General features: G+C 45.0%; 5 protein-coding genes across 33 annotated transcripts; 1 reads left to right on the forward strand and 4 right to left on the reverse strand.

Moving 5' to 3' along the window:
* The first annotated feature begins 20,201 nt into the window (after positions 1–20,201).
* Positions 20,202–46,197, forward strand: RFC2 (replication factor C subunit 2). Of its 3 annotated transcripts, none has more exons than XM_074189378.1 (12): positions 20,202–20,342; positions 21,326–21,395; positions 22,876–22,917; positions 23,376–23,482; positions 24,573–24,674; positions 25,169–25,269; positions 33,777–33,934; positions 34,057–34,122; positions 35,891–35,971; positions 36,222–36,335; positions 40,550–40,656; positions 42,262–43,768. In XM_074189378.1, the coding sequence occupies exons 1-12, from the start codon at positions 20,266–20,268 to the stop codon at positions 42,317–42,319; spliced, it is 1,083 nt and encodes a 360-aa protein (XP_074045479.1). In that variant the 5' UTR covers positions 20,202–20,265; the 3' UTR covers positions 42,320–43,768. The 3 variants fall into 3 exon arrangements, with proteins under 3 accessions (XP_074045479.1, XP_074045480.1, XP_074045481.1); XM_074189379.1 differs by lacking the exon at positions 42,262–43,768 and adding an exon at positions 45,939–46,197 and having other exon boundaries at positions 20,203–20,342; XM_074189380.1 differs by lacking the exons at positions 40,550–40,656; positions 42,262–43,768 and adding an exon at positions 36,924–37,269 and having other exon boundaries at positions 20,207–20,342.
* On the reverse strand, positions 30,485–88,870 carry LAT2 (linker for activation of T cells family member 2). 19 transcript variants are annotated; one of them, XR_012468850.1, is made up of 14 exons: positions 87,327–88,531; positions 67,188–67,294; positions 66,052–66,094; positions 58,863–58,906; positions 58,208–58,265; positions 56,693–56,730; positions 50,191–50,226; positions 47,806–47,836; positions 45,571–45,626; positions 43,445–43,504; positions 42,943–43,014; positions 41,562–41,629; positions 41,318–41,351; positions 35,252–40,761 (listed from the first exon to the last, which is right to left on the reverse strand). XR_012468850.1 is itself a non-coding variant. In XM_074189389.1 (14 exons), the coding sequence occupies exons 1-12, from the start codon at positions 87,341–87,343 to the stop codon at positions 41,566–41,568; spliced, it is 630 nt and encodes a 209-aa protein (XP_074045490.1). In that variant the 5' UTR covers positions 87,344–88,531; the 3' UTR covers positions 35,252–40,761; positions 41,318–41,351; positions 41,562–41,565. The 19 variants fall into 19 exon arrangements, 18 of the variants coding, with proteins under 18 accessions (XP_074045500.1, XP_074045492.1, XP_074045490.1 ...); XM_074189389.1 differs by having other exon boundaries at positions 41,562–41,633; XM_074189387.1 differs by having other exon boundaries at positions 35,252–40,906; positions 41,562–41,633.
* Positions 88,871–96,216: 7,346 nt separating this feature from the next.
* Positions 96,217–130,267, reverse strand: EIF4H (eukaryotic translation initiation factor 4H). 2 transcript variants are annotated; one of them, XM_074189403.1, is made up of 8 exons: positions 130,140–130,267; positions 127,423–127,542; positions 109,984–110,171; positions 105,899–105,963; positions 105,709–105,805; positions 104,496–104,555; positions 99,742–99,885; positions 96,217–99,477 (listed from the first exon to the last, which is right to left on the reverse strand). In XM_074189403.1, coding segments are annotated over exons 2-8 (696 nt in total). In that variant the 5' UTR covers positions 127,425–127,542; positions 130,140–130,267; the 3' UTR covers positions 96,217–99,337. The 2 variants fall into 2 exon arrangements, with proteins under 2 accessions (XP_074045504.1, XP_074045503.1); XM_074189402.1 differs by lacking the exons at positions 127,423–127,542; positions 130,140–130,267 and adding an exon at positions 126,154–126,318.
* A 17,970-nt stretch (positions 130,268–148,237) lies between these two features.
* On the reverse strand, positions 148,238–177,480 carry LIMK1 (LIM domain kinase 1). Of its 3 annotated transcripts, none has more exons than XM_074189404.1 (16): positions 177,402–177,480; positions 175,027–175,123; positions 166,839–166,977; positions 165,819–165,928; positions 164,963–165,169; positions 162,030–162,135; positions 161,708–161,895; positions 160,463–160,646; positions 159,888–159,974; positions 156,952–157,083; positions 155,900–155,959; positions 155,029–155,094; positions 153,685–153,844; positions 151,715–151,770; positions 150,975–151,132; positions 148,238–150,786 (listed from the first exon to the last, which is right to left on the reverse strand). In XM_074189404.1, exons 1-16 carry the CDS (start codon positions 177,457–177,459, stop codon positions 150,624–150,626), a joined length of 1,971 nt encoding a protein of 656 aa, XP_074045505.1. In that variant the 5' UTR covers positions 177,460–177,480; the 3' UTR covers positions 148,238–150,623. The 3 variants fall into 3 exon arrangements, with proteins under 3 accessions (XP_074045505.1, XP_074045506.1, XP_074045507.1); XM_074189405.1 differs by lacking the exon at positions 177,402–177,480 and adding an exon at positions 176,018–176,577; XM_074189406.1 differs by lacking the exons at positions 175,027–175,123; positions 177,402–177,480 and adding an exon at positions 172,163–174,947.
* A 9,166-nt stretch (positions 177,481–186,646) lies between these two features.
* ELN (elastin) lies at positions 186,647–258,800 on the reverse strand. Of its 6 annotated transcripts, XM_074189410.1 has the most exons (38): positions 258,631–258,800; positions 238,891–238,941; positions 235,137–235,229; positions 234,548–234,580; positions 231,185–231,214; positions 227,567–227,587; positions 225,137–225,226; positions 224,752–224,883; positions 224,578–224,640; positions 222,929–222,976; positions 221,504–221,575; positions 220,337–220,366; positions 219,542–219,613; positions 218,102–218,143; positions 217,206–217,268; positions 216,681–216,725; positions 214,404–214,484; positions 213,120–213,173; positions 212,206–212,271; positions 211,212–211,265; positions 210,986–211,090; positions 210,749–210,790; positions 208,152–208,232; positions 208,098–208,115; positions 204,048–204,095; positions 202,704–202,757; positions 202,526–202,582; positions 202,129–202,218; positions 201,370–201,408; positions 198,254–198,364; positions 197,623–197,682; positions 196,851–196,982; positions 196,105–196,158; positions 195,432–195,503; positions 193,344–193,385; positions 191,979–192,005; positions 190,206–190,256; positions 186,647–187,973 (listed from the first exon to the last, which is right to left on the reverse strand). In XM_074189410.1, the coding sequence occupies exons 1-38, from the start codon at positions 258,710–258,712 to the stop codon at positions 187,930–187,932; spliced, it is 2,349 nt and encodes a 782-aa protein (XP_074045511.1). In that variant the 5' UTR covers positions 258,713–258,800; the 3' UTR covers positions 186,647–187,929. The 6 variants fall into 6 exon arrangements, with proteins under 6 accessions (XP_074045511.1, XP_074045509.1, XP_074045508.1 ...); XM_074189408.1 differs by having other exon boundaries at positions 198,254–198,361; positions 208,098–208,232; XM_074189407.1 differs by having other exon boundaries at positions 208,098–208,232; positions 258,631–258,799.
* Positions 258,801–276,833: the final 18,033 nt, after the last annotated feature.

Below are 276,833 nucleotides of genomic sequence, written 5' to 3' on the forward strand. Positions count from 1 at the left end.
TATTTAAAGCAATGGGATTAAGTGACTTGCCCAAGGTCACACAGCTAGGCAATTATTGTCTAAGGCCAAATTTGAATTCAGATCATCCTGATTCCAGGGCCGATGCTCTATCCTACACCACCTAGCTGCCCCTGGGTCTGGCCCTTTGCGACCCCCTTTGAGATTTTCTTGGCAAAGGTGCTGGAGAAGTCTGCCATTTTCTTTTATTCCAACTCCCTCTTTTTACAGATGAGAAAACTGAGAGGAAATAAAAGCTCTTTTCCCAAGGTCACAGAGGAAATAAGGACCAGAGGAAAATTCAACCCCTACTTCCCTGACATGGAAAGTAGAGATCTTTCTACTGTGTCAAAAGAATGTGTGAGTATACCCACCTGGGGGAAGTTCTATGGAAGAGATGATGGAAGGAATCGTGAATGTCTCAGGTAACAGCTAGAACCGTCTGGTACTGTTCATAAGCTGTTACACATGTGATCAGCTCCCCTACTGGACCATAAGCTTCCCAGGACAAAATCTGGGAGCATCTTCTCCTGCAAAAGTCTGAATACATAAGAGATCCAAAGGAATCAATGGATAATGGCAGAGGTATACCTTGAATAAGGTAAATGGGGTTTTATCTTAGGATATCTACATCTTGGAGCAAGGATGAGAGACTCTTCCTTTCAGAACTGGAGGAGTAGTTCACTTCATCCTCTCAGTGTCCACTGTCTATGGGTTTTGCTTAGTGACTTTCTACTATCATTTCATTCAATCAAGACCAGACAACCCCCTTTATCATGAAACCCCTCTCTGGGGATCATTTTCTTCCCCTCTCCAAGGAAGTTAAGGATGAACTTTGAAGGGGATGGATCATCTCTTTTCTAGATTGTAAGATCATAAATGGAAAGACAGAAGGGCCCTTAAGTGATGAATCCATCCATGCTAGCACCTCTTTTCCCATTCCCCTATCCTCCAGGTAAAACAATTCATAGGTACCCTTCTCGATGATTCGTAATTCATTAGTTCTGAAATCAACGTTTTTGGATTCAAATGTCAACTCTGTCATTTATCTCTGCAGTGACTTTGAACCCTGCCAGGGGTCAAACACAATTATGACTTCTTGAATCAATGTCTTTCCCTGTGGGTCTCAGTTTCCCCATCTATAAGATGAAGGAATTGGACCCTTTAGAGTGCCTTTCTACTCTTAACTCCATGAGCCTAGTATAAATGAAATTCTTTCTGGGATAGGCATTCTTCATTGTGGGGAAGGGGGTAATTTCCTCTGTCTATAGCGGGAGGCAACCTACCTTATCCCATGTCCCCATGGTGGAGGTGAGAATAAAAATGTTCTAAGTCTTTCAGAAACACTGCCCCTGGTCTGAGCATCCCCAGGCCTTGCTCAGTTTGGTTGAAGGTTGACTGGCATGGAACCCTTTCCTTTCACAGGATTCCCCCACCCCAAGAATCCAAGGGGTTGCAAGCAGCCTCCCTTCTCCAGTCAGTGTTCCCAGTCCTTGGGGCTTGTTGAGCTGTCAGATTTTCAAAATGAGACTTGCCAGTTAGTGATCTAGCTATATGGGCATTCAACCAGCTAAGAAAAGTTTCCAATAGACAGCTGTTGAGATTCCAGTGTAGCAGCAGAAGCTAAGGTGGCTATCAGTGCTCTACCCAAGCACATCCCTGGGACTGGGGGGGGAAGCACCCATGGGCTCTTGTAAAAGATTTTCCCCAGAAAAGCTCCACATTCTGTTCCCTAATGACATTCCAGGACCAGCTTATTTTTTTTAACTCAATTTTCCAACTAGATTGACGACGTCATGGTGCCAAGTGCCTACACAAGGTCATAGCCTATGATGGCTCCTTATTATCATCCATTTTCTCTGAGCTCTATGAAAGCAACATGGATAAGAGGTGAGATTTTGCCAGAGAAACTGTCTGCTAAAAACCACCAGCCTGGAATCACCTTACTTAAAGAGACCCTGAGAGAGCATTTCTACTCTGTTTTACAGAAAGGAAATCAAGGCAAGAAAGGTCCCATATTGATAGAAAGGCACAAAGGGAATGACTGAATAAATAATGGTCTATGAATGTAAAGGAACATGACGGTAATGTCTGAAATGACAAACTGAGGATCCAGAGAAGCAAAAGAAAAAAAAGAGCAGGACTTGGCTTGGCCCTGTGAGAAAAGTTCAAGGTTTGGAGTAAAAAAAATCTGAATTCAGATCTCAGCTCTGTCACTTACTGACTGTGTGACTGTGGATGAGTCACTAAACCTCCTTGGACTTCACTTTCCTTATCTGTAAAGTGTGGGAGTTGAAATGGATGACCTATAAGGTCCCTTCTAGAGCTATCTGTGAGCTAAGATCAGAGATAAGACTTGTATGTGGAGAGAGTGTGGGAGCTGGAGTCCCGAAAAATGTGTCCAAATCTAGCCTCAGACTCTTCGGAGCTCTGTGAGCAAGCCACTTAACCTTAGTCAGTCTCAGTTTTCCCATCTGTAAAATTTCCCAGTGGAAATCAAATGAGATGATATATATAGGGAGGGAGGGAGGGAGGGAGAGAGAGAGAGAGAGAGAGAGAGAGAGAGAGAGAGAGAGAGATACATATATATATATATATATATATATATTATATATATATATATAGAGAGAGAGAGAAGAGAATAGAAAAGGGGAGAGAGAAAAGAGAAAAGAGAGGAGGATACACACTAACTAATAACATGAGGGTGATGATCAACTATGGTGACTTGCTCACTCCATCAATGCAATAATCAAGGACAATTTTTGGGATTTATGATGGAAAATACTATCGGTATCCAGAGAAGGAACTGTGGGATTTAAATGAAGACCAAAGTTCATTATCTTCAATTTTTAAAAATTGCCTTATATATTATGCCATTTTGCTATCTCTGGTGTTTTCTTCCTTTTGGATCTAAGTCTTCTCAAACAACAAGTTCAGTTTTGATCTACGCTTATCATAGATGCAAATGTAAAGACTGTATGAGATTGCCTTCTGGGGGGAGAGGGGAGGGAGGAGAAGGAGGGAGAAAAATCGGAAAACTCAAAATCAAAATCTCGTCAAAAAATGATCGGTAGAAACTACTATTGTAGTATAATTGGAAAACAAGTAAAATATTTATATAATAAAAAAGAGAGAGAAGCAGAGATTTTCAGACCTTAAAGTCTTATTATATGAAGTAATTTATCAATGCTAACCTGCATTATATGAACCAACAGAATAGACAGAAGAAGCCAAAGGAAGACAGTATCCATATGGACTACAATCAAACCAAGGAAGGCAAAGATAAAATGCAAAACAAAACTCAGGCCAGATGCAATGAATATACTTGGCTGCAGATAATTAATGTTAGCCCATTTCTTTTTTCTTGGGAGAGAGGTGGTGGGTCATGGGGACAGAAAAGTACATGCTCTTTTCAAGCAGTCATTATATCAGACATTTTTTGTTATCTTCATAAGGATTATGGCATTGAGAGGCGGCTAGGTGGCGCAGTGGATAGAGCACCAGCCCTGGAGTCAGGAGTACCTGGGTTCAAATCCGACCTTAGACACTTAATAATTACCTAGCTGTGTGGCCTTGGGCAAGCTACTTAACCCCTTTGCCTTGCAAAAAAACCTAAAAAAAAAAAGGATTATGGCATTGAGAAGGATTACTGGAAAGCAATTAAAGTATAAGAACCAAGGTGTATTTTTAAAAACAAGGCCCAAATTGTTATAATTAGGGAGATGCTAACATTGGTATACCATCCAGAACTGAAATTCCAGACCAATGCATATCACGGATTTAAGAAACATCAACAGCAGCAAGGTTTGCAAAAAAACAACAGAAGTAATCAGTCAGGCCTACTGCTCCAGCAAATGGAGGCCCTGTCCCGACAAGAGTTAATCCTTGGCCCTTGTGAAGACTCTCCAGCCCATTTCCTGTTTCCTCTTGCATTGCTTCTCTACCCCCACCACCACCCTGTCCCCCTCCATCTCCAAAGGGGCCAGGGCCCCCTCTCTGTATTTTGCAGCTGACTCCTCTGCCCTACCCAGTAATTCATCCCAGATGCTGCTCACCTCATCCTAACTGCCTCCTTCCTCACATCCCTCTGACATTGCCCCACTGAGGCATCTGATGTCCTCAAAATGCCTCCCCTCTCCAGATCCAGTGAGCCCACCCACACCACCCGGCTAGATCCATTCTCCTATAGGCCCAGATGGTCGGTAAAAAGAAGACACCCACTTGCTCTTTGTCTAACAGATCTCTGAGCAAGAACATTCTTTCCCAGGAAAGCATTTGCCTTTGCAGAGAGTGACCACACAATCTCATCTTGGAATGTCATCCCTGAGAAAAATGTATACATCTTTGCTTGAGTGGAATATAAATAGAGCTGGCGGAGAGGATGCTGACCCAGGACACCCAGTTTGGGAGCTTGGCCAAGCTCTGTTCTGAACGTGCTGGGGAAGGGAGCGGAAGTCTTAAGACCTCTTGGATCTTTGAACTCTTCAGGCCTTCCCCTAACATCCCAATGGGGGGGGGGGGACCAAGTTTCACCTATTCAGCTAGAATAGCAGGCACTTCAGAACAAGATAGAACCAAGGATTCATAAAGAGGATGACTATGACCATCAAGAACTTTTGGCATATGGGGTAGCTAGGAGGCCAGTAGAGCACTGGTCCTCAAGTCAGGAGGACCTGAGTTCAAATCTGATCTTAAACCCTTAATAATTATCTAACTGTGTGCTCTTGCGCAAGTCACTTAACCCTATTGCCTTGCAAAAAAAAAAGAAAGAATTTTTGGCATAGCAGAAAGAGCCCTGCATTTGGGGACAAAAGGCCAGGTTTGAAATTGCAGCATCTCTTGTCATCTCAGTTTCCTCATCTGTAAATACAGACAATGGTCCTTGTGAGGTCTCACCTCATAGAATTATCAGAAGAAAAGTGAGAGGTACAACTTCAACCAGATTCTGTCTCCTATCTCCTTGGCTACCTCAGGCCTAATTTCTTCCTCTTAGAAACCTTTCGCTTCTTCAAGATTCAGTTCAAAAGCTGGTCCCTCTGTCTGCCCATGTCTCCCCCGCTCCTTCCCAGGTTTATACTCTCCGTGATTGTTCAGTTGTTTTGCAGTCATGTCTGACTTATCATGTCCCCATTTGGTGTTTTCTTTGCAATGATACTGGAGGGCTTTGCCACTACCTTCTCTAGCTTATTTTACAAATAAAGAAACTGAGGGAAACAGGGTAAAATGATTTGCCCAGGGTCAATCAGCAAGTTAAGTGTCTATGACTGGTAGTCTAAAAGGCAGTTAGGTGGCACAGTGGATAGAGCACTGGCCTTGGAGTCAGGAGGATGGGAGTTTGAATCTAGTTTCAGATGCTAACTAGCTGCGTGACTCTGGGCAAGTCACTTAACCCTGATTCCCTCACATTCAGGGCCAGCTCCGGTCGTCCTGATGCATATCTCGTCACTGGATCCAGATGACCCTGGAGGAGAAAGTTGAGGCCGGTGACTTAGCCCAGCTCCCCGTCCCTCAGATCCAGTTTTTGTCCTCGTCATGGCATCACCTCTCTGACATCATGGTCTTCCTCAAGATCAAAGGACAAGCATCAGCTAAGGCAGGATTTGAACTCAGGAAGATGAGTCTTCCCGACTGCAGGTCCAGTCTCTGTGCCCTCTGGAGCCATCTAGTGGCCCCATGTATGGATCTGCTGTGCCAGTGTAGTTTATAGATGGATTAGTGCATTTAATTATTGAATGTATGTGTACACACACACACACACACACACACACACACACACAGAATTTTATTTTAATTTTTTCCCAAGTCTGTGACTTTGGCAGGGAAGGGAACTTCAGGTAAGGATCTCTCTCTCTGTTTCTGTCTTTCTGTGGGTCTCTCTCTCCCTCCATAGCTCCTAGTCTTCAAGAGTTTCTCTACCACTGAGACATGAGGTGAGTAAATGGGGGATGATGGGGCAGAATTTGACCCTAATGTGCTCTGACAGCAGTCCTCCTTCCCCAGCCCTGCATTGCTTTTGCCTCTATATAAAATATATCTATTTCTAGAACATATTTAATCACATAACAAACATTTGATGTGTATATGGAGGTAGGGGAGTGACCATAGTTCCAGGTTTATTACCCAGAAGCCCTTGGGCAATAGGGATATCCACAGAAGAAGGTCCAGGCTGCCCCTTCGCCCAAAGGCTCCCTCTACTAGCTCAATATTTAGCATGCTTAAATAGTTCACACACTACCAAAGTGAGTTAAATGCGTGGAAACAAACCAAAAGAGGGACCTTGATAACAAGCTTTCATTCTGTGTCATGCTAAGGCCAAATTTCCAAAATTTTCCCCTAAGAATCCCCTTCTTCTCCCACAGTGTAGTGGACAGAGGTTGGATCTGACTGGGTTTGATGGCTGGCTCTCTCCCCAACAGGACAAGTTGAGGAACCTCAGGTCACTTCTTCTGCCCTTCTGAACATTAAGTATTGAATAAGATGCCCTTTGACCTCAAGTCATCAGGCACCATAGATAGAACCTAGGCCTGGAGTCAGAAAGACCGGAGTTCAAATCTAACCTCAGACACGTACAAGTTGTGTGACCCTAGGTAAGTCACTTCACCCTGTTTGCCTCAGTTTCCTCAACTGTCCAATAAAAGAGCTGGAGAGAAAATGTCAAACTAGTCATGATTATGGGATTAAGAAGTTGAAAATGATTGAACACTAATTATATTACAAAAATATATATGTACACATACAGAGAGATGGAGAGAGAGAGAGAGAGAGAGAGAGAGAGAGAGAGAGAGAGAGAGAGAGAGAGAGAGGAGTGGTAGTATAGTGTTATGAGAAAGAACTGCCCTGGGAGTCAAAAAGATTTGTGTGTCACCTACTATGGTGTATTTTGGCTGTACGACTCCGACTCCGGGCAAGTCCCTCTAAATGAAGACTCTCTGAAACCTAGGAAGTCTCCTGAGACAATACATGGCAGAGGATCTGTACCAAGGAGGGAGTTTCCTCACTAGTAAAATCCCAAGTCTGACCCTTCAGGTTCACACCTTCCTGCTAGGACTGTTTTGAAGAACCATCGAGAAAACAAAGTTCAGAATGTTTTAGAGCCTTCTATAAACTAGACTGAAAGGTATCAGGGGCCCTCAGAAGTTATCCAGCTCTACTCCATCATTTTACCGATGGGAAACTGAGGCCAGAGAAGGTGATGTTTGAGACAACTAGGTGGCTCAGTGGATAGAGGACTGGCCTTGGAATCAGGAAGACCTAAGTATATTATACTTACTAATGGGTGATCCTGGGCAAATCATATAACCACTGTCTGTCTCAGTTTCCCCATCTGTAAAAAGAAGCTCAGAATAGCACCTACCTTACAAAGTTGATGTGAGGTTGAAGTGAGATGATATTTGTAAAGTGTTTTGTAAATGCTGGCAATTATTAATATTTGCTCAAGGTTGCATAGGTTGTGTTAGAGACAGGATTTGAAACCAGTGAGCCAGGGCTCTGTCTGCTACACCACCTTAACAAAGCATTATCTTCCTCATCCTCATCCTCACCATCTGGGATGTTTTCATGTGTTGACACCCACTGAAAATCTTTTCTCTAGGTGAGAGATGGTGTGAATGAGACAAACTTCTGTCATTAGATACTGACCCCAAGGCAGACATGGAAACCGATGCCTCAGTCTCCTATCTCCCATCCCTCAGACCTCTGGCTTAGAAAGACAAGAGAGCACACAGTCAGACCTCTCATTTGCTCAGTCTAGCCTTAGAGCCTTTGAAATATCATTCAGGAGGCAACAGCAACCAAAGCACTAAATTGTTCGTGGTCCCCAAAGACGGCCAAGGGTTTCCTCCCTTCCTGGCTCCAATCGAGAGAAGTTCATATTTAATTCATGAAAATTGAGGCCCTGGGAGGCCTCAGCACAAACTGAAAGTAAATATTTAGGGGGGGGGAGGAAGAGGAATGTTTGATGAGAAGTAGGTTATAAACTGATCTACAATGGGGAACTAAAGAAAAACCCCCACCCCCTCCTGCTCTTTTATTGAGGAGAGGATTATGGGATAGAGTCTGTGCCAGGGTTCCAGTGTGAATTTAATGAGGACACTTCACCTGTCTGAATATCCCTTAAATCCCATAGCAAAAAATACCTTCAGCCCCTCATTTTGTAAAACAAATGACTAATATTTACAGTATTGTATCCTCCTAGCTGTCCCTATCCTCCCTCTACCTGTTGCAGTGTCCTCTTCAGGTACCCCCCTTCTCCTGGACAGAAATGATTTCTCCCTCCTCGCCTCTCCCTGGGCATCTTGTCAGCTTTCTCTTAGGCAGCTCTTTATTTTGTTTTACCATAGAGAGATAACGAGACAGATGGATGGGGGGATAAAGGGCAGGTAAGCAGTTAGGTGATGGATAGAGAAAGGGAGAAATGAGAGTTTAGACAGAGAGAGAGAGAGAGAGAGAGCAGGTAAGAAGAAAGATAGGTGATAGATAGTCCAGAGAGGGAAGACAAGAAGAAAAAGAGAGAGAGAAAGAAAGAAACAAAATAGATAGTAAGAAAGAATGAAAGAAAGAAAGAGAAAGGAAGGAAAGAAGGAAGAAAGAAAAAAGAAAAAGAGAGAAAGAGAAAAAAGAAAAGAAAGAAGGAAGAAAGAGAAAATAAGGAAGAAAGAGAAAGAAGAAAGGAAATAAAAAGGAAGAAAAAGAAAGAGAGAAAGGAGGGAAGGAAGAAAGAAAAGAGAAAGAAAGAGAGAGAAAAGAAGAAAGGAAGAAAAAGAGAAAGGAAGGGAGAGAAAGAAGAGGAAAGAAAAAATAAAAAGAATGAAAGAAAAAAGGAAGGAAGAGAAAAAGAAAGAAAGGAAGGAAGGGAAGGAGAAAGAAAGAAAGAAAAAGAAAGAAAGAAAGAAAGAAAGAAAGAAAGAAAGAAAGAAAGAAAGAAAGAGAGAAAGAGAGAAAGGAAGGAAGGAAGGAAGGGAAGGAAGGGAAGAAGGAAGAGAGAGAGAGAGAGAGAGAGAGAGAGAGAGAGAAAGCATTTATTAAGTGTATTCTCTGTATCACATGCTGTACTAATTAAAAAGCCTTGGGGATTCAAAGTCAAGCAAATAGAGACAGTCTCTATTCTCAAAGAACTTCTTTTCTAATCTAGGAAAGCAATAGCTTTTAGATCTGCAAGTGCAGGCTCAGGCTGCTGGTGAGGAAGCGGACAAGTTCAGAGAGTGGAGTGTAGCAGGGAGTGATGGGAGCGTTGCCTGGGTGACTCATTTAATGGGGGTCTCCACCATCATCATCATTATTGATGGAGATTCACTAATGGGGGAAGGGCCTTTAGGATAGACGTATCTCCAGGGTGAGAAGGAAGCTGTAAGAAATCTGGAATGGGGACCAGAGCCAGGACATTTTGCCATGTGTTTTACAAATAGATCATGTCGATTAACTAGAATGGACACTACTCAGCTCAGCAGTTCAGTGATCAAGGACAATCTTGAAGGACCTGTTATGGACAATGCCATCCACATCCAGAGGAAAAAAATAATCTGAACTCTGAATGTAGAGCCAATCTCACTTTTTAAAACTTCTTTTCTGTTGTTTCTTTCTTTCTCATAGTTCCCTCCCCCGCTAGTTCTAATTCCTCTTTCACAACATGACTAATATGGAAATATGTTAAACACGATTTACATGTACAACCTATATCAGATTGTTTGATGCCATGGGGTGGGGGGAGAAAAGGATGAAGATAGAAAAATGTGGAACTCAAAATCTTGCAAAAGAATAAATGCTGAAAACTATCTTTGCATGTAATTGGAAAAAATTAAATTTAAAAAATAGTTCATGTCTCCCTTACTTGTCTGCTTGGTCCCCTTTGCCATCTGCCCTACTGCAGCTCTTTCTGAACTCCAGAACTGCCAAAGACCATGCCCTGAGGACATTATTCCACTTAAATTTGGAACTCACAGGAGCACAGATTTAAAGTTGCAGGGGATCTTACTTGAGTCTAAATCTTTCTTTTTAAAAAGAGAAACTGAGGCCCAGAGAGACACCCCAAGTCAAAAAGATAGAAAGTAGTAAAGACAGGATTTGAAACCAGAGTCTCTGATTACAAAGCTCCCATTCTTGATGTTGGACTGTCCTGATAGATTGAGTGATTAAGTCCAGTTTCAAAGAGTCCACAATCTCTTGCCAGTCTCCCTGTCCTTTCTAGCTGTCCATACCAAACGTTTTCTTACCATCTATCTTATTGGACACCTCCCCCTCCATCATTTTCCCACTTCATACTTTGTTATCAATCAGTCATTTTAGTCATGTCTTATTTTTTGTGACCCCATTTGGGGTTTACTTGGCATAGATAGTGGAATGGTTTGTCATTTCCTTTTCTAGCTTGTTTGACAGATGAGAAAACTGAGACAAACAGGGTGAAGTGACTTGCCCAGGGTCACGCAGCTAGTAAGTGTCAGCTTTGAACTCAGGAAGATGTGTCTTCCTGCCTTCAGATGCAGAGCTCTCTGTTCACTGTGTCATCTGCCATTAAGCACTAAATAAATGCTTTCCACTCTCTGTTAGCTAACATTTATATAACCCTTTGAGGTTTACAAGGTCACTTTACATGTTTGATCTTATTTGATCCTCATAACCTGTGAGATGGGCACTATTAGCTGGAAAGTGTCTGAGGTAAGATTTGAACTCTGCTCTTCCTCACTCCATCCTATTCTCTATCCACAGTACACCTAATTGTCCTGTTCTTTCATTCAGTCCTTGAATTCTCCAAAAGAGAAGTTAATTTTTTTCTGTTTAACTTTGTAAATAATCTCTTTCACTAACTTTTCTATTTTGAAAGTTATTCACTTGCCTATCAAAGAAAGTCTCAATTCCTGATCCATCCCATCAATCAAACTCCAGTCCTCCTTTCTAGCTGCATCTCTTACTGCTCTTTCCCTGTTCTGTTATCCAGTCAAATCACATTACTCTTTGTCCCCTCTTCTCATCTGATCATCCCCTGTAACAGGAATCTTTTTTTCCCAATATCCTCCATGTCTGGAAGGTCCTCTCTCCCATCCCTCTCTTCCTTTTGGTCCAACTCAGCAGATTCCTCCCCCATGAAACCTTCCTTCCCTTCCCCCATTTCCTCTCCCAGCTCCAGATCTGTGACCCTATGATATTGACTCTGTGACCCTAATTGAGCAAAAAACTCCCTGGTCTTTGTTTTCCTTGTCTGTGAAATAAGAATTGGACAGGACTGGCCTTTGAAGTCTCTTCCAGATCTGGACCTTTAGTTCTATGATCTATGATCCCCTGAAAGTTTTTGAGAAGGGGAATACCACATTCAGATCTTGATATTAGGAAAATTATTTTGGTAGCTATCAGTAAGGATGGAACCGGAAGGAGAAGATGGCAGAGAGGCCAGCTAAGGGCCTGAACAAGGATGATGACCATGCGAAAAGGACTGAGGGAGTGAAGCAAGAATGACTCAACTATAGATTGAATGTGGGAATGGGGGCAGGGGAAGATTTAGGGTTGACTTGCGGGGCCTAAAATGTAGAGTCGAAAGAGATTTTAGGTGCATCTCACCCATCTACTCCCATCATCGTCATTTTATAGATGAGAAAACTAAGGCTTAGAGAAGTGATTTGGCCAAGGTCATACAGTTAGGAAGAACCAGAAGCTTGATCTGAACCAAGGTCCACTGCCTCCATTCTTTCTACTCCTTTGTGATCTCTTGGGCCTGGCGTGCAAAAGTTATAAACCAGGATGAATGGAGGATGATGGAGCCACCAGTGGAAATAGGGACATTTACAGGAGAGTTGGGTTTAGGGAGAAGATAAGTTCAGTTTTAGACCTCCAGGAATGTCTAAAGGACCTTCAGAAGATAGTCAATAGGAAGTCAGGTGATTCAGGATCAGAACTCAGGAGAGAGGGGCAGCTAGGTGGTACAGTGGATAGAGCACTGGCCCTGGAGTCAGGAGGACCTGAGTTCAAATCTGAACTCAAACACTTAATAATTACCTAGCTGTGTGGCTTTGGGCAAGTCACTTAACCCCATTGCCTTGAAAAACCTAAAAAAAAAAACTCAGGAGAGAGATCAGGGGAATATGACATAAACCTGGGAGTCACCTACATAGTGATGATAATAGAATATACAGGATGAGTTGAAATGAGGAAGTGAGAATATAAAGAGAAAAGAGTTGAGGACCCCAGGCCAGAGCCTTGGGTGTAGACCAAGCTAGGGGAGGCAGTGTGGACCAATGGGTTCAAATTCCACATAATGATGTTTAAGCTGCCTGGATGACTTGGGCAAGTCACTTCCCTGACCTTGACCCTCATTTATAAAATGAAGGTAAACTAAAATGACCTCTGAGTTCCCTTTCCATTTTGAGTTTAGATCTTACCAATGGGTGGAAAGAGACAATAGAAAATCAAATGTCAGATAGGAAGAAATGGAATGAACAAAAACCAGTGCCTCTGAAGTCCAGGAAGGAGGAGGTATCCAGAGAGGGGAGGGAACAAATAATCAGTGAGCCAAAGGTCATCTGATTTAGTATTAGGACGTCAGTAGGAGCCTTTGAGAGGACAGTTTCCAGATGTGCCCCTTCCAGATCTCTGGGACTGAGAAATGAATAGGGGTGAGAAAATGGAGACAACCAATATAGAAAGCTCTTACCAACTTTTTGTCAATGCAGAGAGGAGCTAAGGGATGGCTTGCTAGAGGGGACAGCAGGGTCAAGGGAAAATAATTATAGATCTGATCAGAGCAGGGAATCTCTCTTATTACATAGAAGTTATATAATAAGAAGAGAAAACAGATTCTATACTATTCTGTTTCTGAAACAGGCATAGTATCAGAAAAGCATGAATAAAATTCATGTTTCAGGGTAGCTAGGTGGCAAAGTAGATAGAGTCAGGTGACCCTGAGTTCAAATCCAACCTCAGGCACTTAAAAATTACCTAGCTGTGTGACCTTGAGCAAGTCACTCAACCCCATAGCCTTGAAAAAACAAAATAAAATAAAATAAAATAAAATGCATGTTTCTAATCTACTGGAATTTGAAATGTACTATAATAAATGAATGAAACTTTATCACCTTTTAAAAAAAGCAACAAAACTAGAACTTTAATCTATATGGTAAAGATTCAAATCTTTTGTGAGGTGACACCTCAGTATTGTATCTGAAAGTGGATAGATCCCTTGACTGGGCGTCATAAACACTTGAATTTAAAATCCAGCCTTGGACTCTGTGAACCATGGAAAATCATGTAATTTCTGCCTGCTTCGGTTTACTCAACTATAAAATGAGGATTAATAATGATACTCCCCCCCCCCCCCCCCAGTATTGTGAGAAGCAAATGAGATAAGATTTGTAAAGTGCTTAGCACAGTGGCTGGCTCATAGCAGGTGCTTAATATCTACTTGTTCCCTTCCTCTTTCCCCTTTCAAACCAGAGTCTGGCACATACACTAAGCACTTCATAAATATTGATTGATTGATGGAGGCAGAAACTATTCTTATTTTTATATCACCAGCATAGTCACCAGCACACAGTAGGTGTATAATAATTGCTTGTTGCACTATCTGAGGAGGAAGAGAACACTAATAACCAGGAAGATTAGGAGAGACTTGCCTTTACTTATTTGATTCTCACAATAATCCTGGTAAATGATTAGAAATGTAAATTCAAAGAGGTTGTGAGGTCCTGTTAGATTAGCAATGACAAAAAGGGAAACAAAGTTGTTTGGGGGGGGGGGTGAGGAAAGCAAAGAAATTAATGTACTGTTAATGGAGTTGGGAGTTAATCCAACCATTCTGGAAAACAATTTGGAATTGTGCCAGACGAGGTTACCAAAGGCAATCAGTGATATTATTACTAGGCCAGTATCCCTAAAGAGATCAAAGAAAGGAGAAGAGGACTCATCTAGAGCCCTTTTTCGTTAGCAACAAAGAACCAGACAGTAGGTGCCCATCAATGAGGGAATGGCTGAACAAACTACATTGTATGACTTTGCTAGAGGACTGTGGTGCCAAAAGAAAGCATCTTTGAAAATTTAAGAACTCTGAGCAAAGCAATAACTAACCATTATTCAAGACAACCAATAACAATATATAATACTCAAGTCCTGTCAGAGGGATTTGAACCCAAATCCTTTTTCCAGAGCCAGAGTCAATGCTCTGACTATACTGCTTCCCTTTATCTTAAGGTACAGAAGGAGATATATGTTTTCAAGACATAGTCAGTGAAAAAATTTGTTTGACTTGACTATACATATTTGTTCCAAAGGTTTTGGTTTTTGTTTGTTTCTTTTCACTTTGGAGAGAAGGGAGGTAACAGTAGAGAGGAGTCAGAAATAAAAGTCACTGTCAAGACTCCCCCCCCCCCAAAAAAGGAAGAAAAGGAAAAGAATCTTTGAAGCATTAAAAAAAAAAAGAATGCACAGGAGAGAACAGAAAGCAGATGGGAACAGAGAAACGGTTGAGAAAAACTTTGAAAGGCAACATGCATTTATTTATTTTTTATTTTTATTTTTATTTTTTTTTAGGTTTTTGCAAGGCAAATGGGGTTAAGTGGCTTGCCCAAGGCCACACAGCTAGGTAATTATTAAGTGTCTGAGGCCGGATTTGGACTCAGGTACTCCTGACTCCAGGGCCAGTGCTCTATCCACTGTGCCACCTAGCCACCCCTAATTTATTATGTATTTAGAAGGAAAAGCAATATGTGTATAATAGAGATTTATCCTTTCACATACAATCCTCTTTTTCATTCTACTTTGTATGTGGAAATGTTCATTATATTTGGTGTTGGCTCAAGTCAGAATAAGTTCTTCAAAAATATCTAAAGGAACTGAGTCTTTTGGTTTTCTTAACTATTTTTTAATATTCTAAGAGAAAATTCCCTGGAGGAGTTGGGGGAAAGGGTACAGAATAGCTAGAAATGAATGTGATGTAAAAATAAAAGGCACTGATAAACATTTTGTGTGTATGTCTGTGTGTATTGTTTTTGTAGTCAATTATTTGTGTCTGACTTAGATACCCTTTGAGGTTTCCTTGGCAAAGTTACTGAAATGGTTTTCTATGTCTTTCTCCAGCTCATTTGACAGGTGAAGAAACTGAGGCAAATAAGGTTAAGTGACTTGGCCAGATCATACAGCTAGTAAGTATCTGAGATCAGATTTAGACTCAGAAAGATGAGTCTTCCTGAATCTAAAACCAGTGTTCTATTCACTGCACTCGAAAGCTACCATATTTACACACACACACACGCACACGCACACACATCCATATACCAAGAGGGGCAGCAAGGTGACACAGTGGATAGAGTACTGGGCATGGAATCAGAGAGACCTGAGTTCCAATCCAGCCTCAGACACTTACTAGTTGTCTAACCCTGGGCAAGTAAATCCTGTTGACCTCAGTTTGCTCATCTGTCAAATGAGCTGTAGAAGGAAATGGCACACCACTTCAATATTTTTGCCAAGGAAACCTCAATTGTGGTCAGATATGACTGATGATGACTAAACAACAACAGACACATATGAACATGAGTATGCATGTAGACCTATGATGTGAATATGTTTATATGAATGTGTGGAAGATCAGCAAATTTCGGCAGTTATAACCCAAGACAGGCAGGGGTCTCTATTAGGAGAACTCTCCAAAGAAAATGCCTTCTCTCCAGAGGGGCATCATGGAAAAAACAATGAGCCAAGGGGCAATGACTCAGAGATCTGAATTCAAATCCTGGCTTTGGTAAACTCAGAGATGAAGTGACTTGTCCAAGGTCCAACACCCAATCTGCTGATGCAGAGGCAAGATTTGAACCTGGGCTTTCTTTACTCTGAGGTCATTCCTTTCTCTCTACTATAGCAGATATGCAAAGTCAATACCAAGTAATGGATGGGGAGGAGGTACAGGGGGGTCACTGGCAGGAGAGGACCTGAGCTGGGACTTAAAAGTAGCTGAGGTGAGCTTAAGATGGAGGTGAGCAGGGAGACCCTTCTCAAGTGGGAGAATTAGAACATGGAATGAAACCTACTGGAAACAAGTCATCCAGTTTGTATGAATCTAAACTGTATGAGAGTGAGGAATAGAGGACCAACCTGGAAAGACTGGAGCCAGATTGTGTAGGGCATGAGATGGCAAGTAGAGGAATGTGTGTGTTCCCTGGGAGGCAGCAGAAAGGTGCAGGAGGAGCAGACAGGCCTAGTGATAAAGCAGGATCTGGAAAGAGGAGCTCCTCTGCAGCCTGGGCCAAGTTTCCTTAGTATGACATCTCTGCTGCCTTCCCAGCTTATTGTCCACTATCCCTTGCCCTTCCCTTCGCTGGCCTTCTGGGACAGATCCCTAGGAAGAGTCAGCTACTGCTCATTTCAATCCCATATACATACCCACCATTCAATTTCTTCCTTTCTGGCTTGTATCCAGTCCATTTTGCTTTATAGGAGAATACAGTTCAGACAGATCTTGTCTCCTCTAATGGATCCAATGGGGTGGTTATGCAGCTGATGACCTCACCTTCTGACCCTTCATCCTGAGGGACAGGACCTCCAGAGACCATGCTCTGGGTTAAACTAGTCAGATTTGGAACTCACAGCATCATAGACATAGACCTGGAAGGACATGAGGGACTATTGAGCTCAAGGAGCTACTGCTCCAAGTTTTGCAGACAAGGAAAGTGAGGCACAGGAGTTTTAGTGACTCACCTGAGTGTCTGAGGTAGGATTCCAGTGCTGGGAAACCAGGCTGCCTTCTCTTCCCCCATTCCTGACCTTCTTTAAACCCTTCAATTTATTGAAAGCATTATCTCTCAGATCTAATTTCAGAGGTATCCACCTCCTCCTTCTTCCTCATCCATTCTCATTCCATCTTCATCTTTATTCCATCATTTGTTAAGTCCACATGGTCCAGAGGAAGGGACACATGGGTTCTCAAAACAAAAGGCCCAGGTTAGAAGCCTGCCTCTGACACCTGCCCAGGAATCATTTGATCTCCTGGGGCCTTGGTTTCATCACTTGCAAAAATGACCTGGGAACCTATGATCCTGCAAAGGCTTTCACAAGCCTTTTATCTGGGGGTGGATTTTCAGTCTCTTGGCTTATTGCCCCCATTCTGTAAAGCTAACAAGCCCAGGATTCCTACCCAAAACTGTAAGAGAAAATAAGAAAGCACTAGACAACAGAAATCTTTTATCAGTCCCAAATATGAGGGCATGTCTTGACTCATGGGTGAATTGGGTATGAATAGTATGGCAATAAGAGGCTCTCTCTCTCTCTCTCTCTCTCTCTCTCTCTCTCTCTCTCTCTCTCTCTCTCTCTCTCTCTTTCTCTTTCATCTTCTATCCCTACCCTTTATTAGATCTTCAGATGGCTCTCTAACACTCTCACCCAGTGCCTCAATTTCTCATTGCAGGCTCAGGTTCAGGATGCTAAGCTTCTAGTTTTTTTATATCATTTTCCTACTGCAAGATGAGCTCCCACCGACACACACACACACACACACACACACACACACACACACAGAAACATGCCCTCTGGTGTCTTTGCCCTGTTGCCTCCCAACCCCCCACAGGTCTCTTTCTCTCTACCATCTTCAGTCTCTCCTAGGAAGCAGCTCAACCCATCATCAAGTATGTCCCTTGGGACAACACACATTATTTTCTCCAGTTAATCAGATGGGAAATATCTCAAGCCTAGCTGGGTTTGGCAATAAAATCTCCCACATATGAGCCTCCTTTCTCAATTCTTTGAAACTATCCTTGTGCAAGCCCTCAGTCCCTCTTACCTGGGCAATAGCCCTTCACTGGTCTTGCTGTCTCTAGGTCCCCTTTACCTGGGGTCTATTAGCAAGAGTTTTAGATAGAAAGAAAGATAGATAGATTAGATAGGGACAGAGAGAGAGAGAGAGATAACTATTTCAACAGCTTTAGTCAACCATTATTCATTATTTTATAGCCAAAGAAGTGAAAGTAGCCTTTGTACATTTTGAGACCTGAAAACCAAACATTGGTTTTAAATTTAAATTCCCCTTTTCATTTGTTGTTACTGCTTTTCAGTCATTTCAGTGGCTTTGACTCTTCATGATCCCATTTGGGTTTTCTTGACAAATATATTGAAGTGGTCTGCCATTTCCTTCTCCAGTTCATTTTATAGATGAGGAAACTGAGGCAAAGAGGACCACACCAGCTAGGCAATGTTTTGAGGCCAAATTTGAACTCAAGAAGATGAGTCTACCTGACTCCAGGTAGATAATCTATACATTTTGCCACCTACCTGCCCAGTGGAGGAAGATAATACACAGACAAATATATACCAAGCAAGCTATCTACAGGATGGACAGTGAACAATTAAGAGAAGAAACACAAGAATTAAGAATTGGAAAAGACTTCTATAAGAGATGGGTTTTAATTGGGATTTTGAGGAAGTGCTTTGTTCAATCAAGTTCAGTCAAAGGACTTGGGTCTCAATGTTGATTTTTGCTAGTTGTTACTGGTGTGACTTTAGGTAGTTCAATTCCTCTCCCCAGGTCTCAGTTTCCTCATCTGGAAAATGAGTGGGTTGGAGTAAATGATTTCTAAGTTTGGCTTTCAACTGATGATCTTTCATTCATTTGGGACATATCAGGTCCCTGTAAAGGAATGGCAGTGCTTGTGGTTCCTCCATGACTTCCAGAGGAGGATGCCCCTGGTCTGGCTTTCTTCCCGCAAAGCCAGTTGCAGTGATGCTGGCCTGCTCTAGGACTCTCTGTGTTGCCCAAGGCCAGAAGTGGACAGACTGGCAGAAGCAGCCAGACTGGTGAGCAGGCAGGCAGACAGGGCTTTGCTTCCCTCTGAGATCATGTCTCATTTACATCCCCTTTTTTTTTAAAGGTTTTTGCAAAGCAATGGGGTTGAGTGGCTTGCCCGAGGCCATACAGCTAGGTCATTGTTAAGTGTCTGAGGGTGGATTTGAACTCAGGTCCTCCTGACTCCAGGACCAGCGCGGTATCCACTGTGCCAACTACCCCTCATTTGCATCACTTCTTGTATGTACAGAGCTGTGTGGGGGCTGTCTTTTATTTGGTTTGTTTGGTTTTTACTTTCTTTGCACCTCCAGAATTTAGCACAGACTTAGCTTAGGAAAAAATATCCCCCCAAAATGTGTTAATTGACTGACAGAAAGGCAGCAGATGGACAGAAAAGAAGCTGATGGCCAGACAGGAAGGCAGATAGATAGACATACAGACAGGCTGCAGGGGAGCCGTGTGTGTGTGTGTGTGTGTGTGTGTGTGTGTGTGTGTGATCTAAAAATAAAAACAAGGGGATTTTTTTTTCCAAAATGATTTCATTTTGTTTTCATATCACTTGAAATTCTCTCTCTCGATATCTATCTCACTGCAGCCCAGAGAACTGTCCCTTCCAGCAAAGACATTTTAAAAACATTAAAAAGCAGTTTTGCAAAGGGAACCAGCAATGAAGTGAGCCGAACCCATAACCCTCCACCTCGCAAAGGACACGAGCATGGGTTTCTGCCTTGGGTGAGCTCATCTGCCTTTTACACACACACACACACACACACACACGCCCCCATCACACACATGCACACACCAAGCACACCCCACACATCACACACATACACATACTACATGTACTCAGACAGATGCACCTACACACACACACATAGGCACCACACAATACACACATCTCACACATCATACACATATCATACAAAGACACACAGACACGCCTCACAAATATACACATTATGCATATACGCCCATATGCATACCCATCCTAGACACAGTACACACATGAATGCACACACACAAATTCACACATCACACACACTCACACCGTAGCTATCACTCTTTGTCTATCTATACACACACACACAGGCACACCACACACAAGCATACAGGCACACACCACGCACACGCGCGCACACACGTGCACATGCACACACAAACACACCGCACACAGACACACTCACACACAAACACGCACCACACACTCATGCACGCGCACACACACACAGACACTCCCCCTCCCCCCCGCACGCGCACGCGCACAGGCCTCAGGGCTCCGTGTTTATTTCCCTCTTGCCCCTCCCCTCCCCTCCCCCCTTCCGGCTTCCTCCCTCGTCCCGCCCCTTTCCTTCCTCCCCTCTCCCTCCCTGCCTCCCTCCCCGCCTCCCTTCTCCAGTGCGCAGGCGCGCGGCGTGCGGAAGGGGACGGGGCTCGCGCCCGGGGCGCGCTCGCTGCGGCGTCCGGAGGGGGCGGGGCGCCGTCGGTGACGTCACGCGCCGGTGGCGGGAAGGGCCTGGCGGAGCATGGAGGCGGAGGAGCGGGGCTCGGCCCCGGGCCCGGCCCCCGCCAAGGCCCCCGCGCCCCACTACGAGCTGCCCTGGTGAGCGCGGGCCGGGGGGCGCCCCCGCCGGACACAAGCGGGCCTGGGGGCCCCGGGGTGCGGGTGCGGCCGGCATGCCCAGGACAGGCTGGGGGGGCGAGGCCGGGGAATGGGGGCCCCGGCGCCGGGGAGCGCTTCGGACAGGTGAGGACCCCGAGGCAGCGGCGGTGCCGCCCGGGGCCCGGCGCCGGTGCCAGGCGCGTCGGGGCCTTGTGCCCGGCCCGCACCCCGATGCGCGTTGTTGACTAAGCCGTCACCCCTCGGCCGCGGGGGCGCCGGCGCCTACACCCCGCCTGTGCCCGCCTGTGCCCGCCTTGCCCGCGTGCGAGGATGTGGGAATGAGGGAACAGGGAGAAACCGCGGGAAAGGAAGGAGGCGCCAAGAGGGGGCTGCGGAGGCCAGAGATGCCCCGCACGCCCCCCTGCCGACGCCTAGCTTTGTAAGGACACTGGCGCGCAGTCAGCAGACCCGAGTTCAAATTCACCGTGGGCTGGGGCGGCTAGGGGGATAGAGCCCTGGAGTCAGGAGGACCTGGGTTCAAATCCGGCCTCAGACACTTGGTAATGACCTAGCTGTGTGGCCTTGGGCAAGCCCCTTCACCCCATTGCCTTGCAAAGATCTTAAAAAAAACCCAACCAAATTCCCCCTGGACAAGGCATAGAGCCTCCCCGACCTCCGTTTCCTCATCTGTAAAGTGCATGAGTGGGACAGATGATCTCTTGAGGGGCCTTCTGACTGGGGGGGGGGGGGTCCTTTTTTCTGCCAAGAGCCATTTGGATATGTATGACATCATTTGCAGTCTCTATTTGGTCACACATTTAATCCACCCCTAAAAAGCTACGGGATTTATTGGACTTCGAGTGCCGCCTTTGGTTTGCCAGGTAGGCCAGAGGTTCCCTGCCCCAGCTCCAGACTCATGAACCTACCAATGGGAATGTGACAACATCAATCATTTAAATTTTTTTTTTTTAATTTTTGGACAGGGTTGAAAAATACAGGCCGCTGAAACTGAATGAAATTGTGGGGAATGAAGATACTGTAAGCCGCCTGGAGGTGAGGCACATGAAGGAGGGTCTCTACTGTTGGTCACTAGAGGCCCTTGCCCTGGAGTGGGCAGGGGCAGCTGGATGAAGGCGGCCTCAGGTGTTGGACACACTGTCCTCATCTTGCTATAAGAGGTCAGTCCTCCAAGAGAGTTCACTAGGAGCCTAGGTGGACATCACAAAGCCACAGTCTTGAGTTGGATGTCTAAGAAAGAACTCAACTCTCTGACCTCAGGATGCTGGGGGTCTGCCTCATGCGTGGGCATTCAAACCCACCTAGCTCCTTTGGGGGAGATTGCTGTTTGACAGATGGGACCAGAAAAGCTCTGTGGTCTCTTTGAACTCTTAAGATTCCCTTTAAAGGGGGTGGCTAGGTGGAGCAGTGGATAGAGCACCAGCCCTGGAGTCAGGAGTCCCTGGGTTCAAATCCAGTCTCAGATACTTAATAAGTATCTAGCTGTGTGGCCTTGGGCAAACCACTTAACCCCATTGCCTTGCAAAAAAAAAATAAAAGATTCTCTTTAAAGGCATCATTAAAATTGGGTAATCCAGGAATAGTTTTAAAAATTTAATACTTTATTTTTTCCTCAATGACATGTATAAACAATCTTTAACATTCATTTTTTTTTAAAATGTTGTCTTCCAAATTCTCTCCCTCCCTCCTTCCATCATAGGTCTAAAAATTATCTTTGGTTATTGTCCCGTTGAAATGAACAAGTCCATCATTGGTTGACCATCACCCTATCTTGTTGTTAGGATATAGATGGTCTGGTTCTGCTCATCTCATTCAGCATCAATTCAAGCAAGTCTTTCCAGGCTTTTCTGAAATCCTGTCCTTCATGATTTCTTATAGAATGATAGTGTTTGTTCCTTCACATACATATACCGCATTTTGTTCAAACATTCCCCAATTGATGGGCCTCCCCTCTATTTCCAATTCTTTGCCACTACTAATAGAGCTGCTATGAATATTTTTGTACATGTGAGATTTTTACCCTTTTTTCATGATCTCTTCAGGATACAGACCCAGTAGTGGTATTGCTGGATCAAAGGGGATGCAGTTTTATTGTCCTTTGGGCATAATTCCAACTTGCTCTCCAGAAAGGTTGGATCAGCTCACAACTTCCCCAACAATGCATTTTACTAATAGATTCTCAAGAATGATTTTAGTGGGGGGTTTTTTATACATATACAAGTATTGATTTATCTTATGTAGGATTTGTTTTCTCATTCCCCTGCTTCCCTTATCTTGGCTGCATTGATATTGGCTGGGCAGAAGCTTTTGAGTTTCCTATAATCAATGAGATCTCTTTTTTGACCCGTGACTGCCTCTACCCCTATTTGGTTAGGAATGCATCTCCCCTTCTCCTAAGCCTTCATTCACTCAGAAACACTGATGCATCTCTGGGGTAGATAGGTAGGCAGGATGGGCTCAGCCCCTGACTTGAGAGTCTGCACCCTAAATGGTTAATTCTGTTTTTTACCCACAGGTCTTTGCAAGAGAAGGGAATGTGCCCAATATTATCATTTCTGTAAGTACTTACTCTTGGACCTCTGAAGTTTCAGACCTGGGGGCCTGCCTTCAGGGGATATACATTCTGGTGGGAAAACATTGTGGAAGTAACTGCATGGAGCTCTGGCAACTGGGGGGAACCCAGACTCTGACAGAAAGTAGGATTGAAACAGCTTAGATGGAAGTCATAAGGGAGGGAGAGTTCTGAGAGGGTAGAAAGATCCACATGGGTTCTTCCTTAGGAAGAGTTGCAGGATGGGGTGAGGCAGGTCACTTCCCTAAACCTATTTCCTCTGGAAAGTGAGGGTAGGGATGCCCTGCAGGACCTTCTGCCCATATGATAGACTCTCACTTGGTGGTGACCTGGAAAGTCCAGTGGGCACCTAAACAATCTTTGGGATGACCATCAGGAGGATTGGAATTGGGGCTGAGTTCCTTCTGATGCCTTAAAGCACTCATGGGAGAATCTGTTTCTAGGGTCCCCCAGGAACTGGTAAAACAACCAGTATTCTGTGCTTGGCAAGGGCCCTGCTGGGCCCCTCCCTGAAGGATGCTGTTCTGGAACTGAATGCCTCTAATGACAGGTGAGCCCCAGCCCCTCAGCAGGGCTCTGGTGTGTTAAATTTGTTCTTTAGACTCAAAACACCACCTTTCTGTACTTCTTACTTCAAAGGAATTAATAAATGTAAATAGTTGTAAAATGGGAACCTATGGAACCTAGACTATCTTTTTTGTTTGTGTTACACATTTATTTTCAATTCACAGAACAAATCAAACATTTCTAATACAAGGTACAATGAAGATGATTCCAAATGAAACTGCAAACCTACCATGTACAACTTGCTATTCCCTCCAAATATATAACGAAGTTCTCATGTACATTTTATTTGTGTGTGTGTGTGTGTGTGTGTGTGTGTGTGTGTGTGTGTGTACAGATAAAAACACTATCTGTTTCCATTTATCAGTTCTTTCTCTGGATATAGATAGCATATTTGTGCAAAGTCATTCTTCAAACAATATTATTGATACTGTATTACAATGTTCTTTGAAGGACCCCAGAGGTCACTTGGGACAAGGGTCTTCCCCAACGTTGTGCCCTGGACACTTAGCAATGTCTGCAAAAGCCCATAGGTCCTTTCTAAATGCATTAAGCCCATAGGATTACAGAGGAAACCAACTATATATATATTAAAATTAATGGTGAGACTTTTTAAACCAAGTTCAAGTTAAGAACCACCAGTGTATCCATCCCCTTGGGCCACTAACTGAAAACAGCTTCTGCTTTTTCCCTCCAGATTTGAATTTGAGGTGGGCAAATCCTTGTTATTTTGCATCACAAATTAAAACAGTTCCTTTATAGAAAATGCCCATGCAAAATTCTTTCCTTGAACTCCTTTATTGGGTTTGGGCAGACCACCTCAGGAAACGGAGGGGGATTATTTTGATGAGGAAATGGGTTTCGGAGACCCTGGGTCACAAGCATCAGCCTGACTGCTGCCCAGCCTTAGTTTGCTCCTGAAAGTGGGAAACCAGCCCAATCTCATGAGATTCAGTGGAGGAAGCACTTTGTGAACTGTTCTCGAGGTCAGTCATGGCTGCTTCTGATGAGATTGGGGCTCACTATTGATCTGTTTGCCTTTGGGAAGGATGGGTGACTTGGCTTTGTCATTTCAGGGGCATTGATGTTGTGAGGAATAAGATCAAGATGTTTGCCCAACAGAAGGTTACTCTCCCCAAAGGCCGGCACAAGATCATCATCCTTGATGAAGCAGACAGGTAGGATTGGGGACAGGGAAAAGAGGTATCTTTATTTTCATTCCCCTCAAATGGAAATTGAGCATTTCTCTCAGTTACTCACAGTAGACAACAAACAGGGGACAGGGGCTTCACTGGTCTCTTGGCAGAGGGGTACCAAGACCCCTTTCTCTTCTCATGTAGCCTTGGTTCAGTGTGTAGAGAGGTGAATTCATTCCTCTCCCTCTCCAGGCCCCTAGACCACACAGAAATCCAGTGCTAGTGGGGAGACAGCTTAGCCAACCCCTGCAATTTACAGATGAGGAAACTGAGACCCAGGGGGCCTTGCTCAGGTTCCTCCAGCTGGATTCTGCCTTTGCTGAAGATCCCAGAGGAAGTTGATCTCAGGGGGTCTCAGACCTCAGGTTCTTCTTCTCCCAAGTCAGGGTCATGTGGCCTCTCAGCTTTGGGACAGCAGAGGCATTGCCCCTCTTATCTGGTGCTGAATGACCCACTCGAGCATTTTCTCCTCCTAGCATGACTGATGGAGCCCAGCAAGCCCTGAGGAGAACAATGGAAATCTATTCCAAAACCACTCGATTTGCCCTTGCATGTAACGCCTCAGATAAAATCATAGGTAAGGTTGGGTTCTGGATCTCCCTTGGGCTAAGAATAGAGAGCTTAGAAGGGGCTGATCGGTCCAGAGTTCCTCCACCCCCGCCATTGACAGTGGAGGAAACTGAGGCCCAGGAATGAAAGGACTTGCTTGTGGTCACATGACTAGGAAGTATCTGAGGCTGGATTTGAATCCAGGTCTTCTGATTCTAGGCCTGGCATTAACTGCTTACTATCTGGCTAACACTATGCTGGGCACTGGAACTACAAACACAAAATCAAAGCTACTCCCTGTTCTCAGGGAGCTTACATTTTTATTATTGTTATTGTTTTTGTGGCTTTCATTCTCATTTATTTTTTAAAAATGTGCCCCAATGACAATTTCTTTTAGCAAAGAAACCCATTTATCCACCTTGTTAGCCAAGCAGAAATCAGAGCAAGTCCCCCTAGGAGAATCTACACCAGGCAGCAGAGAATGAAAGCATCTGTCTGGTTCCTGCAGCTTTGGGGCCAGTGTTTGACCCCTCTGCTCCTGAACTGCCCAGAGAGGAAGGGCTTATCTCAGGGAACTGGAGCTTCTCCAGGAAACAAAAATCCATCTTCTTCATTCTCCAGTTGTTGCTGTGAGGGTCCTGTGTTGGAAATGGGTGTAAGCAGGACTGCTCTGCCCATCCAGGCTCCTAACAGAAGATTTAGGATGCCCCAACTATTCTTAGTTTCAGTGACCTGGGTCTTCTTGTTGTCCAGCAGACTGCCCCCTGGGCCTGGAATCCACCTTTCCTCTGCACTAACATCTGACCTCCCTGGCTTCCTTTAAATCCCAACTAAAATCTCCTTCAGGAACCTTCCCTCTGTTAATTATTTCTTCTTTATCCTATGGATGGTGTGTCTCGTACATACCCACACACATGCACACACATATCACTGTCTGCATGTGCACGGAGTCCACATTAAATTGTAAGCTCCCTGAAGGCAGGAACTATCTTTTGCCTCTGTTTATACCTCAGTGCTGAACATAGTCTTTGGGACTTAAGAAATGTTTATTAATGATTGAGTGACTAAGAAGGCCTGAAGTAAAGTGCTTTATCAAGGAAGAGTACACTCAAAACAGAAACTGGGTTGATCAAATAACTCTCATTTTAATAGGGAAGGACTTCCTGTTCCTCTCAACTTTCAAGAAACCTTCTCTTACCCCCATTTAATACAAAAAAGTACATTCTAGAATTTCTCAAGCATATAAAGAGGTGAATTTTTTCATAAAGAATGATTTGGTTGGAGCAGCTAGTTGGTACAGTGGATAGAGCACTGGCTCCAGAGTCAGGAGGACCTGAATTCAATTAAGATACTTAATAATTACCCTAACTGTGTGACCTTGGACACACTTAATCTCATTACCTTGCAAAAAAAACAAAAAAAGAAAACGATTTCATCTCCAACAGTTAAATATTTAGCCCAAAACTGTCAGATAAATTATTGACACTTGATGATGTCCCATGCCAGTCTTGGAATAATATTTTTAAAGAGATGCCCAGAAATTCTGTTTTAACTGGTTTCTGGCTTTGACTCTGTTTGAGAACAGGATGGAGAATCCTAATCCATGGAGTAAGATTGTCATGAAAGGAATGATCCTTTGAGAACCAGTTTAGGAAGATTGGGATGTGTTATAGGACCCACCATGTAACTCGATGGGTTGGAAATTAATGTGGAGAGCTCCTTTTCACTGGTTCACTGTTCCTGATTTTTTTTTTAACTCAAAATCAAAAGGATTTTATGTCCTCAATGATTTGGTTTTGATCAACAGAAATAATTTTTCAGTGTTCTCTTGAAAGCTTTTCAGATGAACTAGAATACCCCCCTTTTCCCACTTTGACCCTTCTCACAATTTTCTCTGCAAGCTACAATTTAAAAAAACTTAATATGACTACTTTCAGAATATTTCAATAGAAAATTAGAATTTTTAATCATACAGTTCTCATGTTCACTTGACAAGCTTCTCATAGCTCCAATTACACCAAGAGGGGCCCAATGGCCAGAGAATGATATTTTGGTTTGGAAAGTTGGAGTGACGGTGACAAGAGTCAAAGGGAAGTAGATTGATAAACTCACTCTAGTGGTTGTGACAACGTTTGATTGATTTGATTTATGGGCCCAGAATTGGGAGTTTGGGGAGGGAAAGATGATTGTAGTTGCATTTGTGCCACAGATTCAGCAGACAGAAAATCTGAATCTGGGTCAGTAGTTTAGACCATGGTTGTTCTGGGAGATAAGAGGAGCAACTGGGCTGGTGCGATGAGTGAAAATGTTGTTGAAGAAGTGGAGGTTCCAGAGGCCATCTATTCTGACCCATATGCTTGGAGATTTTAAGTGAAGGAGAATTCACCACTGTTCACTGGCACAGGGATCTGCTTGTTAAGTTTTCCTAAAATTCAGCTGAAATCTGCCTCTCTTGGTTTTGTGCTACCCCTTGGGCTGAGCAGAGCTAGTCCTATCCCCCTTCTTCATATCTGCCACTTGAAGCCAGCTTGCTCTTGTCCCCCACCAAGCCATTGTCATCGAACCATCCTGCCATCTAGCCTGTCTCTCTTCGTCCTGTACACAAGGATGGCATGAGAGACTCCATCTATGCCTAACATGGGGTCAGCTCTACAAGTCAAGGAACCTTGTTGGAAAGAGAATGAGGTGGCTCTGGCTTGGCTCCTCCTTAGTTCTCGGTGACAGCTCCAATCTTTTCTCATTTCTTACAAATCAGTCCTTGATTAATGCAGCCTAAAAGTTTTCAAGGAATCAAAACCAAACTCTGGTTTAGTGTTTGCAGATTCCATTCTTTTTTTATATATACCAGAATAACATCTGCCATACACCTGGAATTCTCTGTTTTCTTCCAAGAGCACCAACATTGGCTTGGTTATTATTCCCTCTTCTTTTTTCTTTTTTAAAAAAAATCCTTTTTAAAAATTATAATTTAATTTTAATTATAAACTTAATAAATATAAACTCTTACATAGGTGGTGATAGAGACTGAACCTGTGATTACATTAATATGGGGAACTTTTGGATGGGAAAATCTCTTCCCTCCATACAACTCAGTCCCCCTTCTAGTGGGTTTAGAGTAGCCTCAAAAACACACCTCTTGGGGCGGCTAGGTGGTGTAGTGGATAAAGCACTGGCCTTGGAGTCAGGAGTACTTGGGTTCAAATGCAATCTCAGATTACCTATCTGTGTGGCCTTGGGCAAGCCATTTAACCCCATTTGCCTTGCCAAAAAAAAAAAAGCCCACACCTCTTGGCTGTCTCCAAAAATGTGTGACTCATTTATTTCTTTTGATCATCACCCCCCTGTCGGGAAGTGGACAGCCTTCATTATCTGTCTATTGGAGTTGTGATGAGTTGCTACATTGATAAGTGTTTTTATTTCTTTGGACATGTTTTATTTCACATTATTTTATGTGTTCTGGTTCTATACCCTTCATTCTGCAACAGTTCATATAGGTTTTAGGTTTTTGCAAGGCAATGGGGTTAAGTGACTTGCCCAGGGCCCCACAGCTAGGTCATTATTAAGTATCTGAGGCTGGATTTGAACTCAGGTACTCCTGACTCCAGGGCTGGTGCTCTATCCGCTGCACCTCCTAGCCATTCCCCCCCCCCCCCCAGATTTCTTTTATCATTTCTTTAGGGCAATAGTATTTCAGCTCATTCAAATACTGCTCTCCCCCAGTTAATGGGCACCCTTCCCTTTCCCCAATTTTTAGCTGTAGCAAAAATTGCTGCTACAAATGTTTGGACAAACAGATCCTTCTCCATTCTTTAACCTCTTTTGAATATACCCACTACTTTTTCCATTCCTCTAGAATGTTGATTGTCTGGACCTGATCCCTTGGACTCATGAAGGGCAGGCAACTGGATGGTTGCTTACTTTTTCCTCAGACCAGCTCCCTATGAGCTGTTTTTGTTCTGTCCTTTCTTAGAGCTCATTTGTGACAAAGAAAACATACAAAATAAGAATCAAGTTGTCCTTTCTTCCTCTATTACCTTCATCCATTCTCCCTTTCTCCTGGCAGTCATCAAAAGCCCTTTTTGTTCTTCATAGCATTTTTCGCTCAGTCCAGATTATCCCAAGCTCGATACCTGTATAAATTTTTTGCAGTCTTTCTTATCTTGTGCTCTTCCATCAGCTTTCCGTGCTTCAGATTTCCATCCCTGACTTAAAAACACACGCCAGGTCAGTGTGAACAGTTGACATCTTCAGACGTCCCTTTTTTCTTCCTCATTGGAGTTTTTTGTTTTCAATTAATAATTTCATTCTTGAAAGTTTCCGGGGCGGCTAGGTGGCATAGTGGATAAAGCATTGGCCCTGGAGTCAGGAGTACCTGGGTTCAAATCCGGTCTCAGACACTTAATAATTACCTAGCTGTGTGGCCTTGGGCAAGCCACTTAATCCCGTTTGCCTTGCAAAAAAAACTAAAAAAAAAAAAAGAAAGTTTCCCATCCTTCTTGTGCTCCCTTCCCCTCTAGAATTTTCGTCCATGGGATATTTTCTGTCCTTTTTTGAAGTCTTTGGAAATTGATTTCCCAAATTTAGATTGCCTGTAATACTGCCTTACTTTCCTTTTCTATCACAGATTCTTCTGTAGTGCAAATGCAGTCTTAGTCCTAAACCAGGGAGAATCAAAGATCATTATAGACTACTTTACTTAATAAATATCAATGCAAATATTTTAAATAAAATATTAGCAAGAAAACTATAGCACTATGTCAAAGATTATATACTCTATGGCCAGGTTGGATTGATAGCTGAAAAGCCAGATTGATTCTTTATTGCTGTTGTTCAGTCCTTTTCATTTACGTCCAACTCTTTGTAACCCCATTTGGGGTTTTCTTGGTAGAGATACTGTAGTAGTTTGCCATTCCTTCAGCAGTTCATTTGACAGATGAGGAAAGTGAGGGAAACAATGTGACTTCCCCAGGTAACTCAGGAAAATTTATCTTCCTGACTCTATATAGTCTGACTTTCTATCCACTGTATCACCTAGCTGCAACAGTTCATTATTTCAGGAAAGCTATAAACATAACTGACCATTGATAGCAAGAATACAAAATTATATGATTATATCAAATAGATGGAGAAAAAAAATTTGATATGATTTAACACCTTGTTTTCTAGAAATTTAAAAGCACTAGAAAGCGTAAGAATAAATGAATCCTATTGTAAAATTCAAAACATCAAAAATGATAGGTAGAAACTATTGTGTTTAATTGGAAAACAAATAAAATATTTATATTTTTTAAAACTCAAAATAAATAAAATCCTTAATAAAAAAATAAATATTTTTTTTAAAAAAAGAAAAAAGAATAAATGGATCCTTCCCTAATATGACAGGTCATATCTATCTACAACCAAGAGCAATATTATCTGTAATGTGAGTAACTATAGACCTTTCCAGTAAGAGCAGGGATAAATCAAGGATGACTGTTATCACTCTGTTCCATTATTATTACTTTATTAGGACTTATATGTGAAAATATTAGTACTAGAAATTCTAGCTATAATTATAAAAAGAAATTGAGAGAATAAGCATAGAAAAGGAAAAATCAAAATGACCCCTTTCTGCAGATGGTGTGAGGATTTAGTTAAAGAGCTCTAGAAAAACATCTAAAAATATAATTGAAATAATAACCTCATCAGAGTTGCTGGATAAAAAATCAAATCACATAAATCATTAGCATCCAACAGGGAGAATTAGAGAAATTCTATTTAAAATAACTATAGAAAGCATAAAATACTTGGGAATCTATCTGCCAAACTACACACAGGAGCTATATGAATTCAGTGATAAAACTTCTTTTTCACAATATAGATAAATAATTAGATAAATAGTAATTGTTCATGCATAGGCCAAGCTGATGTATCAAAAAAATGACAAAATGCCCTAATTTATATATGCAATGTCCTAGTCATCAAACTACCAAAGAATTACTTTATGGAACTAGGAAAAAAATAAAATTTATATGAGGTAGAATCAAAGGAAATAATGAAAAAAAAGGAAGGGGATCTAGTTAAATGGTTCATAATTTAGACATTGAGGGTATGATCATAAACAGATTAGAAGATCATGAAAGAAGTTACCTGTCAGATCTAGGGATAGGGGAAGAGTTCGTAACCAAATAGGAGATAATAGAGATTCACAGGAGGCCAGGTAGATAATTTTCTATAGTAAAAATAAATACGTAAAATTAAAAAAAAAATTCTACAAACAAAATGAGTTTAGCTATAATGAGAAGAGATTCCGATGATTGAAAGAAAAAAGTCTTTGCAGTAAATTTCTCTGAGGTCTCATTTCTAAGATATATAAGGAATAGATTTAGATTTAGATAAAAGAAAAAAGTCAATCTCCAGTTGATAAAGGGTCAAAAAATAAAGAACATAGGAAAAAATGCTCTGAATCACTAATAAGAAAAATGTATGTTGAAACACAACTTCCAGGGGTGGCTAGGTGGCACAGTGGATAAAGCACTGGCCCTGGAGTCAGGAGTACCTGGGTTCAAATTCGGTCTCAGACACTTAATAATTACCTAGCAGTGTGGCCTTGGGCAAGCCACTTAACCCCGTTTGCCTTGCAAAAAACCTAAAAAAAAAAACCTTCCCTTAAAATTACCCATCAGATTGGTTGATATGACAGAAAGGGAATATGACAGTGGAGAGTGTTGGTAAAATTGTGAACCATTTGGAGAACAATTTAGAACAATGCCCAAAGGATTATAAGACTGGCCACACGTACCCTTTGACCCAGCAATACCACTACTAGGGCAGTGCCCCAGTGAGGGGGAAAGTACATACCTATAAAAACTATTCATAGCAGCTCTTTGTGGAGGCAAAGAAATGGAAATGGAAGGGATGCCCATCCATGGGTCAATGTGGTCAATTTGGGGTGAATGATTGCGATGGGATGCCATTGTGCTCTTAAGACACGATGAAGGGAATGGCTTTAGAAAAACCTGAGGGGGTGGCTAGTTGGCGCAGTGGATAAAGCACCGACCCTGGAGTCAGGAGTGCCTGATCCGGCCTCAGACACTTAATAATTACCTAGCTGTGTGGCCTTGGGAAAGCCACTTAACCCCATTTGCCTTACACAAAAAAAAAACCTAAGAAAAACCTGGGAAGACTTGAGTGAGCCAAAGTGAAAGGAGTAGAACTAGGCAGTAGCAACAGTGTCCAGGCAATGAGTGACTAGCTGTGCTGCCCACCTCCTGACAGAGCTGCTGGATTCCAAGAAGGCTGCCAGGGGATGCCACAGTGCACAGAGCCTGGGCCTGGAGGCAGGAGTGATAATTTAGCTCAGATAATCACTAAATTGTGACCCTGGGTGAGTCATTTCACCCTGTTCGCCTCAGTTTCCTCATTTGTAAAATAGGGGTGATAACAGCATCTTAACAGGGTGGTTGTGAGGATCAGATGAGCTAATTCTTATGAAGTACTTAGCACAGGGCCTGACCCTCCTAGGTGCTTCTTCTCTTTTCCCTTTCCTTCCCCTGCCCCCTCTTCCATTTTTGGACATGGACAAGGCAGGAATTCATTTTGTTTGACCAGAAGGCTGGTAGCTGGGGTTTTATTTTTCCTTCTTAATAGGTGACTGAAAACAATAAAATGTTCTATCACACACACACACACACACACACACACACGGAGATGGAAGGCTATCTTGGCGGTGAAGGCACTAGGAGCTAGAGCCCTGGGAAGGGTTTCCTGCAGTAGGTGCCTTTTGGATGGTACCTCAAAGGAACCTGCAGGGGGAGGGCGAAGGGGAGAGGGAGGATCCACAGGAGGGGGCTGGAAAGGGCTGGGGGCAGTGGTAACTACCCGCCATGACCAGAGACACTTAATCCTTCATCCTCCACATCAGGGAAGAAGGACATACACCAAGCCAGTGCCAGGAAAGCCTGGGTTCAAATCCCACCTCTAACACTCACTATGTGACCCTGGGCAAGTTGTCTGGGGACCTTTGGGAGGATCCTTCTTGCCTTCTTCCCCATGTGATTAGCGGAGCAGACAGAGTAGCGCAGGTAGAGGGAGACCCCCATGGTGGAGCTGGAGACGTCAGGACTCGGAACCCCGCAGGTCCTCCAACAGCAGTAACTGCTCTGCAAGGCAAGGTTTTAGGGAGGGACCCCTACTGGGGAGGGTGAGCCTGGAGTCATAAGAGAGAATTGCTGAGACCCTCATGGGGATCAAGAGCAAAATTACAAGCTGTGGCCTGCCTTGATTTTAACCCGAGTCAGCTAAGGGGTCATCATTTTTAGATGTTTGAGTTTGATTTCTTTCTCTTCTTTGGGAAGCCAGGCTTATCTTGGGGGGCAGGCCTTTCCTGCCATGTATTGGTCAGTGTTTGTGATGTGCCTTTGTTGGCCCATTCATTCATTTATTCATTCATTCATTCATTCCTTGGTCATTGGGGCTGCTGGACCTTGCAGGGGAAGGAAGGGGGCAGAGCCTCAGTCCCTCACTTACACCTCATCCCCCTCCTGTCCCTCTCAGAACCGATTCAGTCCCGCTGTGCTGTCCTTCGGTACACGAAGCTGACTGATGCCCAGGTGCTGGCCAGGTTGATGACGGTCATCGAGAAGGAGAAAGTGGAATACACGGATGACGGACTGGAAGCCATCATTTTCACTGCCCAGGGGGACATGCGGCAGGTACATGATGGCCTGACTGGGGGAGGGGGCCTGGAGAGAAGGCTGTATCAGCCCTGAATTTGAGAAGAGTCCTTGGAGATCTCAACTGACCTCTCATCAGGGTTTCCTTCCTTCCCTTTTAGGCACTGAACAACTTACAGTCCACCTATTCTGGATTTGGCTTCATCAACAGTGAAAATGTATTCAAGGTACGAAAGCCCAATCTAGTGGGAGGTATCACCTGCCAGCTCACGTCTCTCGGGGCCCTTCACAGAAGATGTCCTCTGGGAGCTTCCAGTGGCACAATGATGTTTCCCTTCTGGAATGATGAAAGTGCATTTACCCTATTTCTACCCATTCTCTTCTCCTTCCCACCTTGGACTTTCACATATATGGGAAGCTGAGAAAACTTTTGCCAAGCCCCCCCCCCCCCCCAGGTGCCTTCTCTCTAGTTTCCTCCGGACATGGCCCCAACTAAGAATATGTTTTACATTTTAAAGTTTTATTGTATTTCAAAATGTATTTTAAAAACACGTTTATAGTTTGTGGGCCAGATCTGAGTCCTGATCTGAATCCTGTCCATGGGGGCAGAAGGCCTGAGGCACTGGTGGCCACTCCTGGTCAGACTGAGGCGCAACCTCTGGGAAGTTGGGAGGGAGCAGAGGAGTTTGTTGGGCCTGGGGCTGCATCTGGGACACCTGTCTGTGACCTGTCCACAGGCCCCTCCCTGGTGTTTGCACCTGAGGTGGGTGGGAGCAAAGGAGGCGAGGTGAGAGCTGATTAGAGCCCGAGGGTCGGCTGTTCTTCCAGGGCCTAGGGGAAATGAAGTTGGGTTAGTCCTTGGCCTTAGGCTTTGAGAGCAGAGTTGGAAAGGACCTGAGGCTAGATTATGTCTGTCCCTGTCATATGACAGATGAGGAAACTGTAGCATAGGAAGGTGAAGCAATGGGGCAGGAACAATCAGGAGGGGGAGACAAGGCCTGGAGCTCTGTCCTCATTCTGCATGGAGAGGGTAGGGTGAGGAAGGTATGAGGAGGGTCCTGGCAGCATAGTGGCTCGGTTCTGCTGGACCTGGGTCTCCTTGGTTGGTGTCTGCTCATTCCATGGGCTTTCCTGGGCTCAGCTCTTCTCATTCCCATGATTCCCCAGGAGCCCTCCCTCTGGCTGGGTGCAACCACCTTTGAGTCCTCAATGTTTCTTGCCACCCTCTCTGACCTAGGTGCCAGTCTTATGAAGGTGGCAGGACCTGTGGTCTCCTTGGCATCTCTTGGTTTTCTTGTACTGAGGACTCAGCAGTGGGGTGGTCCAGTGTGAAGCCCAGCACTTTCTCTGTAGGCAGTGGCTCTGGGTCCAATTTTTTTTTTGAGAGCCATTGGGGTTAAGTGACTTGTCCAAAGCCATACAGCTCAGTGATTATTAAGTGTCTGAGGCTGGATTTGAACTCAGGTCCTCCTGACTATCCACTGCACCACCTAGCTGCCCCCCTGGGTTCAAATCTTGGCACAGATACTGCTGTTTGCCTCAGTTTCTTCACCTGTAAAGTAGGAATAGTAACACCCCCCTACATCCAGAGTGGTTGTGGGGACCAAGTGAGAAGACAGACATAAAACAGCGTACAAACTATCTGCACTGTGTCTGTATGAGCCGAGGTGATTCCTGTTCTTTCATTTTTTCTTGCACCACCTGGGCAGGTCAGGTAGAGCCTCAGTTTTCCAGTCTCCAAGATGGGGATGTTAATGACCCCTCCCCCACAAGGTCCCAAGGCTGGCCCCTTCCTGTTGGGCAAGGTAGTGAACCTCACTGAGCCTCAGTTTCTTCCTCTGTAAAATGGGGGGTAGCACTCGGTCTTTTCAGCTCTAGATCTGGGGTCAAGGGCCTGTGAGCTCCTCACAGTCAAGAAATGCCCAGGTATGTTTGATAAGCTCTTTCCCACTTGTGTCAGAAATCCTTGGCTGCATCTGATGCCCCCCTCTGCAGGTGTGTGACGAGCCCCACCCCCTCCTGGTAAAGGAGATGCTGCAGCACTGTGTGAGCGCCAACATCGATGAGGCCTACAAGGTTCGGCCCCTGCCCAGCTTCCCCTGGGCTCCCTCTTCCCGGAAACATTCGGGCTGGGGCTGGGGCTGGGGCTGGGGCTGAGGAGGGATTCAGGGGCTGATCAGAGCCCCTCTGGCCTTGGCTCCAGGGAGTTAGGGATGCATAGCCTTCCTTGTCTTGTTGGCTGACGTCCCCTGCCTGCTGCTGTGAGAGGCTCAGGCACTTCCTGGAGCTTTGGGAAGCCCCCAGTGGCCTGTGTCTCTTTGTCCAGATCCTTGCCCACCTTTGGCGACTTGGCTATTCTCCAGAAGACGTCATTGGCAACATTTTCCGTGTGTGTAAAACCTTCCAGATGCCCGAGTATCTGAAGCTAGAGTTTATCAAGGTCAGTGAGAATCTAGCCAAGCCCAGCAGAGAGATGCTAAAGGGGCCTGAGAATAGGAAGCCCTCACCTCCATCCCCCCCCCCCCCCATCTCAGGGGCATCATTCTGAAGTCGGGGGGGTTGTGAAACTTGGGCAACATCTTGGTTATTTTTGCTGAACTTTCCCACTTTTTCATTCTTTACTGGAAGGGGTGGTTCTTTGGGCAGAGCAGAGTTGAGGAGCACGGGGGGAATACATAAAACAGAGACAACCAGAATTATTCTGTGGTTTGACTTCCTTTTTAGGACCTTAGTTTTGCAACCCATTTGTGAGTTTGAGCTTGACCAAATTTTGTGTGACCCGGCCCAGACTGGAGCTCTGAGCTTGGGGATGGGGGGTGGGCTTCCCTCCTCTTCTGGTTGGGTCCCTCGCCACATTGGCCTGGGCTTCCATTGACCTGCCAGGATCAGTTTGGGGACTGGACTGAGCTTGGCCAGGCTAGGTCTCCATGCTCAAGAGGAGGTCTCAGCTCCCTAACCTCAGGGCTGCCTTGAGTTGCTTGTGTCCCCTCTGACTGCTGACCAGATGTGAATGGGCTTGATCTTTCAGGAGATTGGCTACACGCATATGAAGATCGCAGATGGGGTGAACTCCCTGCTGCAGATGGCGGGCCTCCTCGCCACACTCTGCCACAAGACAGTGGCGCCCACAGCCAGCTAGAGAGCAGAGCTGGGAATCCAGGCAGGGCTGTGTCCTCCCTGTCTTGGTTGGGATTTTACCCCCATGGCACTGAGGGATTCTTGTTACTGTTATAATTTTGGCCTCCTCCTGAAACAAATACACAGCGTTTGCCCCAAAGAGGCATTGACCTTGAACTCAACAGCCCTGAAGACCAGCAGCATGGCCTCCCCATGCTTGTGTTGGGATGTTGAATAAAATATCAGAATTGGGAGTATTTTGTCATTAGAATTTAATTTCCTTAAATAGAGACCTCCCTCCCTCGCACCCTGGTCCACAAGCTAGGCCCGTGACTGGTGGCCTTCCTCCTTCCCGCCGTCCTTAGAGGGGCTAGTGGTACCAAGCCAGTTGACAGACCCTGGCAAGACGGAAGCTTGAGGGGGCTCCAGAGAGGGCATCCAGATGGCTTCTCACCTGGCCAGGGCCACCCAGCACCTTAGGGATGGAGCATTGCCCCTGACCCGTCTTTTTTAAGGTTTTTTTTTTCTTTTTGCAAGGCAATGGGGTTAAGTGGCTTGCCCAAGGCCACACAGCTAGGTAATTAATAAGTGTCTGAGGCCGGATTTGAACCCAGGTACTCCTGACTCCAGGGCTGGTGCTCTATTCACTGTGCCACCTAGCTGCCCTGTGACCCAGGTCTTAATGCCAGTCCAGCTCCTTTTGGACCCTTCCTGGAGGGCACTGGCCTGAAATGGTTGTCCTCCCCAGTCAGATAGAGGTTCCCGCCTTCAGTGGAGTGCCTGCTGGCCCACTCCCCAACCCTGGGAAAGGCCAGAGCCCCCTGGGAATTAGGAGATTGAGCTCTGTTAGGGTAAAATCCGAAGCATTTGTGCCTCCTAAGGGCCTAAGAAATGTCTTGAATTGAGTTCAGAAGCAAGGACAGGATGGTGGAGTCCTCCCCACCCCTCTGGGAGACCCTGGATCAGTCCCTGCCCTTCTCTGTCAAAGGAAGGTTGGCCTGGTTCTCAGAGCTCCCCTTCGTCACTGATGTTTTCTGAGGTTTTGATAACCTAAGAGCAATTACATCACAGTGGAAAATCTTGGGCTTCAGTCTCATTGAGTGTGAAGAAAGGTCAGATTGCTCATCACTCTGCTCTTAGCGACTTGGGGCTGCTGAGTGACTGTGGAGGAAGGATGCTGGGGCACATTCACACCCAGGTCACAAGCATGGCCGAAAATTGCACAGGTGTGGGAGCATCTCCTCTTAACCTCTTAGCCTCTCTCGTGGCTCTCTCTTACTCCACATAGGTCCTCTGGGGCAGCCCTCCCCACCTGAGAAAGTTCAGGCCTAGCCTGGAAAGGGGGGCCGGAAGACCATTGGGCACCTCTACTTATGCATCTCGGAGGGGTAGGAGGTCAGAGCCTGAAGGAGCCCTGCACAAAAGGGGTCTCCCCATGACATCCATGACAAGTAGTCATCCAGTCTCTCCTTGAAGAGTTGGTCACCTGGCAAAGGATCCTAGAGTCCGGAAGTGTCTGAGGGGCAAATCCCCTCTGAGCATCTTGGAGGCAGCCCTGGGGTGAGGGAGCAGTTTCATCCACCTTTCCCACAAGACAGGAAGGTGGAGGCTGCAAAGTTGTGAGAAACAAGATTTGAACTAAAAAACATCAGGCCAGACAACAGTACCATGTTCTCAGGTTAGGAAGGGGAGTCCCGGACCTGGAGACCTGGCATTTCAGCCTAGGTATCATGTAGGGGATGGCAAAGGACATTGGATCACTTGTATTAGCTTTGTGACCCAAGGGGGAATCATTTAATCTTTTGAGTCTCAGTTTACTTATCTGTAAAATGGGAATATTTTTATCCACTGCCTATCATATATGGATGTGATTTTTTATGTATGTCTGTACATTTATAGACACACACGTGTGTGTGTGTGTGTGTGTGTGTATCCTTGTGTGTTCATCCTTTCCCTTTCCCTTAGAATGTGACTCCTGGGAGAGCAGGGGAGCTTTTGTTATCTGGGTAAGCCCTGATATGGCTCTGGTTTGTGAGTTGTTTGACACATGAACAAGTTTCTCCTCACAAGCCTGGCCCCTAAAGTCTCCCAAAGCTTCCCCGTTGGGGATGGAGGAAACCCCAGTTCCTGAGGGCTATAGGAGGGGAGCCTAATCTCTGGAAAAGCTTCGTGTAGGAGCAGGACCATGGACAGTGGGGTCCACAGTCTGAGGATCTGGCCGGCCATATTCAAGGAAGATCATCCCCAGAGGGTTGGCCACTGAGTCATGAGTTGTTTTAGTCGGACTGTAGGCTGGGGCTTGGAGGGGTGGTGATCTCTGTCAGAGGAGGGAAGGTTCCCACACCTCCAAAATCTGGTTGGATTAACAAGTCTATAAACAGGGTAGAGGCCCGACTGTACCCTGCAGGACAAAGGAAGTTATTGCTCAACACCCAACCATTTATTCTAAGAATTTAGGGAGCGGGTACGTAAAGGTGTAGCATCTTTTGTCCCTGGCTGCAGCTGTTCCCATTCAAACTCTTCGTTCCACTGGGTCTGTTTCCTTTGCTGTAGAAGGAGTGGATCAGACTGCTGACCTCCATTAAGAAGCCTCTGCCACTTTACACTCCTGAGGTTTGTCCAGTGGCCCACATCCTGTGCTGACCCTTTGACTCTTTCTGTCTGGCTAGCTTCACTGCAAGCCCAGCTTGAGAAGGGGCCTCCCCCACCACAGCATGCCCTCTCACTGCCCCCGACCCCCTTCTGCCAAACAAAGACAGTCAAAGGATGCCTTTTCTGGTTTCATTTCTCAGTCCCTCCAGAGTCTGGGGGACTCCTCACTTGTCATCATCAACCCAAGGGAGCATGGTATGTGCCATCCATTCCACACAAGAGCCATGGAGGGAATGGTGGAGAGTGCAGTGGGCCAGCAGTCAGAAGTCCTGGGCTCTGGCACCAGCCTTTTCCCTGGACCGCAGAGGTGAAGGGTCTTTGACATTTGTGACTGCCCGCCCTGCCAAAAGACCACAGTACCCCAGGACCTGCATGGTGCCTCACACTTAGGACTACCTCAATAAATGTTGCCCAAATGCCAAAAGTCCCCTGGGTAGATAGTGAGTTGCCAGGCCAGGATTTGGCTTCTAGTAAGTGGCAAGGCAGCTTGATGGAAGAGCCAGCCGACCAATGGGGGCAGAAAGAGAACCGATACTTCCATCATAATATATTAGCAATTATATAAACAATGCTTTAGAAGAGGGAAATCCTCTGTATCATTACAATTAAAATACAGTCCCACCTACATAAATATTATCAAGAAAAAGCTCCACCCTCTGGACCCAGACCCCAAGAGCCAAAGAAGGGTCTGCCTTCTGGTTCTCTTAGGGAGGGATTATCATCAAATAAATTCTGGGCTAGAAAGGATCTTGGAGGACTGAAAATCATCCATTTTACGGATGAGAAAACCGAGGCACACAGATAAGCAACAGGGGTGGAATTTGAACCCAGGCCCTTTGACTCCTTCCACCAGGCCACTCTATGAATACAGCTTCTTTCTAACAGGTAGCAAGCAGTCCTTTGACTCTAGATGGGAGACATCAAGGAGTTCATGGGCCTTCCTTCACCTGGAGGAGTCTCCCCAGTCAGTCAAGGTCAAGTTTCCTGGATAGGTGAGCTGTGAGTCCTATTCCACACCAGAAGCCAAGTCTCTTGGTGCTGCCATATAACCAATCTCAGGGGTCAAGGGTTGGGTTCACTTTGACCAACTGGAACCACTTCAGAAAAAGAGAAAGGAAGGGAAGGGTAGAGGCCTGAGGTCAAGTTTTTTAGGAAAAACCATCCTCTGAGAGGTGTCAGAATGTAGTGGGTTGATAGGGTCTTCCATGAGTGAGTTGAGCAAGTCATGGCTTATCCAGCTACCTTCAACCAAGAGGAAAAGACAAGTCCACTCATTGAAGAAACAAAAGCATTAACTGCCAGGAATTCTCAGAACAGTCTATGATGCACTAAGGAGATAAACAGATAAGAATGAAACCTAGGTAGGCAAGAACCATCCCAGCAGCATCATTTGCCATTAAAAAAAAAAAACAAAAACCCTAAGATGGTGGGAATTGGTCAAACAAATGATAGTATGAGGATTTTTCTGGTCCAAACCTCTGATATCATTGGAATAGAAAATGCCCACTGGGGAAACTCCCTCTGCCCTATTGGGAGGAAGTAAGTGACTAGTTCAAAATCATACAGCCAAGACATGACCAATGTGAAGAATACAAAGAAATATGGAAAGATATAGGAACAATATCTGGGCTATCTAGCCCTCAAGATACATACCGTTTCCACAACCCCTTTGCAGAACTATTTACACCTATGGAGTAAAGAAAGCAGGACCAGTAGAATGGAATGGCCTTGGATTACACTTGGGTAAACAGTATAACTGGGGCAGGCAGAGGGAGTCCCCATGTTGGGGGTCACACACCAAGACATCACAATTATCCCTTGCATCCCCCCAAAATCTGCCACACAAGAGGGATAGGAAATGTGAGCAATGATTGTTGCCTGTCAGTCCTCCCTTTACCTTTTCACTGCATGAGGCCCACTTCTCCATTCACATAGTCTGGTTCACTGGAAGTGTCGTCTTCTGGGCTTCCTGTAGGAGAGGGTGAGGTCCAGGTTGGAGATCTTGGGTTCCCTACTCTGGGTGATAATCCCATCTAGTCTTGAGATGGGGAGCAGTAGATAAGAGTATCAGGAACTCTTCCTGAGTTCGAATCTAACCTCAGACTCAAACTATATGATCCTGAGTCAGTCACTTTACCCTATGTGCCTCAGTTTCCTCATCTGTCAAATGAGCTGAAGAAGTCAATGGGAAACCACTCCAGTATCTTTGCTAAGAAAACCCCAAATGGGATCATGAAGAGTCAACCATGACTAAAACAACTGAACAATAATCATAGCCTTGGGATGAGATCAGCTGGGTCCTTTCAGGGATGTCACTGGAGAGTCTGGTTCCCAAGATGGGCAAAAAGCCAAAGAGGGTATCTCCTGGCCCTTTTTGTACTTGTAGGATAAAAATAATCTTCCACCCCACAAACTTTCTACATGGTAGAGAATGCTTTGACAACTTTTACATTAGTCTTGTAAAAATTCCATTTCATCCATCCCCCATAAGACCTGCTTTCCTGATCACCTCCATATATAGTCTATATTCCTCCTTATTAGACTGGATGATCCTTGAGGGCAGGTTTGACTTTGTCTTTGTCTGTGTGCCTCCTCAGAGCCTCGTACATAGTAGACATCTGGATCAAACTGAATTATATTGGTGGGAGACGGTAAAGAAGAGAGGAGGCAGCTGACGGCCAATGTCCTCTGCTACTTGGGTGCCACTTCCTAGAGGAGGTCTTTATCTCCTCTAGCCACTAGTTCCTTTCTCCCCCTCCAGAATTCTTTTGCATAAACTTCTGTATCTTGATTAGAAAGTAGGCAATTTTAGGGCTGGCAGAGTCCCTGGTGAACATTTAGGGGACTGCCCTTTCCCCCACAGATCACACCATCATCAGAAATTAACTCTTTGTTGCTGGTCTTCAACAACTCAATCAGTTGAAAGGATTTAGCTGAAAATGGGAACCAAGTGAAGATACAGACAGTTTGAAGTCCTGATTAACCATGTCTGACTCTTCCTGGCTCCAATGAGGGTTTTCTTGGCAAAGATACTGAAGTGGTTGGCCATTTCCTTCTCCAGCTCACTTGACAGATGAGAAAACGGAGACAAAGTTAAGTGACTTGTCATGGGTCACACAGCTAGTAAGTGTCTGAGGTCACATTTGAACTTGGATCCTCCTGACTTCAGAACTGGTACACTATCCACTGCACCACCAGAATAGGTCACACCCCGGGGTGGAAGAGTTCCCAGCACTAAGCACCCTTTGTTCCCCAAACACCTGGTCGAGGGCACATACTTTCCTCCTTTCGCGACTGTCTCCACTGCTCGATGGATGTCGAGTTCTGATATTCTGTAGATTCCTCCAGAACTGAAGAATAAAGAGGAGGTGGGTTACCATGGTGCACTCCTTCCCTGAGTTTTACTTCCCTGACTCCCAGGCTCCCTTTCTCAGAGGACCAGCTCAGGTAAATTTGCAGGGACTCATCCAATCGAGGGTGAATTTGAAGGACCTAATTCAAGCAGGGGGATGATTCTGTTGGAGGGCAGGGAGCAAAGGCTGCTCACGTTTCAATTTCCTGGCCCTACCTGCTCTAGACCCTTGAAAAAGCCTGAAGGACAATCCTTGTCCACCAACCTCACAAATAAAACTTTGGAGTCAACCTTAAAGATGGTTAGAAGAGGAAAATCGTTCTTACTGGCATTCCTACTCCAGAAACCAAAATAGCCAAGCTTTGCACCCAACTGGAAATCCAACTGGATTTCAAACTATCATCCTTGCCAATGGCTTCTGCCTTTACCTTCTTCCATGGGCTTGCAGATCAAGATATTTTCATAGGAAACCGTATCATCATCATCATCTACAAGAGAGGGCAGAGGAAAGACAGTGATAATTGGATGCTTTTGTGCATTGTTGCTGCCTTCTCTTTTTCTCTCAGGTTCCGTTTCCCTCCCTCAAAGCCCTCAGGTGCCTTTCCTGATTTCACAACCCATTGCTCTCTCTTTCTCTCTGTCCTCTATGTCCTCATTGGATTTTTCCAAATCAGTTGCTATATTAGGTCCTAGGGATACAAACATAGATATGAAATACCCCTGCCTTCAAAGATTTCCTCTTCTATCGTAAAATCGAAATATAAACAAAAAGAAAACAAGTAATTTTGGGAAGGCAAGATCAGGAGAGCTTCCTGCAGAAGAGCCTTCAAAGAAATCAGGGATTCTCAGAGGCAGGGGTGAGGAAAGTGCATTCCAGGACACAGCCATTGTAAAAGCCCAGAGGTGGGAGATGATGTCCTGGAGGCAGAACACTGCAAAGATAAATTCAAAAACTGGAGCATGCTCAGAAGGGAGTGACTAGTCCAAGGAAGTCTGGAAGCTGAGTCATATGGGACATAGGCTTAGACAAACTAGGTTTCAAAAGGATGAGTTGAAGAATCCAGGGGTGCTTAGCCTTGAGGAAAATGAGGGAGGACTTGGCAGTTGTGTGCAAGTATTGGAGAAGGCTGTTGCCTGGAAGACATCTTCACCTGGAAGGCCAATGGGCACATCCAAAATGAAATTCATTAGAATTTTTTTTAATTTGGAAGCAATGGGGTTAAATGACTTGTCCAGGATTACACAGCTAGTAAGGGTAAGAGGCAGGATTTGAACTCAGCTCTTATAGGATTGGTGTATTGTGCCCCCAGCTGCCCCAAATTCATTACATTTCCCTCTACCACCATAGAGCATCCCTCCTTCGAACTACCTATTTCAGCTGAGAGCATGACTTGAGTCCTTGACTCCTTCCTGTTCCTCACTCTTGTGCCACCATCTCCAAAGCTTCCACCCCACCCCCACCCTCGCCTTCCACAGCCATCACTCTTTTTTCAGACCCTCACCATCTTTCTCCTGACCTATTCTGTTAACCTCCTGTTTCCAGATTCCACATCTCCAATCCCTCCTCTTCACAGTCACCAAATCAATATTCTTTTTTTAAAAAAAAATAAACTTTGGGGCAGTTAGGTGGCACAGTGGATGGAGCACCAGCCCTGGAGTCAGGAGGACCTGAGTTCAAATCCAGCCTCAGACACTTAAAAATGACCTAGCTGTGTGGCCTTGGGCAAGCCACTTAATCCCATTGCCTTGGAAAAAACAAAACTAAAAAAAATAAGCAAAAAATAAACTTTTTACAACAGTGAATTTCTTTTAGAGATATCCCAAATATAGACATAGTGGTTAGAGCACCAGCCCTGGAGTCAGGAGGACCTGAGTTCAAGTCCAACCTCAGACACTTAATAAGTACCTAGCTGTGTGATCTTGGGCAACTCACTTAACCTATTGCCTTGAAAAAACCAGAGAGAGAGAGAGAGAGAGAGAGAGATTCCAAATATATCCATGCCTAGAGTGCAGTCTTTCTGCATTAGAGGGCAAATTTTTTGAAGGCAGGGATTTGTTTGCTTTTCTCTTTATGTCCCCAATTCTTAGTATGCAGTATAATAAATGCTGCTAGGTTGCACTATCTGCTAGATTGCACTATTCACAAGGTAGCCATGAGAAAATCACTTTGTAAACCTTAGGCACTACAGAAATAGAAATTGCTCTGTTTTGGAAATACTGGTCTCATTACCTTCATATTTATATCGTCTATATTTTCCCATGTGTCATCGTCTCCCTCATCTAAGAAGTTAGTCTGATGATTTGTACCCCCATCTCCAGAATAGCCATTTTGCGGTGGGTGCTTAAAAAGGGGTTTGTTGATTAATTCCTTGATTAATCCGGTTCTAGCAAGGCTGATCTCATCCACACCCACAGCTAGATGTCCCCACCTTCCTGCCTGGAATGTCTTTCCCTATTTCCTTTGCCTTTTGACATCTCAATATCTTTCAGGGTCTAACTTAAAGTCTCTAGGGCCATGATTCCCCTACCTGCCCGCTTCTGGAATTGTTCCTACCTTTGTTTTGCTTCTGGAACTGCCCAAAGTTGTAATAATCTGTCATAATGGGATCTCTGGAGAAGGAAAAAACCAAACAAAACATGAAACTCATGTAAAAGATGCTGCTCTCCATGAGTGATTCTCCTTGGAGTTGTCCATTCCTGTTAAGATGTGAGGCTGCCAGGAGATCAAGGTCAACCTTTCTGGACCTCCCTGCCCCCCTCACCCCAAAGAGCTGTTTTTGTTTTCCTGCCATTGCTGTTTGAGGTTGTTTATCTTGCCTCCCACCTCCTCCTCCCTCCCATAGCGTATATGATGTCAATAATTTCCATCAGCTCAAAGGACAACTTTTAATTTTATTTATTTTTTTCAATTTTGAACCACAGTTCATGAAAACAGGGCTACTCTCCCCTGGCTTACTACTAGGGGACATGGGCTCAGCAAGCTACCTTGGACAACAACCTCCTGCCCTCCCCAGCTTTCACCCCCAATTAAGTTTATAAAATCATCAGATGTCAGAGATGGAAGGAACCCAAGAAGGGAAGAAAGATGAAGATAGAGAAGAATGGAAAGATGGACAGATGTCCATGAAAGGAGGAGAGCCAGGGGAAACAGTATACACAATGACTATCACCATGTAAATGGAAAGGATAACCACATAATAATAATAATAAAAGAATATTGTGAAATTATGAAGAATAAGATTGACCCCAAGAAGAGAGACTGGGGGTGGGTGGAGTGAAGTCATGAGGAATTTGGGGGGGAGTAGGATGGGGGGCAGTGCACATGTATGGAACATTAGAGATAATGTCAAATGTTTCCATGCATCACTTGGTTTTGCTGAGTTTTTTTTCCTCTTCTTTTTTCTAAAAAGAAAAGAATAATAATAATCAGGCCGCCAGGTGGTGCTATAGGGCACAGAGCACTGACAATAGAGTCAGGAGGATTTGAGTTCAAATGCAGCCTGGGCAAGTACCACCAATTAACCTTAAACTTAACCTCAATTGCCTCACCAAAAAAAGAAAAGTCTTGTTCCAGTAGAAAAGGAAGGGAAAGGAGAAAGGGGCAACGATACAGGAATTACAGCTAAGTGTTATAAAAACCAAAGACAGCACGGCAAATCTATTTTACAATTAATAATGGAAGAGCGTGCCTTCTTAGGTTGTCAAGGGGTAAGGGGACCTTAGGGGTTAAATTTAGACCAATTTCCTCATTTGTATAAATAAAGAACAACCTAGGATGAAGGATGCTGAGTCAGAGGAACTGAGAGTGGGTTCCCATTTCTGGTGCTTGCTCTCTGTATGAGCTTGGGCAAGTCACTTGATTTCTTTGAACCTCAGTTTCCTCATATATGAAATGAGTGATTGGATTAGATGGCTTCTGAGGTCTCTTCAGCTCTAGATGTATGGGCTTATGGTCCCTGGGGGAAATGACATCTCCCCATCAGACTTGAGGTTCTCTGAGAGGAGGGGCTGCGTCTTTCCAATTGGACTAGGGCAGGGATTAACCTGAAATCAGAGAATTTAGGTGAAGATAGATAGATAGATAGATAGATAGATAGATAGATAGATGATGGATACATGGATGGATTTTGGATGGATGGGTGGATGATGAAGTGCTAGATAAACAGATGATAGATGGATAGACAGTTAAATAGATGAATAGATAGAACTGGATTATGGGTTTTGTAATGTTATGAATTTTATTGTATGCATTTGCAACTGGAATTCTAAGGAATCCATGGTTTTCACCCAACTTCCTAAAGGGTTAGCCACACCAAAATGGTGTTTAAAAAACACTTTGGACTGAGGTCAAGGACTGCTTCTTCCCCATTATAACTGGAATCTTCCCAAAGGCAGGGACTTCTGTTGCCGCCTTGCTCCCCAGTACCAGCCTGGGTTCTGTCCTCTGGAGTCCCCTGAGCAACCAGCCTGGAATTCTTTCCTCCCTTTGAATTCAATATCCTTTGCATTTGCTATTCTAACTATCTTACCCCCCCCCCCCCAACTTCAACCGCAATTAGATCAGAAGTTCCAAGAGGTGGAGGAGCCAGTTCAGTTCTATGACAGAAACACTCCCTAATTCAGAGAAGCTTCAGAGCTAGGTTCTGGTTTTTATCAGATTAACTTCCCCTCCTGTTTCTCTGAGAAGGGACCCCCTGTCCCCACATCCTCCCCGTTTTCCCACAACTCTATAGTATGAGAAAGAAAACCAATATAAAGAAGGTACCATGACAGGGAAAAGGCAACTTACATATAGGCTGGCTCTGGTTCTCTTCTACTTCCTGCAAGGACAAGGATTTGATTGGAAAATTAGGATTGATCTCCCCCAAACTCCCCTTCTCTCTTTATTGATTTCCTCTGTTTCTATAGTGGCTGGCGACTCAACCACAAGGCCAGGAAGAGCCTGGTCCAGTCCTGCTTCTGACATCTGCTGGCTGACTGTGGGAGCCTGGTCAAGTCTCATTCTCAGCAGTTCTCTTAGACAAGAAGTTTCAGAGTGGGGTGCTAACCTGCAAAGGTGGGACTTTCCTCATCTGGGGATTCCCAGCACCATCACAGGCACAGGTCTAGTCACTCTCCCTAACCCATGTTTTTCATTGCCTTTGTTTCTAATATATCCTTCCCTCTCCCTTGCCCCGTCAGTCATGCATTAATGATTTTAAAATAATATATGTCACTTGAAGACTTACAAAACCCTTTAAACTCATTTGAGCTTCACAATAACCCGGAGAGTAAGGTACAATTATATTTACAGATGAGGAAACTGAGGCAAACAGCCTTGTCCAGGGTCACCCAGCTAATAAGTGTCTGAGGTTGGATTTGAACTTAAGTCCAGGAACACTTTACTACCACCTAACTACAAGTCAGTAAAATAACACTAACATAATCAATAGTATATTTATACAGTATTACATACCCATAATCCCCCACCTCTGCAAAGAAGGGAGAGTGAATTTTCTTATTCTTTCACACACAATCTTAGACATTGTAATTACATGGCATTTAGCTGTTTTTTATTCATCCCATTTCCCTGCTCAAAAAACTCAGTGATTCTCTGTGATCTAGGGATCTAGCCAGCTCCTTCATTTTGTAGATGAAAAAACTGAGGTCCATACAAGTTAAGGATTTGCCCATGATCTCCTGCCAGTTAAGTGCCAAGGCCATTAGATTGTGAGCTCTTTGAAGGCTGGGACTATCTTTTGCCTCCTGCCATGTCCATGGTGCCAGATATATGGTAGGCACTTTATTCCTATTTCTTGGCTGATTTTATTGATTTTACTTTTTTGATTTATTGGGAGAGAATTTGAACTCAGGTCTTTTGGACTCCAAGTCCACACACACTCTCTTCCACCACCACCCCTACTTGGAATCAAGACCCTTTACAATTTAATCCCGACACAACTTTTCCAGCTCTTTAAAAACCCATCAGTGCTCCAGCCAGCCAGATCCCAGCATGTCACACTCATTGCTGATGCCAAACTAGGCTCCACTCCAAAATGCCAGCCCAAGCAGTCCCAATGTTCTATGAGCTTCCCTGTAATCCCCAAATGCTCCCAGGCTCAGGGAACAGTATTTCAAAAATGCACTGACTCTGAAGTCGAGAGGGGTCCCCTATGAGAGGTGAAAGGGCCAGAGGAATACTTTCCAGGTAACTCAAGACCCTAGATCTGATGCCAGGAATAACTCCGAGACCAGTGAATGGCATATTCCCAGGAAAACCCTCTCAGGATTTTTATTACACACCCCAGCCAGACCAATCAGCTCTGAGGGTGGCTGCTTCCCTTAGTTCCTAGGGCTGTCTACCCCTAAATCTAGGTCATGAACCCCCTTCAGTGTGGGACAAATAGTTATCAAACAGCTGTTATTATGAGTCAGGCACTTTGCTAAGTGCTGGAGCTACACAAAGGGGGCCAAAGACAAGTCCTTGTCCTCAAGAAGTTTACGGTCTAATAGAGCTAATCTGTTTGTTATGAGGGTTTTAGTTTTCTTTGTTGCTGTTCAGTGAAGGAGGACAAAAGAGAAAATAAATGCTTGCTCATTAGAAATATATGGATTCACGTTTTTAAAAAAGAAGGCCATATGTGATTGCTCATAGGCATCTCTGGGTCTCAGGTTCTTATCTGGAAAATGCCTCTTTAGATTTTGATCCAGCTCTCACTACTTGTTTGGCCTTGGGTAAGTCATTTCCTGTCCATGAGCCTCAGTTTCCTCATCTACAAAAAAAGGGGTTGGGACTGGATGGTTTCTGAGACCCCCTTCCAGCTCTATTGGCCATGAACAATCTTGTGCAGTAAATGGGTACAGGTATTGATTTTATAGATGAGGAAGTTGAGGTTCCAAGTAGGGAAGTAATGAGTCCACTGGGACATGGTTGCTTCATCTAGAAAGTTCTGATCAATAGTCTGGAATGGGAGGAGGTGAAGTATCATAGACTCAGGTATTTAGGGCTGGACCATCATTTGACCAACTCATTCATTTTACAGTTGAGGAAACTGAGGCTTGGCAGGGTGAAATGTGTAGTTGGCACTATCAGGATTTGAATCCGGGTCTTCTGCCTGAATCCAGTGCTGCTTGTATTGGATCACAAGGGAAGGTGCTTCCTTCCTAGAGTAGACTTTTTTTCGGGCTGACTTACCTTTCCTGAGGTTCTGATATCTGGAATTTTCAGGATCTGAAAGAAATCACAAATTATTGGCCTGGGTCTGATGCTGCCCATCCTAGGCTTGCGGGCCCTTCTCCTTGATGGACATTCCAGACTTCCATGACAGGCACCAGACCCTGGCCTCCTGAGGGGGATTACTTGGGGGACCTCAGCCAATTCATTGAGCCATCTTCAGGGGCTGAGCCAGACCCCCGCCCAGGCAGTGCCAACCTCAGCCATCTTTGGAGAGGGAAGCTGAGTTGGAACCCCCCCAATCCAAGAAGGGTCAAAGCCTCCTTCTTCTTCCCCTCACTGCCTGGTGTTCAGCTGCCCTGGCTTCCTTTCTGGGCCCCCTATGTTTTCAGGGACCTGCCTCCCCACTTGCTGACAGCCCCCTGATAAGAACGGGGGGCTTAGGCTTTGAATGCCAACTCTCCCGAGAGGGAGTCTCATTCACACTGAGGTCTACAGAAGGGAAGGTATCAGAGAATTTCTCCAGAGCATTGTTTGAGGTGGAGTTGGATGAAATGACATTGGGAGACTTTTTAGTAGAGTAAAAAGAACTCTAGCTTCAGTGTCAGAGGGCCTGAGTTCAAATCCTACTTCTGATGACACTGCCTTTGGACAAATCACCTAATCTCTCGGTGCCTCAGTTTCCTCATCTGTAAAATGAATGGGTTGAAATCCTTCCAGATATAAATCTATGATCCTGTATTCTCTAAGTTGTCTTCTAATTCTGAACTTACAGTTTTTAAAAATAGCCATTCTTAACCTAAGGGTCCATAAACTTTTTTAAAAAATTATATTTTTTAAAAACTGTATTTCACTATCATTAGCTTTCTATATTCCTATGTTTTCATTTTAGCAGCTGAAAAACATTTTGGGAAGGCATCAGCAGACTCAAGGTTTCCAAAAAGACTCAAGTGCCCTACTTTTAAAAGTCTGGGAGGGAGTAACATTGGGGGAAAGGGGCAATCAACCACCAGGGGAGGAAAAGGAGAGGGAAAAGAGAGCCGGTGGTCTTCAAGGCTTCACAGGTCTGCAAAAACCCGACAATGTCTGATGAGATGAGTGTGTGTGTGTGTGTGTGTGTGTGTGTGTGTGTGTGTGTGTGTATTGTGTGGTGGTAGTGTTGTTGTGTGTGGGGTGTGTATGTTGGTGGCATGTGTTTTTGTGTTGTGCATGTTATGTGTTGGTGATGTGTGTGCTGTGCATGTGAGGGTGTTGTGTGGTGTATGTTTGAGTGTTGTGTGATGGCAGTGTGTGTGTGTGTTGTTATGGTGGGGGTGGTATGTGGTGTATGTATGGTGTGTGGGTATGTGTTATGTGTTGGTGATGTATGCTGTTACTGTTGTGTGCAGTCTGTGTAGTATATGTTCATGTGTTCATGTGTGTGTGTGTGTGTGTGCAGTTTGAGGAGGCAACCCATGTCCGTATTCACAGTGGAACCAGTACGAATTCTCCACTAACTCGTGACTATATTTCCTCAAAGGACCCAGAAGACTTTGTCCTGCGGAGGGACTGGGGAGTAGCAATTGGCAGAGGGCCAGAGAGCTGGGAATACAAGCTGGAAAAAGAGGGGTCTTTGTCCCTAGGTGTCTCACAACAACCTGGGGCCTCTGAAGGGATCCTATTTTTGACTTCCTTTGGAGGTCCTCAGGGACCCTCAGTTCAATCTGAGGCAGCTAGGTGACCCAATGGATAGAGCTCAGGACTTGGAGACAGGAAGACCCAAATTCAAATTCCACCTCAGATTCTTCTACCTGTCTAACCCTGGGCAAGTCACATAACTTCTGTCTGCCTCAGTTTCCTCATCTGTAGAATAAGAACCCCAATAACAGTACTTACCTTCCAGGGTTATCATGAAGGTCAATTAAGATAATATTTGTTAGTATGCCATAGGCACTATATAAATGTTGACTATTATCATTATTATTTTGAGAGTGTGATTCTCTCTCCTCCTGTCTTCCACAATAGTCTCAGGATAGCAGCCAGGCTGGGGCTGAAGAGCAGGAGTTTTGGGGGGTGCCTATCTCATCTCAATCTGCTTTTCTCTAGTCCCCTCCCTTCACACCCTTATTTGTGGCAGAATAGACAACCTTCACTTTAGTTGTGAGCCCTGCAGGACCCCACTAAGGTTAGAGCAACAAGCCCAAAGTCTGGGAAGATATTAAGGTCACAGAAAGGAGATGATGAAGCCTTGTCTTTGGGACCTACCTGCCTTACTTACAATATGCCAGCTACACATATGATCTAATGCTTCCAGAAAGGTGTTGCCTCCCAACTCTCCCACCTCACTGAACCTGAAATTCCACCATTCATTCCAGTCATTCCCTCACCCCTGGAAGTCTGCATTGTAGGAGGGCAGGGCAAGGAATGTCAGCAAAGCATGAAGACACCTGATTTCTAATCTCTGATGTTTTTTGATTACCTAGCTGTGACCTTAGGCAAGTGACCCCTTCCCTGGCCCTCAGAGGTAGCAGGGATATGAACTCCAAGACCCTTTCTAAACCTCCAATTTTAGTCGTAGTAGGATGATTTTATGGGGGAGGGAGAACCTTTCAGGAGGTGCCCATCAACCATACATAGGTCTTTATCTATTATATCTATTATAATCTAGAGCTGGAAGGGACCTCAGAGGCCATCTAATCCAACTCCCTCATTTCTAAAGGGGTAAACTGAGGCCAGGGGAAGGGGGTGTGAAATGATTTGCCCTACGTCAGATAGGAAATAAAAAGCAGAGTCAGAATTTGAAGTCAGGCCCTCTAACTCTTGACCCAAAGTTCCATGATGTCTAGCTAGTAGAATGAATGAACTCTCCTAAGGAAAAACAAAATGACATCTAGGAACAAATAGATTTACAAGTGAATTATACTAACCATTTAAAGAACAATCCATTCCAATTCTGTATGAAAATGTAATTTGAAAAACTTAAGTAAAGAAGGCGTCCTACCTAATTATGACTTTGATCCCCAAACCAGGGAGAGTCAAAACAGAAAAAGAAAATGATAAATCCATTTCTCTAATGAATATTGATGCAAAATTTTTTAAACAAATACTAACAAGGAGATTACAGAAATATATCACCTTTAGCTGTATGACCCTGGACAAGTCATTTACCTCTGCCTGCCTTTGAAATGGGTATCCTAATACCAGCACCTATCTCCCCTGGTTGCTAAGCATATCAAATCAAATGAGACAATATCAAAAAAGCATCTTCAAAACCTTAAAGTGCAGTGTTATTATTAATTAATGAATGGAATTTAGGGATTTGAGTTGGTTCTATTTGAACTGAGCTGAAGGAACCAGTTGTTTAGACTAAAGTAGAGAGGACTTATTAAGGGGAATACAATGTCTGTGTTTAATTATTTGAAGAAGCCTTGAGAGTAGAGCAAATTAGACTTTTTCCACATGGCCTCAGGGGAAAGAATAAGGTCCATCCTTGTCAGGAGGGAGAGCAAGGAATGTCAAAGGAATGAAAGAGCATGAAGAGACCAGGCAGGAATTCAGGATTGGTCCAATATCAAGAAAACTATGAGCATAATTTGTCTTATTAATATTAAAACTAACAAAAAGCATATGATGATCTTAACAAGTACAGGAAAAGCTTTGGTTTTTTTGGCAAGGCAAATGGGGTTAAGTGACTTGCCCAAGGCCACACAGTTAGGTAATTATTAAGTGTCTGAGGTCAAATTTGAACTCAAGTCCTCCAGTGCTCTATCCACTACCCCACCTAGCCACCCTTCAGGAAAAGCTTTTGACAAAACATATAAGACCCCTAATCCAATTTAAATATATATGATATATCATATATATATATATATATATATATATGATATATCATATATATATATATATATATATATATCCTAGAAGAGACAGGAATAAATGGAGTTTCCTTAAAATGATAGGTTGTTTCTATTCTAAAATCAAGAGCAATAATTTTCTGTAATAGGGACAAACTGGAAACCTTTCCAATAAGTTCAGGGGTGAAGCAAGGAGGTACATAATCACCATTATTATTCAATATTGTACTAGAAATACTAGCTAGAGCAATAACACAAGAAAAAGAAATGGAAGGGAGGCAGTTAAGATAGCAGAGTAAAGGCAAGAAATGGAAGCAATAATCACAGTCAGCGAGGAAACAAAATTATCATCTTTTTGCAAACGATGTGTTGGTTTATTTAGAGCCCTGAGAGTCAATTAAAAAAGTAATTGAAATCATTAACTACCTTACCAAAATTGTAGGATATAAAACACATTCACATAAATCATTAGCATTTCTGTATACTGCCAATAATATCCAGTAGGAGGAGATGAAAGAGAAATTTCATTTAAAATAACTATATATGATAAATAAAATACCTGGGAGTCTACACTGATCCACACACACAGAGGAACTATGTGAACACAATTACAAACCACTTTTTGCATGAAGAATATCTAAATAATTGGAGAAATAAATATTGCTTTAAAGTAGACCAAGCCAATAGAATAAAAATGGCAACAGTCTCTATCTGGTAGATAAAGAAGAAGAATGATCTGGGCATAGCTGTCTCTTGGGTGGAGGCGACACCCTGATACCCCAAGTAGAAGGGCCCTGGACTGTGCTTGAGTCATTGAGGAAGAAGGCTACAATCTCTCTGGTAGGAACTAGACAAGATCTTAGGTTGCTATCGATGCAGTGTAGTTTAGGGTTTGGCCACTAAAGAATTCACAAGACAATTTTCAAGTTTGTTCTGCTTCTCCAAGCAGGCTGTTTCAAGAACCCAGCCATTGTTGAGAGGAGAGGGAAGATTTTGAAATAGAAAGGCAAGGAAGAGGGGTGGACTGGGAAGGTTTGGGAAGGACTCAGGAAAGGATGCCCTCTGAACAGGTGTGAGATAGTCAAGGATAGGGTAGTCAGTATTTGGAGAATATTCTGTTATCTCAACACTGTTCGCATACCTCAGTCTGCCACCCATGTCTGGGGCGTGATAGTTTTGGCATAATTTCCAGCAGGGACAGGGAATATCCCACCCTCTGGTCATTTTGGTCTGGCCTTGCCAAGGCAACTGAAGACAAGACTCAACATTGAATCAATCGAGGCACTTTTTAGGGGTGAATTAATGAAATGTTTGACCAAATATGGCCCTTGATTGATGTTTTAATTATTCTAATGGCCCTTGGCAGAAAAAAAGCCATATGAATAGTAAGATTTCTGTGACCAGAATAGAGTGGATCCGATAGTCATTATCAATTCAAGAAAAGCACAGAAAGGGACAAAAGAAATTTTCCCAGAGATGGTGCAAAAACACAACATTTCTTTAAATAATACAAGATGGACTTTTTTTTTGTAGGTAGGAAGTCAGCCTAGAGACAAGTTAAGTATTTGCTGGCATAATGTTTTTCACTGCTTAGCATTTCCTCTTTAGTACTATCAAATCTCAGACCACAGAATCTCAGAGACCAGCTGATCCAACCTGAACAAGAGACCCCTCTTCAATGTAGGGGATCATCCAGCTGTAGGTTTGATGCCCTCTAAAGAGGTGGATCCCACCTCTTCCAGAGGCAGCTCACCCCTTTTTTCACAGCTCTCATCCTCAGGAAGATTTTTCAAAACAACAAACCTCCTCCTTCCCCTTGAAGCCAAGTGGAAAAAGTCTAATTCGCTCTACTCCCAAGACTTCTTCAAATATTTAAGCACAGACATTGTGTTCCCCTTAATAAGTCCTCTCTACTTTAGTCTAAATTACTGGTTCCTTCAACTCAGTTCAAATAGAACCAACCCAGATCCCTAAATGCCATTCATCAGTTCCTACTGTGATGGGATAACACTAAGCTTTAAGGGTTAGAAGGTGCTTTTTTTTCCATATTATCTCATTTGATTTGATATGTTTAGCATTTAGGGGAGATAGAACTGGTATTAGGATACCTATTTCATAGGCATGCAGACATAAATGACTTGTCCAGGGTCATGCAGCTAGTGAGAGCCTAAAGGACTCCAGTGCAAGTCCCCTCTGTCAACCATTTTTTACATTTCCCAAACATCTCCAAACCAGGCCTGTCTGCTCTCAGGTCATGATCCCCATCTTCCCAGGAACCACCTTGGACTCTTCATAAATAAGCTTTCACTTTATATGGTGCAGATCCAGGTCTCCACCTCAGCCCCCACCCACATTCCAGCTTCCCTTTCTTCCTATGCTGAAAGATAAAAAGAAGAAATAAAATCAAGGCTGCCTAATCCTTAACAAATGAGGAAACTGAGGCCCAGGTTGCTTAAGTGATTTGCCCACAGTCTGGATCCCAGCTTTACTAAGAAGCACTTTTTGGTGGGATCCAGGCTGTGAACTCCCTACCCAGGCCCCTTCCTCCCCAAAGGTGGCTCGGGGCTCTCCATTCTCCCTTGGCCTCACCGGGTCTCCCACCCTTCAGGAATGATCCTGGACCGCTCATCCTTTGAAGATGACCTTAGATACTTTAGAGGTCTGGGGAAGGAAAGGGAGGTCATACTCACCTTCTGCACCTGCCAGGGAGTACAGCCATTTGTCCTTCCTGAAAACAAGGACATCCCAACTCATGTCTCTGCAGTATCAAGGTTTTTGAAAGAGGCAGCTTTGAGTGGCAGACAAAGAGGGAGCCCCACTGACGGGCTAGACCCTGGATAGACACCATGGGCAAGGACGAAAGGTCCAAAGAAGCATGAGATGGGTCATGGAGCCACAGCAGGTCTGGACACTGTGACTGAGGAGAAGGTTTTAAAAGGCAACTCCCCAGGGTGGTGAACAGGTTCACATCCCGCAGGGTGATGGAAAGAGGAGATGTGATCCTGGTCCTTGACTCCCTCATCTGCTTAGAGGAGCAAGAGCTACTTACAAAGTCAACTGCGTGACTTTGGGCAAGTCTGAGCCTCCCTGAGCCTCAGTTTCCTTCTCTGTAACGTGAAGGGGCTGGACTTGATGACCTCTGATGTCATTTCCAGCTCTATGATTTAGGGTCAAGGATTGGCTGAGAGGCACTGGCTTGATTCATTCATTCCTTTTTGGGGTTGTTTTTACAAGGCAATGGGTTTAAGTGACTTGCCCAAGGTCTCACAGTGTTTCATTCATTCATGACTTCATGCATTTATTCACAAACTCCATGAATAGAGTTAATAATCAATGGAGACAGTTAATTACTTATTCAATAAACATTGCGAATGTTCTTGCTAAATCCCAAGTATTGTGCTAGGGGCTAGTAGGGTGGGAGTGGGGAACATCCAGCCTAGTAGGGGAAATGCTAGCAAGAAATAATAATAATAATAATAATAACGACAACACCTGATGACATTTATAAAGCCCATTAAGGTAGACAACGTTCTGTTCATCCATGATCTAATTTGAGATTTGACCTGGGTTCAAATCCTGCTTCTTTCACTTGTTCCTATGAACTTTGGGCAAATCATTTAACCTTTATGGGCCTCAGTTACCCCTGCTGAATCATGAGAGGATTGAACTAGATGTCTTCTAACATCCATTCCATCTTTATGTCTATGATCATTTGATCTTAGTTTTTTTTTCAGAAAAATAATTATACCCTAGCCGTAATGAATATAAGTTCTCTGGGCAGTCTAGGAGGAAGAGACTCCTCCCAGCTGGGGGACCAATAATTGTCCTTTCTAGAAGAAGACCATGACATCACATGAATTGGATTTGAATGGGGTGGGGGAGGTTGTGTTAAGTCACCAGTCTCACTTTCTGCTCTAGAACTTTTTTGGGTCCAGTAGCCAGATATGAACCAGGATGACTAGAGATAGTTCTGGATGCGAGGCATCAAGGTCACACAACTAATAAGTGACAAGGGTCTGAGGCTGGATTTGAACTTGCATTCTCCTGACTCCAAGGCCAGTGTTCTATCCACTCTTCCCACCCCCACCTCCCACCCCTCTGGGGGACCAAGGAACCCTCCAAGGAGTGGACATCAAAGCCAGAATTATGGACTTGAAAAAAATTTTAAGAACAACATTAAAGGCACAGGATTACATTTTACCTACCTTGTCTCGGGGCATTGAACGATGGAATAATCAGCTGTCTCTGGAGCCATGCCTGCTACTGTTTTGAAGGACACAAGAAGAGAGGCTGAGGTTAGTTAGCAAGTCATGGGGCAGCCCCTCTTGACCTCTGCCCACGTCCTTCTCAGAAGATTGGATGGATGGCAGCCCTATCTATCAATCATGTTTCTGCTGAGTTTGCCATTCTCAGATCAACCCTCCCTGAGAACTACAAAGGTGGCCACCCAGAATAATAATTTGGGCACTGGGCTTTACAAACCAAATCTCTTACAATTACCCAATGAAGTCCTGTATATCATCATTTTATATGGGGGGGGGCAATTGACCCTCAGAATACCCATTCATCCAAGTGAAATGGAAATCCAGGGCTCTGTCTATGTTGCCTCTTAGGGTGGCTAAAGCCACACCAGAAAGATGGGGCCATGTCCAGCTTCTACCCCCTGTGGTGCTCCCAGTGGTTTCACCAAACAAGATGAGATGAGTCACAGCACCCAAGTTAAAGCTGGCTCTTCCCTTCCTTCACCTTCACCTTCTTCACCTTCACCTTCACCTTCACTGTCCCCTTCCCCCCCCACCCCAAGAAACCTTCCACCCCTCATTCCTGCAATCAGCCAGGATCCTTCCACTGTGCACTTACTAGAAAAGGCCCGGGCAACTGTAAAACTTTGTCGTCCTTCATCCCTGAAAAACATGTGGGAGAATTTGATGAACTGACATGAAGGGAAGGGCAGGAGAGAATGAGACCATGAGCAGGGGTGAAGGCAAGAGACAGAGGGAGGGGAACTTCTGAGAAAAGGGGACTGGCAGAAGAGAAGCTGTTGGAGAGAAAGGAAAGAAAAGAGAGAGAGAAAGAGAAGATGAAGGAAGAGGATGGGCAGAGTGAAGGATACAGAGCAGAGACAAAAATAGGAAATGAATGAAAAAGAGGTAAAGAGGGATGGTTGGAGAGGAAGGACAGGAAAGAGGGGTGGATGGATGGATGGATAGTTGAATGGATGGATAAATGGATGGGAAGATGGATAGATGAATGGATGGATGGATGATGGATGGATGGGTGGATGGATGGGTGGATGGATAGATGGATGGACAGGAGGGACAGACAACTGAGACAAAAAGGATGGATTGGGGGAAAAGAAATAGGGAGGAGAGATAAGTAGAGAACAAAAGGGAGGGATGAATAGAGGAAAAAATATGTGAGCTCCTTAGGAGCATTTCACTTCCATTTCGGTATCCCCAGCACTCAGCACACAGAAGGGCTTCAATAAATGCTTTGTGATTGCACCAAATATATACTTTTTCAGTACCTCCTTCCCTCCTCCCACCACGGTGCCTCTATCAAGATTCCTGATCCATTCACTTCCAAGCACTTTTCCTGTTGTATGGATGAATGTTTCTTATGATTCTGCTTTTCTCAATTTGAATTAATTAAAGGTAATTTATTAATAATTAGCAAAAGTCTTTCTAAATTTCCTCATCTTCCTTATACCTAACAGTCTTAATGGTATCAGAACACTCCATTACAGTCATGAATCTCCATTTATTTAATCATTCCTCTAGTGTTGAACACCTAGCTCACTTCCCAGTGCGCCCATGGGAGTCTTTGAGCCGCTAGCTGCCTCCTTTGCTCATTTGCTTTTTAACAACTTCAGTTACTATTTCTAATAATGGAACTAATGGTCAGAATGTTGGTGCTTGATCCTTTTCCTGTTTAACTCTAGAATGCTTTCTAAAAAGATTCTAGAAATTTGCCAGTTTACCAGTAAGGAAGGCTGCACACACCTGCTTCTCTAGAGCCTCCCCAGCATTCCTTAGAAATATCGTCTTATTTATAATTGTCATTGTATCTGACCTCATTAATTCCACCTAGTTATGACAAATTAGTGACATTTGTCTGGATCTTTTGGTGGCTAGGTGGACTGCCATTTCTTCACGTTCGGGGCAGCCCAGTGTTTCAAGGTTTCACATTCTATTTGTTCTATCCAAGGTCACACAGGATTGTGATGCAATGAAAGTACCAAAACTGAAGATCTAAACAAGTTGGCAAGGTCTAGAATGAGTCATTCCTTGGGTCCCAAACACCCACAAGACAGAATATGACTGTCTTGGCATTCCAAATTCCAAATATTCCTTTACCAGGAGGATCAGGACCATGAGCTACAAGATCTGACTCACATCTTCTGCTGACAGCAGTCATCTTAGGCATTAAGATTCTCCCTTTTTTCATGGTCCAGAATGTCAGTATTAGGGATCATCTTCTCCTCCCTTCCTCTTCCCTTCGGGTCCTCTCTCTTTCTCTTTCTTTCCCTCATCTCTCTTCTACTCTCTCCTCCCCTCCTCTTTTTCCTCTTCCCTCCCCCACCTCTCTTCTTCCCTCTCCTCCCTTTTCTTCCTTCCCTTCTCCTCCCCTCCACTCCTCTCATCTCTCCTCTCTTATCCTTTCTCCTCTCTCCCTTCCCCATCTCTTTTCTTCCCTTCCCTCCCTTGTCTCCTTTCCCTTCCTTCATCTCTCCTCTTTTCTCCGCTACTCTTGTCTCCTCCCTGTCCTCTCCACTCTCTTCTCTACCTCCTTTTCTCCCCTCTCACATTTTAAACATATCTCTATCTCCCATATCTATATCACATTTACCTATAACTATATAACTAGAGAGGCCATGTAAGTGGATGGAGAGACAGTCCTTTAACTGTAGGAAGAGTTCCTAGACACATACTGGCTAATTATTTAGCCTCTCAACACTCTAGACAGTTGACTACAAGTTACAGAGAAAGGGGCAACCTGCGTTGATAAAGGGATTTTCCTCCCCTGGGAGGTCTCTACACCAACTCCAGCTCTACTCCTATGCTCCATCCCATTTCTTCTTTTCTTCTCTCTCCTCCCCAGCTGTCTCATTCTTCTTCCTTCTGTCCTGGCCCTCTGCCCAGCTCCTAGCATGTTCTCCACCTCTTCCCTCCATGGTGGTTCTTAAGACCAGGCCAGTAAAGTATCTGAAAACCACAGTCGGGGTGGGTGTGGGGCTTCCTTTATCTCACCATCGAATTGTGGTTTTTCAGTTGCAGAAGGAAATGAGAGAGGGTGAGGGCGGATGTGCATGGACACTGGCACCCAATGTTGTTTCCTCGCACCCACACTCCCACACACACTTGTACACACGAGGATGGATGTTCACTAGATGGACACGTTTGATTGTTTCCCTTATTGCTGTGTCACAGAATCAGAGGATCATAGATCTAACACTGGAAAGGACTCTAGAGGCCACCACATACAAGAGCTCTTAATCTGGGCTCTGTGAACATTTTTTTTTTAATTGCCAATTGTGTTTCAGTCAAGTTTCTTTGCTGCCAAAGGGACTAAAAGCCCTTGATCCAGTCCAACCCTCCCATTTTTCAGAAGAGAAAAGGGAGACCCAGAGAGGTTTAATGACTGCTCAGGGTCACACAGATGGTAAGTGTTGGAAGTAGAATCCATCAGGTGCTCTGCTTCCAGTTCAGCATTCCAAACTTGATTTCTCTCTAGTCTCTTAGCCTGTATTAGAATTTCAGTTTAGAATGTGAAACTCAACTCTTACCAAAAAAAAAATTGTTGAAAACAATCTTTGCATTTAATTGGAAAAATAAATAAAATATTCAAGATTTTTTAAAAAAGAATCTCAATTTAGCCTTTTTACCATTAGGCAGCTGTTTACACACACAGTTAGGTTTTGTTTTTGGTTTGGTTCTTTTTTTGGGGGGGGAGGATGTAGATTTAGGTCATTAATAGTAGAGAGTCAATTGGCCAGAATCCAATTAGCCAGGAAACGTAATTATCAACACTTGCTTCTACACTGGCCAGAAGTAAAAGACAAGCAAAAGAAGCCCATCTTAGGGATTGAGATAAAAAGAAATGAGGGGAAAATGGGGGACAACTAGGTAGCATGGTGGTTAGAGTACCAGCCCTGAAGTCAGGAGGACTTGGGTTCAAATTTGTCCTCAGACACATACTTGCTGTGTGATATTAGGCAAGTCACTTCATCTCAATTGCCTCCCTCCCACCCATCCTTCCCCCACCCCAAAAAAAGAAAGAGGGGAGGGAATGAACTGGCTTTGAGTCAGCATCTAGCCAGTTCTTTCTGCCCCTAAAGCCCTAGCCACTGACCATAAAGGTTGACCCTGAATGTCAGTTCAGGGGATCTGGGCTGCTTGATGTGATGGAGAGCAGGACAAGGCAAAAAGGCAGGTTGGGGAACTGAGAGTTCACATCTGAACCTGACTTTACAAGATGGTGGGGACCCCAAGGAGAAGTACAAAGAACCCAGGAGAACAATATCAACATGAAGATGCCACCATGAAATTGGCTTGAATGGTGCTCGTTGAGGGGCTGGGAAAGAGATCAGGAAGACAAAGGAGGAAATCATAAACCCATGTGTAGTTCCAGAAACCCCTGAGGATGGCCTCAGTGACACTAGCCTTACGATCAATACAATGGAAAGAACATAGATGGGAGTTATGGGAGATGGGTTCAAACTGCAGCTCTGACACTTAACTTTGGGCAAGTCACCCCCAAGCCTCAGTTTTCCCATCCGTCTTTTCCATATTTAGACCTCTGATCTGTTGGCCTTTTTATCAATTCAGATCAATAACATTTATCGAGAATCTATAAGACCAATATCAGATATTTAACATCTATATGATCTTGGGAAAATCATAGACTTTAGCCTCAGCAAGACCTCAGCCTCAGTTTCTTCTTTTGGAAAATGCTTGGACAAGGAGAACTTTGAGGCTCCTTTCCTCTCCAGATCTATGATCCTAAAATGTGATCTGACCAGGGCAGAGTATGGCATTCTGTGGAGCATGCAAATATCAAAGAAGGATGCTTGGAATCTGCATTCCAAGCCCACCTCTCCCACACAGTGCTGGCAGTGGTAACAAGAGAGAATTCATGGCCAGGCATGAGGTGAATGTATGGTTCCTAAAATCTTTTCTAACTTTACGATTTTGTGATCCATCCTTGTTCTCAGGGAGCCACTCTGGTTTCTGGGGACAAAGCTTTTGTAGGCATATCGACAATGGGAGCAATGAACTAACTCTGGGATGTGGCATTTGGTCCAGCAGGCTCCTTGGATCCACTCATAGGCATTTGATTCTCATGGGCATTGAGGGGCCTGCAAAACCCCAGGGAGCCAAGTGCTTGCCACTGTGGACTTTGAGCTGAGACCAGTGGAACTAAGGAACAACTGGCATAGAGACTGAGATTCCTGGCTGGAAAGTTACTGGTCTGGCAATTGGCATGATCAGAAAGAGCCCTGAAACCCTCTTTGTTCTTTAATGGAGGCCAACGAAGTCAGAGGTTGCAATCTAAAGCTAGACTTGGACTTCTGATTTAAAGGGATTTTTTGGATCTCTAGGGATGTGGTCAGTTCATGGGCTGCCATTTTGGAACTGATGATGATGGCTAGAATTGATAGAAGTGCTCTAACTTTAGAAAAAATAGTATCTTATTTAAGAGGAGTCAGTATCTTCTCTGTCTTAATTTTTTTAAAAGGTTAATATACACACTCACTCATTTACCTTTCTTATTCTTCTCTTTTCTTCCCCTCCTTCCTTCTTTCTTTTTCTTTCATTCCCTTCCTTTCTCTTCTCTCTCCCTTGCTTCCTCCCTCCCTTGCTTCCTCCCTCCCCCTCTCTGTCTCTGTGTGTGTGTGTCTCTATCTCTGTCTCTGTCTCTGTCTCTGTCTCTGTCTCTCTCTCTCTCTCTCTCTCTCTCTCTCTCTCTCTCTCTCTCTCGCCCCTTTCCTTCCTTCCTTCCTTGTTTTTTTCTCAAGCATCAGATTTGACCATCACATTACTGGACAGTAGAAAGGTTCCCTTTGATGTTCAAGACAGTGAAGGAAAGTCTCTGACTTTCCCAAGATCATAGAGATGTTAAATATCTGATATTGGTCTTATAGATTCTCAATCAATGTTTATTGAATTGAATTGATAAGAAAGCCAACAGATCAGAGATCTAAATATGGAAAAGCCTGGTTGTGCAATCCAACCCTTCCATTTTACAGATGGGAAAACTGAGGCTTGGGGGTGACTTGCTCAAAGTCACACAGTTAACTGTCAGTATTTTGGAGTATTGGGGTATTTATTTCCTCCAAAATAGTAAACAAATAGTAAGCACAGTGGATAGAGTCTGGGAAAGTCTGAGTTCAAATCCAGTCACAGACACTTGCTACACTCTGCTACCCCTAGCTGAATCACTTAACCTCTCTTTGGCTCAGGTGCCTCATCTGTAAAACAGGGAACTAATAATTCCTCTTATCTTCCAAGGTTATTATGAGGATATTTATAAAGAGTTTTGTTCTATAAGTTAGAGCTATGGTGAATTTTAAGTTTATTTAGGTAGATTGGGAAGGGAAAAGATCTCCTGGATGGGCTGAGAGGGAAGCATGGATGGGGATGAGAGGATAGCTACCACCACCTCCACAGACCTCTCACATCCCTGCTTTAGGAGCAAATGGACAATCAAGTCTGAGAATTGGGACCTATCTGGGGTGGCTGCAGGAGCCCCTTGGGTTTTCAGGATAGGTGTGCTTGCCCAGACTCTGAGTTTTCATAGATCTGTACATTCTGGTTGCTGGTGATCTGTCTCTCATGAGACTGGCCATCCACACTTTCACTAGCCCCGATCCAGCCTGATATCATCATCATCATCATCATCATCATTACAATGGAAACTTTTTTGAGGGTGAGGACTCATTATCTTTGTAATTCAGCACCTAAAACAGTTCCTGGCCCATACAAAGTATTGAATGAAATGTCTCCTGATTGATCATCATAGAAACATGCATAGAAGCAGAAGCATCATAGCCCATCCTTAATGGATTCCCTTTCTGGGAAGGAAGTGGGCTGCTCATGGAGGAATGTTCACCCTAGTCTGGATCTTATATACTGCTTATTCCTTATGTGACTTTGAATAGTTCACTGAACTTTTGTAAAACAGGGAGGTTGGACCAGAGGGAGATCTCTTATAACTCTGGAATTCTGGACCTATGACCCTACAGCTTTTCAGCACCAAGATCCCAGCTGTGTGACCATAGGCCGGTCACTCAATCTCTGTGTTCCTCAGTTTCCCCATCTGTAAAATGTGACTGTTGGAATAGATAGCCTCTAAGTTCCCTTCTAGACCCCAGTGGGACCTCAGTTTCCCCATCTATAAGATGACAGGGTCAAAGTAGATGCTCTGTGAGGTCCCTCCCAGGGCCTGTGACCTATTGACTTGCTGCTTATCCAGGTTTGGGGTTCAGGGTGATGCAGGCAGAAGACTTTGGAACTTGGAACAGGCTAAAGATGGTGACACCAAAGACCCTGCAGAGTCAGTGAGACAGGAAGAACGATGGTTTGGGGGGTCAGTGGTCTAGGAAGCTCAAGAGTAAGCCTAGAAAAACGTACATATACAACCAGACGAAAGCAGCCACAAAGTCGAAATTAACTCTAACATAGTGATGTTGTTTTGGTCTTCTTGAGAACGAAGGACAACAGCCACCCAAACAAACAACCAATCACACCCAAACCCACACTCATGTAAACACATGCGCACACACACATGCTCACACACATACACACATGTAGCTATGTATTACTTATATAACAAATCATAAGATGCTATTGAAATGTTTGCTATTAAGTGACTCGTCTAGGGTCACCCATGCTATTGGTAACCGGACAGGGATCCAGGACACCCAAAATATGTGGTCTCCTATACATGCAGAAGCCCGCAGGGAAAGGATGCATCAGCTGAGGTTAATGCCAAGCCATGCCTGTGGCAGGAACTTAGAGGAGGGTTAGTGAGAGGGAAGCAAACTTACTGATACCTCTGTTCATAAAAGATCTGCTTGGACCTCCTCATGCCTGGAAGAAAAATCACACATTAGGAGATAAGAAGATGCCTGGAGGCTAAAGAGAGACCTGGTCCAGGGCAGCTACTTCCGAAGAGCAGGCTTGTTGAGAGAGGCCCTGGCCCAGAAATCCCTGGGTCAGGTGGGTACGACATTGGTCAAAGATGGATCCAGATAGGACATTGAGTTTGAAGGGTGATCCTTAACACAAAGACCCAGAGCACTTATCCTAAGGGCAATGACCAGAAAGAATTTAGAACCAAGAAGCATCTTGGGTTCAAAACCTGAGTTTGTTTCTTACTGAAAGGTCCTTTCCTTTCTCTAGGCCCGTGTCCTACATTGCTGAATGCAGAGGTCAGACTGGGCAGGCTCTACCGTCCCTTCCCACTTTCCATCCAGTGGGAAGATTGAGAATTTTAGACAAGGTTGCCCAATACACAGGAGTCGCGTCATAATTGTTGGATTTGCCCACTTACTGGCACTCCCATCATTTTATCGATGAGATAGTTGAGGCCCTGAGTAGACAGTGATGATTGCAAGATCTCAGAAATCGAGAGTTAGAAGGGATCTCAGTGGCCTTGAATTCATCCCCCACAAGAAATCCCCACCATAACCTATCATTCAGTCATTCTCAAGCTCTGCTTTAGTATGGCCTTCGAGCTGGAAGGTAATGGTGGCTGGGAGGCACAGTAGATAGAGCACGGGACCCAGTGTCAGGAAGACAGGTTCAAATCCAGCCCCAGGTATTTACTAGCCGTGTGACCCTGGAAAAGTCATTTTACCTGTTTGCTTCAGTTTTCTCCTCTGTAAAATGGGGAATAATGATAGCATCTACCTCTCATGGTTGTCATGAAGATAAAATGAGACAATATGTATATGATGACTCTAATAATTATTATTATTCCTGGGCAAAAGAACCTCCGACTGTTGTCCTCATCCTCCCTACAGAAGCCCATTGTTTCACTGGGTGGGACTAGCAAGGAGAGGAGAGGCTCATTCATTCATTTTGAGAACAGTCAGCAGAGCAGGCTTGTCCAGAGGCCAAAGGGAAGGGATGTAGAGTTAGGCCATGAGAAGTGGGGTCCTGGGGGACTTGGATGTCTTACCTAAGCGGGGGCACCATACGCACATGCCCGCCACAGCCCCAAGTAGCAGAAGGGAGGCTCCGGCCCCGAGCAGCTCGGCCTGGTCCATGTCTCTGGGAGTCTTCTGCCTGCAATATGAGCCCATAAGTGACTTGAGGAACAGAAGGAGCCCCACTGCTCCCTTCCTGGGGTCCCCACTTCCTCTAGGAAGTGTCTTCTAACAGGCTGTGGGTGATCCTCGGCGGCATTCCGGACTGCTCTCCCTGCTTCTGATGGCTTCCATCACCTTAAGGGACTCTCTACCCCATAGCCTGGCACAGATGAATCTTCTGTAAGGAAGACCCAAGGTCCTGGCTGGCTAATCCCAGGGAAATCATTGAATGTCATGCCAACCCCGGCAGCTCAGAAGTTCTAAGCTGGGGGGAGGGGGAGACAGGTGATGACTGAAAGGGCCAACTTCCTCATTTTATAACTGGGGAAAATGAGGCCTGGAAAGTGATGTCTTGGAATCATAGGCTCATGTATATGCTCTGAAGGAGGGCCTTCAGGGGCCTTCTACTCGACCCCTCTCATTCTACAGAGGAAGACACTGAGGTCCAGGTTAAGTAACCCTCCTACTTGAAACATCCATTCTAACTGTTCTGTTCTGTTTGTTTCTGTATAGAATACTGCATTTTCTACATCTGTGCCAGAGAGAGAGAGAGAGAAAGGTGGGGGGGGGGGACAGACACAGACAGAGACAGAGACATAGAGAGATACAGACAGACAGAAACATAAAGAGCCAGAGAGAGAGACAGAGAGACACAGACACAGAGAGACACAGAGAGACAGACAGAGACGGGGGAGGAGAGAGGGAGAGAAAGAGAGAGAGAGAGAGAGACAGAGAGAGAGAGACAGACAGACAGAGACAGAGTGAGAGAGACAGAGACAGAGAGACAGACAGAGAGGGGGGAGGAGAGAGGGAGAGAAAGAGAGAGAGAGAGAGAGAGAGACAGACAGAGACAGACAGAGACAGAGAGAGAGACAGAGACAGAGAGACAGACAGAGAGGGGGGAGGAGAGAGGGAGAGAGAGAGAGAGAGAGAGAGAGAGAGAGAGAGAGAGAGAGAGAGAGAGAGAGAGAGACATCCCTTTACTAGGCTGGAAGCTCCCTTGAAGGCAAGGCTTAAGCTTTAGCTAAATGGTCAGGGAGCTGGTACATATTTACTGGGTTGAATGGAACTGAAAAAAAAAACCTCTCTGAGATATGAGAGCATCTACACAGGCCCTTGAAACCTGGGGAGGATTGCATGGACACAGATGGGACCAGGAGCCTCGTAAACTTGGACCTGAGCATTAAGCAGAGTCCACAAGCGGTAAAGTGTTGGACATTTCCTATAAGCAGTGGGTTTGCCTTGAACTGTTGGTATGGGGAGCTGGGGGTGGCAGGAGGCAGGTAAAATCCTCTGGAGCTGAAAGGGAGTCTGCTCCAGGGCTGGCTGGTCGAACTTCTTTTTCCAGGTGGACGACTGAGGCCAGGGAGAGGAAGAGACTTGTCCAACAGCACGTGAGCAGTAAGCATGTCAAGAAGGGGATTTGAAATCAGATCTTCTAACTCTGCAATCAAGGCCCTTTCTATTTCACTATTTCACGTGAGCTTAGAAAGGAGGTTAGTGAGGGGCTGAAAGGCCTTGAATGCCTCACTAGGGAGTTTTGAAAGAGTTACCCACCTTTCCCAAGTAGAGGGTCAAGAAATGTATCCTTTGAGCACATTGAGGGGTAAGGGAGTAAAGAAGGAGGCTTGTCCCAAGGGGGGATGGAGAAGGCTCAGAAATGCACTCAGAAATCCCTCATGGTCTACCCAAAACGCTTTGGACCAGTAAGTTGTTCCTTTAAGATCTAGTACCTTGGGGCGGCTAGGTGGCCCAGTGGATAGAGCACCGGCCCTGGAGTCAGGAGGACCTGAGTTCAAATCTGCCCTCAGACACCTAACAATTACCTAGCTGTTACTTAATCCCATTTGTCTTGCAAAAACCTAAAAAAAAAAAAAGATCTAATACCTTAATGTTGCAACTTACTGGCTACCCCCAGACAAAGAGGGACGGACTCCCCGGCTAGTTTCGGAGTAAGGCGGGCCTCTTTTGGATATAGCTAAGGAGAGAATTTGTTTTGTTTGACGCTACAGCACATTTGGAGGTTTTTTTCTTTTTTTCTTTTTCCAGTGGAGGGAAAGAAGTGGAAAGAAGAGAAAAATCAATTTTTGTTCATTGAAAAAATAAAATAGTAATTCAAAATTAATATTTAAAATTAAAAAAACTAGAAAAAGATGTCTTTACCTTAGGCAAAGGCTATCAGTCATTCACACTTTAGTGAACTTTAGTGTGAACATCTGTAATCAGATCAACCACACCGAGGGGATTAGGGCAAAGGGAGCCAGTCCGGAAAACTCTAAGGGGAGGATCAGAGAAGTAGCATGAGGACCCAGAGAGGCTGGATAGCGGAAGAGAGAGGAACAATAAGGGAAGTGGGAAGGAGTCAAGACAAATTATAATTCCAGTTCCTACACACACACACACACACACACACACACACACACACACACACACACACCCATGTCTGGGGTCCTTGCTGTTTACATTCATGGTACGACTAGGATTTCTGAGCCAGAAAGGGCCACTCCCTTCATTTTACAGAGGTAGAAGCTTAGGGAAGGAAGACAGCTTGTTCCACCCAACTAAGCCACTTAGTTGTAGAGTCAAGTTTGAAGCCTTTTAGAGAGGACACCATAAAAGTACAGTAAAGCCTTTCTGATTCGGACCTCATCGATTTGTCATTCATGATCCTGATGGCAGATAAGACTGATGGGTAAACCCTTAATTAACTGACTGATTAATAGTTACTAGTTAAACAGGTTCCCAAGATTCCCCTGGGGAATTATTTTAAAAAAAGAACCTGTCCATAAAAAGTCTTCAGGCTACTTTAGCATCATTTCTTGTACACCCTAGCTCCACTCATTAATGATATCAATTAAAGATGATTCTTACCTGTACATGAGAGCAGTCTACCTTGTAGGTATTATATAAAGAAGAAAGCACTTCTTATTGAACTAATCTCTAAATCTAATTTTTTCACTCCCCATTTTGGCTGATTTAATTCAACCTAACATTTATTAGGCACCTACCATTTGCAGTGATCTGTGATAGGCCCTGGGACTTCAATGATTTAAAAAGAAAGAGAACCCTTATCCTCAAGAAGCTTACAAGAAGCCCCTAGAGAGGTTTCCCCCTCTCTCCCTCAGGGAGTGTCTTTACTGGGTCACAGGGTTTGTCTTTCTCAGTCCACCTTCACCCCTAACTGAATTTATCTTTAACAACTGATTTCAGGTTTCTTTATTTTAGGGGGGGCAAGGCAGTGGGGTTCAGTGGCTTGCCCAAGGCTGCACAGCTAGGTCATTATTAAGTGTCTGAGGTCATATTTGAACTCAGGTCCTCCTGACTCCAGGGCCGGTGCTCTATCCACTGCGCCACCTAGCCATCCCTGATTTCAGGTTTCTTTGGAACCCAGGTCATGTTTTGTGAAGCTGACCCTAAGAATAGAAAAAGACCAATCATGCCATGGACCTCATAAAGATAAAAATTTCCCATCTATCTCTTGGACCCAGTCCCACAACTCCCCTTCCCAGTGCCAGATAGACATTTTAAACTCAGTCTGTCCGAAACACAATCTATACTTTTTCCCCCAAAACCACCCATCTTCTTAACTTCCCTATTTCTGTGTGTTTTAATTGCAAGGTTCTCAACTTCTCCCACCAGTCATAGCATGTTTATGGATGTGTAATGATAATAATTATATAAAGAGAACAAAATTAAAAATACAGAGATGATACCTTACTGCAAACACTTATGCATATGTTATCTCATCTGCTCGTCATAATAACTCTAGGATCATTATCTGCATTTGACAGATGGATTGTGAGGCAAAGAGGGATTCAGTGATTTCCTCAGATTTGCACAGCTCATGAGTGTCTGAGGCTGGATTTATCCTGATTCCAAATTCAACTCTATCCACTGGGCTACCTACCTGACTGGGGTGTGTGTGAGTGCATGTATGTGAGTGTGTGTATGTGTGTGACTGTGTGAGTGTGTATGAGTGTGTTTTGTGTGAGTGTGAGACTGTGTGTATGTGTGTGTGTGAGTGTGTCTGTGGATAATATCCATACTATATATTTGTGACTACATAAATGTTTATGAGCTATCTACCTGTGTGTCCTGACATGCACAAGCACATGTGTGTGCACTACCGACACTATCTGTTTATATACACGCACACACACACACACATAGATACTTAGGTAGACACACACACACATCAGCCCACACATGTTGCACACCTCATTAGGGGATGAGCATTTCCCTTAGTTCTCGTTCTTCTTTCAAAGCTTGACTAGGTTGTGCAGTGGATGGAGAACTGACTCTGGAGGCATGAGAACCTGAGTTCAAATCCTACCTTAGACACTTGCCACTTACTAGCTGTGTGACCTTGGGCAAGCCACTTCACCTTGACTACCTCGCATCCAGGGCCACCTCCAGTCGTCCTGATTCATCTCTGGTCATAGACCCAGATGGCTTTGGAGGAGAAAGTGAGGCTGGGGACTTAGCACAGCAGCACCCCCAATCCAGTTCACATGCTTGTCATGGCATCACCTCCCTGATGTCATGGTCTTCATTGAGAATGAAGGACAAACATCAATGTAGAAATATCTTAAATGAGATTCCTGGCACAAATTGTATCAGATTTTTCACTGATGGGAATGGGAATGGGGGAGGGAAAGGGTGAAGGTAGAAAAATGTGGAATTTAAAAACTTGCAAAAGGATGAATGTTGAAAATCATCTTTGCATTTAATTAGAAAAAATAAATAAATATGGGGAAAATTAGTGTAAACTTCCTGAAGATAGGGGACTGGCTCACTCTTTGTCTATCTTGTACCTCACACAGTGTTTGGTACACAGTGATTAATAAATGCTTGTTAACGGATTGTCTCCCTTGATCTGTAACCAAATGAAAGCATACCCAGCTGAGGGCTGAGGACGGATAAATCACTGTGTGATCTTAGGCAAGACACACCTCTTCTCTGGGCATCAGTTTCCGCCTTTTTGTGAAATGAAGGGATGTCCAAGATTTCTTCTAGTCTGGAAGTTCTGTATTCTATGAATTGATCTGAACTTTTCGCTGCCCCAGTCTTTTACCTGCACCCCATTTTCCATAAACTAGCCCACCTGAAGGGCCCCAAAATGGCCTCATGCCCCTTCACCCTTCTGGAGATAGCAAGAGCCTCACTGCTGCTGGCCTTTGGGGATGCTCAGGGAAGGGCAATGCGAATTAGGCAGCCTTGGGCAAAATTGTGAAGTCTTTTTTTGGGGACCTTCTCTTTCTGGGCCAAGCCTCCCATTCTCTGGAGTCTCTATTTCTGATAACTCAGATACTCATTGTACCAGAAGGTCTTCTAGTGGCCCAAATCCTTCCTTGTAATCTCATCCAGCGCTACTTTCATAGAATCCAGAACTATGGATATAGATGAACCATCATCCTGCTCATTGGTCTTAACCATGGATACAAAGATCCCAAAGGCATCTGGGAAGAGATGTCAAGGCTCTGTGAACTTGGTTGCAAGGCTGTTATTTGGTATTTAAACAATTATTTCATTGTAATAAGTCACTCAATAATACAATATAATCGATAATTTCAATACAATATAACTTCATTATAATAAAAATAATGCATTTTCTGAATTTAAACCTCACCAGAGCACCAACAAAGGGGCCTACCTAGGAAACAAGAAAGCCCCAGGTCTAGTTCAATCTCCTCCTTTTTTTTTTAATATTTTACATTATATTTTTCCAACTATATGCAATGGTAGTTTTCAACAATCATTTTTTTAGTTGTTTCTTTTTTGCAAGGCAGTGGGGTTAAGTGGCTTGCCCAAGGCCACACAGCTAGGTCATTCGGATTTGAACTCCTGACGCCAGGGCCCATGCTCTATCCACTGCGCCACCTAGCCGCCCCCCAACAATCATTTTTTGGTAAGGTTTTGAGTTTCACATTTTTCTCCCTCCCTCTTTCCAAGAGAAAGCAATCTAATATAGGCTATACATGCATAACTGCGCTAAACATAGATATTTATCATATTGTAAAAGAAGAATCCAATTGATATGGGAAAAAGCTATTAGGAAAAAAGTCATAAATAAGACAACTTTTAAAAATTGAAGATTGTGAGCTTTAGTCTACATTTAAATCCACAGTTCCTTCTCTGGATGTGGATAATATTTGCCATCACAAGTCTTTTAGAATTATCTTTGATTATTTTTTTTTTTTTAGGTTTTTGCAAGGCAAACAGGGTTAAGTGGCTTGCCCAAGGCCACACAGCTAGGTCATTATGAAGTATCTGAGACCAGATTTGAACCCAGGTACTCCTGACTCCAGGGCCGGTGCTTTATCCACTACGCCACCTAGCCACCCCCTATCTTTGATTATTATGTTCCTGAAATGAACAAATCCAACATAATTGATCATCACCCAATCCAACCTCTTCCTTTTATGGAAGAGAGAAGTGCCAAGGGGCAAAGCAAGACTGGAACCCAGAACCACCACCTCTACAACCTGTATTCTTTTTTTTTAATTTTTAAAGAAAATTATTTATCTTTCCAGCTACATGCAAAGATAATTTTCAGCATTCATTTTTTGGTATAGTTTTAAACTTCACATTTTTCTCCTTCCCTCCTCCCTCCCCCCACAGAGAGCAATCTAATACAGATCAGACATGTATAACTATGATAAACATATTTCCTTATTAATCATGATGTGAAAGAAGGATATGAACAAAAAGAGAGGAAAAAATGAGAGGGGGGGGGAACCTAACCTGCATTCTTTTTGGACCAATTACTGCTGGTCACGTGAATGGTCCGATTCAAAATTACCTTTCCGCTTCAATTCCCCAACTCCTATCATATCAAGAAATTGGTGTGATTAAATGACACTTGAGCAGGTGGATTTGCCTTTTGTCTCTTGTCTATTGGTCCCCTAGCACCTCATCCCACCCAGATGTTAGCTTCAGTCACTTGAAGATGCAGAAAAAGTCTCCATATAGGCTTTTTACTGGCTGCTTGTCTTCTCTCAGGGTGGGCTTCTAAATGAGCCCCAGAATCAACTTTCTAGGGCAGTCAAAAGATTTCCTTTCTTCTTCCCCAGAAACAAATGAAGTCATCACAACCCAAGAACCTCCAACTGACAACCTAACCTCCTCTGAGCAATTTGAAAATGGGGATACAACCTGGGGCCATTTTAAAATAGCTGGGCCCAGGCTGATGAATAAAATGTACTCAGACAGGAATAGAATAAGTGGTGGATGCTTCCTTTTGGAGTCAGGGAGGCCATCAATGGTATGAGCTGGAATGAGTTGAGGCCAGTCCAACCTAGACTAAAAAATGATCCATTTAATTTGCTTGAAACTGGACTAGGGTACTTTTTATGCATCTGAGCTTGCCCCTGGCCCTTTTGGGGGGGGGCATATTTTTTAAAGGAAATAAGCTAGAGACCACTTGAGCAGAAGGAGATATTAGCTGAGGAATTTGGGAAGCGGATCATAAACTTAGTACAGGAGGGAGATCTTGTAGTCATGAGAGTAGTTTCGGCTTTGAGCATCTGCTGGCAGAACTGTTAATAAATCTGTGATTTCCCCCGAATGATAATTTCATTCTCCACAAAGGAGTGACCAAAGAAAACCCAACTCTGGAAATGACTAACAAGGTTTGTTGCTGCATTAGGGAAGGGAATCCGCACTTATAAAGCCCTTGGATACTGTGCGCAGCACTTTACAAATATCTCATTTGATCTTATGACCTCCATTTTACAATTTATAAATAGAGGCAAAGAGGGGGGGAATGACCTGCCCTAGGTCACGTGGTCAGGAAGTAGCTGAGGTTGGATTTGAACTCATCTTCTTGATTCCAAGTCCATTGCTCTATCTACTGAGCCTCTAAGTTATCCAGTAGAAATGAGAAGACAAGCCTCCACTCCACCATTATCTCATGAAAAGGGCAGGGAAGGGGTGTGGCTAGGTGGTACAGTGGATAGAGCACTCGCCCTGGAGTCAGCAGGACCTGAGTTCAAATCCAGCCTCAGACACTTAATAGTGACCTAGCCTTGTGGCCTTGGGCAAGCCACTTAACCCCATTTGCCTTGCAAAAATAAAAAACCTTGAAAAAAAGAAAAGGGCAGGGAAGGGAAGAACACAACCTGGAGTCCCTCCCAGACTTGGGTCCAGCAGACAGATATTCACAACTTCAGAGAAAGGACAGCCGTGAACTCATACTGTTCGGAGGAAGCTGACTTGGGCAGTATTTAAATTTATAGAGAGTGTATTAGCTACTGTAGCGTGAGCTTGGTCAAGTAACCTCCCCTCTCTGGGCCAGAGTTTACCTTTCTGTAAAATGAAGGGATTGAACTTCATGTTCCTAAGGTTCCTTCAAGCTCTAAATTTGAATCAATGTGATTCTATTAAAGGCCAGGGCAAGGCTGGGACTGACCAGTCAGAAGCAGCTTGGTGGCCCAGGCAAGTGAGCCCTGGACTGGAGTCAGGAAGAGATGATTGCAAATCTGAAATCAGACACATCATAGCTGTATGGCTCTGGGTGGGTCAGTTGATTTCTGTCTGCCTTGGTTTCTTCAACTGTAAAATGGGAATAAAAAGCACCTACATCCCAGGGTTATTTTCTTCTTCTTTTTTTATTTTTTAAGGTTTTTGCAAGGCAATGGGGTTAAGTGGCTTGCCCATTATTAAGTGTCTGAGGCTGGTCCTCCTGACTCCAGGGCCGGTGCTCTATCCACTGGGCCACCTAGCCGCCCCCCCCCCCCGGGTTATTTTTGAGAATAAAATGAGATGCTATCATTAAGTGAATTGGGTCATTTAATAAATGCTTGTTTAAAAAAATGTTTAAATAAAATAAATAAAAAATAAATACTTCTTTTTTCCTTTCATCTCCTGAGGTTTTTCTTGGAGTATTATGATTTGAACATCTTAAGGCTACAATGTAGACATCATCTTCAAGCCTATAAAGCCCCTTTTGGTTCTAGATCCCATCCACTCAAAAGAATCATCCTTGGGGCAGCTAGGCGGTGTAGTGGATAAAGCACCAGCCCTGGAGTCAGGAGGACCTGGGTTCAAATCCGGTCTCAGACACTTAATAATGACCTAGCCGTGTGGCCTTGGGCGAGCCACTTGACCCCGTTTGCCTTGCAAAAACAAAACAAAAACCTAAAAAAAAAAAAAAAGAATAGGCCTTAGTGGAGGGATGCCGGCACCATGGAGAGTTTTGAGGGAAAGGGAGCCCTCCTTTCTCACGCTTCTATTTGGATTCTCAGTGTTGGGCTCACTTGTGCTCCCTAGTAGGTACATAATTCAAATATCCAGGTGACTGCCCCCTTCCTAACCAGCTGGCAAGTCCAGCTCTGAGGAGCGAAGGCTTCCCCCTACTCTTCTTCCCCAGCCACCGCTGGCTTAGCCCCACTGGGCTTCCAGAGGCTTCCCGTCTTCTCCCCTTCTCTTAGACCCCAAGGGAGGATTGAGGAAGGCGGAAGGTGGCACTCCAGGTCAGACGGTTTTCCAAGTAGCAAGTCATTTGGGAGGCCTGAGTGACTCATGGGGGAAGGTTAAACTGCATAGTTTTTCCAAGATAAATTTAGGCTAAAAAGAACCCAGCCGTGGTTTTTGCTGACCTGCCCCCTCTTACTCATCTTTGTGTCTTCCACAGAAGGAACTTAATCAATGTCTGGTCAATACCGAATAGCTGGCATGGGGCAGGGGGACGAATAGATTTCTCCAGCATGTTGGAGGTGGGGCAGGGGAAGGGGCGGGGCTGAGACTAGAATAACCTAGGATGATAGATCTAGTGTTGGAAGGGAGCTCACAGGCCCAGTTCTGACAGAGGAGACCATGGGGTCTGGGGGAAGTGAAATGGCTTGTCTAAAGTCACATAGATCGAAGTAACAGAGTCACCATTTGAACCTAAGGCTTCTGAACTTAAATCAATTGATCGACACTATGCCTTGTTGCTTCTCCTAGATGTTTCATATTTACCAAGTCAAATCATCTTGTTTATGCTTGCTTCCTCTTCTTTCTCCTCTTCCTCCTCTCCTCCCCTCCCCTCCCTCTTCTCTTCTCTTCTCTTCTCTTCTCTTCTCTTCTCTTCTCTTCTCTTCTCTTCTCTTCTCTTCTCTTCTCTTCTCTTCTCTTCTCTTCTCTCCTCTCCTCTTCTTCTTCTTCTTCTTCTTCTTCTTCTTCTTCTTCTTCCTTCTCTCTCTCTCTCTCTCTCTCTCTCTCTCTCTCTCTCTCTCTCTCTCTCTCTCTCTCTCTCCATTATCCCCTCCATCTCTCTCCACTAATCCTGACCTTGGAGGAAGAAATAAAATCCTAGAAAAGAAAAATAGCTAGTCCAAAACGAGTTAATAACAGTACAACAAAGACTCAGACTTGGGCCTCCCCTTCTCTCTGTCCTGTGGTGGATCACATATAACTCTCAGAAAACAAATCTCCCCAACCGTATGAAACCTAAAGCAAGGCTGATGTCAGCATAATGAGGCCAGGGGTGAGAGAGGGGTAGTGGTAGATTTCCCATACCTTTCTTCCCTCATCTCTTAATCCATTTTCCCCACCATCTTTTCTTCTCTTTCTTCTTGCTAGTCAATGTGGACCACCTTAAATCTAGACCCAATTAGGTGAGGATTAATTCATGAACACATAGAAATGGAAGCAATGATAAAAGCCCGGCTTCTTCTTTAGAAGGTCATGTGTTAGTCATGCCAGACTAACCTCACTTAGAGGTCATGGAAGATGCTACAGATAGCATCTACCTCCATTTTAGCGAAGCATTTGAAAGCCAAGTCTTTCTAATGCAGAAAAGATGAACACACAAATATCTTCACTGCATGAAGATGGGGGTAACAACTGGAGGATTAGAGGGATTTGAAACCGGGTTTCAAAGTGTGTATTAATGGGGCCACTCTGACCTTGCCGTTCTTGTTTGTTCTATTTATCAGCTAAACAAGTAGAACCTCAGAGTTCCTTCCGATTGTGTTTTTTCTAATTATCAATAATTTTTTTCCTGTTTATTGACTCCATCCCAGCTGCCTATCAACGTGCTCAGCTATTCCATCATGTTACCTTCTTGTATCTCTCTTTGATGAACCAATAGGAAGATTAGTTCACCTTGACTGTCTATACTTCCCAACCTTGATCCTTGAAACCCTTATAAATCATTTCACATGGCCTTAGTTTCTTTGCCTGCCAAATGGGGGTAGAAATAGTATTTACTTCTCAAAATTGTTGTGAGGATTAAATAAAAAAAATGTGTGTATGTATACATATATATAAAAACACTTTAAATATTATAGAAATGGCTGGCTGCTATAATGAATGTTATTCTCTTTGAGAATTGATTAATTATAATTAATCTTCATTAATAAAATTTTGTTGCATTCACAGAATGTCCGGGGAAGGCAGTCTGAACTTTTCTCCTTCGTGTCTAGCTTATCCTTCCTTATGGCAGCATGCTACCTACCTAAGACCTTGATGACTCTCCTCTTTTTTGAGGGAGAGAAACTTGTGGCCAGGGAACCTACGGAACTCCATCGCCACATGAGCATTTACAAAAAGTTGGTTCTTTCTTCTCTGCCTCTTCTAGATGTGGCTCGTAGGGCCCCTTAACCCATTGGCTGCCTTGCTTCTTCTCAGAGTATCTGGTTTGTGGTTTCTCTGGTCTTCCTTATGATGTACATGAAGCTTTATTTGCTTCTTAGAATTTCGGAGCCAGTGCGAATCTTTCTCCCTGGGGAATGTAACTGAATTGCTATTGTTTGCTAGATCATCTATCCATGCATAGACATTTATATATAACACTATTAATAATTAAGACCTTTCCTTCTTGTTAGGGTCTTTATTCTCCTTCCCCTATAGAATCTGATTTCCATTCTCATCATTCAGCTGGAAGTGCCCTCTTCAAAGTTCTCATGGACCTCTTCATTGCCGAGGCTAGTGACTTTTCCTCCATCCTCTCCTTCCTGGATGTCTCTGTAGGGTTTGGCACTGTTGGTCCTTCTAGGCACTCTCCCATTACTAGATTTGCATGATGCTGTTCTCTCCTAGCTTCCCTCTTATGTCTCCAATTGCTCTTTCTCAGTCCTTTTCTCTAATTCTTCTCCCCATTTCATTCCTACGCTCCCCAAGGCTCTTGTTTTGTTTGTTTGTTTGGTCTCCACACTTTCTTTCTTGGTGATCAATTATTATCTTTCTTGCAAATTAGAAATCTCTTGTTGATCTCTTTTCAGTGATTCCCAGATCTGTCCAATCCTGATCTCTCTACTGAATTACAATGAATTGATTTGGGGATTTCTCAAACAGGATGTCATAGGCCTTGAAAACTCAAAATGTCCATAACAGACCTCATTATTTCCTCCTCCTCCCAAACCTTCCTTCCTTCCAAAATTTCCCATTGCTAATATCTTCCCATCCTTCCAGCACCCCTCCCCACCGCAGGCTGTCATCCTTGACTCCTCAGTCTCACTTGCTCCAGGCATCCGATCTGTTGCCAAATAATCACCAAAACAGCACCCTTCTAAATCTCTTTATCAACCTTATTTTAGGCCTCTCTCATCTCTTGCTTGGACTACCACAATAAATTTCAGATTGGTCACTCTGTCTCAGGTCTCTCCCATTCCAATCCAGCTTCCATTTGGCTGCCATGATGGTTTTCCTAAAATATTGGTGTGACCAGATTACCCCAAACTCAGTGAGTTCCAGTGGCCCCCTAGGCCTTCATACCTTTTTCCCTTCCTATCTTTCTAGTCTCCATATAATTTAAGATCCTCCTAAACTGGTACTTCTACTCATCTCCCATCTCCATGCCTTTGCCTTAAATGCTCTGTCGCAATTCCACCTCTTAATTCCCCCCATCTTCTTTTAACACTCATTTTCTAAAACAGAACTTTCCTATCCCCCACAGCTACTTCGCCTTCCTATTTCAAACTGTCTGCCACCTACTCATATGTATCATTTATTTACATGTTGTTGTCCCATAAGAGTATTAGCTTCTCAAGGACCTGCTTTTTTGCCTTTGTTTGGTATTTCAGTGTTTGACATGGTCCAGTGCCTGGGCTACAGGAAGCCGTATCCCTGGACACCACATTCTGTCAACACCTCCCACTCTTGTCTTTAGTTCATCTAAAGCCTCAGTTGACTGATTTAAAAGTTCTTTTAAGCACTTTAGTCCTTTGCACGGCCTTCCTTCCTTTCCCTCTCCCTAGTGCAAAGGCGGAGCTACCCAATAATCACTCATTTGGAGAGGTGTTGGCTCCCCAACATAGGAACTCATGCAGAGAGAGCCCTCAGCTGCAGGGTATGGTGTGCACAGTAGTGAGACCTCTGTTTGTAGTAAATTTGGGCATTTATAAATTCTCTAGAGAAGGAGACATATGTAAAACAGGAAACATCCAGAACAGAGGTGAAGCGAGGAGGGGACTAGTCTCTCTCCTTAAGGGTGGAGAGGAGTGGGCCAGGACTTAGATATTTTGTCTGAATCTTGATGAGGAGGAGGCAATCTGAAATCCCATCTCCCTGGAAGCCCAGAGGATGCCCATTCCAAGAAGGGTGGGGGTAGGGAGGAAAAAGGCCTACAGAAGGCAGCAGGCAAGATGAGGTGGGCCCCCTAGTTTGTTAGTTCCCCCTGGGAAGCCAAAATAGCAGAAGGGGAAGTGGGTAGTTTTTGTATGAGCCAAAATAATAGAGAATAAGAAAACCTGAGGTAGAACAGAAGGGAGGCCGAGCAGGGCTTAGCCACAACTTAGGGAGGGACCATAGGGATGGTCTCTAAGTCAACATCTGCCATCAGCCTGGCCTTTTGTAGTCACATGAGTCACCCAAGGCCAAATGGTTCAACTGTTAGAACAGGGAGGCTTCTAAGCTACTTCAAATAGTTTACTTTTCACAGAGGGAAACTGAGGACCAGGTCCAAGATCATTCAAGAAGAACCAGAATTCAAGTTTCCGACCTCCCAGTTCAATATTTTCTTCTACTATATTACACTCCCTTTCATATTCTCCTGGACACTCCCACCGGGTTCAGAGCTTGGGATCCATAAGCTTGCTTCCCTCCCCCCAGTATTTTGGTAAATTTATTTCAACATAATTGATTTCCTTTGTTATCCTATATATTTTATGCATTTAAAAACAAACTTCTGACAAGGGTCCCCCTCCCCCCAAAGTGAAGAATCCCTGCACATTAGTGAGTTTGACCCACAGTGGTCTGTGGCTGGGATGGTTTCGTCAGCTAGCAGTTGCCCTCGATCCAAACAGCTAAAGAGTGACAGAAGCTGGAAAGAGGACCTGGGAAGCCCACATGGCAGGTCACTTCTTATTCCCTACCAATCTTTGTCCTGGAAAGTAGCACATTCATCTCCTTCTTATCGGAAGCAGAACTTTCTGCTTGGGATGCCATCTTTGGAGCCTCCACACCATCCTATCAATTCATTGGATACTCAATCAAGAAACATCGGGGATGCCCATCAGTTGGGGAATGGCTGAGCAAATTGGGTTCCTTGTGATGGAACGTGTGATGGAACACTATTGTTCTACAAGAAATCATGAGAGCAGGATTTCAGAAAAGCCTGGCAAGACTGGCATGCATTGGTGCTGAGTAAGACGAGCAGAACCAGGAGAACACTGCCCACACTAACAACAACATGGGGTGACGGTCAGCCATGGTGGACTTGTTCATTTTGGCAGGACGAGAATCAAAGACAATTTTAAGGGACTTGTGATGCAAAATACCATCCATATCTGGAGAAGGAACTGTGGAGTTTAAATGAAGGTCACACCTTATTATCTGCAATTTTTAAAAGCTGTTTAATGTATTATGTAAATTTGTTATCAATGACGCTTTCTTCCCTTTGGATCTGATTCTTCTTCTCATCCTGTTCAATTTTGATCTATTGATCTATGTTTAGCATGGTTACTAATGTAAGGACTATGTCAGATTGCTTTCTGTATGGAGAGGGGGAGGGAAGGGAGGAAGTAAGAAAAATGTAAAACACAAAACCTTGCAAAAAAAGTGATGGGTAAAAACTACCATTATATGTAGTTTGCAAAACAACATATATATATGTAGAAAAGGAAACATTTCTAAGTTGCCTACAATGTGCTAAGCGCTGGGAATACAAAAAGAGGCCAAAGACAGTCCCTGCCCTCAGGGAACTTACAGTCTACAGAGAAAATGACAAACAAATGCATTTACAAAATCAAGCTCTGATCACGATAAACAGAGCAAATAGCAGAGGGAAGACCCTGAAAATAGCGGGGAATGGGGAAGCTTTCCTGGAGAAGGTAGGGCTTTAGTTGAAATTTAAAGGAAATCATGGGGCAGCTAGGTGGCACAGTGAATAGAGCACCAACCCTGGAGTCAGGAGGACCTGAGTTCAAATCCAGCCTCAGACACTTAACAATGACCTAGCTGTGTGGCTTTGGGCAAGTCACTTGACTCCCTTGCCTTGCAAAACAAAACAAAACAAGACAAGACAAGACAAGACAAGACAAGACAAGACAAGACAAGACAAGACAAGACAAGACAAGACAAGACAAGACAAGACAAGACAAGACAAAGAAAATCAGGAAGTAGAGGGAGAACATTTCAGGTTTGAGGGAGCCAAGAGATGGAGGCTCTTGCTTGTGGACCAGCCAGGAAGGCAGAAGTCCAGGATCAAAGAGTATGTATTTGGGAGTAAGATGTAAGAAGACTGAAAAAAGTCAGATGGGATTGGTTATGACGAGCTTCGAATATCAAACAAGGTATTTTGTGTTGATTTTAGAGGCAACAGGAAGCCAATGGAGTTTGTTGAGTAGGGGGGTGCGAGAGTTGGACCTGGGCTTTAGGAAAATCACTTTAGTGACAGGAGGGAAGATAGACTGGAGCAGGAGAGACCTGAAGCAGGTAGAACCCTGCCCCCAGTTACTATTGCATTAGTCCAGTGAGGAGGTGATGAGGGGCCTGTACCAGAGGGGTGGTAGAGTCACATGAGAGGAAGGTGCTTTTGAAAGATAGGGTTAAAGTAAAGCCAAAAGACCTCAAGTATAGCTTGGATATAGGAGGGCAGAGACAGTGAAGAGTCCAGGCTGATTTGAAGGTTGGGAGCCTGGGGTGATAGTCTTGTTCTCCCCAGTACTAAGGAAGGGAGGAAGGGGTGGGTTTCGAGGGAAAGAGCATGAGCTCTGCTTTGAACATCGTGAGTTTAAAATGTCTACTGGCCTTTCCATTCCAGATGTCTGATTGTCAGTTGGAGATGCAAGATTGGAGCTCAGATAGGAAAGGAAGATTTAAGAATTACTCATTTGGCCACTTTGCGGATCTCATGGAGCTATTGAATCGTGGCCCGGCCGGTCTTTTTCAAAGTCCTCCATAACCCCACTCTCCCACCTTTCCAATCTTCTTTCACCTTACTCCACAAAATGGATTTAATCTAGGAACACTGGCCTCTTGCTTGTTCCCAGAACAAAACTCCCCATTTCTAGGCCCCAGGCATTCTTTCAGGCTGTCCCCCTTGCCTGGCAAGATCTCCGTCTACCACCCTGCCTACAGTCCCTAAAATTCCACCTTCTACAGCAGAGATGGGGAATGTTCAGCCTATAGGCTGAAAAAGATCCATGCAATCATTTGGTCTGGCAAGGGACTCAAAATTCAATATATTTAGGAGTTTTTCAGGGTGAATTAATTGTTTGATCATATATATAATAGATTGATTTTTAAGTTGATAATTTTGTAAGAATGATGTTATAAATATCCAAATGGCCCTTGGTAGGAAAAAAAAGGTTCTTCACCCCAGTTCTATTAGGAAGCCTTCTCTAACTCCTCTTTATGCTTTAAAAAAAGGTGTGGCTTCAAGCTATTAATTATCTTTTATTTAATCCTGTGTTCTTTCTTTACATAGAGCTTTCTTTTCTTAAATCCTGTATATAATAGTAGATTTGTTTGCATGTTGTCTTCCCCAATAGATTGTAAGCTCCTCCAAGGCAGGGACTGTCTTGTGCGGCAAAGCCTGGCCAATGGCAAGCCCTTAATCCATGTTTATCGATTAACTGATTCCGGCCAGTTATGGTCTAATTTCATACATGGAGGTAATTTTCCATGCTTGGTCACTGAAGCATCTATCCTCACACCAGTATGAACGCTAGCTCCCTCTAGAGAAGTAGAGTACTCTCCCTTCTACAGTGGACAAGATGATGCCGCTACAGGCCAACGAGTAGGGAAGGAGCCTCCGGCCTCTCTCTGGGCTGGACCTCAAGCCTGAATTCTAACCCTTTTAGCTTAAAGGGATCTGAAAGAGCTCATGCTGCTTTGAGAACTCAGAAACCGAGCCATGTCATAGTGAGAAGATGGCTGGAGGGAAGGAAGGAGACTCCAATATAGTCAGAGGTCCTGGGTTCAAAAGACAGCACTACGCCACCTACCATCTGTCACTGTCACTTTGTGTCTCTGCATCCTGCCCAGAAAACTGAAGGGGGGAGAGCCGACCTTGGGGCTGTGTCTGACAAGAAGCCCATGCACCTATGCTGTCGGCAGATCGTAGATTTAGTCAAGTCCACAGACATTCATTAAATAGTGGCTCTTGTTCAGGTGTTCGGACTTCAAAGATAGGAAAAGAAAGGAAGGAGGGAGGGAGGTTTAGACATCTGGAGTAAGAAGGAGAGAAGAGGGACGGGGGAAGGGGGGGATGTGAGTGATGGAGGAGAGGCCGGACCATGGGGGGACAGTGGTCAGATATAACACATTTTCTTTTTTACTTCTTGCAAGGGGCTGGGATTGGAAGGCCTGTCCAGGACCATAGGGCCAGGTAGATGCTGGGCCGAAGGGGTGGTATGGGGGCTCGGGGGCTCTTGGCCCCAGGACCAGGGATCTGTCTGCTGTGCCATTCAGCGACCCTATGGCAGAGTCGGTGAAAGGAGAGAGAAAATATAGGATATGGTAGTGGAGAAACACAAAAGGAGGGAGTTGCGACCAGCAATGGCAAAATATGGAAGTAGCTTTTGTGATGGACTTATAAAGACTGTGATCCACCCATGAAAGAGCTGGTGGTGTTGGAACACAGACTGAAGCACAATTTTACTATTATTATTTTTGGGGGGGGGTGCAGGGCAAATGGGGCTGGGTGGCCTGCCTGGGGCCGCACAGCTGGGTGATTGTTGGGTGTCTGAGACCGGATTTGGACCTGGGTGCTCCTGGCCCAAGGGCCGGTGCTCTGTCCACCACCCGGCTGCCCCTACTATTATTATCATTACTATTTTATTTTATTTGGGGTCTTTTTGTTTTTGTTTTTGTTTTTGCAGGGCAGTGGGGTTGGGGTGGCTTGCACAGGGTCACACAGCTGGGTGATTGTTGGGTGTACAGGGCCGGATGTGGGCTTGGGTGCTCGTGGCTCCAGGGCTGGTGCTCTGTCCACTGTGCCACCTGGCCATACCTACAATTATTACTATTATTTTTTTTTCTTTTCTTTTAATTTTAATTTTTTCCCTCCCCTTTACTTTATCGCCCATGTGGGTCTATATTTGGGGGAGGAGGGGATTTTATGTTTATTCTTAAACAAGAATATTTTAGTAATGTATAAAAAACATTATTTGTACAAAATAAGAATAAATAAATAAATTAATTAATTAATAAAGGAAAAAGAAGGGAGGGAGGAGAAAGGAAGGAAGGCAGGAAGGGAGGCATGAAGGAAGGAAGGAAGAAAAAGACAGAATGAAAGCAAGGAAGGGAGGGAGAAAGGAAGGGAAAAAGAAAGAAGGAAAGGAAAAAGGAAAGGAAGAAGGAATGAAAGAAATCTTGAGCTCGGCTTGATCCCGTCTAGCTGTGAATGTGAGAAAGTCATTTCCATCTCTCCAACCTCAATTTCTTCCTCTGTAGGATGAGGGTGATTGGACTCAAGCTACCTGTTCCCCAGGGCTGTGGGTCCTATGACAGTGAAGGTTGGAGGGGCCTGGCATACTGATTCATGGGGTCACACAACTGAATGTTTGAACGCCCACAGCCTATGAAGATGGGCTGGTCTCTCTTTTATGTTTTCCTTTTCTAAACCAGAGTTCAAGGGCCTGGACCCCTTATCTGAACTTTTCCACCAAAGCTGTTTCCATTGTTAAGAGTCCTAGTTACTCAAATTGCTTCCATCCACAAAAGGCGGTTTCACTAATTTCCCCAGCAAACTCCCTCAGTAGTTATGATCAGGCCTTTAAAAGGTGGAAGAAAGAAGAGGCTCTAAAATATCCCCCAGCCTGCCGAAATGGAAAGAACTAGAGGAGTCTTTGATGACGGCCGCCGGGCACTCAGCTCTGGCCAAGGCGACACCACCCACAATCCCTGTTAGACCGACGGCCGCCTGAATGTCAACCTAGGCCCTCTGCCTCTGTTGGACGGCTCCCTCCTTCCCTTCGTTTTCTCTCATGGCACGGAGGGGCTTCTGGGTTCTCCAGGAAGATCGTGCGCTCTGTCAGAGCCCAAGTCTGGTTAGACTCTCCACTCAACCTACTTAAAATCGTGTTCCTTATCCAGGGTAACCCTGCCCACCCACCCCACCCCCACTCCTATTCTGTTCATTTTTAGAGACTTTCCCCCTTTTTAGAGACTTCTAGACCCATTGGTGATGTGCCAGTTGGCACAGCAGTCCCTTGGTCTGAAAACTCTAAGCCTGGGCCTTGGGGGACTCCCCAGGCAGGGGCTCCCATTGCTTGTCTGGGCTCCCACCCACCCTATAGTAGCCCACAGGACTGAAGAGTAAGAGAGTATGCATACAAGTCTGTCCCCAGCAAAGTTTAACTACCAGTTCTCAGAGGGGGAAAAAATGTACCCACAACCTACTGCAATCTATACATTTTCCCCATCACTCTCTCAAGTCAATCAATAAAGCAACAATTCAGGTGCTGTTTTGTGCTGCCTCCGGCACAATCTGACTTTATCTTTCCGTACCTTCCTAGCTGAACTTGGCTATGCCTATCAATACACCAGGCTCACCCGTGTTTAGTGTCCTGGCCTGCATTCCACCCGGACTCTGCCCTAAATTCTAACAGAGACCTGGGGAACTCCAAGATGAGACTCACAGGGGCTCGTGCTCCATAAGATGGCAGACGAGGGCAGGCAGATCCTCACAGAAGGCACTACCATCTTCCCAGTCACCCAGCTTGTTACCGGAGAGCCGTCCTCTACTCCTCCATCTTCCCAGTCCCAATTAATTGACAAATTTTGCCGGTTCTGTCTCCCCAGCATCTATCTCCTCTCCATTACCCAGTGGTCCGGAGTCTTCTCCTTCTCACTTGGGCTCTTGTAATGGCCTCCTAAGTGGTCTCATTTCCCCTCAAAGATAGCAAAGTGACTTTCTGAGAGGGTAAATCTGCCGTGTCACTGCCCAGTTCCGCAGACTCCAGTGAGCTGAGCATTGAAAATCCTTTACAACTGGCTCTAGCCACTTGTCCAGACTGACATTCCCTTCCCACGTTCCGTGGTCCTGCCATGCTAAGCTGCCTCATGAGACTCATCTCCTCCTGCCTCTGCCCTGGTCATTGCCTGTCCTTATCATGCTCCCGCTTTGTCTCTGCCTCTAAGTTCCTTCAGAACTGGGCTAGAGATATCACTTCTGACATGAGCCTGTGTCCAGTCTGGCTGGATGACTTTGGGCCAAAGCATGTCACGACTGGTGCCCTGGGCACCTTTCTAAGCCCCTCCATTTTAGAGAAAATGCTGACCTGCATTGGTAAAGGGAATTTCCTCTTACGAACACAATCACAGATCTAATTCCTACTCTTAGATGCTATGTCTCCAGGTGGAATGTAAGTCCCTTGAAGGCAAGACCTCTGTTATTTTCATCTCTTGTTATGTCTTATACCCCTGAGGCCTACCACGGTGCCTGGCCAGAGTGGCCTTTTTCTTTCATAGAATCTCTGCCAGGTCTTGAGTGCCAATGGGTACAACCCTACTGCTTTTATAGATAAGACGACTGAGGTCCATAGTGATTTGCCAGAAGTTATCTGAACTTCCTCACAGGCCCATCCTCTGGTTTTTGCACCTACTGGGGCAGGGTTGATCCCAAGAGAACAGGATGGTGGCCCGTCTATGTTGGCTGTCATTACCCACAAACATGGAAGTTTCTTTAAAGAGCAATGCTGAAGAAGGGGTCAGTTTGGTTCCCGGCAGCCCTGGCAGCCCAGCCCCCCTAGTGCCGCCCGTCTCCCTCGTGCCCCGGGAGAAGAGCAGAGAGTGGTTGGGGGCCCTGGGATAGTCCTGCTGCCGGGGCTCGGTCTCCCTTTGAGCACTTACCTAGGAGGCTGACAGCTGCCTTCACTCGGGGCGGACCATCACTCTCTGGCCCCCCGAGCTCTCTGCTGTCACCAGGCAGGCTGCTGGTTTCCTGTCACCTTCTGAATCACTCCCCTCAAACATCCGCCCCTCCACTGGACTGGCTAGCTGGGTGATGAATGAGCAGAGACACAGAGACATCGGAAGGGGGAGACATTCAGAGGCCAAGAAATACGAGCAGGACCTAGAAGGAGCGGAGAAGCAGAGACAGAAATAGTCTCTCTGGGGAGAGAAGAGGGCTAAGAGACTTGAAGAGAAAACGGAAGAGCTAAAAAAAGAGGGACAGAAAACTAGAAGAGAGACAAAACCAGAGAGAAAAGAGCCCAGAGAGAAACTTCAAGACTCCTGTTCAAACCAGGATCCACTGGCAAGTCCTCTTTTGCTTATCTCTCATCTCCCTCCACTCCTGGGCTCCCAGGATATATCAGGAGATCTCCCAATGCTGTCTTTGCCCCCTCTTAGGCTCCAGGGCCTCAGGCTCAGACAGTTTCATGGGAAGAGTTCTAGAGTCCTGGATTCTAGCCCTGGCCTTGCCACTAAGGCATCCTGCCCTCAGGAAGCTCATAATCTGGTCCAGACGGACTCATCCAGGAGTCAAAGAGCAGATAATAGGCCAAGGCAATGATCCAGAAGGGTGAACAATGTGGTCCCTAAGGTCAGTACTATAGGACTTTAGAGGAGGAGGACAGTGAGGCTGGCCCTGTCCTTTCGCCTCTCAACCATAACCCAAGGACTCTTGGGCTTTGCCTTCTTCCCTTTGATATACTCTGAAGACTTCTTGGGCTTCCCATCAGCCCTTTGATGTAGCCTCCTCCTCCCAATATGCCCCCATATTGGAAGGCCCCTCCATTCTTTGGCAAAGTGCTTACCCCAGAGTAAATATTATTTCTTTTTTTATGATTTTAATTAATAAGCATTTACTCCATCTCTTTCCTACCCATTGGGGAAAAAAGTGAAACAAAACCAAAAAAGAAAAACCCTTATGGCAAATAAGACCTAGCCCAGGCAAGACTAATTCCCCTTTTGGCTGAGTCCAAAAATATATCTGCCTTCCGAAATGCGTCACCTCTCTGGTCAGGTGGTGGGCAGTATGCTTCATCATTCATTTATTCGTTCATTAATAATTGAGTCCAATTATTACTCATTTTACAAGGGAGGAAGCTCAGGCCCGGAGAGGAACAGTCCAAGGTTACACAGCAAGGATGGGCCAGCTCTTTCCATTACAAGTCAAGCTGTTGCTTCTCCGCGGCCGTGGCCTGCCCAGCAGCGCAAGGAACAGCCCTTCTCTCCTCTTCTGCCTCTGGAGATAACATCAATTCAACAGAGAGGAACTTGGGTATATGTTGGGGCAGGGGTCAGAACTTGTGGGAGAGTCTAGGATCTAGAACCAGATAAGACCTTCGAGGTCATCTTGCCCATCCCTGGCATTTTTCCATATTAGGGAGCGAGGCCCAGAGAGGTAAAAAACCGTTCTTTTTCTTAATGTTAACAATATTAATAAAATGATTAATTACCCCCCCCAAATTTGTCTCTCAAATCTGTTAAATGTCACTATCTGAGAGTGGAGATAAAATCATCTTGCAGCCTCTGTTTACAATCTGCAAATGTTACTGGCTTGAATGGGTGCCGGGCACCTTCCTACTCATTGCTGCTCCCTGGCGGGACAAAATGAGAATTCAAAACCAGAAAGCAGTCATATGTACTGTATACTGTTGGTGACTGCTTTGGAAGACCGGATTTCCCAAGGACCTTGGCAGGTGAAGGTGTCAGGGACTCTTGGCTTGATTTTGTGGTTGGTGACTTTTACGTCATTAAGACCAAGCCAAAGCCCAGAGCCTCCATTTTGGAGATTCTGACTCCATAGACATGGAACACTAAATCTGGGATTCTATTAATTCTATTCCATTACTCACTCCAAGCATTGATATTTAATTAGATGTTTATGACTATCTTTTACTTTTACACCTACTTTTTTTTTTTAGTTTTTGCAAGGCAATAATAGGGTTAAGTGATTTGCCCAAGGTCACACAGCTAGGTCATTATTATGTGTCTGAGGCCGGATTTGAACTCAGGTCCCCCTGACTCCAGAGCCGGTGCTCTATCCACTGAGCCATCTAGCTGTCCCTCATCTTCCATTATTAATATCCCCTCCTACATGACATCATTTTGCTTCATCCAATGGTCTTTATTCCTTCCATATTAATCGAGGACCTTTTTCACATAAAATGATGATCGATTGAATGATTAGATTTGAATGATTGATTTAATGATCTGAATGACTGATTCAACCCGGTTCATTAATTCGGACTTGGTTGGGCTCTTGGTACTTGAGATACAAGATGCCCTTCTTACATAAAGTGCCATCCCCATGATCCATGCTATCTACTGCGCGACTGCAAGTCACTTAACCAACCTCTTAGTACCTCAGCCAATTTTCTAAGATTATGAAGCTACAGATCTGTATAGGTAGACAGGGTTTCCGTGGAGGGAGCTTGAATTATGGATGCAACCATAGGCTCAGACCAAAACCCCAAACAACACAAAATGAGGGGTTGTCATAGGTGTTAAAGTTACAGAGGCAAAAACCAAACAAGTCTGTTCTCAAGGAGCTTATATTCAACAAAGGGGAAGGGATAGACCAGATAACAGAAAATAAATAGAAAACTGATTTCTGCGGGGGGAAGAAGCACTAACTGAGAGAACAAAGGTAAGGCTCCTTGAATTGAGTCTCGGAAGGAGAGAGATCCATTAGTCCCAACACCTCATTTTACAGAGGAAGAATTGAGGCCCAGTGAGGGAAAGGCACAGGACCAAAGGCAGGGAGCCAGAGAGCAGCAGAACCAGGACTCATTAGTTTCCCAGGACCCTGTGAATGCCTTTCCTGCTCCCTCTTGGAACTTCCCTTCGCTGCCCAAAGGTGGGCCTCCTCCAACTTGCCCGGATGCTGGCAAGCACGGTCATTTTCTCAAGTTTATCATCTGAACCTCATCCTTGTCTCCTCTCTTCTCACCCCCCCCCCCCCCATCTAGGCACCGGATTACAAATGAAACCAATTATATTGAAGGAGTTATCAAAATAAATTTGGGGGAGGCAATCAGAGTCACGTAACTTGCCCAGGATCACACTCAGTAGTGACGGAGGACACATGTGAACTCGGCTTCTCATGACTCCAGGGCCACTTTTCTATCCACTGCATCACCTAGCTGTCCTTTCCCTCCCTCTGCAATGCTTTTTATTTTTAAATTTTTATTTATTTAAGGCCATGGGGTTGTGACTCACTGAAAGTCATACAACTCGGCAATGATTAAGTGTCTGGGCCTGCATTTGAACTCAGGTCCTCCTGACTCCAGGGTCAGCTTTCTATTCACTGCATCACCCAGCTGTCCTTACCCCCTCCCCTCCCCATAATGGTTTTTATATTATTTCAAAATATTTATTTGAAGCAATGGGGTTAGTGACTCACCCAATGCCATACAACTGGGCAATGATTAAGTGTCTGAGGACACATTTGAACTCGGGGCTGGTGCTCCATCCACTGTGCCACCTAGTTGCACCCTCCCCAATGCCTTTTAAAGCCAAGTTCCTGAAACTAGGTTCTCCTCTCTTCACCAAGGTTATAACTGCAAAAGAGGAATAGACCTGCATTGGTTAAAATGTTTTGTATTTCATTATCACAGATCTGATTCCTATCCTTAATATGTTTACAAATGTCCTTGCTGTTTCCATTAAAATGTGGAATTATTGGGTGGCTAGGTAGCGCAGTGGATAGAGCACTGGCCCTGGAGTCAGGAGTACCTGGGTTCAAATCCAGCCTCAGACAATAATTACCTAGCCGTGTGGCCTTGGGCAAGCCACTTAACCCCACTGCCTTGCAAAAACCTTAAAAAAAAAATGGAATTATTTCATTGTATCCCCTGCCATGAAATAGGTGTTGAAGATGTTGTTTTGTCATTTCAATTGTGCTTCTTTGTGACCCCATTTGGGGTTTTCCTGGCAAAGATACTGGAGTGGTTTGCCGTTTGCAAACAGCATGAAGTCTTTCCCAGGGTCACTTAACTAACAAGTGATTTGAACTCAGAAAGACCAGTCTTCCTGCCCCACATCAATCCTCATCTACAAAAAAGCATTGGAAAGGTCGGGTCCTCACCTTTGAACCCAAGTCAAAGCTGGCCTTGGAAGGCCTTGCTCCATGGGTAAAATGATGTATCCTTCCTCTTTGGTAAGATATGAGGATACAAGGAGACGCATGTGGAAACCCCTTGCAAAATGAAAAGTGAGGCTTCCATGGAAGTCATTGCTGTCATTTGGTTTCTGAGCCCAGCTCTACCTCTGCAATCAGAAGATCTGGCCTTGGAAGCCCAACTTAGATACGACTTGTGTGATGTTCACCAAGATGTACATCCCTCCTAGGGCGTCTCAGTTTCCACATTTGCAAGATGAGGCAAAGTGATCTCTAAGGTTCTTTCCAGCTCTAGAATTATGATCCCAATAAAAAGATTGAAGATCGCTTTACACATTTATTTTTTTGTTTTGTTTTGTTTTGCAAGGCAAATGGGGTTAAGTGGCTTGCCTCGGGTCCTCCAGACTCCAGGCCCGGTGCTTTATCCACTGTGCCACCTAGCCGCCCCTGCTTTACACATTCTTAAAAGATTAGAATGACAGCTAACAGGAGACAGAAAAAACTACAATAACCTGACACAAGACCTCAAGGCATAGTCAGTAAGCCTTTATTAAACATCTATTAGGAGCAGGCACTGTGCTAAGGGCTGGAGATACAAAGAAAGGGAAAAATACTGTCCTTGCCCACAAGAAGGCTTACATTCTAATCAGGGTTGGAGCATGTAAATAATTATGTGCATAACAAGATTGTATACAGAGTGGATGGACAGTCATTTCAAAGGGAAAGCATATGTAGGGACAAGCTGTCCTAGGCTTCAAAAGCACCAGAGACCATCATTGTCATAGCTTTGCGATCCCTGATCAAGTAAGTCATAGAGCCCTGAGACACTGTAAAAATTATTGCCATTTTCTTTCTTTTATTGGGCAGTAATACATGAGAACTGTTTAGAACAAGGACAAGATAAAAAACCCCATCAAAAATAAAAATGAAGCTTAAAAGAGCTAAGCTTTAGCTGAAGGGAAAAAACCCAACAACAAAACCAATGAGAAGCATGTGGATCCTCTGCCTGCAGTCACATAAACACAGGGGATGACAATTGTTCTTCCTTTTCAATATCACTTACCTTCCAAGCCAGGCAGTTAGGAGAATCAGTTCTCTCCACTGCCCAAATTAAATACCCAAGAGCCCTCTATTGTTGGAATACGAGACTTTATTGTTTTTAATACAGTGATACAAATTATACAGGTTGGTTGGTTACAGAAGAGAAACTCTAGCAGGTTATAGAATGAGGTACGAACTATTTATTTTGGTTCAATTAAGTTCAAATATCCACAAAAGGAAGGCTCTAAGAAGCTAGGAATACACAGAAATGCCTGCCAACCTCACATAGTGAGAAAGAATGCCCACTCCTGTACCAGACAGAAACACAACTTGGTCTGCAGTTTGGCCTGAAGTCAAATGTCCTGCCACAACCACCCTATCGCCTTAGGGATTCTAAGGGGATGAAATGCGACTGGATTTGCAATCAGATGACTGCTACCTGTGACCTTGGGAAAAAAATCACTTCATTATTCTCAGTGCTTTCTCTTCTGTGAATTGATGAGGTTGGACTAGGCTCTAAGGTCCAACTGGCTCCGACTCTATGAACCCCTTCAGTCGGCCAATACCATTCAGGAAAGAAATGATAAATGCTTCGAGATCCTTTAAGGAACCACTGATGGCCATTTCCTTTATCCACCTGTCCCTTTTTTATCTTTTGGAGAAGCTATTTTCTAGGCATTAGGGAAAATGCTGGAAGGGTGGAATTCTCTAAAGTCAAGCTTGATGGCTGTGGGAATGTGTGACTATACCAACTACATACACTGAATAAAGTTTCTTAAAAGCCCTGAGGATGCAGGTCTTGTTTCTATTATGACTAGCTACAAACCTAAGGAATGCATATGTAAATTTTGGTCCCAGGACCACCTTCCCAACAGTCATTTATTAAATAGGGAGTTGGAGGGAAGGGACGTGAGACGATGCATAGTTCTGAGTTCAAACATTCCTCTGACATAAAAGGGCTGTGGGACCTTGGAGAGGGGTGGGATAAGTGTCCCTGGGCAACTCTTAAATAAAGGGCTCCAGAGCAGATGCCAGTCTTCATTGGTGTAAAGTTCCCTCACGGGAGAGATTCTCCTAACAATGTAAGCCAGCACAGGTTCCGATTTCCCCATGACCACCACCCCAAAAAGGATCAAAATTCAAAGTAAATGGTAGAGCTTTAAACTTAGAAACTGCACAATATACAAAATTCAGCCCTGTCATGCAGCAAATTAGCAACTATCAAAGTAGAGGGGAAAATCAATCTCATTTCTAGCCAGAAGTCTTGGGTTCTGCAGTCTCTTCATTGCTATTGCTTCTCTCAAGAACTTGCTAATTGGCCTTGCAATTTAATTAGTCCCAAGGAAGACATCGCCAAGGGACTTGGTGTCCCTTTATCATGCCCGGGAGGCCGCAGTGTTAGCCAGGAAGTGCCCAATTGGTTTTTTAAAAGGATGCATACTAAGCACCTTTTCCTCTGGGGGTAGCTTCCCATTTCTCCCTTCCCATGATGCGCAGCAAATGCTCTGTCCTCTTCCCTCTTCCCATCTGTGCTCCCCCAGGTCACAGGGACAAGGCGCGTTAGGGACACAACACTCTTCTGAGGTGGAATCTTTCACCACAGATGAGGAAGGAGCTCATAAGCGCTTCCTGGTAGGAGCTAGAACTGTTCTTGCTCCAGAATAATACAGCCAAAAGGCAAAGGCCCAGAGTACTAAGGGAGCCTGCTGGGAGATGGTGGGGTTTCAGACAGTGCCAGCAATGTGTGTTTCAAAGATTTATTCAAAGACCTTCCACCAACAAACCATTAGCCAGTGCTGCTTCAAATTCAGATTGAGTGACAGATCAGAAGGAAATGGCAATTATTTATAATTTAATCCAGTTATTAAAAATGTTGGGGGGAATAGCATGAAACAGCTTAAGAACTGATTGGCATCCTCACCTCACCATGTTGGCTTATGAATACTCGTCACTCTCTCCATTGCAAAGATCTGAGTAGAAACGATCCTTTGGTTTATGAGCACGGGACTTCCAGAATGACCTCCAGGACCATTTTACAGAATCCTGGGTATGCAGCATTCCCTACACATTGGCCCTGACAAGTCAGAAGCTGCTTTCCTCCTATCTAAATCAGGTTTCATTCCCAGACATTAGGAAATCCTGCAAGATTTTGGGCTTCATGAGATAGTGGTCTAAGTGACCAAGTATTCTTCTCTGGCTCTACCACAGCTGACATGTAATTCTTCACAATCCCCTTAGCTTCTTTGAAATCTTTTCCCCATTACAGTAACCATATTACATGGTTTCTGGGTATCAGACACTGGTTTAAATACCCAGCTTCTCATCTTTCAATGAAGGCTGCTTGTTTTCTAGTACCAAGGCTAGGGGATATTCTGACTCCTGGGCCCAACCTGCTCAAGGCAATTTCTTAACACTCAAAAGGCTGCTTCAAAACTACTGCTGCTGCTGTGATCATGGGTATTCTCTGGGCCTCATTTTCCATACCTGTCAAACAAGAGGGACTAAGGATCATACGACTGCTTTCCAGCTGTCTAGGATCTTGTTAGAAAACACAACCTACACCAAGGAGAGCAGCTCTCAGAACAAGTAGCCGCCTTTTTTTTAAAGGCTTTGAGACAGCTTGGAATTTAACTTTTTGCCTTAACAAGCTGAAAGGGCCTTCTTCCCTGGTTTAAAAAAACAAAACAAAACCCTTTTCACTGTCAACTTATCTTTTTCACTAGGGAATAATCATTCAAAGGGGATAGGATAGAAAACCTTCCCAGAAAAGCAAAGAATGGGCAAATAGGAAAAAAGGGTTGTGGGGGAATGAATCTGATAACTGCTTAGAGACAAATCCCGCCAGAAAGTGAAGCAAAGGAAATCTTGTGCCAAGCCTTACAAGAATCAGTGATGTCCCAGTTCCCTTGCTGATCTGAATTTGAATGTCCTTCCAAGCATCTTTGTATGAGACATACATTCACCATACAATCCCACCATCTTTCCATTAGGTTCTCCAGCTAGAAGGCAATTTCAAGTTTTCCTGTATCTGACATCTGAACAAAGATTAATGCTATTTTGTTTTATAGATTTCAAAAAACTCACACTGTAGGGACTTTCCAGGAAGACCCATCAATTTGCAACAAGTTGCAAAAAGTCAGACCAATCCATGTGAAATTATACTTGGAATGTCCCAGGTAATAGAGATTTGAAATTGTTTCCTGCCATGAACATTGCCTAGATTTTAAAAAAGTATTATTGCTACCCCTCCTCCCCACCCCATTCGCCAACAATTTCCCAGCCCAGAGCTATTGCCAGACTACACCTGAGGGTTATGTTTCTGTCTGGTAGAAAACAACTTCTTTTCCAACTTCAGAAAAAAGGGACAAAGAGTGGACAAAAAGCTGAAATGAGATGTCGGCTCACTCTGATTTAGCAACTACTTTTTAGATTCATTTCTCATTAAGTTTTTTTTTTGTCACTTTCCAACTTCAAAGGAAAAAATATCACAACAAATGTCATAAGTCATTTAAATTGGACCTTTCTTCTTCAAATAAACTAGCTAACACAAGTTTTAGCAACAATCCATGGTGAGCAGCTGAAAACTGAGGAAGACTCAGAAATAAAGACCAGCATTAAAATATTACTTAAGGTTTTCTTTTTATTTAAAAGATCATTCACAAAATACCATATCCATAAATTTACTTTCTGTCATGAAGCAGAATGGGTTAAGTGTTTGGAATTCCATTCTCACATTTAAAATGCAACTGGATTAACCAGAAGTTGAGATTTTTGTTGCTGTTCTTAATCTTTTCCACATTGAAGATGTAAGTAGGTCATCTGAAAGCATCCGTTTTGATTACAACCACATAATGCATGTCTTTCTTAGATTACGTGTTGGTGTTACACAAATGGTTTCTTATCTTAGGAGCAGAGAGTATGACAGGTGGAGGGAGGGAGGGAGGGAGGAAGGAAAGGAAGAAAGAAGCAGGAAAGAGGAGGAAGGGTCCTGTAAATTGCTGTAACTCTGAAACAAAGATAATAGTGACTGGAGCCAGGAATCAGAGTCCAACGATGCTGGATGTCCAAGTGGACTGACCCAAGTGGCCACGCGAGAAACCCTGACCCCGGTGGCTTCCTTCTAGCTACTGATAGTGCCAACCTTAAAGTTCTGTCTTTTATTTTTTTCCAGAATAGCATGCAAGTGGAAAGCAAACTCTCCCCAATGAGCTTTAAGGTTCTAAGAGGCACAGGGCTTCAACTTTATAGCTACCCACAAGATGTTTCAAGGTTCTTGACGAATCTGAATGAGACAGAACATCGCCAGATCCTAGGGTCAGCTCTCATGACCCATTTAAAAACAAAAAAGCAAAAAACCGATAATGGGAAGCACAGCATCTCACTATTGACTACTTATACTTGAAGACAAAGGAATACCGGGGCTAGATGCAAAATATGTGGCCAAGGGTACTAAGTTTTACACTCCTTCCAACACAACACAAAATCAACTTTATCTGTATAAACCTCGCATTTAAAAGTTACTTACCAAATATGTAAAACTTAAAAAAAGGTGTGTAATTTTTTAAAAGGCAAAGACTCAATGAGCATTTTTTATGTTCGAATAGGCACAGATCCGCACCACTGTGCAAGTCCCCAAAGCACCCCATCCTCGTTGAGCTAAACCAGACTGCAGTTCAACCAACACAACCCTCTAATCTGCCTAATAAGAGAAATTTCCTAGTAAGGATTTTGGTTTGGGCAGAGCTATGATTGACAGACCCGTAGGAGTGAAGCCAATTGATTCTTTAATACCCATTTCTCCACATTTTGTATAGCTATATTTTTAAATTTGAGCCTATTCTGCTCGTATCACATCTGTTTATGGGAAGGAACTGGGGGGGGGGGGGGTGAGAGGTAAAGAAAACTCTCTGTGAACTGGTTGGAAGGACTATGCCAGTGTTTGATCCCTAGCCTTAGAGAAGGCATCCAATTCTACATGTAGGTCAACAGATGGTCCAACCTGTTGGGGAGTTCTTTCCTATTTGCTTCTCTGGAGCCACAGCAACCCAGAACCAAACATGCAGGTCGGAAGAGAAGTGAGGAAAATCCAAAGGAAACGATATTGGAGTTTTAACAAAGTCTAACCAGTGTTTCTAAAGTAAAACAGAAAGCTAAGGAGGGAAATGGAGCAGCACCTCATCCCTGTATCTCCCACCCTGGCTGAAGATGGCAGCTTTCATTCATCTGCAAGAAACCACGTGCTGCGAGAAACGAAGAGGAAAACAGGGAGGGGTGGAGGGGGAGGGGAGGGAGGGGCCAAGGCGGTGGGGGGAAAAACAGCACAAAACAGGCACTAGATACAGCAAAGCCAAGAACGTACTAAAAACCACTTGTTAACAGCTGACATGCATTCACAAGCTCTGTGTTTTCAGTTTCAAGAAAGGAGGAGGACAAATGTCAGGTGGCAGGAATGGTAACTGCAGGGTTGACGTCCAGAGTAATGAACTCTGCTGCTGTCTTGCTCAATAATTCTCCCCCCATTCCCTCCCAACCTCGAGCTCATTCTTGCTCTTTGTGAACTACTTCCTCTCGGGGCCTGGCTCCACCGAAGATAGCCGAGTTGGGATTGGCTACTTGATTGAGGGGGGTAGCAACTGTTCGAGGTTTAAGCTGAAGTCGGGGCCTCTGTGCTCTTTCCTCTGGAAAAATAAATAAAATAGGATTTATAAAGCATGATTCCCTGGCCAGAAGATGATGACCATAGTGACAGCCTGGTTGATGCCAGATCACTTCACTTCAAGTAAAACTATAAATCCCTAGATGGCTCCATGAAGAGCCCCAGTGGCCAGGTGCTTCTCCCATGAAAGGGCAACTCTTAAAATCTGAATGGGGGTGACAATTCTTTTAAGAAGACTCACTGCTTGCACAAGGCAGTGTTTGCCATTTGCACATCAGCATTATACCTTCTGTTGGTTCTCTGAAATCCATTGAAGAGCCTCGAAGGGGTGGTCCATCTCTAAAGCGACTCCCCATTGGGGGACCACCTGCTCGCCGGTCACCCGGGCGACTGCCTCCACCCCTGCCTCCCAAGAAGTCATCCTTGAAGCCTGAAGAAAAAGAGAAGAGAAACATCAAAGAGCTGATCAGATTCAGCATATCCTAAATCTATTATCTACAGGTCTCTCAAGTACATCCAGGGATTTGGAGAGGGGCTGGTAGGGCCTAGAGAAATTCCAGGTAAGGGAACTGAACTACTTCTACCTGAAGATCACAAATACAGGACTCAGGTGAAGCCTAGAGAGTGGAGAAGGGGAAAATATGAGGGACTTAATGATGATGATGAACTGCATGTATTCCTGTATAGAAAAATGACACTGGTAACACTCATATAAACCTCAGTTAACAGAGCAGGTAGAAGGAGCTTTTATAGATGAAGCACAGGAGAAGGCTGAATTTGGATAAAATATGGTGTAAAAATGGAGTCAATAGAAAAGAGGGAAATGTAATGGGAGAAAGAAAAAGGAGGAGGAATAGGCTAAGATATTTCATATAATGAGATTTTTCTTTATTACAATGAACTATTGCAATGATATGGAAGGGGGAAGGCAAGGGGGAATGAGGGAATCTTTGCTCTCATCAGAGGTGGCTAGGAGAGGAAACAGCATATATATATCTACTCAATGGGGTATAGACATCTGGAGTAAGAAGGGGGGGACAGGGGGGTGATGTGAGTGATAGAGGAGAGGACAGACCATGGGGGTAGAATGGTCAGATACAATACATTTTCTTTTTTACTTCTTGCAAGGGGCTGGGATTGGAAGGCCTGTCCGGGACCATAGGGCCAGGTGGATGCTGGGCCTAAGGGGTGGTATGGGGGCTCAGGGTCTCTTGGTCCCAGGACCAGGGATCTGTCTGCTGCGCCACTCAGCTACCCTACAGCAGAGACAGAGTGAAAGGAGAGAGAAAATATAGTACATGGTAGTGGAGAAATAAGAAAGGAGGGAGTTGTGATCAGCAATGGCAAAACATGGAAGTTATTTTTGTGATGGACTTATCATAAAGAATGTGATCCACCCGTGACAGAGCTGGTGGTGTTGGAACACAGACTGAAGCACAATTTTATTATTATTATTTGGAGGGGGGGGGGGGTTGCAGGGCAAATGGGGCTGGGTGGCCTGCCTGGGGCTGCACAGCTGGTGATTGTTGGGTGTCTGAGGCCAGATTTGGACCCGGGTGCTCCTGGCCCAAGGGCTGGTGCTCCACCCACTGCCACCTGGCCATATCTACAATTATTATTTTTTTCTTTTCTTTTAATTTTAATTTTTTTCTCTCCCCTTTACTTTATCACCCATGTGGGTCTATATTTTTTTGGTGGGGGGGAGGATTTTATGTTTACTCTCAAACAAGAATATTTTAGTAATGCGTAAAATAAAATTTCTACCTGAAGATCAGTCACATTCTCAGCTACCTGTTATCTTCAAGAGTTGCCTAGAGCAGTGGTGGCAAATTCAAATACAAACAGACCTTTAGGCTGCGTGTGGATTTAGAAAACCACAATTCAATAGTATCCATGTTGTATTATAGTTTTACTTATCTTGCCAAACATTTCCCAATTAATTTTTCAAAAAATTTACTTTATTTGAACCCAGGTACTCCTGACTCCAGGGCCAGTGCTTCATCCACTGCGCCACCTAGCCGACCCCAAATTACATTTTAACTAGTAGCCCAAGGGTCCAGAATCTGGGAGAGCTGGTTTAGCTACTTGCCCAGATTCCCCAAACCATCAAGGATGTGTGAGATGAGCTCTCTAGCCAGGTCAAGTTACTCTTCCAGAGTCAAAAGAAAGTGAAGAAAGACCTCTAGGGAACTGCATCGAAGTTATATCTCCAAAAGCTAGAACTCTGGATTTCTCTCCTTAAGGTGCCACAGTGAAATAATCAGTTGAAGCATCTACCAATTATAGCTTCTGGGCCTGTCATCACATACAGCTGTGTGCAAAGGGAAAATGACAAAGGTGCCCTGAGTGATGGGCAGAGCTTGGAGGAGCCCCTGCCTGCCCTGTGGGGCAGTGAGAATGGGACTGGGAAAGGTCCCAAGCAGGGTTGTGTCAAGGTGCATAAACCTCAAAAGAAAGGCAATCTAAGAACTGACTGGGAAAAAAGACAATAGCAAAATTAAAGCTCTATTGCAAACTCTTGAATGACATTCCCTCCACAAACAGCAAAACCTTGGAGCCATTCTCTACTTGAAGAGTTGCCTTAAGTTCACAGATCAGATAAAGCCCTGTCCTTTGATCAGGAATATGGGGGAAATGTGTGAAAACTACTGCCACAAAGCACTGTACTTTTAAGGAATTTCTAGGCTTCTCATTTGTTGTTTTTAAACAGGTCTCTGTAAATCAAATACAGTACCTCTTATGTGTTCCCCACAGAAAGCCTTCCATTATGAAAATCATGGAAACTAATTTAGAGATGCTGTGTTATAGCTTTCACTTTGAAGTTTTGAGAAGTTGAGATTTGAGTGGAAGTCACATTCTTTCTCTAGGTCAGACATTAAATGCTTCCTATATGGAAGATGTGCTAAGATATCCACAATGCTCCTGGAACCTTCCAGGCATAAAACCAACACCAACATACAGAAAGACCAATAGTGTGAAACTGACCATAACTTGTAATTTTTAGCAAAAATAATGTCGGAAACGAGGTCTTAAAGTAACATGGATGATTTTGTTAAACGAATGTCACTGGCACGCAACTGAGTCTTTACTCCCAGAGTTAGACACTGAAGAGCCCCCTCCTGCCTAAGTGCCTTTGATGGGACAATATTCCTTGGAAGGAGAGCTTGGGAGAGGCCTAGTGCTGAAGGACAGCTGGGGGTGTGGGGTGGTGCCAGGCAGCTGGGTGTGCCCCCCAGGAGCAAGGGACCCAAGTAAAGTTTATGAAAATCACAGCCCTGCAAGCTGTCCTCCACTTATTGGTATACTTCTAGACTATTATTTAGTGGGAACATAAGTGAACAACTTAGAAAGCGAAGCAGCAATCATAAAAAAAAACACACGTTTCATCAACAATGACTCATCAGGTTATTTTTTTGGACAGTTTGTTGTTCAATTGCTTCAGTTGTGTTTGACTCCATGACTCCATTTGGGGTTTTCTTGGCAAAGAGACTCAAGTCATTTGCCATTTCCTTTTCCAGTACATTTAACAGATGAGGAACTGAGACAAACAGGTGATTTGCCCAGAAGTCATCCAGTTAGAAAGTCTGAGGTTAGATATGAACTCAGGTCTTCCTGACTCTAGGCCTAGTGTTCTATCCATAGCTGCCCTGATAGGACAGTTTGCCATTCTACTACAAAATCAAGGGATTGCAGGGAACAAGAATAGTGCGGACTTGATACCACTTAGTGCAGTCTGGTGGCTCTGGAACTCGGAAGGTCTACAGTGGAGGAATCTGAGCTTGGCTCTACACCACCTAACATTTTTTTACTGTTGCTGTTGTTTGTCCTTCCTGGAAGAGGACCATGACATCAGGAAAGTGATGCCAAGACTTGCAAGTGAACTGGATTTCAGTAAGGAAGGGCTGTGTCACCAGCCTCATTCTCTTCTCAAAAGACATCTGAGTCCAGTGGCAAGATATGGAGATCAGAACTACTGGAGATGGCCCCAAATGCAGTGGGAAACCTTAGAATAAAGTAGATGTGGAATCAAATTTAGCAAGACTATATCTGTGTTGAGCCTAGTATTGCAAATCTTTGTTCAAAATAAAAAAGTTCATTATGAAAATTAAATTTTTATGTGATTTTTATAGTAGCTTCTAAGTCATAAGTTATTAAAAACATTTAGATTCAACAAATGACCAGTATGGAGAGTATGCTTATTAGTAAATGTTCAGATGAAACAAAGCTAAAAGATCTGCCTGGCTGATACAAGAAATGATAAGGATGGGCCTGCTGGCTGTCATCCTGGACAAACCAGATGTGGAGCGCTGTGCTCATTTTGGAGTGCATCACATTTTAGGAGAGCCACCCATAAATAAAGTAGTTCCAGAATAATGACTAGAAAATTTGCTTTTATGACCTGGATCTGTCAGTCCTGGAAAAAGGGAAAGCAAGATAGTGGGCTGTCCTAGGATGCAGCCTTCCAATTGAGTTGTCTGGTCCCTGGACTTCCTGTCCAGTGGAGGAGGGGATGCTTAGGAAAGGAGGGCCCCCGATAAAGATGGGGATGGTATCTTTAATTCAGATGTTTTTCCCAAGTCTACCTAACAAGATAACATAAGTCTTACCCAGGGAGGACTTGGCTGCCACTGAAGAGGAGGAAACTCTGAAATAGTGCTGAGCAGACACATTCAGTCTGAGACTAGTTATTCCTGAAAGTACCGCTTTATTATATTATCTACACTTTATGAAATAAGCTGATAGGTTGGGGATTATGGGGGAAGGGATGAGGGTTAAGGTTGCTTTGAATCCCTGAAATTATTCTGCCCTCTACTCAACAGAAAAGACTGGATTTATCTAAAAACAAAACAATTTGGCTACCTCACAAGAACTAGAAGGAAGCCAGAGGCAGGTCTCACTCTAGGTGAGCTTTGAGAAAGGTCTCTCATGAGTGTGCGCCCTCAATGAACCGATGACAGGACAACCATTGGTCCACAAGAAACATGTAGGAGCCACAGATACAAAGGTAACAGGTTAAATGTAAGAATTTAAATCTATTACCAGAATTAAAGTCATCCCGGGAATCCCATCCGCCTCTAGATTCTCGAGAGCCACCCATTCCTGAGGAGAGACAAAGAGTAAATTGACAAAAGGGCTAACTGCGTATTGTTTACCCTAAATGAGGGCAAAAATTCATTTAAGACCAGTAAAAGCTTTAAAAATAGGAAGAAACTAATCCACATAAGCCCTGAATCTGAGCTTTGATCATTCGATCATTCCAAGAACCAAGCTTGGCCACTCACTTCCAACTTCCAGGAAATGAGTCACTTTGCAGACCTGGGAGTGATGGGATGCCATCAGCACTGTCAAGATTCAGGTGATGTAGTCATTAGTTTTGCCAAACTACCTAACTCTACCTCTTATTTTCTGACATAAGTGGTGGCCTACATCTGGAAACAAAATAAAAACAAAAAAAGTGACAACTCCTTTGTGAAAACAAGAGGAGAGGAGCTGTTCCAGGTTTGGCTAGCCAGATCATGCTGGGCCCACAGTGACACTTGCAGATTTTGCAGGCTGGCCTCCACCCCTACAGAACAATTAGGTAAAGGCAAGATCTTCAGCATCTCTCATCTGCTGCACTATTTGGGAGTTGAGCTCCTTATGCTCTAGGAAAAAACTCACTATCCGGCCTCACCCAAATCCTCTGATTGGAGAGTGGGGCTGTGAACGCCCAACCTCTAGTTAAAGGGACAACCCAGCTGGGTTGTCTCCTCATTTCTCACCTGCAGCACTACTTGGGACTCTTCTCCCCAGTACACTCTTTTCTCCAATAGACTGTGTGATCTTTGAAGGCAGAAGCTGTCAATTTTGTTTATTTTTCTAAACCCAGTTCTTAGCACAGAGTCTGGCACATTTGCTGCTGTTTAGTTGATGAATGTCCAACTTCGTAGAGATACCATAATGGCTTGCCATTTCCTTTTCCAGCTCATTTGACAGAAGAGGGAACTGAGGCAAATAGGGTCAGACAGTCCAGGGATAGTGTCTGAGGCTGGATTTGAACTCAGATCTTCCTGACTCCATGCCATCACTCTATTCTCTGCATCATCTAGCTGTCCTGTGGAGCCTGGCAAAGTTTACTGACTGAGCAAAAAGGTTTCAGTCCCTACTGATTATTACAAGAATTCATGTCATGAATAGCAGACTATAAATATAAAGACTGACTTAGAGAGCCATGAGTTAAGCTTCTATAGTTAGTTTTTAAAGAATCACTCACCTCTATCATCCGGTCCACCTTTCCTGAATCCAAAGCCACCTTTATCTTGTTTTCTACCTTCGGCAATGTCCACTCGAAGTGATCGATCACCCAACAGCTGATTATCAAGAAAAAATAGCGTAAGTAACCACAAAGAGAAAAAAGTAGTAAAAAACTAACTTGGCAGAAATTAATCTGGAAATATACTTACTGCACCATCATAGGTCAAAGCTTCCTTAAGGGAATCCACCTCATCAAATTCTACATAGCAAAATCCTGTAAGACAAAGTCCCAGTTTATACCAGTATTCATAAGTTAACATCAGAAGAAGAGGTAAGCTTTCCTCTTTTCAGTCTATGATACCCAGCTCCATATAAACAGTCTGCTTCCTCCACTTGTTATATTCAGTTCAAACTGTTCAAGCATTGCACTTTCACATGGCTAATTTGGAAATGTTTTGTATGACTTCACATGTATAATTAATATTACTCTGCTTGTCTTCTCAATGGTTGTGAAAGGGCCAAAAGGGGGAGAATTTGAAACAAAAAATGTTATAAATGTTTGTTAAAATAAATTTACAAGGTCTTAAATCTTTTTGAAAGATAAAAATGCAAAAAAGTACTACATGTTCACATGTTAACAGCTCTAGGCTCTATTATACCTAGATGAGATTTTAATTATATGGAATATAACATTCCAACTTTAAGAGTGGCTCATTTTAGGGGCAGCTAGGGAGCATAGTAGATAGAGCAGCAGGCTGGAGTCAGGAGAACCTGAGTTCAAATATGATCTCAGTCACTTAATAATTGCCTAGCTCTGTGACTAACCCCATTGTCTTAAATAAAATAAAAAATAGTAATTAAACTTTCAGAAAATATTACTTCAAAAATGAACACATCAAGTGACAGTATTTTTGTCACTGCAGAAAATTAGCAACAACCTCTATGTCCAATAGTAGGAAAATAGCTATAGCTACTCTATGGGGTTTAAATCTGTCTCTGACACATACTAGTGGTGCAACCATTGAAAAACACTCAAGCTAAGTCTCTGATTTCCTGATTGTAAAATGATTTAAAAAACCCAGATCTAACCAGGTTAGCAATCCTCTCCCAGGGCTGATGCCATTATTATCCCAGTTCATCACTACAGTCTTCCATTTCCCCTGATAGCAAATGCTCCATAGTTTAGTAGCTGGCTGTGAGTTTGTGAACAAAAAAAATCTGTCACCTGTGATGAATCATTTCTTGGCCACTTCTGAGGAAGAAAGCTAATAAATCAGAGTGACCAGAGGAGAACAATCAGAGCAGGTGGAGGGATCATGTTATACAAGGCTCTGAGGAGGAAGGCACAGATGGTTTTCCTCCAGGATCTGAGGGGTCATGGACTACAAAGAATTAGGAAATTGGTCTTCTTGATCACTGAAGGGGAAAAAGGAAGCGGAACTACAGGTGGAAGTTGAAGAGAAAATAATATAAAAACTTCCAGCCAAGGTTAGATAATCACTTGTTGGTAATTCCCGCTGTGGTAGGAACCAAATTCTGCTGGCTTTTCCACCATTCCCTGAGGCCCCAGAAGAGGAATCCAGAGAAGGCAGTATCACCAATGCATTTGCCTAGATGGGCCAGTACTAAGACCAGGACAATTCTGAAATTACCAATTTAAAAAAGGAAACAATTCCTGACCTCCAAGAGCTTCCATTCTGCTGGGGTTTAGGGGATGGAGGAAACATCGATAAAGTAAACTTGGGAAGTGTTCAATGAAGTACCACGTACCATATTCTCCCATTTATAAGGCATACCCCTTTCTTAAAAAATTAGTTGAAAAACTGGGAGTGTTTCTACAGTGGGTGTAGATTTTTTAACTTGCATGTCCTGCTTGGTGTCTTTGCACTCATTGTTTTGCATTTGTTACCAGTATATTAGGTGATGTTTTGCCACATTCTGCCTAGAAATGGTTCAGAAGAGATTTTCATCCAGTGCTGAATTCAAACTGAAAATGATCCAGTTTGCCAAAGTGAATGGAAATCGTGCTGTTGAACATCAGTCAAGTCTGGTCTTCCTCCAATTGAGAAAACAATTGGAGACCGGGGCTCAGGGAAGAAGAAACCCGACTGAAAACGCCCTGGCAGAAGACAGCCATGAGAGGCAAGGCAGCCAAATGGCCTGAATTAGAGAGGGAATTGAAGAGTAAAGGGCAGGTGGGATTCCGGTGTCCACCAAGATGGTTCAGCGGCAGGAGGCCAGAAGAGCTGATGAAAACAAAGTGACTGGTTTCTAAGGAGGGCACAATGGGTGCTTAAGGCTCATGAAACGGAATAAACTAAGCATGTGTCCATGCCCCAGACTTGCCCAAAAGATGCCTGAAAGCTAGGAGTAGAAGGTGCTTGAATTTCATAATGAATAAAAATGAGTTCAATAACTTTATGCAATATTTTTACCCCCAAATTCGGGCCCCCAAATTAGGGTGTGTCTTGTACACAGAGAAATACAGTAATGGTAGAGAGGAGGTGGTAACTTCAGCTCAGACAGGTACGCTGTCTTATAAAAGGCCAGAGACCACTCTAAGCAAGGGAAGGGCACAGAGGCACCTAATGTCAAAATTGCAAATACAGACAGAAGCCAGATTATGAAAGGCTTTAAATACCAGAGGAATATTTTATCCTGCAGACAACAGGGATTCATTTAAGTTTCTTGAGCAAAGGAGTGACAATGCTTTAGGAAGATTGATACAGCTTCTCAGAGAACCATATTAGGATGGGGTTAAAGGGTGGTGAAAAATGACAAGTGAGGAAGGAGAAGCAATGAAAAGGGGGTAATTTAAAAAATAATTTAAAAAATTTTAAAAAAAGAAAAAAAGAACGAGGGAAAAAACCTAGGTCTGTTTGTAGACCTCAGGGAACAAGCCACTGGTTGGGTAGACAATGAGCACCTGCTTCTGGACATTTGTCCTGAAAGCAGAATACCAATGGAGGCCTAACAACTTAACAACCAGGGTGCATCCCAGGCATAAATGGGATGGCCCCCTCCAAGGTTTTTCAGCAGGCTGGGGTCTTATCAAAAGGATTAATCACTGCTTTGAGGAGAGCTGCCCTTTGGGGCCCTCATGAGTCATGCAAGCTTTTTTTTTTAATTTCTGTAAATGTGTGTAAACTAGGAAAATGTTTGTGAATATAATAATTTTTAAATGATCATAAATATCGCTGTAAGCATGACAAGATAGGATGTTCTATGATACTGATCAATCACACATTTATTGATAACCAGCACACGATACGGGCCAAAAAGCCATTATCAAATCATGGCTAACTAAGTGAAAGTCAGAGGTCCAGGAAAAGTGCCATCGAAGTGGAGTCTCAAAGGGACCCCAGAAATCTCAAAGAAGAGAGAGGGGAGAGTCTGCCAGATCTAAAGAATGTGGATGGAGTGTCATGTGTGAGAAGGAGCATTATTTAATCAAATATGAGTGTCTAGGCACAAAATGCCTTAAATTTTCAGAGACTCCCCCCCACCCCGAGTATTCACCAAGATCTTCAGTTTAATCTTTCACCTCCTAAGCATCTTTCTGGACCTTTCTGTCCCTCACACTGGATTTCTCTTTGGCAGCAGCATTCCACGACATCTAAGGACTAAAACTTCAGGGGTGCCACTCCCTGTATCAGCAACCTCTTTGAGCAGATACTGATCTGGATTTGGAGGATGCTCTCTCAGGATTAACCTGCCCAGACGCACCTGGCCCACCAGCCACTTTCCGCTATCCAGGCCTGAGCAGGAAGTTGTTAAGATTCTCCTTCAACATGGGGTCCAAATGGTTATGTTGTGGAGAGCACTCAGCTATCTCTTCTTCTAGCTGCCTTCAAAACCAACCCTCCCATTAATGTGGCAGTTTCTTTACTCCAAAGACCCAAACTGGAGGGCTGGGAGCCATATCTGGGAAGGAGAAGCTCAGACTTAGGTGTCCCAATTGGCAGGGCTTAAGATGAATATCACTGCAAGATCCTGATCTTATTAGCAGCATTTTCTGCAAAGTTCCATTGTCTAAAAAAGTGGTTGATTTATTTAAGATTTACCACAGGGTCAGTCAAACTTGGGGCAAACAGCATGACTATAAATAAAAGTGTTTTCTTACAAATACTTAAATAGTTGCAGTCCACATCCTCAGACAAAACCATGCAGTTTCCAAGACTACGGCCACAGCCACAAAGGAACAAGACACAGAAAGGCTTACAAAATTCTGGTTGACCTGAATCATGGCCCAAGCCACCCCCAACAGAAGGGCTCTGGGCTCTGAGGCACTCACCTTTAAATTTGTCCGTCTCTTTATCTCTGACTAGCCGTACGCTTCTTACACTGAGATCCTTAAAGATCGCATCTATATCTCCCTGAACAGTATTGAAAGGCAGATTTCCTACATATGCCGTGTAAGGGGGCTCTGTCGGCAGCTCCTTCTGACTCCGGGAACCATGGCCGCCAGCACTACCACGGGACCTAAAGAAAGCAAACACAAGTTTAAGCCAGATGCTTGCTTCTGTCTTCAGAGCAGGGGGCAGGAACTGTGACTTCTATTCAGTTTGGGATCATCCTGAACCCCACATTCCCACCCAATTAAAGAAGAGACCAATGACTTAAAAAATGAAGATTCTATCACTTAGCCTTTTTACTATTACTTATTACTGTTGAAGGCTGATCAAAATATATTCTGTAAATTTACTTATTTGGGGGTAAATTGAATCTACCACACCTTTCCCTAAACAATTCAATGCTCACAGAAAATTTAATCTAAAAATCATACTGAGCTATGTATTCTACCTCAATCTTATTACCCTTTAACAAAGAAACCCTGGTACAGGTCAGTGGTTAAAGACAATTTAAGGTGAAGGGCTGCTGTTCAGCTCTCCCTGTGGTCTGATTAGGAAATTGGAGGAAAGATCTGATCTTCCTTCTCTAACAGTTTTGTACATTAAATTACTTTTCTTTTGCTATTGGGAAAAAAACACAAAGAAAGCCTGAAAATGGTTAAAAGTTTCCCCGTAAGGGGGCAGCACCCCCCCCTTAAAACAAAGACAGATCACTTGCTGAAGTTGATACAAAGGATACTTTTGACACCCAGAGAAGGGAGAGATAAATATAAAAATGTTATTGATTAAAATAGCATAAAAAACTTTTGAAGGCTAAAAATTTCAAGCACTCTGACAATTTTCCCAACCCTATTTTGAATCAAAAACAAACAAAAATAACAATCCCAAAACCACTTTAGTAAAAAAAAAAGACAAAGTAATTTCTAACAGCAGATAACTATATCACTTTTATGAGTTCAGAGTTTGTGGCAAATTCATTTCTGCTACAAAAAGTCTTAAGATCTCCTTTCAAATAGTAATATAGTAAGACATCTTTCCTATGAATGACTTAAACACTCTAGACAGTATTAATCTAAAACTTTACAAATACCTTTAGAAAATATAAGTTGCTCTAGCAGATTGGTGATATGCCTAGGCAAACATACCTTATAAAATTAAAAAAAAAATGAAAAATAAGACAATGTGACTTTCTGTTCTTAGGTGAATTCTTTCTTCATCCCAGAGATAGGATTATTTCCTTCACAATCAAGTCAACAACATCTCATTTTGCTAACTCTTGTTTCTACCAGTGGGAAGATGCACATGTGCAAGAAAACAACATATTTAAAATATTTTCACATGTAAAAGAATATGTTCTTTTAAAAAGAAAAGTTAGTGGGCCACTAGGCGGTGCAGTGGATAGAGCACTGGCCCTTAAGTCAGGAGGACCCGTGTTCAAATTTGGCCTCAGACAGTTACCTAGCATGTGATCCCGGGCAAGTCACAACTCCATTGCCTTGCAAAAAAGAAAGAAAAAAATATGCAGTGCTATATAGTAAATGACCCTGATCTTCTGTTTTATTGATTTCCCATGAATAGCAAGTATTTATGAAAGGCAAACTCTAGTTTTTCATCAAAAGGCATTAATTATTGCATGGGGACTACATGAGTGAACTACTGGCAGAATAAAGAGATCTTATAAAGGGTTTTTTTTTTACATGTGAACTGCTTTTGTGGCCTTAGGCCCAATTCCTCAGTCTGGATCATGTAAAAAGGTGATCCTGATGACCCCTCCAATGCCCTGGTGGCAATATCCAATATTTGCATGCTCCTGGTTGACCCCCTCCCTTTCTTATGTGAAATCAACATGCTGTAACCCGTCTCTTCCGTGTTTCATTTTTCTACTGCCTTTTGGGGGGTCCCCTACAACTGACTTTTTAGAAACCAAGGTGTTCCATAGTTTGCAAAGACATAAACTCAATGGGAAAAAATGGGTATTAAAAGATGGGCATGTTCAGAAATAAGCAGCTTATAATCACTAAAATCACCATCCAGTCTTTTTTTCTCTTAGAACCTGCGGCCTGTTGCCCTGGCCTACATCACAACACACATGCAGAGATTAACTCAATGCTCATCCTGCAATTTTAAGTGATCTGGCCAACAAAGACTGGTCTAGTCTGTTTTCAAAGCGGATGGCCCAAACACTCCAGATTTCAGGATGACAGCCTCATTCCAGGCCTCAATGTAATTAGTTAAAATACAATCTACAGATCCTGAAAAAAGGGTAAAAAACATCACTTGTTCAAAAATATTCATAGCAGCCCTGTTAGTGGTAGCAAAGAAACAAAGTTTAAAAAAACTATTACCTTTAATTTAAAAAAAGTTATCTTATTATGTAATTTTGCTATCTCTTCTTTTATTTCTTTATATTTTTTACCCCTTAAGGATATGATTTCTTTCTCAATACATTCAATTTTGATCAACATATAGCATGGAAACAATGTAAAGACATCAGACTGCTTTCTGAGGGGGATGGGGGGGGGGGACACCCGCGGGGAGATGGAAGATTGGGGGAAACAATTGTAAAAATTCAAAAAAACAAAAATGCAATGTACAAATAAAAACACCTGGACATTTCTCCCACCTGATAAAGTGTTTGGCACAAAGCAAAAGCTTAATATTTGTTATTTCTGTTTCCCTTCAGGCCATTAAAGAGGGTCAGACTTTTGCATACTCTATGGGAGATACCTTTAGGAATGATTGCTTTTGCCCCACAAAGACAGATACATTCTCAAAACTCAACAGAGTTACTTTGGGATGTTCTATTCCACTCTTGGTACAGATTTCAGCTACATAAAGACAGAGTAGTTGGGTGATGTCCTGAGTCACATTTTTAAGCAAGAATCACAAAGTGATTGTTCTTTCCTTTGAATTTTTGCCTCTGAGATCCATCTGAAATGGACACTCTTGGGGGGGGGGGGGGGGGGGGCCTCCACAAGATTTCACTTCATTTACTTGCTATTCTCTCCTTATTTATTTCACAAATGAGCCTGTAACTCCAAATGTCCTCAGAGGCCAGAACCTAGATCCCATGTGCAGAGATAAGTGTTCATTGGAAGAATTTCTAGGTTCATTTCATTGTCGAGTTGAGGAAGTCTTCCCTTTAAAGCAAGTCTGCTATTCTATGAAACAGATTTTAGTTCTTAATTCAGTCATGAATACTAGTAATTTAACAGTCATATTTTTAAGCTGTAAGCTATATCCAACAATGAGGTGGAGGAACTGAACTCCACACACAATGACAATTAAATAATAAGGATAAAAATCCAGGGACACTCCAAATCAAGAGATAACCCCCAGGAGGCTGCTAGGTAGCGTAGTGGATAAAGCACTGGCCCTGGAGTTAGGAGTCCCTGGGTACAAATCCGGTCTCAGACACTTAATAATTGCCTGGCTGTGTGGTCTTGGGCAAGCCACTTAACCCTGTTTGCCTTGCAAAAACCTAAAAAGAGAGAGAGAGAGAGAGAGAGATAACCCCTTAGCATATGCTAAAAATCAGAGGCAAAGGGGTTTAAGAGTTGGTTTTATCCTGTGTTCAAGTACAAGAACAATTACCTCATCACACAGTTACGCCTCACAGTTTTCAGTGGTCAAGATAAGCATAACAGAGCACCCTGAATTACCCAACCTATAATACCCACTCATCCATTTCAGAAAATGAAATAAGAGAAGTCACATGAATTTGGCAAAACCCTCCAAACTCAAAAACTATGTTGTTTGATCCTTAGTGATGAGTAAAAGGATAAAAAAATAACACTGGAAAACACAGTTTGGGTTCAAAAATTCCAAGGCCAAAGACTCAGGGACAAAAAAATGGTCCATGAAGACCAAGAAATGTCAACTCCTGAAGGTTTAATACACTTTGTGCTTTGTTAACTTTGCATTTGCATATATACGACACCCATGATCAAATTTCTGGTAAGAGATGCTTCATTTTATTTAAAAGCTTACTAACTCCTTATTATGTATGTACAAAACTCAACTGTTTCTTAGCGAAAATTAAAGACAGGTATTATTCCTGCAAACTCATTCATAAATTCATTAATTATGCTAAATAACCTTAAATAAAAATGACTACCCTCACATTTTAACTCCAGATTTTCTATGAAAGTTACTGTTTGTACTTCCAAATTTTAAGAATTTAAAGTCAAGTTTCATTAAACTCCCTCAAATAAGCTAGAACAGTACCCACGGTTATCCCAATATTTCCAGGGCTTTTTTCCCAAGGATGCATTGGCTTCACTTCTGTCAATGAAAGAAATGGAATTTTCCATATTCTTTGAATTGTGCCTCAGAGGTATTTAACTGGAATTACTTATGATATAATGTATATCAATAAAATTTTGGTGGCCTTTTCCAGTCAAGCTGGCACAGGAAACCACCAATGAAAAACCACCCTGTCCTCTGACAGTTAAGAGGAGAGATGGCTCACTTCTCTTCCCAGAGCTATAGAGTGTTTCAACATACGTATGATCAAGTCTAGATCAGAATTAAAATGACAATAGGTTCTAAGAAAAAACTGGAATTCAACCTGAAGATTTCAAGGTCATGGAGGTGTTAACAGATTTTTAAAAATTAGTCTTAAAAGTATTCACCTTGCTTCACTGTTAATCCTTCTAAAAAACTGCCCTACAACAATATAGATTTTCCCAGTCTGCTGAAATCCTCTTAACCATAAATAATTTCCTAACAGCCCATTGCAGCCTCAATCCTACAAGTCATGGTGAGGAATAGCACTGACCCTTGTCCTTCTTCCTGCCAGTAGCTTTCAAAAGTCTTGCTCTTATAATATAAAGCAGTCTAGCATGTATATCACTGGGTGGGTCATGTGATAACAGTCTCCTCAATGTACTAAGACTGACAATATCAGAGTTCATTCCCAGATTTAGATATCCTACCAAACAGTCAAGGTAGCACTTACTAGAATTAGAGAATAAAATTCATATGAAGGAAGAGATCTAGAGTCTCAAGGGAAATAATTTTTAAAAGCGTAAAAATAAAGAAGCAATAAAAGCATTTCCAGACCTCACATTAAAAAGTGATCACCTCAAAATGCTGAGAATTTCAAGGAAATATATTACATGGAATGCAAAAATGTTAAAATATTTTTGCCTCTAAGGCAGCATTATGCTCCATCAAATCAGAGGGTTTTTTCATATACAACAAACAAGCACTGGGTTCTAGCATTCTCTACACTTTTCATTCAAATGCAGAGATAGTAAAGCTGTGGTCCACTGTAGGATACTGCTAGGTAAAGTCTGCCTGATTTCCTAATACCCTCATTAAGGATGTTCTCAATTTGTGAAGAAATGTCTCAAAATTTTGCGTAGCCAGAAAATTGGGATTTGAGTTTGCAGTGATTGAAGTTCTGAGTTGTCTCCCTCCGTACCCCTCCTCCTTTTATTGAGAGAACCCAAGACTTTTCCCTTCAGTTCCTTCATTGAGTTGATAATAATCATTCCCTCATATTGTGATGCTGCTGGCATAGCTTTTCTATGACACTTAAGGTGTAATCCAGATGTGTGCCCCCATTCAGTTTAGTTCAGTTACAGTCCAAGTGTGGTGGTTCCACTGTCCTGGACAGTAATCAATGTTATAAAAATCCCTGTAGATCTTTTACCACTTCTCTTCTGTTTGTTATCCTACTTCCTTTTTTGTCTTTAAATGCCCTAGAGATGCCTTTGCTCTCTTGCCAAGCTTCCTTTATTTAGACAGTTTTAAATTCCAATGCACCTCTCGATTTTGAGGTGACAATATTGATAATCCTACATCATCTTTCTCTATAAATTTTACAACTGAATTTATATTCTAAGCTGGTTTTGCCTTTGACCACCAGTTATCCATTTCTTTGGCAGAAATAGTTCTGTTCACCAACTTTCTGATGATTAATATCAGGCAAGGAATAAAGGGAGAATGCAATTTCCAAAGGTGTTCACTACAGCTGCGGTGGCCTGGAGCCCATGCTGAAGAGGGTTTACCTGTGGAATGAATAGTGGGGCCTCCCAGGTAATCTTGTTTTCAGATGACTATACTGGTTGCAACAAGTCTGGAAACATTGCAAAGCCTCCTGAAAGATGGCTGTATACACTCACCATTCACACAGGAAAAGACCAAGCCATTAAAAAATGCTGATTAGTCAGATAGGATATTGGCAATCTATGTCTACCTGAAACAGAAAGCTAAAACAGACAAGGTGGAGCTAGAATTAAAGGACAGTAGGCCAAACTGCCCTTCAGGAAATTACAAAGCTCCTGCTTGGCTATGTGACAGAGAACCCAAAAGATTCGGAAAGCCGGAAAAGGGGCAAAGGGCAAAAGAGATACAGGGTGGATTTGAATAACATATAACCACCAAGAAACTTCAAAAAAAAAATGCCATATAGGAAGAAGGAATATTAAGATGGGGCCAAGCACTCTAAAGATAACCTTGTGATATTAAGACAAAATAAGGGAAGGCCTACAGCATGGTGAGGGGACCCTATTATGACTTATGGGAGGAGCTGCAGGGAATATACAAAACAATGAGGTCATATCTGAATAATTATCAAGACTATCAGACATTACTGTGATATAGAAAAAGAGATCAGAATAAAGAATAAACAAACACCACTTCTTGTGCTGTAATACTCAATAAGCTCAAAATAGATAAGAAGTCCAGAACCCCCCAAATTGGAAGAGAACAAGATCTGGAACCTTTCATGACTATGGCTTGAAGAGAGGGAGAGGTAATCATGAAAGATAAACTAGATAATTTTATTCCACAAAATTGTAAAGTACTTTCACAAAATCAATACAATTGCTGGATGAGCTATTAGCTAGGAAAACTTGGCATCAGATTTCTGTAACTAAGTAGGAAAATAACTATAAGAACATTGGATGGAAAAATGGTCAAAGGATAAGAAAAAATTCTCAAAAGAATTACAAGCTATTAAACAATTGTGAAAAATCGCTCCAAATCGAGTAAGAAATGTCTGGGAACCATTTCTATGAATTGATAAACAATGACGCAAGCAGAACCAATAGAATTTATTACATCAACAAAAATTTGTACCATAACAACAACACCGAAAGAACTCTGACCAATGCAATGACCAGTCATGATTATCACTCATTTCTACTTTTTGACACAGGCAATGGACTAAAATATCAAAAATGAGACATTATGGGACTCAAGACAACTAAACAAATTTTCATAAGGAATCTTTTTTCTTTTTTTTGGGGGGGGAGGATAAAAAGTGAGAGAATGTGGAAGTTATCTTACATTTCAGAATGCTAGGCACACTAATATACTGCCATGGATCTGTGATTTGTCCTATCATTTCGAAGAACAATTTGGAATTTTACTTTTTAAAAGGTGCTAAGATGTCCATACCTTTTGATCCAATAATCCCACTGCTAGTTATACATCCTAAAGATGTTAAAGGAAAGTTCTATATACACCAAAATATTAAGAACAGTTTTTAAGGTAAAGGATCAGGGCAGCTAGGTGGTGCAGTGGATAAAGCACTGGCCCTGGAGTCAGGAGTACCTGGGTTCAAATCCGGTATCAGACACTTAATAATGACCTAGCTGTGTGGCCTTGGGCAAGCCACTTAACCCCATCGCCTTGCAAAAACCTAAAAAAAAATTCAGGGCAGCATGAGAAAATATTTTTATGAACTAATTCATTGAAGTCAGAATCTAAAAAAACACAATGGCTACAATGTAATTTGAAAAGAGAAAAAAATGAAATTGGATTATAAGTGATGATAACCAAGATTAGTGTTAGAGATTAAGGGAAAAACACTTCCCCCTTATTTGCAGAGGTGGAGGGGAGAGGGGAGGGAATACGGGTCAGGATAATTTACTGATCATCAGACACTGCTAATGAATTGGTTGGTTTCATCAAAATGATCTCCCAAATCTTTCCTTGTTATTTTTTATAAGGGAAAACTTGCTGGGTGGGGATATAGTTAGAAATAAAGATGCTGAAGAGACCAATGAATTTTTTTTTGAATTAAGTTCTTTGAGGGATTGACAATGCTTTTATTCGCAGTACTTATAGTTTCCTGTGTCCGGCGGATAGTTAACACTTACAGAATTTAAATGTTGGACATATCAGTTTCAATTCATTACAAATAAGGGAAAGGAAGAGAATGAGCATTTATTGAGCCAGGGATGTGCCAGACACTGGGCTAAGTACTGTAAAGTGTTATTTTTTTTTTTAGGTTTTTGCAAGGCAAATGGACTTAAGTGACTTACCAAGGCCACGCAGCTAGGTAATTAATTATTAAGTGTCTGAGACCAGATTTGAACCCAGGTACTCCTGACTCCAGGGCTGGTGCTTTTATCCACTATGCCACCTAGCTGCTTTCTTTGGAAGACCTTTTTTTCATATCTATTTTACAAGTTTTCCTGATTCCAGTCCCTGCACCCCCTTCACTGTCAGACATACTAAAGGGACAGATAGTCACATCCTTCCAAGAGGGTGATAACAATGAGAACCAGCACTCATCTAGCTCTCTGAGGCTTGCTAAGCACTTTTCTTGTTACCTCATTTTCTCCTCCCCACAAGCCCATGAGGTTGTTTCTAGTTCAGACTAAGAGACAGTAGGATGAAAAGCCATTCTCTAACAGATAGCTGGTTAAAGGCCTTGAACAACAAGTTTTCAAAAGAAATGCTAACTATTGACAAGCACATAAAAGAATGCTCGGAATCACTAATAAGAGATATGCAAATCAAAACAGCCCAGATGCTTCACCCCACACCCTGCAAATTGGCAAAGATGACAAAAGATGACAAAAGACTGGAAGTTAATGAGGGAGTGGTGAGAAGATTGACATAGCTGTGAATCAGTGGGACCATTCTAGAAAGCAATTTGGAATTAGGCAAATTAAAATGACTAAAATGTCTGACACCTTTTGACCTATTAGATTTCCAGTAAAGTAATTTGTTTAACCATTTTTCCATTTTCATACAAAAAAAGCTGCTATAAATATTTTGTTTTGAGTAGAGTTTTCTGCTTATCAATAACCTTCTTGGGGTATTATGTTTATATCCCAAGAGGGTTATTGCTATAAGAAATGATTATGATCAGATATGTGGAAAGATTTATGAGGTCTGATGCAGAATGAACAAGACACAGGAAACAAATTATTTTTGCAAAATTACAAAAACAATTGTAAATACTCCCAACCCCACTCCTCTGCAGCGGGGGAAGTCCTTGGTGATGGAATGTTATATGTATATTTTCAAACTTTTTTGACATATTGTATGTCTGTTGCTCCTTTTTCTTTATATATATATAATATACATATATATGTATTAAAAGATAAGTCTACAGAATTCACCATTTTTAAAAAGGGAGTCTTTTAGGAAAGTCAGTGGGCTAGGTTAAACACATTTTATCCACTGTGAATACCTACTGAAAACAGTTCAATAGTACAAATAATCTATCCAGATTGTTCACTTAGGGCTCCTAATTAGCATTAGTGGAAATCAAACCCTACTTTAGAGATGGAGCAGAGGCACAATGGGAAAGTGATTTCACCAAGACCACCAAACTGGGAAATAAGCAGCACTGAAAAGCAAAGGCAGATCTTCCTGCTTGCAAGGTCACTGCTGGGCAATAGCAATCACATGACTGAAAACTCAGCTAGAAATATTCCATACTAATCTACATATTTGGGAATTCGTGGGGTGTTTTTTTTTTAAATCCATGTCTGGTGAAGCCTTCCTGAAGTAGAAAATCAAAATATAAATGTACAAACTACACAAGATTATTATGAAACATAGTAGAAACAAATTTGTAAACTAAGACAATACTCTCCCCTACTTAAGTCAATCAACCAATATTTATAAAGCAACTCATAAGTGCTAAGTATCATGTTAGGCCCTACAGATAGATACAAAGAAACAATCCCCACCGCCCTCCATGGAGGGCACAACCAAAAAAATTCAAGGAAATCTTGGGAAAAATATGAGAGAAGGGGGTAAAGACAGATGTGGGAAAAACTTTATCTAAACTGTTTCAATAATCTGAAAAACACCCCCAGCTATACCTGGTTTTCCTTTGTAGAATAAGGACAATCCTTCTCAAAGGATGTTTAAAGATGGCTATAAAAGCATTTAATAAATTGGACTGTTATATAGAAATACTTCACAACAACAATAAAGTTTTTACAAGTCTTACTAATTTACTCTTACAGCTGCATTGCCAATAAAGGCTCTGACTGTTAGAGTCCCTGAGGAGAATGACAAGCTGGGACTGCTCAAACATAACCCAGGTAGTTAGTCTGAACTCATTCATTATTGTACCATCACTCTCTCTCCCCCAGTCGTGCAAAAAGGCGGACCATGCTGATGCTTGCTTTTAATTAAATATTACTTTCTTGATCTGTAAAATAGGGAGCTTTGACCAAATGCCCTGAGGACCCTTACTGGTGCATTTAGGAGTCGATGAATAGCAAGAAAGTCAAAATTATAAATTTTATCTTTAAGGGAATCAACCCCTAGCTTCCAAAATTTGAAAGGGCCACTCCAAAAACATTAATTTCCTAACACAAGTGATCATTCATTATTCAAAAATACGTTTAATTGAGGCCCACTAAGTACAGGACCCTGTGGAGGAGCGATCTCTTCCTACAAGGAACTTTAGTTGATAAGATAAAACACACAAAACATTAACAGAAAATGATTTGATGAGCAGCATCAAGAGTAAATCTAAGAGGAGTACATTGTGAGGGGGAAGAAAGTTTGAAAGAAGCAAGACTAAGAACAGGAAATAATTCCAGGAGGACAGACAGCAGAGCCTTAATTTAAAAGCTTAATAACAGCTTTGACTTGGGGATGTAGATTTAAAAATCAGGTTTTCACAGGCATGATGCAGGGAGGGTTGTAAAAAAAAATAAAATCACACATCATTTAATATTCAAGAAGTTTTTCCATGAAATTTCTAATTTAGAAGATGATAAAAATTCCACCTCTGAGAACCAAATTCTGATTTCGATTCTAAAACCTACAGTGCAAATAAAACATCCAAATAAGTGACATTCTTTAATAATCTGATGTAGCTCTCCCTAATTGGTAACCTAAGAGGAGTTCTTAAAATGGACTTTAGCAAATAAAACCTTACGACTATTTTGCAGAATCTTTGATAAGTTATATTTCATGTAACTTGCCTTCCTTTGTAATCTGCATAAATTTATGCATTGACATGAGTCTAAGAGCTGATGAAACCTTGGAAGCAGAGTTCCATTTTGGTTGCTCTATCATCTAACAAGGCTAATTAGTTCTCATTTGTAGCATAGTATTATATATAAAATTAATTTTGGAAGGTTCCTGGTTCCCCAAAAGTATTCAAACCAGAGTTTACATATTTGAACATGCAGTGTTGTCTCCTAGAAAGCAGGTACAATCTATTTAACTTGACACAATAGGGGGCTTAACAAATGTTTCTGTAGTAAACAGTAAAACAGAGATATACCAAGTAGAGAAGTGAGTGATCAGATAATAAGCAAGAAATTTACATTATAATAAAAACCCAGAAAGTTTATGCTAAGAACCTCGGGTAAATAATGGATCTGTAAGATAAGGGAAGTTTTCACATTAAGAGAGACTAGAGTCCTTGGAAAAGTTAAGAATTTCCAGTCAAATTACCATAAATTAACAAAGTTAAAAAGATCCCAATTTATCAACTACACACAAAGTAGAAAAAGCAAAAGGAGCAAAAATATAAATTCCAGATCTTTCTTTAGAGTGTAATTCAATCATTTTTTGAGTCTGAATAGTTTCTAAAATACATTCTCTCCCCATCCCCCAATAGTGATTGTACAAAAGGGAAGGGATTCCCTTGGGTGTTCATCTTAAATTACTACCTAAACAAATAATGTGGAAGTATAATCTTAGCCACTACCTAATATTTCTAGGCTGGCTTTTGTTTTCTATTTTAGACTCCCGACTCCACCATAAGCATTTCAGTCACATTTGCCAATTCACCTAGGAGTTGGACTAGATCTCTTTCCAATACTAAAAGACTGAACTTAACTGTCGTTCAGAGGATCTCCTTTACTTCAATTTAAGATAAAGTACAGTAAAATTCCTAGGTAGTACAAACAATAAACAGGTGGCACTTTATTGTCCAGCTCCCCATCATTTCTTCAGCTACTCTCTGGTCACCCTGGGACTGCCTCCAGAATCAGATAGATATCAAGATCTCTGTCAAGTAAAGCTCTTTACGCTTGGCCCCTTTTAGCTCTACAGGTTTCCTTGCTGTTTCCTCAAAAATGATGCTCCATCTTCTGACTTCAGGCCTAGATAGATTCCATTTCACATTTTTGCTAGTGCCTAATTATTGACATGTAGTCTTTGCCCCATAAAAAAAATAAGCTCCTAGAGGTAGGGACTGCTTTGCCTCAATATCCCCAATGTCAGCACAGTGCTTTGCTCATATAAACACTTAATGCTTGCTGAGTAATTGGAATAATTGATAATTGGCTCTGCTCTTAGGTCATATCCCCATCTGAAATGATTCTCCTGGAACTCTTCTGAACCTTTGGGGGTTCTTTGTATTGCCTATTTTATCCTATCACCACTCCCATCTACTCAAGACATTTCTATCTAATGATAAGTTCCAAAGAGGAATTTTAGAATTTAGAAAATTTCAGGTGAGATGGACATATTGGAACTACTTTAAAGGGCCAAAGAGAACCACTAACTGTGCCAGTCCCTATGCCAACTTCTATTCCTCCAGTCACACAAAGAAACCAATCGGCAAGTTCTGGATAGGAGGGCACTGTGCTGACAATTAATTCATCCCACTCAAGCTAGTGATTTGCCAAAAAGGGGGGTGGGGCTGACTTCAGCATCCAACACCCACTGAAAGCACATATGGCAGCTCATGGTTTAGGCTTTTCCTAACTGTTACAGATGCCAATTAGTTCTACCACTTGACATCGCAAACATCAATTATAATCTTTGTCATGATTTCTTTGGAGTTAAAACTTAGAAAGCTCAAGGCCCCATATAGTTCAAGTTGAAATTCCATGGAATCCCAAGTTCCCCTCTAAAGGAGCTAAGTTTGAACCTGCACCACTAAGGAAGGCAATTTCAAGCTTTTAACCTCAGCTCCTCTAAGTCCCCAACTCCATTTGGATTTTCATGGCTAGTACTGAGCATTCACAGAGCTCTCTCCATTTATAAAAAAGGTAGTATTCCTTACCAACCCCACCCATCCCCCAATAGGAAACAAACAAAAAAGGAGATAGAAACAAAGCAATTTATCTAAGTCACAAAATAGTCACTCAAAATTTTTTATGTCAATTTATTTAGGATTTGACTATCAATTTCTTGAAAAAAAAAGCCATTACACTTCTCTTATTGACTTAAAATTTCTTAATGTCTCTCCTAAAAGGGATAAAGTAATTAAAAAACCCAAACCAATAGGTTGGCAACAGTTCCCAAAAGAGGGGCCAGGAGTAGGTGGAGTGTAAGGAATGGGCATCACATACCAGTTGCTACTCCTATTGCCCCCCCAAAAAGAAAGGGAGGTGTTAGGGTCTGACACAGGGCTAAGCTTAGAAAGCATGAGTGAGCCTGCCTCTCCCCAGGTTCTAAGGCCTTCAGTTCCCATGGAGGAAGCATGCTCACTCAGGGCAGACATTAAACTCCACTGGGGTCAGGGAAATGGTGTTTCATCTTTGTATCTCAGCACCCAGCAGTGCCTTGCCTGTGGTAGGTATATAATATTTTCTAAATTAACTTAGTCCTTCATAGTATACCACGGAGACAGCAGGAAGAGACCTAGTTTAAATAAAACATGCTCCCCAATCAACAACAGTTGTTCTACACTGCCAAATAATTCAATCCTGCTAGAGACCCTGTTCTCTTGGGATAAAATGTAAATTGCTTTTTCATAATATACTTTATGAGTGGATTACATACTTTGTCTTTAGTTTTTTCTGAATCTGTTCCTTCCACCCCATCCTCAAGCCTTGGGCTACAGAAGTTTTAAGAAATTAATCCATCAGTTTCATTTCATTCTTTAGCTATGAAACCAATTTGTTATATGTAGTAAGAGAAGAGGATAGAATAAAAGGAGCAATTCTGGACTCGCACTCCACCCATACAACCCAGCATCCTTTGAATCAGATCAGCTCACTTCTGTCTGAAATGGAAATGAATACATTTCACTTAAAGTTGCATTTTTAAGGAACTTTTTGCAAATTGACTGGTCTTTTTTCCAAACTATAAAAATCACCTGAGAGGCTCAAGAATTGTATTATTCTTGAACAGAAAATGGAAAATGCTCAGCAAAACTAAGTCATTTCATAGAATCCTGTATGTAAAGACAGAAGAAACCTAAAATGTCAATCAGGCCAATCCCCTCCTTTTAGAGATGGGAAAATGAGGCCTAGATGAGTTAAGTGACTTACCTAGAGTCACCTACTCCTAGCAGTTCTTTTACCTGAGCTGTTACCAATCTCCTGGTTTCTCCCTTTTAGGAGAAACATTAGGGGAAAACATTAAAAAGGAACCAGCAGTCAGAAAGAGACAAGTGTAGGGTCTTATTTTTTTTTGCAAGAAATTGATAATGAAATCCTAAATAACATGATATATGGGGGTGGCTAAATGACCCTGGAGTCTGGAGTAGCTGAGTTCAAATCTGGCCTCAGATCGGTAATAATTACCTAGTTGTGTGGCCTTGGGCAAGCCACTTAACCCCATTTGCCTTGCAAAAAAAAAAACCCTAAAAATAAAATAAAACGACATAAAATTGAGTGACTATTTTGTGACTTGGGTAAACTGCTCTCTTTTTTTCTATTGGGCATGGATGGGGGGTTAGTAAGGATAGTTTCATTTATATAAACGGGGCCCGGTGATCCACAATGTTTAATATTAGCAAAGCATGTGAGCCCTGAAAATCCAAAGGGCGTTGGGGGTACATAGTCGTAGTGACCCAGGTTAGCGGGGTGTGAAGCGCTTGGAATTGCCTTGGCCAGAGATAGGAAGCATCTGAGGTGGAGTGGGACCCTGGGATTATCTTCCGACTTTACACTTTCCCACTGGGTTTAATGGCTCCTTTTGGCTGGGCAACCTAACTCAAAACAGGCGAGGCAGACCTACTTTATTCCACATTCAACCGAACAGGCTCTAAGCAAGGCACCAGCGAGCCACTCGGCCCACTCTCGCTCGAATACACGTGGAACGATGCACAAAACGCCGTTCCCAGAAAAGCGCGCCAGGCGAGGCCGGTTCCCGTTCTCCAAGGTGTCATTTTGGTGGCCCGGGGTCCCCCACGTGCTCCCCAACGAGCAGGTCCCGCTACAGAAGCAGCCGAGTCCTTTCTGCCTAATCAGTGTCCTCAGCGCCGGCCCGGCCCGGCCCGGCCCCGGCCCCGGCCCCGGCCCCGGCCCCGGCCCCGGCCCCGGCCCCGGCCCCGGCCCGGCCCCTTTTCTCTCAATGGAGGTCCCCGGGGAGGATACAAAGTATCCCCGCGGCCTCCCGCACACTTTCACTGGCCCCGGGTCAGCGCCAACACAGACGGACGGAAGCGGAGGGCAGGCGCGGCCGGGCCCGGCCTTGGGGAGCCCCGATGGCAGCCCCCGCGGCCTCCTCCCCGCTTCTTTGTGACCCCCAGCCCCCTCCCCTCATTTGCCTGAGGCGGGGGCGGGTCCGTTCAGGGGCGCGCCGGGCAGCGGGGGCTCCCCGAGGCGGTCAGCGACAGGCCCCCCCCCCCCGTCCCCCGGGGTGGGGGGAAACAAGCCCCCGGCCCCCGGGGGTGGGTCCGCAGCGGCCTCCGGGGATAGCGGAGGGAGGAAAGGGCGGAGAGGCCGGGGGCGAGGCCCGGGAGCTGCCCCCTCCCCGCGGCCCCGGCGCCGCGCTGCAGCTCCCGGCCGGGCCCGGCCGCGGCCTAAGCTAACCGCCGGGGCCCGGCCGCGGCCTCCGCCCGCCGCCCGCCGCGCACACGCCGCCCGCCGCGGGGCGGGGAGCCCCCGGGCCCGGCCCGGCGCCCGGCCCCCGGCCCCCGGCCCCGGCCGCGGCCGCCCCCCCCGGCCCGGCGCGCCCTCCCGGCTCGGGCGCCGCCGCCGCCTCACCCTCTGCCGCCGCCGAAGCTGCTGTAGGCCCGATCGTCGTAGGTGTCGAAGTCCGCCATTTGCCGTCTCCGCTCCGAGAGGAACCAGGGCGAGCGAGGAAGGACCCCGCAATATAACTCCCCCCCGCCGCCCCGCCCCGCGGCCGGGGCTGCCCGCCGCGCTGCCTGATCGCAAACCGCCCGCACGCAGGCGCGCACGCAGGCACGCAGGCTCGACGCAGGCGCGCACGCAGCACGCAGGCAGCCGCCGCCGCGGCGGCCGCAGCACGGGCGCCCGCACGCCGCACGCCCGCCCGCTCGCCCGCCCGCCGCCACGCCGCGCCGCGCCCGCCGCCCCGCGGCCCGGCTGGGCGCTCCGCCCCGCCTCGGCTCCCGCGCGCCCCCCGCCCCGGCCCATTGTGTGCTGGCCGGCCGCGCTCCGGCGGCGCCCCGCCTGCCCGGGCCTAGTGCGCCGCGCGCCGCCCGCCGGCCCGGAGCCCCGCCGCGGCCGGGCCGCGAGGGGCCGCGAGCCCGAGGCCCCCCGGGCGCCCCTTCCGGAAAGGCCCCGGGCCCCGCCACGTGGCCGCCCGCCCCTCCCCCTCGGACACAAAGGCGCCCCCCCCGAGAAACGCCCCGCGCGCGGGGGGCCGCGGGCCGGAGCCCCCCAGGCCTCCCCGGGGAGCCGCCCGGGCCGGGGGCTGCTGCACAGGCCCCCCGAGGGCGCCCCCAGCCCCTCTGTAGGGAGACCCGCCGACCCCCGAAGGCCATTCAGACCGACCCTCCCTCCCCGTGTTTTCCTTTGCAACATGGTGGGGGGAGGGGGAGGGTTCAGGACTCCGACATTCCTCGGCAAATAATTTGTGAATTTGTAATTGGGAAATAGTGAACAAAATAAGATCCCGAAAAGCACGAGGGAAAGCTCAGCCAGTAGCGCAAGGGAAGAAGGGCTGGAGAAAAAAGCGAGGTTGCAATCCAAGTATCTTGGGAAACCAAGAGACTTGGGGGACATCCTGGGACCCCTCTCCCGCCCGGCCCCGGAGGTGCAGCTGGCCTGACGCCTCCAGCTCCACTCCCTCCTTTTTACAGAGGAGGAAACTGAGGACCAAGAAGTTGGGTGAAAGTGCCCGAGGACACCGGGGTGTCAGAGATGGGGCTTGGACCCAGGTCCGAGGACCCTCCCCTGAGCCGTGGGATCCCCGGGCCCCTTCTGTGGTGTTGCTGTCCAGGCGATCGAGGCTTCCACATCTCTCGTGAAACCTAACCTAAGACTGGGCATATCCCACGTACTCACATCTATAGAGTTGACTTCCTCTGGTTATTCCCCCCTTGATCCTCCCTGTATTTTAGGGATCCACGTTCATGAGCATCCGACTTGGCTTCCCCCTGTGGTCCTCAGGTTCCTCCTCCTCCTCTGCAAAATAAGGAATTGGATTAGAAAATCTTCGAGTTTACATGTCCTTGGTCTGGGTGCCTTCCACCAGGTAAAAAAACAAGTCTTCTCTAAATCTGTAAAATGAAGGATCGGCGGTTTCTGAGGTCCCTTCTAGATCTAAAAACTGCACATCTGTCACATTGGAGCCCTCTCTGTCTCTCTCCTTCCTCAATACTCATTGGAATGGAAGTTTTTAGCTGCTCCATTTCCCCGACTTGGGCCAGTTTGCCCCTCCTTTGACATTCTATGTATTTCCTTTCAGGCCTTTAAATAGGGATGCATAGACTTCAGTAGGCTGCCAAAAGGTGAAAAATTTAGAACCATAGGTCTAGCTAGATTCTCAGTAGTAACAATCCTGTCTTTGACCTGCTACCCATCAAGACTCTGAGAATTCACCCAGCTGGGAGAAACTTGGTTTAGGAGCCCAACCTAGAAAGGGAATGAAGTGAAGCAGCAGTGGCTGCTAGTCAGCCACCAGATGTGAGGCCTGGTACATCATCTGCCCAAGGGGACGAAATGGAAGCCTCACCTTTGTACAGTACCCTTCCATGACATAAAGGAGTTTCTGCTCAGTAATAAGGTTTATACTTTACCCCTCATCATAAAAAACTCTTAGGACATTGGGGTGCACATTCATCATATGACACAGAAGCCTCAAGCAGGGGAGAGGCCATAAAGCCAAAAAGGGCAAACCACAAACCCAGCCAGGCTGACATCTAGCTAATTGGAAAGGGAAAGCAAAGGGATGAAGTCAGGATATTTTGTGAATAGAAGCCAGATAGCATCTTCATTATATCACTGAACAAACAATGAGATGCATCTTCCTTCACATGCTAATAATCATGTGCCTGGAAATGGATGTGTGGGTTGGTCTGGTGAGATGAAAATCAGATCAGCCTTTAAGTTCACTCTTTGAAAGAACTCTAAAGAATCTTGATAGCTTGAAAAGTTTGGATTAATTATGCATTAGGCTTACAGATAGGATGCTTTTGTATTATTTCATGTAAGGGCCACTTTGAGCTAAGAGTCTTGTAAGATATTATGAAAAGATAAAACAACTACACTCCTTTAAGTATATTTTATCCATCTAGAATTTTATAGCTAAAAGGAACCTTGAGGATAGCAATAACTCTGTACAATAAATGGATGAGGGAAATAGATCCCCAGTTGCTGATGAAGGATATGCAAGCCCACAGGGATGGTTATTGGAGATGAGACTAGATAGAGTTCAATCTGCTGATTCCCAGATCAGTGCTGATTTTAGAGATGAAAAACTCAACAGAGATATATTTTAGTAATTTTTAAATTTCAATATTCACCATAATTATACTAAAGTAGCACCTTGAATATACACCACTTGTCTCCTACACAGAATCTCCATACTGTTCCTGTCCCACCCAAATGTAGTCTTCCAGTGTTTGTTTCAGCCTCTACTGAGGGGGGAGTTTACTGCCTCCTAAAGCAGTCCCTCCTTCCACTTTTGGATCTCTCCTACTGGTTTTGTGTCATCTGCTAATTGGGTGAACTCATCACTTATGCCTTCATCTAAGTAATTTATAAAAATAGTAATCATCATAGGTGGGACAGGTTGGTATGAGTGTTCTCTGGGTTAAGAACCCTAAGTTTGGCCTCTGACACCTGTGTGTGTGTGTGTGAGAGAGAGAGAGTGTAAGACCTTGGAACGATTATTTAATTATTTAGAACTCCAAAACATTGTAAACTTCAAAGATTCAGATCTCGTTGGTAGAGGGCATTTCCATTGTGTGGCTTAGAATCAATCGATAATTAATAATGAAAAAACTTTTATCAAGAGTCTAAAAGGTGAGGAGAGGGAAAGGGGAAGGGAGGGAGAGAGGGAGAAATGCAAAATTCAAAACCTTACAAAAATTGATTTTTTGAAAACTAAATTTGCGGAATTGAGAAAAAATTTTTAAAGTCTAAAAGGTGCCAGATACTCTTAGTTTCAAAACCTTAAATGAAATAGTCTCTTTGGGGTGGCTAGCCAACCCAGCCCTGGTGTCAGGAGTACCTGAGTTCCAATTAGGCCTCAGACACTTAATAATTACCTAGCTGTGTGGCCTTGGGCAAGTCACTTGACCCCATTGCCTTGCAAAAAAAACTACCTAAAAAAAAAGATAGTCTCTTCTAAGAGCCTTGGTTCTACAAAGACAAACAATAGGTGCTTGACAAGTTTGTACAGACTATAGGCAAAAACAGATCACTTATCATCTCAGGCCCTGGATTTGTCCAAGACTGACTGATGCTAAGCTAGTCCTCATCCTAGGTCATTTCAGGACTTTCACAAAGGGTGAACACAACTTGAGGGGGATCATGGAGGCTTCAGTGTAAGAGGTGGCTCCTGAAAAGAGCCAAAAATATGAGATCCAAAATTAATTCACAAATCATAAGGACACAAACTCTAAAGTCCTGTAGTCTCTTCAGTGAAACCTTCTCAGATTAATCAGAGGAAATCTAAAGTCTTATTTACTCCCCTACCCCAGCTTCTCTGGTTGGTCTCCACTCCAGTTATGTCTTTGCTTTGGCCCCACATCTAAAATGCAATAAAAAACACTTACCCATGGCTTATGTATGATGGAAATACATTACTGCCCATTCTTGTATTGGCTTAAGGATTTTATTCTACTGTTTGTATGTCCTGGTTTTATGTATCTGTTTAGATGTTGTCTAATTGAGAATGTTAGCTTCTGGAGGGCAAAGGGCATGACTTATGAAATTCTCTCTGTAGCTTAGCACTAGTTCTTACATCATCAAGTGCTTAATAAAGGCTTTCAGTGATGGTGATGATGAAAGAACCAAAGGTGCTCAGCTGATGAAGCTGATGAGGCTATTGAGGATGGGTTTTGTGTAGGCAATGACAATGGCCAGCTATCATCATATTATGATCACCATGGGAAAACATTTATTGTTGATGAATAGTGAGGTGTAGTGGAAAGATCTCTAGCCACAGAAGTTATGTTTAAGAGACTTCAGATGCCTGAGCAAAGGAATAACTTACAACATCTCACAAAAAGTGAACGTGTCACCTTGACTTCAAGACTTCCAATGAGGGGAAGTCCATTGCCTCCTAAGGGAGCCCTTTGCACTTTTAGAGTTCTAAAAACATACTACACATTTAATCTAATGAATTAGTAAAAATGTTAACTAGCCCAAGACAGACAGAATGGTGGAGTAGACAGAGAGCTGCCTCATTGAATAAGGAAAATATGGGTTCAAGTCATTTTTTTTACCATCCTGCCTTGGTTAATCCTGGACAAATCATTTGACCTCTCTTGAGTGCCTCAGGCAACTCTCTAAAACTAGAGAGTGGGGGGTGCAGCTAGGGGACACAGTGGATAGAGCACTGGTCCTGGAGTCAGGAGGACCTGAGTTCAAATCCATTATTTAATAATGTCCTAGCTGTGTGACCTTGGGCAAGTCACTTAACCCCACTGCCTTGCAAAAAACAAAAATAAATTGTAGAGAAGGCTCAGATTGAATGAGATTCATCATAAAATGTAAGACTAAGACTTATAATGCTCATTTTAATTCCATTCATTTCATCTAACAATCACATTTTGATGCATATCTTGTAAGTTTCTGGCACATCTTTAGGCTTTAGAAATATAAAGACAAAAAAAATCATCCCTGTACTCATTGAACTTACATTCAACTAAGAGGAAACAACATTGCCATTGCAAAGAATGTACAAATTATATACAACAATAAATATGAAATGGAGGAGAGTAATAAAAATTGAGGAAATCAGAAAAAGCCTCTGGTAGTATGAGGCACATGAATTCAGCTAAAAGAGATCTAGGATTACATCTAGTAGTATGGTGGATAGAGGTTGGGACTTGGAATCCAGAAGACTTGAGTTCAAATCCTACTTCAGATCTACTCATTCAGTAGCTGTATATTACTGAACAAGTAACTTCATCTCTCTTTGCCTCATTTTCTTCATCTGTAAAATGGGGATAATGAAAGTACCTACTTCCCACGGTTGTTGAGTTAAAATGTTACATACTTTACAAACCTTAAAACACTATATAAATGCTAGATATTTGTTAATATTACTATTATTAAAGAGTCAGAGAGGAGGAGGGTGAAAGTTGCAAGGTCAAGGGCAGCTTTTGTAAAGGAACAGAGACAGGACTTAGAATATTATAAAAGAGTGTACTAGTTTGACTAAAATGAATTCAAGGAAGGCACTATAAAGAATCATCCTTGGGGCAGCTAGGTGGCACAGTGGATAGAGCACCATCCCTGGAGTCAGGAGTACTTGAATTCAAATGTGGCCTCAGACACTTAATAATGACCTAGCTGTGTGGCCTTGGGCAAGTCACTTAACCTCATTGCCTTGCAAAAAAAAAAAGAATCATCCTGGGAAAGCTGGCCTTGAGTCAGATTTTGTGAGTCACCAAGAGAGTGTCCTAGACCCTTTGGGCAGTGTCTGATGAAAAATATAGACCCCTTTTCTACTTCACAATTTTAATTACATATAATAAAATACATTGTATCACAGAGGAAATCAATTCTATTGAAATAGTTATCAAAATATTAAAAGAACAGGGGCAGCTAGGTGGCATAGTGGATAAAGCACCGGCCTTGGAGTCAGGAGTACCTGGGTTCAAATCCGGTCTCAGACACTTAATAATTACCTAGCTGGGTGGCCTTGGGCAAGCCACTTAACCCCATTTGCCTTGCAAAAAACCTAAAAATAAAAATATTAAAAGAACAAATTCAGATCCCAGATTAAGAACCTCTTCATTCTTAATAAAAAAAAAACACCAAGAAGTAATAAGAAGTTATGAGATTTCTTGAGCAAGGAATTGTTGGAACTGTGGTTTAGGAATATCATTTTGACAACTGAGCGGACAATGGAATGAAAGCCCACTGCCTTCTTCCTGTGGCTTTTAGAAAAGTCTAGATTAGTGCTGTCAAAATCAAATGAAAAATGGTTAAGGGCCAAATGATGACTCAGAAAACCACAAATTAACATCTGTGATGTTGTAATTTTATTTATTTTGTTAGATGTTTCCTAATTACATTAAAATCTGGTTCTAGAGCACTGGAAGATGGCCTAGGTGATCTTTATTCAAAATAAAAACAAACCAGAAAACCTTCACTGGACCTTATTCTCTTCTCAGGAAAACAACTCATATATGTATTTCTTTCTTTCACAGGCATGTGAATCTTACAGGCATGAAATCTACTTTGCCATTTCCAACTTACTTTTTAGTCTTTGTATTCAGTCTTTTATCCTCAAACCTTGACTCTAATTACTTTCTCTAAGATCATCAAAAATCTCTGTAGAATTCTTTCTGACCTACTTCCAATTAGCCTCCTGCTTTCAGGATGAGCCTTTGGAGGAGCAACTATTCTCAGGATTTAGGAGTAGGAGTATAACTAGCTGTTCCTATTATTGGAATGTCTGAGCCCCCATTAGTGTGCTTCCCATTAACAATCAGTTTGTGTTACACTTCAACTCTTAGCAAGGACATTTACTCAAATGGAATAATATTCCTCCCCCAACCAAAATCTGGATTGTGCTTTCACACAGAAATGAAAATAAAATGGTAGTAAACCATACACATAGGACCAAAGAGAGTCCTCGATTAATATTATGTGAAAATAAATTCTATTACAAAGATAATTTGTCAAAAGAGCATAGCAGAACAGAGTCAAAATCAAAATTCAACATATATTATTTACAAGAAACTTATTTGAAATGGATACACAAAAGTAAGGGACTAAAATAGAATATATTTAAACTAAAGTTTAAAAAAAGATAGTGGCATCAATCATAATCTAAGAGTAAAAGCAAAAAGAGAAATATATACACCAAATCACATAGCATCTAAATTCTTATGGAAAAGTCAAATAAGGGGAGAAATAGTAAAACTATACTAATGTGGGATCTTAATTTACTCTTCTCAGGCTTAAATAAATCTAACCAAAAATTTAAAAAAAAGAAATTAAGGACCTAAAGATAAAATTTGAAAAGTTGTAGTCAGAGGCATGGAGAATGTTGAATGGAATAGAAAGTAATATACCTATTTACTGTCTACCTTCAGAAAAACTGACCATATATTGGAGCAAAAAATCTCTCACAAACACAGAAAAACATACATATTTAAGTGTATTTTTATAGATCATAATGCAATAACAGTTATATTCAGTGAAGGCCTTTGAAGCAAAGATGAAAAATTAGAGACTAAGGAACTTAATTCTAAAGAATGGGTAAGTCAAGGAACAAATCAATGAAGCAATGATTTCATTAAATAATGAAACAAAATATCTAAATTTTTGGATGGCAGATACTTGGAAAAATTTGCATCTGTAAACATGTTCATCAGCAAAAGAGGGAAAGGGCAGATCAATGAATTAGGCAGGCAACTAAACAAACTAACAAACAAACCCTAGAAAAAAACAAATTTAAGATTGTCAAATAAATCCTTATGTCCTGAAGATCAGGGAAGAAATTAATAAAATTAAAAGCAAGAAAAAAATGAATTAATAAGTAAAATTATGGACTTTTAAAAAAATCAATAAAATAATCCATAAACTAATTTGATCTTTAAAAAATAAAAAATAAAACCAAATTTCCCAAAATCAAAAAATAAAAGTGGATTCTCAACCAATGAAGATGAAATAAAAAATTATTAAATGATATTTTGCCTAATTATATCCTGAGTAAATTAATCATCTAAATGAAATGAATAAATATTTACAAAAATACAAAATGCCAGATTGATGGAATTAGAAGTAAAAGAGTTCAATAATCCCACCTTTTAAAAAGAAATCAAACAAGTCATAAATGAATTTCCAAAGTAAAAAAAACTCACAAACCAGAAGAATTTATAACCAAATTCTACAAACATTTAAAGAACAATTAATTGCAATACTACTTTAAAAAATACTGTTTAAAAAATAGGAAAAAGGAGTTCTATCAAATTCTATGATTCAAATATGGTCTTAATACCTTAACCACAAAGAGCCTAACCAGATAAAGAAAACTATAGACTAATGTCTCTAATGAAAATTGATGTAGGGGCAGCTAGGTGGCGTAGTGGATAAAGCACTGGCCTTGGAGTCAGGAGTACTTGGGTTCAAATCTGGACTCAGACACTTAATAATTACCTAGCTGTGTGGCCTTGGGCAAGCCACTTAACTCCATTTGCCTTACAAAAAAAAAAATCTAAGAAAAAAAATTGATGTAAAAATTTTAAATAGACTATTAGGAAGGAGACATAGTAATATATCACTAAAACTATATGCTATGACCAGATGGGATTTACCAGGCAGAAAGGGTTCAATAATTCAAGGAAAGTATAAATCTAATTGCTCATTATTAATAACAAAACCTTATCATTATATCAACAGGTACAGAGAAAGCTTTTGACAAAATAAAATAACATTTTCTGTTAAAAAATACTATGAGGAATAGGAATAAATGGTGCTTTCTTCAACATGATAATAGTATCTATCTAAAGGGGCTACTAGGTATTGGAGTGGGAAGAGTACCAGACTGGGAGACAGGAAGATGGAGTTAAAATTTGACCTCAGACACTTACTAGTTCTGTGACCCTAAGCAAGTTAGTTAATCCCTATTTACCTCAGTCCCTCATCTATAAAATGGGGACATGCTGCATAAGGAAATGACAAACAACATCAATATCTTTGACAAGAAAACCCTACAGACAAGAGTTCATGGGGGTGGCTAGGTGGCGCAGTGGATAGAGTACCAGCCCTGGAGTCAGGAGTACCTTCAAATCTGAGCCCAGACACTTAATAATGACCTAGCTGTGTGGCCTTGGGCAAGCCACTTAATCCAGTTTGCCTTGTAAAAAACCTAAAAATAAAAATAAAAAAAAGAATTCATGGAGCCATTTTAGTTGAATACAACTGAACTACAAAGATTTATCTAAAATCAAAAACTAGCTTTATCTATCTTTCCAATAAGATTAAGGGCAATTTAAAAAAAAATGAGTGTCCCTATTACCATTACTATTCAATATAGTGCTAGAATTGTGAACTATAGTAAGACCAAAAAAATCAAAGGTCTAAACAAAACCAAAATGGAAAAAAAATTATCATTTTTTGCAGATAATAACTATGATGGTTTTACTTAGAGAATCTTGAAGGGTCAACTAAACAACTAACTGAAACAATATCCACATAGACTATCAGCATTTCATACACACACGCACACACACACACACACACACACACACACACACACACACACACACACACACAGAAAATTCAGCAAGAAAAGTGAGAAGTGGGAGTTTAAATGTCAGATCACATCCATAGGAACTATATGAACACAATTACTAAACACAAATAATTAAAGAAATATAATTTGTTCTTTGATAGGCCACGTTAATAAAATATTAAAATGCATGAGCCTTTGTGCTGTTAGAAATATTGAAAGACATAATTTTAGAGAAACCTGGGAACTGTTGTATGAACTGATAGAAAGAGGGTAACAATTTAAACGATAACAGCAATATCATAAAGACAAAGAATATTGAAATACTCTGATCAACACTAATACCAACCAGAATTCCAAGGACTCATGATGGGACATGCTACCTACTCTCTCTATATATATAGACCTAATAGACTGTGTAGGTTGAGGCAATTTTTTTTGGACATGGACAATGTGAAAATTCATGTTACTTGATTATGCATATTTGCATTAGGTTTTGTTTTTCTTATTTTCTCAGTAAAGAATAGGTGAAGGATGAAGTAGAAGAGAGAAAATATAGATCTAAAAATCATATAAAATTATTTTTTTAATTAATTAGAAAATAAAGAAGCTGGAGGCAGCTAGGTGGCACAGTAGATAGAGCACAGGCCCTGAAGTCAGGAGCATCTGAGTTCAAATCTGACCTCAGACACTTAATAATTACCTAGCTGTGTGGCCTTGGGCAAGCCACTTAACCCCATTGCCTTGCAAAAAAAAAAAAGTAAAAAGAAAATAAAGAAGCTGCTTCAGTGGTTTCTGACTATTTCAGCCTCTTGGGAATTGCCTCTTGCTACCCACAAAAACACAACAGTCTTTCTTCTATGTTAGCTCCCCTCCCATAAAGGAGGGCATTCATCATTTAGCCCTATCCTCCAGATTTGCATTTAGACTTATCAGACAAGTGTCTTGTCTGACACTTTTTGCTCCCCTGAATTTCCAGGATGATTATAGGTGACACCCCACGATGCAGACATTGGTGACTTTTCTAAGATTTTTAACAGTTCAAGGAAGACCTTTGTGTTTGAACTTTCTAAAACACAGGGTAATGAAAAGGGTTCTTAATCAACCAACTAATATTTATTAAAAAGCCTGCTCTATGCTAGGCACTGTGCTTTACAAATACAAACAAAAGCAAAGGTTGTATCTTCCATCTAATGGAGCCAAAAAACATAATCAGGAAGCTATAAAAGGGAGATACCCTGGCAGACCATCCTGGAGAGCTCTGGAGAAATCCCCAAATACCCTCTCTTACCCTCATTTCTACTCCTCCCTCTTCAGTTTACTTATTCTCTTTTCAGTATTGGAACCAGCCCAAGTCTTAACACCTTTTCCTAACCCACAAAATCGAAGTATTTTCTTCTCAATTCATGCACTTGCTGGGACTTAGATCATGACCATGGCTATCCAGACCTTCTGAATAGTGTCTGATTTGCCTACCATTCCAGCTTTCTCATAGAGATTCTCTCACAGTGGAAAGAGACTCAGCTGAATCCTCCTAACAGGAAAACTCCATTTCCCAGACTTGGAATGGCCTTGGATCCAGGAAACTTGTTCAGGAAGTTTATTGGGGAGGAGGATTCAAGGAGTGACTAGGCCAAAAGGGAAACATTCATCAATCCCAAGAGTTTCCAATATTAACTTGCTTTGTTCAGTTTATAGACCTACTATTGGAATGGTGCAGGCCATTCTTTTTATTGTGGTTTCTGGTCATCCCATGTCTCCCGGGCCCACATTGCATTTCTCACCTCCAAGCGGTTGTCCAATCTCATACTGTGTTCCCCCTTCCTCTCTTCTTCCAACCTCTTCTCTTTCTCATGGCTTGATTGGGGACTAGAGCTTCTGTTTAGAGAGGATACATCAATTCCCTCATTTTCATATCGGTTTAGGAAATCTCTGGGATGCAGGCAGCTTATACCTACCTGGTGACCTTAACACTCAAGATGATGAAGCTCAAATGATGTTGAGAATACAAATCATGACTTATCCAGGAGGCAAAGCAATGGGAGGGGGGCATCCCAGAGTAGTTTTTATATCCAGAGCAAATTGCTCACATTTTACAAGGGGGATTCTTAACTTGCAGGTTTGAGGGATAATGTTCCTGTCAGGATTTTGTACAGGAAGGATTATGGTGAATTGTGAATGGAAGCAGAGGGCAGCAAGTGGTTTAGAGAACTCCATAGCACCATCCCTTAGAGGCACAAGGGCCAAAGAAGGAGGAGAACAAAAGATAACAATCACTACTAAATATTTTATACAAATTGGAGTTAATCTTTGCAAAGAATACATCTGTGATTAAAATTACTGTAAGTTTGACCTTGAAAAAGTAGTTAATTTTCTGGTTGTAATGTTCACCCTATTTGTAGTAATTATCAAAATTATACAGAGTGGTCTCTAGGTAGTGCCATAGTGGATAGAGTGCTGGCTCTGGAGTCAGGAGGACCTGACTTCAAATTCAGCCTTAGACAGTTACTAGTTGTGTGCCCATGGACAAGTCATTTCATTCCCATTGCCTCCAAAAAGTAAAAACAAAAATTGTGCACACGAAGTACCAGGGACAACTTGAAGATATTTTTTCCATAGTCAGTTTTCCAAAAGACCATTATTAGGTTGCCTGCTATACTAACTGTAGAAGTATTTGCCCAGTACCATCAATAGACTTGCCCTCTTGGAGAAGAACACCAATTATTTTCCCTGTTAGAGGTCTTACTCCTCTGACACTTTTACTTTTTTGTCACCAGAGTCAACTACCTAACAACAGTCATTGGTTAGTCCTCTAAGTGTTTCCTGTGAGAAACTGCCCAATGACTCCTAGGCACTCTGTGGGCAATTATGTGGAAAGGCCAATCAATTCTGAATTATATTAAGCAAATGATTGCCCAGCATGATGGGCCTGAATCAAAAAAGGAACTGTTCTACCAATGAAGGAAAATTACAGTAGCTCAAAGTGAGATGCATAAATTTAGAGACATCTCCTTTCCAAATGTTCACATGGATATTTATGCCCAACCTATGGTCGAGCCATATTAGTTTGATGAAAATGATGGAAAAATACAGAAGCCGCTAAAAGAAAAACGAGAATTCCACAGGGTTTACCAGCAGGATAGTTCATCCATTTCTTAAAAAGCAGCATTAAAATTCCATCCAAAGTAAGGTACAAGTGAAGCTTAGAGAGATACAGGACTCTTGACTTAGTAAGGAGGCAGATGAAATTCAGTTTTATGCAGACAGTAACAAATGAAAATACTTTTATGATGCCTTGGAGGCTATTTATGAGTCAAAGACCTATGGTGCATCTCATCTACTCAGGTCCACCTTAATTAACAATAGGGATATGATCCTAGAGAGATGGGCTAACACTTTCATAGTGTTCTTAACAGATTATCATCGATCAATGTAGAAACCACTGATCGTTTACCTCAAGTTGAAGTCAATCAGCCCCTAGCTGAAGTTTCAACTGAAGAAAAGATTTTGAATGCCATTAGACTCCTTTCAAGGGGCAAAGCACCTGGTGCTGATTCTACTCCAACTGAGATTTGTGAGGTGGGGGTCCATTACTCATTTGAAACTGACTGACATTTTCCATGCATGAAGAGATTATCCACCAAGAATTCAAGGATGCCTCCATTGTCCAACTCTATAAAGGTAAAAAGGGAATAGCTTGTCCTGTGACAATTACAGGGGCATTTCTTGAGATTTCCCAGTCACCAATGGAATGAAACAAGGATGTGTCCTTGTTCCCATACATTTTAGCATGGTTTTCAGCCATGTTCTCCAACACCTTCACTGAGGATGAACATGGCCTCATCTACTGAACTGTTGCCAAATTCTTCAACTTGAAAAGGTTACATGCTAGGATCAAAGTAGAAGGAGTGTTGATGTATGATCTTCTGTTTGCAGATGATCATACATTCAATGCAGTCTCCAAAACTGAGATACAAAAAAGTATGGATCAATTCTCTGATGCTTGTGATAATTCTGGCCTAAAAATTAATACCAAGAAAACACAGGTGCTCCATCAGCCAGCACCATACCATCCATATGCGGAACCATTGATTATAGCCAATGGAGAATTTTGAGTACTGTAAACAAATTCGCTTTCCAGGGAGGTACACATTGACAATGAGGATGACACTCTCATTGTCAGAGCTAGATCAGTATTTGGGAGACTCCAAAAGAAAGTGTGGGAGAGAAGAGGTATCAGACTGACTACCAACTGAAGGTCTACAGAGACATTGGGCTGACCTCATTACTATACACCTGTGAAACCTGGGCAGTCTACCAATGCCATGACAGGAAACTCAATCTCTTCCATTTAAATTGTCTTAGGAAGATTCTGAAGGTCATCTGGCAGGAGATGATAATAGACACTGAGGTCCTTTCTCAAACTAAACTGCCTAGCATCCCAACATTACTACAGAGAGAGCAACCATGAGGGGCTGGTGATGTTAGAATGCCAGAAGTATGTTTGCCAAAAAGGCTATTTTATGGAGAACTCACACAGGGCAAGTGCTCACAAGGGGATCAGAAGAAGTGATAATGGGACGCACAGTACTCTCTTAAGATCTTTAGAATTGATTGGGTAACATAGGAGACACTGGCACAAGACTGCCCAGCATAGTGTGCCCTCATCAGTGAGGGTGTTTTGCTCTATGAAGAAGGCAGAATTGAAGTAGCACAAAGGAAATGTGACATACGAAAGTTTAGAGTAAGCATCCAGGTGTTCCTTGGACTATTTATGCCTGACCTTTCATAAAACATTCCTAGCTTGTATTGGGCTGATCAGCCACAGTTGGACACATGGTAATTTGTCTCAAAAACAGTGATGTCATTTTTGTCTTCATCAATAATGAAGGGCAAGAGCCAACTACCAACCATTGGTTTATCAGTCACAGGCAGACATATTGCACCTTGACCCCAACATAGTATTTTCCTTTTCATTACTCTTTGGGAATGAAAGACATAATGAGCAAAAACTCAAATGGACTAGTGTTTCATTTGGCTTCCTGGTATATTTATCTCTCTTCCTTGCAAAAGAACTGGTGACCTGATTTATGGCACCTTAAAACTGACAAATTGGCCCCATTTTGCTGCAGTGAATGTACGCTGCTATTCAGTTGTTTCAGTTGTGTCCAACTCTTCATGACCCCATTGGGTTTTCTTGGTAAAGATACTGGAGGGATTTGTCCCATTTCCTTCTCCAGTTCATTTGACAGATAAGGAAACCAAGCCACACAGGGTTAAGTGACTTGTACAGGGTCACACAGTGTCTGAGGTTTGATTTGAACTCAGGTCTTCCTGATTCCAAGCCTAGTGATTTCTGCACTGTGCTCCTTCCCTAACCTCAGAGAATGCATTTTCCCTCCCCTAACCACATTCATTCTGCTTAGGTTAAATACACAAAATCTTACTGTATACAATATCCTTTAGCTACATGTGATAAACAAATGTTTTACCCAACACATAATTCAGGACTTTGCAGACCAAATTCCTAATAGAGATAAATAGCCTCCCAGTGGTCCCTAAAATTCTTTTGGCTGGCTACCAAAGGCTGTAAAAGCCAAAAACTTAGAGCCTATGCATTGAAGCTGCTACTTACCAGCCAACTTTTTTACTTGGCTAATAAATTTCTTTTCTTTTCAGTCTAACTACTCATTTTATTTGACCTTCGAGTTTGGGAATCTGTTGTTGGGTGAAATATTCCCAGGAGACCATCTCCCTCCTGGTTGATAAATTCTCAACAGCACAAGTCCCATGCCTTTGCCCACTCTTTCTGTAGGTGAGTAGGTAGATAGGGCGACACTAACTGCCACCTGTAGTGCAGACCACATAGCCCTCTAGTGAGATCAGCTTTTATTACCTTGATTAGAGAGTAGGAATAATCTTGTCAGTTTAGTGTAACTAATTTGTTTTAAGCATCCATTTTGTGCTGGAATTGTTTTGAGTGAATTGTTTTTTCAATAAGATAAGGTTTTGTGAGGTATGATGCATTTTTTTTTAACAACTGATAAGCACATTGGTCCCTCTGGTACAGGAGACCACCAGCAGAAAAATATCATAACCCATTTTAGCAGTAGTAACAAACTACTAATCACATTATATGATAAATGAATTAGGAATGCCAATAGCTAAAAACTCCAAGAAAAGTATCTGCAGCTGGGAAAATAGAAGACCAGCAATGCATTTCTAGTTGGACAGAATTAAGATTATGTCCTGTGAAAGTTTTGAAATTTTTATCTCAAATATTCTTAATTTTTTTCCCTTGTCCCTTCAGTTAATCAGATCACAAGAAAAAAGGAATTCTATACAGATTACCAGGGCACAATATAGATCACTGCTGACAGTGGATTATTATTACTGTTTCTATAATTCTTAATATTAGCATGCTTTATTATATTCAAAGTCTTCCTTACATATTGAACCAACCCCACATTATCAGTATAAATCCAACCGCTATGAGTGCACAATCTTTCTAATATGCTGGAGCTTACTGGCTAATACTTTATTTAAAAAATTTGTGTGTCAGTGTTCATTATTTTCTTTTTCAGTTCTGTCTCACCTTGGTTTGGGTATCAAGACTATTTGCATCATAGGAAAATATCTGAAGTATGTCTTCTATTCTTAATATTACAAGCAGTTTATGTATTTGTAAGAATGATGGTATTGTTTTGCCCATGTAGATTATGTATATCCATATAGAGGCAAGAATTTCTTGATGGTCCTCCAAGGAATGCCAGGAGGGGAAGAAGGAATGCAGAACCAGAAGCTGGTTACTCTGCTCTCTCCTAAGAGAGGGTACAGGAAAAGAATTATGACTGCTTGCTTCCTTAAATATTATTGGTCTAGAGGATTTAATTTTAATTCTTTTTTTTAAGGTTTTTTGCAAGGCAAATGGGGTTAAGTGGCTTGCCCAAGGCCACACAGCTAGGTCATTATTAAGTATCTGAGGCCGGATTTGAACTCAGGTACTCCTGACTCCAGGGCCGGTGCTCTATCCACTGCACCACCTAGCCACCCCTTAATTGCTAATTCTTAATGAGAAAGGAAGGCCTCAAGTTTTATATTCAATGCTTGACTTCTTTTCAAAAGACAATTTTACAATGAATACACATAGCAGATGTCATAGAAACCCATTTATCCAAGGCAATAACAAAACAGAAAGCAGAGAAAGTAATGAGAGATATAAGAATATATATATATATATATATATATATATATATATGTAAAATAGAGATTAATTGAGCTTTCCCTTTGGTAGTAAGATAACTCAGCTTAACTGAGAGAGATTCTAAGATCTCATTGGAAAGGAAATTCCCCAGACTTCAATGTAGCCAGCTGGGGATAGGCACATAATGGAGACTACTGGTTTCTCATGTTGACTTGATTAGAGCTTAGGATTTTGCTTTTTTTTATATCCCCAGCACTTAATGTGCAGTGCCTTAAAATATAGTATGGGTTTAATAAATATGTATTGATTAATTGACTTCTCAGAGTCTTTCCTTTCCCCTGGAGAGAGGCTGATATCATGGATCTTCTCTTTTACAATCTGGAAGAAAGAAGAGTTCCAGGATCCCATTAGAACATTGTTCTGGGGAGGAAGATGAAGCCAGGACATAAGTGTCTTGCTTGGGAAAGAGAGAGATATAAAGGGAAGAGATGAAAGAGGAGGGGGGAGGGAGGGAGGGAGGGAGAGAGAGAGAGAGAGAGAGAGAGAGAGAGAGAGAGAGAGAGAGAGAGAGAGAGAGAGAGGAGCCTGAGACAAAGAGAGACAGACAGACAGACAGAGATAGAGACATAAAGAGACAGAGTAGAGACAGAGAAAGATGAGTCAGAAGCAGATATAAAGAAAATGATAATAATTGAGGGAAGCAGGACAGACAAGGTTCTACTCTGAAGGAAACTGTAGGTTCTTGAAGGTGAGGAAGATAGGCAGTGGAGACATAGGGAACCACTTATGTAAAGGCCCAGAGGAAGAAAATATAATTTTGTGTATAAAATATGGTAAACAGTCCAGTTTGACTAGAATAGAAGCTGTGAGAAGGGGGTACCATGAATTGTTCCTGAAGAGGCAAGGAGGAAGTGCATTTTGAAGGACTTTAAATCCTTAGTTGAAGATTTTGATTTTTTTCCCCCTAGAGGCAATAATCATTAATGTTTTTGAAGGGGGTAGAATTTGAACTCAGGTCCTCTGACTAAATCTAGGTTCTTGCAGAGAGATTATAATCAGAGTGTAAGCTCCTCGAGGGCAGGGACTGCCTTTAGTTTTGCTTCTGTTTGAACCTCCAGCACTTAGTTCCTAGATCATAACTAGAGTTTAATGCCAGTCTGAGGAGAGGAGGGATTGTGGGCATGGAACCCAGCTGAGGCAGGAATAATGGAATCATAGGTGCTCAGGACTTGGGGGGGGGGGGACCTCTAGTCTGAGCAATACCGAAACGGGAATTCCTGAGACAATGTCATCAACAAGCGGCTTTCTAGCCTTGACTTGAAGATGTCCGGTAAGGGGAAGCCCTGGGTAGAATTTTAGTTCTATTGCGTATGGTAGAAAACTAAATACATTTATTAAATAAAAAAAGCAACAAGAAGATGAATGTTGAAAATGATATTTGCATAATTGGGAAAATAAAATAACATTAAGAAAGGATCTTGGTTTTGCTTTTTGTTACCTATGTGACCTAAGACAATTACCTCAGTTTTCTCTTTTGTAATAATGATAGTTAACACTAATGTAGCCCTTGAAGGTTCAAAAACATGTGTACATGTTTTTACATGTTATCTCCTTTGATTCTTATAACAGCTGATATTTTTCAGATAAGGAAACTGAGGCTGAGAGTGGTTTAGTGACTTGCCTAAGGTCATAGAGCTAGTGTTTGAGACTGAATTTGAATGTAGGTCTTCCTGAGTCCAGGGCTGGCGCTTTGTATGTCATGGCTCACCTGATTTAAGGCAGCCGTGAGAACTCTAAGGGTTGCGCTGGTTTTGTCTTCACCCCTGACCTGCCTCCCTGTGACTCCCTCATCACTCCTGCTAAGGAAGCTTAGAACATTGATGGATATCTTTAGGCAGATGCCGAGGATGCCTAAGTTTGGGAAGGGACCTGGGGGGAGAGTGGCTATTTTTACAGCATCCATCACTGGTCGAGAAGCCTAAGTCTCTGCCCTCTGGTGGTCACATAGGAGGGTTGCGGTATCCAAAGGATCCAATTCAGAGTTGGGGTGTGCCAGACAGACAAAAGTAGACAGAAAAGAGGAGCCTCAGTGAAGAGAGGAGCAGAAAGAAAAATAAAAACAAAATAATTGAAGAAAGAAAGGGAGCTCCCAGGAATGAGAAAACCCCCTGCTAATGCAGTCAGCACCTTTCCCGGATGACCTGGAGCGCCCAGTCACAATGGGGTTGGTGCACAGCTCTTCTGGTTTGAAAGTAGTCTACTTGGTCACACTGCTGCTCCCTTGACCTTTGGACTAGGAGGTTAATTCGTTTTTGCTTAATTAAATTACTGCTTCCACAGGTGACCCTTTGACCAGCCCACTTCCTTTTCTATTCATCCATTCCATTTCCTCAGTGATGGCCCCTCATGGAACTTTGGGGGGCATGGGTCATCAATGGGACTATCTTTCTCTTGTCTCCATGCCCTTCATGCTCCACTGGCTGTCCCCTACACCTGGAAGGCTCTCCTGCTGACCTCCACTTCTCGGAATACCATCTTTTCCCATTTCTTCTGTTCCTTAGTTCCATAGTAAATAGAGCGCTGGGCCCGGGGTCAGGAAAAGTCATCTTCATGAGTTCAAATCCAGCTTCAGACATTTACTGGCTGTGAGACCCTATGAAAGTAATTTACCCTATTTGCTTCAGTTTTTTCGTCTGTAAAATGAGTCAGAGAAGGAAATGGAAACCCCCTCCTGTATCTTTGCTAAGAAAACCCAAAATGGGGACCTGAAGAATTGAACAACTACTGACCTCAGTTGTTAGAACTTTCCTCTTTAGGGCTTACCTTACAGCTGCTCTGTATGTCTCTTGTAATTAAAGTCTCCCCCCATTAGAATGTAAGCTCCTGGAGGACAGGGGCCATTTCTTGCTCTTGTTTTCAATCCCCAGAGTTTGGTGTAGGACCAAGGCTCAGTAAATGCTTGTGGAATGAACTCTTCCATTAGAATGCAAGAGGGCAGGGACTGTTTCATTTTAATCCATGTGTCCCCAGAGTTAGCACAGTGGCTAAGAGAGAAACTCTTAATAGAGATGATTGGTTTATCAACTATAATCTTGTTTTTCCAGTGACTATGTCTGCCGGTGATCCTGCCCCTTCCTCATACCCCCAGGTATGTGTCTCAAGATAAGTCACAGATTTTCCTTTGTGGGTGGAAAAATTAACCCCCCCCTCGCCCCAGTGAAACAGGCTTTCCTACCCTTACAAGTCGAGCTGTGTGACCTTGGACATTTGTTCATCTGTAAAATGAGTGAGTTGAACTAGACAGATCTCTAGGACTTCATGCAGCTCTAAGTGGATGACCCTATGAACCTTGACCAGCTGGTCTGTCTCCTCGTACGTGCAAACATTTCCCCAAAAGCAGCTGCGTTGGGCTCGGACACCTTCCCATCAGCCCTTTCATGGCAAACAGCAGAGAGCGCAGGGACCATGGAGTATGATGGATTTCTCAGGTCTGGTGGAAGTCAGGAGATAGAGCATCAGAGTTGGAAGGGACGCTGGAGGTCATCTATTCCCTTCTCCCACCTACCGGCAACATCCTGGGAAGGAGGCTGGACATCTGGCCACATAAGGCCTGGCTGGCTCTCGGATATCCTTGGTGAAGACTGGAGAGCATCTTTTTCCTCTTGATCTGCAAAAATCCATTCCCCCCCTCCCCCTTGGGTCCAGTGTCTTCTTCATATGCCTGCTTGGTTTTAATATTTAAATGTTACAAGCTGTTCAGTGACACAAAGGAGAAGTGTTGTGTCTGGGGTCAGAAAGGCTTGGGTTCAAATCCAGCCTCAGACCCTTACTGCTTGTGTGATCCTGTTTACCTGTTTCCTCATCTGTAAAATAAGCTGGAGAAGGAAATGGAAACCACTCCAGTCTTTGCCAAGAAAACTCCCCAAAGAGTGAAAAATGACTGAAAAGCTTGTGTAAAGGGAACCATTTCCCACTTAGGGTTGAGTTTGCTCAAATCACCAAATATGGATAACAAGACATGGTCAACTCATTTCTTAAACCTACAGTAAGATTCAGATGAGGTGACTGATGAGAAAAGCTGATGGGAGATGGAAGCTCCACAAGGGGCAGGGAGGCTGGTTTCATTATTCTTCATTGACTCTAGTGATGAGCACTGATTGGCTCCACAACCAATATTTGTTGAATATTTTAGGGGGGGAGGGGAAGTATGGTCTAATGAAAGAGCCTTGAATTGTAATCCTAGATTTGAGTTCAAATCCTGTCTTTTCAACTTTCTATTTGTCTCACCTTAGACTAATCACTACACTGTTTGCTCTTCTGCAAAATAAAGGATTTGGCACCTCTAGAGCTTTCTCTAGTTGTAAATCCAGAATTCCTATGGTCCCCATTTAGAATGTAAGCTCCTGGAAGCAAGGCACTACTTTTTTTGTTTGTTTGTTTAGTATCTGGCAAACAGTAAGCACTCGAAAGATGCACAATTCCTTGCTTTCTTTCCTCGAAAGTGAAAAGCAGGAAAGGCAGCTATCTGGAAGGCCCCCTTGTGCAACATGGACCAGATTAAAATTGGGGAATTTTTAACAAAATCAAAATATTACAAAACAGATGTAATAGTAATGTGATTTTCTAAGTCAGTATGTGCCTGTGGGTATCTTTACGTATGGCCTAGTGGCCCCCATTTTTTTTCCTACAAGGTCACATAGCTAGGTAATTATTAAGTGTCTGAGGCCGGATTTGAACTCAGGTCCTCCTGACTCCCACTGCACTACCTGGCTGCCCCATGGACCCCATTTCTATAAGAATTTGGATCTGGGAGCTTGGGTGATCTCATTTGTAAAATGGGCGATTCGTCCTCGAAGGCTCCCTTCAGATCCTTCCCACTCTGGCTCCAACATCCTGTGAACTTTCCAGTGTATGAACTCTCCTAGAGAGGCCCATGTCCATCTCTAGATACCTAGAAAAACAGGAATACACTTCCAAAAGTCAAAGGCTGGTGGGTGGAAAGTATGGATTTTATTGTGTTATCACAGGTCTGGAGGGTGCACTTCCCACCTCCTTAAAGAAATATCCCATTTTTAGGGTTGTTTTTTTTTCCTTCCAGGCCAAAGTGCACTGAAAAATGCATCACAGTTTTAATACTTTCCTGTAAGCTCAACTGAGGCAGAGTGGGAAAAAAAATGGCCCCGAAATGAAAGAAAAAGATACCCCTTCTCCCCTCAAAATAATACCCCCCCAACTCCCCCCGACCCTTACAGCCCCTGTATGAAAAAAATAATACAAACTCTTTTTAAAAAATATATTACACAAAAGAACCTGGGCAAACAGTAGCATGAAGACCCCCTTGCTCCTCCCCCTCCCATTGGTCCATCCTTGGGAGGGGAGTCAAGGATGGGGCCAGGAAGGCTGAGAGAAAGGGCTGAGGATGATGTTGGCAGACATTTGCTGTCTCCCTTCTCCAGCCTCCCCCTGGGCCTCTCCCAGTCCTATTTTGGGTCAAAATCGAGAGACTGTGCCACCAGTGGCTTCCCCGAGTCCCTCGGGCACTCCCATTTAAACAGCTGCCAGGGCTGTGCTGAGACACAGGGATTTAGTAACTTCTAATGTGGTTTTAATGGAAAAAAAATAAAACAAGAGAGAGGGGGATACTCTAGCTAAAAGGGTTTCTTTCCCCAAGGATCAGTACCTACTGAGAGAGAGGAAGGGGGCCCCTTCTCTGTTCTAAGGACTAGGGGCTTCCCAAATACCCCCTGGGAGGAGGGTGGCTAAACAGACCAAGGCTTCCAGGCTGGGTCCCCGGGAATGCTAGCTCCCATCTCTGTGACCTCAGGTAGGACAGGAACAGGGAAAGGTTGGGGCTTTCCAGGAAGCAAGGTGCTCAGGCACTGGCCTGGCCTTTGTTGACTGGTCCACCCTTTTTCTCCTGCTATTCTGGCCCTGGTTCCACTGAGCTGCCTAATCTGCTTCCCCATTGTGTCCAAAGTGACCACCACATACACACAGACACAGACAGATACACAGACAGAATGTGGGTTCTAATTCCAGGATGGAGGGCCCAGCATGATATCACTGAGAGGACGCACAGGGAGTCTGTTCTGACCCTGACTTGCTGGGCGATGCCTGGACCACAGGCTTCTCTTTCCTCATCTGTGAAATGGGGTCCCTTCTCACCCAGCCGTGGCTCTGGCCCCACTTGGGCCTTGGACTCTCTCTATTCAACGGGAATAAGAAAGCCAGACACGTCCAGACAACAAAGAGGCTCATGGCTCAAAGATGTGAATGAATGTGAGAGAAAGGGAAGGCCTTGAAAGGTGGAGATAGAGATGGTGGATGAGGTTGACCATGGGGGTGATCCACTTGTGCAATTCATCCAGAGGTGGACAGAGCAGACCTTTATTTCTGCTCACATGGAAAACACACACACACACACACACACACACAGATAGACAGACAGAAAGACCCTTATGTACTCCCTGAAACAAGGACCCTTTTTCAACAGTCCACGGACAGGGAGAAAAGACGTCCTGACAAATCCAACCACAGGGAGTGTATATTTGGAGCAAAGCCCTAGAAAACCTTATAGGTGATTCCTGGAAGTTCTATACTTGAAAAATAAAAATAAAAAAATAAAAAAAAACCTAAGAGTTTGTGCCTCTATCCTTCCTCATTCCCTTCCAGTGCAAAGCCCCTCAAACCCAAGGCTCCACTCAGGACAGAACATGCCCCTGGATGCTTGACGTACCAGTGCCAACCCCTGGCTATCTCTCAAGGAATGGGGCAATCCTTCCCCCATTCCTCCCAATGGGGAATTAATAGGGGAGGGGTAGAGGAGGGGGCAGTTTCTCTTCCTTTCCCAGACTCGACCTTTACTCTCCTTCTACCCTATCACCACCACAAGTGGGAATGGGAGAGACACAGGGAAGATGTGCCCCAGGATCCCAACTGGGGGGCTGGCAGTATGAGAAGGGAGCATGGCTCACAAAGCAGGGCCAAAGCTACTGAGAATAAAAGGACCAACACAGAAGCATCACCTGAATTGAGGTGCCGGCGAGGGCAGCCCTTCGGGCTGATCCCAGGGAGAAAGGGCAGGAGCAAATGAGCTATGGGCAAGAGTGGGGGAAGAGCAGCTACTCCTAGAAGCCAAGGGCAGGCCCAGGGGATGAGGAAGGACCAAGCTATGGGAGGTAACCTTGGTAAAGGAGAGAAGTGAAAGGTTTGCTAGAGAGGGATGGGTTGGGCTGAAACGTGAAGCTGGAGTGTCGCCAATGACGACTTTCTAAGAAGGTGCCTAGACACATTCTCTCTGGAGCCCCTCCTCACTGTCCCTATCCATGCCCCCAGGCCCCAGGAGATCCTGAGCTATGTTGGACAAACCTGGCTTATGTTCCTCTAAGGAAGGAAGGGCTCCTGAGTCGGGGCCAGACCCTAGGGTATGGCGAGCTGCGAGGAGGAGATGATGACTGTGCGTTTGAGGGGGGCTCAGATGGCTCTTGGGGTGGGGGGGAATGGATGGCCTGGGAGCGGGGGGGAAGGATTTCCCTCCCCTCCCTCCTGTTCGGTTGTCAATGTGAGCGGATGCTGATGCTCTCTGAGACGGGGCCTCCTGGGCAAGACAGGGCCAGGAGGGCCAGGGTTGTCCGGGTGGCCTCAGTCGGGGACTTCTGGGTGCATGGGCAGCCCGCTCTCGCCCCGTCGGTGAGTCTCCCAGAACCCTTTCTCCAGCTGTTCCAGCTGTGGTCCCAAGGGGAGATGGATGTCCAAGTGCATGCGGAGGGTCTCGAGCCACTGTTCCAGCTTCACAAAAGATGGCCTGGGGACCCAAAGGAAGGGAAACTTTGGGGGTGGGCAGGGAGGCCCTATTGAGTGGGGGCACTGCCCCTTTGACCTGACCAGCCTCAGAGACTCCCCAACCCCACTTTTCCTCCATTTCCCCCAGACCTGCTTCTTGCTACTCATGGGAGCCAGGCCTTCCCTGGACCTACTGACACAGTCACTCACCTCTTCTCAGGGTCAAGGTCACAGCAGCGGACGGTGATGGGGAAGAAACTTGGTGGGCAGTTGGGGGGACAGTATCGATCCAGGAATCCTCGTACGTTGAGGCCAAAGTCCATTGTGCGGGGAAGGTAGTCGGGGTCGGCATTCACCCGGCCGATGATCTGCCAGACAGAACAGCTGGTCACGGCAATGGCCAAAGTGCCAATGTTTGATGTCTTCTTGGCCAAACAGCTCAGTGCAAAGAAACAAGCAAGTCTTCCCCAGAGAGATGGGCCCTTCCCAGTCCTGAAACCCTTGGGTTGTCTGGAGGATCAGATTTAAAGCTGGAAGGGGCCCGGGAAGCCATTGAATCTGAATCTCTCATTTGGCAGATGAGGAAACTGAGGCACAGTATATAAAATCTCTGATTTTAAGGGGCACCAGATAAGAGTAAAAGAGTGGAAGATTCATTCTGAAGCAGAAAATGGGTGAGGGGTGTGTGTGGTTAAGAGCAGTGGACCTGGTGTCAGGAGAATTCCAGTAGGAACATCTTCATGGGGAAGGAAGGTCCATCCTTAGAACATTCCAGTAAGACCACCCTCCCTCCAGACTGCTCCAGGACCTCCCCCTGCCCCTAGCCAGAACCTTCAGGTACCTTTGCTTAGATCCTGGCTTAGGTAGCCACTGTTAAGACTGTACCAGACCAGGGGACTCAAATGCTACCGCTGACCCCTCCCCATTCCCCAGGGCCCAAAGGAACATACCTCACAGAGAACAATGCCAAAGGAAAAGACATCCACCTTCTCATCATAGCTGTGCCCTGGGGAAAGAGGTGGAAACAGTCACCCCAAGCTGTAGGCACACCCTGGGCCTGGGAGGGTGGGGAGATATCCACTACATTAATCCCCATTGGTGCTCTGAGCAGGTGGAGGGGAAGAGCTGGCTCGAAGCCCTGGCCATAACTGTCCCATTAGACTAGAAATTCCTCAAAGATAGATCTTTTCTCACTTTTATCTATGAATCTTAGTGGCTAGCACAGTGTCTGGCAAATAGAAGAGGCTTAATAAATACTGGCTTGTTGGGTGTTTAATTCAATAAGGCAGCAACGCACACTCCTCCTTTCAGGTTCTTCCATCATGGAGGCAGCTTCCAGCTCCCTTCACACCTCATCAGGGATGGTCTTCAGGAGTTGATGAGGGGAACACAATTCATCATCGACGGTCAACTATCTAATGAGGTCCCGACTTAGCTGGCTCCCTGATTTTGCAGGCTTTAGGCCGAGCAAGGCTTCGATTTGTCCTTTACAAGCCCAGCCTGCCCTTGAAGATCCTTTGCCCCCTTTACTTATCATTGCTCACTCTTTTCCAAACCCCACCTATGGATTGCTTTGGCCATCAGCCTTTACTACTGTCATGGACTTTAGAACCTTTTAAAACTGAGTCAAGCCAATCTGTTCACTGGACCGATGGCCTCCTGAGGGTCCTCCCTGCTGCCCACCAAACCTCTTCTTCCCTGATTGACTCCCCACTTTGGATATTCCATGCTTCTCCTTACACTGCCTGTCCCCACCCTCTCCTAACACTTACATTTCACTCAAAGTACTCAAGTCACCAGTAGAGAGTCAGTGAGTGAGTCTGCGAGTGTCTATTAAGCTCAGTTTAATGGAGATGGGGGGTGGGGGGGTAAAACTTCTTCCCTCCAGTCTAATACTTCAATTCCCTTCAGAATCAGCCCCATCCCCTCCTTCCCAGCCTTGATCTCCAAGACTGAGCTGATGGATTCTTCTTACCAACCCAACCCCTTAAGACCCCTGACCCATTCCCAGTCATCCCTTCAATCATTCCCCCACCTAGATTGTTTTTCTTTGCTTTCCTTTCTTCCCTTTTTCACTAGTTTTGTGGAAGCTCTCATTTTACTATTACTGATGTTTAAGGAAGCTAATCATTTTGTTACTGCTAAAATCATGGCTGGCTTTCTTTTCTGAGACCCCATCCTCTTGACCACAAGGAAGCAAACCCCACCTTCCACATCCTCTCTTCCCTGGGGTCCAGATGGCATTTTCTGTTATAGTTCCCTTCCTCCAGTTGTCCTTCAAGGAAGGCTGTTGGAATGGAAGCTTTCTGAGGGCAGGGACTGTTTCATTCTTTTTTTTTCTTTTCTTTTGGCTCCAAACCAGGATTCCCTTGGCACGGGGAAGGGCTGATGGAGAAGCTCCCTCTCCCAGAGGAGAAAGGAACCTGCTCTCAAACTCTGTGTCTTAGAAACATGCCCGGGCATCGAGAGATGACCTGCCCTCAAGAGTCGCAGAGGCTGAATGGTAGAAGCAGAGACTTGATGCTTGCTCTTCCCTGCTTGATCAGCTCTCTAGCCATTCCATCATGCTATGTAAATGGCCCACAGTTGGTGCTTAATAAATGCATACTGACTGACTGACAAATAGAAGGGTCCACACAACAGCCCTAGAGATCCCATCTAGGTGTTAGGTACAGAGATGGATCTGAATCTATGTCCCCGACTCTAAATCTGGTGCTTAGTTCCACTGGGTCACAACTTCATGGCGGGGAGGCGATGGTAGCTGGGGTCAATGGGGCCTAAACAGGGGGTTTGAGAGCCCGGGCTGGATGCCCTTTTGGAAGCCCCCTGGGCCCTCCTCAGTCCCCCTGGAGAGGTTGCCTGGGAGGGGCAGAGAGGAGGGAAGGTCTCACCATCCCACTTGCCCTCTGCCGACACTCACCATTGATCATCTCTGGAGCCATCCAATAGGGGTTCCCCACCACGGTGTATCGCTTCTTCCTGTCGGGTTTCTTCAGGCTCTTCTGCAGCTGATCGGGCTGGTTCTTCTCATCCACCATGAGCCGGGCCAGCCCAAAGTCAGCCACAACAACATTCTTGTTCTGGGGGGCAAAGACAGAAGACTCCTGGGATCCCATTGGCATTCAGTTCCAAAGGGAGCAAGGAATGAAAGTGACACTGGACTTAAGAGTTGAGAAGACCAGATTCAAAGCCCGTTCAGATGCCTCCTGATCTATTGAATGAGGGGTTGCCTGGGAAGAGTGCTTCCGTCACATCTGGATGTCCCCCCTCCCCATGGGAATGACCAGGCCCTAGAGAAGGCCAGCACAGACCTGGGCCCAGAGTTATTCCTTGACTCTGCTATGGACTCTTCCAAGTTGGGGAGCAGTCCCTGGTATCCCCCACAGAGAGGGAATGAGCACATGAGTCAGGACACAAGAAAAGAGTTTTCAACAGAAGGGGTGAGCTCACTTTGAGGCAGTCAATTCACAGATTGGCCCCTAAGTCCAGAGAAGCTATTTACCACATGTGGTTATTCCTGCCTCCACTTCCTCCCTATGTTTCCCCTCCTAAGGACACCCACCTCTTCCTTCCCCTCTTCTTCTCTAGCCACCTAATCTGACTGAACTCACAAAGGTCTCCCCTCAATTCCCTCTATTTCAGGGAGCCTTCCCACACTATGGGACCTTTTCTCTTCTCATATGAGTCCCCCAAGTCAACGCTTGGTGCTGTTTTGTGTGTCTTGTCTGCCACCTGGGCTGGGACTTCCCAGAAGGCCAGGACCCTGCCCCTTATTTCTCGTGTCTCCCTCAAAGCTCAGCCAAATTCAGGGTTGGACACAATCACTGCTCAGAGGAGACAGACCCTAGAGGAAGGTGGGCAAAGGAGGCCAGAATGGAGGGAAAGCCTGAAAGCTTTGGGGATTCCACTTGGCTACTGCTCTGAAGGCAGGAGGCACAGATGTCTTGTTTGGCAAAAAGAAAGATACAAAGGAAGAGACACAGAGAGGGAATAAAAGGGAAGGAAAAGGTGGGGAGAGAGAGAGAGAGAGAGAGAGAGAGAGAGAGAGAGACAGAGAGAGACAGAAAGAGAGGAGTGAAGCTGAGAGAGAGAAAGGAAAGAGAAAAAGAAAGGAAGATTCAGGAAGCGGAAGAAATATGAATCAGGGAGAAATGAAACAAGAGTGACAGACAGGTGAGACCCCCTGAAGCCTTTAACCCCATCCCCCCATCCCCTCCCAGATCTCCCTTCCCCTGTCCCGGTCCCCTGGCATCACTGGTCTCACCTCTCTCACCAGGCAATTGTGGGAATTGAGGTCTCTGTGGATGATGTTCATGGAGTGCAGATAGGCCTGTGTGGACAAGGGAGGGGGGAGGTAGGCTTGGGTTGTGATCCCTCCTCCCCTGACCCTGGCCCAAGATAACAGGGATCCTTGGGTCCGGGCCTGCCCTTCAAATCCTATCCATCTAGGGGCAGCTAGGTGGTGCAGTGGACAGAGCACCGGCCCTGGAGTCAGGAGGACCTGGGTTCAAATCTGGCCTCAGACACTTAATAATGACCCAGCCGTGTGGCCTTGGGCAAGCCACTTAACCCCATTGCTTTGAAAAATCTAAAAAAAAAATCCTATCCATCTAATCTCATTCCAGCACGGATGTAAGCCCAGGTCTGGCCACCCAGGGTGCCCCGCTTCAGTCCTGTCTTCTACTCTCATTTCCTCATCCCCGACAACAATCGGGGGGAGCTGCAGATAACCTTATAAAGGAATTAATTAATATCTTTTTTGTTTGGTTTTGTTTTGTTTTTAGATTTTTGCAAGGCAGTGGGGTTAAGTGGCTTGCCCAAGGCCACACAGCTAGGTCATTATTAAGTGTCTGAGGCCGCATTTGAACTCAGGTCCTCCTGACTCCAGGGCCGGTGCTCTATCCACTGCGCCACCTAGCTGCCCCAAATTAACATCTTTGATGGAGATCTTGGAGAGAGAACGTAGTATCCAAAGGAGTGAATGCTCAATAGAATTTCCAGGGCTTTAAAAGACTGGTGAAAGAAGGGCAGTAGCAGAAAGAGATCTTTCCTGCTATCACCCAGGGGCATCAGACCTCCCTCCCATAGTGCACTCTGTCTTGTGCCCCTTTCCTTTTTGCCCCCTGCTGCTTTACCATTCCAGAGGCAATGTCCTTGGCGAAGCTAACTCTCTGGCTCCATGGGTACTGGCTGTCCTGTGAAGATAGAGGTTGCCACTGAGCTGTGACAAAAAGACAGGGGTCCAAGGCTGGGCTTGCAGGGATGCTATCCCAGACACAGCCTCATACCAGTGCTGCCATTGTTGGGCATTATGGGGTTCCCTCTAAATTGATTTTGGGACTTAGAGGAACCAAGACAAGGCCTTTTCTGGCTTTAAAATGAGAAGTCTTTCTGCCTTCCTGGCTCCTAGTTGACCCTTTCATTTGGCCCTAGTCCTTGTCCCAGACTGACCTCTTAACTCTTGTTCCTTAATGACTCTGCTGACCTTGGCCCAACACCCTTCTCTCATGGGAGTCTAGATTTTCTTAAAAGTTCAGGCCTTCGTTCCCCTCCTGCCCCTAGGCGCCTCAGCTAAATACCTTCAGGTCCTTCTTGGGTCTCATCTTCCCCGCATTAGAGTATGAGCTCCTTGAGGCCAGGTCTTGACTTTTTTTGGCTTGTATTTGTATTAGCACAGTGTCTGACTCATACAAAGGACTTATTTCAATAAATGCTTATTTTCTTCCTCTTCACTCCCAGGCTGACCCCTAGATTCTGGGCTCAGACTGGGCCCTTGACCTCAGCATCCAGACTAAACCTTCAACCCTAGACAAACTGACCCTATCACCAGACACAGACCCAGGCCCTAACTCGGGTGCTGGACTAGCCCCCGGCTTCTGTTGATCCTAGCCAGCTATCTCACAAAGCCTAATGGCCATTGTGGGGGCATGCTATTTAGTTCTAGGCTCAGTGAAGTCCATAGCTTTAGCTTTGGGCCTCGATCTCCACTGTCACACTGGCCACTTTGACACAATCACCAGTGATAGCTCCGGGCCCCCATCTCCACTCTTGCACTGGCCACCTTGACACACTCATCATGATAGCTCTGGGTCTTCATCTCTGTTGTATCAATCACTCTGACACACTCACTAGTGATAGCTCTGGGCCCCCATCTCCACTCTCACAGTGGTCACTTTGACATACTCACCATGCTCTTGATGATTCCCCGGAGGGTGCCACCTTTGATATACTCAGTGATGAAGTTCAACCTCTTGTCCTTGTAGAGCACCCCGATGAACTTGAGCACATTGGGATGCTCCAGACAGCGCATCACCTTCACCTGAGGAGTGAACACAGGGCCAGCATTTGAGATGGAGCAGTTGTGACTCTGGGGGAAGGTGGGTAGAGAGGAGCCTTCTGCTTCTTGCAGGCCCATGGCCCCCCTTGGTGCCTGTGCCTATTCCCCAGTCCCACCATCCTCTCTTCCACAGACACTGGAAGAAGGCAGTGTGGCACAGGAGAAAGAGAGAAGGATTTCAAGTCAGGAAATTCAGGTTCAAACCCTGGATCTTCATCTATTACTTTTTTTTTCATCTATTACTTCTAACAACAAATGTCACCCCCCTGAGCCTCAGTTGCCTTATCTACAAATTGAGGAGGCCGGAGGAGATGACCTCGACATCCTTTCCAGCTGTAAATGTATGATCCTTTAGATTTGTGTTGGTGACGGAGCTGAGCCTATGACTCTGATCCCCTGGTTCTTGGCCCAATGCTGGATCTGCTCCATCTTGGCAGTCTGGTCCCCTGGGTGAGAGCCCTTGGAGGTCACAGACGTATACAGTGAGAACTTACTAAATGTTTGGTTCAATGTGTGCCATGCTACTTCATGATTATGGGAGGACTGTAGAGATGAGAAGATGTGGCTAAATTATAATCTACAACAGCTGAGGGAGTCTCCATAGATAAGATCACAGAGACAGGTTCTTTCTAATTATTACAAGTTCTAGCAATGATCTGAGGCATGAGCAACAGCCTACACAATAGCCCCAGCTACACCAGGGGGCTTGGGACACAGTCCCATGGCAGGGTCTTAGCAGATCCTGCCAAGTTGGGATGAGGGGCTCAGCTACCAATCAGAGTTATAAGTAGAGGCTGCCTAAGCCCTGGGAGTCAAGGGTCCAGAGTCATAGTAGTTAAAAAACATTCTTGCTGATGCTCCAGCTGGGGCAGGAAGTTGTGAGCTTCATATTAATGATTCAAATGGTCCCTGTGGGAAAAGTTACTACAGGCTGGGAATTCTGGGTGACTGCATGAAGAGAAAACAGGAAGAGCCCCCCCCCCCCCCCAGCATCGAGGATTCCTTCTTCAATTGGCTGCTTGGAGTCCGTGCATCTCCCTCAGGGTCAGAGAATTAAGTACAGTCACCAGGAAAGAAACACTCTGTTCTTAGGTTCCCAGGAGAGTAGGGGGCCCCTTGTTTAGGGACAGGAGGCTGGTCTGTATCTGGCAGAAGGGATGGTGTCAAGTGCCGAGGGGGGAGAGCAATCATTGATGAGAACTAAGGACAGACAAGGTGAAGAGAAGAGCACAGTTCTGAAGCTCCCCCAAAAGCTCCTCTTTCAAAAGCTCTTGAAGAACCTCAAACATCTGGAAAGGTGACTTTTTCTTATCCATCTTTACAGATGCTTAAAGTGTGTTGACTTTGGTTAAATCTCCAGACCTCAGTTTCCCCACCTCTAAAATGAACCTCATTGGGCTAGAGAAGCCCTGGGAACCCTTTTAGCTCTCTTGAAATCTGGTGGGACAGTTTGAATAATCCTTGTTCCCCTTCACCACTACTATTACCCAATAGCCTCTCCTCCTTGGAGAGTTTTCACCCACTCGGGAATCTGGCAGCTCTCATCTCTAGATCCCAACACATTCTTCTCTCTCCCTCCCTCCTTCCATAAGGTCAATGCCTAGCTACCCAAAGCCTCTCCTTATACTTGGTCTCTTTTGGTGGGTCTCCATTCAAGTCATGTCTGTTAAACATGAGTGCCCCTCTCCTGGGGCCTCTTTTTTTCCCCTCTCAAAACTATTTCACTTAGTGATCTTATCGGTTCCCATGGAATCCCTATGCTGATGATTCTTCATCATCATTTCTGTATAGGTTTGGAAATGCTGTTACATTGAATGGGATTTCCAGTCCAAACCTCTTCCAACCTCCAGACTCCTATCTCCAAATGCCAATTGGATATCTCAAACTGGATGTTCCATTGTCATCTGAAACTCAATAGGTCCAAAACCAAACTTGCTATCTTCCTTTCCAGACACTCCCCTCTCCCTAACTTTCCTGTTACTGTCGAGGCCATTTCCATCCTCCTTTTCTTTTTTTTTTTAAGGTTTTTGCAAGGCAAGTGGGGTTAAGTGGTTTGCCCAAGGCCACACAGCTAGGTAATTATTAACTGTTTGAGACTGGATTTGAACCGAGGTACTCCTGACAGGGCCAGTGCTTTATCCACTGCACCACCTAGCCGCCCCTCCATCCTCCTTTTCAACCAAATTCACAATCGAGGTATCATTCTCAATTTCTCATTCTCCCTTACTCCCCACCCCAACCCCCATATCCAATGTACTGCCAAATCCAGTCTGTTCTACCTCTCCAACATCTCTTGAATAGGCCCCCTTGTCTCCTCTGACACTGACCACCTTGGTGGCAGGCCCTCATCAGTTCACTCTTGGACTACTGCAATAGCCTGCTGCTGCTGCTGGGTCTCCTGAGTTCAAGCCTCTCTACTTTAGGTCATCCTTTAGTGGAAAGATCCCCCTGAGTCTGATGTCAGAGGGTCTTATCTCTGTGATGCTCACTGCCTGGTATAGTGGACAAGTGATTTTACCTTTAAATGAGTTGGTCCAACCATAAAATGATGGTCTCTGGAGTCATTTTTGATTCTAACTTTATGATTTCAGGGTCCTCGCCTTATTTAAACTCATCTCAGAAGACTCGATATTGATCTACAGATTGGAAACTGAGGCTTGGAGTTTTGGGGGTTTAGTCTTCTTTAAAGGGGAGTGAAAATAAAATTGAATTAAAAAATTAAAAAAAGTGAAACGTATGCCAGTAAAGGTCCACAATTCTTATAGCCCCCTTGAAGCCAGACTAACCTCTTTGAGAAACGTCCTCTGTGTCTCCTCATCAAATCGGATGAGCTCCTTCATCACCATCACTTCGCCTGTCTCCCGGTGAGTCACCTGGGGGAAATCGAGCATGTGGGGATTGGTCCAGAGGGAAACTGTCAGAAGGCCCTGCTCTAACTCCCCCTGAGAGGAAGGCAGCTCAGCAGCAAAACCTTCTGGGTCCCAACCAAGCAACACAGGTAAGAGGAGGAGAAATGGAAGTCCACAATGGGCTTTATAATACTTAAGCGTAGCACCAACCATGGAGGCATGGGGGAAAGAAAAGTAGTCTAAGAGCTGAGAAGTAGATTTCAGTTCTTCATTCTAGTTTTGCCACTAACTTGTGGCTGTGTGACTTTGGGCTGATAACTGTACCTCTCTGGCTCTTAGTTTGCTTATCTTTAAAGGGAAAGTTCAAATGGTCCTTCTAGATTTAATATGCTATGATTTTATGTACTAATTTTAAGGGAGAAGGTTGACGGGAGGGAATGTTCAGTAATATTCAGCATTCTTCACCCCTCCCTATCCTCCCACTGACCCTGGGGCAAAGTGGGAGCCCATACCTTGATGGCCTGTCCAAAGCAGCCCTTCCCTAGTACTTCACCATGAATGAGGTCAGAGGGTCGGAAGATGCGGTGGGTCCGAGAGACGATCCGGAGGGACTCAGAACGGCCCAGGTCCTTCCGCTGGGAGGCTGGGGAGCCCAGGGAGCTGCCACAGGGTGATTTGTCAATGCTGCAGCTTCTCCTGTATGCACAGATAAGAGAGTTGTAGGGACTGGGGTAAAGTTTTTCTGCTCCATACTCCCCATTTAGGTGGGGTAAGGATGGCGTTAGAATCCTCTCTTACCTCCAGATCCATCTCCTGCCTCCAACCTTCTATCCTTTCTACCAAAGTAACCCTTTTTCCGCCTTCCTTCTGTCCATGGTGGAGGCAGATTTATGGCCACTACTCAGCCAAATGATCAAATCACGCAAGCCTAATTGAAATCCTTTTCCCTCTTTGGGGTGATTCCTTCACTCACCTAAGGTGCTTAGGACTTTAATGTTCCCACCCCCACTTTATTAAACTCTGTTCAGTTTCTTATACCTAGATGTGCATGAGCGCTTGTACTCCATACGCAGGGCTATTTGAATCTGAACTTGAGTCCTAACTGAGTAATGTAAGTGGAGGGAATATTTCTTTTCTATCCTTGTATCTCCAGGACCTAGAAAAGTGCTATGAATACAGCAAATGTTTAAAAATTGTTTATTGGGACAGCTAGGTAGCAAAGTGGATAGAGCTCTGACCCTGGAGTCAGGAGTATCTGAGTTCAAATCTGGTCTCAGACACTTAATAGTTACCTAGCTATGTGACCTTGGGCAAATCACTTAATCCCATTGCCTTGCAAAAAAAAAAAAAAAACCAAACCCAAAATGTTTATTAATTAACTGCCTATTTCTACTGCCAGAAGCCAATGGGGGACAAGGGGTCTTCCAGGTTCTGCTAAATTCACACCAAATGGAGCAACTTCCTCCCTTTGCTTATAGGTAAGGTTGGTCCAAAGAGACCCTATTTAAGAGGACTGGTTTCTAAAGGGTCTGAGCTACACACATGAGTGAGTGGCTAGTGAGGTCATCACACTCAGCTGCTAGTCAGAGAAGTTGCTAATTGTCAGCAGAGGGAGCTATCTACAAAAACAACTTTTTCTTCATCAGAAGCCTATGGCTTATTTTCATATTGGGAAACCACTAGAAAAGGGAGATGGTGGGCCTTATTTTCTGCCATGGCTCTTGTCTGCAGAGGGGTATATTCTGGAGATGACTTACAGGACAGGCCTCTGCCGGACAGGTCCTCCTGCTTCTGTGTTGGGAGTTCGGGCTGGGGAACACAGTGGGCTTCGCAGATCTGCCAGAGGACTAGCTTCTGGACCTGTGCCATGGGCCAGGACATCATGGGGGTCGTGCTCAATGGTCAATTGGAGCAGGCGACTGGTCTCCTGAATCAACAGGTCAATCTGCAGAGAGCAAACATGGTCGTATCTGAGCAAGAGGGCCTAAAACCATACAGCCTTCCCCTCCCCATCAGATCTCCATTTACCCCTTCCGCCCACCTCGAGCAGAGGCTGAAAGACCCCATTGCGAGGAATACCTCATCTAAGGGGACATTCCGGATGGGAGTACCATTGATTTCTAGGATTCTATCTCCAATGTGGATGGAGTTCTTCACATCTGGACTGATGCAATCTGGGTCCACTCTACAGGACAAGAGAAGAGAAAGAATTGGACAGAGCAGCAACTGCCATGCAGTCATGGAATATTTGAATGAAAGGAAACCACAAGAATCATCTGGACCAACTCCCACATTTCACAGAAGAGGAAACCATCCTTAGAGAGCAATAAAGGCCTGGACTCAAATCTTAACTGCTGGTCAAAGCTGGACCGAGGGCACCAACAAACGGAGGCCAGCAGCCAGGTTTGGATTCTCACTAGGGGTCCTGACAGTCAGAACACTGCCGAGTGGGATCATAATTGCTTAACGCATAGAAGAGGGATTTGACTTATTCCTCTTAGCCTACCAAAAAGAACCAGGAGTAGTAGGAAGACTTAGCTAGTTCCAATAGGTGGGGCCTGGCTGGAGAGGAGAAAAATCTCAGAACTACCAATCAATTTTCTGCCTTGACCAGTTGGGTCTCAACCACTTAACTGAGTCTCACCTACCCAAGACTTACTAGTCTCACCTAGTCCAACCCTCTCATTTTGTAGATGAGAAAACCGAGGCCGATATCACAGATAGTAAGCCACAGAGCTGCCACTTGAACCCACAACTTTGCTCTAAATTACACATCCTTTCTGTTTAATCATGCTTTCAGTTAATTAAAATAAAAAGATGCATTCATAGGAAAAGACTGGGGGGAAAGGGCTGAAATTCTAGGAAGCAAAGATGTTAACGAGGCAGGTCCCATTCCATAAGGTTCCTTCCCCAAACTCAGACAAACCAGGGTGTCTGAGGTTGGACTCTGCCTCCTTCCCATTGGACCTTAGCTCCCCATTAGAATGGCAGCTTCCTGAGGGTAGGTAATTTTATTCTTTGTCCTGGTCTCTCTCCCCAGTGTTCTTCCTGAAGCAGTTTGTTAATAAAAGTGGCTGTCTATTGGTTGAGAGCTGGAGGGAAGGGGCGGCAATGCTCACTGACGGGCCTGAGCGAATAGTGAGCACAACCCTTGGCTCTCTCTTTCTCTAGGGCAATAGGATTGGATTGCTAAGCTTCTTGCCCCTGTGAGAACATAAAAGGTCAAGAATTGGGGGGGGGGAATCGTCAAATTTCAGAATCGGACAAAACCTTTCAGCAATCATTTAGTTCAACTCCCTAACTATACCAGAGCCCACCAGATGGCACTCTCTCTAGCCTCTGCTTGGGCAGCTCAGGACTTTCAGGAAATGCTCAATCCACTGTTGGATAGCACTTAACAGTTCAAACATATTTCAGTCCCTAGCGTCAAGAAGATTGAGGTTCAAATCCAGCTGTTTGATCTTGAGAAAGTCACTTAACCTCCATCTGCTTCAGATTTCTCAACTATAAAACGAGAGTAATAAGCACCTCCCTCCCAGGGTTATTATAATAATCAAATGAGATTATATTGTAAAGTGTTAAACACGGTGCCAAAGAAGAATCTTTTTTTTTTTTAAGGTTTTTGTGGCAGTGGGGTTAAGTGGCTTGCCCAAGGCCACACAGCTAGGTAATTACGAAGTGTCTGAGGTCAGATTTGAACTCAGGTCCTCCTGACTCCAGGGCCTGGGCTCTATCCACTGTGCCACCTAGCCGCCCCCATAGAAGAGTCTTAATATATATTTATCATTATATCATCTTATACTGAATCCATATCTTCCTCCCTATAACTTCCACCTACTGCTCCTAGTTCCCTTTTCAGGAACCGAGCAGGACAAGTTGGATCCTTTGTCCAGATTACATCCATACTGGCATCTGAAAACAGTTAATATCCCTCCCCTGTATGGTGTCTGCCTCTGTCCCCATCTGCCGCACCCCCACATCTCCTCTTCTCCAGTCTAAATCTCCCCACTCCCTTCAACAATAGACTGGTTTCCAGCCCTGGCAACCATCCTAGCTGCCCTCCTCTGGACATTCTCCAATTTACAAGTGTGCCCAGAAATGGAAATGCTACTCCAGGTCAGAAGACAGCACCTTACTCTGGAGGTTGATGGGGCAGCAGTATTAAGAAAGGTTGAGCTTCTAGCAATCAGGAGCTTAGCCTCCATTGTCTTGCTCAGAGTACAACCCAGCATGTCACAGTTTAAGATGGATATTGATAAATTGGAGATTGTCCAGAGGAAGGTAAGAAAGATGCGCTTGAGTCCATGTTGTATGATGATAGCATGGAGGAAATGGAAACGTTCAGGCTGGGGAAGAGAAGACTCAGAGGGGCATGACCATTGTCTTCAAGGATCTGAATGACTTTCATAGGGAAAAAGGACTAGATTTGCTTTGTTTGGCCTCAGAGGGAAGAATCAGTCATGATGGGAAGTAGCATTTGGACTTGATGACAGGAAACATTTTCTAGCAATGGGAGCTGTTCCAAAGTGGACATGGTGACCTGGAGAGGTGGTAAGCTCCCGAACAGATCCTAGATGATCATTACAGGGGTGTGTGTGAGCATACATGTGTGTAGTGTGTGTAGTGTGTGTAGTGTGTGTGTGTGTGTGTGTGTGTGTGTTCCCTTGGTTTGACAAGGGCTGAACTACCATGATCAGTGACTCAGTGACATTTCTTCCAATCCTCAAACTCTGCAGTGTCCTGTGCCTGGGACCTTGCACCATATTCCCTGCCTGAACACCCCAAGACCAAAACCAAGATAGCTGAGTTTTTAGTTCTTGCCCAATGCTTAGCTTAAATCTCCTAGTTGTGGTTCGCAAGAAGTCCTTATTCATATTTTTAAAATCCTGGTCCCAGGACCAATTCTCTTCCTCCTAGTCCTTAGGCTGAAATAAACACCACATGAGCTGTGCCCCTAGAGGGCCCCACCTTTGCCCTCCCATCCCCTGAGGAGCCCCAAGAGGGATGCTCACCCACGAACTCGAACAGTGTGGGAGTGCTCAGACCCACAGCCCGGCTGGCCGTAAGGTGGGTCGATGGACACAGAGAGTCCTCGTTTTCCATCAGCAGAGGCTGGGATGGACACCAAGGTGACTGTATGGGGGAGGCGGGACCCCGGCGAGTCAGGCAGGATTTGCTCGATGACCGGAGTCACCACCATTTGGTAATAGCAATGCCCACTGGGGAGGGCGGAGGCAGCCAGGAGAGAGGAGGAAAGACAGAGATCAGACAAAGGGAGAAAAAAGAAAGCTTGGTAAGATGTGTCCTAATTAGTCCTAGTCTCCCAGCCTATATCCAAGAAGAACTCTTAAGGACTGGTGAATCCACTGTTTTGGGGACAAATGGTTATGAATCTTTAAAAAACTTCATTAGGATAAATACATAATTTTTACCTTCCCCCAATCTCAGGTTTCATCTTCTTCCTCATTTCTAGGTCTCCATCATATACAACTTTATGTATATTAAGTATTTATTTACTTTGTAATTGATAATGTAGATATTTTCCTAATCCTAAAGAATAGCTCTTTGTGAGGAGAGATTGCTCCATTCTCTATTCTTGTGTTCCCTGCCTTCATAAATGATTGTCGACTGATGGAGAGAGAGCTCTGGAAGGCTTTCAATGGTGAGGACTAGAGGCCATGGAAGATTATCTATTTTGCCATCTGTAAGAAACCTTGGTTTGGGAAACAGTAATCTAGTTTAGCCATCCCCAGGGGGAAAACTGAGACCCCAAAATGACATGCTCAATGATATACAGAGGACTTGTTGGCAAAACAAGGCCAGAAACCTGGGTCTTCTGTCTTGACCACTCTCTGGGTCTAAACTCACCAGTACAGCTTGGATCGTTCCACCAGGGCATAGGTATCCCCATCCCCAATGAAGGCCCCACATGTGAGACAGATGAAACATTCAGGATGGTACTTCTGGTCCCCTGCCACCTGGAGACACAGGTAGAAAGACAAGTGTTTGGAGTCTGCCCTCTTTCCCCTTGATGGGCACAGTCTTATCCTCAATGCCCTTCTCCTAGCCAGGGCCTCCAAATTTTCCTCAGCTTCTGTCCATCACTGATTCAATGATCCAACTTAATTTACCCCTCCCTCCATCCATCTATACATCCAAACATTCATCAATCATCCACTAACATATTCATTCAAACATCCATCCATTCATCCATCTACCTACTCAACCATCCATCTAATAATCTATTTATTCAAACATCCATCACTCATCCTTCCAAATACTCACCATCCATCATCCATTCATCCAAACATCCATCATCCATCCATCGACATCTATCCACTTCTCTGTTCATCCAAACATTCATCAATCATCCATCAGCCATCCAACTGTCCATCATCCATCCATCCAATCATCATTCACCCTCTATCCATCCATCAAAAATCCACCTACCCATCCTTCTATCCATCCCCATCCATCCATCCATCCATCCATCCATCCATCCATCCATCCATCCATTCATCCATCCAGTCATCTATTCATTCAAACATCTATTATTAATCCATCCCATCCACACTATAGTTCTTCATCAAACAGTCACTGTATGCAGAACACTGTGTTAAGTACTAGCAGAAATATAAAGTTCACAAAGGACATGAGCCCTACCTTCTAGAAGCCAAGAGCTCTGAGAAAGTTGAATCAGCTTTTAGCTGGCTGCTCAGAGATCTAAAATTCTTAAAGGCAAACTATGGACATAAAGACAAAGGACTTATCACAGAAGAGAGAGGGCTAGGTATGGACAATAAAGAGACTGAGAGTGTATTGGAAGTGGAAACGTAAAACCAGGATAGAGCAGCCCCCAAGATAATGTGTGTGTGTAGGGGTACTTACCATGACCAATCCTTTCGTGATCTGCTCGGAGCAGCCGTGGCATGATTCACCATAGCGAGCCCAATAATCCTTCTTACAATACAACTGCCCATCCTTTTCATAGTACTGGTGGGAGAGCGAGGCGCCACACTCACAGCACCTGGGCCAGAGACAAGAAGGAGGCTAGGATGGGTATCATGTCCACCATGTACGCCTCACATTCTGACCCTCCAGGAAGAACCATCAGCATTTGGAAGGGAGTACTCCCAGTCTACACTGGCAGGGCATACCCCAAGGAAACAACAATGGTCTTGGAATTGGATTTTATTTGAGAGGTATGGGGAAAAAAAATGCCAGATCTAGATAACCCAACCAGAGAATTTTAGTGCTAGAAGGGACCTAAGAGAACATCTAAGTTTCTGACTCTTTGTTCATAAGATTTTGAGCTCCTGGGGGCAGCTAGGTGGCTTAGTGAATAGAGCACTGGCCCTGGAGTCAGGAGGAACTGAGTTCAAAACTGGATTCAGACACTTAATAATTACCTAGCTGTGTGACTTTGGGTAAGTCACTTAACCCTATTGCCTTGCAAAAAACCAAAAAATAAGATAAGATTTTGAACTCTCAGGCACTTGATGAACATCTGCTCTGATCCCTTCATCCTGCAAAGGTGAAACCAGTGATATGTGAAAGTGAAGACTAAGGTCCAGGAACAGGGTTCAAATCCCACTATGGTTCTTCCTTCCTTCCCATCTCTATAACCTTAGGCAAACAGCCCCTTGGCTTCAGTTTTCTCATCTGTGCAATGAGAGGCTGGGACCAGATGCCTCTGAGGTTGCTCCCTGCTCTAGATCCATCAGCTGAAACTGAAATTCAGAGACATTAAAAAAATCTTCCTGAGATCCCCCAGGGACCAGAGCTAGAGTTAAAACTCAGGACCTTTGACCTCATGACTTGGGCAATCTGTACTGTGCCATCTCCTAGTAAGCTCTGGAGAGGGGAGAGACTTTAGAGACCCCTTGCACCAGAGTTTCTTGGGCTGGGGTGGCAGAATTTTTTTTTTAATTACTGAATCACTGTATTTCAATATTTTCCTTTGTGATATTAAGGATTTTATTTCGTGCATTTAAACATATGATATTGCAAAAGAATCCACAGGCTAGAACAGATTGTTTTTTTTTTTATGGCAAACAAACAAAAAAGCAGTTAAGAGACCAGGTTCTGGGAGTCTCCTTATTTTGTAGACAAAGAAACTTCATCTGGAGACAAATTCCCCTAAATGAGAGCAGCAGGTTTCTCCTCAAGGAAAGGAGGCCTTCAGGAGAGGCCCACTGGCTGGGGGTGTCCCTGGAGGCAAAGTATGGCCACAGTGTCCATTTGGACTTTTCAAGGCCATCTCAACAGAATATCATCATTCAAGAGCTGGGAAGGCATTGCAGAGGGCATCTTATACAAAATCCTCATTTTACAGCTGTGGAAACTGAGGCCTAGGTAGGTTGCTTCAAGACTTGCCCAAGATCACACAGCTAGCTAACTGGGGATCTAAGGTCTCTGCACTCTAGGATTGGAGCTTTTTTATTTGTACAAAGGTAGGAAAGGAAGCCAGCTGGGGAAGCTGGGAATGGACTGGCCCCTGAGGTTGGAACATGATCTGTCTTTCCCAAGCTACTCAGGTTCCTCCCCAGGAAGCCAGGTCCATGACAGCAGTGGCCAGGCCACTGCAACTTGAGATCCCCCCTCCTGAGCTAGGACCCCTTGGGCTTGGGCCTGATTAAGTAGCAGAGCTGGAATTCTCCAGGCTTGGGGGAAAGGGGGACAGAAAGGGAATAGCTGTCTGGCCAAACAGGAAGGAAGGAGAGAAGGAGGAGGGAGAGGAGGCGGAGGTGGGGGGAGCCTGAGAGGGCAGGAGGGAGGGACTGCGGCATCCCAGAGCCATCGTGAGGCTGTCTCTTTAAGAGGCAGCCAGCCAGTTCCTCATTGTCTGGGAGGCCAGTACTTCCCTGCTTCCTCCCTCTATCCATCTCCCCACCTTCTACCCCCCATCCCCCCAAAGAGCCCAGGAGACAGAGGGAAGGAGCTGCCGCAGTCTGGGCTGCAGCTGGGGCTCTGGGGGAGGGGTTGCCCACACCTCTGCCCAGCCAGCCCCCCTCCCAGAGCAGAGCTGGGGGGAGGGAGGGATTTACCAGCTCTGCATTGTTTGGGGGGGTCCAAAACAGCATAGTAGTGGGGGAGGGGAGAGAAGAAACGTGGCTCTCAGGACTCCCCCACCTACATGATGTCATCCCAGAGCTCAGTGGCGAACTTGAACCCAGGCAGGGCTAGTCTGGCCAATGGCGGCTCAGGACCAGTGGGGGCGGGCCCAGCAACTCCACTAAGTCCAGCCCACCCACACCAATGGGCCTCACTCCGGTCTGTTCCCCCTCCCCAAGCCTCTGCCCAGAAAGGGATGCAGATGCCCAGCTTTCCCAGAAATCCCCCTGTGGATGGGGTTGGGACCTGGGGGGGGGTGGGGAGAGCAGCAAAATGACCAGGGGTACCTCCCCCCTCCCCCGGCCCCGGCTTTCTTTGGCCCTTCTAAGAATAACAGCAGGGAAAGCCTTAGCAGTCTCCCATCCTGGACTGCCTCAGTTTACAAAGAAGGATGCCAGCTCCCCAAGGCCACATGGTCCCCAGCCCTCCCAGTCCTGCCACCCCTGGCCCCTCAAAGCCCTTTCTTTGAGAACCAGGAGCTTAGAAGCCTCCATTCAGGATCCACTCTTCCAATCTTTCATCACATTTCCCTCTGCTGGTGAACACTGCGCGGGAGGAAGGGGGTGGGTGACGTCAGGCCTCCGGCCCAGACAGTGAGGACACATTGAGAAATCGGATGTGAAACACAGGAGCGTGAGTCCCCCATCACAGCAGGCTATCAGGGAAAACCCAAAGCTTCTCCTTCTGTAGCTGAAAACAACCCTAAAGATAGTCTCATCCCTTCCACGAGGAGGGAAACTGAGGCCCGGAACGGGAAGTGAGAAGCCTGAGATTGCCCAACTAGGGCAACATTTTTTGAGCTGGGCTAACCTTGGAGGCTGGAGGCAAGTCGTCAGCTATCCTCTAGGAGCCTCCTTTTAGTCATTCCCTTCTTTATCTGTCTCTCCCACTTGCCCCTTATCTCTCCTCACTGAGCTCTCACCCGGGGAACAGTTAACAGCCTCCTACCTGGCCTTCCTGACTCCAGCCTCATTCCTTTCTAGGTCACACAGATATTTCTAAAGCATAAATCTGACCAAGCCAGGCCTCAGCTCAAAAGCTTCTGACAATTCTTTGACCTCTAACCAGACTGGCCTTCAGAGCCCTTTCCTGTCCACCTGCCACCCATCTTTCTCAGCTCCTGTGGTCACATTCCTATCTCCCTTTCTTTCTCCAGTCCTAAAATGTTTTCCTTTCTTCAAGAATCCCTAGTTTTCCTGAAAACTCAGCTCAGAAGCACTCTCTCCAGAAAGCGCTCTCCTCTCCAAAAAAAAAAAATTGCATTTACTTCTCCTTGGGTCTTCTACTTTACCAAGTGGGGGAAACTCCTTGAGAGGAGAAGGTGGTTCATTTTTAAAAAGTGGGTATTCCAAGAAAGTTGGCCTGGCAAACAGAGGGGGCTTAATAGAGGCTTGCTAACTGCACTGAACATCCACCCCAGGGTGACATATGGAGATGCTCCAAATAGGCACAAGAGGGACCGACTGGATCTGATCCTTTCCCTGCCTCCCAGGGGGTTCCACTCTAACTCCATCCCCTCCCTCTGAGGGTCTCCAGCTTTTCCACAGAATGGGAGCTGGGAGGGGACCCTCAACAGGAGAGGTAGTGGCAGCCACAGAGACCTGGCACCAGAGCCCAGGAAGCCTCTGCTTCCAGAGGGATGAGCCACCCAGAGGATGCCGGAAGTTTTTGGCTCAGTGGTCAAAGGGAGCTTTGGCCAAGAATAACCAGAAAGCTGATGGGGAAGGGAGGGAAGAGGTCAGAGTTGCTCAGGACCCTGGACTGAAGAAGGTACAGCCTCCTGGAGCAGCCTAGAGGTAAAAAAAGACGAGAACGCAGCTCTGCTACCAATTACCACTTGGGTGACCTTGGACCAGTCTCTTCCATTTCTGGAAATCCATTTATTTTTCTATGAAATGAAGAGATCTGATAAATAATATCAGGACTTTTGGGTGAGGAGTAAGATTAAATAAGATCATAAACTGAATCTCTTATCCTCCAATCCAGAAGGGAGGGAAGGCTGAGCTGGAGGCTGGTCACCCAGCTAATCCAGCCTCCATTCAAGGTCCAAGGGAGAAGCTCTGATTTCAAAGGGGCAGGTGGTTCTCCAGCAGGAAAGGGAGCAGTCATAGGAGAGCTCCTGAGGGTTGTGAGCTTAGAGTTCATGCCCCGGCATGGATCAGCCCAAGGACTGTCTGCTGGCTCTGGGGTGCCCCCTGACCAGCCCCTCCCCCAGGCTGTCCCTCACATATCACCGGGCCCTGCCATCTCATACCACCTCATCCTAGGTCTGGTTTAGAGCTGGAAGGTGCTCAGAGACCATGGAGTCTAGGGGTGAATATGCCCTTTGACAGCAGCCTGGGGCCCCTGGCTCAGAATCACGTTTATAAACAAATCAAATAAAATACATAGAATCATAGAAGAAACTAACTATATAACAAATAGTTCTCTCTCTCCCTCCCTCTCTCTCTCTCTATATATATGTACATACATATATTTGTTTGTTTGTTTTTTAGGTTTTTGCAAGGCAATGGGGTTAAGTGACTTCCCCAAGGTCACACAGCTAGGTCATTATTAAGTGTGTGAGTCTAGATTTGAATTCAGGTACTCCTGACTCTAGGGCCGGTGCTCTATCCACTGTGCCACCTAGCTGCCCCAATATATATATATTTTTAAAGTTCAAAGATCACCAGTGACAAACCCCTGATCTTTCATTTGACAGACAAGGAAACTGAGGGACTTGGATCTGAACCAAGACTTCTGACACCAGACTTCCACCATGATTCATGGAGGGGATGGATTGGACTAACCCTGGTCAGACACATCGACAGCCCTGGTGTTCTTTGGGATGGGTGAGGGCAGAGGCCCTTAGACCAGGGTGTTCAGGCCCCAGAGCTCCCTGGTCCGGCTGACATAGCCACTCATCTCCTTCATCCAGTCGCCATGTTTCAGTTCTCCAAGGCTTCCCAGACCTGGTACCCCCCCACCCCCTTCCTTCCTCTGCCACAACTCTGGGAGGGGGAGGAGTTAGGGAAGAGCACAGGTTACCTCGGATGAAGAAGCCCCAAGGTGGCCACCCCACTGGGAGCTGGAGGGGAGAAGGGTCTGTTCTAACTTACTTGGCCCTGGCGAGGAAATAACGTCTCTTGAGGGTTGAAGCCAGCATCCTCTGTAGCTGTGGCCTCCGGGGAAGTTAGGGACCAAAGAGGAAGCTGAGGCGTGGTCAGGACTCACCACTCCAACCCCCCTCCAGCCCTAGTCTATGAACTTAGAAACCTTGCACCCAGGGGTGGGGCTAGTGTGGCCACAGGCTCAGGGGGAGAAGGCAAGGCATGGGAGAAAGGAGAAAATGTGGGGAAGGCTTCTTCTCCTCTCCCCAACTTTCCAAGAAGTGCATTTTAAAAATGCTGGCAAGTTCCTGTGCCAGTTAGGTTTTAGAGGAGGCTTGAGGTGAGGTGACATAGGCACAGGGGCAAGAGCTATCAGCCTTCCCTGATCACCCACTAGTACTACCTGACATGGCACCCATCTCTAGGACCACTGGATAAGTGCTGGCAGGGCCTCAGAGTCCAACTTCTCATTTTACAGATGAGGCCTGGGAAGTGGTGACTGGTTACCATTCCCAGAAAGTCCTTGTTCCAAGGTCCTCCTGCACAGGCTCTTAGCTTTAGAACTTGGCCCCTTCATTTTATAAGGAACCTGAGAATAAAGTTAACTTACCCAAGGTCAGGGTGGATCAGAAAACTGTAACTGGAAGGGCATTTCGAGGTCATTTAGCCCCCCTCATTTTACACATGAGGAAACTAAGGCACAGAGAGGGTGAATAGTCAAAATATAAATTCATTATTTATTTTCTCATTATTATATAATTTATTCAATTCAATTTATTACTATTATATATAAATGCTGATAAATGTGAGGTTGGCTTAATACATGCTTATTTTTCTGTGTAGCAGTTCAGTTCTGGGTTCCTAGGTCCATATGAGGCTACGGGGTCCTCAAAGACTATTTAATCTACCCTAATCCTCCTTTTATAAGTGGGGAAACTGAGACCCACAGCAGGTCCAAGGCCAATCAGGTAGAGAGGGGGAAAACACTGACTCTGGAGCCTGAAGACCAAGGTTTCGATATAGGCTATAGTTTAAATACAGGGGGATTAGGTTTGATTCTTGCCTTGGACATTTACTGTTGGGCGACCAAGGGCAAGCCCCTTCTGCTCTCTGGGCCTCGGTACCCCCTCTCTAAAATGAAGTGCCTGGAATAGATGCTCTCTAGGGACCTTTCCACTGTCCATCCTGTTGATCTGCATTTTTCTAGAATAGCACAGACTGAGTCCTGCCCCTTGGATCCAATGCAGGGGTTACCAGGAGCCTAGAAGGAGGTGCCCTCCAATGGGTGGGGGGGGTGAATTGCTCTGGGAAACTCTCTGGGCTTGAGTTGTCTTCAACTCATTGCTGGGATGGCAAATGTGTGCCAGGCCCTCAAGGAGAACTCTGGGCTAGGCAGGTGTGATCTGGAGACACTGGCAGCCTGGAAGACAGGGTCTCCCCAAGGCTGTTCAGGATGGGGCTGGGCCACAAGGTTCCCAAGTGTCCAGCCCTAGGCCTCTGCCCCATCCTTATCCTTGCCATCTAGATCACAGCATCTTAGGGTTCTTTCAGGAGAAGAAAACTGAGACCCAGAAGAAATGACTGACCCAAGATCCCACATCGAATCAGTAACATGGTCTCTTCCTCTTAGGGCACCCTACTTTCTCCAGACCCATCCTTATTCCCAGCACGGAGGCCCCCAGGCCTGGCATGGCCTAGGGGCAAGAGCAGTTGGGAGCAGATCCTGTCCCCTAATGCTTGCTATCTGGGTGACCTTAGCTAAGTCATATCCTATCTCTGGGCCTCAGCTTCCCTTTTTGTTATGATGACCTCTGAGTTCCCTTCCAGGGGTCAATCTATTATTCTATGAAAAACACAAGGTAGAACAAGGACTTCACCTCCAGGTCCAAGACTCTCTGCCCCATCAAAGCCCCGTGGCCCTCCACTAGAGGGGAGGTTTGCCATGGACTAGATCAAGGTTTGGTCATTCTGAATCCACTCCCTCGGACCCTTCCACATCTTTCCACCATGTCCATTTAGGCCTGGGCTCTGTGAACTTGTTTTTAAAAATATTTGCTAACCATGTCAATATCATGAATTTTCTACATCTTTTATTGAGTTCATTTGAGAAGAGAATCTGAGAAGGGTCTGTAGAGTGGCCCAGGAGCTCCTGGGCCAAAGGGGTCTGGGACACTGCCCTAGCTGTAGGCTGGCGTGGCAGATATCCACTGGAAACCATAACGCTCATTTCTAAGTAGAGATGGGTGTGTACATCTCCCTCTCTACCTGGTTGGTGAAGCACTTTACAAGGTTTAATTTGTGTGATCCATATAGTCTCTCCAGGACTCTGGCTCATCCAGGGGACACGAGACGCCATCTAGTCCATCCTCTTTTTATAAAAAAAAAAACTAAGGCCCCAAAAGGGCAGTTCCCCCAAAATAGGGAATCTGGGGCTGAACTTGGAGCCTGGCTCTCCTACCTCAAAATCCAACATCCTTTCTACATCGTGTAGATATTTTGTTTAGTGGGGTCTGTTTGGCCATCGAGCTGCAGCCTGAGGTGGTGGGTGACCAGTTAGCCCAACTCAGGGATAGGATGTCTTGATCTGAGTCTTGCCTCTGGCCAGTCCCTTCACTTTTCAGGCCACTTCCTAAGACTTGAAATGGCAAACAGGGAGCAGGGCCACCATGGTGAAAGGAAGAAAGTCTTCTATGGAGAGATGCCCATATCAAAGTAATTCAGATCTGGTCCCTGCCCTGCCCCAGGGCATTTCTTAGCTCTGCTGGGGATCTTGGGCCCTAACAGGTGCCAGGAGAATATCTCCCCTTCTTTGCCTCCCTCCCTTCTTCTTCCCTCCCTCTCTCCCTCTTTCCTGCCCTCCCCCCAAGTCCTACCTGAAGCAGTCTGAGTGCCAGTCAGCATTCAAGGCCTGGAGGTACTGCCCATCATAGATGCTCTGGCCACAGCTTGAACACACGGGCAGGTCACTTCCTGTAAGGGGAGGGGCAGATGAGGGAGGAGGGAGATGGTGAGTGAGGTGGGCATGATGCCCACCCCTCTCCTGGCCCATGGCAGGCAGGGCCTGAGCAGGACCCTGTCCTCTGCCATCTGGACCTGGCCTTCAGGGAGGATTAGTCAGGGCAGGGGGAAGGGAAAGGAGAACAGGATGGGTCCATCAATCAGCATTCTCTAAGAGCCTACTATAAAACAGATAAAACCAACACAGTTCCTGCCCTCAAGGTTTCTGGCTCACCTTCTCAAAGAGGAGAAATGAAGAGAAGGGTAGGGATTCTTCCCCTCCTTCCCCATCCATCCCAAGGAGGGCCAGCGTGTTGGTCCCTAATACCATGAAGGTGGTCTGGGGTCCCTGACTCTGGTCCCCTGGGTCATTCCTAAGGGAAGACTCTGAAATTAGAGAGTGGACTAGGCTAGGCTGGGTTGGGGCTGCTATAGTCCATCTCCGGCCTCAGCTCGCCCCTAGGTAACACGAGGACTTGACAATCTCTGAAGTCTCTACCACCTCCAGGTCTCTGAGTCGGGGATTCATTTCCAGAAAGGAGGCAGAAGCCCAAGGTAGGGAAGAATCAGGTGTGCCCCCTGCCCGGATCCCCCATCGTCCCTCCCATGAGGTTGAAGACCACTGAGAACCCAGAGGGCTCCTCTTGGAGAATTCTGAGGAGAAGCAGGGGGGAAAGCGCGTCTCCTCTAAGTGCTTAGTCATCCCTACAGCCCTCCCCACACCAGTTCTGGATTCTGGAGTTGGTGGAACCCTCAGGGAGCTGCTGGACCAATTTCCTTCCATTACGGAGGAGGAACCTCCGTCTTCTGGATGAGGCAAGCACTGGGAAGGACCTTGGGACGCTTTTTAAACATTCATTCTCTCACTAGAGTCTCCCAATCCCCCTGAAGGTAGAGAGGACAGCATCGTGTTCCTGTTTTACAGACGGTCAGTCACCATCCATGGCCCAGTTTTTCAGGGACATGACATTCAGTGTTCTTTGACGACGGAATGGGGAGCCAAGGTGTGTGTAATTCTACATCCCATGACCTTCAGTTGGTTTTGGAGAACCTAGGAAAGCAGGGGTGGCCTGGCCTCAGAAACAGGTCTAGGTTGGGTACAGATCAAAGAGCTGGGTTCCTTGGGGCTACTCTGGATGTGTCTGGTGGTGACAGAGATGGCAAGGGTATTGGGGGCATGTGGGAAGGTACCTGGGGTAAGAATGGAAAGGAGGTGCCTCTGGATTAAAAATCTGCCTTACAAACTTCCATTACGTGTGTGTGAGACCCCAGGAAAACCAACCTCTGTGCCTCAGTTTCCTTATCTGTAAAATGATGGCTTCAGTGATCTCACAGTCCCCTTCAGTTCTAAGTCTATGCTCTTATGAACTTACACAGGTGAGTTCACGAGGCCTACGGGGACCCAACAGGATGGCTCTGTGGGCCAGGAGACTAGCCCCTCGCCCCCAAATGCTGTTCCCTAGGTGAGGCTCGGCCCCCCACTCTCCTCATCTCACAAAGCACCGAGGCCCCCTGCTCCTGGGCGCTAGGAAGGCGGGAAGCCTCGGCATCTGGGGTCTGCCCGGGCCCCCCAGGGTGTGCCTGGCGGGATCCAGGAGGTCTGGAGGGGAGGAGGGGGAGAGGGCAGGGGGCCCGGGATGCCCGGCTTCACCCACGTCTGCCCAATGCCCCTCAGAGGCGACGTTCTGCCTGCCAAGGTGCGGAGCCCGGGCGCAGCCGCCGGCCGGGCCGGGAGGCCCCTCACTGCGGAGGGGACACTGAGGCCCGGGACCCCCCACAGGAAGTGCAGAGCCAGCCCCCCACTGGGGGCTCCGTGGCGGCCGGTGGGGCCCCGGGTGGAGGAGAGAGGGCAGGAGCGTGGGGGTTGGGGGAGCGGAGACCACCGCCCAAATGAGCGGGGGAGAGGCCGCCTTGGGGGGCAATGGGGGCCGGGACTGACCCACCCAACGGCCCTGGCTTGGGGGGCGGGAGGGCGGCCGCCCGGGGCCGCGGCCCCACTTCACGGCCAAGGTCACCGGCGGGGCCCGCGGCCCGGGGCGACCCCGGAGCCGCCCCCCGTGACCTTGGGCGAGTCGGGCGCCCTGGGCCCCGGCACCGGCCCGCGGGGGTCCGGGGATCTGGGGTCCGGGGGTCCGGGGGGCGGGGGATCCGGGGTCCGGGGGTCCGGGGCCCGGGGGTCCGGGGCCCGGGGGTCCGGGGCCCGGGGGTCCGGGGCCCGGGGGTCCGGGGCCCGGGGGGCGGCGCCGCTCACCTTCCTCCTCTCCCATACGTTCTTCCCTCCAGGTGCAGCACAGGAGCATCAACCTCATGCATTCGGCGGGGCCGGGCCGAGGCCGGGCCGGGCCGGGCCGGGCGCCCCGCGCCGCAGCCGGCAGCCCCGGGCCGGGCCGGGGGCGAGGGCCGGGGGTCGGGGCGCCGCGGGGCCGCGGAGGGGGCGGGGCGGCGGCCGGGAGCCGGGGACGCGGCGGCGGCGGCGGCGGCGGAGGCGGCGGCTGGGCCCGGCCCGGGGCGGGGGTGGGGACCCTGGCGGCGCCGGCGCGGAGGGCCCGGGGGCGGGGCCTGGGCCCGGGGCGGGGCCTGGGCCCGGGGGCGGGGCCGGGAGCCTAGCGGCGCCTGCGCGGAGGGCCCGGGGGCGGGGTCTGGGTCCGGGGGCGGGGCCGGGAGCCTAGCGGCGCCTGCGCGGCAGGGCCCGGGGGGGGCGGAGTCTGGACCCTAGCGGCGCCTTGCGAAGGGCCAGGGGGCGGGGCCTGGGTGGGGGGCGGGCCCGGGAGCCTAGCGGCGCCTGCGCGGAGGGGCCGGGGGCGGGGTCTGGGCCGGGGGCGGGCCCGGGAGCCTAGCGGCGCCTGCGCGGAGGCCTGGAGGCGGGCTCGGGGCGGGGCCCGTGGCCATCTGGACCAGGGCCCCCAGTCTGGCCCCGCCCCGCCCCGCCCCCGGCCCCCCTTTTCCCCTCGGCACCCCGTAGGCGCCTCTCCCGGTCGGGCTCGGGCCCCCCTAGTCCTTGGCGTCGCCAGCCCGGAGCTTGGCTTAGGAGGGGCGGGGGGAAGGGCTTCGAGGTCATTGTCGGGAAAGACCCCCGGGAGGGCAGCCCCGCCCCGCCCCGCCCCGCCCCGCCACTTTGGGGGGCCCGGGGGCGTCTCTCGTGTGTGGGCTGATTGCCCCCCCCCGGCCCCCAAGCCCCAGGGCTGGGAGAGGGGCGGCGGGGCTGGGGGCGCCGTGCAGCCCATGAAGAGAGCTCGGGGCGGCAGACGCGGGCGGGAGGAGGCGCTGCCCTGGGCGGGGGGCCCGAGCCGGGGAAGTCCAGGGCCGGGGAGCCCTGGATGGGGGGTTCCTGGACCAGGGGGAGCCTTGGATGGGGGAGCCCTCTATTTGGATGTTTGAGGATGTGTGTGTAAGAGAGTGTGTTGGTGTGTAAGAGCATGAGCTTGTGTTCATAGGTGTGTGGGGGGCGCGCTTGGAGCAGAGGCTCTGAGGTGGGCCCTTCAGTTGCACTGATGATGAAGAAATTGTTGTCCTTCATTCTTCTTCTTTTTTTTTTTTTTTGGTTTTTACAAGGCAATGGGATTAAGTGACTTGGCCAAAGTCACACAGCAAGGTGATCATTAAGTGTCTGAGGCTGCATTTGAACTCAGGTCCTCCTGACTCCAGGGCCGGTGCACCACCTAGTTGCCCCTTGTCCTTCATTCTAGAGAAGCCATGACGTCAGAGAGGTGATGCTATGGATTGGACTTGAGTAAGGGGTTGCTGTGCTAAGCCACCAGCCTCACATTCTCTTCCAGTCATCTGGGTCCAGTGGCCAGATAGGAATCAGGACGCCTGGAGAGGATTCTGGATGGGAGCCAATCAGGGTGAAGTGATTTGTACCGTGCGCTTTGATGTGCTTTGGTCCCATGGGGGATGGGCTTCCTGGCTCCCCCTTGATGGGTTGCATCCAAGAGAATTGGTCACTGAACCATAAACAGCCAACTCAATAGACCTTAAGAGAAGTGACAGCTCTCTAACCTTTTTATCTTCCCTTCTCCTGATTTCTCTCAGGAACTTCCCAGGCCATGAAAGGGGTGGTGGGGGAAGGGAATGCCTCCATCACCCCTCCCCCGCACTCATGGCTGCTGCTCCCTCTTGTTTCTCTCTCTGAACCTGGAACCAAAACTTCATCCTGAAAGGGATGTTTCCAACCTTGAAGGAAACCTCATGCGTTTGGCAACTTGGGAATCCCCTAGATCCCTCAGTTGGTCCCAGTTTCATTGCAGCAGGTTCTCCTTGCAACCATGATAATGGTTTTCCAGAGAAAGGATGACTACAGACTGAAGGGTGGGCCCAAGTCCCTCCATGTCCTAGAAGACATGGAACTTAAGGGAAATGTTGGACAGGAAGAACCAACATGAAGGTGGAATGATTATTGAACAGTTTTGCTAAATGTTCCATGTTCTGATGTGATGATTTTCAGCCAACTGAGAATGTATAAAGATATTGTAGGTTCTTGCATTACATTTTAAGACTTTGTTATTATGAGTCTTTGGTGTTTTGTTTCTTTTGTGTGGAAGAAATAAATAGCTACCCTATAACTAATCTGCATTGTATATTGAGTACTGTTGAAGAGACCCTACACTTGAGGTAGACTTTCAGCTTTGAAGTGCATTTCCCCCTGGACTCTGGGATGGAGCGTAAAGAGTCAGAATTTGAGAGAGCTTGATTCTCCCCCAGAACTGAGCCTGACCTATGAGAGCTCAGCAAATGGTATCTCTTAGTGAGGGAGCCTCAGTCTTTCTAAGACCTGGCAATTCTCCTGTTATTCTCTTAAAACAATAATGAGATGGCCAACTCATCCTTCTTGATGAGGAGCAGCAGACCTATAATGAGGATGAAGTAGCCAGGTCTTTGGATCAGGGCACCAGAATTTAGTGGGGGACTGTTAACCCTTACTGACATTCCTTCAACATTGCAGGAACAACTAAACACAGTGCTAAGTTAGCGTGAATAATGAGTTAAGGTAGGAAGCAACCCCAAGATGTGGGAACAAAACAGATGCCCATCCATAGAGGAATTGTTAAATAAATTGTGGTACATGAATGTGATGAGATATGATAACATTAAAAAGCAATGAATACAATGATATGGAGAAGCACATTGAGAAGATTTACATGAACTGATGCTAAGTGACATAAGCAGAACCAGGAAAACAGTATGTTGTACAGTTGTGTCTGACTCTTTATGACACCATTTGGAGTTTTCTTGGTAAAGATTGGTAAAGGTTTGCTATTTCCTTTTCCAACTCTTTTGACAGATGAGGAAACTGAAGTAGACAGAATAAAGTAACTTAGCCAGGGTCAAACAGCTAGTCAAACAGTCTGAAGTCAGATTTGAACTCAGGAAGAGGAATATTTCTGATTCCAGGCTCAGTGCTCTATTCACTATGGCACCATCATGAAAATAGTATACATAACAATGAAATTAGAAAAAAACAAAAAGCACGATCATTGAAAGTGTAGGACGTTTCATACACTATCAGACATTTTTGATCCATTTATTAATTTTACTCTGTTTTTTTCTTTAAAAAATTTATCATATGGGATGACTCTGAGGTGGAAGAAAGAAAGATATTGGAGGAATATAGGAAATGTAGAAACAAAAGATATAAATGAAAATTTATTAGAAAGAAAATAAAACCAATGATAGAAAGCTCTCCCATGGTAGGCTTCATCTCTTCAGGGCCTGCACCCCAATTGAATTACTCCAAGGTCCAATCTAACTTTGTGCCTCCTCATCAGTAATCTAAGAGTACCCTGGACCCCTTGTGGTCCTCAGTTTTCTCCTTTGTAAAATGAAAGAATTGGAAGTTATGTTTCACCCCTGACAAGCTACTTCCATGATGCTCTTGCCCTTGCATAGGAGTAGTATCCTAGGATCCCCCATAGAGCCTTTTGTCCCAAGTTCCCCTGCTGAGACCCCCTCCCTGCCATACACACTGAGGTGAAGGGAAACTTTCTTAGGTTTTCCTGAGGTATCACATGTAGGACACAAGCAGATAGTCTATTTCTTCTGATCTGGGCAAAACCAGGAGACATCATTCTCCCTTCAAAGGATAGCTTTTTATCTTTAGGTACTGAAGTCAATGATGGAGCAGTACTTGGAAGCAGACTGAGAACCAATTAGTTGAAGGAACCAGGAAGCTTGAGGATTTTGAGGAACTTTCTAGCAAAAACAAGGAGTCCTATCAGGCTGAATCTCCTCCATGCCCACTGGGCACAACACCTGCGCGTCCACTACCACATGTTTCCTTGAGAATGCCACATACTTGTCCCTCTTCCCACCACCCTGATCTCAGGACAGCCCCACCATGGATTAACAGAACCCTAAATGTAGGTCTCAGTGAACCAGACAACAGCATCAAAATTACCAAGCAACTAATGGAGAGATAGGTAGGAATAAATCATGGGCACATTAGTAATGTAGCATGAGGGCTTCATCTATCAGAATATAATTTTCAGTCACTTAATTCTGCAACTAATGCACAAGAGATGGTGGTAAGAAGACCTTGTTAAAGAAGATGGGCAGACCCTATACAGGGAGCAAGGCACTATGTTTGCTTTGTTTTCCATCTCACCAGCTACCTTCCCCCTGGAACCAGGCTCGGGAGGTCTTCCAGAACTTGAGTCCCAAGGTCTCCTCCTTACACCCACTGTCTTCATTGTGACTGCCTGGGGATAATTCTCTGTATCTAAATGGGATCTTTCCAAACTCTTTTCTACCAGCCATCACACCTGACCCCTCCCTCCCCTCTTTCTCAGCTCTTCCTCTCTCTTTCCCAGTTCTGGAATCAAAATCAAAATCAAATCAATACTGCTTTTTCTACTAGAAAAGACATATTAATCCACCAATAGAGATAAGTTGATATAGTTAGATGATATCTAGATAGTAGAGAGATGGAGGTGAACAAATGAATAGATGATGGAAAAATGGATGGATAGATGGATAAATGATGGTTAGATTGATGAGAGATAAATGAATAGATAGATGGATGAATAAATGAATAAAGGATAGATACATGGATGGTTGTGTAAATACATCAATGAATAAATATAGATAGATGTAAATGATTTGCGATGAAAAATGATGAATCTAGATTAACTGATAGATATATAAATGAAGCATAAGCAGTTTCTGCCCTTAAGGAATTTACACTCTAATGTTGAAGCCAATACATAAAAAGGAACAGGAAGGCAGGTTTGGAGAGAAGATACCCAAATTTCATGAAGGTCAGGATTACTGACAAGATAGGATAAACATTTCACCTTATCAGATGGGGTGTAGGAGAGGATGGTGGATACTGTGGGGTGGCTCAGTATTTGGGAGGCTCTGAAAGAAAATGTGGGAGAGAAGAGACTGACTACCAAGCTGAAAGTCTACAAGAGCCCTTGTGTTGACCTCATTGCTCTATGCCTGTGAAAACAGGATAATTGAACAGTGCCATGCCAGGAAACTGAATGGCTTCCATTTAAATTGTCTTAGGCAGTGTCTGAAGATCACCTGGCAGGAGAAGATACTAATGCTAAGGTCCTTTCTTGAGCTAAACTGCCTGGTATTCTAATATTATTACAGAGAGCTTAATTACGATAGATTGGATATGTTAGAATGCCTTACTTACACATTGCCAAAAAGACTATTTTATGGAGAACTCTACCCAGGGAGAGTGCTCACAAGGGGGTCAGAAGAAGTGATCCTGTGACATCCTGAAGGTCTCAAGAACTCTATAATTGATTGTATAGTATGGGAGACATTGGCACAAGACCACCCAGTATGGTGTGTCTTCATCAGTAAGGGTGCCGTGCTCTGTGGGGAAGGCAAAATTGAATCAGCTTAAAGGAAATATGAAATCCCTAAGTTTAGAGTACCCACCTCAGGTGTTCACATGGACCATTTGTGTCCAACCTGTGATAGAGGGTTCTGAGCTCCTATTGGTCTGATCAGTCACAGATGGACACACTGTCATTTGTCTTAAACATAGTGATGTCATTTAGATCGTCTTTAATGATGAAGAGCAAGAACCCACCAACTGTTTCCTCTGGGGTGGGATGGTTGGAGAGTAGGTCCTAGTGATCAGAAGGTGACTCCAATCACTATCCAAAATACCCTTCCTTGGCAGCAATCCCTTGTACCGATTGCCTCCACTTATTAGAATGGACATTCCATAAGGCAGGATTTGTCTTCACTATTATATTTTTGTAATATGTCCTCTATCCCTCAGAGAGAAGGCTAAATTGTATTCCCGTTTCTTAGTGCAGTGTCTATCATGTAGTCGGGGCTTAATACTTTCATTTATTTATTCATTTTCATTCAATCATTTATGCAATGTCAGGAGATCTAGAGGAAGGGATTCAATCTAAATTTCATGGGAATTTGGATCTAAAAATGACATTTTATTTTCACTAATTTCTACTGAAATTTAACATTTCCTTCCCCTCGAAATGTAGGCACTGAATGTTAATCAAGGTCCATAGGCTTCCATGTCAGATGTCCTAGGCTTAGGAGGATCTTGGATCTAGGGTTGGAAGGGACCTCAGGATCATTTAGTCAGTCCCTCCATTTGGAAAAGAAGGTCATAGGATTTTGGTCTACATTTTTGTTGTTTACTTGTTTCACAGTCATGTCCAGCTCTTTGTGACTCCATTTGGGATTTTTTTTAGCTACGATATTGGAGTGGTTTGCCATTTTCTCTTTCACTTCACTTGACAGATGAAGAAACTGAGACAAAGTTAAGTGACTTGCCCAAGGTCACACAACTACTAAGCATCGGAGTTCAGATTTGAATTCAGAAAGATGAATCTAGATGCTCTGCACTATGGCTCCACCTGGCGGCCCCTTTTCTATGTTTACATAACCTATTAAGCCCCTCTTTTAACTAATATTCACCTGTCAATTTTTCTGCAGGAAATTTTCCTTGCCCACTCCATCTCTCAGGCCTCTTCTCCAATATGGCTGATGTTGGAGCTGATCTCCAGGTTATCTTGGAGTTTATTTTGACCTCCAATTATCTCTTCCATATCATCAGAGTTAGGGGCACAGAGCCCCCATGCTCTGGAAAATCTATGTAAAATGTTTTGGCCCTCATTTCAATGTAGAAGAAAGCTAAATTTTTTCTTTTTCTTTTATGAGGTGTTTACAATATTAAAAGATAAAACATTGATATTGTACAATGCTATACATATATCTTATGCATTTCTTAGTTTCTAAACTTTTTTCTGTATTGTCAGCTGATATGTCATCTGTAGCTTCAGCAAAACTCCCCCCCCACCCCAAATTCCCATTTAATTTCTTATGCTGACTTGTGATATTTCAAAGTTGAGATGTGGAAATGATATCTATCTCTTGTTTGTACAGAGTTATGTGCTTGCTGTCTCCACCATTGTGGCTTTTGCTTTTCCTTCATTCTTTCTTTTTAAAAATTTTTTTCATTTAAGGCAATAGGGTTAAGTGACTTGCCCAAGGTCACACAGCTAGGCAATGATTAAGTGTCTGTGCCCAGGTTTGAACTCAGGTACTCCTGACTCCAGGGCCGGTGTTCTATCTACCGTGCCACCTAACTGCCCTTTTCCCCTTCTTAAAGAGGACTATGATATCAAGGAGGTGATGCCATGATATGCAAATGAATTGGATTTGAGTGAGGGGGTGCTGGGCTAGGACACCAGCCTCTCCTCCACAGCCATCTTGAGTCCAGTGACTAAATGTGGATCAGGATGATTGGAAATAGTCCCTATGCAGTGGGAGGCCTTGACCTTTTTAACTGAAGGCCTTTCACAGGTCTCAGTTTGGCCAATACATTGTGAATTCCAGGAGGGTAGAGACCATGCTTTTGACTTTTAAGGTTTTTGCAAGGCAATGGGGTTAAATGACTTGCCCAAGGCCACACAGCTAGGTCATTATTAAGTGTCTGAGGCCACATTTAAACTCAGGTCCTCCTGACTCGAGGGCCGGTGCTCTATCCACTGCGCCACCTAGCCGCCCCATTTTTTGACTTTTTTGTAGCTTTAACAGAGTGTCTGATACATCATATACTACTTTAAAAATGTTTGTCTATACGGCTGCAGATCCTTGAACACCATAGACCTCAAGGGCAACTGAAAGTTGTTTCTTAGTGTAGACATTTTAACATTGAATCTGAAATTAGGGAGACCTGGGTATTAGCTCTGAGGAAATCAAACTTTCTGTGCCTCCTAAGTAAAACGACCCTTTAAGTCCTCTCCAAGTTCTAAATTGAGGCTCCCATGATCCTATCCTTGACTGGCAAAAGCAGACTATGGTTCTCTAGGGTGGACCTAGAACATGCCGGAGGGACAAGAACTCTGAATCTGGAGTTGAAGATCTGGATTTGCATTTGGACATTTTTACTTATAGGTGAAGCTGAGCAAATCTCTGTCTTTCTTTGGGTCTCAGTTTTTCATTTGGAGAAGGAAGGAGTCCAGCAAGATGATCTAAGCTCCTTCCTAGGTCTAGATTTCTGAGTCTTTAATGTCAAATGTTCCTTCCAATCCTGAAATGGAGCTTCCTATGAATACCTTCCCCATGTCTGGTATGGTGGGAAAGAATGGTTTGGTGTTGGAGGATCCAGGTTCAAATCCCGTCTTCTGACATTGGGCAAGCTCTCATCCCTCTCTGGATCTCAGTTTCCTCATCTGTTGAACCATGATCATAGTGTCCCTTCTGATTCTAAATCTATGATTCTGTGATTTACTTTGCATATCTAAGTATTCCTGTCCTTCCATTTCCTCCTTCCTTCCTTTTTTTTTTTTTTTAGGTTTTTCTTCAAGGCAATGGGGTTAAGTGGCTTGCCCAAGGCCACACAGCTAGGTAATTATTAAATGCCTGAGGTCGAATTTGAACTCAGGTCCTCCTGATTCCTGGGCTGGTGCGCCATCCACTGTGCCACCCAGCCGCCCCTCTTCCCACTTTCTGACTCCTTCAACATTCAGAATCAAACAAATACTTATTTTCTAGGCCTTTAGAATGTAAACAGGACAGGGTTTTTTTTTTTCTCTTTGCTCCTCTGGTGCTCAGCACAGAGCCTAAGCATGGTAAATGTTTCCTAAATGTTGGTTAATGGACTTGGATGGTCTCGTGGCCTCTTGTTCTATTTAGTATACTCCAGAAGCCTTAGTAATGTCTTGTCTCTCCCTCCTCTTTAGCCAAGGACTGGACACAAAGTGAGCCCTTTCTTTAAGGTTGATTGATGGATGATAAGAGAATAAGTCAAAAGAGGCCGAGACACCATTTCCTTTAAAAGGTTTTCATTTATTAGTCTGTTTTCTGAAGCAGTTACTTTCCTTTTCTTATTAAAAAAAAAGTGTGTTCCATCCAAAGTGATACCAAAGTGATTAAAATGGACACAGGAGGGTCAGTTCCCCTCTGTGGGGATACAGCTCCCCAAACCAGAAAAAAATTTAAACACACACCCCAAAAACAAAATCAAACAAAAAAATCCCAAACCAAAATAAACCCCAAGTATCCAGGACAAAAAATAAAATATTTATTGATCTATCACAGCGAGACACGGAGACAGGGCCTGAATGTTGGGAGAGTTGCTCCGACGCCCAGGGGCTCAAGGGACTGAGGATACAGTACTGCTGTGTGAGATATACCAGGGATAGGCAGGGAGCTCTGGGTCCTCATTTCCCTCTGGTTCCCCTCCCGCCACAGCCCCACCCTCAGGCCTCTTGGGGTTCCGGGCAGTGGTGGCTGTCCCAGGCCTGGCGGGGATGGGGTCGCTGTCAATGGTGAGTACATGCATGCATTCCCACACTCCCAATGGCAGAGGTCTCCCCTTGCCAGTGGTCCATGTGAGTGTATGTGGTGGCAGGGTTGGGGCGAGGGGTAGAGGTGGGGAAGACCAGGACAGGTCCTACCAGGTGGAGGGCATCACTGAAAGACATTCAAGTCTGCTGGGGCAGGAGCCTCTTGCCAGACTAGGTGGTAAACTTTTTTCTTTTTGGGTGAGGGGTGGACGGATGGATGGAAGGACAAATTCCAAAAAGATCAGGGGGCACGGCTGTTCGCAGTCTTCAGGTATGCTGGCTCCTTGGATGGGTGTGAGGAGTGGCAAGGGAGAGACTGAAGGGACAACCCCCTAAGGGGGAGAGGTGGCCAGGTCCAGATGGGTCAAAACCAGGACTGAGACTGACTTAAAGTGCTTGGGTACAAGATAGGGCAAACAGACCCCACCCCAAAGACTAGCCATCCCAGGTGGGAGAGCATGGCTGTGGCTCCTGGGCTGACCTTTCCTGGTGGGGGGGGTAGGGCTGGATGGCTTGAAGACATCAGGGTTGTGCTTAGAGGAACCTCTGGGTGAGGAGCTCCTCCAGGGGACCCCCCTTCCCTCCTCCTTCACCCCCAAGAAAGTGATAAGCACCAACAAGTAGCACCATATTTCCCTCAAGATCATGAACAGAGAGGGGAGAGCTCCTAGGTGGGAATGGGATGGTGGTGGCAGCGGGGAGGGAGTCTCCCCTTAGCCAAGCTCCTTTAGGGAATGGGGCAGAATTCCAAGCTGACCCCTGGTTCATGTGTTTGCTTGCCCCTGGGCCGGTGCCTCCACCCTTTCCCCTACCCCCACCAGATGGGTGGGTGACTGCAGGAACACTCCAGTGAGAAGGATCTGACCCTGGGAGACGGGTGAGGGAGAGGGAGGGAGGAAGGGAAGGGCAGAGGGGGGAGTCACTCAAGGTATACATTCTAGACTAGGCAGTAGCACCAAAGTTCATGAGGTCGCGGGTCTGGTGTCCTGGGAAGATTTACTTTCTCTTCCGGCCACACATTTTCCCCAAACAAGCCCCACCTGAGAAAAAAAAAGAGAAAGATGTTTCATGAGGCTGGAAAGAAGCCAGACACCAGAAAGGGGCTGTGATTGGCTCTTGGTCACAGATATGTGCCAAAGATTGGACTTAACTTCTTTGTGGACCAAAAGTTTCTGGGAGGGCAGAGATAGCTCCCATGTTATTGATAATAAGAAGAAAAATAATGGGATGATGATGATGATGAGAGCTGCTATCTGTTACTTTAGCTTGGCACGTAGTAAGCACTTATTAAAAGTGTGGGGCAACTAGGTGGCACAGTGGATAGATCCTGAAGACAGGAGGACCTGAGTTCAAATGTGGCTGAGACACTTGATACTGTCTAGCTGTGTGACCTTGGGCAAGTCACTTAACCACATTGCCTCACAAACTAGGAGAACAAAGTTTGATAGATTAAGATTTGCAGAGACACTACATATACACACACACACACACACACACACACACACACATTGCATTTGAGACTCACAGCTGTGAAGCATGTACATTAAGATGCTCATTTTAACAGGTGAGAAAGCTATATCATAGGTAAATGAAGAGAACTCCCCAGAAGCACACAGATAATGACATTAGTAGACAGGACTCATGCCTAGATCTTCCTCCTTCTAAAGGGGCTCTTAACTTGGGAATCTGCAAACTTGTTTATTATCATTATTTATTATTATTATTATTACTATTACTATTTAAATTCTGAGAACTGTATTTCAGTACAAATGGTATCAATTGAAATCCTGTGTATTTTATACCTTTAGGTTAAAAGCTCCAGTCTAAGGCTAGGGCTTCCTCCAGGCCAAGGAAGGACAGAACAAAGTCCAGGACCTTGGAGAGGTCTCTTGTGGCCAGTCTGCCAAGCATGGGATGGATGGAGAAGCCCAGGCTGTGCATCCTTGAAGGATGCCGAGAAGCCATGGTGGCAGGCTGGTTGGCATGGAGCAATGGGCCTCTTGAATTCGTGTTTATTTGATTTCATCATTTGTTTTCATTCATTTTAATAAAAGAGTATTTTCCCCTTTAATTTAAGGAGACCTAGAAATGAATTGGCTGAGAGGTCAGGGTCAATCCCATGGAAGACTCTCTACTGACGCCTAGTGGCAGCTGGTGCACAGGCGAGGAGCAGAGGGCCAGTCTTTCTGCCCCAAATCTAGTGACTTTAGTCTTCTTGTGACTCTGCCCCTCCTCAGCTTCTGCTGCAGACAGGATGAACGGGAGAGTTCTAGACCCTGATTCCGGGTCTGTCTCCTGACTCCCTCTGTGGTTGGGGCCAAGTCATGCCACGCTCAGGGTCTGCATCAGTCACATGGGTCTTCCTGGAAGGAGCCTCAGAGATAATGTGGGGAAGGTGCTTTAAGGTGTGGGGAAAGGAAGAGGGGTAGTGGAGGAACAAAAATGCCCCCAACAGCCAGACACTGCCAGAGGTGGTCAGCTCCATCTCTCCATAGTAAAGCACCAGGCTTTCTCTCCCTTTCTCTTTCCCTCTTTCCTTCTCTTCTTCTCTTCCCTCCTTTCCCCCTTTTCACTACCTTCTTTCCCTCTCCTTTAACTTCTTTCTCCCTTTCTCTCTCTCTCTCTTTCTTTCTTTCTTTCTTTCTTTCTTTCTTTCTTTCTTTCTTTCTTTCTTTCCCTTCCTTCCTTCCTTCCTTCCTTCCTTCCTTTCTCTCTCTCTCTCTCTCTCTCTCTCTCTCTCTCTCTCTCTCTCTTTCTTTCTTTCCTGTCTTCACTTTGCTCTTCCTCTACTCTTTTCCTGTCCTCCCCCTACTCTCTGGCTTTCCTTTTCCTTCCTCAGCATCCCTCTTCTTCTTCCTATCTTCCTTGTAGGAGAGGATGCTGAAGAAGATGGACTCAAAGCCCTGTGGTCTGATCATGGGGGAAGACAACCCTGTAGGAAGGAGGGTCCTGGAAGCGTGGCTGAGCACATTAGAATCCCACATGCAAACAGAGGGGCCCAGGAGAAGACTGCCCTGGCAGTGCCCAGAAAGCCAACCTAGGGAAGTGGCTGAATTGGTGGAAACTTGCCATTGATTCCTATCTACTTTGGCACCAGGGACATTCTTCTCCTGAGCCACATAGGACAAGTGGAATCACAGGGTGATACAAGAGCTGTGCTGTGACTTCTCCCTCTCAAGGTCCAGGGGATTCCAGTCTTTGTTGCAATACACCCTGACCTTCCCCTAGCTCAGCTGGGGCACCTGCCCTTATCCTCCAGTTTGCTCACATACCTCGATATCCCAGGGCTCCGAGGGCACCGCCGTACGATTTGGGAGGTTTACCTGTGGAGAACAAGGCAGGGAAGGGGGAAGCAGTTGTGAATCGCGGCATTTCTGGGCTCCTTCACTCTCCTTGTGCCAAGCAATCCCAGTGCCCAGATACAACTCTCTCTAGACAAGTCAGCCAATAGGGGGCTGGGGGAGGTCGTTGCTGGTGCTTCGTGGAGGGGCTTGATGGGGCAGTTCCAGTTCCTTGGGGGACAGGGTGGTTACTGATTAAGGAGAACCCAAGCCTTATCATAGAATTGTAGACTTAGAGCACGAGAACAGAAGACCAGCTTGGCCAATCCCCTCATTTTACCCATGAGGAAACGGAGTCAAGGGAGATTAAATGACTTGCCTGAAGTCATGGTGGCAAACATCTGAGGCAGAAACTGAATTCAGAACCCAGAGCTCATATGTAGTCTTCCACACACCACTGCCTAATTACACTTGAATTGTTTCAAGGCTTCCATGAATTGGTTTCCCTATTAGCAACTTCTCTTCTTAAAATCTGATTTCTGCACAACTGCCAGAGTGACCTTCCTAATGGGCCACTTGCATGGTCTTTTGTGACTCTTCAATGGTTTCCCATGAGCTACAGCACCAATTCTGAGGGCATAATCTAAGGACCCCTGGGGGCAGAGGTATGCTGATAAATGTTTAACAACCAGCTCTCCGGGGGAAGAAAGTGTATTTACTCACCACAAACCTAGGTTTAATCTACATTACTCACATTTTCCCTATCACTAGAAGTCTAGATAGTCACCAACGTGCTTAATGAAACCCTGATTTGTTCTGTTGCTCATTTCTGAGGTCTAAATGCAAACACTGAACATTTAACAATCACTTCTTAGCTATTTGTCCTGGCTCTGGAACACCTCTTCGTGAGGCTCCCTGAGACCTTTTCAGGGGGTCTGTGAAGTCAAATCTATTTTTATAGTAATACTTAGAAATTATTTGCCTATTAAATATTCTTCCCTTTGCCAACCACATATCTGCACACAGCTAGATTTTCTTCAAAATACTACAACCAAAACAAATCACAACAGATTGAGTGCAGATCTGAGGATCCAGCTGTCTTCTATTAAGAGAGACGTTAGGGAGGCTTGCAAAAATATGTAAAACAAAGCTACTCTTTTCATTACATTTTCTTTTGGTTTTCTTTTTGCTTTTTCATAAAGATAAATTTCCTCAAATACAGTTGTTTTTCATAAAGATAATGCATTTGTTATTCTCATTTTAAAATAATTACTAAATATGTTAAAATTTTATCTTTTTTAATCTCTAATATGGTAAATATTGATAGATAGAACCCACATTTTAAAAAGCCCCTTAAGGATCCTCAATAATTTTTTAAGTGTAAAGTAGTCAAAAAAATAAGATCCAAATCTGAGGCCCTCTACAATTGGAACTTGCCAATTTTATTTCCCATTGTCTCATTGTCTGTCTCATTGATGCCTCTGGGCCTTTGTCCAGCTCAAATGTTCAAATCTTACCCATCCTTCAAATGCCCACCTTTTCCAGGAAATCTTTCCTGTCCCTCTAATGCATTTCTCCCTCCTCTGAACTCCTATAGGATTTTGTACCCCTCACACTCTGCCTTGCATCAGCGGTCATCTCTGGATTATGTAACTTGTCTTTCTCTTCCTAGATTTTAAGCTTCTGGAGTATGAGAACCATTTCTTGGCCATATTTGAATCCCTCATAGCATCCTGCCCAATATATTGGTATAGGTTTACTTACCATATGCCAACCCAGCAGCTCCACCACCTGCAATACAAGACATCAGGAAAATGAGTCTACTCATTCAGTCAACAAACATTCAGTCCCATCTCCCATCCTGTCTGAAAACCGGATAATTCCATAGATAGCCTAAGACCAGGAGGACTGAGTCCATGGCCTGGGAAGGGTAACTGGAGAGAGATGTCTAGAGGATACATTTCTCAGTTGTCTGATTTTGCCATGAATTTGCCACATCGTGACTCCCTCTGTCGCTTAATTTTTTTGAGACTCAGTTTATCTCCTCTGTAAAATGGAAAGAATTATTTCTGCCCTTCCTATCTCACAGGGATTTTCATTAGGGTGTGTGTGTGTGTGTGTGTGTGTGTGTGTGTGTAATGTTTTTATTAAAGATAGTGTGTGAAAGGTGCTTTGGAACAGTTAGGGTTTGAGGTATGTGAAGACAAAGGAAGAGAAGAACTAGAAGGAGATGGGGAAGGAAAAAAGGAGAAGAGATAGAGATGGAGGGAGTGTCAGAAGGAAGAATGGAATTTCAATAAGGGAAGGGTAAGGAAGGAAGGAGAGAAAGGAAGGAGTGAAGGAGATAGGGAAGGAGAAGGGGAAAGGAAGATAAAAGAAGGGAAGAAAGGAAGCAAATTAGGATGAAATGAGGGGAAATAGAGAAGAAAAGAAATAAGGAAAGAGAGAAGTTAGGGAGGGAAGCAGAGAGGAAAGGAGGTTAAAAGGGAAGAGAGGTAGAGAGAGAAGGAGTCTGGTAGAAGGGAGGAAGGAGACAAAGAGGAAAGGGAAAGGAAGGAGAATGAGAAGGGAAAAGAGGGAAGAAGAAAAGAATTAGGAGATAGATAAGGGGGAAGAAAGTGGGAAGATGATGGGGAGAAGAAAGAAAAGAAGGAAAGAAGCAAAGAGGGGGGAAAGGAAGAAGGGAGAAGGGAATGGGAAATAGGTAGTAGTAAGTAAAGAAAGAAAAGGAAGGAGAAATAGAGAGGTCAAAGAAGGAGGAAGCAGGAGAGTGGGGGTGCTTTACTGCTGTCCAACCTAATTCTTCATCCTTTTTGTCAAGATCCTGGGGTGAAAGCAGAGTGGACCCCAGTTCTGGCTCTTTATGAGAGGATCCTCAGATCCAGGAAAAGAAGCAGGTGTATTTGGGGTGGGGATAAAAATTGTGTCTTGCATTTGTATTATTTTAAGGGTTATATAAGATCCTGGGAGGAAGGTAAAAGAATAAAGATTATCATTCCCATTTTACAGATGAGGAAACTGAGGCTCAATAGGGAAGTGGTTTGCTAATTAAGGGGCTGGAGGAAAACTCCTGGCTTTGCATCAGTCTATGAACATTGATGGAGGGTGGGTTGTGGTAGCTTTACCTACCTGGGTAAATGGGTGAAAGTCCATAGCCGTAAGAGGGGGCCCCTGCAAAGAAAGGGAAGCATGGGGTTAGTGATGGTTGGAACAGGGTGGCATTCTCCAGCCCTGCCATACAATGCAGTGATAGAATCACAGACAGAGTCCTGGGAAGCTTTGCTTCCCCTACCCCCCCCCCCAGTATACAGTAGGGGCTTAATATATGCATGAGGATTGATGGAGAGAAAAAAGATTTTAAGAGGTAAAGTTGGGATTGTGGTACATTTCAGTGGGACAGTAAGTCAAAGGCACAGGAGAAAAGAGATAGAGACATGTATGGGAAGCAGCCAGAAGTCTAGGGTTCATCGGGGGAGGGGAAAATAATAATTATTATAGCTAACTCTTATCTAAGGCTTATGGTATGGCAGGCACTGTGCTAAGTACTTGTTTAATCCTCACAACAGCCTTGAGACATTGGTGCTCTTATTAGACCCACTTTACAAATGAGGAAACTGAGGCAGACACAATTTAAGTGACTTGCCCAGGGTCAGACAGCTAGTAAGTGTCTGAGGATGGATTTGAACTCAGGTCTTCCTAACCCCAAGCCCAGCAGTCTGTCCATCATACCATCTATCTGCCTCACCACATTGGTTGAAAGGGAAGGTTGGAGCCAGGGCTTTAAGAGACAAAATAAGAAATTCTATATTTGATTGTAATAGTAATAGGGAGCCATTGAGGTTTAGTGAGGAGATGAGTGACTTAGGAAAATCCCTTTGGCAGTTACACTAAGGCTAGATTGGCATGAAACAAGACTCACAGGGAGACCAAGGAGGCTATTGTAAGAGTCCAGTAGAGAAGTGACCTATGGTAGGGGGCATGATTGAAGAGAGGGGGTGGAGTAGAAAGGAGCAGAAATCAAAAAGAAGATCTGGCAGCAGGGGGAGTGAAAGAGGGAAGGTAACTCTGAGGCTTCTAGAGGGGGTGATTGGAAAGGGGTGGCGCATCACTGGTGGAAATAGGGATGTGTGAACCCCTAATTCTAGTCTTGCCTCTAAGCCCAGCTCTGTTTACTCCCCAGGATTGCTGGGAGACCAAGAAGGAGAGAGAAACCATATTTCTACTCTATCATGTCCAGAGAAATTCTGATCTGTCCTCCCCAAACTTCTGGACCTAGACTTGGTCCCTGCTAGGCTCACCACACCCTCTTGCAGGGGCCTAATTTGGTTCCCTGGGAAGGGAGACCCTGGTCAAGGTCTGACCCCAGACTTCCCAGCAGCTGTGCCAAGGGACTTCCCAGACAGCTGCCTCCCATCCTCCTCCCTGGTGGGACTGTTGAGTGGGACCCTGAGGGTGGCTCTGCTTCTTCCCATGTTGGGGTGACTGCAAGTGTGTGAGCCTTCCTCCAGCTGCCCTGAGCTGCCGGACAATGAACAGGCCCTTGTCTATTTGACCTGGAGAATGGGAGAGGAGGGGGCTGTTTGGATGAGAGAGGAGAGAATGGATGGCTGTTGCCATTGCTCCCTTCCCTCTATGCTGTCCCATTGACTGGACTGAATTCCAGAGAGGTTCTAGATTTGTTCTGTCATTTGTCTGTCCTGATATTAGGGGTTCCATGTTTCCCCCATCAGCCAGGGGACTTCCCAAAGTCAGGTTAACCCATCAGATGGTAGCTTTCCAAGGATGGGAACCTTGGAGCTCTCCAAGGGCAAAGGGGGTATCTCCCTCCTGCTCTCCAATAACTGAATTCCCCCAAGGAGGGGGGCAATGTCTCTTTTCCCCTATGTCTCTCCACTCAGTGTGACCCAAAAGCCTCCAAGAAACAAACCCTGGCTGTCTCAGAAGGTCCCTCCCCCTTCTGTTTTTCTACATATGTGTTCACACTGGCCTGCACATAGGAATGTACTCAGGACTCAGAAGACAATGGCCCCTGGGCAGGTTGGTTCAAGAGAAACCTTCAGGACCAGTCAAGTCTTAGTCTAAGAGAATGTAAGCTCCTTGAAGGCAGGGATTATTTTTTATTCCCCCCCCCCCTTAACTCTAAACACTTAATATGATGTCAAACACAGTAATGCTGGTTGGTTTATTGATTCCCTTGGTCTCAGAGAAGGGACTCACCTGCTCCCGGCAGTATTCGGGACCCTGGCAAGCCACCACCTCCTGGTACAAGACCAGCCCCACCAGCAGCACCTACAGGAGAGGGAGACCAGAAGTTAGTACCCAAATGGACAGGGCTATGCTGAGATTTGGGGCCTGGGGGTCCCCAGCAGAGCTGCTGCCTCCTCTCCCAAGGCTCTATTAATGCCACAGCCTCCTCCCAGACCAGGAGACACATCATATTGGATATGCTTAAAGTCATTGGCATCACTGGGGCTGCCTTCTCCACTAAGAACTCCACTCTGAAATTCCTCAGACTCATCCTTCTCTGCCCTTCTCTTCCCTTATGCCCACCCAGATCCTTGTTCTATCATGAACAAAGACTCCATTCATCTAGATGTCTCCTTTTCACAAGTCTTGATTTGTTGGGGGTACCTGGAAACCTAGCTTTCTCCTGAAGCAATTGATCTCTTGGCATAGGAAGGGTGGTTTCTTGGATCATCCCCCTCATCCCCATCTCCTGGCTTAACTGAACTGGCCCTAGGGGCCAGAACCTCTACTGGGATTCCCAGTGACGAAGAACACCTTCTGTCAAGACCGAAAAGGACTGAAAGAGGGGGTGAGATCCATTCCCTATAGGCGTCGATGAGGCCAGGGCCTGGACCTGGGTAGGAGGGCATAGATTGGCACTCACCATACTTAGCTGCTTTGGCGGCAGCTTTAGCAGCTGCAGCTGGGGTTCCTGCTCCTATGGGAAAGAAAATAGGCTCATGGAGACAGGTAGCCCCTTTCCTAGCCATCCATCCATTCCCTCCTTCCCCTCACTTATTCATTCATTCATTCATCCACCCATCTGCTTATCCATCCATTGATCCATCCACTCACTCAATCATTCACACACTCATTCATTCATTCACTTATTCATTCATTCATTCATTCATCCACCCATCTGCTTATCCATCCATTGATCCATCCACTCACTCAATCATTCACACACTCATTCATTCATTCACTTATTCATTCATTATCACCAGCATCTATCATCTTCAGAGCCTTGTGCTAGATAGACTCGTAGAGACAAGAGAAGGGACCCCTGACCTTGGTGAATTTGTAGTTTGTTTAAGAAGAAAAGCCTGGGTTCCTTGAAAAGATCACTCTCATCACATCTGGACATATGGTCCAGACAGACAGGATTGAAAAGAATTAGAGGAGGAATGATCAGTGAGGGCTGGAGGGGTCAGGAAGGTCTTTCTGAAGGAGGAGATGCCCACCACTTGGGGGATGGTCACTGAGATTTGTTGAGGTGGAGAGGATGGATTTCTAGGGTTTGGGGAGGGGTCTGAGTTGAAAAGTGAGGAAGGAATAAGCAGGGTGTGTTCAAGGGAACACAAGGAGGTCCAATCCACATAGGAATGATAGCTCTGCCCACATCTGGGATACCTCCGATGCCACCTGGGACACCTCCGATGCCACCTGGGACACCTCCAATGCCACCTGGGACACCTCCGATGCCACCTGGGACACCTCCGATGCCACCTGGGACACCTCCTGGGAAGCCTCTGCCTCCAAGGCCTGTGGAATATGAAGAGAACAAAACTGTCTGTCATCATCTGCATATGAGTCAAGACTTGACTCATAGATCCTGGAAAAGTCATTTGACCTCTGTCTGCCTCAGTCTCCTCATCTGTAAAATGAAAATAATAATAGCATCCACCTCCCATAGTTGTGAGGATCAGATGAGATAATGATTCTTAAAGTTATTTTTAAATGGTTTAAGACATAGAGGTTTAAGAGAATTGTTAGTCCTCAGTCTCCCCCCCTCCCCCAAGGTCACAAAATGAGTGTGTGTCATCAGAAACGAAACCCAGAGCTCCTGACTCTCAGTTCCACTATGCTAGATTCTTGGGGAGGTATGGGATGCTAATGATAGGAAGAGTGTGGAAAGAAGAAGGGCACATGTTGGGGGATGGTCTATGGTAACATAGAAAGCTGAGGGTGTCTCCAATGGAGCACAGGGGTTGGAGGCAGCGTGGCTGATGAAAGCCCTCAGGGACAGGGTGGAGGGATGTCACAAACGGTGAGGTTTAGCAGTAACTTTTAGGGGACCTAGGTTATATTGGTCCACTTCTCTGGTGGAGCTCAAGATGAAGTCTGAGAGTGGTAGTGTTAGCAAAAGAAGGTTGGAAGAGAGCCTAGGGAGTAGAACACTTACCATACTGGGCAGCCTTGGCCGCAGCCTTAGCTGCTGCTGCTGCAGCTGGGGAAACTGCTCCTGGGGAGACAGACAGAAGAGCTAAGGATGTCCCCCACCCCCAGAAGACTCCTCCTTCCATCATCTTACCCTTGAGCTGCTTGGCCTCCTGACCTCCAATCAGCTAACAAATGATCTTCCCAAATCACAGGTCTGCCCATATCCACCTTCCCCCAGTAGCTTTTCAAGGGTCAAATCTAAAATCCTTCCTACATTTCCAGGCTCCTTAGATCTCACCCCCTCCATGAACCCAGCCCCTTGGAAAAGATGCTCCCATTCCTGACTCCAGTGCATCTCTACTGGCTTAGAGGCTTTCCCAATCCCTGGAATGGTTTCTATCTCCATTTTCTTTGACTTTTCTGGTTTTCTTCAAGTCCCAGATAAAAGCCTCACTTTCTAGGAAGTCTTTCACCATTCCTTTAAAAGCTAGGACCTCCCTCTGGTTAGCTTGGATGTACATGATGCTTTGTATGATGCTTCTTCCAGAAGCTTCTTGAGGGCAGCTACTTTTTTTTAAAAAGATCTTCTTAGCCCTTGCCTCAGCCTTTGGGAAATATTTCCTTCCTGACAAAGGCCCCAGTGTACTACTCACCTGCAGCACCTCCTAGAGCTCCTGGGACTCCGGCCCCTCCAGGGACCAAACCAGTTCCAGCCCCTCCAAGGCCTCCAAGACCTCCAAGTCCTCCAGCTCCTCCGGCCGCTGCTGAAAGGAAGAAAATCAAGGCCCCCTTGAGTATATGAGTCTCGGGGGAGCAGGGTCCTCAGCCCTCTCTACTTCCATCCCCAGAGTGCCAGATAGATGCCGGAGGCATCTGGGTAGGAGGCTTCCTCCTACTAGATCCTCTGAATGGGTTGGAAGGGTTCTTGGCTCATTTATAGATCTCAGACTAGATAGAACTTTGGAGGACGCCCTATCCAACACCTGTTTCCAGATGAGGAAACTGACACCCATGGGAGGGGAAATGATTTATTTCCCAAGATCATAAAAATAGTAAGCTGTCGGAACCAAGACTCCAACCTGTCTCTCTCGACTAAGCTGTTTTGTTGATTAGTCTTGTCTTTGAGACTCCTTGTGCAGTTTTCTTGGCAAAGATACTGGTGTGATTTGCTGTTTCCTTCTCTAACTCATTTGACAGATGAGAAAACCAAGGTCAATAAGATGAAGTGACTTGCCCAGGGTCACCCAGTCAGAGTTGAATTCAGTTCTGCTGGCACTTTTTTTTCATGGTGCCACCTAACCATCCCTAATTTCTTTATCTGTTTAAAGGAGGCGAATAATGCCTGTCCCTGCCTGCTTACAGGGGTCTCTCTCTGTCTCTCTCTCTCTCTCTCTCTCCCTCTCTCTCCTCCCCTCCCTTCTCCCCTCCCCCTCTCTTTCTCTGCATGTATATATTATATAAATTATAGATATATATTTATACATATATTTATATATAGTTAAATATTAAATAAAAGCAAGGAATAATGATGGAAGGCCCACAAGTCAGACCAAGGCACTCTGGGAGCTCCTATTGCTCTAAGTATAAAATACAAATTCATCTTAGAGAATATAAGACAGGGAATGTCCCATGAGAGAGAGTGTTCTGTCCCACAAGGCTGGGAGGCCTTGGGCAAGTCCTTTTCCTTCTCTGACCCTGTTTCCTTCTCTGTCAGAGGAGGGGGTTGGGCTGGATGACCTCCGAGCCCTTCCAATTGGAAAGATTTGACTCAGTGACCTGGGATAAGGTCAACCTTCCTCAAAAGCTTGTGAGTTTTGAGGCCAGCAGAGTGGATGTGGAAACACATGAGCAGAGGCCCCCTGGAGCGTGGCGTTGGAATAAAGTAGATGGAAAAGAAAGGGATTTTCCAGGATGGAAATTGGGCTCCCAGTCTACCATGTGGGCCAATCAGCGGGCTTCAGATGGGCCGAGACATCCAAGAATCCGACTTCCCGCAGAGTCCTAATAAACCAAACTGAAAATCATCTATTGGTCTGCCTAGTGCAGGATGGGCCAGAAACGACAGTGTTCTCGTTGGCAACTGGCAAGAGCTTGGCTTTGGGGACGTGCCAGCCTGGAGATGCCGTCATTCTTGCCACGTCTTCAGAGGCCCAGAGGGCCCCCCTCCCCCTACCAGAGAGGATCTGTCATGGCCGCAAGGTTTGAGAGGAGGGTCTTTTCCTGTCTTCCTACAACTGGATGGTGTCTGCTTCCACAGGCACCATATGGCAGAGCAGACAGGTTGGGACAAAAGCATGGGACAAAAGAGTTGGGATGTGGGGTTCTCTCCCTTTGCAAGCCAACCCCATGGAGTCCCATGGCCACAGACTGACATCTCACTTCATCAAAGAGTCTCATCATGATTATGTTTGGGCTAGCATCCCCGCACTCTTTACTAAGTAAGGAGGAAGAGGAGGTGGAGAAGGAAGAAGAGGAAAGGAGGAGGTGGAGAAGAGGACGACAAGCGTTTCTAAAACCCCAGGATGTAAGAGTTTCCAGGAAGAAGACATCTCTACAAAGACTCAGATCTAGAGCCAAAAGGAAGCTCAGATGCCATCAAATTCATTCAACCCATTTTAGAGAAAGGGAAACTGAGGCCCCAGGAGGTCTTGATTTTATCCTACTGATGAGGAAACTGAAGCCCAGAGAGAGTAAAGAGTCAAATTCCTTCTTTTTTGTGGCACTGAAATGAAAGGTAGTTATCGGGTTTTTTCTTCTTTAAAGAATGCCAGACTTGGAAAATCCTGAGACAAATCACTTAGAGTTGCAAAAGAGCTGAGGCCAATGAATCCACTCCTTTAGCTTTTTTTTATAGCTGAAGAACCTGAGTCTCAGAGAGGTTTAAACATCAGGCTATTTGAAATAGCCAGGTATGTTAAATTTTCATTTGGGATGCTTGGGGTCAGAGAGGCAGGGGAAACTGAGCTTTAGGAAACTAGGAAAGGATCAATCCATCAGTCGTTAAACAGCATTTCGGAGACACTGTATGCTAGGCAGAAGATCACAGGATGAAATAAGGCCTACTTTTCAGAAGCTTCCCTTGTAGCCTCACAAGGTCAGGACTGGCTCACAAATAGCTTTGGGGCTCAAATGCTCTGTAAACCTAAAGCGCTCTATAAATATCCATTGATCTGGACCTAGCTGGGTCAGCATTTTCTCCCTTCCCAGATCTCCTGGTCTCTCCTGATTCATTACTTGCTTTATGATACCAGGATGGCATCTGTGGAGAAATACTTCTCTTTCCCCACCATGATCTTGATGATCCTTAATGTAAGAAGGTGACCTTCTGGGCGGCTAGATGGCGCAGTGGATAGAGCACTGGCCCTGGAGTCAGGAGGACCTGAGTTCAAATATGACCTCAGACACTTAATAATGACCTAGCCATGTGGCCTTGGAAAAGCCACTTCACCCCATTGCCTTGAAAAATCTAAAAAAGCAAAAAAAAAAAAAAAAAGGGGACCTTCCACTCCACAGTTCCATGGACAGGACCCAGGGTCATGTGATTGGGAGAGATTTTTTTTTGCAAGGCAATGGGGTTAAGTGACTTGCCCAAGGTCACATGGCTAGGTCATTATTAAGTGTATGAGGTCACATTGGATCTCAGGTCCTCCTGATTCCAAGGCCAGTGCTCTGTCCACTGTGCCACCTAGCTGCCCCTGAGATGATGTTTTGAGGCAATGGAAGGGGCACTTGGGACTTGGCTAGGAGAGGACTGGAGAAGGACACTTACCATACTTAGCTGCTTTCGCTGCTGCCAAGGAACCTGGAGCTGGGGAGGAAGAGAGAGAGGCTGAGGGACTTTTTCACACCGCAGATCACAATGTAAGGAGGTACAAGGGGCCTGAACGAGAGCAGATTGACCAGAAAGCCCTACTCCCTACTCTCTGCCTACCCCAGCTTCCTATTTGGGTGCTCAAAACAAGGTTTCTCCCTTCCTGACAAGCTTCTTCACAATATCAGTTGTATCACAAGCACTGTTACCTTTTTTTTGGCAAGGCAATAGAGTTAAGTGACTTGCCCAAGGATGTACAGGTAAATAATTACTAAGTGCCTGATGTTGGATTTGAACTCAGGTCCTCCTGACTCCAGGAACAGTGCTCTATCCACTGAGTCACCTGGCTACCCCACAGCCTTTATGCTTCACATTAGGGGATTATCCTAGGCCATCTTGTGACATCCGTTACTACTCTGCTGAATTCTTGGAATCTCTCTGGGTAGGAGACTATAAGCTCCCTGCAGGCAGGACTGGGTCTTCTCCACCAACCCCCAGAACACCTATCAGGGGCTCAGTGTATATTAGTTGAATGACTAAAGTTCCCAGGAGTCTCCCTAAACTTGGAGTCCACCAACTCCAATCCCACTGCAAACCATTTAACTCATGGCCAAGCCCATTCTCCTCACACTTCTTATGATGGCCCAAGGTGAAGAGAAATCAACTCCTCTCTGAGCACTGTTTCAGCTAAAATTTGTTCCAGTCTGGGATGCTCACCTACACCAGCCCCGTAGCCTGGGATGGCTCCAGCACCACCTGCCACTCCCCCTGGGAAGCCAGGAACTCCTCCAATTCCAGTGGCAGCTCCTGAAGAAAGGAAAACCAGGGATGAGGACATGGACAAGGGGATGGAATGGGAAAAGGGAGTCCACTGGGCAATGACCTGGAGCTAAGACACTAAATGTCTTTCACAGTGAGGAATAGCCCACGTCAAACTAATGTGAGAAGAAACAAAGAACCAAAGCAATCTCTGAACCTTTTGTCTTTTAAGGATATTGTAGGAGCAGAAAAGAACAGAGCCCATATGAGGATGGTTAGCTTAGGTTGGTTGGCCAAGTTTGAGGGCAAAATCTCAAGGCCCAGGCAGCAGATAGATTTCCAAAATGTTACTTACTGTACTGGGCTTTGGCGGCTGCTTTGGCTGCAGCCTGGGCTGCTGGTGACCCTGCTCCTACAGACACAAAATGGGAGATGGGGTCTGGGATGATCCCATCTATCCTCTAGTGGCAAGAACATCTTAGTGTCCTTTAGTGCCCCTTTCCCACCCCTCAGAGCCACAGGGATTCTCTTACCTGGGAGACCTCCAGCACCAGCACCGCCTGGGACCCCTCCTAGTCCTCCAAGACCTGAAGCACAGGAAGAGGGAGAGATCAAAAAAGGGGGACCTAGAGCCCATGTCTGAGCCTCAGGGGGATGGGAACCCTAAGATTCTAGAAGCAGGTTGGGTGAAGAGTGAGGAGACCCCAGGAGGGGATTTCTCCTGAAAGCCTTGAGTATGTAATATGAAAGGGGTGGGGGTCCTAGGAAGAATCACAGAATCCACCAGAGGGACTTCAGAGACCATCTCATCCAACCCTCCCATTTTACAGAGGAAGAAACCGGGAGCCAGAGAAGTGACAGCACTTGTTCCAGATTTCACAGCTAGTAAGTGGAGAGCCAAACTTCTGACTTCAAATCCAACAACTTTTTTTTCTTTGCAAGGCAATGGGGTTACGCAACTTGCCCAAGGTCACACAGCTAGGTAATTATTAAGTATTTGAGGCTGGATTTGAACTCAGGTACTCCTGACTCCAGGGTTGATACACCAACATGTTTTCCATGCTGGAATCTGTTCTGGATTAGGCACAAGGAGATCTGAGTTTGAATCCAGCCTCAGACACTTCACAGCTTTGTGACCTCATGCAAATAGAATACCCTCTGCCTGCCTAAGTTTTCCAGTTCATAAAATGAAGAAGTCCTTGGAGGTGTCTACAGCCCTAGTCCTAGGATCCTGTAAATTTATCATCTGTATGCATTTCCCTGAGTTTCCTCATCTATGAAGTCCCTTCCAGTTCGAAATATATTTTATGCCTTTTCTTATTATGGTTGGAAAGGGACCCATATGCTCTGTGCTTCAAATCCCAAATTTTCTTTTGTCCTCCAGAAACCCCACTTGCCCCACTCTTGGAAAGAATGACTGGTGATAAAGTGAGCAACTTGGGAGGGGGAAGGGGAGGGAGACATGGAAGAGAAAGATCATAACAAAGAGCCAATGAAGATGAGGAAACCAAGTTGGGGGACCCAGGTGATGACTATTGTTCAATTGTTTCCGTCATGTCTGACTCTCTGTGACCCCATTTGGGATGTTCTTGGCAGAGATACTGAAATGCTTTGCCACTTTGGTTTCCGATTCATTTAACAAATGAAGAAACTGGGGCAAGCCAGGGTAAATGACTTGCTCAGGGTCACACAGATAGTGGGTATCTGAGACTGGATTTGAACTCATGAAGATGAGAACCAACGTGCTACCCTCTATGACATCACCTAGAGGTCCTCAGATCCCAACTAATCAAGCCATTAGCAGAAGACTGGAAGGTCTGAGAACCAAATTGAAGAAAGGATTAGGACTGGATGATGGTGTTTGTGAGGGTACATACCATACTGGGCGGCTTTGGCAGCGGCTTTGGCGGCAGCAGCTGCTGCTGCTGTAAACAGAGAAAACAGGAGCAGAGTTGAGAGGGGACCCAGAGAGAAGACCCAGAGAGGGGCCCAGAGAGGAGAGTCCATCTCCCCACCCCTTCCTTCTACATGTTCTGTCTTCAGAACTTCTCAGGCAGGCTCTGGTCTCTGATGGGAAGCTCTGTGGCCAAATCCTTCTTTTATTTCTAATTTACTAGTGTGACCTTAGACAGACCATTGTCTTCCATGGACCCATTTCTTAATCTGTAAACCAAAAGTCTTGGATTTGACCGATAAGGGCCCTCCCCGCTCTTGGATTCTATCCATGTTCCAACTCCCAAATATGATAAATGGAAAAGACAAGTGAGTTTGTAGATGAGCCTGCTATAAATCTATACTGAAAAACTTGGTTGTCTGTTGTCCTAATCCCCTATAGCCTTTTCTTGTAGTTAGTTCCCCTCCCAAGACAGTCTTGGTATTTGAGGCAGACTTTGCCAAATCATTTTGAAATGTTTATTTTGGTTGGGGTATGAGGTCTTTGAGAAATCAGTTTGGAACTGAATCAGGAGAACAATAAACAGAATGATGAACAATAATGCAAGTGGAAAGGTCACTAAAAGGAAATTCAACTCTGAGTAACTGAAAAAGCCATTAGAGAAGAGAAAAATCAATGATGGTTCTTCCTTCCGGCAGAGAGGTGGGAAATAGTGGGGTAGAGTGCTGCATACATTATCAGACCAGTTCATTGCACTTAGGGTTTTGAATAAATATTTTTCTTTGTAAAGGGGATCTAGGTGGCACCACAATGTATAGAGTTCTGGACTTGGAATCAGAATGACTTTTCTTCATGAATTCAAATCCAGCCTCGAACACTTACTAACTGTATGTCCGTGGGAAAGTCACTTAATCCTGCTTTGCCTTAGTTTCCTCATCTGTCAAATGAGCTGGAGAGGGAAGGGGCAAACTATCCCAGTATCCCTGCCAAGAAAACCCCAAATGGGGTCATGAGAATCTGAAATGACCAAACAGCAGCAATTTTCTTTGTTAAAGGGAGGATTCAACTAGGAAGGAGGAGAGTGATGATAGGAGGTTATATTCTCAGAAATGACTGAGAAGTTTAAAAATATGCATCAATAAGTTTTTAAAAAAACAAAAAAATAGTTTTAAAGAATGTTTTTTTAAAATAATTTTCATCTGAAAGCAATTTGAAAAAAATAGTCTAGTATGTTGAGGTAATCTTAGCTTCCAAGACAAGGACTCTTAGTGAGCATCGTGGACCCTTGTCTGGTGAAGCCTATGGAATAATATCTATAAATGCATAAAATAAAATAGGAAGGATTACTAAAAAAGCCAGTTATATTGAAATATAGTTATCAAAATATCTTTTTAAAAAGTTACTCATTCTTAATTTAAGAATCTAAGGGGAATTATTGTGGATAAATGCAGAAGATAATAGAAGAAAGGGAGAAAGAATGAAATTATTACAAAAAGAAATAGAAAAGTTAATCAGTGACAAACTGATTGGAAAAGGTAGGAATTCAATCCTCTAATATAGAGAGATGATTTGTACCTCAATTGTTCTCTTTCATGAAGAGGAACCTTCCTACCCAATGAAGAATTTAGAATAGTGAGACCCTCCTATCTGATGAAGAATTAGAATAACAAACTAAACCTCTCTCCAATGATCAGACAGAATGGAGACTAAGGAAGCCATGGGCGATTGGCAGTGAGACTCCATGAGGAGTGGTTGAAGTCACAGTGGCCTCCAGACCGAAGCAAGGAAGCACTAAGATTATCTGGTGGTTAAACTGGAGTTGGATGAGACTGTGATGGAAACAGTTCAGAACTGGGGACAGAGGTTCTAGGTTGTATCTCATTTCCTTAAAGGTTCATTCTCTCTAAAATGCTACCATGCTTTGAACTGATGCTGATTGAAGTGAGCAGAACCAGAAGAACATTGCACACATTAACTCTGACATTATGAGATGATCAACTTTGATAGACTTAGCTTCTCTCAGCAGCTCAGAGATCATGGACAATCCTGAGAGACCTCTTAAGGAAAATGCCATCCACAACCAAAGAAAAAACTATGGAGGCTGTAGAGTAAAACAGATTATATTCACTTTTTTTTTTGCAAGGCAATGGGTTAAGTGGCTTGCCCAAGGCCACACAGCTAGGTAATTATTAAGTGTCTGAGGTTGGATTTGAACTCAGGTCCTCCTGACTCCAGGGCTGGTGCTCTATCCATTGCACCACCTAGCTGCCCCTACTATGTTCACTTTTAAAAGTTTCTTTATGTTTTTCTTTTCTTTCTTTCTTATGATTCTATTTCCCCTTAGTTCTATCTCCTCTTTCACAATATAACTAATATGGAAATATGTTAAACATGATTATTCATGTACAACTTTTATCATATGACTTGCTGCCATGGGGAGGGGGGGAGAGAGAAGAGAGAGTGGTAGAAAAATGTGGAGCTTAAAAGTTTGCAAAAGGATCAATGTTGAAAACTCTCTTTGTATGTTACTGCAAAAAATTGAAAATAAAAAAAGTGCTACCATGCTTAACCTTCATCTTCCACTCCATTAACTAAATCTGTGCCTGGAGCTTCCCAGTCATCTCACATTGGCCTTTGATATGGCCATTCATCCATATCCCTATCCCCTCCCCTCACTCCCAAGAAAGGCTCTATCCCTAGATCCCCTGGCTCAGAAAAGTGAGCTTGGATTTAAGTTTATTAGGAACCAGGCTTATATGCTATTTACCCTGACCTTTTTCTCAATAGAATGTAAACTCCTTGAGGGCAAGAATTGTGTTGATGGCTTGTATTTGTAATTCCAATGCTATCACAGAGTAAGCTAAATAATTAGTCTTCCTCTTCATCTCCTATCTATCTGTCTATCATCTATCTATCTATCTATCTATCTATCTATCTATCTATCTATCATCTATCTATCATCTATCTGTCTATCTATTATCTTTCTCCCTCTATCTTCTATCATCTTTTTGTCTATCCATCTATCTATCCATGATTATTTATTCATCCATCCATCTATACATCTTTCCATCTATCCATCTCTCTCTTCTCATCTGTCTGTCTTATCTTCTATCTACCATCTAGATCCATCTTTCTATATATTTATCTATCTGTGTCTCTTGGATATTGGATATCAACTTTAGTCAACATAAACGTGAAATGATGGCAGTATTGTCTCAACCAATTTTTGCAGTGCGTGTGGCATATATAAAGTGCAGACAATCATCAACTATAAGAAACTGAATTTCCTGAGAGTCTTGTTTCTTCTAACTAGTATAGCCACAGATTCCAGGTTAAATCTGTGGGATGCAGTACCATGTGGTAAGCAGATAGAGCCTTGGACCTGAAGTTAGGAAGACCTGAATTCAAATCCTACCTCAGATACTTGCTAGTTCTATGTCTCTGGGCAAGTTCCTTCCCCTCCTAGGGTCTCAGTTTCCTCATTGTGTTGGACTGCACAGCCTCAGGTCCCTTTTAGCTTCAGTTCTATGGTCCTATGATTTCCCTGAGATGTGGTTCTCAAGGGGTCTATAAATCCCTGAGCAGTCTATGAGGCCCTTATAAAGGCTCTGGGAGGTCAAAACTATTTTTATAATAATCCTAAGACATTTTAAATTTCTCATGTAGATGATATTGCTATATATAGAAAACCCACATAAACAAAAGTTCTTATGAGGTTCTCTAATAATTTTTGAGAGTGTCTGGGAGTCTCAAGATCAAAAAGTTTGAAGGGAAGGAAGGAGGCAACCTGGGGACCATGCCAAGAGGAGAGACACCTTAGTTCTAGCCTTGGATTGTTCTGCAGACTCTGTTTGGAGACTTTGGTCACAAAGGAGAAGTCCCTTCCCCTTAGCTTTCTTCTCTTAAAATAATGGGGTTGTACTTTCCAGCAGTGGCATTCTGAGAAATAATTTGTATCCTCCTCAGTCCCCTGAACCTCTGAGAATAGTATTCTGAAGTGAACGGAGTCCAAACTGAGTAAACCATGGCTTACCTGGACCTCCTCCCACACCTCCAACGCCTCCAACGCCTCCAACGCCGCCAACACCTCCAACGCCTCCAACGCCTCCAACGCCGCCAACACCTGGGATGCCAGCACCAGGAACTATCCCTCCAAGGCCTCCTGCACCTGGAGATGAAGAAAGTCAGTCCAGATCTCTCTTGTAGCTAAGCCATAGGGGGTCCGGAGTCAATTCTCATCTGGGTTAGAGGAGGGACTAAGGAGGGGTGGAGAAGAGAGGGGGGAACTGAGTGATAGGGAGGGGAGCTAGAGGAGGGAAGAAGGAGGAAGGGGTGCAGGGACATATTAGGGATAAATGACATCATTTTTACTTGGATTAGACTGCAACAGAGGCAGCATGGTATTGGGGGAGCAGGAGGGAAGGGAAGTGGGGGAGAGAAGGAGGGAGAGAGGAAATCTATGAACATCTCTTCTGCTTTTTTTTCTCTGTCTCTGTCTGTTTTTCCAGGTTCTGCCTCTCTCTATCTCTGTGCCTGTCTTTCTTTTCTCCCTGCCCCCTCCCTAGCTCCATTTCTAACTCTCTCCCATGTTATACAGTTTGCAAAAATGATTCTTTCATCACATCTTCAACTTGGGAGTCAGTCCAATACTGCCCTTTATTTAGCTCATGGAAAGTGACAAAATCTGTTTGTGGATTCTTTCCCCCAGAATGTGGGGCCATTGAAAATTGGTGCTGGACTTCCTGAGGACAAAGACTGAATGTCTTCCCTATGAAGCGGACTGGCCCAGAAGTGGGCACAAAAGTCCTCAATAGATGTTTCCTGAACCATGTGTCTTCTCTGTAGACAGACAGTCCCGGGCTAGACATTGTAGGGGAGAGAGGAGAGGGAGATGCAGTTCTGAGCTCAGGAAGCTTGTGGTCTATCTGAAGAGCTAGAATGCACCTTTCCAACATTGCTGAAGGACAATTCAGGGCATCACATGAATTCTAGTATATATTATATAAAATGCTAAAACTATGCTATAGGAACTCAGAGGAAAGAGAAAGATTATTTGTCTGGCATGGTTAGGGAAGACTGCACTTGGGGATTTGATTTCAATCTTGAAGGATGGCAAGGATAAGGAGAGAGGGAGAATAGTTAGATAATGGCGGATCGGACTGGACACCAGGCCAGATGTCAGAAAACTCTGGGACCTGAGGTTTTCTACTTAAGGGACTTGGAGCAATCTTTTTCTTCCCAGACCTCAGTTTCCTCACCTATAGAATGAACTGGAGTGGATGGATTAGGTGATCTCTAAGGTTCTAAAAACTCTAGGAAACTTACATCATCTTTCTTAGCCTCAGCTTCTTTTCTCTTTCTATATCATCTATCTTGGTATTCTCATGGATTTGAGCATCATGCCTATGCCAATCGTCTATGTGGTCCTTGCCTCTCTCCTGGAGTCTGGTACTGAATCTCAACTACTGGATATTTCTATCTGAAGATCTCAATTTCAACTATGAATTCGACAATGAATATCAACAATTTTGTTTCAAAAACAGTTTTATTACTACATTTTTAAAAAATTACATTTTCTTCTCCTAACTTCCCTATTTCTGTTGAAATCCTTCTAGTCAACTAAGGTCATAACCTTAGAGTCATCTTCAACTCTGGATTTTTCTCTCACTTGTCATTATGAAATTGGTTCCTGAGATCTTGGTCATTTTGCCTTCCCCATATCTCTATGATCTGCCTCTTTCAGTTCTTTTAGTGAACTGGGAGATAAGGGTATTGGGTTTCCGGTTGGGTTTTTTTTTTTTTTTTTGGTTAAACAAAACACAATACACAATAAACAAGCACAATAGCAAGAAAAGTACCCACTGCTTCAGCTATGATTATACTCCTCACCCACTACTTCCTGTCCTCTCTCTCACTTCAGTTTATTTCCCATGAGGGTATTTCCAGAGTCTTGTGACATCGGCTCAATGTTCGAGCTAGGTCCTTGTGTTGAGGCTAGTGACTTTTTAGGTCTTTCCAGAAGTCTTCCTGCCTGTCAGACATTTCCTGATTGTCAGTGGCAGGCTTGATGCCTTGGCTCCCTGGGGATCCCTGGGGCACAGGGTGGGAGGACAGGGAGTCACATCCTCAGGAAGGAGGAAAGAAATGAGTAAGGGGAGGAGGCAGCCCCGTGGGCAGCTTAGGAATGTCTCCCCTAAGCCCTTCTGACACTAGACAATAGTTAGGCAGGCAGTGAACCAGATCATGGAATCCCAGATCTGGAGGCAGAAGTGACCAGTGAATGCCATGTAGTAAGCATTTCATAAAATATGCCCTTCATACTAATAAAAATACTTACTAACTTCAGAGGCTTTCTGATCCAGCCAACTCGTTTTATGGAGGAGAAAGCTTTGCTCAAAGAAAGGGAAGTGACTTGCTCAGGCTCATGCATGGAGTCAGTGGCAGAGCTGGGATTTGAACCCAGGGCTTCTATCTCCAGAGCTGGTATTTTTTCCCACTGCACTCCATGGACTTGGAGTGGGCATAACGATCTCTTTGGGACCTACCTGCAGGCTCCTGGGGTCCTAATGTACCTTCTTCTAGTGGTGGAAGGAAGGATGAGGAGAGGCCTGGGTGGGGAGGGGGGGAGGGCACTGGCCCAGGCAGGGGTCAAGGAAAGAGAGGGCAGTTCTGGAGGGCACTCACCATACTTAGCTGCTTTGGCAGCGGCGGCGGCAGCAGCAGCAGCTGGAGGGGAGATAGAAGGGAGGGAGACTTAAGTGCTTTGCACTCCCCGGGTGATGGATCATCGCAGCTAGAGGCCTTCAGCATCCCAGACAGCCAGAAGCCAGGCATCCAGGCCACCCCCTCCGCAGGGTCCCAGGGATAGAAAAGTCTGGATTCTAGCATCCCACCCACTTCTGGCGATGGACCCGAACTCACAGGAGAGAGCTGTCCCAGGGATACCTCCAGGACCGACTCCAGCACCAGGAACAGCTCCAGGGCCAATTCCAAAGCCAGGAAGGGCTCCAGTGCCAGCCCTGGCCCCTGCAAAAAGAAGATGGCAGCATGGGTGCAAGTGACCAAGAGGGAGAGAGATCCCCAGCCTCCCCATGCCCTTTAGAATCCAGGACTGGACAGGCCCAGGGAACACCTAGAAGGGACTCACCATATTTGGCTGCTTTAGCTGCTGCTTTGGCTGCTGCCGCTGGGCCTCCTGCTCCTGGGGAAGGAGATAGGGAGAGAAAAAGGTTCAGGGAATGATAATGATAAGGATAACAATGACCTCAGTCTCCTCATTTGTCAATGGTGGGGTTCGATTAGATGGCTGTCAAGCTCTGACTCAGAGAAGCAAAGATCCAGAGTTGGAAGGGACCTTAGGGTCATCACTTCTATTCTTCCCATTCCACAGGTGAGGAAACTGAGACCAAGCCAGGTTAGGTGACTTGGCCAAAGTCACACAGACATTAAGTGTTAGGAACAGGATTTGAACCCAGGTCTTCTGACCCTAGATCTAGGGCTCAGTCACTGCTTCCCATCTGTGAACTATGCAAATATTATTTTTCAAGGCAAAGAGGTTAAGTGACTTGCACACAGTCACGCAGTTAGATAAGTATAAGTGTTTGAGGCCGCATTTGAACTCAAGTCCCTCCTGATTCCAGGGCTGGTACTCTCTACACTGCACCATCTAATTGCCCCTAACTAGGCAGATTTTTATGGTTTGTGAGGACCTTTTCCTATGTGATCTTGCAAGGTAAATATCACAGGGCTTTTGATTCCAAAAAGTACCATCAGAGAAGTGGTATCAGGAAAGATTTTTAAAATTTTAATATTTTATTTTTCCCACTGCATGCAACAGTGTTTTTCAATAATCATTTTTTTCAAAGTTTTGAGTTTCATATTCTTCTCCTTCCCCTTCCCCTCCCCCTATTCATTTTCATCATGTTTTGAAAGAAGAATCAAATTGAAATGGTAAAAACCCTCTGAGGAAGCTCTGAATCAGAGCTCTCAAATGTAAACACAAGACCTGGTAGGTCCAGGCTCGCTCTGCCTCACCACCTCAAATTCAGAAGCCCACCCTCCTCCTCTTTCCTCTACCCTAATCTCAGCTGGACAGACACAGAGTCCCAAAGATGTCTGGATGCGGGAAGCATAGCTCTCACCTGGAACACCTGCAACGCTTCCTATCCCTGGGATGCCACCTCCTGGTACCAAGCCTCCACCAGCTCCTGCAGAGAGAATGGAGAATTTCCTTTTCCATCTACAAGATGCTGAGGAAGAGCTCTCCTCACCCAAGTGCCCAGGAGCAAGGCAGGAATCAAAGAGTGGTTACCCTTTCCTGGAACACCCTCAGTTCAAGCCACAAGAGAAATTGGGGAAGGGGATAGAAGACTAGGGGCTAGAGGGGAGGCCATGTCACCTGCCTTCCTATCCAAAGAGCTATCCTTTCAGCAAAGAGTAGGTGTGTTTTGTTTGTCTCCTTCAAGGGCATAACCAAGATTACTGGGTGAAAGTGCAAAGAGGCACATTGATTGACCATCAGGACAAGTTCCCCTTCAGTCTGGAACCTGGGGTCAGCAGAATTCATTCCTTGATGGCTCAGATCCAATAGCCATAAAATTCTCTATGACCCCAGTTCATTACTATGGAATTTAGTACAGACCTCTGAATGATGACATATCAGGGGATTCATAATCCAGGGTGAAAAGCATGATTAGGGAACTCTAAGGATCTGGAATCCCTAAAAAGACTTTAATAGTATGCTTTGCCCATTACCAAAACAATCTGCCCTGGAAGAGGAGAGAATGGAGAAGATATGTCAGAACCAGGATTTGAAGCCAGGCCTTCCTGCCTTCAAGGTCAGGTCTCCATCTGCCCCATCATGCTGCCTCTTTATATGAATATAAAGCTTAACAAAACCACACCTCCAGTGAAGTATAGAGATGGAGGAAAGCTCGGAATCAGAGATCTCAGAAGGGCTTATGGGTGAGACTCAGTCTCCCAGCCTGGGACCTCCTGGGATCCACGCAGAGGCCGAGACAAGGAAGACGGAGGGACCAGAGATGAGAACACTCACCATACTTGGCTGCTTTAGCTGCTGCGGCGGCGGCTGCTGCTGGGGACCCAGCTCCTGGAGAGACACAAGGAGACAAGGGACTCAGTGGGTCCTGCCTGGCCCCTCCACTTACGCTAGCAAGGCCAGAACTAGGTAGAGGGCTCACAGGCAGCCAAGCCTCTGGCATGTCTCCCAACATCTGGCACAGTGCTCCAGAAACAAGCACTTATTCACTCATTCACTCACTTATTCATTCATTCATTCTCTTGGTACACTTATGTTTTCTGTTCCCCAAGGAAGAGATAGCTAGATGTGATTTCATACAATTTGTGAAATAACTCGTAGATAACTGGGCTGCAGCAAAATGATTGAAAACCACTATGATGGGCACCTCACACATATTTGTTGAATTGACTGGAAGTTAGTTTCGTATTGCTTTTTTTAAATGTATTTTTAATAATCTCTATGAGAGACGATATTGGGGTGCTGACTGGTCACATGGGTCAGCGAAGCCTTCCTTGCTCCTTTCCTGTCATTCTATGGTCCCTTCTTGAGGTCTTTCTCACACTTCATTCCCCTTCTCTTTACTTTTGCAGGGCTGCCCCTCCCCCTCCAGGTCTGGGATGCCTTTTTTTGGTCACCTGAGCCTCTTGGGATCCCAGGCCTCAACTCCTCGATCACCTTCTGCATTAGACTTTTTCAGACTCATGTTCCCTTCTCCACCACTTTCACCTCCCCCTGAAATTAGCTTGTATTTGAATACATTTTGCCTATATTTATATCTGGGCACTTGTGGCTACCCTTAGAGAATGGAAGCCTGCTATAGGTAGGCACTCTTTCATGTTTGTCTTTATGTCCCCAGGACCTAAAATGGTGTCTGATCCAAGAACCCTCTTAATTAATACTGACTCATTGATGGTTTTCTTGGTTATTTCAGTTGGAAGTGCCCTCCTTCCCAAAATTAACTTGAATTTAACTTGTATGCATTTGGCATGTTTTGTACATGCTGCTTCCTCTAATGGAATGCAAGCTCCTTGAGGGCAGGGATAGCCTCCTTTTTTGTCTCAGTATCTTCAGTACCTATCAATAAGAGATCTGGATCTCTAACCATCTAGTTCAATCTTCTCATGTTAACAGAGCAGGAAAATGAGGCTGGGGGGTAATGGTAGTGGGGATGCCCAAGGCTCCCCAGGTCCTCTGTCTCAGAGCCAACCATCAGCCACCTTTAATCTTGCCTGGGGCTCCTCCCTTCATCCTGTTCCCTTGTCACCCTCCCCCCACCTCTGCTGCCCAGAAACCCTTTACCAGCAATGCCTCCGATGCCAGGAAGTCCCCCAGCTCCAACTCCAAAGCCTGGAAGTGCACCAGGTCTTCCTGCACCAGCACCTGTAGAGACAGACTGCATCAGGATCCAAGGAGGAACAAGGGATGGGATGGGGTGGGGCTAGACAAGGGGCTGGAGAGAATTCTCTAAGAGCTGACTACTTTATCCATTTTAACCCTAGAAAAGGCATTAAGGGGCAGCTCCCAATAGCAAGATGCAGCCCCACTGACTGGTCCTTAGAGAAAACATTTAAAAAAAACAACCCCACACAACACAATCCCCAATGCACCCATTTTCAACACACTCATTAAGGGACTTGTGTGTTTTAAAACAAATCCCACTTTAATCACAGCCACATACTGAGAAACCGCAGGCAGGCAGTTCGGTCCCCTGGCCAGAGGGGCCTCAGCAGGAATGTTTGAGTGTTCTTTTCCCAGTGTTCTTAAGAGTTGTCCAACTTTGTAATATAACCAGTCCTTTGGATTTGGCTGCCCTCCCCGCTGTGTCTGCCTCTAATCCGCCCCCCCTTCCTCTCTTCCCTCTTCCATTAGAAAATTCCATTCATCCCCAGCCCCCTCTTCCCATCAGGGCTGATGTCTAAGAGGACAACCCAAGAAAAGGAGGGTGGGGACCCTGGAGGCTGTAGTCTGGAGTCTATGACAATTGACTAGAAGGCACCTTCTGCTCAGATTTTGATACTGTCCTCTCCTCCAACTGCGAGGATCATACATAGTCATTTCTCCTAGCGTTTGGCAGATGGGGAGAATTCGAGTGAGTAGGGAGGGGGTTAGATTCTCAAATAAGAGACAGCAAAGAGTGGGACAGATTCAATAGAAGGTAAACTCTTTGTGGGCAGGCATGTCCATTTTATTTTTGTCTCCTCCCCATGCCTTTAGTATCTAGCATATTGTCTAAGCACATAGTAGGTGCTTAATAAATAATACCTGGTTGAAATTCCTCTTAGATGCTTCCTTCTGTCCCTGGGAAGGAAGAAATGAAGTGGGACCTGTATCCTACAGAACTGTACGACAGGCTCAGAATCCTTATAAAGGATCTTTCCTATGCACTTAGTGAACTGAAGGGCTGTTTGCCAGCTATGTTTGAGAGGGAATTCTCACCCAACAAGCATGCTCTATAAAACTCCTACTATGTGTCTCTGCTAGACCATGGGAATACAAAGATAAAAAAATTCCTAAAACTTTCCCTTCTTCTACTGGGGGAGGGAGGAGAATCACGTGTACACAGAGAAACAAATATGAAGTCGTTTGGAGGGAGGGGAGAAGAAGCTTCATCAACAAAAAGTTTAACCTTGAAGGGAGCTAGGGGTTTCATGAGGCAGAGGCAAAAAGGGAGAAAGAGGGTTCTAGGAGCTGGACTTGATAGTCTGAGGTCTCTTCCAACTCTGGCATTTGGTTGTTTAGTCATTTCTTAGTCATGTATGACTCTTTGTGACCCCCCTTGGGGTTTTCTTGGCCAAGATAGTAGAGTGATTTTCCATTTCTTTCTCCAGCTCATTTAACAGATGGGGAAACTGAGGCAAACAGGGTGAGTGCTCTATGCACTGTGGTGTCACCTAAGTGCCACTCTGACATTACAAGAGTGCCAACTCCTGCCCAAAAGATCATTTAGAGAAAAGGGAGCACTGGAGTTAGGGGACCCGATGCTAATCCTGGATGACTTTGGGAGGCCATTGAAATCCTTAAGGGTTCTCTTTCCACCTCAGGATATTGAGAGGTTGGAGTAGGCAATTACTGTGATTGCTTCTGTCTCTAGACTTCTGACTTGGTGCTTTAATGGGGGTCCACAAGGTTAAGTGTGACTCATCTATAAGACTGCATGATGACAAATGGAAAAACAAGTCTTAGTTTTCAAGTTATTTGAGGTCTGTAAAATATTTTCCTCAACATCTCTGAGTTAAGTGCTACTCTTACACCCATTTTACAGATGGGGAAATAGAGACTCGGAAAGGATTGCGTGGAGTCACCTAGCCAATAAGTGTTTGAAGTAGGATTTGAATGAAGGTCTCTTGGTCTTTCTCCAACCACCATGGACTCTGCATAGCAGTAGGGAACACTGATTAGGACTTGGAAATGGCTGGGGTTCAGGGAAAAATGAATGAAGGAAGAGCAGCCTAGAGAAAGCCTGGAGATAACAGGGAGACCTGGAGTAATTCTGATGCTGGAGACTGGATGAAGGAGGAAGGTGGGGGGGTGTCTTCTCATTAAATCTCCTCTCATCAAGAGGAAAGGTTCACTCACCATACTTAGCTGCTTTTGCAGCTGCAGCTGCTGCAGAACCAACTCCTGGATTTGGAAATAAGGAAATTCAGCCATTGTGGGATGGGGGGTGGTGGTCCCCTCCCCGGCCCTGAGATCACTTTCCCAAGAGACCCCTCCCACAAGCAAATTCAAGCAGAGCATGGAGAAAATGGGGCAGGGCCCTGATTACTGCTGCCAGACTCATGGGATAGGAGCTCTGAGATGTTTCTTTGTCAGTGAAAGAGGGATACATGGAACCATCCTCATTCTCACCCCTATGCTTTATGACCAAAGACATTTGGGACCAATGTGGTAAGGTGAGAGGTGGAACCCTGGTTGAATGGACCCTGTACTAGAAGGTAACTGGTTCCTCTGGAGATTCTGCCCCACTGGTTAGGATGCCTAAGGGGATTTACTAGTGTCTTGAAAGATGGGTGCCAGAGGCAAGTCTGTCTACTCTCTATCTGTAGGATGGAGATGATGCCTCTCATTTACTGGAGATGAACCAGAAAAATGAGGTTGTACCTGTTCCAGTGGGGTATCCTGCTTTTCCTGCACCTGCTCCAGCAACACCACCTGGGCCATAACCTTTGCAGAAAGAAAGAGAGAGTGTCAGTCAGCCTTTGATTTAGCTGTCTGTGAACCTGTTATTTCTTCCTCCCCCTCCATGAATATAAATTCTTCATTTTTTATCTTTGAGCTTCCAGGATCATCTCCAGCACAAAATAGGCTTAGTTAATTCTTAAAACTTATTCTTGGGGCTATTGGGTAGCATAGTGGATAGAGCACTGGCCCTGGAGTCAAGAGGACCTGAGTTCCAATCTGGCCTTAAATACTTCATAATTACTTATCTATATGACCTTGGGCAAGTCACTTAACTCCACTGCCTTTCAAAAACCAAAAAAAAATTATTCTTGCCTTATAATGACTTAAAAATACCTATTATTTTACATATGTAAAATGGACTTAAATAAATTCTTGGTTGATTGAATGAATGAATGAATGAAAAGTCTTTGTGAATAATGACTTTGCTATAAATCTATCCAACAGTCTTGTGCTCAAGTGAACAGAGAGCTGACCTGGAGGTTCAAGAAGACTGGGTTGAGAATGGCCTCTGATGCTGTGAGACCCTAGACAAGTCACCTAACTCCTTGGGCTCTAGACAGCTCCCTTAGACCTTCACTTCTAAGTAGCAGATAAGCTGTAAGGGAGTTGTGTAGAGCCCACAGACTTCTAAGTAGCAGACAAGGTGCTCATGGTGTGTACAGAGAGAATATCCCATGAGTATCACTTTCAAAACTGCAGTGCGTCCTCTCCCCCACTCCCATGCACATTTAGCCTCTGGCCACACCAGACCAGCCTTGGGTACCTGGGAACCTATGGTGATGGACAGGAAACAAAGGAAAGCCCAATACACTCACCATAAGGCAGCTTCCCAGTGCTGTAAGGCAGTCCATAACCACCTGAGGGAAGAAAAGATTTGATCAGGAGATTCCTCCAGGTCCTGTCCCAGGTGTGACCCTGAGCAAAGGAGGTAGACCACCCATGGAGGGATGACAGGAAGGAGCCTCTGCCCCCTTTAGACTCATAAGACTAGTTTGACTTTTTAAAACTTGTATGATCTTGGACCAGTCATTCATCTCTCTTGATCCCACATTTAGAGCAGAAAGGGACCCTAAGGATGACCTGCTCCAAGCCCTTTTCATAGCTGAGAAAACTCAGTCCCAAAGGGGTGAAGTTAGGGATCTACAGTCAGAGCTAGCAACCTTGTTAGTTAGTAGACCACTTAACTGGTTAGTGACTAGTTAGTAGTTAACCAGTTAGTACAAAAGCTGGAATTCATACTCGGGTGCCCTCGCTTCTGGGAAGTCTTTCCCAGTCCACTCAACTGTTAGCTCTCTTTTCCTCTTCAAGATTTTCCAGAACATTTTTTTTCTGGGTCTGTCCTTTGGACCTTCCATTACTTACCTGTGTTCATAGCCACCTAGCAGATTACAAGCTTCCTGAGGACAGGGACTGTTTGGTTTTTTCTGTTGTTTTTTGCTTGTTTTTTAGTCTTTGTAGCCCCAAGAGTCTAAGCTCTTGAATATTGTAGGTGCTTAATCAAGTGGATTGAATTGAACATTACCAACAGCCTCTCAGGTCTGGGTTCGGGTTAGGAGCAGGTCACCCAGGGCAATCTGGGAAGGAGCTGTGGTCAGCCACCCAGATTAGCCATCCCTGACCCTTGCCCAAAGGTCCTCCCATCCAGGCTCTAAGTCTGCATTTCCTCTCTGAGGATCACATTTGATGGGGATTCACCACTGTCTAGAATCTCCCACCATGGGATTAATTAGCTCCAAACATCCAAGAGAATAGAATGAGGCTGTGAAAGTGATGCTATCAGATCGAGAAAGAATCAGGGCTTCCAGAAGGGGAGGAGGTGACTGGGGGTGTGAGTTGTAGCAGCAGACTCAGGATTAGAGCTAAGAGCAGACCAAACTTCAAACCTGGCTTCTTCTAACATCTAAATTCTTGATGCCTTCAACTCTACCATACCCAACCGGTATTTGATGCTACTGCTACCTCTCTTTACTCAAGACTTCCTGCGGACATGACTTTCAAATCTTATCTCTGGTAGAGTTGAAATCAAGACCACTTTCCACTGACGCTAGTTAGGTGACTACAGGCAATTCACTTTCACTCTCTGAGACTCATCCATCAAAAGGCTATGCAGATAAAGTCTCTAGAACCCACCCCACAGTATTACTTTAAGACTTCTTGGAGATCGCTGTGAACCTCAAAGTGTTTTCTATTTTTAGATGGTGACATCTTCTTTGTCTTTGCCTTAGCCCTGAACCCCTAAAGAGTTAGTGGCTTACCTGGGAGTTTGGGTGCTTTGATAGGGTAGCCTAGGGGGACTCCTGGCTGCTGGCCTCCAAAAGGACCAACACCTGTAAATAAAAAGAGAAGAAATCCTCACTCTCTTGTCCCCCCATTTGAGAAAGACCCTAATATAGCTTTCCATTCCCTGTAACTGCTATATACACAAAAACATTCAAGCCAGGCCGATCTTAGAGTTTCTCCAGACACCAGCTTTATTCCTGTCTCTTAATCTTTGCCTGTGCTGTGTCCTGCCTCCTGGTCTGCCTTTTTCCTCATCGACTCCTCTCCCAAACAGATCTATTCTTTGAGGCCCAACTTAAGTCCCATTCAGTCTAGAAAGTCTTCCTTTACCATCCTAGCCCCTTCAGAGCTATTTGGACCTCCAGAATGATTTCATTTTTGTATCATCTCTTTGGTCCTTGGCACTGCCTTACCTAGGAGTGCTCATTTTTATTTTTCATCTGTGAGAATTTTGGCTCCCCAATGAGATCAGAAATTCTTCAGAGATGGGGGGGCATGTCTTGCTCCTCCCAAAATGCCCCCCCCGGGGCTACGTGGCAGGCCCTTAACCAATGACTGTTGACTAACAGATTTAGGGATTCTCCTTACTTTCCTATTTAAGAGCTCTTCAGAAAATTCTAAACTGTTTTTTAGGTCCCAGAAAGTCCCTGGGAGACTTTCTGCCTTACTCATGAGGAGGCAGGAACCTCACACCCTGTTTCGCCTACTGAGGTAGCCTGAACCCCTGGGGACGTCCCAGGCTAGAACAGGGACAATAGCTGCTCTCTCACCTGGAATTCCTGCAAAAGCTCCACCTCCTCCTGCCAGCAAAAAAGAAATGAGTCAATGATAACATTCTAGCATCCTGGGATATAAGAGCTGACTAGGCAGAGAGATCAACTGGTCTAACATATTACAAATAGGGGAAACTGAGGTTCATGGAGGGGAAAGGACTTGACTTAGAGATCAGTTAAGAGTATTTCTTGTCTGAATTGTCAATTCTTGGTGTTGTGTATACACAGCTTCAGTTCAGAAAAGCTTGAAATCTGAGAACCTGAGTTCAAATCCTACCTTTATCATTTTCCACCTATGAGATCTTAGGCAGGTTACCCTACCTCAGATTATTTAAAATATTCAAATATTTTCAGTTTTCATTTAGGATATTTGGAGTCACATAAACATATCTTGTCAGTGTGGACAAATGTCCCATGTGGGATACTCTGACATTTCCTTTCCAAGATTTTGGCCCTCAAAAAGATTGAGGAGTATGGCCAGGAGAACCACAATCATAGACAAAATATGGCATCTAACTCCCTGGAGGGAAGAATGATAGACTTTAAGGATACCTACTCTGCCACTATGATGGTATGACTTTGACCAAGTCATTTCCCCTCCACCCAGTTTCCTCCTATATAAAATTGGAATCATAGACTTTGCCTGCTCTCTAAGAGCTAATAGGTGGATCAAGAAAACAATGCCTGTGAAAGTCCTTTGAGAAAACAAAGAGAGAGGCCATTCTTTTTAAGGACTGACCATTTCTTTTGAGTCTTTAGTGAAAAAGTTTTCAAACTATCTCAGATCATATGCAATTTGACTAAAAAAGGATGCCATCTCCCCACTCACTCTCCCATCAAGACCCCTCATACCTTGCCCCAGGTTCTGATACCTAAAATTTCACCATTAGAAAGATTCATTACTTTGTTAGAATTGGATGATCTCTTAATTAAGATTTCATTGTTTTTAAAACACTACTAGAGTCACAAGGGGGAATCATCTTCTTTTTATCCTTGCTTTATGAAGATAAACCCCAAATTCTCCAACATTTGTTAGAGCTACGGGATGAAGGTGTTTGGGGCAATGGTTTGGCCAGATAAACCCCCAATTCTCCAACATTTGTTACAGCTATGGGATGAAGGTGTTTGGGGCAATGGTTTGTCCAGGGGCAGGATTCCAAATACCTGGGGTTTTGGGTTTGACTCCAGTTCCAGTTGGCACACCCGGCAGGACCCCTACTCCGGGGAATCGTCCTCCTGAAATTGAAAGAAGGCATGTTCACTGACAGGAAAAAAGGCATTAGTCTGTTTATGCCATCCCTCACTCCCTAAGCCATAAGAGAATTGGCCTCCAGCCTCTCCTTGTCCTGGCCTGGTCCTGCCCATTCTGCATGGTACACCTCTTGAGGAAGGAAGCCTTCCTGGACCACAGGAGCTGACAAAGATTTCTTCCTTCTCTGGGGTCTAACAGTCACTACTGTCAGCATCAAGCCTGTGGATTAGGCACAGTGGCTCGACTGGTAGACCTAGAGTCAAGGAAGACCTGAATTCAAATCCAACCTTTAGACACTTACTAGCCACATGACTCTGGATAAGTCACTTCACTTCTTGCCTCAGTTTCCTCAGCTGTAAAATGGGATAAGAATAACAACTCCTTTCTCCCAGGGTTGTTGTGAGGATCAAATGAGATAATATTTGTGATGGGCTTTAAAAATATGCTATGTGGTGGCTCTCATTATTATCCCAGGTAAGCTTCTTGGGGGCAGGGATCATGGTTTCCACTTTGTAGCCCCCTTGGCCTTTAGCTGGGTGTCCTATATAGAAGAGGAGGGGGAGAGGCAGAGCAGCCCTCGCTTTGAGAACTAATTTTAAAACCAGCCTGGAAACAGGGTCTTTAGGGGATTTTAGATGTGGGAGGGTGAAAAAAAGGATGAAACCTCTTTACATTCCAGAATCAGAAAATGTGTTATCCTTTGAAACGGAAATAGATTCTTCTGACACATTAGGAGTGGGACAGGAGCTCACGACTGAACCTCCTGAAGTGGGGACAGCCGGCATGGAGCCATCCACATCCTTTCTCCCCAATCCTCCTTGGGGGGGGGGGCATAACTGCATTTCTGACCCAGCTGGTCCAGCTCAGAGATCAGTCTGTGATTAGACCATCTCTACTCCAACCATCCTCCTCAGCCTCTCCCCCCTCCAGACCCTGGAAACCTGGGATGCCAGGATAGGACAGGTGAGGAACTGGAGGCCGGGTCTCCAATCCCCTTCTAGCCATGTCTATAGCACAGCCCCTCCCATTTCCAGTACCTCTGTATGCTTTTGACTTCCTATTAGAATGGAAGCTCCTTGAGGGCAGGCAATCACCTGGCAGCTTGTATCTTTATTCCTAATGCTTAGCTCAGTACATTCACACAGTAAGTTCTTGATATATGCTCTTTCAATCCATCCAGCCATTCATCCAGAAAATTCAGATATGGGGTAGGATTGGGGGGTGTGACCCTCTTGTCTTGTCCAGGAGAGGGGGAACTGGAACCATTTCAACCCCAACCTGCAGTCAAGACTCTGCCCCTGTCTCCAAATCCCTCCTGCTCCCCAACTTGTTCTTACCTGTTCCTGGAAGAACTCCACCTGGATATACTCCAGGAAGCCCCACACCTTTAAAAAAGTAAGTGAGGGTGAGTAAGGAAGTCGTGTGACCAATTAAGTAGCATGAGCCCAAAAAGAGAAGCAAGAGTCACAGATACTGCTTTTGTCTCCCATTAAAGTCATAGAATCTTCTCTTCCCCTCAAATGCATCTTAGCTGCCCCATGCCCTCAATCAGGGTCATTCCTTGGTCTCTCCAACTCTCTTAACTCTCTCTCTCTCTCTCTCTCTCTCTCTCTCTCTCTCTCTCTCTCTCTCATCTTTTTATTTTTCCTCCTCCTCCTCCTCTATCTTCTTTCTTCTCTACCTCACCTTTTCTCCATCACTACTTCTTTTTTTTGCCTTTTCCTCCTCCTCCTTTCTCTGTTGGTCTCTCTCTCTCTCTCTCTCTCTCTCTCTCTCTCTCTCTCTCTCTCTCTCTCTCTCTCTCTGTCTCTCTGCTCTCCCTCATCCTCATTCTTCTCTTTCTCTCTCTCCCCACTTTCCTCTCCCTTCCTTCATCATCTTCTTCTTCTTCTTTTCTCCTCCTCCTCCTCCTCCACCTCTTCCTCCTTCTCCTCCTGTCTCTCTGTCACTCTGTCTCTGTTTCTGTCTCTTTCTTTCTGTCTGTCTGTCTGTCTGTCTCTCTCTCTCTGTCTCTGTCTCTGTCTCTCTCTCTCTGTCTCTCTCTCTCTCTCTCTCTCTCAGTGATCTCAAGAAGGGTGAAGCTGTCCCCTCTGATAATATTCTCAAAGGTCATCAATAGATTTCCTATCCCTCCACACCCCATGCCTTTCCTCAAGATCCCCCCCACCGCTTTCCCTAAATGACCTGTTAGGGATCCATTGTCCATGAATTTACCCCAAGTCTTCTGAAACATGTTTCTATTTCCAGTCTATCCTACCTCCCCCAAAGACGACTTCCAGATGTTGGCTCCCTGATGTGTAAAGTTGGGGGTTTTGTCCTAAAATCACCTCCCTTGAGCTTCAGGGAGGTAGGGCAGACAGGGTACAATGTTTGATATCCAGTAAGGATTTAATAAATGCTTGTTACTTGATTGCCATAGCCAAAAGCATTAGGGTCCTCCTCCCAGTCCTACCACTAACTCATTGTGAAATCTGGACAAACTTATCTCTTTCTCGGGGCCTCAGTTTCTTCCTCTGTAAAATGACAGCGTTGGATTGAACAAACAGATTTTATAGGTTTTCTAGCTGTACTATGAAGGTTTGGTGAATGGAATCATGATCCCATTTGATTTAAGGGTAGCACAGAATCATAAATTTGGAGTGAGAGGCACCTGGTGGGCCATTAGTGTAACCTTTTCATTTTATAGAGGAAGAATTGAGTCCTAGAGAAATTTAGTAGCTTTCCCAAGGTTGCACAGAACTAAATAGCAGAGTCTGCATTTGAACCCGGGTCTTTGGACTCCAAATCCAGACTATTTTTGTCCATATCCCTACCACACATCATTTCACTCCATCACACTATCTTCTCAAGTTTTTGTCTCTGGACAGAAGGGACCTCACTATTTTGTTAGTCCTCATTGTATGGTGGCCCCAAATCTATTATACACTCTAGGTCCCATTGACCTGACCCTCATCTTCCATGTCTTTCTGGTGATAGCAGTACTAACCTGGAACTTTCCCTGGCTTTCCTCCAGCCCCCACTCCTGCTCCAGTCTGAGGCACTACGGCACCTGGTGGGAAAGTAAAAGAGATGTAATCAGAGCCTGCTTCAGGAAGGCCCCAGACCTTCTGGAACAATGATGCTCCTTGGTGGAGAAACAGATAGAACAGAAAGACTTTACCTGTGGACACTCCTCCTCCAACACCCCCAACTCCGCCAACGCCCCCAACTCCACCAACACCGCCAACGCCACCAACACCACCAACGCCGCCAACACCACCAACGCCGCCAACACCACCACCAACACCAAGACCTAGAGAATCAGTGGAGGAAGGCACTGTAGTCAGGTGGAAGAAGCTCCGGTCCTAGCTCTGACCCACATTAAGCTATGTGACCTAGGCATGCCTCATCATCTCTTCAAGCCTCAGTTTCCCCATTTATAAAATGAGCACCATAAACCCTATCCTGCTTGTGTGTTTGTGTGTGGGGAGAGGGTAGAAGTAGCATATGGACACGAGGGATGCTGCTTCCTTTCTTTGAGGGAGGTCTAACTGGGGAATACTTACCAGCCTTGGCAGCTGCTTTATAAGCTTTTCCTGCTCCAGGGCCTGTCCCCAGTCCTCCTGGGTAGGCCCCCCCTGGGAAGCCACCCAGTCCTGTGGTAGAGAAGAAATGAGTCATTCTCATTAGAGGCAAAGACAGGCATCTCAGCCTGTGTTCCTGTCCCTGCATCCTTCCTGCACACCCTGACCTTATGGGAGATGTTTGGAAAGCATGTCCCTATCTATAAGACATTCACCGTGTCCAGAGAACCACACACCCCTTTATTCTTAGTCCTGTTTCTGGATAAGAGGACCTTCCCCCACTCCCTTCCCCTTGTTCAAATCCGACCTAGGCTTTAAGGTCCATTCCAGCTCTCATCTCTTCCAGGTAGTCTCTCCCCCAGCCCCTACCGGCCCAAGGAGCCCTCCTAGATCATCCCCCTCTGATTTCTTATAGCACCGACTCCTGGATATTGGGTATCTGCTTTGGAAATGAGTTAATTATCTTATGTTTTCTCTATTACACTGTCAGAGCTAAAGGGAGCTCTAGACTAGCCCAGATGTGTCTAACCTCTGCAGCAGGGGCTCTTAACCTGGGGTCCATGGTAGACTTTTTTTTTTTTTAGGTTTTTACAAGGCAAATGGGGTTAAGTGGCTTGCCCAAGGCCACACACCTAGGTCATTATGAAGTGTCTGAGGCCAGATTTGAACTCAGGTATTCCTGACTCCAGGGCCAGTGTTCTATCCACTGTGCCACCTAGCCGCACCCCCCCCCCCATGGTAGATTTTGAGAACATGAGCTTGAATGAGAAAAAAATTAAATGTTCACTTTCATTCATTTCTAACTGAAAGTAACCTTCACCTGGGGGGTCACTGAAGGGGTTTAGAGGCTTTATGAAACTGCCCAAAGGGTCCAGAACACAAAAAGATCAAGAACTCCTGGTCTAGTCCACCTCCTTCATTTGACAGAGAAAAAAGGTGACTTGTTCAAGGTCACTCAGCTCTATAAAGCTAAGTTGGTCCTTTTGCTCCACATGGATGTTAGGAACCATGTCTTGTATATTGCCCATACGATTCTGGGATTGTTATAATTGATGGATTGGAACAAAATCAAAAGGCACAGTGGTACATAAAATGTGGTCCTAGGAGAACTGACTCAGGAAGAGCTGCTGAACCCAGGCCTGCCTCTGGCACCTACTGACTGTGTGAGCCTGGGTAAGTCTTTAGATGCCTCTCTAAGCTCTGAGCTGTAGGGCAGGGGCTGGTTGATCTTTGTAGGGGGGAAGTTTCCTCACTTAGGAATTCCCCACACCAAAGAAATCACAGGATTGATAAAACCAGAGAGAGACAGAGAGAAGCAGAATCAGAGAAAGAGAGAGAGACAGAGAGAGAAACAATACACACACACACAGACAGAGAGAGAGACAGAGAGACAAAGACAGAGACAGAGACACATAGACAGAGAGAGATGGGGGAGAGAGCGAGAGGGAGAGGGAGACAGAGACAGATAGATACAGAGATAGAGGTAGAAAGATTCAGAGAGATTTAGAGAGAGATAGAAAATCAGAGAGACAGAGAGAGAGGCAGAAAGAGAGAGATACAGAGACACAGAGACAGATACGAAAGATTTGGAGAGATTCAGAGAGAGACAGAGAGAGAGAGAGAGACAGAGACAGAGACAGAGACACAGAGATAGAGACAGAGGGATTCAGAGAGATTCAGAGAGAGAGAGAGAGAGAGAGACAGAGAGATAGAGATAGAGAGAGACAGAGACAGAGAGAGTGCAAAGGAAGACATCCAGTCTTGGAATATGGTGTTCTGAGTGTCATTAATGTAATAATTTTGACATTAGATAGTCACTTTCTGTCCGGGTCTCAATCTTCTTGGCTATGAAAAAAAAATGAAGAACTCTGTCTTTCTGTCTCTCTGTCTCTCTCTCTCTGTCTGTCTCTCTCTCTCTCTCTCTCCTCTCTCTCTCTCTCTCTCTCTCTCTCTCCCTTTCTCTTAAAAGATCTCCATACATAAATCTCCCAATAACTGTGTATATAATAGATGTGAGATATAGATATTTATATATTCACAGATGTGTTTATATCCACTCACACAAACATCTAGGGATTAACACAAATGTTTATCAATTCTATACGTGCACGCATATCTAAATCTCCTGCACACAGATTTCCTTGCATTAGAATGGAATCTCTTTCTATTTGTTTCTTAGTGCTTAGCCTTGAGTGGGACAGATAGGGAGGGCTCCATCACTGATTGCTGATTGATGGTCCTTCTGCAAAATGAGGGGATCCGAGCTGTTGGCCTCCGCCATCCTTTGGGTTCTAATTTCTATGATCCGGAAGCGAGCGATGAGCTGAATCTATCCTTGGATAATTGCATGGATTCCATTTTGTTTTAGGTGAAGTTTGGCAGCTATAGACTGGTCATGCTTTTCATACTCACCTCCTCCGAGTCCTCCAGGGCCTGGAGAGAGAAAGATTAATTAAGTGAATTCGGGACAGCGTGGCCCACTCTCCCACCCCAGCCCTTGTGACACTGGTGGCGGTGGTGGTGGTGGGAGGGCACCATCCCACCCATCAGGAACTCTCCTCCTCTTGGGTTCTTTGTGGTGGGATTGAGAAAGGCTCGGGAGTGGGGCTGAAACAGACCTGTGAGGCATCCAGTTCAATGCCTTCATTCGACAGAAGGGGAGACTGAGGCTGAATAAAAGGCAGGTTTTAAACCTAGATCCTCTGACTCAAAAAGCCAGTGTTCCTTCCCTGCTAGCTGATCTGAGGTTTTGATCTTTGCCACCATCTGCCTCTCTTTCCTATCCCATTTCTCTCTTCTCTGTTCTGACCGCCATCTTCCTGGCTCTCTGTTTGCTCCCTCCATCTCCTGCCTCTTGGTCGGCTTGCTCCCATTTAGTTGGCCATCACCCCCAACTCTGCAGTCTTTCTCCTTCCTGAGCTCTTTCCCCCCGGCCTGTCGCTTGGGGAGTCCATCCATGAGCAGATTGAAACTGAAATGTTTATGAGGGGTGGAATGGCTCCCTCTGGCTCTGGGCTCCTCTCCCCTTCCAACATCTGGGGCTAATCATTCCCTCTTTCCCTGCTCCAGGCAGAAATTCCACTGCCCTTGGCTAGAGGAACTGATGGGCAATGGGAGTTCACAACTATACAGAGTTTGTTTTCAATTATGTGGAAAGACGGTTTTTGTTTTTCTTTCCACGAACTGGAAATACAAAGCCTGGGGCTGCTGGAACTCAGGGGACCACTCAGAAAGAAACCCAATGGGGTCAGATCCTTTCTAGTGAATGACACAGGATGACTGGGGTCACAGACTGGCGAGGAGGTGTGGGTGATACAGGGCAGGAGGGGTGGGGATCTCTGAACACCTGGCTGGTGCCTAGCACCCCTGAAATGGGGCCCAACCTTCTCTTTTGACTCACAGGGAAGGGGAATTATGGGAAGAGGGGAATCTTGGGCACACTGGTTTTAGTTAAGCCTTCTTTTTTCCCATGCACCATTCCACCAGGAATCATCAATGGAGCAGGGTCAGCCGTCAGGGTGGGCCGCAGAGCCCTAATGAGACCCTCATTGGCCATGTCTGGGGAGCTGGGAGCTCAACTCCAATGTCACTTCAGCCAGGAAGCCTGCCCTGATTCCTTGAGATCAGCTGGGATCTCTCCTTTTTTCTGTACTTAAGAGTCCTTGGCAGATCACCTACCTCTCACCTATGCAATGATCTTTTTCCATTTGCAAGCTCTTGGAGGGCAGAGGTTGATTCATTTTTTTTTTTGTCTTTGCATTGCCTTCACCTAATCTGACATCTAGAATATAGTAGGTGTTCAAAAACTCTTGCTCCTTAAATGACTACATGATATGTGTGGGGCTTTATCTCTCTGAGCTTTTGTTTCTCTCAAAACACAGGGCTGGGCACATGGAAAAAGCTCAAAAAAGGGATTATAAGAACATGAATCTAGAGCTGAAAGATGCCATTTGACTCAACTTTTCATTTTTTTTATAGATGAGAAAACTGAGGCAAGGAAGGTTAAGTGACTTGCTCAGGGTCACACAGACCACAGGTCTTCCTGACTCCAAATCTGGTGCCCCCATCTACTAGGCTGTTTGACTCAAAACTTGTTGATTTATTGTTCCTCTTCTGGAACCAAGAGGAAGAGAAAGGAAACAGAAAAAAGGAGTTATAAGAATGACCATAGTAGGGTCAGTGTCCCAGAAGTCAAAGGGGGAGATGGTCTGAAGTATCAAATACTATAGAAGGGTCAGCAAGGATGAAAGAAAGCCTTTGGATTGAGGGCCAAGAGGATCATACAGATGACCTCTGATGGGAAAAGATGGAGTAGAAAGAACACTGGGATTGGAACCAGGGAGATCCCTATCCGGGTTCTAGATTTCCTTTAAGTCATTAAAGAAAAAGCCATAAATGGGTGATCTCAGACTCATCTCTCTGACCCTTAGTCTCTCTCTCTTTAAAATAACCACAATCCCAAACTCAAAGTTGGAAGTGATCTCAGAATTCTATCCGTCCCAGCCTAAGAATCATCTGAAGCCAGCCAGTCTTTACTTGGAAACTTCAGTGATGGGGAGCTCAGGCCCAGCTGAAGCAGTCCATTCTTCTTTTGGATAGCTCTACTAGGAAATTGTTTTTTCTGACATTAAGGCTCACCCCAGCTCTTTGAAACTCCCATAGATTGCCCAAAGACCTGACTTTTGAGGCCAAGTAGATTCCCCTGTCCATAGAACCACCCTTCAGATGCCCAAGGACCTCATCTATGAGCTTTTTCTAATCTAAATATGATCAAGTCCTTTGACCAACCCTTACGTGGCAAGAAATGAAGGCTCTTCACATCCCAGTCTCTCCCAGCCTAAGCTTTTTCCAGATTGAACATAACCCCTTTGAGCTCCTTGAATACATGAGTCTATCTATCGAAAGTAAATCTCCATTTCTCTAATACTTTAAAATTTGCAAGAAACTTTGCTCCCAGCAACTCTGTGAGGTTGTGAGTGCATTATTATGGCCCTCTTCTATAGAGGAAGACACTGGAACCCTAAACATTAACTGCTTTGTCTCAGAATTATTGTGAGTGAAAATGGGAGCAAGTCTTGAACCCAGGTTTATCGTTGACTCTATCACCATCCATCACTCTATGCTGCCTCATTCTGAGCTGATAAGAATCTGGATGAGTGGGAACTCTGTCAAGCCATAGAATTTCAGTACTGGAAGGGACCCTGGAGATTTCCTATTAGTCCCCTCCCTCTTCCCCAGGGACCTACCCTAGGGGAGGTGGTTGGTGTCAGAGGACCTGAGTAAAAATTCCAGTCCTGTCATTTACTGTCTAAGTGACCTTGGGCAAAAGTCACTATATTTCTCTGGGTCTTGTTTCCTTATCTGTAAAAGAGGAATTAAATAGCTGCCCTCTTGGTTTTTGGTGATGAGACAATAAAATAATAGAAGATTGGAAAAGACTTTGGGGAGGAAAAGTCCAAGAAGTATTGGGAAAGTGGTTCCCCACTTTGGTAAAACACTTGGGGCCAGTTAATGGCAGATTTTGTCTTCCTAGGATTGGTCCTGATTGAAAGCCTTAGAAAAGTAAGGGGAAGATTTCCCTTAAAAGAATCAGTCACCTAGATGACCTTGTAAAGTCTGCTGGGGATTTGAAAAGGTCAAGTTCATGGTTTGTCTAGGGTTCTTTGGAGATGATCATTCTAGATTCTGGATTTTGCTTTTGAGATCCTATCGCTACTGATGCCTCTTAACATTCAGCCGATGGACAATCTGTAGGGGGGTCCCTGGGATAAGACTAGAGGCTGCCCTGACTTCCTTTTTAGATGGGAAGGAAAATGTTCAACTTTCTCTTCTCTTCTACCATAAGTAGCCTCCTTGTGTTATACTCATTGATAGGGGGTGAATAAACATTTGGAAGTCCAGAAAGAGGCTCTAGGGAGACCCCATAATTCCCACTCCAAGGGAGCAGGAGCAGTTCTGACCTCACTAAGGTGCCCTCCAACATCAGGGTGAAGGTAGAGCTGGGAGAAGGAAGAAGGATGCTAGACTTACCTGTCCCAAGTCCACCAAGACCACCAATACCTGGAAAGAAAAAAATAATAATGGGCTTAGGCAGGGGAGAGCTAAGGAGGGGGAGGATGCCTGCAGGACCCTCCATCTCCCCACCTGGAAATCAGACAAGCTCATGGATGCCCCTTCCCCTAACATCCCTCTTCTTTTCTGCCCTCCCTTCCCTTCTACTTTTTTCCTCCAATTTCTTTACTCCTTCTGTGTCCTTCACCCACCTCTTTCTCTCATTTTCTCTCATTTCCTTTCCCTCTCCATTTGACTCCATTTTTTCTACATATCTTTCTTTTCTCTCTCTTATTTTTCTCTGTCTCTCTCATTCACACTGGACGTCTCTAACCCTGTGTCTTCTACTCTCTTTTTCTTCTTTCCCCCCTCTTTTACTCTCTTCTTTTCTTACTGTCTCTATTTTGGTTTATTATTTTTATGTCCATCTTCTTCTCTATTATTCTCTTTGCCTCTCCCTTTTTCTCTATCCTTTTTGTCTCTGTTTCAGTCCCTGAACATGCTTTCTCTCCCTCCAAATCTGCTTGTCTTGTTGGTTGAATCTGTCTGTCTCCATTTCTTCTTTCCCTTTCTCCTTCCTTCCTTCTCTGTCCCCATCTCTGTCTCGGTCTCTCTCTCTGTCTCTGTCTGTCTGTCTCTCTTTTATGTCTCTGCATTTTATTATGTTCATTATTCCTATCTCCATCTTCCTCTCTGTCTCTTTTTGTTATTCTGTCTCTCTTTGCCTCTATCTCTCCTCGCCTTTTCTCTCTCTACTCTTCTCTACTCCTCTGCCGCTGCTTGTCTCCTACTCCCATTATTTCTTTTTCTCTCTGACTTGCTCCCCTCTCCCATCTGTGTCTTGTCTTTCCTCTGCCTGTGTCTCCGTCTCTCTGTTTCACTGCTCTCTCTCTCCATCCCTGTCACTCTCTCCTCTGTCTCTGCCTGCCTTGTTCTTTTTCTTCCCCATGGTCTTTTCCTCTCTCTCTAGTCTCTGCCTCTGTTTCTGGCCATGCCTCCTCTCCCTCCATATCTGCTTTTCTGGTTGAATCTGTCTGTCTCCATTTCTTCCTTCCCCTTCTCCATCCTTCTTTCTCTGTCCCCTTCTCCATCTTAGTTTCTCTCTGTCTCTCTCTGGCCTCTCCCCTCTGCTCCAACCCATGCACATTTTGGGGGGAGGCCAACTACCGGCTCCTCAGACCCCAGACACCTTGGGGTCCCTCCTGGGCAGAGCCTCCCCCTGTGCCATCAGGGTTGGAGAAGCTACACCGGGAGGCAGCGCAGCTCAGTTCTGTGGACACCAACCTCCCCCCTCCCCGCCTGCTGGGGATCCCTGGCACAGGTCTGTGCTGGGGGTGGAGGAGGAGGCCGTCAGTGGAGCTGAGGCAGCTGTGATTCTCTCCCTCCCTCTCACCCTGAGCCAGGGGATTAGTTGTTCCCAAGTCCCAAACATGCAGCCCAGCCCCAGGAAGGCCTCCAGAAAGCAGGCTCACCCAAATGTTACCACTTCAGGCTCTCCAACCCCTAATCCTCAGTCTAAAAGGATCAGCGGTGTCCAGATTTGGAGCTTGGAGGGAACTCAGTCTTCTCATTTTCAAAGGAGGAAACCAAGGTCCACCAAGGTCAAAGTACTTATTCAAGGTCACACAAATCAGAGGAAGGATTTGAACCCAGATCTCTCTCTCTCTCTCTCTAATACCTGTGCTCATCCTATTATATCAGATAGTCCTGAGAAGTCATGGTATCCAACCTTGTGCCTTGAAGCCATTCTGAATTGCCCATTTATATTTTAAATGATTAATTATGACTTTATATTGCTTCTTTCACTTTTCAACCTCACAATTTTCCTTATGGAATAATCTGGGAGATGGGAAGCCTGCATCCTAGGTCATTAACTTGGAAGTATGTGACCTGGGCAAGGCCTCTCAACTCCAGACCTTCCACATCTTCCCTTATAAAATTGGGCTAATACTATCTGCCCTAATCCTCTTTTAGGGATGCCGGCAGAGATGCTCTCTCCCTTCCAGGGACCAGTATCTAGGTTTTTCTCTTCTTTAAAAATGAGGGATTTGGACTAGAATCTAGGGTCCTATCAGCTTAGAGCAATTTGTGACTCCCTTCCTCAGTGCTCAGTTTCCCCATTTGTAAAATAAGTGGATTGAATTAGATGGCTGCTGAGATCTGTTACAACTCTAGTCATGAGCTTGTGATCCCGGGCCTAGGAGCTGGGGAGCAGCCCCCCCAAAACATCCTCCTTTGCTTCTAATCACTTCTAGCCCCTTCAGCACTGAAGTTCTGCAATGGCTTCCAGCCCAGATGGATTTTCAAGAGAAACTGAATCCAGGTGTTTTTCTGAGGATTCATTTACAGTTGGCTCCCTGAACAATGGGATTTTGTAAGAGACCTCTGACATCCTGTAAGAACTGGAGCCATCTCAGACCTCACGTCTCAGAGTCACGTATGGATGCCGAACACTGAGGAGGCACCAAGCTCCTTGTGGAGAGGGTCCCGATTGATTGACTGAATGGGGGAGGGGAAGTAGTGCCCACCCCCATCCAACAATCCCTTTGGACTTTTTGCTCTTTCCTTCTTTATCAGCATTCAGACAGGAAGTCCAAATCTGACCTCAGATGCTTACGATCTGTGTATGATCTTGGGCAAGTCACTTTCTGCCTACAAATGGGGAATAATTATGACTCCTACTTCCCAGGGTTGTTGTGAAGTTCAAATAACATAATATATACGAAGGACACTGCAAATCGTAAAGCACTCTAAAAAGCTGTTGCTATTGCTGATATATGCTGCAATTGAAAATGCTAGACTGGTAATCAAAAGTCTTAGGTTCAAAAGCAGGCACTGCTGCTTAATGACTGTATGACCTTGGATAAATTGCTGTCCTTCATCAAAATGAGTGTGTGGACTTGGTAGCCCCAGAAGTCCCTTTCATCCTAAATCTTTGATATGATGTAATACATAAAATTCTATATAATTGTGCCATTTTGATCAAAGACATTACAGGGGATCGTGACTTCAATCTGCAGAGAATTTCCAGATGCCTCATTTCCCAAAATTAGGGATGTGTTCTGGAATCCCCCCTGAGGAAACATGAGAGATCTACCTTCATCCAATGATACCCTTCTGGATGCTGTCTTTTTTACTCTCCCAGTTTTCAAGGAGAATGGTCTTACAGAGAAGAGGGAGTTTTCTAGCCGGTCAGGGGGATCCCCAGTCTGCTTTAATTTCCCTTTCCTCCCAACTGCTCCTACCACCCACAAGCCAGTCCTCCTCAACCTATCACATCTCTGGCCCCTGGATTTGATCAAAGGTGACAATCAGAGATGGGGAGATGAAGAGACACCTTACCTGGTTTGGGTGGTTTGCCTCCAACTCCAAGACCTGCAGAAGAAAGAATAAGTAATTAGTTCCAACCTGGATTGCTGGTTCTCCAAGAAAGAGACCTATCAGACTCTGGTCATCATCTCTACTGTACAGAGTGTCATCTCTGCTCTTTGAGTGAAGCTGGCTAGCACATTTTCCAAGAGGACTGTGACTGATCTTCTCCCCTGTTCCCAACTCTCTTCCTTCATTTTCTTACAGGATAGAAACTAATTCTTAGATTGATTCCCTCTAAGAACCCAAAGGTCATTTGGAGAACATAGTATTGGATAAAGATGTCTGGCTTATTCTAGTCCTAATTCTTTCTTTGACTTGCCTTGTGACCATAAGTCAATTGACCTTGATGAGCCTCAGTTTCCTCATTTGTAAAATGAATAACTGAGACAAGTTTCCTTCCATCTCTTACAGGATAATGGGGAACATCTAACTCCTGTGTGAGTCTGTGAAAGTGTTTTGAAGAGAAAACATTAGATAGAATATTACTCTCTGACTTGAGTGTAGCTACCAGAGATCTGATTCTCTTGTTCTCCAGCATATATCAATGTTCTCAACTTACCTGCTCCTCCTAGACCCCCAGCCCCAAGGCCTCCAGCTCCAAGACCCCCAGTTCCAAGACCTCCAGCTCCAAGGCCTCCAAGACCACCAGCTCCTACAATCAACCAGAAAGAAAGTTTTGGTTAGTTCCTTTTCCATTAATCCTGGGTGGCATTGCAGCCAGGTCCCCTTCTGCACATACCAGTCACTAAATCTGGCCCAGAAAGGATTCTAGCCATCCTCAGTGGGAGGAACTGGTGATAAGGAATGATTTTCTTTTCTTTTTCTTTTCTTTTTTTTGTTAGTATATACATTTATCTATCTATGTATTTTTTAAAAAATATTCTATTTATTTTTCCAACTACATGCAATAATAATTTTCAACAATCATTTTTTTTTGCAAGGCAAATGGGGTTAAGTGGCTTGCCCAAGGCCACACAGCTAGGTCATTATTAAGTGTCTGAGGTTGGATTTGAACTCAGGTACTCCTGACTCCAGGGCTGGTGCTCTATCCACTGCGCCACCTAGCCGCCCCTCAACAATCATTTTTGCAAGGTTTTGAGTTTTACATTTTTCTCCCTCCCTCCCTCTCTCCTTCCTTCTGATAGAAAGCAATCTAATATAGGCTAGAAACGTATAACTGGGAAATTTGTAAAACCCTTGGCAAAGTGCCTGAGAAACAACAGTAGGTGCTTAATGATTGTTTGTTTCCTACCTTATTCAACTGTGGCTCCTCAAACTGACTATGGTACTCCAGATTTGGTATGATCAGGGCATTTTTTATGAATCTCTCTCTCTCTCTCTCTCTCTCTCTCTCTCTCTCTCTCTCAATTATAAAGGAATAATTTTCCACTAAACAATTGCTTCTTGGGAGACATCAAAAACTTAGTTGGAGCTGTGTGGGACTGGTTTTACCCATGATCATAATACATAGGTGCCCACATAAGGTGATCAGAAAAAAGTCTCCCTATCTCAAACTTTCTCCCATTAAAATTCCACCATTAGCACCCATCCTTAAGAGCTGCTTCTAGAGGTTTGAAGTTTGGCATTTTTTTTGGAAAATTTAGTTTTATGTTTTTCCAATGAAGAAGGATTTGTTTTCTCTCCCTCCCACTGGGGAAAAAGAAAAACAAACACAGTTCAATACAAGAATTTCTGATTGGCTGTCTCCAAAAATCTGGATCCTTCTACATCTTGAGTCCATTAGCCTTCTGTCAGGACAGGAGCAGTACTGCCCCAGAATCATGGCCATTGCATTGAACAATGACTCTTGTGACTTGATTAAGGCATTATGTTCCCCAAGAAGGGATAGCCAAGGGATAGCAGAGGAGAGGGGAGATTTTTATAACAGATTAAGCTATCCTAGAAAAAACAGGCCTCTTCTCCATCCTCACTGTTACCTCAACCCCTTAGCACTAAGAGAACTAAGAAAGACTTGGATGTCTTCTGAGAGGCAAAGTATTGGGTTCTAATTCTGACTGTGAGTCATTTCCCCTCTATAAAGACCAGATGATCACTTTAAGGCTCTTTCCAGCTTTAAATCTGTAGGGTTCTAGAGCTTCTATAGTGGTGAGGTGGTACTGAGAGAACCAGGGTTCTTGGTTTTTGGAAAAACAACCACAAAAACTCTAAAGGCTGCCATGTTGTTTTTGCTTGCGTTCATACCAATGGGAATGGAGAGGGAATATCCAATGTGATCCTAACAAGATTTTATGAAGGACCTACTATTTGCTGGGCAGAGTTCTGAAGACACAGAACCAAAAAACCAGATCCTCTCATTCTACTAGGGGAGGGAACAGGAGTTCCACACTCAGTCCAATAGGCACAGGGCTGTTTGTTTGAGGATGAGGGAAATCAAGCCCTAGAACGGAGCCTTACAGGAAGCCAAAGGATGGCAGAGGCAGAGGCCCAGGAGGATAAGAAAACTTTCTGCCTCTAAGCCTTAGGATTGGCCTCCTTAGCATCTCCATTTTCCTTCTAGGTTGAGCCAATGCCTTTCCAAATGGCTCCCATCTCCCCTTGGGGAACAACCCCATCTCTTAAATGTTTTTATATAATATATATTATACATAAAATATATATATGTGTGTTTATGTGCATATATACTTAAACACACATCTGTGGGTGTGGTTTAAATGCCTTCGATTCACTCCCCCCCCCTTACTTGCCCCTCAAAGAGATTGTTTTTCTTTAAGACCTTGATGAAAATACCATCTTCTTGTGAAGTTACCCAAACTACTTTGTGTGTAATTGCATGCTATTTAGTCTCTATGATACTCATAGGCATATGTAGACCGTGAAGTGGTGCTTCCAGCTTTGGGGTCCTCATCTGTAAAATGGGGATAATAATAGTAATAAAAATCTCATAGAGTTGCTGTGAGAACTGAATGAGACAATATAGGTAAAGTTCTTTCATAAAGAGCTATATAAACAGTTTATAAAAATAAAATTTTGTTAGGATTGCATTGGGTATTTAGCTTATAAAAATAAAGCCATTCCCCATTGAATAAATGAACAAAGGATGGAGAAAGGCAATTCTCAGATGAAGAAATCAGGGCTATCTTTAGTCACATGAAAAACTGCTCTAAATCATTGTTGATGAGTGAAATGCAAATTAAAACTTCTCTGAGGTTCCACCTCACATCTTTCAGGTCGATCCATATGACTAGAAACAAAAACTATCCATGCTGGAAGGGATGTGGGAAAACTGGGCCACTAATGCATTGTTGATGGGGTTGTGAACTGATTCAACCTTTCTGAAGAGCAATTTGGAATTATGTCCAAAGGGCAATAAAACTGGGCATACTGTTTGATCCAGCAATTCCACTCCTAGGTCTGTATCCTGAAGAGATCATGGAAAAGGGTAACAACCTCACATGTACAAAAATATTCATAGCGGTTCTTTTATAGTAGAAAAAAAATTGGAAATTGGGGGAATACCCGTCATTTGGGGAATGGCTGATCCCACTTGTGGTATATGTATGTGATGAAACACTATGGTTCTATAAGAAATCATGAGAGATGGGACTTCAGAAAATCCTGGAAAGACTTACATGAATTGATGGAAGATGAAATGAGCAGAACCAGAAGAACATTATGCACCCTAAAAACAACATGGGGGTGATGATCAACCTTGATGAATTTGCTCATTCCATCAGTGCAATGATCAGGGACAATTTTAAAAGACTTGTGGTAGAAAATACCATCAATATCCAGAGAAGGACTGTGGGGTTTAAATAAAGACTAAAACTTATTATCTCAGTTTTTAAAAGTTATCATGTATTATGTCATTATTTTTCTCTAATGTTTTCTTTCTTCTGTTTGGACTTGATTCTTCTCATACAACATGATCCAAATGGATCTATGTTTAGCATGGATATAAATGTGGAGCCTATATCAGAATGATTTCTGTAAGGGGAAGGGAGGGGGAAAGAGAGGGAGGGAGAAAAATGTAAAATGCAAAACCTTGCAAAAAATGTTTGGTAAAATGTGCAGTAGTTGGAAAAACAAAGAAATATTCAAAAAAAAGGAAAAAGAAAATGAGACTTTAAATAAAGAGTTATTAAGAGATTGCCCCTGCTAGAACATAAGACTTTTAAGAAGAGTTGTTTCATTCTTGTGTTTTCCTGGCAAATAGTAAGCACTTGATTAGTTCGAGGTAAGATAGGAATAAAAAGGCAACTAGGTGCCATAATGGATAGAGCACTTGACCCAAAATCAGGAAGCAAAGGGAGAGGAAGTGAGGGAGAAGAGGGATGGAAAAATACATGTCTTACCTGGATAGTAGACTCCTCCAGGAATAGCCCCAGGTACAGCACCTGGGACCCCTACAGTGGAAACAAGGGAATTCGCTGTTAGTCATCATTAATCCAGCTTCTAGGGGTAGCTGGGAGCCCCAACTAGTGGTGGTGCCAGTGGAGATGACCATGAAGCACCATAATCCATCGAGATTGAGCCTTGTTAGGGCTCCACTCTAGGGTCCTTGGGGGAAGGAGAGTAAGGAAGGGACGCAGTCTCCCCCCACCCCCAGACCTTGCCTTTCCCAAGTCTGATGGAGAGGACCACCTTGCAGCTGTTCCCTAACCATTTGGAATCATTCATACCCTCTCATTTCATCGCCCCCTGTGACTAAAGCTACATGTTTTTGAGCTAGATGAAGTAAGAAATCTATTGAGGCAGGAAAAAAGTATTAGTTTTGGACTCAGAGAACCTGCATTTAGAGTTTGGCTCTGTCACTGTGAGACCTTGGGAAAATCACTTCCTCTGGGTCTCCAGAGGAGGCTTCCTAACCTGTAAAAATAAGGAAAGGAGGCCAGCTGGCCTGTGGAGGCCCATCTTTAAGATCTCTGACCCTATTATGTCTCAGATGACTGGGGCTGGTGGACAGTCTCTGCTCAGGATTAGGGATGGCTCTCTGCTCAGGTCTGGGGCTCATGTGGCCAGGATTAGAGGTCAATCTGATCTCTGTCAGAAGGCACAGAATTCCTCCTGTGGAAAGCACCCTTGATTTCACCTCCTGGGCTCAACAGCCAGTCCCCTCCTTCCCCTTTCCCCCAGAGCCCACCCCCCAAGTCAAAACTGAACCCACAGAAGGAAGAGTGCCAGAAACTTCTTGGCCTCTCTGGGATCCCAGTCCATTAATGATTAAGCTATGAGGTCACCCCTGGTAGGCTTTCCAGAGAAAATACTCTTGTTCTCACACTGATAGGACCAAGCATGAGGTCACTGTCAGCCCCAGCTCGTGTGGTGCAATTGGGAGGGGCCTGGGCCCAAGAATGGAGGAAAGAGTCCAGCCCTGGAATGGACCGGTCTCTTGACAGCCTCAGCTCAAGGCTCCAGACTCCAAAGGAAACACCACCGAGGGAAACATGTGAACAGGTACGGCCTGTCAATGACAAAGACCTAAGGCTGGGCCAGCTCTGCTTGTTCCTGTGTGGGCAGGACCAGGATCCGGCAGCATGTTCAGAGGACAAGGTCACGGGCCTCATCCCTTGGAGCTCAGTTGGCTTTGCACACACAAGACCCAGGCTTCCAACTGCAGGCTGCTCTCTCCTCGTTGCTGCTACAGATTAGACCCAATTACAACCCCAGACAGATCCCCAATCCCAGGCCCCTAGATTGAGCTCCAAAGGCGATCAGAGATTGTGACCCTAAATGTGGCCACAGAATGATCCCGCAGCCCTTGGCCTTGACCCTAAGCTTGGCCATAGACACATTCCCCAAGAGACAGCATAGCCTAATGGATGCAGCAGCGGGATTCTTCTCATATAAAACTGAGATGGGGAGGAAGATTGGATCCAAAGGCTTCTAAGATCTAAGGTCTTAGATCTGGCTCTAAATCGATGATCCTGTGATATGGGATCGAGGGGTCCATAGACTGGCTCTCTAATCCTGCCTACCATCTGACCCCTCAGTCCCATCAAGCTCCCTCACATACAAGGGCTATTGGTCTGAGGCATGTCTGGATGAGGGAGGATGGGCACCTCTGAGCAGCCCAGAACCACCAAGTCTGGGTGGGTGGGGAGCATCCTCTCAGAGGACAGTGCACTTCAGACTTCAGTTCGGGGGGGAGGGGAGAGAGAGAGAGAGAGAGAGAGAGAGAGAGAGAGAGACAGAGACAGAGACAGAGACAGAGACAGAGACAGAGAATGAGAACCAGAGGCAGAGATATAGAGGAAGAATAAAGAAGAGACAGATAGAGAAGAAGACAGGATCGTCAAAGAGATAAAGCTCCAGAGATAGAGAAGAAGGGAGGGAGAGAGAGACAGAGATTGAGATCCAGAGACAGAAGTAGAGAAGGAGGAAGGGGAGAGAGATATAGAGAAGGGAGAGACAAGAAAGATAGAGACTGAGATGCAAAGACAGAGAAGGAGGAAGGATAGAGAAGATAGGAGAAGAGGAGAAAGATTGAGATCCAGAAGCAGAGATAGAGAAAGAGGAGGGAGGGAGAAGCAGAAATAAAGACTGCAAGAGAGACAGAGACACCAGTGGTGACAGAGAAGAGAGGTGGACGCAGCTCTGCTCTCTGCCCACTTGAGCCCGCACATCTAGATGGCTATTCAGTGTCTTGGTCAGCTGAGGCCTGTCACCACCACTGAGCATCTGAGCCCCGCTCCCCTCCAAGCACCACCTCCCTCTTGCTCCTGCCTGGGTCCTCAGAAGACCCAACAAGTCATTTCAACTTCAGCTCATTGAGGAGTGGGCACATGGGGAAGGGGTGCTGAAGGTTTGGCGGGGAGGGAGACCTCCTGCTGGGGGGTGTAGAGGCTCAGTGGACCCCAGGTCCTGAGCCTCCCTGCTTTTCCCTGTGAAGCCCAGCCTGAGCTGCAGGATTTTGACCTGGGCTGAGGCTTCAGCTCTCCCCTGGGGTCAGGCTTGTTGGGAAGCTGCCCCTTCATCTCTGTCTTCTGCAGCCAAAAGCTCTGGTCATATCGGTCCTGCTCTGGAGGCTGTCTCTGGCTCTCTGGCTTGTTGTCTGTCTCCCCTCCCCCTTCTCTTCCAGGCTTGTGCAGACATGGTTCAGTTTCTCCTCTCCAACATCCCACCTTGTTCCCTCCTTCTGGCTTCCCAAACCAAGGCCTGTTTAGAAAACAATTCCACCCGGACCTGGGGTTCCCTTTCTGCCAGAGGGCAGTGTAGGGATGTGTGTGTGTGAGGAGAGGAGGGCCTGGCCAGAGGAACAGTATCCCCCTGGGGACCATGTGCCTGAGGTCAAGAAATTCCTCCAAGACAACCCCTTTGGCCCAGACTTTCAGACAGACTGTCCAGGCCCCCCCAGGGACCCCAGGAACACCTGGGTGATAGCCCAGGATAGGTTGGGAGCAGTCTTTTTCCCAAGTCTCCCCATCCCTCCCTCACTAGGGCATCCCTGCTGAGAGATGGAAATGCTCCAGGCCCCTGGTGCCTCCAACTTCAAGACTGGCCAGAGAATTTCTAGAAACAACCGCCTCTGCATGCTTGTCCTCACTCTGTCCCTCCTCCCATCCCCTCACGGGGCACAGCTGGACTCTTGTTTGGGCCTCCTTCCTAGGTCGTCCTCTCAGCCTCCCCCCTTCTCCTCCCCTTTTCTCCCCTCTCAGTCCATCAGAAGACTCTTTGCAAAGTTAGGCTTTCAGCACATTATTCCCTGGTGCAGAGGCTGTAGGTAATAGGAAACTACTTAGAATAGTTGAGGGGCATGATGAAAAGCAATTTTGTTAGCTGAACAATAAAGCCCTCACCTGGAACTCAAGGCCCTTTCTGATTTGGCACGGGTTTCCTTCTTCTACTGGTCCTCTCCTCCATATGCCCTCCCCTTTTCCTCCAGCACATGTACACACAGGCACACAGGCACACAGGCACACAGGCACACAGGCACACAGGCACACACACACACACACACACACACACACACACACACACACACACATATACACATACCTCTTGAGTTTTCCCACCTCCGAACTCTTATTCAGCAGTTCTTCCCTCTTGGCATGCCCTTTCCTTTCCCCTTGGCCTCTCTATCCTACTCATCCTTCAAGGCTTAGCTCCAATTTCACCTCTTCTTAGACTTGCGCTTTGCCCCAGGGGCCACAGGGAACAGTGGGTTGTGCTGCGGCCTTTGTATCTGCCTCTGGCACCTCCTGGCTACGCGGCCCTGGACAAACCAAGCCACCTCTCTAAGCCTCAGTTTCCTGATCTCTAAAATGGAGTTCAAGATATTTGTACTCTCTCCATCACAGGGCTGTTCTGCGGGAAGACCTGTGTCCTTCATTTCTTTTCTTTCCTCTTTCCCTCCTTTCTTTCCTTGGAATGCAAGATTAAATGACTTGCTCAGGATCAAGTGGCTAGTAAATGTCCGAGGGTGGATTTGAACCATGTCCTTCTGACTCCAAGGCTGGTACTCTACTCCCTTCCTTTCTTTTAATTAGAAACATGATCTTTCAGAATAAGTGTTGGTCCAAGAATCAGGAGGCCATCTTTCTAGTCTCAGCTCCATCCTTTGATGGGCTTGCTATGTGACCTTAGACAAGTCACTTTCTCAATCTAACATAAATAATAGCATATGGTCATGATATTTGCTGCACCTTCCCATCAGGCTTAATCAACCAATTACCAATTTCTATCAAGCCCCTACATTCTTGGGAAAAAGAAGATTTGGACACTTCTGAATTCAGATCTTTCCCTGGACACCTTTTCACTACATGATCTTGGAAGCAACTCCTTTGGTTTCCATTTCTTCAACTGTACAATGGTGGGCCAGATCATGGATTTGGAGTTAGAAGGGACCCAAGAAGTTAATTCATCCAGCTCCCTTATTTTACAGATGACACCCAAAGATGTCAAGCATCCCTTTCAGACTTCACTCTATGATCCTGTGATCTCTGTGTTGGGTCAGTCAGACAGATAGGGCAAGAATTCTTATTTTAAAGATGAGGAAACTGAGGTAGATGGGGCAAAGTGATTGGCCACTAGATCAGCGCCAGGAGCCAGACCCAGTTGTCTCCTGACTCCAGATTCAGTCTTCCTTCCATTGTGTCCATGCTGTCCTTCGACACTAATAAGTGGGAAAAGGAAGCATAAGGCCTTGGAGACAGGAAGAGCCGGGTGCTTCTGACTTATAGAGGCTGTGTGACCTTGGGCAAGTCCCTAAAAGTCTCACTTTCCCCAGGTCATTCTCTAATCCTGTAAGTTGCAGAGTTGCAGTGTTAGAGGTTATCTCACTAGAATTATCCTCCACCAATAACGTGATGGCTCTTAGCCTCCTCCCCCCAAGAACTAATCATAGTAACTCTTATTTATAATAATGAAAACAAAGGCTCTTTGGAGCCAAATATTTGCTCCTTAGGGGATTGTTCAATGAACTTTATAAACTGGAAAGTGCTATGTCCCTATGAGTTTGGCTTATTGTTGGCCCTTTCAAAGTTCAGATTTTGGGGTTCCAGGAAACCTTAATTATAGGATCAGAGCTAGATCTGGAAGGGACCTCAGAGGCCAATCAACCCAACTTTCTCATTTTACAAAGGAGGAAATTGAGGCTCAGAGAGATGTTGGCACTTGCTGGAGGATTCAAAGTCATTTCCTCTGACTCCAAACCAGACCTTCTCGCCCTGTAACTTATTGCTCCCTCTATAAAAGAGTTTGATAGACTAATGATCTGAGATGAAAGAATAAAGAAACTAGAAGCCAGGACTCCACCCGGGTGATGCCTTCAGGGTCCCTCCTTCACACTGCTGTACTCATCTTTTGTCCTCTCTTCCCACCCCTCTTCCAGGAAGCCCTCAGTGATCTCTCCCTCCTCTGAACTGCAATAACAATTCTTGTTCACCCACTTGAACACCCTTAGTGTTCTGAACTTGTCTCCCCCTTTAAACTGGAAACCTTGGAGGGCATTACTGTGCTCCCCAAGGGCCTGGCATCATGCCTTGGATGTGCTAAGTGAATCAATGAATGGTTTCTGTCTATTTGGTTTGGGCAGCCCCCCACCCCCAACCCATCCCAGCCCTAAGGACATTAGCCAAGGATTTCCCCCGTGTTGCGGCTCCAACTTTACCATCTTTCTTCCTCTTGGGTTTAGAAGGAGAAACAGACTCCCCATATTTCAGGGACAGTGTGATATAGTGAAATGAACCCTGGATGTGGAATCACAGGACCAGAGTTCAAATCTTGGTTGCCACCAACTTGCGGTGTGACCTGGGAAAGGTCACTATACTCCCTTTGGGTCCTCTTTGTCTTCATCTATAAAATGAGGAAGTTACAAGACCCAGGGAGTTGAAATTTTTCTGTTTGTCTTACACGTCTGGTAGTATGATGAAGTCTTTGGTGTTTTCAAAGAACAATGACTTTTTAAAAATGAATAATTGAAGGAAATGTTAAATTTCAGTTAGAGGTTAAAATGTATTCCCCCCCCTGCTCCCACCCCCCGGGATCCTCTGAAACCTTTCCAGGTTAAGAACTCCAGCCTAACTGATCTCTAAAGCCTTATCCAACTTTAACTCTGTCTTTGAACTTGAGGGCCAAATTCAATGGGGGGAGAGAGAGGCCTCCATTCCAGCTCTCTCCCTAGGGCTAGCCCTGGTCCCCAGTACCTAGCCAGCACTGTTGCCATGGTGATCAAAACAGAGATAACCAAACCACTAACTCCAGTTAATTATGAACAGAGAAGAGAGATTCAGGGAGGTCATGGAATCCTAGATCTTGGGAATGTCCAGTCCAACTCCCTCATTTTACAGAGATGGAAACTGGGGTTCGGGAAGGGCCATTCCACACAAATCAGTGGCAGAACTTGACCCAGGACTCAGGTCTTTCAGACCTGGGCTCTCGTCTACTAACACACATTCAGGAAAGAGAGTTAGGACTCATGAGAGCCTGAATTCTAGGCTTCTTCCGATAAAGGCCATCTGATTATTGTAGGCTCAGCTGACAAATATCCTGTGGCAGGATACATATGCCAAGGAGAGGTCTTAAGGTGACCCGCCAACTGTAGACAATGACTTTGCTGACCAAAGATGGAAGCAACACGGATAATCCAAAACCCTGGACGATCCAAAGTTTTTGGAATTCAATGGTTTATTTTTCTGAAGATGAAGGTAGGACTGTGACAGTTAGGCTAATATTTAACTTAACAACTGTTTCCTGAGTACATTCCAGTTTAAGGTGACTGGGGGAGGGGATTAGCAAGGACCACAGAATCTTAGAGCTAATTCTGAAGGGACCTTGGAGTAGATCAGCCTCAATTAATAGAAAAGGAAACTGAGGATCCAAGAGTAGAAGGGATTTGTCCAAAGTTAGACAAAAGCCAGTATGTGAACCCAAGCCCTTTAAAGACTGGTTTCAAATAATGGAGAATCTATTTTAAGTAGTTTCTTCCTTCTCCCTTCAATCCTCCTTCATAGTTTTAGGAACTTAGTATCTACCCTGATGTTTGTCAGACTTTCTTTGCCATTAATTCAGCAGTTCAGCCTTATCTCCTAAGCTTTGGGACTGTCCAGAGTAAGGGACAAATGAGAGGAAGATGCTCAGACTCTGGAATCAGAGGACCTTTGACAATCATTATCCATGTGCCCTTGGACAGGACACAAGTTCTCTGAGTCTCAGTTTCCTCAGAAACTTGGACTAGATGGTCTCTGAGGCCCCTTCCTGCCCTAAGAAATCTAGGCTCCTTTGACCCTTTATTCATCCAGAGTCAACAGAAGTAATCAAAAGGGTCAGAAAACTAAAAATACAGGGGTGCGAGGGTGAAGCTGTGTGACAAGATGGCAACCCTGACTCTTTAAATACCTCACCAAATGACTGTCACCAAGTCATTTCTGCCAGACCAGAACTGAGATACGATTAACTCCAGTCTTGTTGACCCAGACATGGGGGAGCTGACATTTTCCTTTTTTCCCCCCTTCCTTTCAAAAAAATAAAACCAACAACTCTGTTAAACAAATGAAGGATCTATAAATGAGATTACAGGGGAATGTTTAACCTGGTCAGAGACTAAACTATCTTGAAGGCCTTTGGAATATTGTTTATATTCCCAAGGCTGCTGTTAATTACAAAGACGTTTATCTATTCATTATTCAATGGGTCCAGCAGAGCCTGTACTTGAAAACACTATGTTAGGAATTAGTGTGAGACACTCCATGTACTTGAAAATAATAAAATAGTGTTCTATAAATAAAACTGACCTTGACCCCAATTAGTCTGAGCTAGTGGGGTGCTGATGTTTCCATCATCAGACATGGACTGGAGAGCTACAGGGTCCTAGGAGCATGTCCTCTCTCTTCCTTCATCTTCCTTTTGGATTGGGGAATTTGGAGTTTCTCTGGGTCAACTTCTTTCTCCTCACCTCCTTCATCTATCTTCCCTGAGGAAGAATCTTCCTAAAGTGTCCCTTTCAAGGGGGCATCTAGCTTCCACGTGAACCTTTCCTGTGACAGGGAGCTCACTTTTTCCTGGAGAAGCGCATCCTCAATCCCAAACTAAAATCTGTTTCCCATCAGCACTAGTGTTGTCCTCCAGAGCTGTCTCTTCTAACTGACAACTCTTCAGATACAAACTTGGCTTCATCCTCTATCTAGTCTAGGAGGAAATTGTCTGATAAGCTCATTCATTTAGAGGTGTTTGGAATTGATACCTTTCCCCTTCTTCATAGCCCCATTTCCCCCGTCACTCTAACTACTGTAGGGAGCTGCTGGCAGGATCTTCAGCTTTCAAATCACCATTCTCACCCCCCCCCCCACCATGGTCCTAGGGAGGCAGACAGATTTATATGAATTCAGATAATATCTACACTTGGGAGAGGAGATCGTGACCTTGTGGAAAGTGAACTCAGGGTAGATGCAGACAAGGTAAGGTTTCATGCCCTTCCATAATGCTTGGTAGAGCTTCCTTGGACAATGAGATTGATGGCAGAGGCTTAAGAAAAAAGAGACTGATGTCTGTCTGACTGTTACTCTCCAACGGTTTTGTAAGTGTTCTAGAGATCTAAAACTGTCACCTACCCAGTTCGGGGGACCTAGTTTAAATATTAAGATCTGCTACTTACAATCAGTGTATCCTTGGGCAACCCAGAAGAGATCATACAACCTAGTTCACTTGACTTTTCTCATTTCCTCCTCTGTAAAATGAGGGATTAGACTACTAGAAGACCCTTGAGATCTGTCTCTCTTAGTCTAAAAATAAAGATCAGAATTAGAAGGAATGAGACATTTTCCAAAAACATCCCTGAATAAAGGTCATTTGTCTTTGCCTTGGAGACCTTCAATGAGGATGACTGATTGCCTCCTAAGGGCAGTCCCTTCCATCATGGGAGAGTTCTTCCATTTAGGTTACTTTTCTTTGCATCTAAGTCATATCTATTTTCTCTGAAGCTGCTGTCCATTGTTCTTAGTGGAGCTAATCCCTCTCCTACAAGACAGATCCTTCAGACTTGTATCCTCCACTAAGCAAGTCATCTTTTCTCTAATCTAATTCCCTCAGCTTACAGTTTTTCTACAATTCTCTCACCATCCTTGTGAATCATCATCTTCCCTGGTAATGTTTTTCCTAAAATATGCTTCAGATGTCACCTGACCAGAGAAGAGCACAGTGAGACAGACTCTACACCTTATTTAATATGATCTAGAGGGGTATCCTTACTTTTTTCATTGCCATATCACTCTTCAGGTTCATATTTAGCTAGTGGTAGTGCTTTTAAAACTTCAGTTTAGGAGGCATAGTGGATAGAGCACTGGGCCTGCCAGAGTCAGGAGGATCTGAGTTCAAATCTGACCTCACATACTTAATAATGACCTAGCTGTGTGACTTGGGCAAGTCACTTAACCCCACTGCCTTGCAAAAATCAAACAAATAAATAAATAAAACTCTAGATTGTATGTTTTTTTTAGTTTGTTTGGTTTTTTTTTTTTTTTTGCAAGGCAACGGGGTTTAGTGGCTTGCCCAAGGTCACACAGCTAGGTCATTATTAAGTGTCTGAGGCCAGATTTGAACTCAGGTACTCCTGATTCGAGGGCCAGTGCTGTATCTGTATTGTTTTTTAAAGAGACACTGTTGTCTTGGAAAGTTGATTTTTTTGATCCCAAGGCTAAGATTTTACATTTTCTCTACCAAAGTTATATTGTATTCAATTTAATGATCTGACCTACCAAGCTATTTTTGGTTAAGACTTCTCTCTTCCAATGTGCTAGCTATCCCTCCCAGCTTCCTGTCATCTGTAAAGTTGACAAGAATGCTCTGTATGTTTTAATCCAATGTCATTGATAAAAATGTTGGTTCTCCCTGGGCCAAGGGAGATCCCTGTGATTCTACGACAAGACTGACCTTCTTCAGATTTGTGTAATCAGCCAATTATCACTTCAGCATCTTCTTTTCTCCCCAAACTTAGCCAGAAGGCTCCTGCAAGCCTCTACTCTCAACTCACAACTTAAATATTCTGCCTTCTCTTCTCCCAGATAACCCTGTCTTCCATTCTCCCAGTGGGCTACCTTTTTCCACTTTCCTACTCTACTGATTCATGAGGATATTAGTTCATCTAAAACCTCTTGAGGCATTTGGGTTATCCTAAGAGATGCTTGATATTTCTAGCAGGAAAAAGAAATGGACCTCCCAGAGCCTCAGAGAATCACTAAGATGGAAAGATTCTCACTGGTCATTTTTTCAAACATTTCTATTTTTCATCTAGGTGTTGTTGCATTGGCTAGAGTGCCTGATCTGAAGTCAGGAAGATCTGAGTTCAAATTCAGCCTCAGATACATACTGTGTGACCTTAGGCAAGTATCTTAGCCTCTGTTTGCTTCAGTTTCCTTAAGTGACTGATAATAGTACCTACCTCTCAGGGTTGTTGTGAGAATAGGATGAAATAATATGTGTATAGTGCTTAGTACAGTAGTAGACATTAGAAAAATGTTAGCTGCTATCATTGTTAGATCATCTAGTCTAACCTAGTACATGTCACTTCTCTTGACTTAGTTTTCGCATCAGTGAAATGAGGGGTTAGGCTGGACTAAACCTAAAGTCTCTTCTAGTCCCTAGTCTTAAGGGCAAAGAGGATAGACATATTGGGGAGATTAGCTCTCCCAACCTGCCTTCGTTGTATAAACATTTTTGTATGTTCTCTCCTCTCTTTGTATCCTCAGAACTTATTGAATTGACTAAGTTAATTGACCAACTGACCTTCTGAAATTTTTTTAATCATCCATTCCCAGGCTCTTAGGAGCAATGACATACATAAACCTAAACCTAGAAAAATCTAAGTTATTTTCTACTTGGGTTTGCAATACATAATTTCCGTTTTTTAGGAATAGGGAAGAGAGTAGAGCAAGGAGAGAGATTTGCCTACTGAAAAGCTCCAGCTGAAATGTCTCCCTGGTTAGGGATGGTGATTTCACTGTGCTCAAAAGGCAGCACAACTTTAAATTTAATGAGATCCTATTGATTACAAATCTACCCAACAGACTCAGTTCTTCCACCCAAAAGTTAGAGACTACTCCTTATTCCATACGTTGAAATGCCATGGCATAGAATGTAAATTCATGGAGGACAGGGATGGTTTCATTTTTGTCTTTTAATTTCTAGCACCTAGCATGGTGCCCTGCCCTTGTTAAGTGGACATTTAACAAATTTTTGTTGAATTGGAAACACAGAGCTTTAAGTCACAAAAATTCAATTTCTAAAATACAACTGATAAGAAAATTAGATCATAGGCAAATTATTCCTGTATATGGGCTTCAGGAGTCCTTTGGGCTTGCCTAATATGTAAACTAAGGTATGTAGCTCCATAACATTTGAAAGAGGACATAAAAGTAGAGAGGGACTACTGATTTAGAGTAAGGCAAATGCAGTCCTGATTTTTTTTTAAAGTTGAGTCTATTATGACTTCCTCCCAGCTTTCTAGCTTTGTGTCAGCCAGCAGATTTGATGAGCACCGTACCTATGCCTTTATCTAAACCATTGATGACAAAATATTAAAACAGGACAGGGCCAACCACAGATCCTTGGGACACTCCACTAGATACCTTTGAAGTAGACACCAGTGAGCTTGACTTTGATTCCTAAGAAAAATTGTAGAATGAAACATTAAAGATATGGTTAATGGATATCTAAAAAAGGAAGCAGTGATCATGAAGGGTTGGCAAGGCTTCAAGAAGGACTGGTTACATTCACCTTAATTTGGGGGGAGGGAGTTATTAGTGTGAAGTAGGGGAGAGGAACATTTTATCTAGATTTTAGCAAAGTGTTTGACAAAGTACAATTATCATGGAAAAATAGATATAGACTAGATATAGAAAAAATAGATATAGATAGAAACAAAGGGAGTCAGGAAGACCTAAGTTCAAATCCTGCCCCAGAAATTTTACTGAGTGTGTGACTCTGGGAAAATAACCTGTTTGTCTCAGATTCCTCAACTGTAAAAGGAGTTGGAGAAGGAAATGGCAAACCAATGTAGTAACTTTGCCAAGAAAACCCCAAATTGGTGTCACAGAAAGTCAGACATGACTGAAACAAGTGAATGACAAAAATCAGCAAGGGTTGTTGTGAAAATGGAATGTAATAACATATGTAAAGCCCTTTTCAAATCTTAAAGTGATATAGAAATGCTAGCTATTATTATTATTATTATTATTATTGTCATCATCATCATCATCATCATTATAATTTGATAGACTCAGTACAGGTTGAATAGTCATTAATGGCTCATTGTCAATTTGCCCAGAGGTCTCCAGTGGAGTGTTTATGGGAGTCTTAAATTAAAGTCCAAATGGCCAACTCATCCGATTTGTGTCATTACACCAAAAATCAGGATGTAAGAAGATAGTTGTGAGTTAGAGTGTAGGGCATATCCACGAAGGTGACATTCACTAGCAGACCCTTGAGGGCTAAGACTGTTTTTCTTCTGTCTTTTACTTTCAACTTGGATCACAAGAGCCAACAAAAAGTTGTTGCTTAACATAAAAGATTCTTAATTGAATGAATGGAGATAAATGTAAAGCCTTCCAGTTGGGTTTAAAAAAAACCCCTCAACTTTGTTAGTCCAGTCTAGGGAGTTGCCTGAAAAGAAATCTGTGGATTTTAGTAAGCTGCAAGCTCAATCAGTGTTGGCAGTAGGATGTAGCAGACAAGTTAATTTGGACTTGGGCTGCATAAAGAGAGGCACAGGTTCCAGGAATAAGTAGTGATAGTTCCTTTGTACTAGAATCCATCTGGCCTTAGGTTCTGGATGCCATAGTTAAAGGACATTTCAGCTGGAGAGCTCCCAGGCAGGGGGGGCAATCTGAATGGTGAAGAGCCTTGAGACTTATCTTATGAGGGATAGATCCAAAGAACTGGGGGAACTAGCCTGAATAAAAGATTTGGGGGTACAGGAGGGAGAAGGCTCTCTTTAAGTGTTTGAAAGTCTGTCTTGACGAAGAACGTTTAGATTTGATCAACTCGGCCCCAAAGGGAAAAACCAGGAGCCAGAAAAGTGACAGAGAGGATAATATAGGCTTGAAGCCAGGAAAATTTTCCTAAGGATTGTTGTTCAGTCATTTCAGTCATGTCCGACTCTCCGTGACCCCATTTGGAGTTTTCTTGGCAGAGATACTGGAGTGGTTTGCATTTCCTTCTCCAGCTTACCTGATTCATGAGGAAACTGAGGCACACAGGACAAGGGTCACACAACTAGTAAGTGACTGATGTTGGATTTGAACCCTGATCCTCCTGACTACAGACAAAGCTCTCTGTACCACTTAGCTTCCCCTCCCAAAGTGGGATGGGCTGCTGGGGGAAGAAGTAGGCTCACTTTCTTTGGAGGTCTTTGAGAAGGGTCAGGGAAGGCCACTTCTTTGGTATATTCCAGGGGAGGGTATTTCTTTTGGGATACAGCTTGGACTGGATGATCAACTCTAAATTCTGTGAGGCTGGGAGAAGTTGGCCTGGGTAATCTCTAGGCTCTCTCCTTTTTCTAGCATCCTTTGATTCTATGATTCTGTGGCTTACTCACAGCTCCTCAAGAGCCCAGCTATTTCTTAAAAGGATGGAAATGCATTTATCATCTGAGTTTTTCTTTCGGGGTGGAGAGGGATGGGAAGTGTAAGAGGAGGCAGGGCGGATGCCTACTTCCCTTAAGGGATTGGCACACCCCACCCTTTCTGAACGTCAGAAATGGGTTGAGTCCTCTGTAGAGTGCTCTAAAACTCTAAGACTTTTGGGACATCCCGGATTCCTTTTCTTTCCTTTTGCCCATTACCAGAACATGGAGCTTCATAATGGAAGGAGCTTCAGAAGGGGAATGAAAAAATCTGAGTTCAAGGCGCAGCTCAGTCACTTCTTAGCTGTATAACTGAAGGAGAATTTGTACCTTTAATTACCTGTAAAATGAAGGTTTTCATTTTTGCACTCTTTGCCTTATAGGGATGTTCTGAGGAATGTGCTCCATAAACTATGGGCTCACAGGATTATAGGTTTAGAGCTATAAAAAGTTGTGTTATTGCGATGACCATATTGGGGAGGTGGCTTGTAAGTGTTGAAATGGGGCTAGGCGTGAAGCCAGGAGAGAGCTAGGCTCAAATCTAGCCTCAGACACTTAGCAGCTATGTGACCCTGGGCAAGTCACTTGACCTCTGACTCAGTTTTCCTTATTTTTGTGAATAATAATGGTACTTACCTCCTAAGGTGGTGATAAAGTGTTTTGCAAACCTTAAAGAAATTTTTAAATGTCAGTTATCTTTGTTATTACTTTTACAATAATGTTTATTCTTAATGAACTCTTCTCAGATCAGAAGTCCAGTTTCCTGACCTTCAGTAGTATTGTGTTTCTGGCTATAGAGACCATGATAAGAGGGCAAGACCCTTGGAGAAGGGTTAGGGAAGCCATGATTTTGTGGAAAGGAAAGTTCATGAAGCAGGACTAGAGGAACAGGGACATTTCCATCTGGAGAGCAACCCAATGTAACTCTCCCCTGTACACTTTCCCACCTCCATGTCTTTGGTCATGAGTTTTCCCTTACCTGGAACACCCTTTCTCTTCCTCTCCACCTCAACCCTACTTTTAGCTGGAGGGCCAGTTTAAGGTTCAGTTTCTTTGCTGAGTCCAGCTGGTCCTGATCTTTCTCTTCTCTGACCTAGTTTCCCAACACTTGGAGTCAGTGCTGGTGCTGCTCACTTAGAGAATGTTAGATTTACAAGAGGTTTGGGGGGCCTTTACGAGAGTCCGGTATGGTAAAATAGGAAAAGCCTTTGCCTGGGAGTCAGGAATCTTATATTGGAAACTTGGCTCTTCTAAGGAGTAATCTGGTTGACCTTGGACCAGTCATTCATTTTTTCTGGGCCTCAGGTTCTTTCTTCCCATTGGGGTGACATGAGCTCTGCAGTCTCTTCCAGTTCTTAGTCCTAGGATTCTCTCATTTGATAGAATTGGAAACTAAGGCCTGGAGAGGAAATGTCTGAGATCATATGATATTTTTGTGGCAGGGCAGAGTCTAGATAATTTCCTGGGTGTTGTTTTCTATGGACATATATGTCATTCCCTCAACGACTAAAGACTGGAAGGCTCTTGAGGGCAGGAACAATTTCTCATACATTTGTGTAATGGTGTAAAGTCTCCTAGAGGGTCTAGCCTGGGGTTAAATACACAGGAAGTGATTAGAAAGTAAATATATGTTGATGAACTGGAGAAAAGGAAATTGGGATTTGGCAGGAAACCAAGCCTAGTCTCTAAGTGTCTGGAATAATTGCGGTTATTTATGTATCTATTATATAGACATACATATCCATTGTGAATGTATTGACACAAATAAATGCTGTGTGTCTGTGTAGATGTGTATAAATGTATTTGTGTTTAGATATTAATAGATATATTTGTTCACACACTCATATATATATATATGAATTTAAAAAATCTCACAACCACACTTAAGGGAGGTGTTACTATTATGCCCATTTACAGATGAAGAAACTAGACATGAGAGGTAAGTGACTGGTTCAGGATCACATGGCTATAGTGTCTATGGCAGGATTTGAACCAGGGCTTGCCAACTCTCTCCACTTACACCAAACGACGCGTTAGTTATCCTAGAGCTGGGAGTGGCGGGCTAAGGATGGGGCAACCTGTTCTCTGCCATTCTGCAGAACAGGAGACATGGGCATGAGCCACCATGTGAGGAATCTGAGCAGGATATGAGGGAAGACTCCTAACAGGGAAGGACCAAGGATGAACTGAGGGCGAGCCCAAGCAGTATATCTGTCCTGGGAAAGTTCTAGAGTCCAGGGAAGTGCTTTGGGGGCTCTGGGGTCTGTGCAGAGGCAGGGGGAGATGGAAGGAACCCCCCAGCTATTTGGGGAGATGCCAGGGTTGGGCTGTCTGGGGGAAGGAGGATGAGGCTGCCTTTTCCTGTTCCTAGTCACCTAACCCTGCTCCAAAGCAAACCCCCACTAAAGGAGGGGGTCAGTGTTGCCTGGCCACCCCTGGGGGAGGGGAGAGAGGAGACACATGAATGCCGGCTCTCCCCCCTCTTCTCAGGGGTCATCTGGGAGCTTGAGGCTGGCAGGGAGGGAGGGCTCCTGACCTGGGCCTCTGCTCTGGGGCTCATTCAGTCCCTGGACTCAGCTCTGGAGCTGCAGTTCTCCCCAGGAAGTTACTGCAAAGCAGCTCTGCCAGGTCAAGTCCAATCTCCAGGAAACAGCTGCTCCTCCTGGTCACCCCCACCCCCATTCCTTCCCTCCTCACTCTCGTCCCGTCCCCCACCTTTCCCCCTCCCTCCTGGTGTAGCCCATTCCTTCTCATTTTTTCCCTTCTTTCCTTGGGGGCATCCTCCCGGACCTCAGAGCCTCAGTCCCAACAACATTTATCGGAGACCTCGGCCAACATTCTTGGTGAGTGGGGCAGGGGCAGAAGGAGCCAGCAATAAGTCAAGGGGGGGTACCCAGCCTTTCTCTTCTTCCTGGAACCCATCTGGGATCCAGCTGGGCACCTCTTCTTCCTGCCTCCCAAGTGCTTTCTGGCAAACATGGGTCTCTCTGCTGATGTGGCTGGAGCTGGATTCGACTGGCCTCCTCTCCCTCAGGATCCCTAAGTCCCTAATGACCCACCCAGATCTCCCTTCAGTTCCCCATCCCCCCCCCCCCAATCTGGCATGCCTACCAGCAGGCTTATTCAGATGTCTCCGCAGTTCCCTGCTGGCATCGTTGGTCCCTTCCCATCCTCACCCCATTCCAGGGCTTTCCTCACTGAACCAACATGAAGACTCCTTCCTCCGTTCCCCCCAAGGGGCTGGCCCCCAGATCCTCTCTGTGGGCATTCAGTGGCATGCCTGTCATTTCTGGGCACCAGATGTACCCCCTGCGCCCTTGCATGGACATCGTGACACTCTTGCCATGCCCCCCTCCTTGCTCATCATGGTCCCTGCCAGACAAGCCTGCATACTCATCAGGCTGATAGTATGGACCATGACACTCTTCATCTTCTGAATTTACTCAGACACAGACTCACATCTGTCCGGGAACACACACATACATCTCCTTCCATGCTAGGCACGTCCAAACAGCCATCTGCTCAGGAACACACACACACACACACACACACACACACACACACACACACACACACACTCACACACTCACACAAGGACATACAACTGCTCAGTGATTCAATCTGCTCCATGGTGCCCATTTGGCTCTGTCTGGTCCTTTTCGCACATGCACCCACATGCTCCCACAGAGCCCTCCTCCGCTGCCTTCCTGGGGACGCACACCTTCCCAGGTATGGAGCTAAGCAGAAAGGCAAAAATCTTCCTTTTGGCAACAAATAGCTCGGGAACCTGCCCAGGAGAGCCCTTCCCTGTGGCCGCAGGTGCTTGGAGGCCTCATGCTTCCCAGCCCACCTTGGGGGGGGGCAAAGCAAAGACTCAGGTAGCCTAAAGTCTCAGAGCACCTTAGGGTCCAGTTCCCCTCACCCCACCCACCTAGTCCTCTCCCTCTGTTAAGCACAAGCAGACACGCACACACATGTACTCCCCTCGCAGGTGTCCAAACTGCCTGCTGAGGGGACACACCCAGGGTAGGACCCTTTGCTCAGACATGCAGACCTTGCCCGCTAAACTCGGAGCGAACAGAACCAGGGGGAGATCACAGTCCCCAAACTCCTTGGGGTCGTCCAGCCTAGGACCCCTGAACTCCTAAGCCCCCATTAACAGCGTTCCAGGACCTTCCCCTCCCTTGGCTGGGGTTCAAGGAAGCATGATCCCTAGGAGGGGAAGGAGGGAGCCTTTAAACAGAGAACGCTAGACACCTGAGCCGAGGGTGCTTGTCCCTTCTGGGAACCCAAGGGGGAGGGCTTCCGCATCACTGGGAAGCTGTTCTAGCACTCAAGGGGTGCCCCAACTGCTGCTCAGTGGGCTCTTGGTCTGAAGACTCCCCAGCAGGAGCAGGGCAGGGGAGACAGGGCAGTGGGGTACCTATTCCTCGGGAGGCTCTCCAGAGGTCCGAGCACAGCACAGCTTGCTGCTAGGAACCATGCCCCATTACATCCTCAGTCTCTGTCTCTCTCTGTCTTTCTTTTTCTCTCTCTTCCATTCTGTGTCTTTCTCTGTCTCTCGCTCTCTCCCTCTCTGTGTCTCTCTCCCTCTTTCTCTCTCTCTGTCTCTCTGTTTGTCTCTCTATGTCTGTCTGTCTGTCTCTGTCCCTCTCTGTCTTTCCGTCTCTCTCTCTTTCCTTTTCTCTCTCTTTCATTCTGTCTCTCTCTGTCTCTCTCCCTCCCTCTCTCTCTCTGTCTCTCTCCCTCCCTCTCTCTCTCTCTCTGTCTCTCTCTCTCTGTGTCTCTCTGTCTGTCTGTCTGTCTCTCCCTCTCTGTGTCCCATTCTGTGTCTCTGTCTCTGTCTCTCCATCTGTCCCTCTCACTTCCACTCTCCCTCTCTCTCTCTGTCTTTCTCTCTCTGTCTCTCTGTCTGTCTCTCTCTTTCTCTCTCTCTGTCTCTCTCTCTCATTTTGTCTCTCTCTGTCTCTCTCTCTATCTCTCAGTCTGTCTCTCTCTCTCTGTCTCTCTCTCTCATTTTGTCTCTCTCTGTCTCTCTCTCTCTATCTCTCAGTCTGTCTCTCTCTCTGTCTCTCACTCTCTGTGTCTCTGTGTCTCTCTGTCTCTGTCTTTCTGTCTCTCTCTTTCTCTCTGTCTCTCTTTCTCTCTCTGTCTCTGTCTCTCTGTCTCTCACTCTCTGTCTCTGTCTCTCTCTGTGTCTCTCTGTCTTTCTCTGTCTCTCTCTGTCTTTCTCTCTCTGTCTCTCTCTGTCCCTGTCTCTCTCTGTCTCTCATTCTGTCTCTCTGTCTCTCTCTGTCTCTGTCTCTCACTCTCTGTCTCTGTCTCTCTTTCTCTGTCTCTGTCTCTCTCTCTCTGTCTCTCATTCTGTCTCTCTGTCTCTCTCTGTCTCTGTCTGTCTCTGTCTCTCACTCTCTGTCTCTGTCTCTCTTTCTCTGTCTCTCTGTCTCCGTCTCTCTCTGTCTCTCTCTGTCTCTGTCTCTGTCTCTGTCTCTGTCTCTGTCTCTCTCTCTCTCTGTCTCTCTCTCTCTCCGTCTCTGTCTGTCTCTCTCTCTCTGTCTCTCTCTCTCTCTGTCTCTCTCTCTCTGTCTCTGTCTCTGTCTCTCTCTCTCTCTGTCTCTGTCTCTCTGTCTGTCTCAGTCTGTCTCTGTCTCTCTCTCTCTCTGTCTCTCTCTCTCTCTCTCTCTCTCTCTGTCTCTGTCTCCGTCTCTGTCTCACTCTCTCTCTCTCTCTGTCTCTCTCTCTCTCTGTCTCTCTCTCTCTGTCTCTGTCTCTGTCTCTCTCTCTCTCTGTCTCTGCCTCTCTCTTTCACGCAGCCCACCTGCCCCTCGCCGTCCCTAGGAGCCGGAGCCTCGGGCCGGGCTCGGGAGGCCGGGGCGGGTGGGGACGGTCGCGGCGGCGGCCGGGGCGGGTGGGGACGGTCACGGCGGGGCGGCCGGGGCGGCCGGGGCGGCCGGGGCGGGTGGGGACGGTCGCGGCGGGGCGGCCGGGGCGGCCGGGGCGGCCGGGGCGGCCGGGGCGGCGCGGGGGGCGGCAGCCTTACCTCCCGGCCGGGCGGGCTGGAGGATGGCGAGGAGCAGGAGGAGCACTCCGGGCCGGAGGGGGAGAGCTGTGCGCCTGGCCATGTCGGCGAGCAAAGCCTCCGGCGTGTCCCGGGCTGTGTGTTTTATCCTCTATGCTTAATTGCCGTCTACAAGGGATGTGAGGGAGAGAGGGAGGGGGGCGGCTGGGGGAGGGGAGCCCGGGACACGACGTAATTACGAAAGGGCAGCACAAGCGCTCCTCACACGGGCCTAGGTGGGGGTTCTCTGCCCCCCCCCCCCCAGCCCTTGTCCAGGGCCCTGCCAGAAAGCAGGGGGGGGGGGGGGGGGGGGGGATGCTGCCAAAACAGCCTGCAGCGAGAGGAAAGGGGAGGGCGCGGGTCCTTGCCAAGAATCCCTGGCTCTGGCCGAGCCCCGTGATGGCCAGGCCCCAGCGCCCGCCCCGCCCTGCCCCGCCCCGCCCCGACTGGGCCCCGAGCCTAGAGCCGCTGCCCCCCCGAACGGCCCTCCCCGCAGCCGCCAGCCCCCTCCCCGCGTTTGCCCACCCCCGCTCGTGCCAGCCCTCTCCTCACTCTCGCCCCCCGGGCCTGCGTGGGGAGGGGGGACCCTGGGGTCCCATTCCCTGTGCCGCCCCAGCGCCGCAGGAGAACAGACGGGGCGGCGTCTCCAGGCTCAGAGAACAGGCCCCCGAGCTTGCCTCACTCATGACAGTGTGCGGCTTTGGGGGGAGAACCCCTGCCCCGGGGTCTCTGAGCCTCGGACGGCTGGCCCACCAGAGGGGAGGGCCGTGGGGACGGGGGGCGGCAGAAGGGCTCTGCCTAAAGGCATCTGTTCCCAGGCCTGGACACCGCGAGCCTTAAGAGAGAACTCGAGACCTCAAGCTGCAGGGGCCTCCAGAGGCGAGCTCGCGCCATCCTCCGTTTTTACAGATGAGGAAACTGAGGCACAAGACGGGCAGTGACTTGCCCAAGGTCAGCCAGATGCCAAGGCTCAGAGGCAGGATTGGAACCCGTTGGCCCCTCCTTGGCTCCTCTGTTGAGCATCAGTGACGGACCATCCCCAGGTTCTCTCCTCCCTCCCCCAGGGCTCAAGTCTCTCCACATCTCCAGACAGCAGGTGTCAGGGTGTGAGCCACAAAAACAAGGCCAAAGTCCTTCAGCTACCACTGGTGGAGTGGGGAGAAACGGGGAGGAAAAGCCGGGCGGGAAGAGCGTCGGCACCGGCATCTGAGCGCCCTCACCTTCCTGTGCCTCAGTTTCTTCACCCGTCAAGTGGGGTGTGCCAGATGGCCCCTGAGGTCCCCTGGCTAGGATCCCAACTGCAGAGCTGGGGAGGAAGGAAAAGCACATCCTCGGGAACAGGCCCAACATGTCTCAGATGCTCGGGCCCACCTGGTCCCCAAGCTGAGTGACCCCCCGGCCTCATCCCTCCCTTGGAGTCGGGCCCCAACGCGGCTGGCCTCCGAACCAGGCTGTCATTTCCTTCTCAGCCAGGAGGGGGCGCCCCAGAGTTGCAGAAAAAAAGGCCTCAAATCCACTCCCAGAACCCCCACCCCAAGTTCCTAGCAGAATCCTTCATGCTTGTTTATTAAGAACCTGGGCTCGGGGTTATTCCGGAGCAGCTGCCCTGAGGGAAGCGGGGTTCAAATGCCACTTTTGATGCTCACTACCTACGTGACCTTGGCCAAGTCACTTAACTCTTTGGGATCTGAGTTCCCTCATATGAAAAAATTGATGAAGTTGGACTAGATGGCCATGGAGACCTCCTCCAGCTAGGGTTCCAGGGTCTCCCCATTTAGAGTGCAACTCCCTGAGGGCATCTACGATGCCTGCTCCTTCTGTAGCCTAGGGTGAGGCAGGCAAAGTCCTAGAAAGTCAATACTAGAAGGGCCTTGGCGGTCATCAGGTTGGGGCTTCTTTGCCTGGGAAATGAGATCTTGTTTGTTTTATTAAAAAAATTACTTTCCTGTTTAGGGGTCCTCAACACACAAGAGCTAGGGACCTCTGCTTTTCTCCAACCCCATCTCTTATCAGGGGAGGAATGGGGTGTGAAAGCTGGGTCTTGGTCCCTTTCATGCAAGTCATGAATGAGAATATTCTCCTGGAAAACTCATAAGAAGAAATGGATTCCTTCCCTCTCTCCCCAGCCGTCTAAGCTGTTCATTTTTAGGGGGGAATCAGATGGAGGAACTTTATCCTGTGTGACTTTTCCCAAGGGGAGATGACTGTGAGGATCTGAGTGGGGGGAGAGACTGGCTTCCTGGGTTCACCCTTAACCCTGGAGCAGCAGTTCTACTTGCCCCCCAAGATTTTGAGTGTTGAACCCCTCTCTTGTGAGAAAACCAGGGCTAAGTGACTTGTCCCTCTAGGAACACATATCTGAGGCTGGATTCAAACTCAGGTCCTCCTTTCTCCAGGGCTGGTTCTCTATTCACTGTGCCACCTAGCTACTCGAATATGAGCTCTTTAAAACCACCCCTTGTTCAGAGACCAAGCTCCAGATTTGGTCCAATGGAGGCAGACTATGTATGAAATAGATGAAAAGGATGTTGGGTTTGGCGATAGAAGTCCTGGGTTCCAATCCTGATTGATTTACTGATGCTTGTGTGACCTTGCAGGAGTTGTTTTCCTGGCTTAAGCTGTAAGACGAGGGGGTTGGATGATATGACCTCAAGAACCCTTCCAACTGGATCATAAAACTGTCTCCTTGAGAGGACATTGGTAGCTGCACCCCATTCCTTCCGTGTCCCACTCAGGTCCCACAATCCTCCAGGAATCAACCACTAGGCATTTATTTTCTTTTTAGGTTTTTTTTTGTTTTTTCAAGGCAAACAGGGTCAAGTGGCTCGCCCAAGGCCACACAGCTAGGTAATGATGAAGTGTCTGAGACCGGATCTGAGCCCAGGTCCTCCTGACTCCAGGGCCGGTGCTTTATCCACTGCACCACCTAGCCGCCCCCACTAGGCATTTATTAAGAGCCTACCATGAACCAGTGTACAAAAGAAAAGCACACAGTACCTGCCTTCCAGAAGCTTCTATTCTAAGAGGAAGCCTTTTCTGGCCACTGCAACCTATGGGGAGGGCTCTTTTCAGAACTCTTACTCAGCCCCCAGTTTCTCACTGGCTGCCTTGGATTCCTTGGCTTCTCTCCATGGTGAGACTTCTAGCACCCCAAAGAGGAGGTCTGACTTTCATCTCCTTGTCCCCTTAGTCCATTCCAAGAGCTTAATAAAAACCCTTAGAATAACCTTAGTCAAGTCATGTCACTAGTTATCTCGTCTGTCTCAGTTTCCCCACCTGTCAAATGGAGGTGACAATCCTAGTTCTACCAAAGTTCATGGGACTGTAGGAGGAGAGTGAGTTTTGTAAACATTGGAGCTCCCAGATGGGAACTGTTAGATATCTTTGACTGATTGGTTGTGAGGAAAGACACAAGGAGAGATGTATGGGGTTTTAGAACTGGAAGAGACTATTAAGTCCAGCCATCTTCTAAAAAAAAAAGTATATATATATATATATATATATGTATATATATACATATATATATATATACACACACATACATACAGAGAGGGCAAGAGAGAGAGAATGATGAGAGGAGTGACTTTGCTAAGGTCATACAGAGTGCTTGCTGACCTGAGGGTGGAAGAAAGATGCCCCAACTCTTCATTTGATGCCCCCTTTTCTAGATCTTAATATAGAATTATCTTGATTGAATGATGGAGTCTGGGAGTGAAAGGGCCTGGGCATCAGATAACCTTATAAAGATTCTTACATGAGGGGGTGCAGGAAAAGGTCCAGGGAGGGGCTGAACTCAGGAAAGTGGTTAGACCATGAAAGGGACCTGGTGACTGCCATCCTGCAGCCAGGATAGTTGTGGGGAGCTTGGAAGTGAGGGATCCTGGGTTGGGGGGAAGAATGAGGTTCTCGGTGGAACCTCTATGGGTCATGTAAAGAGAGCTTAAAGTTTCCTTCTGCACATGAACAGGAGGCAGTGTGGTACAAATAGAGGGAAAACCCTGACAGCCAGAGTCTGAAGGTCCATATTCTAAAATGAACTCTGCCTCTAAGGGGCTGTGTGGTGTTGAGTAGATGTCTTGGCTTCTCTGGATCTCAGCTCCACCCTCTGTAAAATGAGGATTGGATCAGATGATGTCCCAGGTTCTTCTGGGTCTATGTGAACTATGGGAGGGGATAGAGGGTGGCTGAGATTGGTGTGAAGTACAAGGGAGGAGGGTCTTTGTGCTGGGGAGGGGGCCCATTGCAGTAGTAGGTGATGCTAATGTCTAAGGTCCAGGGCTGAGCGCTACTCTGGGGGGGCAATGTCAAAGAGAGGGCTGCAGTTCTGGAGACCGGGGTTCAGACAGGGATGGGGTAGGGGTGTTCAATGTTTGAGACAGAAATAGGTATTGGGCAGGGACTCAATATTGGGGAAATGGGCTCCAGGGTTAGAGTTGATAGAGTCAGATATGGGGGAGGGCAAGACTAGGAATGGGAGTTCAGGGTCAGGACTGGAAATGGGGGTGGAGGTGCTAAAGATGAGCATTGAGTGTCAGGAAGAGGGTTTCACATGAGGGGTTGAGGCTTAGTTTCAGGCAATGGCCCTTAATACAGGGAATTCAAGATGGGGAGAGGGGCTCAGTGTTAAGGAGGGAACCCCAGGCCAGGGAGGGGACCGAGGCTGAAATGGGATCAGTATTAAGGATGGAAATGGGGGTGTAAGCATGGGGATGGAGGCTCAGGGTAAGGAAGTGGGGTTCAATGTTAAGAATGGAGCCCCAGGTCAGAAATGGGGGTGAAAGAATGAGGATGGGGAGGCTCAGGTCCCTCGAGGTTAGAAGATTCCTAAATTCCTCTGATCTTTCCTTCTCTGTCTCAGCAAACATGTTTCCCCCTGGCCTCTATCCTCAGAGAAAGGTTAGGGGATTGTAGAGAAGGGAAAACAGGAAGAGGGTAAAATGAGTTAGCTGGAGAAGGGAGAGGACCCCGCTTTGTTGGACGCCACAGCAGGAACAGGCTGACAGGCTCACAAACCACAATCAGAGCTGCGCATTTATTGATTCCAGGACTTGGAGCTGGGGGAGGCTGGCAGGGAGGCTGGGCGGGGAGGCAGGTTGGAGTCTGCCTGGGCTTGGGGGCCAGGCCCAGGGGCTGCCTCTCACTTCCCGCCTAAGGCTCATCCATCCAATCTCTCTCCTTCCCTGTCTGGTTTTTAGATCCTACATACATGTTGGCCTACCCCAGGATGGAGTGACTGAAGCAGGATTTGAACCCAGGCCTTCCAGACTCTGGTCAGACGCCCAATCTGCTACCCCTCTAGCTGCCTCCTAATTCTAGGGCCTTAGATCTTGGGCCAGGACCCTTGGATCCTCCAGGCCTCCTGTCCATCTCCTCAGAGTGTTAGTGTTGTGCTGCCTTCTCCTTCCTATAAGTCTTTTCCTCTCCAAATGCAAAGGAGGATGCTGGGCTGGGAGGGACATAGCCCTGAGAGAGCACACCTGGGTTTTCTCTTGGGCTGCAGCCTCAGAGGATCACCTGCTCCACAGAGGAGCCCCCTTAGGTGCTGGCCTCCCTGACCCCATTGGAACGTAAGGATCCAGAGGCAGGATCACGGGCAGGCCCACGGTGGCTGTGGAGCCTCCAAGGGCAACCCATGTGTGGCCAAGACCCCAAAGTCAGAGCCTTAGAGCTGGAGGGGACTCAAGGATTCATAGGAAGAGAAAGTTTGGAAAGAGTTCAAAGGTCCTCTAGCTCTCCTCTCATTTTACAGATGAGGAAACTGAGGCCCAGAGGTGAAGCAGCTTGATTAATGGGTGAAATCAGCCAGTAATTGGGTTTTAAACTCAGGTCCTCTGTGAGAGCTTGCGGTAAAAGGAGACTTAACACAGAGACCCAATACAGAGACACACACACACACACCACATGCTTACCTAGACACAGGCTTCATACATATATACCCCACTCACGGGCAATACCACTCTCATACCTATACACCCAGACTCTCACACGCCACACACACACACTCATGTACCATATCACACAAACATACCCACAGACACTCACACTCACACACACAGAGTCCTCCTTGTTCTCTGTTCTCCCACACACTCACTCCCTCATTTTCAGACACTTCATCACCCCTGCCCAGCTGTGTGTGGCGGTGGGCAGAACAGCTGGAGCAGATGTGGGCAGGGTTGACCCAAGACTAATTCAGGGACCCAGACTAGATTGTCTTTTTCCTCCCTGCCTCCGTTTGCCCCAACGCTGCCTTCTGCCGCTTTCCTTCACCTTGGTTTTCCTCCACCTTCACTGGACTCTGTCTGGGGGAGATCAATGCAGTTTGACTGCTACCTGTCTCGATGACCTCATCTGTAAAACAGGGATAAGAGCGAGGTTTCCCTCTGAGGGTGTTGGAAAATCAGATGAGATATCAAGTGCTTGGCAAGTCCTAAAGTTCTCTATACATTTTTATTATATTGTTTTATATAAATTATGTTACATGTGTCATATTGTTATGTATTCTTATCGTTATGATTGCCATAGAATCAAAGTAAGATTTGAAATGAGAGGAGCTGGGTTCAAACTCCAACTCTGTGACTAGAAGATGCCAGAACATTTTTTTTTAGGCTTTTGCAAGGCTAACGGGGTTAAGTGGCTTGCCCAAGGCCACACAGCTAGGTCATTATTAAGTGTCTGAGGTCAGATTTGAACTCAGGTCCTCCCGACTCCAGGGCCTGTGCTCTGTCCACTGCGCCACCTAGCCACCCCTTAGAGTATTTCTGTCTGCATAACGATTAGGATAGCTAATGAGGGCGGTGAATCTGTGCCATTGGAAGTTAGACACAATATGGTGGGTCAGTGGAATGGGTTAGATTCAAAAGGAACAGTAGTAATGAGCATGCCCAATGTGGTCACTGGTTCCAGCACCAGGAGACAGGCGGGGGGATCTAAACAACGCACCCTGCTCTTTCAGGGGATTCAGACTTCCCGTAATCAGGACTTGACTCTTAAGTTCTCTGTGGTAGATGGAACCAACCTGGACTCCAGACAGCCCTCAGTCCAAATACTGCCTCTAAGACCCAGGACAAGAACCATCTCAGTGTTCTCTTGGTCACTAAGGTGTTACTCACTTACAGTGCCATGGTTATAATGCCAGCCCTGGAGTGAGGAGGACCTGAGTTCAAATCCTACTCTGGATGCTCACTAGCATCTGGTCAAATCACTTAGCCCTGTATGTCTTCGTTTACCCATCTGTCAAATGAACTGGAGAAGGAAATAGCAAACCACTTCAGCATCTTTGCCAATGGGGTCATGGAGAATCAGATGCGATTAAAACAACTCAACAACAACCACAAAACTCACCTACAGGGAGATAATGTGCTAAATAGCAGGGATGAAGTCCAAAGTGTGACTCAAGGATTCTCCATTCTCATGGGGGAAGGGAATATTAAATAGAGGAGAGCAACAGCCTGGGTAGACTGGGTAGCAGACCAACTGTAGCTGGGAGGGGGGTTATAGGGCAGGCCATCATCATGCCCACTCCAAAGTAATAATAATGTTGATCTGCTGACTGCGCCTAAGCCAGAGGTGGCAGCTTTGAAGTGACAGATGAGTGGGGTGTAGTCCCCAAAGTGGATCATATGAGAACCTGAAGTCTGGAGGAGTGAAGCAAGCCCAGGCCTCATTCTGATCCTAACTACATTTTCACTCTGGGGTTGGCTTGATAGGGTACACCAGACGAGTTTAGCTAGGCCACTGATTGGCTGATCACTGATGTGATCTTTGGGGAAGCTACTTCTCCACTTGGGGATTCAGTTTCCCCTTTTGAAAAATATGAGGCTCAGGCCCCTTGACCTTGGAAAAACCTATTAAAAATGAGGCTTGAAGTAGATGTTTTCAAGTTCTAATTCCAGATCTTTTTCTTTCTCTGCAAAATTTAGATACAAAGTCATGGTGGGAGGGGCAGGGGGGGAGACACTAACAGACAGGGAGTATGGGTTCAGAAAAGGCCTCAGGCCTTGAGTTCAGTCTTCAGGGCTCAAATGAACACCAGAGATTCTTTTATCCAAACACCTCATTTTCTAGAAAGGGAAACTGAGGCCCAGAGAGGAGAAGGTAGGAGAGTCCCATTGGTGAGTTGGTGAGTAACAGAGTCAGAATGAGACCCGAGGACTCTTCATGATATTGTCACTTCACTCTGGAAGTAAAAAAACAGTTTTAACAAGACCAGAACTTTTTATTCTATCCTGGGAGAGACTATCTAGCATCTTATTAGCATAGTCACCTTTCCAGTCCATGGACCAATCCTCTAACTCTGCTTTTGTTTGTTTGTTTGTTTGTTTTACAAGGCAATGGGGTTAAGTGACTTGCCCAAGGCCACAAAGCTAGGTCCTTATTAAGTGTTTGAGGTCACCTTTGAACTCAGGTTCCTCCTGAATCCAGGGTCAATGCTCTATCCACTGCTCCACCTAGCTGCCCGCTAAACAGGGTTATAAAATGAATCCTACCCATGGTCAAAAATTGACTTCTGACCCAGGCCACGAGCTTGCCCTCTAATTGAAGATAAATATGGATGGGGCAGTGGAGGCAGAAGAGAAAGGAACTCGTCAACAGTGTAGATTGGAGATGCCAAGGACCTGCTGAGGGCAGTGCTTGTGGTGGCAGGTAGGACCGTCTGGGGAGCTACTGACCAGCAGGGTGCTGATATCTTGGAAGGCTCCTCCCTTCCCCATCAAGTGTAGCCCAGGCCCCATTACTTCTCCCCATTTCTCCAAGCAAGATACAGGAAGTCTGTTCACTCCTGAATCTTCATTTAGCAGCTTCATCTCCTCCTGGGACCCCCCAATAATCAAATTCCCCCTTTAGTCTTTGTATTCATGCTATTATTCCTCCCTGTAAGGCTCCTTCACAATCTACCGCCTCCCCCTCCATTTACCTTCATAGACATCCTACCTGTCTTTCAAGCTGTAGCTCAAACCTGGCCTCCTCAGGTCCCTGTCCAGTGCCCCATCTTTTTGAGGTGGCAAGCCTAGATATTCAAAGATGAGACCAGAGAGGCAAAGAAGAGCCTACGTTGGGAAGGGTCCTAAAATCATGGAGTCATAGACTAAGGGATCCTAGGAGTCATCAAGCCAGGATCAGAAAGGTGAAGTGTCCAGGCTCACACAGTTCCAAAGTGTCTGAGGCAGGATTTGAGCCCAGGTGTTCCTCTTCCAGGACTGTTTAGGTCTGGTGAAGGATGGTATGTCTTCTAAAGATGAGCCTAGCTTAATTTGAAGAGTGAATTTGAACAACAAATTCATTGCTTTTTCTTATTTTAATTAGCAAAACCCTTTGACCACCTCAGGTCCTAGTTTCTGTGTTTGTCAAATAAGGGTAGGACCCCTGGTCTCTTCCAGCTCCATCAGCCTAGAAGCTTCCGGAAGCTGACTTTCTTTCTTTCTGCCCCAGTGCCTGGGTAGAGGGGTGGGTTGAAGGGCAGACCTCCTCCTGCTCTCCAAGTCCTTCAGGGCCTTGGGGCCAAGAAGGGAGGCCCACCTGGCAGCCCCTCTCCACTCCCTGGAAGTGCTGTCAGCCTCCCCATCCACTTCTTTAACCTCCCTGGACCTTGCCAAGCAGCTGTGCGGCTCCACCCTTATCTCTTCTCGAACTGTCCGTGCTCCTGAATCTTTCCAAGACCCGGGAATGCTGTGGGGAGGGCAGCTACTGCCTGAAGGTTGATCTCAGTATCCCCCTCCACACCATACTTAGCCTCTCCTCAGGGACCACCCGCCCGGAGCATTCATTCATTCCTGCCCCCCCCCCCCCCAGTCCCCACTTCATCTTTCCCTGCAAATCCCAGACAGAGCATCAGCCTTAGGCCCAAGCAGGGGACTAATTAAAGTGGATGGAGCTGGCAAGGCTGTCCAGGAGGCAGGGGGAAGGGCTGGGGTTGGCATCAGATAAGCAAGGGCACAACCTGGCTGTGGGGCCAACGGTGGGACTGAGGGCAAGTCACTCTAAGGGCCACGGGATAACATTCAGTGGATTCCTTGGATCATTACAGGCTAAGACTTTATCAGCTTGTAGCTAGCCTGTGGGTCCTGGGAAGTGATGAGAGGCAGGGCCTACCAAGAAACTGTCTAGAGAACTGAGCTAGTTTGAAAACTCCTGGCTTTTAGTGGTATTTTTTATGTTTTGCTTCTTTGAAATTAAGGGAAGCAGGATGGGATAATGGAAAGAACTGAATCTGGAGTCAGGAATCCTGGCTCCTCCACTTATTACCTGTGTGAGCTTGGATAATCAATCAATCAGGAGGCATTTATTAAGCTTCGCCAAGAAACCCCAAAAAGGGCCAGACAAAAGTGAAATAAATAATTGAACAACAAATCTGTTGAAGCTGGGAGCAGCAGATAGAGTGCCAGGGCTGGATTCCGAAGGACCTGAGTTCAAATTTGACCTTGAACACTTAGTAGCTGTGAGACCCTGGGCAAGTCCCTTAACCTTGTTTGCCTCAGTTTCCTCTTCTGTAAAATGAGCTGGAAAAGAAAGTGGTTCTAGTTTCTGTCCCAAGAAAACCCCAAAAGAATTAGGCTGAACGTTGAATTCAGAAATAACTTAATCACAACAATGTGTTGGAACTGGACCGACAAATTCAAAGATTTTAAACAGCCATTACTTTTGAAAATCTTAAGCTTCCTGGGTCTCAGTTTTCCATCTGTAAAATGAAGGGTAGAATTAGGTGGGGCCTCTGAGGTTGCTTACAGCTCAGCATCTATATACCTATGATATTTTCATTTAATCATTGGGTACCTCAGTTTCCTCTTTCTGTAAAGTGAAGGGGGAGATGAGGCCTCTTCCAGCTTAATGCTGATCTTTGAACTCCTTCCATACTGCTGGGTTATTTCAGCTTGTACCTTTTTTTTGCTTTCCCTTTTCTGACCTCAGTGCTTGATAGGAGGGTGGCTTGAAAGACAGACCTCCTCCTGCTCTCCGAGTCCCTCAGGTCAAAGAGGGAGGACCCAAGGAACTAAAAATGTGCCAGACCGACAACTCTTACATCTAGCATTCACTGACTAATCTGCCTCTTCAGTGAAAAATTCTGAGTTCCCCAGAGCAGCTGCAAGAGATTGGGACAATCACCTATAAATGTCCACTTAATTGTTGTTACTCTGAATCTGAGATCTTTGTCCAGTGGCCAAAGGCATCCTGGAAGAATTCATTGAATCCTACCATTATTGACATTTTCATTGCAAATGAAAAGATGGCTCCTCAGAGGCAAATAAAGGCGGTTGGTGGAGTTGTTTTCATCATGCATCCCCAGGCAACCAGATTATCATTTCATTGATCACGGTCATTCCGCCTTTGTATTTGTGATGAGCACAAGGAAACAGACCATCATTACAATAATTTTGAATTATATAACTTCTGTTGTAGAAGGTGAAAAGGCACTGAAACTCTCCAAAGAATCCAATGACACTTCAAATTAAATTAACGTATAATTAAATGCTTTCCTACAAAGTGAACAAAAGGATGGCAAAAAAAATGTGTAGACAAAAATGGTTCAAGAGCCAGAAATCAGAGTACTAGGACTTTTAGTAAACAAAGAAATATCATACCTACAAATCATGAATCCTTTCTTCAAGATGTGAGGTGGAAGCTTCTATGCATGATAAGCACTGAAGAATACCAACCCCATACACCCAACAAGAAATGGGTTATATCTGAAGAGTAACTATTTTTGAATCAGCTGGCTGTGTATAATCAGATCTGAGATTGGATAGCGTAAAGATCAAAATTAATACCAAACTGGGGGCAGGTAGCTGGTGCAGTGGATAAAGCACCAGCCTTGGAGTCAGGAGGACCTGAGTTCAAATGTGACCTCAGACACTTAATAATTACCTAGCTGTGTGACAAGTCACTTAACCCCATTTTCTTGCAAAAACTAAAAAAAAAAACAAAACCAAATTGGAGAGAGGTTAAAGACAAAAAAGGAGACATAGTGTCCAACTAAAACTATTCCAATTCAATTGAACTAAATATAGGACTGGGGCAAAAAAAAATGGGAACTGGAAAAAGGAACAAACATTGACTCAGTCAATCACAAGCATTGTCTTTATTTTTTCCCAATTGCATGTAAAAACAATTTTTAATATTTGTTGCTTTTTTAAAAATTTTGAGTTCTAAATTTTCCTCCTCTCCTTCCCCTCTTCCTGAGATGTCAAGTAATTTGATATAGTTTTATATATATATTATATATATACAATCTTGCAAAATATCCAGCCTTTTACATCAAACCTTTTTTCTTTTCAACTTGTTTGTACTTTCTACCTAATTAGTTTTTATTTCACTTTCTAGTATTTATTTTTGTTTATTTTCTTTATATTTATTTCATATGTATTTACATAGTTTCTCCTGTTAGAATGTAAACTTTTTGGGAACTGGAGTTGATTTTTTATTTGTATTTGTCATCCCAGAACCAAGAGGTTCCTAACACATTTGTTGTTCATTCATCTCAGCTGTGTCCAGCTCTTTGTGACCCCATTTGGGATTTTCTTGTCAGAGATGCTGAAGTGTTTTGCTCATTTTACAGATGAGGAAATTGAGGTGAACAGAATTAAATGCTAGGAAGAGCTAGAAGGCACAGTGGATAGAGCACTGATTCTGGAGACAAGAGGACCTGAGTTCAAATCCAGCCTCAGTTACCTCCTAGCTGTGTGATACTGGGTAAGTCACTTAATCCTCGATTGCCTCAAGAAAAAAAAGAAAGGATGAAATAACTAAAGCTAAAAAGTGTCTGAGGTCAGATTTGAACTCAAGAAGACAAGGTTTCCTGATTCCTGGCCTGGTTCTCTATCCTTTGAATCAACTACCTTACCATTTCTAGCACATAATGGTGATAAAAAAATGATTATTAATTCTATAATCATTATAAAGAAATCACTACAGTGGGGAGGCAATCCAGAAACCAGTTCATCCAGTAAACATTTGGTCTCTTTGCTAAATATTAATTTATAATATAGACGAATTTGCAAAACTTTACAGAAGAGAATGGTGAAAGATTGTGATTGGAATAGGGATCAAGGACAAAATGAGTCTGGAGAAAATGGTGTGATATTATTAAGCTAAATCAACTTGGACTTCACAGGTGAAATTCATAGTTAAACTGGAAGATGACAAAGTTGAAGAAATCTACCTCCATTATGGAGTCTTCCATGCAAATGATAAGAGAATGAAAATTCCTTATTAGGTACAAATTTGGAGATAAATTTGTTTGATGATTCTATAATTATTAATATTATAGTACTTGACACATAATGCTTAATAAATGCTCTAGCTATCCATCCATCCATACATACATATATCTATACATACATCCATACATATATATCCATCTGACTTTTATCTATCTATCTTTCTGTCTGTCTATCTATCTATCTATCTATCTATCTGTGTAATTATCTATCTGAGAGGCTCTTCTAGGACAGTGAATTGTACCCAAATATGAGAAGGAAGAAAGAAGCAGTCTAGATTGTTTCCAGAAAATCTTCCAATTTCTTCCCTGGAACAAAATCTCCTTACTCTCCAATATCACTATCCTTCCAGGAAGATGACATAACAATGAATTATGGAGCAAAACTCCCACCATTTCTGAAGAATCAGCATGATGGGGCAAAATGGAGAACTCCTTAGGGTCTTGCCTATGGTTAGTGCCTAATAAATCCTTTTTAATTGAATTAAACGATGGACATGAATCCATGAATCGGCTGTAGCAGACAATCATCCATGACTTATGCACAAAAATCCCAGGGTCATGGAGTCTTGGAGTCATGAGCTTAAATCTTGTCCTTCCTTGGAGATCATCAAGTCCAACTCCCAGTGAAGATAGTGAGATCCATAGAAGTGAAGCCACCTGCCTAAGGTCATAAATAAGAGTTATCTTTAAAGATGTCGTCAGAAAAGGAGATCACTAGAGGGCGATACAGTGCACAGAGTACTAAGCCTGGAATGGGGAAGACTTGAACTCAATTCTGACCTTCAGACACTTTTTGGTTCTGTGACTTTCTGGATAAATAAATCACTTAGCCTATGCTTGCCTCAATTTTCTCATCTGTAAAATGGGCATAATAATCGCACCTACATCACTGGATTGTTGTCAGGATCCAATGAGATAATGTTTAGAAAGCACTTAGCACAGATTGGTGATGCATAAAAGTTTATTCCCTTTCTTCCAAGATCCCATCTTTCTACATGGAAAGTGAAAAAAAGAATGGTGTCAGTACCCATGGGACATTGGGAGGAACTTCCTGTTTAAAAAACCCTTATCGTGTTTGGTGGGCCTCCTTTGGAAGATTTAGATTCAAGCTGGTAGAGACAACAGAGAACTGACCTTTTAGCCAGGAAGACCTGGGTTCAAGTCTTGCCTCTGACTTTTATGAGTTGGATAAACCTGAAAAGCCTTTCAGTTCTCAAGGCACTCTGGAAGACCCTGAAGTTGTCCCTCTGTGTTGGTAGAAGTTTTCTCACTTGGGGTTACTTAAACCAATGAAATCACAAATTTGGTAAGTAATAATAATAATGATGATGATTGATGATGATGATGATGATGATGAGGCATGGAATCCCTAGTGAGCAGAAAGGAAGGAAACATTTTCCTGACATGGGCATCCCATGCAAGGACCAAGGGCACAATCCTCTGGGATGCTGAGAATAGCCCTTCTGGGGAAGGAGACTCTCCAAAGAAGTCTGTTAGCAAGTCATTTACACAAAGTGAAGTACCAAGTACCTGTGAATGAGCTCATTTGCCAGGACCCCTCATTCAGGGAAGAGGCAACACACTCCAGGGGGTGGATGAGATTTGTTCTGATATCAGGCATCTATCTTTGCTTTCAGATTCTGGGAAGGCAGCTTCCTCTCTCTGGTGTGCTTGGATTTATAGGGGGCAAGGAAGGGCCAAGATCAGCCTGGGATTGCTAAAGTGACTCCCCTGCCTCTATCCTATATGCACAAACTCATACATAATACAATATCTTCCTTTACAATATACATAATACAATATATTCCATAATACAACATATTCCTTTCTCCCACTCCGATTCTTCCCATTTAGGAAACCTCTGTTGAGGTACCCAGCTCAGCTGCTCTATCTGCCTTGACCTACCCAGGGATACTCTCGTCAAGTCCGAGACTATCTGCTAACCTAGTTACAAATCTGTCTGTTCCGGGGAAAGGGTATATCGTGCTTTATTATAGATTTGGAACCAGATGGGATCCTAGAGATCAACCTCCTCATTTTACAAATAAGGAAATTGATACACTGAGAAGTTAAATGAGTTGTCCAGGTTATCAACTTTAATGTTTGCAAAGCATCTTACCTATATGTAATGGGATTGATCAGGGGACCCCCTGATCCTCTTAGACTGGTGCATCGCCCATGGAGAATAGATGATGGTTTCTTTCTGTAGGACATGTTCCTATGACCCTATTCCTCATCAACCCTTCCTTCCCTCTTGATAGAACCTCAAGGGGGGGGGGGGAGAGAGAGAGACAGACAGACAGACAGACAGACAGACAGACAGACAGATAGACAAAAATGGGGGGGGGACAGCAGACAGGCACACAGACAGAAACAGAGACCTAAAGAAACAGAGACAGATGGGGGCAGCTAGGTGGTGCAGTGGATAAAGCACCAGCCCTGGAGTCAGGAGTACCTGGGTTCAAATCTGGTCTCAGACATGTAATAATAGCCTAACTGTGTGACCTTGTTTGCCTTGCAAAAACCTAAAAAAAAGAAATAGAGACAGAGAAAGAGAGACAGACAATGAGACACACACACACACAGACAGTGAGAGACATAGAAAGAGACAGACAGACAAAGAGGAGAGGGGACTCTTCTGAGCTGCCTCGTGGGACAGAACTCTCCCAGCCACATACACTGTCTGATGAGGTCAGATGCTTCTCTGGGAGAGGGATTTTAGTGGGGGGGGGGGGGAGTCAGGATTCCTGGGGCCCTGGCAATGGCTAGCCTGAATGATCAGCCCGCTCTAGTAATGTTGAGTTCAGCTGGTTGACCAGAGGAAAGATGTGGAAAAAACACTCTGGGGTGGGAGGAAGGGAACCAGCCCCACCTGGAGTTAAGGGGGGATTGAGAGTGGCTGATGGCTTGGGGGGGAGGCAGGGCCCCATGGAAGGCTTGGCAGCATCTCCGAGACCTGGGCGTGCAAGAAAAACCGAGCCAGGTGTGGGAAAAGGAATGGAGGCAGGAGGAGGGAGGAGGCCGTGAGCTGGCAGGAGGTTGTAGGATTGAGGAAACCATGGGAGGAAAGCAAATCAAAGACTCCCCAGAACTGAGCTCAGGCCCTATCTTATTTCATGCCCATTTATGAATTGAGCCTACCCAGGTCAACTCTCATCCAGAGACCCCCTGGCTTGGGCCTCAGTCAGAACATGGGGGAGAGTGAACTGGGGCTAGGAATCTTTATTGAATGGTTTCATAGGCAGATTCCTAATGGTAGCTTGGCCATGAGGGAGCCTCAAGCCTGCTCACAGTCTGACACTTAATCCCAAATGCTGACTGACTCCAAATCCTGACCAACCCTCTCACATTTGCCATTGGTCACAAGAGTGATGAGAGAGTGTGGACAGTTCAGTTCAGTGCATCCCTGGGGTAGGAAAAATGGCTCCCTTTTAATCTCCTAATGCGAGAGCATCAGGAATATTTACTCTTTTAATACACAAAGTATGCTGATAAGATAATGAGGCTGGTTTTATAACAAACAAGAGTGCATCCAAAGCAATGCTGTCTTCCTCCATCCTGGGGATGTCAGGGTCAGAGATTGAGGGCTAGGAGAAACAGTGCAGGTTAATTAATCCAACCCTCTCTTTTTACAAATGAAGAAACTGAGTCCTAGAGAGGTGAAGGGATTTGACCAGATTATCCAGAGAGAAAATGTCCAAGGTAGGGTGTGAACCCTACCTTTCAACAATGTTGAATTGCTGAGATAGTCCTTTCCAACTCCAAATTTTATTTTCCAGTGGATATTCATGGGAGGTCCCTCCTGGACACATTTTGTCCTTGCTGTCAAGTCTTCTTGTGAAACTTGAGCTAGTGGATAATGGAACAAATAGAATGACCCTAGTGAGAGCAAATAAGTGAGACTGAAGGAAAGACATTGAGTTCCTTGTCTGACTTGTGAAATGGAACTGAGGGCAATTCCACAAAAGGATTCTGTGGTTTGGTGACCAATGGTGGTATTGCTGGAATTAATGTTCAGTCTTCCAAGGAGGTTCCCAGGAAGGCTTCAGATCATCTTATCCCTAGCCCTTCTCCCCATCTAAGTAGACTCCAAGCTCTTTGAGCACAGGGAAATGATAGTTTTCTTCTAGCAAGACAAAATATGGCACCAAAGGCAAGGGTTTTTGCTTTGTTTTGTTTTGCTTTTGTTTTAATTTTTCTTCTATTTATGACAAAGAAAATTGATAGAACTTTGAGTCATGACCAGAGGCTATAAACCACTTTACCCAACTAAGGGGCTACCAAACAAAGTCCAGCTTGTTCCCAAGCTAAGATTAAATCTACCCCCCCCCCTTTTGACTTCTTATATTTGGGGCTGAATCATAATAATTTCCCCAGACAATCCTTTTATTTAAGATTAGAAATTCCTTGTCACTCCTGATTAGATAACATCTGCCTTTAAGAATTTGAGTTTCAAATTGTGGTATATGTATGTGATGAAACTCCATTGTTCTATAAGAAATCCTGAGGGACAGGATATCAGAAAAGCTTGGAAAGATTTGCATTAATAGATGCAGAGTGAAATAAGCAGAACCAGAAGAACACTGTCCACTCTAACAACAACATAGGATGATGATCAAACATGACAGACTTGTTCATTTCAGTGGCACAATAAGCAAAAACAATTTAAAAGACTTGTAATGAAAAAATACTATCCATATCCAGATGGGCTGGGAGAAACAGCAGAGTTTAAAATGAAGAACAAAGCTTGTTATCTTCAATTTTTAAAAGCTATCTTATGTATCACTTTTTTTCCTCCCTAATGTTTTCTTCTGAATCTGAAAAAAAAAAGAATTTGAGTTTCTTTTAAGACAGCTCAAGTATCAGTTGCTCCAAGAAGTCTCTTTTCATCTTCCCAGCTTTTAGTGCTTCCTCTGTAATCATTCAATTTAAGCTTCCTCAAATCATCCAATTTAACTTGTATATTATAATT

Source organism: Macrotis lagotis, chromosome 5 (assembly GCF_037893015.1).
Source record: "Macrotis lagotis isolate mMagLag1 chromosome 5, bilby.v1.9.chrom.fasta, whole genome shotgun sequence".
Classification (NCBI taxonomy): domain Eukaryota; kingdom Metazoa; phylum Chordata; class Mammalia; order Peramelemorphia; family Peramelidae; genus Macrotis; species Macrotis lagotis.

What these genes read in the sequence shown, in the direction of transcription:
- EIF4H (XM_074189402.1), bottom strand. Translation starts at nt 126,212, where the DNA reads ATGGCGGACTTCGACACCTACGACGATCGGGCCTACAGCAGCTTCGGC. An exon ending in AGAGACGGACAAATTTAAAG is followed by an intron (nt 105,964 to 109,983) that starts GTGAGTGCCTCA and finishes TTTGTCTTACAG; the next exon opens with GATTTTGCTATGTAGAATTT. An exon ending in TTTCAGAGAACCAACAGAAG is followed by an intron (nt 99,478 to 99,741) that starts GTATAATGCTGA and finishes TTATTTTTCCAG; the next exon opens with AGGAAAGAGCACAGAGGCCC.
- LAT2 (XM_074189391.1), bottom strand. An exon ending in GAACCAGAGCCAGCCTATAT is followed by an intron (nt 45,627 to 47,805) that starts GTAAGTTGCCTT and finishes TTCCTTCTCCAG; the next exon opens with AGATCCCATTATGACAGATT. An exon ending in CTGCAAGCCCATGGAAGAAG is followed by an intron (nt 43,015 to 43,444) that starts GTAAAGGCAGAA and finishes TTTATTCTTCAG; the next exon opens with TTCTGGAGGAATCTACAGAA.
- RFC2 (XM_074189378.1), top strand. Translation starts at nt 20,266, where the DNA reads ATGGAGGCGGAGGAGCGGGGCTCGGCCCCGGGCCCGGCCCCCGCCAAG. An exon ending in ATCCTTGATGAAGCAGACAG is followed by an intron (nt 24,675 to 25,168) that starts GTAGGATTGGGG and finishes TTCTCCTCCTAG; the next exon opens with CATGACTGATGGAGCCCAGC. An exon ending in CCCAGGGGGACATGCGGCAG is followed by an intron (nt 33,935 to 34,056) that starts GTACATGATGGC and finishes CTTCCCTTTTAG; the next exon opens with GCACTGAACAACTTACAGTC.
- ELN (XM_074189407.1), bottom strand. Translation starts at nt 258,712, where the DNA reads ATGGCCAGGCGCACAGCTCTCCCCCTCCGGCCCGGAGTGCTCCTCCTG. An exon ending in AAAGCCAGGGAAAGTTCCAG is followed by an intron (nt 222,977 to 224,577) that starts GTTAGTACTGCT and finishes ACTTTTTTAAAG; the next exon opens with GTGTGGGGCTTCCTGGAGTA. An exon ending in ACTTTCACCCATTTACCCAG is followed by an intron (nt 192,006 to 193,343) that starts GTAGGTAAAGCT and finishes CTTGTATTGCAG; the next exon opens with GTGGTGGAGCTGCTGGGTTG.
- LIMK1 (XM_074189404.1), bottom strand. Translation starts at nt 177,459, where the DNA reads ATGAGGTTGATGCTCCTGTGCTGCACCTGGAGGGAAGAACGTATGGGA. An exon ending in GGAATGTCCCCTTAGATGAG is followed by an intron (nt 161,896 to 162,029) that starts GTATTCCTCGCA and finishes TGCTCTCTGCAG; the next exon opens with ATTGACCTGTTGATTCAGGA. An exon ending in GACCTTGACCCTGAGAAGAG is followed by an intron (nt 150,787 to 150,974) that starts GTGAGTGACTGT and finishes TTGGGTCCCCAG; the next exon opens with GCCATCTTTTGTGAAGCTGG.